This window comes from Sphaerodactylus townsendi, linkage group LG02 (genome assembly GCF_021028975.2).
Source record: "Sphaerodactylus townsendi isolate TG3544 linkage group LG02, MPM_Stown_v2.3, whole genome shotgun sequence".
Classification (NCBI taxonomy): Eukaryota; Metazoa; Chordata; class Lepidosauria; order Squamata; family Sphaerodactylidae; genus Sphaerodactylus; species Sphaerodactylus townsendi.
The window spans coordinates 127353711-127642068 of record NC_059426.1 but is presented as its reverse complement, the minus strand read 5'-3'; the positions used below and the strand labels follow the sequence as shown (position 1 = coordinate 127642068).

Below are 288358 nucleotides of genomic sequence, written 5' to 3'. Positions count from 1 at the left end.
GTGGAAGTACACCTTTGAAGAACACTAATGTCACACTGAATTTCAATCTTGAATGTGAAATCAATCCAATGGAACAAAATAATCACAATTCAGGCACCAATGACCCTTTCAAAATAAGGATTAATTGAAAATATAGTTGATTGACCAGGAAGTTTTGTGTCTTTTAAAAAATGTTTATGATAACATGCATTTACAATGCAACATGAGCAGAGTAACGCCCTTCTATGCCTGCTAAAGTCAGTGGGTTTAGAAGGGTGTAACTTTGCTTATGATTGCATTGATGGTGAATTTAAACATACTAAACTAGTCCTACAAATGATTTAGCTCATGGCCAGATTCCATCTCAGGCTCATTCTGCACATGCAGAATAATTCACTTTCAAACTGCTTTCAGTGCTCTTTGAAGCTGTGCGGAATGGCAAAATCCACTTGCAAACAGTTGTGAAAGTGGTTTGAAAATGCATTATTTTGCATGTGCGGAAGGGGCCTCAGACTCTGAAGATTTGTCGAGACCCTGACTTGTTGAGACCAAGACATGTTGAGACCATTTTGAATCATTCAATAAACAAATCTATTGAAAATACACTCATGTTAATTTTGATGCACCTTAACATTTTGATGCTCTTTAAAATATATTGGATTTCTCACTTCCATTTTGCAGGACTAAAAAGTAACAGGAACTGTGATTCACATTTTTTTAAAGCTACTTTTGGATACGTTCAAAGGCCTTCATGGACTGCAGGCTTCATGCTATATCACAAATTGCTTTTTAAACTCCCCTAAATATCTGAAGTAGGTCTCCATGCTATATGGAGGAGCTCCCACTCAACCAATAAAAGCCTAACATGCACCTTTTGGCTATACATGCCTAACTATATTGTTCTTGATTACTGACCTTGGTTGCTAAAGCACCTTGTTTTATTCTGCAAAAGTGCTACATCTAGAGCTAAGATTAGCCACAAAGAATTACTGCTGGATGTTGCATTCCCTAAAATCACTACTGGCGGATATGAGTGAATTGTCCTCATTAATGCCCCAATCAAAAAGCTGATGAAGTTAATGTTAAGGAAGCCTAAGGAAGTTAATTCCTGCTAACTTTACTGTGCTTCCAGTTATGAAGCAAGAATTCCTTTGATATATTGTGAAATAACTATGATGATCTTACAAATATAAATAACTGCAAAATACTACATGTAATTTTGTCCAGGGAATAACAGAGAATATAATATCATATGTTCACAGATATGCTTTCTTTAGAGAATTAAATTAAAACATATGGTTATGTGAACCCTCCTTGGATATAAACAGAGCCACACAGGAGTAGTGAACTAAACCCTGAAGACTTTTTAACACAGCCTCTCCTCAGGCAAAACTTCTATCAGACTTAATTAAAAATTGTTCAAATTCCATTGAAAGTTCAACCAAATAAATTAGGTCCTGGCTATATACAGTGAGGCAATATTTAGGTCTGATTTAAATTGGAAAACAGATACATATTGAATAATGAGAACAAAGCTGTCATTATATGGTTATGATCATTCACACACACACACACACACACACACACACACACACACACACACACACACACACACACACATGTAAGCCTCCACAAATGTGTAGGAAATCTTCATTTATGCTCATTTTTCTAAAATTGGTTGGTATTAGTGCAGTATAACATGTGGTTGTCAAATTCTGAATTTGGACATTTTAGATGTCATCGGGCCCTGTAATAGCAAAGTTCATGGTCCAGTGTTTATCAATAGAGCAGCAGTATGGGGCCACCCACAGACAAAGTGGGGCTTTCTGCTAACTTGGAAACTTCCTCAAATAGTTTGTCAACATAAAACCAAAAATAGCCTGGTGAGGATTATGCATATAAGTTTATTGCCTGCTAAGAGGCTCAAAATGTGAAAAGTAGTCAAACACCATTTTAAAGAAAAAGAAAATGTTGTGTATGTGAAGAGACTGGCCTGCTTGAACCCCCAACAACTTATAATATCATTAGGTTCATTTGAATATGAAGAATTCCTTCCCCATGCTCTACCAGTGACTCCTGGATGCTATATGCTTTTAAGGGCACTGACTACTTTGCAGATAAAAGAATTTGTGCAGAAATATTAAACCTATTTAATTGCCAGTGTGGTGCAGTGGACTAAGGTTCAAATTTCCATTCTGCCATGGAAGCTGGCTGAATGAGTTTGGATCAGTCACACACTCTCAGCCGAACCTACATCAGAGGCTTGTTTTGAAGATATTATGGAGGACAGGAAAAGGATATAATGAAGTATATAAAACAAATAAATGCATCTCCATGGGAGCTGGTCTGTGTAACTGGAAGGTTACATGCAGAAGATCAGATGCAGAGGCATATGCAGATGAAATGGCGCCCGAGGGCAACACCTGTTTCTGTGCCCCCCCACTCCTCCATGCCCCACATGCCCCCATCGCAGATCCGCAGCCAGGCCAGGAGCCTGCCAAGGGATGCCCCTTGGCTGGAGGCAGCAGGCTCCTGGCCCAGCTGCTCCTCCTCTGGAGCGGCAAGCTCCCAGCCCAGCTGCTCCTACTCCGGGGAGCAGGAACCTGGCCCAGCTGCTCCTTCAGGTCATGTAGGGGGCATGATTTTGAACCCCCCAGGTGACCTAATGGATGGCGCTCACAGACAATTGACCCCCTGATGTCCCTCTGGTAGATACGTCCCTGATCAGATGCAATTTTGGGAAAGTTGAGTTTTTACCTGGAGACTAGCAAACTTATAGACACTTTGTATTCTGCCTGGTTTCAACTTAACTGAGAAGCTTCACTCTTGGCAATATTCTATATTGAACTTTATCATAGTTGGATTAGATGAGAGTTAGATGCATATGAGTTGCTTTGAAACTAATTTTACTCAGATTTCCTCCACAACTTGTCCAATATGAAATTTGCCAATGGTATGATCTCTCATATTTAGTGTGACATCAAAACTGAAAAAAAGGAGGCTGATTTAAGATTGTTCAGGCAAAACATCTGTTTAAATTTTTAGGGACATTAAAATATTTTAAAATAAAAGCAATATTTCTTAGGAGGTTTTGACATATCTCTAATTAGAATAGGGTCTTAATACTTGCATTTAAAATATATGACAATGGTTTAAACAGTTGCGCAAATGTAACCATTCTTATTGTTGGTATTTTTTTTTACTTCTGCTGGTTTCAGTCAAACCCTTAATACTTTATTAAACTTTTGACTTTATTTTGGTTTAAAGGGAAAAAAGCAAGCATATTTTTGTCTAGACAATGTTATCTTTGCTCACAGTTTTCTTTAGAATAAGGCTGAATCATCAGTAGTCCTGAAATTTGCCTATGGTATGAACACTCCTGTTTGGTTTGATATCAGAAAAGAGGCAGAATTAAAATATGGATTAATAGAATCATTCCAAAGGTGTTTAACCAAAAAGCGAAATTCTCCTCAGCTTAGAACTTGGTCAGAATGGTTCATTTTACTAGGATAAATTGCCAGGGTAAAAAGAGAAATTACTCTAGTAGATTTTTGGAAATCAAAACAATTGGAATGGTATCTGTGGCTCTTAGGAGTTTTTTTCTCTTTTCTCTTATATACTGCTCTAAAATAATCCATATGAAAGCAAGCTGGAAGAAAGATTAAATTTAATCTTGCTCTTATATTTGATATGAGCTATTGTGGTATTTGGTTATGAGAGCAACATTTTTCCTTAAATGCCACCTACAGAGACGAGAGTTTCCATAAACTGAAATTACTTCTGTCTCCTAAGGATCTGTTTTGGCAGCCTGTATATTCCTTATGGGAAACTAGCCTTGATACGTCACTTAAAACATTGCTACCTAGGTGGTAGCAGCACTAAGTTATAAAGATGTTCCTGGAGCTTTGACAGTAGCTGCTCAGGGAATAAGCCTCATTATTTAAAGAGGAAATATTAATTCACCAGTAAACTGTATAGCCTTGGAAGACAAAGTCTTCACAAAATAGGTATGGCAGTGATTTAATTATGGCCAATAATTTATGTGCAATAATAAATGTTACATGAGTAGTTCATTTTTATGTACATAGTAATTACCCAGAAGCAGCTTTTTGCAAGATTATTTATTTGCATTATTTATAGTCTGCCTTTCTCCCAGGGACTCAAGGTAGACTACATATAGTGAGCTGGTACAATTAGAAAAATTCAATAACCAATGTGTTAAGCGTTTTAGAAGACTGGAACCACCAGAAGGAACTGAAATATAGCATAAGTATTTATATAACACATTAAGCAGTACAAACATTACAGAATACCATTCTATTTATAATATACACCTTAGTATAAACCACCATCCCTAATCATTTATCCAAGTAAGTCTGTGAACCAATTTTTACAGTTGCAGCCCTAATTAACTGCACAGAAAAAGTCCTTTTGAATAGTTCCATTTTGCATACTTGGCAGAAAGTTAGGAGCTTTCCTAACCTCCTTCTGCAGGCCATTTCACAAGTCTGGAGCCAAGTCACAACAGAGAGAGAGCATGTATGGCCAGTTGTTGATTTTGCTTATTTGTAGGGTTGGCACTTGCAGAAGGCCCTGCTCAGATGAGCAAAGTTCTCATGATGAAGCATAGGAAGAGAGTCAGTCTGGCAAATAAGGCCAAGGCCATAAAGCGCTTTGCGTGTGATAGCCAATACCTTAGATTGAGCCCAGTAACAAATGGGCAGTCAGTGGAGGGCCTGCAGAATTGAAGTAATGCATTCTGCATCTAGCTCCAACTAGTAGCCAAGCCATGACATTCTGGACCAGTTGGAGTTTCTGAGCTGATTTTGAGGGGAGACCAATGTATAATGCCTTTCAGTAGTCTGGTCTCAATGTTACTTTGACATGGATACAGTTGGCCAGGACAGCCATATCAAGGTAAAGCACCATCTTACCAGCTACGCTCAGTTGTTAGAAAGCCTTTTTTAAAAATTCAGTTTTAAACTTGGCAACTGCATTAACTTGTTTCTCCAGTAATAAATCTGGATCCAGTTGTGGCTACCCCCTAGAGTGCTGTCTAGTTTCTAGAAAGTTTTCCCCTTGCACTCTGTTTGTGACTGCACCAGTGGTGGGATCCAAACATTTTAGTAACAGGTTCCCATGGTGGTGGGATTCAAAATGTGGCGTAGCGTCAATGGGGCTGGGCGGGGCACGACAGGGGCGTGGCCGGGCATTCCGGGGGCAGGGCATTCCTGGGCGGGGCTGTGGCAAGGATGCAGCCGCTGCGCCTGTCCTTGGGCGGGAAACAAATGCACGCAGGCGCAGGCTGCCACGCACGCTGGTGCACCTCCTGCTAGACTGCTTCAAGTTCTGTGCGCTACTGCTGAGAGGAGGGGCGTAACTAAGGCAAAAATCACATGGCAAAATCACCAATTAGAACCTGGTGGATCCCACCTCTGGACTGCACTTTGTTTTTGGCTGAACTTCCAAACCTTATTGATTTGTGCAGTCTTCATACCAGTGTAACCCCAAAGCTTTTAAATGAACCAGCAAGGGTCAGCTGAACTCTATCACAAGTGGGGAGAACAATCTTCAAGACCTCCTTCTTGCCAATCAGCATTACCTCTGCCTTTTCAGGATACAGTTCCAATTTGTTCACTTTTAACCAGTTGACCACTGCAGCCAGGTAGCAATACAGGACCTCTGCCACATCACCAGCAGATTTGGATAAAGATATTCAAAGCTGGGTACTGTCAGCATGTTGATGACAGCCAATCCCAAAACTATGAATGATTTGTCCTAAGGGCTTTACATGGAGATTGAAAAGCATGGGGGGTAGAACTGTACCCTGTGGAACCGCACAAGATAGGTCCTACATTGATGACAACTGGTTTCCAATAGGACCCTTCAGTCCAATTCATGAGGACTGATTTCCATGCATGTGTCCTGATACCTTCTTCTGCAAGATTCAGGAATAGTCAATTAGTGTTTATCAAAGCCCACAAGAAATGCAGCAGCAGAAAAAAAAACTTTTGAGTTCACTGCCTACATAAATCTGCACACATAATTCATCCTAGTATTACATTATTAGTAAAATATACATAGGATGTAATCTCAGTCCATATTTTCATTGCAGAGAACAGAAACTTAGTTACAGATAGGTAGTTCTTTGGTTGACCCCCACCATTACAATTTTGAGGGTTTTCTGCTTACCTTAATAATAGCAGACCACCTGTCAAGTCAATGACAACTACAGGTGCTAGCAAAGACAAGTAGGATGTCTGGGGAGAATATATTTATTTTAAAAATGTATATGCCACCTCTCTGAAGAACTTAAAACACAGCTTACGGCTTGGGAAATTCTCTGAGGATATATTCCCTCCTTATAAAACTGTGAGAATCTTCCAGTAATTTCCCTGAGATACAGAGATGTAAGAAAAGATCCATCTAAGCTGGCCTTTCCTTTTTTCTGTTCTTTTCTGTTCTTGTATGTTTTATCATTGGCATTATTTTTATTATTTATTTATTTGATTTATTTTGTTTGTTTGTTTGTTTTTGTTTGATTTGCATGGGAAGAGGCTGAAACACTCGCCTGAGACCTAAAATGATGATGATGATGATGATGATGATGATGATGATGATGATGATGATGATGATGATGATGATGATGATGATGATGATGATGATGATGATGATGATGATGATGATGATGGTGGTGGTGGTGGTGGTGGTGGTGGTGGTGGTGGTGGTGGTGGTGGTGAAGAAGGAGGAGGAGGACGACGGCGAGGAGGACGAGGCGGAGGAGGGGGGAAAGGAAGGCCACCCCTTCCCTTGCAGGCTTGGGCAACTTACAACAACATCCAATTACAATAAATAACCAACAATTTAAATCATCATAATCCACTAATCAGCAGTTCTAAAGATTCAAATGGTTTACAAATATAATAATTAGTGGGGCAAATAACTGAAAGAAGGAAGGGAGGAAAGAAGGGGGAGGAACAAGTGAAAAGGGCAAATGGGGGAAAGGAAAGCGAAAAAGGAAAGGAGAAAAGAAAAGAAGAAGGGGAGAGGGAGGTGGAGGCCAGCTGGTATCACAATGGCCTCAACAGCTCCATCTTACAGGCCCTGCGGAACTGCATATAATCTTGCAGGACCCTGGTCTCACTAGGTAGAGCATTTCACCAGGTTGGGGCGAGGGCCAAAAAAGCCTTGGCAACGATCAAGGTCAACCATACTTCTCTAGGACCAGGGACCACCATCCTGTACTAAATGTAGCCTTATGGATGCAAAGGGAAGGATGTCATATTGTAGGAATTGAAGTTTCAAGTATCGGTTTTAATTCTATAATACTGATTGATGTTCATTGTGAATGGTTTAAAAATCAAATAAAATTATATTAATATTAATTCACACTTCTTTCTATTCAAAGAAAGAGATGAGATGAAAGAAATCAGATGTCTGTGCCTGATGGAGAGAATGGGGCTGCATCTGCTTTCTCAGCAAACAAAAAAGAATATTGACATCAGTAACATATGCCCAAGGGCTTAGAGTCAAATGTGCCCATTGCCACATGTAGAATGCCATTTGCAACATTTAGTACATGCATATCTTATCTACAGATGCCCCATAAGTACAGGCAACTATTTGAGGACACGCCGTAGGTCATGTGGGCTGTCTGTAGTGTGGTGAGCATGTGCAAGTCCAAGGCGGATTCTGCATGGGCCAAAAACAGTAATGTGAAAACAGTGTAAACCATTTCACACCATTTTTAAACCACTGTTTTTGGCCCATGCGGAATCCGCCCAAGCTTCTAACCCACATCTCACAGCATATAGAGGTTATGTGCATGTTTGGGCTAGCTCTTACTGACATGTAGTAATTTTGTCATAATCACTGTGTATTCTTCCTCTTTAACATGATGATATTTTAACCCTGCTATGTAAAACCACTTTCTATCATCTTGTTCTATCCCATGATGAAATACCCTGAGGTCTTTTTAAAACTATGTATTGAATTAATTATGAGACTATAAGAGTCCAAAATCCAAAATCTGAAATCAAAAACCACACATATTATTATTCATGTTTATTCAGCCTTAGGAGGAGAGAAACATTATGCAACTGTAACAGATATATCACACAGACACAAATCTTTAGAAATGCAAAAGTTTATAATATGAAGAACTGCCCATAGGTCAATCCAAAGTCCTCTTCCTTTAATGTTCTCTTCCTTTAATGTCCAAAGTCCTCTTCCTTTAATGTCCTCTTCCTTTAATGTCCAAAGTCCTCTTCCTTTAATGTCCTCTTCCTTTAATGTCCAAAGTCCTCTTCCTTTAATGTCCTCTTCCTAATGTCCTCTTCCTTTAACGTCCAAAGTCCTCTTCCTTTAATAGTGGCTTATTTACCAGGTGATACTATTTACCTCCCTTCCACAAAAAGCTTCATCTGCCCATTTCTACACTTTAAGACTTTATCAAAGGGACAGAGCATTTTTCTCCAGGACTGTGGGCAAACCTTATTGAGTAGCAAATATAATAGGCTAAAATTAAATGTGTAGGTGCAATTTCCATTTTAAAAACTGCTGTTGAAGACTAGAAAGGATAATATGGGAATAAGAATACTTTTATTTTTTTATTGTTCAAAAAAACTTAACAACAATATAAAACCAGTTACAAGAATACTTCTGAAGATTTCAAAGAATATATTCAGGGATCACTGGAGATTACAGAATCCAAAAATAAGAACTTACCCTGGGATCTTAAAATTATGACCTATAACTATTAAAGCTATGCAAACAGACTTCCATTGACTGGGACTAAGATAAATTTCTAAATCAGTCGTTTAGAATTAAAGTTTCAGTAGAAATACCACTGCGGGTTTTATAAAGACTTTTTTTATTGTGAAATGTTCTTTTGGACTTACAAAAAAGGAAAATACTTGGCATTTTTTTTGTTCTTTTAAAATATGGGCCCCAGACTTTTGGAAACACTCCATTGTGATTCAGAGGAACAGGAATCTTTAGAAGTGCCCCCCTTTGTGCAATCCAAAGAGCTCCAGAGCGCAGTATGATGCACATGTCGGCACATCAGATACACTATTTTAGTTGTTCCAAGGGCAATCTGAGAACATTCGGGGTCTTGGACAGACTTTGCAGATCATGTCTCAGCTTGACCTGCAACTTTAACCTTTTAAAACTACAGCAGGAGCTGCTTATAGCCCATTCCTGTCACCAAGAAGCATGGGAGATTCAACTACATCAAAGAACCCTTTGACGAAGGTATGAAATACACCCTCCCTCCCAAGGAAGAGGAGAGGAGGAGAGAGACACAACATATTTGCTGGGTTGGCTTTCAAAGTCACACGCTGTTTGTAGAATAGGTTTTCCTCTGCCCACCCTCTCTGATCTGAACTTGGTGTTTGTTTGGACAAACTGTAAAGCCACGGGGCTAGATGTCAAGAATGTTTCACTATATCTTATGTGGTCTACCCAGTCAAAGAACCTTTGAAGTAATTGGCCAAGGGTGGGGTGGGGGGATTCACCTGTGTGTTTAGACGGGAAAATCTAGTTTCAATTTGAGAGGCTGGATTTAAGCGCTTTCATAGAAAGGGGAAAATAAAACCACAAGTACGATTATAGCTTGGCCTTAATCATTTATACAGATGATGGGTTCAGTTCAAGAAATCAAAGACTATTTGAAATCAGAGAACTCACACGTATTTTTTTTTTATTCACTGTGACCTACTTCGGATGGTATATAGAAAACTGAGGTTCACATATGCAAATGAAAGCAATCTCCACAAAGTCTATGATCCACAGCCTTAATGTAAATGTAACATTAAGTTTCACAGTGAAGAGATCCTTTTATAATGACAACAAGGTACAATACTTGGTTTGTTAAGAACTTTAGTGCCTCCTTTATCCAGCAATTTCTATTTTTAGAATATGCCCAGTATCATTGGCCTTAACATTGGGGTAAAATCTTGTACCTTGTGCTGATATTTCTGACATTGAAAATAAAATTGATTCTATTTCCTAAGTAAATTATGTATAAAGATAATATTGGTCCACATGTATGGTATTCAAAAATATTTATTCAATTATTAGGTTACATGCATATTTGCAAATGTATAATTTTATATAAAACCATGAGCCTTTCTATACTGAAACAATCCGGTGATCCAGCCTGTTCTGTGCGCTGTGCAGTCAGAAAAAACCTAGTCAGTCTGCAGAGGCAGGTCAACTCAGTGCTTCTCAGTGGGAAGTAGATTGGTCTTCTGAGTGGTTTTCTCATATTTGTGTCTGCATTGCTACAGAGATAGCTCATTGAAAATTTAAAAAAAATAGGAAAACTATGTATTGCCAGAATTGGCAGGACTACCTGAGTTCTACTATGTACTTTTGGGACTGAAAAGGCACCCAGGATCAGAGCCTGCAGAGCAAACATTCTGGGGCAATTTTCAGCACATGGTGGCAGAGAGAAAACGTTTGGCATAAACTGAGGGTGAAACTGACCAGAAAGCAAAACGGTTGGGCGGAAAAAATAAGACACCTCCTGAGCTCAGCATTCTGCACAGTCTTACAGGTGGCTTAGGGGGAAGAGGTACACTTTGAAGCATTCTCCAAAGAAATAAGGCTTCCAAAGGACATTTTGAGAAGAAAGCTGTGTGGAGTACCTTCCCAAGACACCTTTTTTAAGCATCCCCAGGACATCTTATTTAGGCTGTGTGAAACAGACCAATGTGATTAATTTCCCACCCAAAGAACAGTTATTATTCTATAAAAATTGTGTCATAACCCCTTATTTACTGGGTGTCATGGCCCAGCTGGGCTTCGCTGTGCCATGGGACTCCAAGGACTCCTCAGATGAGGATTTAGGCACTGGGAATCACACCCAGTGCCAGCAGCAAAGGCACCAGATGAGAATGAGACAGTCCATTTGGGCCTAAGACTCAGGGCTAGACAGTACCGCAGCCAGGTACAAGCAGAGGTGGGATTCAGGGGATTCCGAAGGTCTGTAGAACCTCTTGTTAAAATTCAAAATATCACTTATTAATATTTTAATACTTAAAATAAAAAGTGATATTAAAATATTTTTAATACTTTTTAACAGTCATTATTTGAATCCCACCACCATTGGAACCTGTTGTTAAAATGTTTGAATCCCACCACTGGACAAGCACAGAAGCCCCTCAGCCAGGCCAAGCACAGAAGCCCCCCAGCACCAGACCAGATTCAGGGGAACTCCCCCCTATGCCCCCCCCACATCACAGGATAAGGCTGTACAGAGACTTGCATGACAGGAGATGCAGAACTCTCTTGCTGCTCAGTGTTGTCCGGGCCTCAGCTTCAATGAAGAGGGCCTGGAGGATCATAGTCTGATGCATGAGCCAAGTGCACAGAATCGCCAGCTGCCAGATGAGGGTCTGGCTTAAAAGATGTATCTACTACGTGCCAGTACCATTGACCTTTCTGTGCTTGACATTCCCAACCTGACCTTGGCTTGCACTTTGCCTTTTGGTTTAGACATTTATGAGTTTGGAGAGTTAGTGCTGATTTAGACTGTACTCTGAAATTGGAGTGTGTGCGCTCCTGAACTGTGCTCAGTTGGTAAGCAGAGGCATACATTCTGCAACAGTGAAGGTTGGATTTGGGTTATCCTGGCTGATAGCCACTGAAACAGTGAGCCCTCAAAGCAATTATTTCTGTGGCCACCATAATATCTGGTATCAGTCACTAAACGGCATCATATCATTGAAGGTACCAAACAAATGCCCAGGGAAAGTAGTCAATTGCATCCCTACAAGCACTGGGCTGTAGGAAGTAGGAAACTCTGTGCTGAAAACACAAGGTAGACCAGGGTCTAAGATGGAACCCAGACAAAGAAGATATAATATTTAGTTGAGCATCCTGTTTTGTAGAGTGCCCAGACCTTAAAAACACAAAAACAAGACTGATTCATTGCCCTCCCCCTCCCCAGAAACTGGTATTCTAACCTCTGAACATAGGAAATGCCAAATTAGAATCACATATATGCATACAATTCCAAAAATAAAAGGAAATCTCCTGTGGCATGGACCATGCTTCCTTGCCCAACTATATTTATTTATTTAACTGTTTGCATCATATTCAGTTTATATTCTTAAATATTCAAGCTACAATTGCTAGCCTAAAATCTTTAAAAAGGGATAAAAATGATAGCATAATACTCTTTAAGAAAGAGTATTAAAGAAAACTCTTTAAGAAATATCAAGTGGAAAGTGAAAAGTATCAGCCTGCTCTTGTTTTTAGTGACCTGGTTGTTAGCATCTGATAACAATGCCAAATTATACAGCTGAGACTTTGTTTAATGCTTGTTGTGTATTCATTGCAATGTTTATTGCTTTTCAGCTGATACAGTACGAAGCCCAGCTACCAAAATAAATGAAACCTGGTCCTGACAAAATCAGCTAATATACACAAAAACCATAAAACAAAACTCTACAAAAATATCAGGAAAGCAACCCTTTTAGACAAAAGCAGACAACAACCGAGAACAAAAACAGTCAGTAAATTGAACAGGAAGTCCCCAAAAGAGCCCAGTTTTTAGCTGGCCTACAACAACCATAGAGGTAGATCAAGGCAAGTTTACCTAGGGCAGTGGTGGTGAACCTTTGGCACTCCAGATGTTATGGACTACAATTGTAGTCCATAACATCTGGAGTGCCAAAGGTTCGCCACCACTGCCCTAGGGAAGGAATTCCATCATCTCAGCCTCACTGTTGAAAAGCCCTAGCCCACAAGGCCATCTGCCAAATTTCCAACCCTGGCAGCTTCTAGATCTTTAAGTAAGATCTTAATGAGTTGGTAGGTTCATATGGAAATAAGTAGTTCTGCATAACCTGCAGCCAAACTATTTAAGTCTTTAAAAGGCAAGATTTTTACTTTTACTGTGGTACTGGAAATAAACTGGCAGCCTTTGAAGTTGGCCCAGAAGTAGCTTCATCTGATCCATGTATGTATTTACTGAGAGAGTTATACCTGTAATACAATTAAAGCAAATATATGCAAGCCTCTTGAAGTTTTGGGCTATGTTATAGTCCTCTCCTGCTTCATGGAATCCATTGTCTTATCAGGTCAGTCACAACACTAATGGGTCACTGAGGTTCTTATCCTGAAATGCTTGGGAAAATGCATCTTCAAATTTGTTCAATCTTTTTATGAAATAAGAATAAAGAGTTCCAGAAAGTCAACCGAAGGAATCTTGCTTTACACATTTCTTTTGAAGAAAAAAGATCAGTAGAAAATAATCTCAAACGTCATCTCAAAGATCAGTAGACCACAGCAGAACTTCTTACCCAACTAAATGAGGCTAACTTAGATAAACAGTGATAAAACTTCAAAAACATACAGAAGTATACAAGAACAATATTATATATTACTCTGGCGATACATCAAAATAATGAGACCTGCATAAATACAGAATGATCATAAAATTCTGGCAAAAACAAGATTATAATCAGTCCCACATTTACCAAATGAACATCTCAGGCAGAGAAGATAACCTGAAGAAAAATGAATTGGACTATCAGGGAAGATAATATTTTTTCTTATGTTTAAATCACAAAATTGTCTTTTAATAAAATGGAACTGTTTAGATTCTTGAAAGATGGAGTGGATTTTTAGATGCACGTAGGACACCAGTGACACAATAAACCCTAGGTGTAGCTAGGTGTAGCTAGGGAAAATGAATCTGAGTTTTGCTCCCCCCCTAAAAACTGCACCCCCTGCAGGCCAAAAACTGCAAAACACTAAAAAATACAAAAACAAACCTGAAATTTTTGCTGCCCCCCAGGTGCGCGCTCAGTGCAATGTGCCCCCTTTTCCCTTGTAGCTCCGCCTCTGCAATAAAGGAAGCCATGGTCTTCTGTTTGCAAGCTCTGAGTAAAAGCTGTTAATGATGGGACATTTTGGAGGTCATTCATTCATAGGGTTGCCATAAATGGGAAGTGACTCAATGGCACATAGTACATACAGACACAGGAAACCTGATCTATCTTGACTGCTTAAAAGTCAGAGTTTTTGATGCTTAACATTTCAATTGGAATTACTAGTACCAAAAATCATTTTAATTTTACCTTATGTATTTCTGATGAACATGTTTTTCTCCTTAAAATGAGAATAAACAAAATATTTAATATGAATCCAGGGAGAAATTGTTATTGTGTCTCTATTAAATGAATGACCTATATTTAGTTTATAGCTTTCTTTCCATTTCCCAGTCACCTCCTCAGTATAGAATGAATAATACCTTAAGCTAGGGAAGCCTTACAATATGTGTGGAATGATAGTTACTAGCCAAGTTAACAAAAACCTAATCATTTTGAAATTTTAACAGCACCCCATTATTCTATCTTTTCTTTTCTTTCTTTTTATGCATTAGTGTATTATCCTATATAAATGTATTTAATCGATTCTTATCATCAGTCAGAGAAGCAAGTTATCGCTTTGATCAATGTAATGTGGATTTCAGCTGAGTTTTTTCCTCCATTCTGTCAAAAACCCCTCTCAAGTTTCCATAGGATTTGTTTCCTCTATTTGTCTGGAAAACACTTCAGCATAAGCACAGTAAAGATATACAGTAGACTCCATGATAATGTTGGGAATCTACCCAAATGTCCCCTTGAGTAAGCCTTTGCAGCCATGTGAGGCTGGGGATATAGAAAAAGAACTGTTGAAAAAAATCTTGTTCATTCCTTAGCCTTCTTGCATTCCATGTTCACCTGAACAAAGAGTAGGGGCATGGCTCAGTGGTAGAACATCTCCTTGGTATGCAAAAGGTCCCTGCATCAATCCCTGATATTTTCAGTTAAAAGGATTAGATGTGAAAGTCCTTTACGTGAGACTCGGGAGAGCCACTGCTAGTCAGAGTAGACAGTACTGACTGACAGGCCAAGGATTTGATTCAGAGTACGGCCCCTTGACAATGCCCCTTCAAATAAATATGCTTAAGACCCAATCTGAAAGGGGCAAAGTGACTCCTGGAGGCAATATGGGCCCAAGATAGTGGATTTGTTGCGGCCTTAAACAATTAGATCTGAATCTAATTCCTGCTTTCTATTGGTGTGCTCTTTTTCATTGAATTGTCAGGTATTTGCCCATATTCAACTGTTCTTTTCTTTGAAATATTTATATCCTACCTTATTTCCTTAAACTTAAGGTAGACAACAACACAAGACGTTGCAAGGACATAAAAACATAAGAATCCATTACCAACATTTTAAAAATGCATACATTAAAATGTACAGGCCAGAATGCGCAGGGATTGAAAATACCACCAGATCTGCCCAGTTTACCCTCCAACAAATTCCCTGAAAGAGAACTACCTTGCATGCCTCCCTAAGCGTAGTGAAGGCACCCTCAGTACCCTCGGGTTGCCAGCTCTGAGTTGGAAACGTCCTGGAAACTTTGAGGTGGAATCTGAAACGGGAAGGGACTTCAGTGGGATGTAATGCCATAAAGTCTACCTTCCAAAGTTACCATTATATCCTAGTGACCTGGATATCAGTTGTGATCCCTGAAGATTGGCAAACCTAACACAGACTCTTATAGACCATTCTAGATGTATGAGCTTTCCACAGAGAAAGCCTGCAACCACATGGACCATCCATATGAGTTTCTTGCTGTAGTTGCCACTCTTCCTTCTCAAATTTCTAAGAGGAGCCCTAGAATTTGTGACAATAGTTATCTTTTGCTTCCCCCCTGTCCACTGGGTCTTGGCAATGTTTGAGAGGAGTCTTGAAGCTGCCTGGTTGGCATCTCAGTCAGTATTGCTTCATTAGTTTTTGTTTCCCTAGCTTTTGTTGTGTACTGCCTCTGCTGATGAGTGAGCACAAGACCACAACTTCACAGTGCAAGCACTAGACCAAGCATATTACCTCTGTCCAACATCACAGCATGATAGGACTGCCTAGTCAGTCATGTATCTGGGGATCTTTAATCATTCTAATTTATTTACACACTTGGTTGTGAAATACTTGTTTTGTAATATGGAACATATGTAGACAGACTCAGGAGAAACATTCCTCAATAAGTAACCTGAGAAAGAAAGGCAGAATATAGTCATTTTCTATCAAAGTACAGAATGTACAGAGTCAGCTACCAAGATGACCATATTAACCCCACTCCATTGTGCTTTATTTTCCATCCTGGTTTGTAGTTTACAGGAGGATGTGGTGATACTTTTTAAATGACATCAGAGGGAAATGGAAAGTACTTGAGTTGGGTTCAGACTTTCATTTACAAGAGCTTAATTTGTTACGTTAATCAGTTTCTTTAAATTGGTTGCAACTTACCACTTTGTTCCATCAGGCCTGACACATTCCTCTGGCACAGAGGAGCCTTTGCAGATGCAAGACACTCTTGCCCTGAAGGGTATCAATGCAAGCGCATTATGCACTAGCAGAAGGTTGACCACATAAAAAGGCTATTTTGCTAGTAGGAACCTTATTGAGCCATAACACATAAACTCAGATTAAAAGTAGGACTGTGCATATGGCAAAGCCAAACCAGAAAAAAAGCTGAAAAATACCATATCAGCATTTGTCATCTTTTGGGTTCCTTTAAACAGTAACCAGCAAACGACAATCCCAAAATGGGTGAAAAACATCACTTTTTGAGATGATTTCAGGAATGCCAGCTACACCCCCCTCCCTTTAAAGGGGATAAATACTGCTTTGGCACATTCACACCAAGCATGTTAAAGCTTAAATTCCCCCCTCCCTTCCTTCCGTCTCCATTATAGCCTGTGGAGAATTTGGCGGGGGGCTCTGGGAGAAGGCTCTGTTTTTATAATACAGTCAACAAATTTTCATCATAGCTGCTGGTGACTATCCTTACAAGAACCTCCAAGATCTCATCTTACGGGTCCCCTTTTTTTTTCCATTTGGGGTCCTGAAGCCAGAGCAGCTTTGGGCAGGCAGTAGGTGACGCCTCTCTCCTCCCCACACACAGTCCCAGTCTTGCAGGCTCATCTGAAACCTTTCTGGGAGAGCAAGTGAAGCCTTCCCATTGCTGTTACCAGCTCTCTCACAGTCACTCTGTTTGGGCAAGTGAGTGTGGCCTGTTTCCCTCAACAGCTCACCTGAAGCCACTGTGGATGAGCAAGCAAGACCTTCCCCCCATTCTTGCTGGCTCACTCAAAGATGCTCTGGGTAGAGAGTGAGCAAGGAATCTCCCCATGCAGCCCTGCTTTTTTCTGTTGAAATGACCATGGGTGCTGCTGCAGAGAGCTGGGGCCAACTGTGTTAGCTGCTGGGCCAGGCCAGGCTGAGGCAGCAGCAGAAACTGGGAGCCAAGCTGAGTCTGGGTGCGGTAGTGGGAGTTGCTGGGAGTGGCTCCCGGGCTGCACTGCCGCAGCAGCAGTAGACACCTGCAGTTGTTTCGGAAGTGGTTGTTTCGGGAGTGACACCTGGGGCCGTTCCTAGTTCTAAAGTAAGTAGTTGGGTGGATGAGATTTCCCCCTGTGAATTTTATGGTCCCCTAATTGTATAATGTTAGTCAACTGCGGCCTGATCTGCAGATACCTAAACCTGTGGTTTAGGACCATAAAGACAAGAAACAGGTGTTTCTGCAAACTTCATGGACCCTCAGGATTGCAGAAAAATCTGAAATCATTAAAAAAATTATATTGAGAGTTAAAATCTTCCTAAAAACAACAATATTATTTGCATAAAGGCTGATAATGTGCTTTCCCCTTCCTCTTACAGTGGGCCAGCAGAGTTTCTGAAAGTTGGGGGCAGTAGGTGGGAGCCAAAGTGGCCCCAGCAATATCACCATTTTTGGTGTTGGGATGACCAGGAGCTGTGGCAGGCCAGGCTGTATTGCCATTGTGGAGGCGGAAGGGGAGAGATGAAGATCTGGCCCTTTCTGCACAGCACAAATAAAACATCCTGAGGATGGGGGGAGTGTTTTGGGGGAAAACTCTGCACAGCTTTTTCCCCAACATGACTTAAATTGGTTTATTTCTGTCAACCTGGGTTTTTCAGAAAATGCTAAATTAGCTCCCCCCCCCCCGCCCCGACAATGTCAAGTCATTTTCTTTTGGCTGTGCAGAACAAGAACTGTTTTCTTTTTCCAAGTTTAAATAGCTCCCACTTTTGATTTCTCTGCAGCTCGTGCTAGCCATTTTCTTCCCTCTTCAGGAGGCTCCATGCTTCTGCCATTTGCAGAGTGTTCCCACAGAGTTTCCTCTGCTTGCAGCTCATTCACATGTCCCCTCTGTGTATACATGCATTAATATATGTTTTCCTGGCAATCCTACACACAAGTAATTTTTTCCTCTTTTTTGTTTTAAATGAGATGCTATGACATCACAATATGAGAATCGGCTGCGATATATCTGCAGGATGTTTCATTTGTGCTGTGCGGAGAGGGCCTCTGGTTCCACACTTGTCAATATATCTAATTCTCTCATTTCCAGTGTATCTAGTGAACCGGCAGCCCTTTTTACCAACCCAAGAGAATCCCCAGGTTTTATAGAAGCCAGTCTTCCAGCTTTTGCTTCTGTCAGTAAAAGGCAGCAGGAAAGACAAGATCCTTTCAGGGCTGTTTTGCCCTTTGAGGACTTATGAGGCTAAGCCCAGGAGCAACCACCTGGTGACTTGCTACTGGGTGGCTTGCATGACTCACTCAGACTTGGCTGATTGTTACTGTACAATGGCAGCCATCCCACAAAAGCTAGTGTGTGTAGTTAGATTTTCAGACTAGAATATAGGAGATCCAGGTTTGAATCCTCATTCTGTAGTGAAAGCTCATAGGGTGGCCTTGGGCCAGCTGCATATTCTCAGCCTAACCTATTTCATAGGGTTGTTGCAAGGATAAAATGAAGGGGAGGAGAATGCTATAAACTTCTCTGAGTCCCTAGTGTGGAGAAAGGCAGGGTATAAATGGCAGATACAGAAGTTCATGGATGCATGATGAGTGAGAAGAAGAAAAGGAAGCATGGAAATATGATGTTATGGGGATTGCTAGAGAGAGGAAAAAAGGAAATAGTGTAGTGAAAGGGGTGCAGTGGAATGTGAGGTACCCGATACAAGTCCTTGTGGGCTACTCACTGTGCAATTGGGTCTGCATCAGCAGTTGGAATCGCACAAACCTTTCCAAGGGAGAGGCTGAGAGAAGAAGAGAAATCTGAAGACAGTGATTCAGATAAAGATATGCTCACTGGTGGATGAGAAGGAGAGAGGGAAGCAGGAAAAAGGCAAGAGGAAATATGGGCTTCCATGGTTCAGGAAGATGGTAATGGGGGAAGGGAAGTGAGATGTCCTCTGCAAGTCCTTTCAGGTTGCACACATACGTATAGAATGATAAACAAAATAGTATTGGGATGACTATAAATATAGTACCATCTCTGTACTGAGATTACAAGAACTAGATGAAGTCAGTGCTTACAGAGCAATCACAATCCCCATTGTTTTGGGTTCTTTTTCTTCCTTTTTGCTTTACTAAATGAGAGGCATTATAGGATCTTCAGACATCTTTAATGTTCTTTAAAGTGCCTGAGGGAGACGAGACTTAAATTAGAGACACAACATTAGGTAATTATTAGGTAGTAGGTCATATCAAAGACCTTGATCTGAGGCCCTGGAGTCAAACAATACTCAACTTGACAGACCAATGGTCTCACTTTGGCCCCCTCTGCACAGTAAATATATAACAGGTTGTAGTCGGGATAAAATAACCTGTTTTCCTGTTTTTGTGTTCACATGCATCCGTGCAGGCAGTGATTAGAGCCCACAGAAACAATCCCAGTTGCTGTCGCACCTTCACATGGAGACATGTCTCTTTCTTTTTATTTACTTGATGCGTAGCTATGCAGGCATGCACAAATGAACCCCCACAGCCATGCTGATATCTCTTGATATGACCATCTGCACTTATGTAGCTACACAGATGTAAGCTATGAAATTTTTTAAAGGAAAACTGAGGTGAATAAAGTGCCTCCTGCCTGGTCATTTGTTTGCTCATGAGCAGCTGCAACCTGGGATTTTTGAAAAGACTCACCAATAACGCGATTCTCAAAAAAATGGTTTTGGGGAAATAACATGGGGCAGACTCATTTTAGGGGTGGGATCTGTGCAAAGTCCCCCCCCCCAACGGGTTTTTTACCATTCTACACCCCATGTTTATTGGCCTGTGCAGAGGGGACCTTTGCCTATAACAGTTTCAGGATAGGCAGATCTAACTCTCCTGACCACAAATACTCTTTCCTGGATGAAAATCACCCTCCTCCATTGGCTACTAGCCCAGACAGAGAAAAAGACAAGCTTTCTGTCATGCCCCCACAGAGCCTTTGGTTATTTCCCCTTTAAGATTCAGTTTCCCTATAGTCAGTATGGTTTTGCCTTATTGTTAAGTCTTCCTTGGGAGGGTATTCTAGTTAGTCCCTGCCCCTTTAAGACTTTTCCAAGTAGGCAATTTCCTCTCCTTACCCAGCATCCCCTGTTTTTAGTTAGTCAGTCAGTCTCATTGAGGTGCAAAGGGAAGCTGGAGTCCCTTAATATTCATGACATCCATATCTTTATATGGTGGTCCAAATAGAAAGTTCACGTGTCCATATGGTGATCCAAAGAGGAGTCCATATGTCCCTGTGATGGTCTAAAGCAGGGGTAGGGAACCTGCGGCTCTCCAGATGTTCAGGAACTACAATTCCCATCAGCCCCTACCAGCATGGCCAATTGGCCATGCTGACAGAGGCTGATGGGAATTGTAGTTCCTGAACATCTGGAGAGCCGCAGGTTCCCTACCCCTGGTCTAAAGAGAGCAAGCCAAGTCTATCAGCCTCCAGAGTAAAAACCAAGACCAACAGAGCCATGAAGAAGCAAGAGACAGTGTTCCAACTGAAAGAAGCCAGAAAAGGACACAGTCTATAGTTCCTATCATCAGCAGACAAGAAAGTAACCCCCTTAGTCAAAGCCAGGGAGGAGTTAGAGGCTTGTCCATCTCTGTAAATAAAGCCATTATTTGAACTGTTAAGATTGACTTGTGTCTCGACCTTTCTGTCCCAGCTGAGAACAGGGCACCTCCAACAGTCACTGGGGGGGAGGGGGGGGACAGAACACTTGCCATACCACAAACATCTTTCTTTATCTGCATTTATCTTTTGCTTTTTATCTTCTTGCAAACACTTCTCACTGTTGCATTCATTTATTGCATTCATTCTCTGGAACTGTGTTCTTCCAAAAAAGTAGATGCATCTGACAAGCATCTGGAATATTTTCTTGCTTGGAGGATTGTCAGAAAGGGGGATAATTTGGTTAACCAAAGAGAGAGAGAGAGAGAGAGAGAGAGAGAGGGCCACTCCCCACTTACCTCGTCTGAGTGCAACCCCGCAGCGACCCCTCGTAGAAAAGCCTCCGTGGCTTTTGACAACGGAGACATTTGTTCCCCACTCATTTTCCATTCAGGAAGTAGCGCGGGGTTCCACATCAAGAGTCAAAGAGGCAATCCAGCGTTCTGATTGGCTGGCATGCGTGTGCATCATTTACACGTGGGAGTTGCAGCCATCCAAAGGCGGGGCTCCATTTTGATTGGCTGACACAAAAAGTTCATTTGGATAAGCTGAATGCATTGTTTTGAGACGTCTGCACATGCTGACATCACTACCTGTTTCAAATTGCTTGGGCAGAAAAATGAAAGTAAAAATCGGTTTCGGTTTACACCGCCAACAACCCTGTGCTCAGTGGCACTTTGCCAAGCTGCAAAACAGTGGAGCTCGAGCAAAAAAGAGCCTCCCTAAACAAAATGGCGGTTCCTGTTTCCTGATTGGCCGGAAGCTGCGCGTCAGAGCGAATCAGCCGCGCGTAAACAGCCGAGGTTCCCCACCCCCCTGCGGCACCTGCGGGGTTTTTGAAAATGTTGCTCTTTTCAGAGGACCTAATTTGCTACGTGACAAGGAGGTGGGAGAGCAGCAAATTAAGGGCAGCTGCGCAGTGGGCGCTGGTGACGTGGGGAACGTCCATCCTCCTCGTGTCTTTTAAAGAGGTGACCCCGCGGCTTATGGGGAGTGGGGAGTGGCCCAGAGTGTGTGTTTAGGATATGCTTTTTCAATCCCTACTACAAGCTATATGTTACAGACCTTCCAGGATTCATAATACTTTTACCAGACTAGTCAAATCAGCTTATATTCATAGAAGAGGACAATATAAAGACTTTGCTAAAGAAACTATGCAGGCTCTTGGGTGCTGTGTGGTTTCCGGGCTGTATTGCAGGCTCTATTGGGCAAATTCTGGAAAGTATGGAATATAAATCTTCTTTTAAAAAATAAACGGCCATGTGCTTCAACTTCTTCTGGGTACTAATTTTCTAGGCCAAAAATAATTTTGATAAAAGTTAGATCCAATGAATACCCTCTGTACATATGAACCACTTCCTCCTGCCTTGGTACTCTGTTAGCGCCATATGATGAGACTTAAGGTTGTGCATTAGAGTAGATCCAAGTCAAACAACCAGCTGAAAAAGCCATTTTGGGTGGGGGAGGGGGGTCAAGCCAAAATGCATGAATACTACAGGAAGCACCATCAAGCATCAGGATCAGCACCCACTTGCTTCTGGCTCATGCTCCCCCAAAACCTAAAGGATCATGTGGGGCAACACCCTGTGGATGGGGGTCATTTCCCAGTGACCACACTACCATTGCTCTTCTTCCTGCTGTAGTCAGAACCCCCTCCCTGCAAATCAGTCCACTATCACCCACCAGCTGTATTTGGTCATTGACTGTAAATAAAGACTTTTCTTTACCCACCAGCTGCCAGCTGTAAGTATCCATAGTTATGACTGGACTTGCACAAGTTCATCCCATACCAATGTCCAGCCCTCAGGACAATGTATTTGCCCAATGGGGGCAGTCCCCTCAAGGACACCAAGATCTGGCAGTGGACAAGTGATAGGATTTTACAAGCTCCTGCCTCATTCAGTCAAGCAAGAGTTAACTGCTGAAGTCACATACCTAGTATCACATGAGCTTCTGGGAAGCAAAAAAAGACAGACACACAGACACAGATAGACTGCACAGACTGAGCATTTGAGAATTTACTGTTCTTGTATTTAGTGTAAATTAAATTGCTATCCAGGAAAGTTCTACAAAACAACACACTCACATCTCTGTCCTATTATTTACTCTGCTAAAAAACGCAGCAGGTTTGGACCGGGGCGCCTGTTGCGGCAGGGGAGGATGGAGCGTCTGCCCACTTCCCCGTTGGGCCAAGAACAGTGGTCATGTGACTGTTCCACCTTCACATGATAGGGGAGCCGGGAGGCTATAAAAGCCTGTGCCTGGCTCAGCTCGGCCTCTTCGCAAGGCCAGGGGTGAACAGAGAGCGTACTTGCTCTCTGTAGGAAGAGGCCTTGTGACGAGCCGGGAGCCGCCCTGCCCCCTCCCTCTCCTCAACAGCGGCAGCAGGCTGCCGGGCGAGTTGGGCGGGCGGCGTGATGAGCGGCACCTGAGCCCCGCGGCAGCGACGGCACAAGCCGGCTGGCTCCAGGCAAGGAGTGCGGTGGCGGCCGCGTCCTAAGAAAGGACGCACTGCGAAGGCCCCCCCTTTTTTAATCAGCGGGAGGGCACCCAATCCCCCCACCCCTTTTTGGTTGGGTATCAGGGGGACTTAGGCAGCCCCCCCTTTCCACCAGTTAATTGTGTAGGCATTTTTGGGGCAGGTGGAACTCAGGCTAGGGCGGCCTTACAAGAAGTGAGTTCAGGCGCCTGTTGCTGGGTAGATTAGCGGCCATGTTAAGAAGGGCCTGGCAGTAGGCAGTACTTTCTGCACTGTAGCGGCCATCTTGGGAGGGCCATCAATAGTCAGTTGCCGGGCAGATTTGGTGGCCATCTTGAGAAGGGCTTACGATACCCTGTTACTAGGCAGTTTGAGCGGCCATCTTGAGTGGTCATAGGGCACAGTTACCAGACAGGCGCCGCCACCTTAAGCCCTTGGCTGCCTCGCCTGTTTAACAAAGAACTAGAGATTAATCGCAGGTAGCAGCAGGGGCTAGGATGGGGTCAAAACGCAGGCCGTCAAAGGGAGCATCAGGAGCTCCTCCGGCACAGCTTCACGCTGCGACTGGCCACGTCACTCGAACTCAGACCCGCCTTCAAAACATTAGGGCAACGGCGGGGAGGGATGGCCAGGCAGAAACCAGTTCGGGCATGGGGCCAGTGGCTGCTCAGGCAGCCTCTGTGCCTCCCCGACCAGGAAGTCAGGCAGCTGCAGACACGCAGGGTCTGGTGGTTGCTTCTTCAGGGCAAACTATGCCATTTTTTCAAGCCCAGGCTGGGAATCAGCCCCAACCTAGTGGCATGCTCCCTCAAGGAGCTTTTCAGACTATGCCCTATGGTAGTCCACTGGTTTGGCATGGGCAAGGGCATCCCGGCCCCTTTTTGGCTCAATGGCCTGTGAGTTATGTAGCAACGCAGTTGCCTTATGCTTCAGGGGGAGGATTCGCCTTGCCATGTCTCCCTCAGGCACCCACCGCAGTTGCACCGCCGGGGGTTGCCTTTGGCGGGCAGCAGGTATACCACCCAGGTGGCTTAAACCTGGCAAGGGAAATATTCCCACAGGGGCCGTTTGGTGTGGGCCAGCAGCCTCTTCCAGATGCCAGCAGCGCCAGCAGTACAGCTGGCAGTAACCAGCAGCCCCCGCTTGTTGGAGCCGGGGCAAGCAATGCTGCTATGGCTTCACAAGGAATTACAGGACAGGAGGAAGGGGTTAGAGCTGGGGAAAACAATACAGCTAGGGTTTCACAAGGAGTGGCAGGACAGGAGCAAGGGGTCGAACAGGCCACGGCAACGAGTCAGGAGCCAGCCACTTCAGCTGGGCAGGATGCCTCATCACCCGCAAGGGCCAGAAAGAAGGGTCGAAAGTCGGCCTGGCGGTCCCGGTCCTCCAGGCGCTCGCCAAGCACCTCCTCGTCTGGTGAGTCCACAGACGAGGACTCGGCTCAGGCAGCAGGAGACTACTGGGTTAGGGGACAACATGTACCTTCCCTGCCCACGTGGCTGGCCAGGAGGCGGCCAAAAACCGCTAGCACTAACGTCTCACAGTCAGGGGCCATGGATTTGAACCTGGGATCAGCTTGGGATGCAGGCGATCCACCGGGGTCTCACCTGCCAAGGAAAATTAGGAAGCGGGCCTTAGATGGCTACTTCGTAGACTTGTTTACTGTCTTGAGGTCCGAAGGGGACCCAGGTTTATCGGGTTCAAGGTCGGGAAAAGGGAAAGTCCGGGTTAGGAGGGCTGACAGGACTTTCGATAACTGGCTGAAAGGGTATGCTGAATACCTTGCCCTAATAGGGGCCGCTTATCCTTTAAGGGCCTGGCACTTAGCCATGCATTGGGCCAACGTTCTTAGAGCTCACTCCTTGGCAGGGGACACAGCAGCCCTAGATTACGATGAGGCCTTCCGGCGGAGTGCCTCACATCGTCCAGGTTTGAGGTGGGACTTAATACACGATCAAACCTGGATGACGACGATTCACCAGGTTTCTAAGTCTCCCAGCGAAGGGCTGAAGAAGAGAGGAGCAGGTCAAAAAGAAGCTTATAGGGCAACTTGTTGGGCATTCAATCAAGGAACCTGTGCCAGACCAAAATGCAGGTTTGAGCACGTGTGTTCTATATGCTATGGGGCGCATGCTCGCACCAAGTGCCCTCAAGGCTCCTTTCGGCAGCCCTTTCGGACAGGCCGGAACCCTGGCTCTGGCGGTCCAAGAAGAGATAATGGTAGCCAGGGAGGGCGCTCCGTTGCTCAAAAAGCCTGAGATCCCTACATCTCTCCAGACTCCTGCCCCTTCCCCGGTGCGTCTGGAGCCTCTGCGGAAGCTGCTAACCAGGTACCCTAAAAGGGAAGTGGCAAAATACATTATAATGGGGTTTCCTTGTGGCAATCACCATTGCGTTTAGGGGATGAATTTCAGGTGCACACCGATGCTGCAGGGGGGATTGGTTTTGGGATATATTTTGAAGGGAATTGGTGCTGGGGCACTTGGCCAGTCGATTGGGGGGAGCTTGGCATCCTTAGGGATATGACATTCCTGGAGTTGTTCCCTCTGGTGGTGGCTGTACATATTTTGAAGGACCGCTTCCAAAACCGCTTGTTGCGGTTTTGGTGCGACAATCAGGCAGTGGTGAGAGTCGTTAACAGACAGTCCAGCTGTTCTGAGAGGGTCATGAGGCTTGTGCGGGAGTTGGTTTTATTATGCCTTGCAGATAACATATCCTTCCAGGCTGTGTTTCTCCCAGGTGCCACCAATAACATCGCTGATGCTTTATCTCGTCGCCAGGTGGACTGCTTTCGCACACTGGCTCCCGAGGCCAACAGCCAACCGGACCGGTTCCCAGAGGAGCTGTGGCTTCTTGGCAGCGCACAATAGCAGATGGTGTGCTGCAGTCTCTGGCTCCTGCCACGCGTTGATCTTACGAAGGAGCAGTGGCCTCCTTCCTGAATTTTGCAGCGCCTTCAGGACTGGATGCACAGCTTGGGATCCCTGAAGGTCTCCTCCTGCAGTATTTAGCCGAGCTGAAGGACAGGGGGTTGGCCCTAAGAACCATAAAAGTCCACCTAGCAGTCATTTCCTTTTTTTCCACGGTGATGGGGCTACCTGACCCGACAACTTCTTGTTTAGCACGAAGGGCAGTTGCAGGTTGGCGCCGGGCTTCCCCTTATCCCCAGGATAGCCGCTGTCCTATAACAAAAGAACTCTTGGCAGCTATAAATTCAGTTATAGTCTCAATCTGCTCCTCCCCTTACGAAGGAGCACTGTTCAGGGCGGGGTTTGCCTTAGCCTTTTTTGGGGCATTTCGTTGTGGCGAACTGGTGGCACCCTCCACCACATCACCTGGGGATCGGGTGCTAGGTTGGAAGGATGTCACGTTTGGTGATGGGGGCCTTTATGTCTGGCTGTCTAAGTCAAAGACGGACCAAGTTGGTAAAGGGGCATATATTTACTTAGAGGCTTCCCCACCAGAGTTTCTGTGCCCAGTTACTTTACTTTGGGAGTATTTGTCCCTACTGCCAGCAATCCCGGGTCCTCTCTTGCTACACAAGGATGGGTCAGCGCTGTCTAGATATCAGTTTGTATCAGTACTGCGGCAATGCCTGGAGGCCTTGGGACTGCCGGCAAAAGAATATGGTCATTGTTCACCGCCCTGAGCCCTTCGGGGGAATGGCGGTATATAAATCGAATAATACAATACAATACAATACAATACAATACACTCCTTTCGGATCGGTGCAGCCACAACAGCAGCGCAGGAAGGGCTGTCACCGGACAGGATTCAAGCCATTGGCAGGTGGAAGTCACTGGCATATCGAGCCTATATCCGGCCTCAACTCACACTGTGATTTGTTTTCCAGTTTTTCCAGGAAAACGGACTGGCGTGTGGCTGATCTGCCACAGTATTGTACATTAGGCTGGACATTACGCCTTTGACTCTGGCTGGGGCTCGAACTTGGGTCTGGATGAGGCCATGGAGATACGCTGGATAGGCCATCGGGGCATGACCTGGGACTCCTTGCTGCCCACAGTACGAGACCGGGTACTTCGCTTTGGCCCTCCTCAAGGTCTAGTAATACAGCTCGGGGAGAACGACATTCCGACCTTAAAAGGAGTGGTCTTGGCACACAAAATGGTAGAGGATCTGTGGGTGCTGCAGTGGCGCTTACCGAAAACTAAGATCTTTTGGTCTTGCTTGTTGCAACGGAGGTGTTGGAGGAATGTGGTGGACCTCCGCAAGGTGGACCGGTCAAGGAAGAAGGCTTGTCAGGCTGCAGCCCGGGTGGTTCAGGAGATGGGTGGTGCGGTAATTCCACACCATGAAATATCCCATAGGCAAGAAGCCCATTTTCGTCCTGACGGGGTCCACCTATCTGAGTGGGGGACTGATCTATGGCTTTATGCCATTCGTTTCACCCTATTACAGTGGCTAAACGGCACGCAATAGCCCCTTGTGGACTCCGGGCTTGGAAGCTGGGGCGGGAGCTGCCTTTGTCAGCTCAGTGGTGGTTTTTTGGGCATAGGGGCACATCCTTTATTGGGGAGGCAGGCTTGCAGGCCAGACCTCCCTGTGGCGGGGGCCTCAATAAGAGGTCTGGGGGTAGTGGAGGGCTTGATGGCACAGGCCTGGAGGTCATGTTTCGGGCTCGCTACCCCCGGCAGGAGGGGGTGTCACAAATGGATATGCATCCAAGTGGCACCCAGTAACCTCCTGTCCCGGTCCCCATGGGGGACGGTGCCGGGCCAGCGGTTTGCTGCCCGAAGGGCCAGGAGGTGTCAGCTTTGGGGCGGGCCGTGGCCAGGTTCAGCAGTTCGCTGCCTGGTGGCCAGGATGTGTCCCATATGCTTGCCCAGCTTCCAACTGTTATTATTGTTGCTGTTATTGTTAATGTTAATAAACCGGGCTGCGGCCATTTCATTTCCAAAGAAATAAATATTTCTCTGTGGTTATTGGGTAAAGTGTAATCCGCACATCTGCACGCAATTCCCTTCAATACAACAAGGCCTATGACTGAGTCAGGTGTAAGATGTGTTTTCACAGAAGTCACAGCAGTGCACAACAGTAACAGTAAACTTTAATAAGAACATGTAGCAACAAAACTGGAATCTGTGAATATCCAACTGACACAGCACCATACTGGGAGGGACAGGTGGGGGGGGTGGCCCAGGCAGCCCCTATCATTATATGCATGCTGGCTATCTCCCTCCCAGAGTTCCCTACACTCAGCGGTGCCCCCAGGAAGCCCGACTGCCTCCATGGACAGGGGTACTAAAAAGCAAAATATGTTCTAGTACCGTAGTGGTGAACCTTTGGCACTCCAGATGTCATGGACTACAAGTCCCATCAGCCCCTGCCATGCTGGCAGGAACTGATGGGAATTGTAGTCCATAACATCTGGAGTGCCAAAGGTTCGCCACCACTGTTCTAGTATTTGCTTTGGCTGTTGACAAGTCAGCATTTTGTTTTCCTTCAAAATCAACAGGGAGAGGGAAAATTATATCCCACCCACTTAGGAAAAGAAAGGCAGTTATAAATTAGAAAACAAATATGAAGTATCCTGTTAAATTAGATTTCTAGATTGGCTTTTCAAAAGAGGGGTAAACTATTCCATTTATAATATGAAAGATGTGGATTGTTATTGGTTGCTTCAAAGCAAAGAGTCTCATGGCAGAGAAGGAAGGATGGAGTTCATTAGGAAGTCTTAAGCAGGAGCTTGGGCAGGAATTTCTGCCTCTAGGCTTACCATGTAGCTACGGTTTGGAAACTATTCAGAGAATTCCAACAGTCCCTTGCAAACTGCTAGAAATTTGTTCATACACAAACGGTCTGTGTACATTAGAATAAGCTCGCACCACTCTGGGTGGTCAGGGTTTTTTTTCCCATTTAAATGGCTTTTAGACACCAGGAAAGTTTTCTACTAAAGAGTAAGGGGTAGACTGGCAAAGGGAGCATCCTCCTCTTGGCCAACTGCAGTTTTAAGTCGTAAAGGGTTGATGAACAGGTGAAGTCAAAAGTGGGGGGGGGGGGATAAGAATGGAGATGTGCCAGAAATATGAGTTTTTAATGGCCATGTTTTTAATTCTTGAGGGTCATAAACAGTTAAATTGTATTACAAGGTTTTAAGTCACCTTATTTTAAAGGGTTTCCATGGGATGCAAATATAATGCCGTAGACAATAGGCATGCTAAAAAAATTAGCACACAGATTCACCAGAGCAAGCCAACAGCATGGTTGGAATTCCAAGGTTTCTAGTCTATTAGTGTTTGTCATTTAAAATGTTTCAAATAACTTTAATATGCAACATATTGAAAGAAATAAGATTTTGCAACAGTGTTATTTTGATTTTACTAGAGCCCTTCAACATAGGAATCTGTCTCTATTCACTTCTGAAGGAGAAGGGCGCTGCTTATTCATACAGTTGTTATATTCAGTTTTTAATATGGTGTCCTCATTGATTTAAAAAATATTTACTCAGAACTGAAGATATACTATGACTTTCAACTGTACGTCACAGCAAATAAAAAAAGAAATTTCACAGATAGGGGAAGATTCATTCCATGACCCAATGCACTGAAGATGATTAAGAGTTTTAATAAGATACTTTAATAAGATGTTGTAGACATTTAATATGCATGTTTGAATGCTTAATTCACAATGTTGCCAGTGTTTTAATGATCCTGCTCCTGGCCCTTTAGTAAGCAAAACATGAAGAAAATGGAAGACCCTTTTTATGGCTGGAGGTAAAGTGCTAGAGGAAGCCTCTCCTACTGCATTTCTGTCAATTAGGTTGCCAGTCAAAGCATGAAAACAAAGCCAATGAAAGTGTCCATTTGATTACCTTGCTCCTGGATAATGTGAATTGATAATAAAAATGTGGGAGCCTCTAAACATATGCAGACTGCCCAGAGCTGTAGCAAGGGGGGAAAGCATCCGGTGCACCAGTGCATCTTCTGCCCCCGTAATGCCCCGGACTGCCCCTGCCCTGCCTCAGAATGCCCCCACCACACCCCCAAAACGCCCTCACCACAACCCCACAGAGGCGCGCACCCGGTGCATTGCAGTCCCCCCATGCCCTTGGAGCTACGCCTCTGACACTGCCTTTCCCTTGTTGTTGGGCTGAATACAGTGGTGGGATCCAGCAGGTTCGCACCACTTCAGCAGAACTCGTTGTTAAAATGGTGCTTGTAAACAACCAGTTGTTAAATTATTTGAATTCCACCACTGGCTGAATCACAGCGAAAGCTGCAAACCAGTTGGGGAGAAAGCCTTTTTTTGCCATCATGGTGGGAATTAATTCATGCTCTGTCCCCCGCCCTACCCCCCACAACCTGCTTTGGGACAGAAAAAGTTCTGTCTGCTCTTTTTTCCAATTTCCCCCCAAATATTCTTGCTGATATTAATATTATATTTAAAATATTTATTAAAAATATTTTTATATTAAAAAAACATGAATAGTAAGTACTAGTTATGTTAGTTGTGGGCATGGTTAGAGCTCAGCCCAAAAACAATTGGGTCCATCTGGAGCGTGAGCCTAAGTCATTCTTTAACTTGGTGACCCCTAGTGGCAGCACATTATTAACTGGGACATACAGTTCTTTTTCCAAAGAAGCCAAAAGTGGAAAAAATCAGCACAAACATAACTTATGCACAAAACAGATCATGGCATTCCATGTGTCTCTCTTGAAAATACAGCTACCATAAAGTTTCTTTTTAAGGTTACATTCTAGAGCTCAGATACAAGCACCTTCTATGCATTTCACTCTAGTGAAATTCATTCTCCTCATTCTCTGAGATACTTTTTGCTATTGATTCCATCAAAAATTTATTTCTATCAGGCATCCCCAGCATTGTGCCTGTGGATTTAGTGGTGCCTGCTAAGAATTTTTTTTAAAGGCGTGGCTGGATAAGGCTTTTGCCCAGAAGGTCTTCAGTTGGTTATTGGAGACTTGATTGGTTATACAAATTTCTTTAAAAATTGCTTTAGCAGCAGCTGCCATCATAGTGCAAGAGTCTTGAACTATAGGCTCATTTTGAAAAACATCCTTTTAGACAAGAGCTTCTGTCTGAAATGTTGAAGAGTTAGTATTAAAATTATGCACTCTCACTTCTTGACATTTCATGATTGGCTTTGCATCCCATAGTCAGAGGCGTAGCTCCAAGGGGCGGCGGGCGAGACACACCTGGTACGTGCCCCTGTGGGGGTGTGGCAAGGGCGTCCCGAGGGCATGGCGGGGGCATTCCGGGGGGGTGACGGGGCATTTCGGGGCAGGACGGGGCAGAGGTCGCACCAGTGCACCAGGCGCTTTTCCCCCTTGCTATGCCTCTGCCCACAATAACCATTTTGTGGTTGTAACCAACTGTGTGTGTCCAGAATTCCAAAGACTCCAAAAGGTCAGGATCCTTGATTTACATATTTAAAATGTTTCTATCCTGCCTTTCTCCCAAGGCACCCACAGCAATTATTTTTTTAATTACTATATAGGTGGCACAAGTTCTTCCCAAAAATTTGTCTTCAATTCCTCCAGAAGTCAGACTGTACAGAACAGTCTCCAAAATTCTGTCCATAGTTTGAAACATAGCATATAAGAACAAGAAGCATGGTACACAGAAGGCATCAACAAAATATCATTAATTTTCAATTTGTCAATCCATTCCTTTTCTTCAGCCATCTTGTTTGAGTTTTCTTGCCTAATTTCTAAACTGTGTTAAATGTGAATCCAGCTGCAATGTGTATGCCTTTATATAAACACATACAATAAGTTTATATAGCCATCATGAAATAAGTACATGTTTGTCAAGTTTATTTTACAGAGCAGCCCTTTATATTATTTGTAAATGAGAGAAGGGAGTTATAACACCACATAACAGGCAGCAAACTATTTAAAATTTTGACTTTGTGAAAACAGAAAAGGAATGAGTGAGGCAATCGCCTTAGTAAAGGGTGTGCTGACATGTCCTTCCATTAATCACTGCTTCAGTTTACTTCAGGTCACTGAGAAAAGGATCAGCATGATGCATTAACATATTTGCCTTCTACTCTAGTAAAAGTAGCTACAGGGATTCCCTCTGCCTTAGAGAAAGAAATGACTGAACATTAAATTTTATTTGGAACTAAAGATCTGGTTTTTGTTTGGCTTCCCATACGGTTTTGTCTCAAGCAATTACCACTATCAAAAGCCAGCAATCAAAAGAAGTGACAGAAATAAACAAGTGAAGCAATGTGGGTTTAAATTTCCATGTTGGAACCAAGTTCTGGGATGGTCTAGCACTGGGATAGGCAGAACAGAGCATGGAAGTGGAGCATAATGACCATGCCACCACATCAAAGCCACTTGGAAAATTAGCATTCATCTAGTACAAATGAGTACTTGTGTCTGCAGGGAGTTGGTCTGTTGTGTTTTCTGGTCTCTGTTGCAAGCAGGAAGAGAAGAAAAATAGATCACTGCCACACTTTCATATCAACAGGAAGACACAAGAGCTAATCTCCTTCTCTTGGAGGGTATTTGTTTCTTCTCTCACACAGTGTTCTTTAGCAGATTTTTTTTCTTATGTTGCTGATCCTGTACTACCCAAGACCTCTCCAAATTGTGTAGCCTACTGGAACAGATTGTTATGCCTTTGAAAAGGGAAAAGATCAGTGGTGGAGGCAGTAGTGGCTACAAGAACTGTGTTTATTGGGACACAACAGCCAACTAGCTACACAGGCCACAACTAGGCATCTAACGCTAACTCTTCCAGTTTTGATCACAAGATTCTAGAGTCTGTGATAGTTGTCCTTAAGCAGCAGTACAACTGTACCACACAGATAGCATAGCATGGCTCTTTGGTTTTTTACTTGTTTTTACTCCATAGTGTTTCTATTGTTTGTAGCTTCAATGACATCATCATTAAAATGAGAAGTACCTGTATTTTAGTATGTCCTGACCTTGGAACCCTTGGCCACATTTCCAGATGTGTGATTGCAACTGTTTGATAGCGAGGTGAAAGGACTGGCAAATTCTCAGAGGTTCTGCACTTTATTACCTCACATACTTCAAGGGTGAACTTATGCTTTCAGAAGAGTTGGCTCTCACATCTAGAATTAAGGGGAAGAATGTTCATCTCAGAGGGCTAGTCTTCCTGCAAAATATGGACCTACTGAACTCTCACAGTTAAATTATGGAGTTTAAATCCTTGTGAGCTTGAATAATATGTAACTTTGTGTATCAGCATGAAAAATTAGTATATTTTTGCATGGTTTGTTTTGTAACGAAGTAAATATGACTATAAATATGAGGCATGGTTATGTTACATATGAACAAATAAATCTTGAAGGAAGGTAATTGACAAGTGAAATCTCAGTTCTTATAAACTACTTCTGTAAATCATTCATTAACTACATGGTCTATTCTAGACTATTTACCCATTCAGAACACAACATGTTCATCATGGCTGAATCATCATCTGAGGGGAATTTTTTCTCAGTTGATAAAAAAGACAAAAATGAGTCATCCCTAAGAAACAGAATGGGGGAGACTGAAAGAAAAACCTTGTGAAAAATGCAGTATAGTTTTTTTAGTTCACCCTGTCTCCCTAGAAGACTTTCGACCTAATCTACTATGACGGCTGCCAGCTCACTGAGCTTTATAGAGTGGGTACTCAGGTCCATACTAGATATAATGAAACATCCAAGTTTATTTAATTATATCTGCCCTGATGTCTAATGTTTACAACACTAAAGACAAACATGATAGAAGCTGAATCCCCACCCCACCTCTACTTTATCTCCTCATGCTCTATCATTCAGGCATTTTCTTCCAGCTCAACTTATTACTGGGTTAAGACCCAGGCTGAGGGAAGTGCCTGAGGCAGAAGAGCACAGGGAAGGAGTGGGGGGAATTTTCAGCTACACGTACATGTATAGACCCTGTTGATGTGAAAAATTAGAAAGAGAGAGAGAAGTCATTCTTGCTGGCCCAGCATTCATGGGGGAACAGGAGGAAGGTGAGGCAACTTACTAACAGGCATGCAAGAAACAACCAACACACTGGACTGAAAATGGCCACAACATTATTGGTTACAGCTGACAAAGCCTTTATGCAGCATAAAGGCAACAGACCTGAGCACTGGCCAACCCATCTGCCACCCACTGTGAAAGATTACCTACTCCCTGCTGGGGGAGTACAATGGGATGGCAGTATATGGTATTCTACCTGGGCATAAGCCACTGTGTAGTTTCCTCTGCCATTTGGAGTGAGGGTATCTTGACAGCCCCTAAACTGGGCATGTCATCCAAAAATCCTTCAAGGGCATCCCCAGAGATAGGGGGAAAGGGCATGTAGGCCTGGAGGCCAAATCACTCCCCAAATGGATCCAGTTCAGGCTGACACAGCCAAAAAGAAACAGGGTGAACAAAATATGAATGATAACATTGCAATAAAGGATGGAAAGGATGGGATGAAGCCTTGAAACTGGCTGAACTCAGTGGTGCAGGAGGGTCCTCTATATGAATGGATGGCCTGAGGGAAAACTCTTGCTGCAGTCTGTCAGTCTGAGCCCAGCCCCATTGGCCACATCAGGCCATTCTGGATTGACCAAACTGGGGCAAAGGAGAAGAACTGGGAAGCCCATGATTGATTTATTTAGAAAATGCATATGCCTCCTCTTCAGACCTATTGGAGTTGGTTCACAACTAAAACAAAAATGACCAAGACACTGAAAATGAGTTAATAAGAACAAATCATGCCAATAAAAGTTACTCAATAAAGCAAACCAAGTCAATAAAAGTATGCCAAATAATTTAAGCAAATAAAACAATCTGAAATAATGATGATTAAACAGTCTACATAAAAGTTATCACCAGGCTAGGTTTAAAAAGATTAAAGCCCTTAGTTAAATGCTTGAGTAAAGGAAGTGTTTTTGTCTAAAGCCGAAAGGAAAGCCAAGCCTCCCGGGGTGGGGGGCATTTGTGAAAGTAAAGTGCACCATTAAAAAACCCCCAACAATCCTGTTTCTGGTTTCCACTTTCCTCATGTCTGCAGGGGAAAGCCCGAGGATCTTAATAGAGTTGCCAGCTCTGGGTTGAGAAATCTCTGGAGATTTTGGAGGTGGGTGGGATTTGGGGAGGGGAGGGACTTCAGTGAGGTATAATGCCACAGAGTCCATCTTCCAAAGCAGCTGTTTTTTCCAGGCTAACTGATCTCTACTTGCGGGAGATCTCCAATCGACCTCTAAGCTGGCAACCTAAGATCTTAATCAGGGATCTGACCAATACTGGCAAAGGCAATTCTGTGCAGAGTGTGTGTGCGTGCGTGCATGCATGCGTGCGTCCATGTGTGCGTGCGTGCATACACACCATTCTTTTCTTTCTATGAAAAACAATTGGAGCAAATGCATGAGATGGGTATTTCAGAAATTCAGTCTCCTCTGGAAACAAATCAGAAAGGCCTGAACCAGTGAGACTTGTCTGAAGTCAAGCAAGTGGTTATAGTCAGGAGAAGCTGCTTTGGGCTTTGTGTGGCAAGTCTGGCAATGCTAATCAGTTGCAGTTGACAGTGGTCCTTTCACACAGCAGAAATACAACATCCTGCAGGTGTTTTAAAAGATCCATTTTTGGCTTTTTGTGTTCCCACAGTGCAGAGCACACTAACATTGCCAGCCAAAATGGTTCTTTTTTCCTGCCTGCTGGCTGAAGGAGCACTGGTTAATTTCAGAGTTGTGCCCACCATTTTGTGTGCTGCTGCAGAGATTCTCCTGCCTCCACCATTTGGTGAAGGTTTTCTACAAAGGTTTCCTTTGCTTATGTAACCCCCATGCCCAGAATGGGTTGGCCCAGAATGGGTTGACCCAGTAAGGGGTGGAGACTCGGAGCAGCAGAGAGGCTGAAAGAGCTCTTTTGCAGAAGAACAAGGCTACCAGACTCGGACCTTGATTTCTATAAGCCCTTAACACCTTGTTAAGGTAATTTCAATATTGTTGGGAACTACTGGGAAGGTAGTTGTTGTTTTGCTGTGTTGTAAATGTTGGAGTTTATTGTTTCAGGGTTTCTTTTGTGGTTGTAATGGGTGAGAGTTCTCCTGGAGACCTTCATCATGTTGCAACCTGTTCATCAAGCCCTTGGAGTCTTCAGGAGCCAGCCAACTTGCAAAGAAGATTTGGACTTGGCAATATCAGTAGACTGTAAATAGAAGGACTTGAAATGCAACCTGAACAGGGCCTTGAATTGTAACGTTAAATGTTGATGTTTTAAAAGTGTTAATTGTAAAGAAAAGTAAACCATTTTGTTGTTTAAAAATTGTTGTTGCAACTCATTCCAAGTACTGCCCCACAGAACCCACAAGCTGAGGTTACAAATGGCGCCCAACGTGGGGCTTGGAAGTGAGATTGCAAATATAAATTGCTTGCAATGGAAGTGTGCAGCAAGTTGGGGTTTGATCCCCATAAAACTGTTTTGTTATGTAAGTTCAAGAGATGTTGCTGTGTTAATTTGAAGCACATGATTCTGTTTGGCAGTTGCATGAAGGAGGGGATTCCAGTTGCAACCCCCCATCCCTTCTGCAAACTAATTGGCTGAATCGCAACATTTGCTGGAAAGTTTTGCAGACTTCCAGTGCAGCTAAGTTTGGAACAGTTGGAAATCCTTGCAAGGGAAAGACAATGTTCTGCATTCAGATTCACCAAATGTGGTTCCTCCAAGTACAGGAATCTCTGGGGAAATCATTGTTTAATGATTTCAAAAGTTGCATTGTAATTACTGTCGGGACGACAGAATTTTAGTGGGGGAGAATGTAACCCCCATGCCCAGAATGGGTTGGCCCAGAATGGGTTGACCCAGTAAGGGGTGGAGACTCGGAGCAGCAGAGAGGCTGAAAGAGCTCTTTTGCAGAAGAACAAGGCTACCAGACTCGGACCTTGATTTCTATAAGCCCTTAACACCTTGTTAAGGTAATTTCAATATTGTTGGGAACTACTGGGAAGGTAGTTGTTGTTTTGCTGTGTTGTAAATGTTGGAGTTTATTGTTTCAGGGTTTCTTTTGTGGTTGTAATGGGTGAGAGTTCTCCTGGAGACCTTCATCATGTTGCAACCTGTTCATCAAGCCCTTGGAGTCTTCAGGAGCCAGCCAACTTGCAAAGAAGATTTGAACTTGGCAATATCAGTAGACTGTAAATAGAAGGACTTGAAATGCAACCTGAACAGGACCTTGAATTGTAACATTAAATGTTGATGTTTTAAAAGTGTTAATTGTAAAGAAAAGTAAACCATTTTGTTGTTTAAAAATTGTTGTTGCAACTCATTCCAAGTACTGCCCCACAGAACCCACAAGCTGAGGTTACACTTACAGCTCAGCCATGTGCAATTTCTGTATAAAAAGTAGATGAATTAAGTTTGTTTTGCCCAGTGATCTCGCACATGTGTCGTTTTTCCTTTGTTTTCAGGGGAATATCTGTGAAACTACAATGACACAAATATGCACATGTTGCAGTTTCTCTAATTATGATGTTGTAGCTTTGTAGACATACTCCTGAAAACAAAAAAAAAGGAAACATGACACATGTGCGGGATCGCTAATCAAAACAAACTTTATTCATCTACTTTTTACATGGAAATTGCATACAGTTGAGCTGCAAGCAGAAGAAACATCTGTGAGGAATAAGAAACCACTGCAGGGAACCTTCAGAGAATCTCTGTTGCCGCACACAAAATGGTGGGTGAGAATGGTTTGGGCAGGAGAAATAAAGTGTTTCCTGCCTGCTTTTGAGGACATTTTGGGGGAGAGCTGTGCAAACTTCTTCCCCAAAATGTTTTTTAAAACATCCTCAAGATGCTTTATTTCTGCTGTGCAGAAGTCACCAATTAGAAGCTAGAATGAAACCAAGACCATGGGCTTTATTTTTCTGTTGTTCTTTTATTAGCCATTAAAATAGTTACACTTAAAAATAATAAAAGTCAGTTACAGCATTTGAAAAATAACATTGCGGAAGTCCAAACAATTGCAGCTGTTGGCCAGGGGGCGCAGGCAGCCATCTCATCATTAACAGTCACTCTCTGTGCCTGCCAATTCCTCATCTACCGGTAGTTCACAATCCAGCTCAACAGCTGTGCTAGCATGAGTCTGTGTCACAATGCGATGGAGATTAATGTTTAAGCACAAAAGATGAATAAGGACCTCTAACAGGGATAAACACATCATGTTTAAGTAATCCCACTAAATATGCTTCATTTAAAAAAAATCAGTCCTGATGATTTACAGATTTTTACAGGAAACCTCCTATCAGCCAAGGCATGATTACACAACCAAAGTATCTTCTTCTTTTGGGAAAACGTGTAGGCCAATTGTTTGTTGGTAGGAAAAAATACAGACGTAATGGGAATGCTTAAAAAAATTTCTATTAGACTTTTGGTAACCATCGGAACTATGTCCTTATATGTCAGGATTTGAACAGTCACTTCCTGTGAAATATACATACCATTCTTTAACCCCCCCTTTCCCCTCCCAACTTGCACAAGCTACAGCATGCTGCTGAATGGAAAGAATGCCACTGCAAATCTTCTGTACAGTTTGCCAGTCCATCAAAAGCTACTAATGAGTAAGCACTCCATGTCCTTGACAAACCTCCTGCTGTTGCCTGCTTGACTGAGGGCTGCCTCCATTCCAGGCTGGGAAATTCTGGGAGATTTGGGGGCAGGGGGGGGTTGAAGTCATTTTTTTTCAGGGGAATTGATCTCTGTAATCTGGTGGACAGTTGTAATGTCATTCAAAGGCCTCAGTACTTAGTTTGATTCTTCACAAACTGTGTAGCCCTGCCCTAAAACATTCCTGAAAGAATTCTCCTCAGCTTTGACTTGAAAATCTTCGCAAAAAATTGTCGTTGGCCATTTTCACACAAATTAAGCAACACTTTTTGAGGCAGGAAATAAAAATTTCCTCCAGGGTTTCCTCCAGGGTTTTTAGCCCCAAGCAGGGTTGTTTTCTGCCTCAAAATATTTTATTTTGATACTGCTCCCAAGCAATCTTTTTCTGAAAATGGTTTTCTGGAAGCGATTCTTTCGTGGAACTCTTTTCACTTGCTGTGCAGATTTCTTTAAAATGTTTCCCATGCTGCTCTGCATTCCCTGGACTTCCACATCAGTACCATTATGTGAGTTCACAGTGGCAGTCTTGCACTGTATTTCCATCATTTCTAAAAAAATTCAGGGGGTTGTGTCCAGGTAGCTACATGGACATGACCCCTAGAGACTTGCAGCGTGAGACTTTGAAGTCTCATAGCATCAAATCTACCGGTCTGTTAAAATAAACCCAGACCCACCACAAAATGGCAGCTAGGAAGCATTTTCAAGAAGGTAAGTGTGGACAAACAGGGTGTATGTGTGTGTGAAAACAATTTAGAAACATTTTAGAAACATTTGCAAAATGTTTTCAGAGGCTTGTGCAAACAGGACCAAAATCTTAACACACTCTTTGGAGACCTTTTCTCATTACTAAAATGCTCTTGTATTTGTGAATCCAGCCCTGCAATACTTCTCTCAAATTTGACAGTTGGACAAGGATAGGCTAGCTATTAGATCCCTTATGGTGGAACAATGATGAATGGTAAGGAAATTTAAATCAATTTAAGTCCAACTGTCATGCGTACACTGGTTTAAGAGGGAAGGAAATAGAAGGGGAGGGGGAAAGCCAGGAAAAGTAGAGTGTTCAGTTTAGCACTGATCCTACTTTCAGCCCGGAGCAAAGTATTTCCTCCTCCTCTTGTATGAAAAGCTGTTGTTAGGAAGTATACACCAACTGAATTCAATGCATACTCCAAGATAACTCCCCCTCCTCCTCCCGTGATTCAGCTATGAAATATTATAAGATACCAACTAATTTTGCAGTCTGTCACAGCAACTAACAGCTGCATATAAACCCCAGTTTAGGTCATATCACTCTGGCATCATGTTGGTGGACCTTAGAGAAAACACACAGTGACTTGAATGATGAGAATTATGGTAAAAGGACACAAATAAATAATCAAGTGTGGTAATAAACATGCTTTCCTATACAAAATCTTGCCTAAGGATCACAGACAAAAACACCAAACAGAAATCCTTTTTGTATATCACATCCATGTGCAAAGTTTCCAGCTCAGCCAAAGAACAGACACATTGATGCTTTTCCTATGTGTGTATTTTCCTTGTTGGATTGAGGCCATTGGGCTTCTTTAGCTTTGCCTTGTGTGGATTCATTAATGACCTATTATCCTCCTGACTGTTTTGTATGAATAGCATGCCCCTCCATCTTAATGCCATTGCTCAACCTGCTTGGTTCAGGGAGGCTTATCACAGTTTCACCAAAGATGCCTTAAGACCCTCCAACTGGATTCAGTTGTTGGCAGATCTCAAGATTCTTTTATTTGAACACTTACATCCACATGAAAACACTACTGGACTTCTCACAGAGGGACAAATCTCCTACCATTTGAGCATATTTAGATTATTGTAAATGTATATTGGCATTTAAGAAGTAGACTCCAGCTTATGCTGGAGTAAAAAAAATATTAGTCTTTATGTTACTACAAAACTTCTGTTTGATCTTGGGGCAACACAACTACCCTTCTATATTGTATCTTGCCATGGAGACTTGCCATTTTTTGTTGGTGGTTTTTATTAGCCCATAAAACACTGTGTACAACATATTTGATTTTTTAAAAGGTCATAAAATTGTGTTTAATAACAACTGGCCTGATTTCATTGCTTGGTATGCTGCCCTATGGATCTGTAAAAATAGTGCATGTCTTCCTAATAATGCAACCAAAATGCTTGTGGAAAATGAAAAAGATAGGACAAGAGATTCAAAAGCAGGTAAGGGAGGGTATGAGAGGGTTTTTCTTTTTTAAAGATAGTTGGCTAAATGGATCCTGTAGCATCTATCAACACTACAGACTTAAACAAAAGGTCTAATTAAACAATACATTAAATGTGGGTTGGGTGGGAGGAAATCCAACTCACCTCACTTTTAACATGTGACCCAGCACTCATCTTAAAAGGGGGGGGGGGTCAGCTCCCAAGTATGTGTTGTTAAGGAGGGGGGGAAAAGCAAATTTTATTTATTTGCTTGATCACCTTCATAATGCTGCAGGTTAAAATTCTAAATGAATAATCAATCAAATTAGTTTAATCCACACGATGAAAAGTTCACAAAACATATGAGAATTATGCCAGCAATTGTTACCTTCTGCTGCTGGCATTACAGCTTTTTATCTAATAGTGCAATTATACCCTCTGTTACTGAGTAACTTTTACTAAGTCCTCCTTTTGAGCCCTCTTCACTTGTAAATGAGATTTTATGTATGTTTGGGTTGCCATGGGATCCAAATCTCAATATTTAGAGGTGATGTTTACCAGAGAATTACCATTCCATTTACTAATGTGATTTGCATGCATTAAATGGAGCACTCGTGAGTCTCTGCAACTTGAACTGGATCATTCTAAGCTGACTCATTCAATTTGAGGCAGCTGTCTAAAGAAACTGCTCAGGTAGAAACAAATATTGTTTTACAGGAAAACCCCACTATTACTGTTGGTATGGGAAAACTATTCAAAAGGCATGGCATCCCATGGGAACATATTCAGCTGAATTAATTTTGCCCTGAATCTAACACTGAGGAGTATTATTATTATTGATTTCAGGGTTTTTTTTCCTACCCTAAATGCCTATGGCTGTATTTGATTAGAATATAGGTAAATGTTTTATGGTGCTCTGTGCTGCTTTGCTGCAGTGGTACCAGGCTTTCCCTCCCCTCCCCCCACCCCAAACCATAACTCAGTGATGGAACACATGGTTTGAAATTAAGAGGTCATAAATCCAACTCCTTGCATCCCCAGCTCTAAAGATAGCAGCTCTGGGAAAGAACCTCTGACTAAAAACCTAGAGTGCCACTGCTAATCAGAGGATACAAAATTGTGCTAGAATAACCAATGAATGGCCGAACATAAGGCAACTTCATTATGTATCCGAGAGAGCCAGTGTGGTGAAGTAGTTAAGAGTGTTGGGCATATATTTGGGAGACCAAGGTTTGAATTCCCACTCATCAAGGTTTGAATTCCTTCTCATCAATGGGTGACCTTGAACCAATCACGCTCTCTAAAATTAACCTACCTCAGGGTTGTTGTGAGGAAAAAATGGAGATGGGAATGGTGTAACCACTTTGGGTCCTCATTGGAGAGAAAGGTGAATGAAGTAAGTAAATAAATATTTAACAGCAATGGGTGGCTCCAGCATGCAGATCGAAAAATCAGCACCAAGATAGAGTTTTCTAAAAACCTGTAGGTTTGCAAACAAATAGAAAATGGTTAATAAATTTAGGAATCCAGCTGATGATGTCTACCCATGTGCAAACATGGCAATTTTTAAAAGTTTCAAAAATTGTGCTAGACATTGCCTGTCCACAAACAAAAACTGTGGGAATGGAGAAAGTGGGGACTGGGGACCAACTAATACTTATAGGCCCCTTCCGCACGCGCAAAATAATGCATTTTCAAACCACTTTCACAACTGTTTGCAAGTGGATTTTGCCATTCCGCACAGCTTCAAAGAGTATTGAAAGCAGTTTGAAAGTGCATTATTCTGCATGTGCGGAATGAGCCATAGGTAGAGAGTGGGGAGGGTATTGTCTGGAAGGACTGGTTAAGGTAACTGAGCATTAAGTAAGATTGGATTAATGCAGATGGTGAAACCTATGAATGGCAACAAACTAGCATCTAGTACAAAAAAAGAGTATACAAATGGATGCAGGAACTGTAGTGAGATAAGAATCTGTAATCTCTATTGAGTCCTGGTGTTTCCGTTGTCTTGAGTATTGTAATAAGTTTCAGTTTACCAGAGTAAGTAATCAAAATGGAAAGGGGTACAGTTAAAGGTACTGGAGGGGTGGGGGCACATGGACTGTGTGTGATTAGGAGAAAGGGACTGGGGAAGGGGAAGTGCAATTTAATTCTATTGCTTTGGGCCCACAAAAACCCGTATCATGCCCTGCCACAGCTGTCACTGATTGTAGATTACCTCAGTGCCCCACATAGGAATGACATTAAACAGGCTATTTCTTTAGGTATTCCTGAAGGAAAGTGTAATGCAACCAACTATGACCCTATCTACTAGGTTGGGGACATCTCTTGTGAGAACAAGAGGTCACTTGCCATTTGCTAATGCTAGACAGAATGGGTACGCATTTGTTTATTCCAACCAGATTTGTAGTGCTGGACCTTGAATATTTATATCCATATTAATTTACATATGTAAGTTTTAAGTACCTATATACTCAAGTATAAGCCGACCCAAATATAAGCCAAGGCATCTAATTTTACCACAAAAAAACGGGCAAACTTATTGACTCGAGTATCAGCCTAGGGTGAGAAATGCAGCAGCTACTAGTAAATTTCAAAAATAAAAATAGATACCAATAATAGATACCAGAGACACAGAAGCAGGCAGTTCTTGCCCAGTATGACATGGACAACACAGAAGCTGCCAGGGTACAGGAGAAAAGAAAGCGGTGATATCAGCAGTCATCGGACCACCCACAGAGACTGCAGGCGCCCGTAGATGAACGGGAGAGACTGGAGAACACCCACACTGCACCGGAGAACAGGTAAGTGGGACCCTGACTTGAGTATAAGACAAGGGGGGCTTTTTCAGCATAAAAATGTGCTGAAAAGGTCAGCTTATACACGAGTACATACAGTACATAAAAATATTCTGTATTATGACACTACAGTTGTCAGGACCAACCCTTGAGAAGACTTCACTAATGTTAAAGGATAGAAAATTGTCACCAAACTTTTCCCTCCCAGCACCAGTGTAACAGGACAAACTACACTACTAATTGCTTTCTTCATTATAAATCTTTTGAAGATACAGAAACCTTCCCAGATTTGTATCCAGTTACACTATGTCAGTATTGCACTTAGTTTAGTGTATTCATTCAAGACATTGGTCTTTCGTAATTTATTTTACTACAAGATTGTCATCACAGCAGAGTCTGTGGGGCAGATGAAGACCAGGGTTACAGCATTAGGAACCAATGTTTTGTGCTTCCTCATAATGCAGCAAAGAATATATCAGCAATTAGGACCCTAAGGATTCAACACCATGCTTTAAAATTTTAAAACTTCCTGCCTTAAAAGAAAATCCATTAAATCTGTAATGATTTAAAACACATTATCTCCCAAAGGTGATTATTTAATGTGACAAGTGCAACAGACATAGGATTGCACAAGGACTCTTAATTTATACCTGACATGTGAAAAACAAAATAAACAAATTACAAATAAAGTGACACAGCATTTATTATTCCTAACACCATCTCTGCCTTATGGCAATACTAAGAACTTATTTTTAAGCCTAGAAATGTTATTATTCATTAGTAAAGTATCTATAGAGCAATACTGTAGTTCAAACTGGAAATATGCAAAAGATTGGTCTTACTACGATTTTATATATTCATAGGTGTGTACTTATCAGTAGGTTAATTGCTAATTTGACTTTTGATTAAAGTTTCCACTTTGTCATAAACAGTTCATTTTGGAAAAATTCTCATAGTGGTATCTGAAGTTCACAGAATCTCATGGCTGCTACTGAAAACAACAGCTTTACCCCACTCCTACTTCTCACTGTTCTATATAGCCACAATGGGTAACAATGATGTCATCATGAGACACAGAGGTTCTGCTTTCAGTAGCAGACACATCCCTCTCCTGATATCTCATTCCAGCTTTAGATACTAGAATTTCTGCACACAACGAACTAGGACACATGGACATATGAAACTGCCTTATACTGAATCATATGTTTCATAGCGTTCCTGGGCAAGGTAATTGAGAGAGTGGTGGCTAAGCAGCTGCAGGATTTCCTGGATGACGGCAAGGTGTTGGATCCCTTCCAGTCTGGTTTCTGTGCTAGACATGAGACCAAGATGGTTCTACTTGTCATTGTGGACGAGCTTTGACTCTATCTCGACTGGGGCAGGTCAGCGCTGCTGGTACTCCTCGATCCCACCACAGCGTTTGACACAGTTGACCATGACCTATTGGTCCACTGCCTTGAAGATGCCAGGATATGGGGAACAGCATTATGCTGATTAAACTCATTCCTACGGAGTCGGGGGCTACAGGTAGTTTCAGGGAGGAGAGCTCTCATTGGCACCCCATAAATCCTCTCTCTGATGTTCTTTAATATCTATATGCGCCCCCTGGCTGAACTGGTCTGGAGTTTTGGGCTGCGGTGTCACCAGTATGCGAATGATACCCAGCTAGTATTGACGATGGCAAGTCGTTTGTACTCAGCCCCTGAGACCTCTGTTTTGAGGCCATGACTGGTTGATTGAGAGCAAGCAGGTTGAAATTGAATCCAGCAAAGACTGAGGTTCTGTGGGTGGGTCAGGGAGAAATGCTGGCCGTTTTTGGGCTGCCTGTTTTAGCCGGTGAGGTATTACATCTGTCCTCATCAGTGCACAGTCTGGGTGTGACTCTGGACTCCAGGTTGTCTTTGGAAGCCCAGATTTCTAGGACCACGCAGACTGCTTTTTACCATCTTCGACAGGCATGCCAGTTGTTGTTGTTGTTGTTGTTGTTATTTAGTTGTCCCCATATCTTTCCAATTCTGACCTTGCCACACTAATTTATGCAACAATTACCTCTAGAGTGGGTTATTGTAACTTGCTCTACATGGGCCTTCCCTTGAACTTGGTCCAGAAGCTGAAATTCTTGCAGCATGCTGCTGCTCGTCTCCTGGCTGGGGTTTCAAGCAGGGACCATATTACACCTATCCTTTACCACCTGCAAGTTGTGAAGTTTGACACCTTAGTGTATAAGGAGGGAGGGGGAGGAGAGGGAGGGGTGGCATGCAAGGGAAGGGGAGTGAGTGAGGGGTGGCATGTAAGGGAGGAGAGGGGGCCCAGCATCTGGACATAGCCCGCCCACCCTAGAGGAGGGAGAGGAGAGGGAGGGGTGGCATGCAAGGGAGGGGAGGGAGGGGCTGCCGATTGAGTACCTGACCATTTTCAAGGTTCTGGTTTTAACCTTTAAGGCCTTAAGCTGTCTTGGACCTACGTACATGAGGGACCACGTCTCTCCATATTGCCTTACTAAGTCCCTCCATTCATCAGAGGTGAACCTTCTGAGAATCCCCAGCCTGAAAGTCACCCGGCTGGCCTCCACGAGGGCCAGAGCTTTTCCAGTCCTGGCCCCAACCTGGTGGAACAAGCTCCCCTCAGAGATCAGGGTCCTGCGGGATCTAAATGAGTTCTGCAGGGCCTGCAAGATGGAGCTGTTCCCCCAGGCCTTTCCATCGTGCCAGTCAGGTTAAACCATCAAGTTTTTATCATGGCCTCCTGTGGGTATAGATAGAGAAGCCACCATCTGGATTGTACAGTTTTTAAAGTTTTTAACATGTTTTATTGTTATTGTTGTTATGTTTATTGGGTTAAACGTATTTAAGTTGGAATGTATTTTATTGTGGGTGCAACAAATGCTTTTTCATGCCTTTTAATTTTTTTGCCATCTTGTTTAAACTGGTTTTAATATTTATATATTTCTATATTTTTTATTTGTTTTTGAACTATTGTACTATGTTTTAATTATTTTGTAAGCTGACTTGAGCCCTTTGGGGGATTGGCGGGATAAAAATGGAAAAATAAATTGCATCAATAAACAAGCATTTGAAGAAGAAAAGTTTGCTACAAGCAGCAAGCCTGATAGGGTTCCCAAATTCCTTGAGATTTGGGAGTGGAGAATGGGCTCTGGGAATGAATCTCAGCAGTTTATAATTCCATAGAGTCCACCTTGCAGATTAGCCCCTGGGCTGCCAAGTATGATTTGAATCAAGACCCTTTTGGTTGTTTGTCAAGAAAAGCGAATCTATTTTCGTTTGTTTTTGGACAGCAGTCAAACCAGAAGAAAAAATGCTATGGATGTTTTATTTGATCTGCCCAAGTTTTACCTCAGGATATACTGTTTTGGAATGCTACCAATTCTTCCAACATCAAAACAAGCTGTGTCTGATGCAGTGATAGTTATATCCCCCACATTGCAAGCTAACAGTTTATTTGGCTCACATGTTTTGGCTCACTTGCCTTTATCCATCTGCTAATTTTGAGGTACAAAGTAAAACTGTGAAAGGAATTTGGGAGAAGTTCTATTAGAGATCCAATAAAAATGATGGACAAAAAAAATTAAAGGAAACACTTTCCCACACAACTTGGTTTTGCCGCAGGAAATTCATTAATAAATGAAATTAGAAAAGCTGAATTCCAAATAGGGCTGATGCATAAGAACTTTCACATCTTGTTAGATGGTTGGATGGTACAATCTACTATGGCATCTTCTGCTACATGGTGAGTTGATTCATTTTATTGAAAATAGTTTCATCCTGTTTTTCAGTCTCAGATGGGGTTGCCAGGCCAAACCTGGCAACTGGCAGGAAACTTGGGTGCAGGGACATGGTGGGGGAGTAAACCCAGAAGTGATGGTGGTAGCTCAAAGAATCACCAGAAACTCTAGGGTAAAACCATAGCGTTTCCAGCAATTTCTGACTACTGCCATTGCTTCCAGGATATCATGCTCATGATGATGGTGTGCTTTTATCCCCCTCCCCAAAACAGGGAACTCTGGGCAGGAAATGCCCTGCCTCAACTGGGAGCTTGGCAGCCCTAATCTCAGACAATGCTTGCAACCATAGAAATTTACTGAAATACATTGTGGTGATGTTCCTGTAGTCTATAAGATTCAATCTCTCTAGCATGGTACCTCATCCAGAGTGCTACTGGTTTTGAGGCAATATACCTAATGTTGGATTAGAGAGAAATAATTGTGATTCTGTTGGTTTACTATCCACCCCGCGGCCTAACAGTCTCCCTAACTGCGCTAACAGAGCTGATCTCAGAATGGTGTTGAGGACCCCAGGTGGGGGCACTTGGTACACTAGCTTAGCAGTTGAAACATTTTAAAATGGCAATGGGGAATAACTCAGCTTGGCAGCGAGAGGTAGGCTAACGATGGGATCTTTGTAACAACTATACCACAAAATGGCTTGAAATGTTCCACAGAGAATACAAAAGAGACCTACCAGTAATTGAATTTAAATATTTTTATAAGTTTTTGGCAAAAACATTTACACAGTGAGACATAGAGAAGCTTACACACAGTTCCTAAGAGATATAAAAAGGGTGGAAAAAAAGGTTTGAATGAAAGATTAGGAAGGGGGTAGTGGGGACTTATACGTTACCTAGGTTTAGCTGAGAAGTTCTTGAAGAAGGCAAGGATTCAGATGGCAGCATTTGAATCCAAGTGAAGGACAATATCGTGACTTAAAACCAACCAGACACAAGAGAGGTTCAGGCCAGTAAAGAACTGGAACAAGCCAGCGAGCTCTCTAGGAGCTAGCCAGCTAGCGCTAGAACTAGTAAGGAGCAGCAACGAGCCAGCCTGCAAGCCTGCAAGCCAGCAAGCCTGCAAGCCAGCCAGCATGCGAGCATGGAACTTGGGGTGCGCTTTACTTTTATACCCCATAGCACAGGTAGGGGCGGGAGCTAGGAGCTCTCTTCCCGAAACTTCCTGGATTTCCATGGTGGGATTGCTGGTTGAGCTGATTAATAGCTCATCTATTGTCTTCTAAATGTTGGGACAGTAGGACCAATTGTCTTGCGATTGGATCAGGGAGTAGCCTTGAATGGCTTGGTCAGAGTTTCTTTTAGGAGTCTCTATCCAGATATGTTATTTAAATTTGGCTGAGGCTTTGAGTGGATCAAGGAGGGAACGATTGTAAACGTTGATGGTTGCTAAAGGCGTTTAGATAGAAATCTTGTGACAAGGTGTATCGCAGCTCCTTTGTGTTACAGTAACTTTAGAGGGTGTGGTAATCAAGATACATGTCCTTGAGGCTTCCAGTCTCTGTTAGCTGGAATAACTCATTCAGTTATTTAATTTTGCTAGCAAGCCTTTTCGCACTTGGTCTGCTGTTAATATCTGGACATTCTGCTACACACACATGGCTGCTGGCATTTGCCAGAACATATTGTATAAAAAATCATATTAAATCCATATTTCCATAAGGTAGGGTATGAAGGGTAGGGTTACACTCTTCACCATTCATGCTGCGGTTGTCTTGTCAGGAATAGCTTAGAATGTCATGACCTCCATGACAATCATGGGCCTTTCTCAGGTAATAACTGCTTCTCAGTTGCCTTGAAAGCTCCTTTCTGGGGTTGCCATAAGCTGACTGTGACTTTACAATATTTTACACACACATTTACGCACACACACACATTTTAACAGTTTTATTTGTATTTTAATTCCTTTCTAAAAATTCTTTTAAAAATTGTTGTAATGAGAGGGGAGGGGCTTATTTTAATGGTTTTAAACTGAGGCGAGATGAATTTACACTGAAGTGAGGTGAAATTACAGTTTTCTGTGACAGTCCCTATCCCATAGAACTCCTTTACACACTTGCTTTGTACCATCTTTATTAGTCTCCCTGAAGATTGTCAAGAATGTGTTCTTTATATTTTTAACTTAATTTGTTGTTGTTCTCTCTTTTGTTCTTTCTGTTGCTGGCTTAGTGGATGTTGTCTGTTTTCTTCTGTTTTGCTCTCCTCTCATAATGGTAGTCTCCTGTGCAAGCACCAGGTTATTACTGACTCATGGGATGGCATCACATCACAATGTTTACTAGGCACAATATATTCATGGGGTGTTTTCCCATTGCCTTCCCCAGTCATTTACACTTTCCCCCCAACAAGGTGGGTATTCATCATACTAACCTTGGAAGGATGGAAGGCTGAGGCAACTTTGAGCCAGCTACCTTGAGAGCCAGCATGGGGTAGTGGTTAAGAGCCATAGAGACTAATCTGGAGAACTGGGTTTGATTCCCCACTCCTTCACATGAGCAGTGGACACTTATCTGGTGAACTGGATTTGTTATCACACTCCTACACATGAAGCCTTCTGGGTGACCTTGGTCAAGTCATAGTTCTTTCAGAACTCTCCCAGCCCCAACTATCTCATAGGATGTCTGTTGTGGGGAAAGGAAAGAAGAATGAGACTCCTCACAGGACAAAAAAGCAGCATATAAATACAAGCACTTCTTCTCTTCTTCTTACTCCCTCCCATTTATGCTGTTCATTTATTGCCCTAAGTGTGAAGTCCAAACTGCCTTTCTCATTTGCTTCAAAAGGCTGGTGTTGGTTGATTCAAAAGGCTGGTGTTGGTTGATTCAAAAGGCTGGTGTTGGTCTCTTCACATTTATTCTTTTACTCATTCTAAAAAACTGAGGATATTTTTAAAAAGCACTACATCCCAAAATAAGGTTTGCACCATCATACATACATCCCCATATTTAGGGGACTCTGTCCTCCTGGTCCAGAGTTCAGTTCTTGTGCTAACTGCTCTAAAGAAGAGTGCCCCAGAGACAAATATAATTTCAGAAACTGTAGCCAAAAATGATCTTTGGACGATCCTGAATTATACAACCCCTGTAAGAGGATGTGCACTCATGGTGCCCAGTCCAAATACTGATTCTTGCACCCCCAAGTAATATTTGAACTTCCCAGATTGACACATTTGTAAATATATATATGTGGAAACTTTTTAAATACAGTCATCTAATAAGATAAAACAGGCGTCCCCAACTTTTATGAACCTGTGGGCACTTGTGGAATTCTAACACAGAAGGGTGGGTGCAACCACAAAATAGCTGCCACAGAAAGCAAAGCAAACCACAAAGAGTCAGAGTGAGGTCAAGCATAACTGTAATAGTAAATTGTCAAAAATTCAGGTAGAAGCTCTATTTAACAGCATATCTTTTAAATAAATGTTTGTAAAGTATTTTTTTGCGTATAAACAGCATACCTTCAGTCACCCCTGTGCTTGGCGGTAGCTGCTGCCAAAGCAGTTTTATATATATTTTTTATAATATTTTTATATTATATATATTTATATTTTATAATATTTTATATTATATATTATATATTATATTATATATATATTATATATATTTATATATATATATATTATATTTTATATTATAATATTTTATATTAATATTTTTATATTATATATAATATTTTTATATTTTATATTATTTATATTATATTATAATATATATTATATTATATTATAATATATATATGTACAGCCAGTCAGACCAGTCATATATATATGACTGGTCATATGTACAGCCAGTCATGTACAGCCAGACTGGTCATGTGTGTATATCAGACCTCCATGAATCAGAACCTCTGCTATGCACATACCCTCCTGGTCCAAACCACTTTCTAAAAACCTTTTGTGGTCACCAGAACAGGTGTTGATGTACACGGTGGGGCCCTTGGGCACCACATTGGGGACCCCTGTGATAAACTGCTGCCTTTGAAATTTCATTCCATGGGATATCAGTTGGTTTTTAAGGGCTGATAACCATGAAAGTGTATTATGGCCAAATATTCCAAAGCAATGTCACCCCAAAGCCCAGTAATGTAAGAAAAGATTTTAAACAGATCATTAAAAAAAACCTGAACTACATTAATACAAAACTTCTCACCTGTTCAAAGATCCATTACTGGTAATGCCAACATTTACACGGGGCCTGGATATTTCCTGGAATTACAACTAACCTCCAGAATACAGTGATCAGTTTTCCTGGGGTTGCTTGAAGCGGGGACTGTATGGCACAATATCCTGCTGAAGTCTCTCACCTCCCCTCCCCAAACCCTGCCCTCCCTAGGCTCCACTCCCAAATCTCCAGGAATTTTCAGCTGGAGATGGCAACCTTATTAGATTGTTTTTGTCTTTTGTTCAGAGTATCGCAAAGGGACAAATCCACAGAAGAGAACCTGTAAAAACTGCTTACAGTACTAAGAAGCCATTGGAAGATGTGCAGCTAGCTGATTTTGTAAACCTATATGACAACCATGTAAGGGGCCCTGCGGAGGTTTAATCTGGCTATGGGATCTAAAGTTCAGCTCTCTCTAATCATGTCCACATTGCCTCATAATTGGTCCAATGGCCCTTATAGCACCTCTTCATTTAAAAGACAAAATGTTCTAGCTTGCTGCCTCTTTAACCCAGTGTATAATAAAATTAAATGATAATCCTTAGGGTAAGAACATGATCTTAGCTGTAAATAAAATAACAAGCACACTGCCATTATTTAATTAATAAATGAAATGGGATGATGATCATAACAACCTGTTAGCGGCATAGGATATCTGGCCAAACAAAATGTGCTTTATTGTATTTGAGTTTTTACTGGCTAGGCAACAAATACCACAAGAATCAATTTTGAGTATTAATCCAACAACTTCTAGAATTAAGTTATTTTTTTCTATCTTCATTCTTCTTTCTATCCCACAGTATGCTACATTTTGCAAAGACAAAATAATCTTGCAGAATACCCACAATTCATCATGACAATAGTTTCAGAGGTTAGCTGTGTTAGTCTTCAGTAGAAGAGCTAGAGTCAAATCCAGAAGCATCTTAAAGACCAACAAGCTTTCTTTAGCAGAAGCTTTTGAGTTTCAAAGTTCATTCCCTGAAAATCTTGTTGGTCTCTAAGGTGTTAGGGGAATCAAATCTAGCTCTAAAATTCGCTGATATCTGTGTATTCCTCCAACAAATGAAGTACTCCTGGCTCAAAATCTAGGAGGATTTTCTTAGCCTCCTATACAACTGCTTTCAAAATCACTGCAACCAGGACCAGTTCCTGGTTTTGAGGGACCCTGAACAGAGAATACCCAGTGATCCCCTCCCTTCTTACCACCACTAGGGTTCCTAATCACAGCCTCCCTTATAACATACCCATCCACCTGACTGCATGGTCTTTTCCTATCTGTTCATGAACCCTTCCATACCTCATACTTCCTTTTCCTCATGATCTGGGTGTCACACAACTGGGAAGGCTGCTGATGTGCACCAACCACTCACGCTTTGCTAACTATGCTGGGAAGCATATGTACCTCAGAGTAAACTTGGAAAGTGTTCACAAGTGAGCAAACTGAGGCAAGGTGCATAGGTAAGCAGCAGGGCAAATGCACAGGTCAGCAGGAGTGGGCCCTCGATCCTGGCAGCTGCCTCATGTTGGTACATAAAGGCCAACCTTGAATGCAAAGGCTGTTGCTAACCCATTGCTTTTCAGTGTTTGTTCTTTGCCATCTCATCTTTTCTGTGATTTTTAAAAACTTAAATGAAACTAAAACAGCACCACGATACCTGTACAGTTACAAAACTGCTCAGCAGGATGCTTGAATCAGACAGAAGAAAGGCAAAGAGACCAAGATCCAAATTTCAGCTCACAAGTGACTGCAGCTGTTAGAAATCATATGTTCACCTGCTGAACATATGCAGATCCCTCGTCTCCTGACATTTGCAATCACTTTCCCTAGTTCAGTATTCCCTCCCCTAAAGCCTTCACCCATTTCTGAGAACTCTGAGTGCTTTCTGCGTAAGGGAAAATTGATATAAGATAGGGCAAACCAAATACCTTTTTTAAAAAATCTGGTCAGTTTAGGTGAATAGATTGATTTTTCATTCTGGGCCATAAAGCTGCTAAGATACTTGGCTCTGCACCACACATGTAAATACCAGGCTCGATCTCATTGCTGTGTAACTGAACTCAGAGGGCTGTCTTCTCAAAGCCTGCTCAGGTATCAGTATTTTTATGTCAAGAGTTGACAAGCCTAACATGAGATGAAAAGCAGTGGAACGTAGATTGATTCAGACACTAAATTGTTAATTGAAATATTCAGAAAGCATTCCCAGCTCAGACAATACAAGTACATTCCTTTCCTTCACCAGCATGTGGAAGAATCCTCCTTGTATTCAACAGAGCCCTATTTATTCCATCACCTGCCCTCATCAAATGGCCAGGCAGCATACCAAGGCAGTCTAGAGAATGGAAGGTCTTGTGTGCCTCTCACATCTGCTTGGTCAAGTTCCAGAGCTCACATTACTTGACCAAGTAGAGTGGACAGATGGATATAGGGCTACCAGGTTGTCTGTTTTGACAGGCAATCTCCCTTCCCCTTTGTTACTGGCCTTTCAATTGAACAGCAGGAACAAAAATAAAGGAACGATGGCATCATACATCAGTCAGAAACCATTCACACCAGTCTCCATACTACCCATGGCTCCCACCAGTTTCTAGCAATGGACCTACAACGCTAACTGGATGGAACACATGGAGTTGACCCAGAGTGCCCATCATGATCACTGTAGTGAATCCCATGTGGATTTGTTCCTATGCAGATGCACAGCCCATGTGGGGAAGGATACTATCTTATATTCATTTATGCTATGACTGTAAAACTGTCTAACCATACATACATTTTTATCCTGCTTTTCCTCCAAGGAGTTCAGTGTAGTGTAGATTATGTTGGGCTATTTTATGTCCTTTCTAAGAAGAACGAATACTATGAAACAAATAAAAATCTCCAATCATCTCCCTCAGAGGACAGCTGAGGATACACTGTTGTTTTGTTATAAACAAGAGTTCCAGGTGTTTGGATCCAGTTCTGTGTGAGGAGCCCTATCTTTTTTTAGCTTACTTTGTGAGAATATTTTTCTATTTACATTGCACTTAAGAGTGAAATGTTACACCAACCAGCTCAAGAAGCATATCCATTTATATCTCTGCATCTTCTTTCTGGTTCATTGAAGAGCCCATTCCAAATCTGGAATGAGTTTAGGGCCTTCAAACTGATGGAGTTCTTACCTTCCCCAGTTCCAAATTTCATGGACATTTTTAGCATACACTCTTTCTTTGTAAATACATTAGTGGACCACAGGGATTCTATGTTGTTTTTATTTAGATCATCCAAGGCTGAAGACAGCCAACCCCTGACCTAGATGTTTTGTTAATTTTGCGTACTAATTTCTGTCAGCAGAAATTAAATCTGGATATTTTTCTGGCCCAAAGCATAGCTACTTCACAATACCAGCTCAAGAGATCCTTCTTTTGTTAGCAAACTGGATTAGATTGATTGGGAAATCTGGGGCTGCAAATAGTACAAACTCAGTCTTGATTAACAATAATGACAACTAAACAGAGGCTTCCAGGATGAAGAGCATATGTGGAAGAAACATGCAAAGATTTGTAACAGTGACACAAATGAAGGTAGACCAGAGCGCTGGTCTGGAGGCACTCTAGGCTTGTGCATGACTTTACATCAACAACAAACAAGAGTAGATATCCCTGCCATGAATATACTTAACCAAAATGCGCTGATTTATGTTGGCAAAAAAATCCCACTCTGTGTTGCAATATTCCACACACATCTACAGAAACTGAAAACTCAAAGTAAACATTTAATCCCAAAACAAATGTTTGAATCATTATGTCATTCAACAATGAAACAGTAGTCATTTTTATAGTCAAGAACTTGCTTTCATAAAGAATACAAGAAATCTTCCAGTCTCCAACTTGGCAGGAAAAAAAAAATCCCTATCCAAATCAGTATTAAAACTTAGCCAGCCATTTGCCTGTCCTATATCCTTGAAGAGAAGAAGAAGAGTTTGGATTTATATCGCACCTTTCTCTCCTGTAAGAGACTCAAGGTGGTTTACAAGATCCTCTCCCTTCTTCTCCCCACAACAGACACCTTGTGAGGCAGGTGGGGCTGAGAGAGTTCCAAAGGACTGTGACTAGCCCAAGGTCACCCAGCAGGAATGTAGGAGTGCGGAAACACATCTGGTTCACCAGATAAGCCTCTGCAACTCTGGTGGAGGAGTGGGGAATCAAACCAGGTTCTCTAGATTAGAATCCACATGCCCTTAACCACTACACCACACTGGCTCTCTTAAAGCAGTCTCCATTTCTAACAGACTTCCAAACACTGATAAATTTGTTGTTTAATGTAACCAGTTTAAAAACAGCCCTTTGCCATCTCAAAGTGGGGACGCAGTGGGAAGTTAAAATGGCAATGAAGCAAACCAGGCTAAATATCTGCTCCCCCATGATATGCCAGTGTTGCGGGAGCTTATTAGCACAGACCAGCCCCCCAATAGGTGTCTGCTCACCCACTTCCTCCTCCTAAACCATTACCAACTTGCTGGGTTGAACCTTCCCTGCAGTGTTGGCAAAGTTATTGAAGCACAGCACTGCTTGCTCCTGGCTACCAGCAGCTCTTCAGATCAATAGGGTTGGGAACTTCCAAGTGGTTGCTGGATATCTCCCACTATTACAAGTAATCTCCAGATGACATAGATCAGTTCACTGGAGGAAATAGCTGCTTTTGAAGGTGAACTTTATGGCATTCTATCCTTCTCTTCCCAAACCCTGCCATTCTCAGGTTCCACCCCCACAATCTACAGGTATTGCCCAGTCCAGAACAGGCAACACTATATGGCAGTGACCCAATAGGAACTCTCCCTATAAATTATATGACTGATCTACTCCTGCCTCAAAGTCTGTCTCTATTATTTAAAAGGAAAAAGGGTAAGAGCTGATCATGATCACAGGAGCTGCTCAAACAGTGGCTCATTCCACACATGCAGAATAATGCACTTTCAAACTGCTTTCAGTGCTCTTTGAAGCTGTGCGGAATAGCAAAATCCACTTGCAAACAGTTGTGAAAGTGGTTTGAAAACGCATTATTTTGCGTGTGCGGAAGGGGCCAGTGATCCATTCTGCACAGCCTTAATAAGAAGTCCTTGGGATGCTAAAAAAAGGCATCCTGGAAAGGCACTCCACACACCTTTCTTCCCAAGACATCCTCGGGGTGCCTTATTTTAGCTCAAGCAATCTTTTTTGGAGAATGGTTCAAAGTGCACCTTTTTCCTCTAAGCTGCCTGCAAGGCGTCCTCTGCCTGGATGTGTGGAATGCAGAGCTCAGGAGGTGACTTATTTTTCCCACCCAACCATTTTGCTCTCAGCTTGCACCTGACATTTTGAGTTTAGCTGAAGGGATTCTCCCTGGTGCCATTTGCAGAAGATTGCTCCAAGATGTTTGCTCCGCAGGCTCTGATCCTGGGCACCTTTTCAGCCCAGTAAGTACATGGTTGTAATCAGTTGGTCCTACCGATTCTGGAAATATATAGCTATCTTTGAAGATACACAGACACACATAAGAGAATCTTAGCTGCTCAGAAGAGTCCCATTGAAAAGCATTGGGACCATGGAGAACAGGTCTACCACTCTTGCGAAGCTTGCTCCTCCAAAATAAAAAAAAGAAAGCTATACAGTGTAGGGTTTTTCCCCTTTTTTGTTTTGTTTTGAGGGGGATGTCTGCAAAGCTATGATATCATGATTAGGGAAGCTTCAATGTGCACATATTTGTGTTGTTATAGCTTTGCAGACATCCCCCTCAAAACAAAAAAATGGGAAAATAACATGCACACAGAATAGCTAGGCAAAACAAAACAAAACTCATCTAGTTTTTACATGGAAATCACCCATGGATAAGCTGCAAGCAGAGGGCCAAATTCCCACTGAAAATGTAATCTAGATACAACCAAGTTTCAAAAGAATTGGCACCTTTTCATTCAGATTCCAATCCTCACTGCAGCATGTTTCTAATGTAGACATCTAGGCCTGCCCCTTGGGGGGTGCCTGCTGCCAGCAATTGTTAAGATAGCAGCACCAAAATTTCAGAGTATATTTAGGAGACCATCCTGATGATACCATTCAGATTTGCTGAAGTTTGGTTCATGGGGGCCAAAGTTATGGACCCTCAAATGTGTAGCCCCCATCTCCTATTAGCATCCATTGGAAACAATGGGGGATGGGGGCACCCCTTTTGGGAGTCCATAACTTTGGACCCCCTGGGCCAAACTTCACAAATCCTGGGTGATATCAGTAGGAGACTCTCTCAATGACACCACCCAGGTTTGGTGAAGTTTGGTTCATGGGGGCAAAAGATATAGACCCTCAAATGTGCAGTCCGTATCTCCTATTAGCTCCCACTGGAGTGTTTTTTTCAAAAAGGTGCATATACAAGCAGGTCCAGGAAAATCTCGTGATAAGGGGCAGGAGTGCCAAAGATGGGACTGATCTGTGTTCCATGGTTTGGCAGTGGGGAGATCGTGAGGAAACCTGGATATTTCAAGTGACTATCCCAGGATTAATTGCCAATGGGAAATTGCCCAAGGAAAACCTTTACCAAATGGCGGAGGAAGAAGAATTTCTACAGCAGCACACAAAATGGCAGGCACAACTCTGACATTGACGAGAGCTCTGTTGGCCAGCAGGCAGGAAAAAAGAACCATTTTGGCTAGCAATGCCAAAACAGATCTCTTTAAAAATGTCTGCAGCACATATTATTTCTGCTTGTGGAAAGAACCATCATTTTCTTTTTAAATGACTCTTGTTTTCTTATAATGTGACCATAATAGCCTGGTTCAGTATTTTTAGCTTCTAGGGAGATTTTAGTATTTTTAGCTTCTAGGGAGATTTTAGCCTTGAATTTTTTATTTATTTATTTATTGGCCATCAAGTTACAGCTGACATATAGTGGAGACGGTTTGCCGTTGCCTGTCTCCTCATCACTCTGGTATTCCTTGGAGGACTCCTATCCAAATATCAGCTAGGGTCAGGGGTGAGGGGATGTGATTGGCCCACCCAGCAAGTTTCCATGGCTCAAGTGGGGATTTGAACCTGGGTTTTCCAAGTCCTAATCTGACACTTTAACCACTTCACCATGTTCACTGATTTTATCTAGAACCCAATTATGTATCTTTTTGGCAAACCACAATAGCCATAAAACTCTCCTCCAACATCACATTCCAGATGAATCATCTTTCTTCCTGTCAGCTTTCTTCATTGTCCAATTTCCACATCCCTACACAGTAATGAGGAATACTATAGCATGACTTACCTTAATCTTAGTCACCAGTTAACACATCCTTACACTTAAGAATATTTTCTGGCTTTTTCATGTCCACGTATTCAGTTACCTGAAACATGCATTAACAATGAAAAAAAATGTCACCTTCACAGATTCTATGAGTCACTTTTTTGCTTCATTTCATATTCCCAGCCTATACCTTCCAACCTTTGATTATGCTTTGTTTCCTACTTTTGCATTCCAGCCACGTATGACTATAGGCACATCTTGTTTAGGTGTGAGATCAATGTCTTCTTTGATATAAAAGCTCTCAATGTCTTCCTTTTTAGCATCTATAGTTGGAGCAGAAATTTTAATGACGGTTAATTTGATAGGGTTTCCATGGTCTGATTGATATTATTTGGTCAGACCTTGCATTATGGTCCCTGACTGCTTGTGCTACATTTCATCTCACCATTAGATCAACTCAGTTTGTTCTGTGTTAGTAATTTGCAGAGTAAAACCCTTTGTAATTTTCCTGAAAATGTCCTAATCCAGCCCATTTTAGTTCACTCACACCCAGGACTGCAAAATTTTAATGTTCCATGTCTCATTTTGCAATTTGAAGTTTACCTTGATGCATACTTCTCACATTCCGTATTCCTATAATATGAATGAAACAGCTCTGGATTTTGTTTTTTCAGCCATTTACATCAACCCCTGAACATCTTTTCAGCTGTAGTCCAATTGTGTAATTAAAAATAGTACTATTCATTGTTGTCCTCAGCTCTTTCCTGATGGTTGACTGAGTGCTATTTGACCTGGGGGTTTCATCTTTTTTCATTTTGGGATTGTCATCATTGGGTTTTTGAGGTAACAGATGTTCAGAAGTAGTTTGCCAGTGCCTTCTGCACAGTACTAACCAGGGTTAGCTGAAGTGTCACTCTTTCAGCCCATCCAAAGGGGGGGGGGTGGATCCATTGCTGGAAGCAGTTTTGCCCTCCCCTGGGCACTTGGCCTGCTGGAGGGGTGGGTCTGCTGGTGGGTGGCCACCATGGCTTTCAACAGCAGTCAATACAGTGCAGAGTACCGCTCTAGCATTCCTGCACCCCTGCTGTTGATGCTGGTGTAGCAGGGGTGGTCTAGAGGCATGGCCAAGGGAGGAGCTGATGATAGTCAGCTTCTAACTGGCTATTGCCTCAACAATGCTGGCACTGAGGGCTTTGGACTTACACCACCTTTTTGGTGGAAAAAGTCCATTAAGCCCAATGGGGACTTTCTAGCTGCAGAGAGGCTTTTTTATGTTATTTGCCTACCCACGTCACTGGAAAGTCCTCTTGGGAACAGCAGGGGCAAAGTGATTGCATGCTGTATATGGGTTCCCAGACCCTTTGGATGGGGCTGCTCTTCTATGGTAGAACTTCCACCACCATCACTTTCCACAACTGATGCTGCCCAATAACTACCCTTCAAGGATTCTTCTCACCCCATCACCATTGGAACTGTTTGTTCTCTTCTGCTAATGTGACCATTGATCCCTGTGAAGAATATGTACTTTGCTGAATTTAATTTCTCAAGTTAGCATAACAGCAGCCATTTTTTACCAAGGATTTTTGTAAGAGTAAAATGGGTCTTTCTCTATCCCTTATCAGGTTCAGCTGGCAGTTCCTGACGCCTAGCTCTCCAAGACCACGATGACCATGGAAGAGATAACTGGAGTTTGAATTCCAATGTTAACTCCTTACTTTGTGATTCATGGCACCTGCTGTAGATAACGTAACCTCACATTCTTTCAGCTGCGCTAATTAGTATAGGCCTTTCAATTGGAGAGTTTAGGCCATGTGATACCTAGCTTTACCTATAATGCTTAGATTATTCTAAAAGATCTTCCATCTTTACTTGGAATGTTACCTTGATTTGCAACTTTGATGTCTTATGTCTTTTTCAAGACTAACTTCTTTGTTTATTATTTTCATGCTTGCTTATATGTGTCAAAGGCTGCGCTACCATGAGTTCTTTGGACTTAATAATATCAGCTTTTTCTGTAATTTTATTATTAGCTGCTGTCTTCCAACTTCTTTTCTGCACTATTTGTGAATGCCGCTATAGATGTTATTAACCTGCCTTTAATTTTGAATACATATAAAATATTTTTTATTCAAGTGGACCTGTGTCTTTTTTGGTTCAGAAAAGAACTCATGCATTATGAGACTACAGGGGAATGCCCCACTAAGTCTTGACAATCCCTGAATGGGAAAGATGCATTTTAGTCTAGTGTATCAGCTATGATTATTCTACCTTGAGTGATTCTGCTAGGATTCAGCCTCTTGACAGGGTCTACATTTTTAAGGAATTGCTCCCAGATTCACTGACACACACAAAACACCTATCACATTAAAGTGTGCATCCAAGAGAGGGAGGAAGAGGAGAGGAGGGAAAATATGTAGCTTCTTGGAGCAACCAAGATACATATGAAACTGTGTTATAGTGATTCAGACTGTTGAAACATCAAGGTCTGTACGGTATGCTCAGACTGACAGTGGCTCTATAAGGTCTTTTACATCACGGGTTACCTAATCCTTTCAACTGGAGATGCTAAAGATTGAATGTGAGACATTTAGCAATTCAAGCAGATGCTCTACCACTGAGCCACAGACATTTCCCTGTAAATGGAGGCTAGTGGTTTTCTTAATGCAAAAATGTTCTTGGCAGCCATTTTTGTCCTTTCTTCCTCTCCTCTGTAGCTATAATTGGAGAAGTATTTGGCTGTTGTGGAAAAACCTCTGACCACTTATAATTTTTAGGATGGCATTTTCCAAATAGCCAAGAAGGATGGCCAGATAGTAAGCGACAGCCAGGACAGCTGTAAATCTAAAGGGCCACGGAGCATCATCAACTGCCACAAGGTTAACCAAGTAAGTGTCGTGGGTTTTGAACCTATCTTCTTGATCTCCATCTGACACCCTAACCTAGCACACCACATTGTCTTTCAGCAAGGAATAACAACACATATGAAGGTAAGAAATCAAACCTAACCTAAATCCAAAGTTAGTTTATGGAGGAATTTTATAGTGAACAGGAATGGAACCTGAACATAATATATCTCAGCTGCCTTGAATCTGAACTGGAGCTGAATCCCCAAACACACAAAAACATTAAAAGTTGAAAGGGTCCAAAGATCAGATGCTCAGGGTAGTATTTCAGTCCTAGATAGGGGGGCAAAAAATTATTTCCCAAGAAACTGTTAGAGAATGAGAAACAGAAATAGAGAGAGAGATGTGTAGAAGAGAAGGATCTCTCAGGTTAATATTTCTCCCATTTCTTGCATTAACTTTGTTTCCTCTCAGAGAGGAAATGCATCATGGCAGGTATACTGGACTGACTTCACCAGAAGAGTTCAGAAAATTTGTTGGCGTAGCAGGTGTACCTCTGACTACAATGTAAATATATGTGTTAACATTTAAGTAAGCCCGCAAGAGCCAGTCAGCCAACAGAAGGCATGTGGAAGATAATCTTTGTCCTCACACCACCAGTGCCATAGAGATACTATTTCAGTAGTGTGCCCCAGGAAATGTTCTATTTCATGGTATCCCCAGAGGCACTGAACAACAGTACCATGGCTACCTGATAATTAGTTGATCAGTCTACAAACCTCATGATCCAGCAGCTGCAGCAACTCAATAAATGTGGTGGGTTGAAGGAAAGAAAGGAGAAGAGAGAGAGAAAGGTTCATTGATTGGACTCATTTGTGAGGATGTCTAAATCAAATTGGATTAATAACCAATGAAACAAAAATGAACACGGCTCCCAAAAAGTAATGATTTTTTAAATTAAACAAACCCTGCATATATCTTTTCTTTTCTTCTACTTTACAAGTCAGACTTTTTTGCTATATTTATTTTGTCTCAGTTGAATGCCTGCCTTTAGACCTTCAAAGTTCAAACAGCAGTGCAAGACCCTAGAAGCTAACAGGTTACTTCCATTTCCATTTCTTACAGATGTGTGATATTAACTGTCAATTAGCCCTTAGCATGAGAGGATTCCTTCCTAACATGTGCTGGCAGGCTGAGAAGAGGGGGAAAATCCTCTTTATCAAGAACAGTAAGAGCTTGTAGAAATGCCAGAAGGCAAAGGTTATTTATAACAACTTGTTTTTTTGAAAGATAAAGAAAAGAAATGATCAACAGTGACAAAGCAGGAAAGAATTTATTCCAGCTGTTTGTTTCATATGGCTACCCAGATAAGCAATAATGGAGAAATAAATTAGGAAATCCAGATGGCCATAAATATCACTATATTGTCCATAAAACTCAAATCCTGACAAGTTTTTACGTACTGCCTTCCTGTTTCAGTCTGACAAATCAGGAATGTTTCACAATGTTTTTGAAACTAATGTTTTACACTCTGAAGAGAGAGTCTGAAGCAAGCATATCTTCATTGTCCAGTAAGATTCACAAGCCTTTAGGGAACATTGACATTTATATTTACCAACTGGAAGATTCTAGTACATATATATTAGAAGAATGTAGCTTAAAATATGTAGCCCATTCTTGGAAATCAAATCCTTTTTCTCTAATATCTTTTTAGATGCACCTGTTTCAGTTTCCCTGTTACAAACTGAGAAATTAAATGTGCTGAAAATAAAAAGGATTTTTTAAAAGTTAAAACCAAGACTGAAGCTTTTGTCAAGCCAGGAGTCATTGTAGGTCACTAGGAGAGTATGTGGTTTACACACAGAACATTCCAAGTTACTATCTGTTTCTCCAGTTAAGAAGAGGGACCTCTGGTGGGGCAGGGTTGGAAAAGAGACCTTGGAGAGCAGCTGCCAGCCATAGGCCCATTATGTATGGAACACTTACCTCGAGCTTGTTCTCTGGGGAGTTGACTCGAAAAAGGCTTTCCTCGCATCTATCTGTTTACATGCAAGGAGATAGCTCACAGCCTGCTGTGCAGTTTGTCTGCTGAACTCTGCTGGGTCTGATTTTCTTAACTCCATCCATCAACAGCCATAAAAGCACACTGCTGATATCCCCCCCCTCCCTAACTCCCTTCTTTCTGCACAAACTTGCACACATGCACACTCTGTGTGTGTATCTCTGCCACCATTGCAAGAGAAGAAAAACTTGTTTTAAAACAGAGTCTTGCCTAAAATAAAGTTTTAAAAGTCCTCTCAGCCATTGGGGAGGGCAGAAGCAGAACTGGGAAAATGGGATGGAGCCAAAAAGATGCCTGCTTATATTCTTTGCAAAAGCCATATTTGTTGTTCTTTATATTAAAAGATCAATCTCTTGATATGTGCACTTTACAGAAGCAGAAAGGAGCTAGCAGCATGGAGAAGGGAGCAAGGAGGAAGGCTACAGGGCACCTGGCAACTGAGCCTGTGCTGTGCTGAGGGCACCTGGCAACTGATGCTCCACTGTAATAGTGGAGGAGAGACTGAACACAGATTAGACAGAGATGAAATGGGGTTTTTCTCCCATCCCCCCGTCACCACTATACATAAGAGAGAGCAATCGATCGCTTGATCAGTGCACTTAAGGAAACAGAAAGGAGCCAACGGCATAAAGGGGTGAAGGGGAAGGCATGCAAAGTGCTGTGAGGGAGTGAGAAGGCTGATCATGGGTGAAGAGAAGAGGTCTGGAGCACAGCTGTGCCCACTAGCAAAGCTGTCCCTCTCTGGTGACGAAGCAAGATCTACATCATGCTATAAGTGGTTTCACTTGCCGCAAAGAGAGTAGAAAGTGAAAGTGGGGCTCCAGAAAATATGTCCATACACGAAATCTCGCTGCAGCCAACACTGGCCTCCACTACGCAGCAAAAATTTTGTGCATAATAGACCATAATCAACTTAGTTAAATGGATAATAAGTCTGACTCAGTGTAAGACAGCTTCTTATGTATCTCAGAATTTCATACTGATGTTATTAAGGAATGTGTCAAAACTCCTTGTTTAAGTATCAAATCTTAAATACATATAGCTGAAACATTATTGTGAGACATTTGATAACCTAGTTGAACCAAACACCTGTTTTTCTTCTTACTTCCCTTTTGTGCATGCTGGGCGGGGCTGGTGTGCTGCCACAACAGCATGCAGTACTGAGGAGGCTTAGAGCTGGGGCTGGGCTGCTGACAGTTCAGCAAAGAATAAAGTCCAAGGTTACCAAGTCCATGAAGAGTCCATAGAGAAGTCAATCAGGCCAGGAGTCAAATGTCAGGAATTCATACAGCAACCAGGAAAATCCAAGAAACAAAGACAAAAGCCAGTCCATTGTCAGGTCTGGAGACAGCAGTGGTGTACAGACAAGGTCAGGTAAATCCACTTTGCAGTTCCTGCCCAAAGGCCTTTTATTCCTCAGAGCTACTTGCCTGGAACTGCTTCTGCAAAGATTCTGGGTAATGCCTAGCCTGTAGCCTTGCTGAGTGGCATCTCTCCTTTAAGGCCAGTCTCAATCTCTGCAATGCAGGCTTGCATCTGGAGACCCAGAGCTGCTAGCATCTTCTTTAGCCCTGCTGATTAGCTTTGAGCCAGAAGCCTGTGTGAGTTCAAGCTCTACCAGTTCAGCTGGTGTCTCCATTAACCCTTCCTCAGGCAAACTGTTAGCTGCAGCAGGGGCTTCTTCAGATAAGCTGCCAGTTGCATCAGGAGGAGGGGGGCAGGCATGACACATTTCCAACAATTTTTCTTTTTCATTTGTTTTCTATTAAGATTATCCTCTTTCCAAACAAAGAAAAAAGATACTCTTTATTGGTAAATTGTATTACAGAGACTACAATCTTTCTTTCAGAATGACTTCAAAAGATAAACAAAACAAAACTTCCAGTAAATATGTAGGAAGCCGAACCATATTTACTTTGGACTGAGTTTTGCTTGGAGCCTGCCCATATTGGCCGCTGATTTTAAGCAATGTTGAGAGTTACAACATTCTTACAGACACTTGTTGCTGGTAAGACTTCTGTTGAGTTCTTGGCCAACAGTGATACTCTTTGGCTGGACACTGACAACCTAAGGCACTTCATAGAATTATAATTCTCTTAATAGGTGCCCACTTCCCCAGAACACAAATGTGCCTATATTACTATGCTAGATATTATTTTTTCAGCATAGTAAACCTCAAAAATTCAAAATGCCAGCACATCTGAAATAAACCTAGAAAACTCTCGACTCCACTTAGGGCCGTGATGGCGAACCTTTGGCACTCCAGATGTTATGGACTACAATTCCCATCAGCCCCTGCCAGCATGGCCAATTGGGCTGATGGGAATTGTAGTCCATAACATCTGGAGTGCCAAAGGTTCACCACCACTGACTTAGGGAAATAGTCAGGATACCACCCTGTCGCTTATCTAGACTATGTACCTACATCAGGCTTTATATCAACAGAACTATCTTTGTTTTACAGGATACTTGCAGTATGGTGCAAGTACTCTGTTCATTCACACACATACAGCAATGATTTCTAGAGTTTCCTGGGGAGACTTTGTGTCTTCAATAATAATGATTAGCTTGCTGTTTTTACAGCTACACTTGGCAGGAATTATTTCAGCCACCAAGGCATGGGTATGGATGTAGCAGGAGAGGGGTAAATGGAAAGGAAGTCATACTTCCAGCAGAAGTGATGGAAAATAGCTATAAGAGGTTTTAAGTGGAAAAGAAGGAATGCTGTTGAAAAGGAGCCACACTCACAGCTTACCTGGTGAAAAGAGGGTCTGGGCAAGGAATGAGATAAGTGTTGGTTTCCATAACAACAGACCATTTTTCACAAAAGTCAGAAAAGTATGGAAATGAATAAAGGGCATACTAACAGGCAGATTATTGATAACAGAAGTTGATCCAGTTGAATAATGTTCCCTAAAAAAGCTAATTTATTCAGGATCAGAATTTGACCATAAAGTGAGAAAAAAAATCTCCAGATTAACAGATTCTTTTTCCTACTTAGTTGATGCAATTATTTGTCATCTATATATCTAATAGTGGCATGTGAATCCCATCCAGGGACACCTAAATTCATAGATCGGAATCACACCGACACTAAAAAGATTTTTCTGCAAACTTGGGATACACCCCCAAATTTGCAAAACAAAACAAAAAACCCCTCTGAAAATATTTTTTAAAAAAACATTGGGTTTTAAATCCCTCCAGGTTTTTTAAAAAAAGAGAGAGAGAGAGATGTCTGTCCATGTGCACACCTGCACCTACCAGTTAAACCATCAGGGAAAAGGAATCTTTTAGGAAAGGTCATGTTTTGCCAGTATTTGAAAACAGCACAGCTTCTCTGATCTCTGGTGTGGTGGCTTTGAGAAAGGGTAAGAAAAATGAGTAAATGAAAGTCTACAGCAAAGGAAAGGTAAGCTCGCTGCAAGGCAGAATCTAAGTGCAAAAATGGCCTATGTTTTTCCTAAATAAATGTTTTTACATGATTCTGCTGCAAACCCTATCTTGAAATATCTTAATAATTATGGTATTTTTTAAATACTCACATGAAGATGATCGTATTTGAGAAGCACCTCATAAAGACAAAAGAATGTGTGGTCCATTAATACTTCATTAACGAGTGGGAAAAAAGATAGGGCACTACCCTGCTATGGAGTTCAGTAGGGGATCATGAGCCAGTTATTCTCTCTCATCCTAACCTTTTTCTCTGGGTTGTTATGAGGAAGAAATGAAGAGGGCAGAGCCATGTATACTGAGGCTCTTGAAGGAAAAATATGGTGATAATATGACAGATAATATGGGGGAAAACCAGGGTATCACAGCTTGCCTGGAGCTCCTCACAGGTCCAAATGAAGCAGATCCAGCCCAGTTTGAGGGCTCATAAGGACCATTATGAGAGAAAAATAAAAGTCAAAGAACAACATTCTGTGAAAGAGCAGTTCTTTTAGTGCTTGGTAGATATATGTCCACCAAGGGACGTTTCTCTCTTTTATTATTATTTTTCCTCTTTATTTGCTAATGTCTTGGCATGAAGAGCAAGACCTTTGTTTCACAAGAGCTCATCTGGTGTTGCCTCTTATCCGTCAGGAGACTAAGCAGTCCCAAGCCAAAACATGCTTTCCTGAAGAGATTTTAAAGGGACCTTTTCTGACAGCTGTGTGCAGGTAGCACTTAAAAGAAATAAGAGATGATAGGCTCCATGCTGCCCTCACAAGTATCTTAGAAACTCTGTGTCTTACTTGATTTCTTATTTCACAATTATTAAGAATTTGATAAGGAACACATAAACTTTGTCTACTAAAAAAAAAGATTGTATTTGAAATATCTATTGCCCCTTTTAGGCTGACCAAGATGTGTTTTGGTTAACAGAAGACACAGAAAAAAAGAGACTCGGAAGAATTTTAATGACTGAAGTATTCTTCCTGTTTATGTGAATGAAGGAGCTGGAAAGTTATCGAAGTATACAGTCTTAAAATAATTCTCACAATGAAGCCAAGATATTAAGTTTCTTTGAAGGGCACTGCTCAAAACATATACGCACCAAAAAAATTTCAGTTAATTCAACAAATTCTTTGTCTGATCTCCTTCATTTGCAGATTAATGCAGTTAGTACTGGGAGGGGCTTAAATCCACCTATGTCCTATATAAAACTGTTACTATTCATCCTTTACAGTTTCACTCCACAGCCAGGCTATTTTATCCAGGTTCCATTAACCTGGCATGCAGCCTGGCATTACAACCAGGCTAGCATAAGGCTGAATACCACTGAGTGTAATATTTGCAACAGCAGAGTGATTCCCAGGCCACTGACAAAGAGCAAGCTTTCAACATTCCTTCCCGTCATAGCTTTGTTCTAGAACTGTGAGGGATTATCTGTTGCTGGTGTTGCTAAGTAACAAATAGCATTCTTCTCAAATGGTGGTGTCACAGAGCAGCTTCTGATGTCATGCCGTTTCCCCCATGTATTGCTCCATTGCATGAACCACAGCGCTTTCAGCTCTCCCCTGCAATAAAAATCAAGAGTTGCTTCAATCATGGACTGTCATCAATACGTGTTAGAAAGTTATTAATCTGGGAAATGATAGATAGGGTACATATGTGTACAGGAGAGGTTACAAGACAGACAAAATAGACAAATAAGCATGACTGTTGGGTCAGTTGTTCCTCAAAAAATGTTTTATGAATAATCATAAGATTTATTTGCTTTAGCATTCATAGCAGGCTTTTCCTGGGGAGTCCAAATTGTTATTCTTACAATATCAGTAGGATACATATGACATTTTTTGCTTTCCATTCTAATTTTCTATCGTCTTGATAAACCCCTAAATTAAGAAAAAGAGTCACAATATCATATCTCCATAATGAAGAAGAGAAATACAATAAGGTCAACTTTTTTAATACATAAAAATATCTCTGATTATTATGTATGTAATGGATTCTGATCCACTGTTCTGGTGAAGATAACTCAGATCCAAATAGCAATTGTCAGTGCAGAAACATTTGAATTGTTTGAAGAAAAAATATTTTTGAAGATTTGTGTGCATGATAGGAAGTGTATCCTAGCAGTATCTCTCAAATGCCAACTGTTTTATTTTCTAATTTTTATTTCATAAACTTTTCATTCCCTTTTCTATGTAGAAGTCACCCATTTTTCTCTCATAGCATTTGTATGCCTGAAACTCTGCCTGCCTTTCCTGATTTAGATTGATTTGGTAACAGTTGAACAAACAACTTGTCAAGATGTGATGGTCATTGACCTCTTCTCACCTCCAACTTTGTAACTATTGGATGATGTTGCTTGCCAATTTTGTTTTTCAGAACTTCTGCAAACCTGGAAGAGAAAAAAGGAATGCATCCTGGCCAACACATTCAACTATACACAGTGGTCCGGCAGATTATATAAATATATTTTCAATAATCCAAAGCTGCTCAAAATTACATCACCTCCTATGGGGCTAAACGGTAAATAGAGCATGCAGAACAGTTCTTTGAAAAACAGCAAAAATTCTACAATCCCTTTTTTGATTATATTACATCTACCTTTCAAAGGCACGTGCTATTGTGAATGTCTGGCATAAGAACTATTATAAAATTTTAAACAGTGTGTTTGTTTACTAAGAGGTTCCATGTATGAGATCTCCAAAGACCTGCTTGGATGAAAACTTGTATTTACAGATGACAGCATAACAATATTGTAGATTTTATGATTAATAGCTACTTATACTATACTGTTTTTGTCTTTTGTGTCTCAAATGATTTGAAGCAGAAGAGAGTGAGAGAAAGGGGGTGGCTTTCGTTCAACCTGATCACTGGAAGTCCTTTAGTGTTGAAATCTCCAAGAAGTTTTCTATGTTTTTTAGATGAATAATATGAAAATTCTAATAAATCTTGATAGGAATAAACTTAGCCAAAACAAAGAGGGGCTTTAGAGGACAGGCTCAACAGCATAGACACAAACAAATGCCCAAAAGTTATTTTCAGAACTCAGGTTTCTTGGAGAACTAGATTTCCAAGAGCTCTGGCACTTGCGATGCTGGGTCAGGGGGGGTTGGCTCCATGAGAGAGAGCATATGCTTTGCGTTAAGCATGTCCCACTTCAGTTCCTGATACTTCTAGTTAAAGGATCTCAGCAATTCCTGAGAAACCAGAGCCTGAAGCTCTGTCTAGTTGCTGCCCATCAGAGTAGACAAGGTGCTAGATAGTCAAATGGTGTAACTCAATACAAAGCATCTTTATGGGAGCGTGGGTGTCTTCAAGCTTCCAGGGATGAAGACAGACTTCCAGTTAGACCTCCCATGACTACAAGGTAACTGGGATGCAAGACAGTTGTTATGGCATCAGATTATAAACCAGGTCAAAATCTTGTAGGGCTTACAAGCAAAAAAACCCCCTTCTACTGCTACTACTGCTACTACTACATTGATATTACTCCACAGCTGCTGCTAAATTACATCAAATAATCCCCTCTTCCAGTTCTAGGTATTGTTTTGCCTATTTTCTGCTGATTGAGGGAGTGGGAACACTGCAGCATGGGAGAACCAAGCATTCCACAGGACCTCCTGCTCTTGGCCAAGAATGTCATAAACTCCTGTTGGTGTACCCGTGCCGTGAAACAGCCACTCATGGCTTACACAGTACATGCAGTGCAATACTAACAAAATGAGACAAAAACAAATTGACAGGACCAGGCTGGTACCTGGGATGGAGTGGGGGGGAGACAAAAAAAGATTATTCATCTACCATGGTAGATTCAAACGTTATCCAGAAAGATTACTTGCTTTGGGAAAATATAGTTGGATAAAATGTCATTTCTGTTAAACAACTTTGAATTCTGTGGAATAATAGTATTTTAAACAGCTGGCCATAATTTCCTTCCATGTTGGTACAAAGAGCTATCATTAGCTTGTCTAGCAAGTTAATTTCAAAAGGACAAGCAGCAAGGTTTATAGCCAAAATGGGAGTAGCACATAAAGCCTGTTTGGAATTCCAGGTCCCTCAGCTGTTTCACAGTAGCAAAGTCTAGGTCAGCAGCCAGCAATATCACATGACAACAGAAGAAGGAACATTAAGACAGTAAAACATAGTTTTTCCTGTTTTTAGATTTATTTGTGTGTATGTGCATCTTACTAGAATCTAAATTGCCTTTGTTTCCTTCAAAAGAAAAAATCCTTTCCATAGCATCTATCTTGTCCATGGCAATAACAGTGCACTCACTTCAAAACATGGTTTTTACTATGTAACATGGCTGAAGGACATTGTTTCTAAAAAGGATGTAGGGAAGGAACCTTTGGGAGCATCTGCTGCTAGTTCACATCTCCAAATCCCTCCTCACACCAGCTTACTTACCCTCCTGGCTGTTTCTTTGTGTGGATCCTACAATACTGAACATTTGATTTCTGCACATGGATGGTAAGATACTGCCACTGACATTTATTTCTTCCTTCTACCTGACACATATACTAAAATAAAATGATATATCCACTCTAATAGGAATTATTCCTTCCAGTAGATGGTAGCATTTGGGGACCTGTTTCCTAAGGCTTATTGTTACCAGTGGTGGCTGGGGTCAATAAACAAATTAGACAGATTGTTCTCAGTTTAACGATATAGTTTCGTTGTCCTTCTGTTAGCGGTTAGCTAAACCTTTTTCATTGGTCCCCAATTCTAGTAAGCCTACCCGACTTTTTGAAATAGCAACAAATTCTGCCAGGTACAAAAATAGTTAATAGCTTTATTGAAACAAGATTGAGCAGATTAGTTGCAAGAGATAAAATGTAATATTAATCCAGAAGTGCCAGAAATACCAATTTAATACTAAATAGCCAAGACATGAATCAAAACGGTTACAAAGCAGCTCATGAAAGGTCAGGAAAAGAAAGGATTTTTTAAGAAACCCAAACCACAACCACCCCCTCCAGTTCAATGCTAAAACCATGGCTTTAAAATTCTATATTACTCAGAAGAGTCTGCAGAGTAACTCTTGGTCTTTGTCACTTTTCTTGCCTTGGCTTTGTATAAACACATTGGCTGCGGTCCATTATTTTACAGCTTGCCAGATGTACAAAAGCACCCAGCATGGATTCTCTCACTCTAAGCTTTAAACTTGCTCTTGAGCACATAGGAAGTGGAACAAGGGAAAGCACAAAAACAAGTCAAGCATTAGTAAACAAGTACTGACTAATTATATAAGATCACTAACAAAACAGTAAGAAGCTAGTATACATGCACACTTTGGGATTTTTTTAAGGAGTTAAGCATGAGAATCTTTTGCACCATTAGTACAGCCTACAAAATCATTTTGAACAAGGTTGTGATCCTTAAACTTTTCTTAGATTAAAAAAATCAATAGAAGAAGAAGAAGATTTTGCATTTATCCCCAGTGGTGAGATTCAAATAATTTAACAACTAGTTCCGGTGATGAGATTCAAATAATTTAACAACTGGTTGTTTGCAAGCACCATTTTAACAACCGGTTCTGCCAAAGTGGTACTTGCTGAATCCCACCATAGTTTATACCCCATCTTTTTTCCTATAAGGAGTCTCAAAGCAGCTTACAAACTCCATCCCTTCCTCTTCCCCAATAGACAAAAAATAGTTAAAAAACGTAAGAACAATAGAAAAGAAAATTGATCTTTTCTTAATTACAATTCTGAACACCAGAGAGCCAACAGATTTATATTTTTAAAAATCTAAAAAATTGTAGGCAAATTCTAATAAGCATACTATATTAATAATAAAAAGAGAGAATGCTGGTTAAAAAAATCACTAACATTAGTTTCTGAACATATTTCTTCCAAAATATCTATCATAATATCAAATTATCATCTTTTAACTTATTTTAAATATTAATACAGTTTTCCCTTTTTAAAACCATTGCTGCAGATGGTGAGACCTTTCTTCGCTCAAATAAAGACACAACAATGACAGGCTGGAAAAGGATTGGGCCGCAGCCCAGTTTATTAATATATATTAATCAATAACACGATCAAAAACTTCAACTATATACAAATGAAGCTGGGTGGCAAACGGGTCGCACATCAAGTATCCCAATCTCCATTGGGAACTGTCGGGAAGGGAAGCCCCAGAGATATCACTCCGGCTTCCACCCTTCCCACCTTTGCTGAGGAGACGGGCACCGGCTAAGCCCATGGCCGCCTACCGGCCCGCCCTCCTCTCCTTGCTTGCTGGGGTGTCAGGCACCGGCTAAGCCCACGGCCGCCTATCGGCCCGACCCTACCCCACTCCCTGGGGTGTCGGGCAGTGGCCCGGCCTGCCGGCCTGCCAGCCTGCCCGCCCCACCCCCGGCCCTTCCACAGGGCACAAGCCTGGGAGAACCTGCCGGAAGGCTCGTTTTCTCCCCAGATGTGTGACTCCCATTGTCAAACCCGCCACGAGCTGCCCCTCTTGCAGCTCCCGCCCAAGCTTCTCAAGCCTGAGCCTGTCTGGTCCTCACCAACCGGAGGAGGGTGTAACGCACGGACTGCAGCCAAAGGTCCAAGCCCCACCTGGACAGGTGGACACCATCCGGCTCGTACAAATCCTTGTTGTCCTGTGCAATCTCAGCATGGTCCGCCACCGCTCCCCCGAGGGAGAGCACCACCTTGGCGGCCGCCTTGTTAACCTTCCGGCGAGCCCTGTCCACAGCCGTGGGGTCAATAGCCCCCCTCCAATGCACCCGCTGGAGGAGATCGGACCACACCAGAGTCATGCCTGGCCGGTGCTTCGCCAAGCTCCATAGCGTGGTGGCCACCGCCCATCTTAGTTCAAGGCCCGACCTGGTCGGGAGATCCTCCTCCCCCAGGTGGACGACCAAAATGTCCGGAGTGGCCAGTTGGAAAATATATTCAATCAGCTTGCACTCAAGCTCATCCCACAACATGTTCCCTTGCCCCAACCAGGTGATTCTCATGTGAGCCGCAAGTCCAAGATGCCGGCCCCATTCAGATGAGCAGGCGTAGTCTCCGGCTTGATTGATGATGCTGTGCCCCACGACCCACACCTGTCGGAAAACAGTCTGCGGCGTCCTTGGAGGCACTGTGAAGGAAATTAACAGGATAAGTGAGGGCGGATGTAGGCCCGAAATGCGACCCAGCGCCACCTGCCCAAGGTGCGGATTTCATCATGGGCCCTGCCCTCCTGCGCCACGGTTGTGGCAGCCCCTATCCTGAAGGAGTGCAGGCCGAACTCAGCGGCTGGCAACCCCACCCGGGCCAGGCATGCCCTCGACACCGCCAGCATCTGGAACCTGGTAAGGGGGACCCATCCTCATGCACCAGGAGCATCCCGCCTTGCCGTGGCCTGTGGCGGAGCCAAGTGGTTAGCGAGGCAAGGGGGCTGGTCACATCGCCCGGCAACACCGGCATTGTGACCCAGGCACCGTGGCCCTCCTGGTCGGTTTTGGAATGGGCAAGCCATGCATAGACCATGTCTCCGGACAAGACCAGGTGCTGCCGCTGCAGCACTGTACCTGAAAGCCGGTCCCTGGTGGGGGCCACCAGCTCCCCCGGCCTGAAAGCCCCGTGATGCGCTAGGTGGAAAGCGGCTGCAAAGAGCAAGCGCTCGTAGCGTGAAGCGCACACCTGCCGCAGCTCCCCCGTGACTGCCCGTAGCACCTCCCTGGTGATGGGGCGCCTTAAGTCCCTTTGACTAGGGCCCGCCCGCCGCCAGCCTGCCACGAGCCGGCGGACGACGAATGCTTTCGTCACATCCGGGAAGCCAGAGATCCTGCAGTAAAATGCAATCCCAGCCAGCTGGACCCCCATGGATCATGGGTGCATCCCCCGCCCATGGAGGTGGACTAGGTACTCAAGTAGGAGGCCTGTGTCCACCCCACTGCGGACCGACCACCCTGTCGTCGCTGCATAGCTCTGGAAGTCGCGCACGGCTCTGTCGTACTGCCTACACGTGGCCAGTGCTGTGATGACGGTTCGCTGCCAAGGTTCCACAGGGACGCCGGCACTGTCGCCGGGAACAGCTCTGCCCCGGGGGCCAGGCGCCTGAAGCGATCCACCTGCTGGTGAGATAAAGCATCAGCGATCTCATTCTGCAAACCTGGAACGAAAGCAGCTTTAAAGGAGATGTTATAAGTCAGGCAGGTAAGGACAAGATTGCGCACCAGTCGCATAACCCGTGCAGATTTGCTAGATTGCCTGTTCACCACACGCACAACAGCCTGGTTGTCACACCAGAAGAGCACCCTCTTGTTCAGCCAGCAGTCGTGCCAGATGTGCACCGCCACCAAGATGGGAAACAGTTCAAGAAAAGTGAGGTCCCTGGTGATTCCCAGTGCGTGCCAAGATGCAGGCCAGAGGCCCTGTGCCCACTGACCCTGGAAGTATACACCGAAACCAAAGGCCCCGGAGGCATCAGAATGCACCTGTAGCTCCAGGCCAGGTTCTACAGATGTCTGCCACAAGGAGATGCCATTAAAGCCATGGAGAAAGGATCGCCAAACCTTCAGGTCCTCTTTCAGTCCCCTTGTAACCCTAACGTGATGGTCGGGGGACCTGCAGCCAGACAATGACCTCGCCAGCCGGGAGCAGAACGCCCTGCCTGGTGCCACCACCCTGCAGGCGAAATTAAGGTGACCCAGTAAGGACTGCACCAGGCGCACCCTGCATTTCCGTAGGGGCATGATGGACTGGATTAGGTTGGCTAGAGCGATCAGCTTGTCTCTAGGGAGTGAGGACGTGCCGTGGACCGTGTCCAGCTGTATGCCCAAGTAGCTGAGGGTGGGTGTGGGGCCCTCTGTCTTGTTGGGAGCCAAAGGGACCCCTATTTCGGCTGCCAGTGCTTGGAAGGCCCCCAGGGTGACCTCGCACTCCCTGGTGCCCTGCCTGCCAATGAACAGGAAATCGTCCAAGTAGTGTGTCACTAACCCGGAGGGCACGCGTTGCCTGAAGGCCCATTCAAGAAAAGTGCTAAAGGCCTCGAATGCGGCACAGGCTATGGAGCATCCCATGGGCATTGCCTTATCCACATACCACCGCCCGTGGAAGTGGATGCCCAGCAGCTCAAAATCTAGGGGAGAAATGGGCAGGAGCCGGAAGGCGGACTGGATGTCGCATTTTGCTAGCAATGCGCCTGGGCCAGCTTGCCTAATAAGGCTGATGGCCTCGTCTAGGGTGGCATACCTCACAGTGCATACCTCAGGGTCTATGAAATCGTTCACTGAGTCGCCCCGGGGATGGGAGAGGTGTTGTATCAGGCGAAACTCCCCTGGGGCCTTTTTTGGCACCACGCCAATGGGGAGACCCTCAGGTTGGGTAGTGGAGGCTGGCTGTAGGGACCGGCGATTCGACCGGCCCTCACTTCCTTATCCAGCTTGTCTGCCACCACGTCGGGGTGATCCAGAACCGATTTCAAGTTGTTCGCCTGGTAGGCCTTCCTGCACCCCTGGTAAGGGATTCTGAAACCCGCTGCAAAGCCATCTCCCAAAAGGCGTGCTGCACGCTTGTCAGGATAATGCCGCAGCCAGTCTAGCAGCACCCCCAGCCGGACGGGTGTGGGGGCCAAGGTCTGCAGCGCAGCTGGAGTTTCAATGCTTCTGGGTGGCAGCACCGCTGCCCTGGCTGCCGGCATCCTTCTGAGAGGGCCCGGCGCCAGGGAACAGGGCCTGCCGAAAGGGAGGGATGCCAACTGGTTTTGTGCAGCCCACCCTGCTATGGTTTCCGGAACAATTGGAGCAAACGTGCTCGTACTTGCATTTGGGTCGCTGGCAAGCACCTCTATTGAACTTCCAGCAAGTCCCTTTCGCCCCCCCCCCCCGTCCCTGGAGGCTTCTGGGAGGCCTCTCGGTGGCAGGGAGTTCCGAGGCCCCTTTCATGGCCGGCTGGACCACGACCATCCACGTTTGGTCGTGGATGAGGTCCCAGCGAAAGCGGCTCTTATGGGAAGCGTTCTTGCGGATAGCTTCGTCATAGGCTATGGCCGCGGGTTCGCCGGCCAAGGACCGGGCCCGCAGCACGTGCGCCATATGGGCTGTCAAGTGCCAGGCCCGCAGGGGGTATGCGGCCGCTATCAGGGCCAAGTATTCAGTAAAGCCCTGCAACCAGTTGTTAAAGGTCTGCTCGGCCGCTGCCAGTTCCTTCCTTTTCTTATCGGCCTTGCCCCCGGACAGGCCATGTTCCCCCTCCCGCCTCAGGCATCTAAACACGTCCACGTAATACCCATCGAGAGCCCGCTCCCGGAGCTTCCTGGGGAGATGTGACCCGGGAGGGTTCCCATTGTCGTCGGGGACCGGGCCGGTAGATGGCGCCTCCAACCCCCGAAGGCGCCTGCGTTTTGCTAGCCAGGGGGGGAGAGCGGGCACCTTCTCCCCCTGAAACCAGAACTCCCCGCTAGTCTGCATTTCATCGTCCTCGGTTGACTCACCCGATGAAGAAGAGCTGGGCGATCGCCTAGAGGACCGGGAGTGTCGCAACGACCGCTTCTTCCTCCGGCCCTCCCGTGCGGAGGGACCCACTGACGCGCTCACGGGAGGAGATAACTGGAGTTCTTATGCTGGCCCGCCCGCCGGGCCCGCTCTCTCCGCGCCAGCGGCTGCCGGAGCGGGTGGCTCCGGGTCCCCTGATCCGCAGGGGGTCCCGGGGGTCCCGGATGATCCGCCAAGGGCTTGGGAGAGATGGAGCAACGTGTCTGCTAAGTTCCAAACCAGGGTGGGATCAGAAGCTGGGTCACTGGCAGACACGGAGGAGGCGGAAGCCAAGCCAAGGCCCTGCAGCGCCGTGGGGATCACTTCCCCAGATGAGGAGGGCTGCTCCACCGGACACGCCGACCTGCCCCTGCCTATTGGGAATAAGCCCAAGGCCGCGGCGGTAGCCGCCTGCGCGGCCGCGCCGATCCGCCCGACCACGGGGCCCTCCCCCGCTGCCCCGGGCCCCGTCTGGGCTCGGACCCTGTTGAGGAGGGCCCGCGCCCTGCCCGAAGGTGGCAGCTCCTCCTGGGAGGACTCCTTACTCTTTGCCCGCTTTGGAGCCATTGCGCCAAAGCTGAGACCTGGCCTGCGGCCGAGAGTGAAAATAAGGAAAAGAGCGGTAGAGAGGAAGGGAAGAAAGAAAGTGAGGTGCAAGGAAAGTCAGACCAAGAAGGGAGAAGCTGAGCAGAGGTAAGAAATAGACCAAGCAAGTGGGAGAATGGCCGTGACCAGGCTCCTTCCAGGCCTTACGCTCGACTCAGCTCTGCACACCACGCCTTTCTGAGTCTCGCCGCCGGGAAGGGCGAGGTCTGGGTGAGGCGTTCTTATATACCCTTGGCTCCTCCCGCCTTTACCGGCCGGGAGCCAATCAATGCACCCCGATTCTGCAGCATGCCGCCAAGCCATGCTTGCAACTTATTTTTGCTCCTTGGCTCACCCCGGCAGCAATGGCTGCCCCCGGTTATTCGGTTGCAGCTTTTTTTTCATAATTACTTCCAGTATTTTAAAACCAAAACATTTTAAAACCAAAACCAAGTACATTTCTTCAACTTTTACTTATTGTTGATCTTATTTAGGAGAGTAGTATGAAAAGTACATTTTCTATTTACCTTGGAATTCTCCCTTCAATCTCTTATTCACACATTTTGTTAACTTCATCACTGTTGCATATTCCCTTGATTTATCTTCCCAGTTCTCAGGGCTTGGGCATTCTTCTGCCTTCCATTTTATTGCCAATACCACTCTAGCCACTGTTGTCAAGTATCTGAACAATTCTTCTGAAACTATTGAGATGCTCTTCGGTGATATGTCTAATAACATTGTCTGGCTGCCCAATCCATGGGGGAAATGCCCTTTCCACTGACACAAGGAGCAAAAGTGCCAGTGGAAGGGCAACTTACCCGGGCAGCAGGGCACCAAATGGCTGTGTGGTGCCCAACTGAGAAGCATCCTCTCTCACCCATGCCTGCCAGAGCAAAACACTTTCCAGCATGGCCAGAGGCATTCTGGAGGCTCAAGGTTGATCTTAGTCACCCTCCAGAGCCTGACTAGCCCCTATGAACCAGCAGAGCTGCCAGCAGAGATGCACCATGATTTTCATGACATATCTCTATTCCCCCTATGGGGAGTTTTCACCCTTCTTTTTTTAAAAAAAGCAAAACTTTTTGGGCTTCCTGGACCATGGGAAAGCTCTTTGGAGGAGGCGGGGTGGCACTGAGTGACACCATCCCTACATGCCCAACAGCTCTGATTTGGACTGCTAGTGTCCATAGCAAATTTAACTTTTAAGATCTGTAATCTTTAAACTTGTCACTGTGTAGTAGCCCAGAATAAACAGTTAGTAGATTTCTACCTGTTAACAAATCAACAAAGTAAATGATGTTCAATAGAATTTTCTGACCACCTACCCACTTGTGTGTGTGTGTGTGTAAAGTGCCATCAAGTTGCAGCCAACTTATGGCCACCCCAGCAAGGGACTTTCAAGCAAGTGAGAACCAGAAATAGTTTGCTATCACCTTCCTCTTCAAAGTGAGAAGTGGTCATTGGTGGTCTCCCATCTCACATACTGACCCTGCTTAGCTTCTGAGATCTGATAAGATCAGGCTATTCAGTACCATTCTACATCCTACTCGCCCACTTAGGAACATCTAGAATACAATTTATTATTACGGCCTTTCAGCCAGCCATTTTAGGAACATCTAAATTATTTCACAATGAGATAGCATTCAAGCAAAGTTAATGCAGAAAGGTGAAGATTGTCTGACAAAAGCCAGAACTCAGACAGCAAATAGGCTGAATCACTGAACGTCTGCTGTCCTTCCATGTAAAATTCGATCCTGTCCAACAGACTTGATAAATCATGTTCATCAACAAAAGATTACATCAACAAAAGAACTTTTTAAAAAGATACGTATCTGTATATGTGTGTGCATTTTAATATTAAAAGTTCATAGTCTGTTCTAAAATCAGCTTCTGTTGTTGTTTTTGTTTCCCCATCTTCTGTTTCTGATTAAGTAATCTTTTTGATTTCTATATTGGCCATCCACTGATGTCCATGTATACAATCTGCACAGCTGCTGAAAATGTGTTCACAATGAACAGCTTGTCTTCACAGAATTTAATGAGTCACTGTCTTGCTTCATTTTGTACTCCTAGCCTAAATTCATCACCACTCCAATTGTCAATTGTCTTCGGCTGATGTGTCCATTGAGAAGTAGATGCATCTTAGGCTGATGTCCCATCTTAGTCTGATGCCTTAAGTGACTCTGCTAGGAATTTAGCCTTTTGACTCAGTCTAAACTACTTGCAGTGTTACTTTGCTGACAAACTCAAACCTCCTCACCATGTTAAGGGCATAGAAGCCATTTTAATGGGTGGGAATTGAAGTCTATTCTGAAATTCAGGAACAGAAGTCATTCAAACTACGCCTATGCCTGCAAAGAACCAGGACTGAGAGTCACTCCAGCTGAACAGACAATCTATGTAACGTACCCAGGTCTGACTCACCCAGGTAGATAGCAAGGAGAGCACGGATGTTGGGAGAGTGGGAAACCCCAAGAGTAGTTGCTTCAGCTGCAGTGGAGGCAGCTTCCTCGGGTGTACTGACAGATCTGGCTGGAGGTCAGGGTTTCTGGCCACACACCGAATTTGAGTTTTCCAGAACTTTCAATGGCTTCTGTGGCTGCAGCGGGGAGTTTCTGGGCTTCCTCAGCCACAACAGGAACAGCTGAAATGCCATGGATGCTATAGCAAATCAGCATGTCTCCAAGCCATCCTGAGATCATGACTTTCTTCAAGACTGAGGCTGAGGCTAGGAGGTGAGTCAGAGGATAGGTTTTCTCCAAGAATGGAGGTTGTTGCTGTTGGAGAACAACCCTATGAGTGTCTTTTGTGCCCCTCCTTCCAAGTAGCCTTTTAACAATACTACTAAGCATTGAAGGAATACAAAGAGAGAAGATCTGGATATCAACAAGGAACACGACTGCAGTTACAATACAGAACATTAAGGAACCAACTTTTAGACTGCCCTGGAGAATTGGGCTGGAAGAGCTATCAGAGTCATTGGAGGTTGGCCATAGAAGGTTGCTGGGACCACCTGCAGCCCACTTTTATAAGATCTGGATGGTCCAGGGTTATAAACTCAACTGCCCATGAACTGACATATTGGGGAAGAACATTATCTCCTCTGGGAAAATCTCTGCAGATCAAATGAGGTCTTTGTTTGGTGGACAGGTGGACTATTTAGATCTGTTCTTTGATTAGGATTGCTAATCCCTAATTTGGGGTATTGGTAAGGGTTTCCTGTGATTTGCTGATCTTACAGTGAGAACAGGTACCTTCATTGACAGGGCTGTCTGTTGAATGGGTAGATCAAGTGGGGTGGTCTAAGAGAGTGTGGATTGTTGGTAAGTGGGCAATTGGATGAAGCAGTGCATGCCATCTAATTGAGGGGAGGCCTACCTGGAGTCAGGGTCAATGTTGTTGGGGGCCGAGAGACAGAGGTGTAGCAAGGGGAGAAAGCGCCTGGTGCACTGGTGTGTCCTCCTCCGACTCAGCCATAGGATCTTTGTCTTTGCTGGATTTAATTTCAGGCAGCTCTCTTTCATCCATTCCATTATGGCCTCCAGACAGTTGTCCAAAGCAGATGGGAAGTGTCTGGATGATCATCCATCATCAGATATAACTAGGTGTCATCAGCATATTGATGAAAACCTAGTCCAAACCTTTCGATCAACCTGCTATAAGATCTTACACAAGCAGAATTGTGTTAAGTCCATTTATTGTTCTACTTTCACATTGCTGAATCCAAGCCATTATCTGTATGACCAGAAGCAGAAAATAAAGGCTGTAGGTAAAGTCAAGAGAGAAGATGAGAGGGGAACTAGGAAAGTGAAAAAGATGAATGCAGGGAGTCGAGATTCAGGACTTGAAGGGAAAGTATATGTGCTAGTTCTGAGAGGATGATGGGAGAAAGAGAAAGAAAGGTACGTATTGGACCTGGACCTGGGGGCAGCAGCAACATCATGGGAATTTATACTATCATTTTTCAGTTTTCTAGTTCTTTTTGCTATGCCATATATAATTCTACAAAGGGACAATAATAAGACAGATCATCCAACATGAATAGTTTGTGCCAGCAATGTGATTAGCTATGCTATCTTGCATGAAAGATCCTTCACACAGCCATGGATCTGGTAAAACCTACTGAGATTACTATTACCGGTCAATCACCAAATGCTAAATATCAAAGTATCAGCCGGCTAAGACATCCATACAGATTCATAGATGGCATTGGCAGAAGGCTACATGAGCGTGCTTTTAATTTCTCTCCAAAAGGCTCACCACAAGATATTTGGCACTGCAATAAAAAAAAACCCTTTGTCAGTCTATGATATTTTCTGTGAACAATTCCCTTAACAGAATTTGAACTAATGAAAAGGCTTACAGTAAGTGGCAACATCAGAGCAGAGGCACAATTCTGTTTTGTTTAGTTGCAGTTACCTTGATCCTCGATCCCGCATAAAACACATTTAATTTTATTGGGACTTTCTCCATTGTGCTTGAACAATCAGGTTGTCAGGCAAGGAGGAGAATTTGACTGTTCCAAGTGAGTACTTAACAGTTACGAAACTCATTTTTGCCCACGAGAGCAACTGCCTTTTGAATTTCAAAATCAGGTGGCATGGACACCTTTCTCTAATACTCACTATGGACAAGAATTTAAAAAATGCTTTTGTCACTCAAAAGCTACACAAAGAGACCTCTGTGTCCATGAACTTCTGGTGCAGCTTCCCATTCCCACTTGGGTAGTTGCAGGGATTCAGTCAAAAGAAGAAATGGCTCATTGTGCTCACTGTCCTCCATGTGATGCCTATTAATTAAGAGACGTGGCATAAAGTGTCAGAGCTGCTGAAAGCCACAATTCATATCACTGACAATTGAAATGTAAACAAACCCAAGGATCAATTCAAAACATTTCTGAAACCTGTGTTATTAAACTATCTGACTGCCGTTTATAATTTGACAGCCCTGACATCTGATGGTCACCATCCAGCGGTTTAATGAGCCCCATATGTTTCTTTCCATGTTGTCTTTCTGGAGGAGCTTTCTCATTTGCAGCAAAGTCATCATGCATGATAAAAACCAATAACAGCCATCCCTCGAGTTGGGGAGAGGGCAAATGCACACTTTGAAGGGAGCTATGGAGGTACTAACTCCTTGAATACAATCCCCCAAATGCAGGTTGCTGCTGCTGAAGGCTCCCTTTGTATAGGAATGGGGCAATGAAAGCCAAAAAGCGAAGGAGGGAAAAGACAGAAGAATATAAAGCGTTTCCCCACTTACCATGAGCCCCCTATTCCGCGCACTACTCTCAGCACGCGTCATTTCTGAAGTGTGCCCGAGCTTCCCCACGACCCCACGCTCTGCGCGGGGTCATCAAAAGGTGCCGTTTTGAAGAGCGCCAGGAATGATGCATGCTGAGGGGGCGCAACAGCAGCAGCGTCGGGGCAGCTGCGTTGTCGCCGCCCCTGTAGTGGGAAGTGCCGGGGGACCCCGCGCTACTTGGCTACAGTAGCACACAGCAGAAGTGGGAAAATGCCCATAGTCTTTGTTCTGAGTGTTATGGGGTAAGCTGGATGGCTTAATGTTGATAAATTAATTTAATATTATGGCTTAATGTTGATGAATTAATGTTGATGAATTAATTTAGTATTATTATTGATGACCTTTGATTTTTTTAAATATACAAAACCTTGTTTCCTGCAGGAAGAAAGCAAGACATAAATTCATAAGTAAAATACATGAGAAGGGAGGTCTCCAAATGCATGAATTGTTGGATTGCGAGAGCAAGTAGAGCTTTGTAGCTGGCATCAAAGGAATTCAAGCATACCTTTGGCCCCTCTTCAAGCATGACATCATTTCTCATGACTGGGCAAAGAGAACTCAAGGAGCATGCTACTTCTCCATTCAGTTTCACAGTGGTCAAGGAGTACATACTTCACCCTCCTATTTGTGGTAGGTTCAGGCAGCCTCCTGCTTATTCTGGGCAGGTTTTCTTGCCTTTTCTATGACTGAGCTGTATTGATGGTAGCATATGGGATGTTTAAAGTGTACCCACTCAGCCTTAGGAACTCCAGAAAGGCGAAGAGAGCCTGTTTTTCTTTTATGGCAAATTCCCCTTTTCAAGACACTATAGAGCTGAGGCAAGTTCATTAATCAGAAATAAAATTTATTGAACAAACTGGATAGAATAAGGAGATATTTCAAATGGATAGAAATCTGGCTAGAGATAACTATATACAAATATTAGTTTGGGCACAGGCACAGTTCTTAATCAAATCTTTACAAGTTTCATCCTCACCCCTTTCCATCCACTGTTATGGTGGATTCCCCAGGTGGCTGCCATTAGATGGATTCTCTGATAGGTGGCTGCCATGTTGTGCCAGTAGATGGGTAGATTCTCAAGAGCATGGATTCTTCCGGGAGTAGATTCTCAGGTGGGAGAGATTTTTGGCTGCAGGTTCACATGGAAACACTGTTTCCTGTGTGAATCATGCTGCCTCCTGCTGTTGGGATCCCAGCGATCTCAGCTGGCCCCTGTACCTGCCGTGCACAGGCAACACGAGTTCATATAACCCATTTCAGTTGCCTGTGCAGAATCAGCCATACCTGGGCTGATTCTTTCTAGGATTTCCAGGGGCTGTCTTCAGTCATCTCATCAGCCAGATGCTAACAGCTTCCAGTTGTTCCTCCCCAGTGTAGCAGTGAAAGACACTGGGTCTCAGTCAGGATCTTCAAAAATATTAAAGTGGCAATTCTATTGACCAGTGAAGAGGAATGTGTTCAGCAGATGAGGATTCTCATTGTGTGTGCTAGTTTGAATTTCTGGAAAAAGACACAAAATAATGCTGTTTGGAGTCTGTTTCAGAATAATACTTGCTACACAAGAAATGGGTTGAGACAAAGAGCAACCCCTTGTTTGCATAATCCAAATTAGACCAGAGGAATTTCCCACCAGAAGTCAGGAGGTTTTACGTCCATTTCAACATTCCTTGCACTTTCCACTACCTTTAGATACCATCACTACAAGTTCTAACAGTGAAGCAAAAGTTTGTGGGCAGTCTTGTAAAAGACTCAGATTCCACACATAAGTCTTAAGTAGAGCATCTGGATTCATGTTCAGTAACACCTTGGAGACCAACTAGAGTTTTGTGGTATGAGATTTTGAGAGTCAACACTAGCTTTATCAGATACCAAATCAATACAGGTGTTTGCTGAAAGTAGCACTGACTCTCAAAACCTTGTGCCCTAAAAATCTTGTTGGCATCTAGGGTGCTACTTGACTCAAATCTAGCTGCATTTTAATTATCATTCATGGTGTATGAATTGTTTACCTATGTGGTGTGTTTTATCCATACTGCTTGAATTACAGGTATGGAACTAAGGTTCTGTAGGGGAAGTAACTGGGACAAGGGGACAGAGGGCTGACTCTTCAAGATTTATCAGCAGCACCATCTGCTCTCTTCTACAAATACACCTCTAAATGATACTTAGATTTTGATATTTTAGCTACAGGTGGGATATGAGGTCTGCAATTGAAAGGAGCATCAGAAAAAATCATCCCCATCCACCAGCAGTAGTTGTCTTGCATTGGAGAAAAATTACTATAGGATGCAACCTAAAGAGCTATGCAATACAATACAAAACAACCGTGCCACATGTTAAAGTTACATATGTTGTATACATAGGTTCATTGATGTCATCAGGAAAGCTACCAAAAATGGGTTGCTTGATCACATGGACAAGGTTTATTGGAGATATTTAGTTGAATGTACGGATGTTGGGGAGTGGGTTCAGAAGGCATAATCCTGCTCTACATGTGTATAGTATGTGCAATTGTTATATCTGCATGGGGCTAGATCAGACCTGGGCATTATATAGCCCGCGGGCTACATCCGGCCCACCGGATGACCCTGACTGGCCCGTATGAAAGACCTGGCCCTGGCCTAAAAGGACCTGTTTAGAACCGCACTGCTCATTCTTCTGCTAACCCTCCCCCTTCCCCCCTCACCATGCCACTGCGCTGGAAAGGGCCTCTGAGAAAGGCCACTCCCCTCGCGCAGTGGCTTCTGGAGCGTCCCCCCCCCTTTGAAAGCCCCGCAGAAGCCGGTTGCCTTGGCTGCCTGCTTCTGCGGGGCTTTCAAAAGCGCCTCGCCCCCCTGCCTTGCTGGGGAGCGAGGTGCTTTTGAAAGCCCCACAGAAGCCGGCAACCAAGGCAACTGGCTTCTGCTGGGCTTTCAAAAGCGCCAGTCGATGAAAAAAGTAGGTTAAGGGACTTAAGTCTCCCCACTTGCTTGATTGTCACAGTGGACAACTATGCAGATAGGTTAAGCCTGTGATTCTTCGTGCCAAATAGTGTTGTATGCAGAACTGTTGCCACTGATTCCAAGTTGATCTGTGCACCTGTCTGTCACTTATCAGCCCCTATTATGCAGAATTGAGTTCAGCCTTTTGGCCCGACCCTCCACAATACTTTCTGTTTCTTATGCGGCCTATAACAGAAGGCACTATATAGGAAGGATCCCAGGTAGTTGGTTTTAAGGAACCCTTCCTATTACTTAAGTTGTTTTGTTCTTCGCTGCCACCAATATATAAATTAAAGCCCACAAAAACTGATTTTCACCAGACACCACCCTTTGCTGGGGAACACACAGACACAGACAGAAAAATAAATGAAGACTGGAACGGTTTACAGTTGAACAAAAACTGAAACTTTTATTTCTGGCTTCACAAAGGCTTCTCAGGTAACTTTGAGAGGTTTTATGCTTGTTGGTTTCAGATTTTGATGTTTCTTTGGAGGTTTCACACTCCCTCATAAAATAAAGATGTCAGTCCGCTGCACCTCACCACAAAATAGAACACCCAGTCTACGCCCTGTGGGATTCAGGCAAACAGCCTCCCTCTCCCACACTCCCAAAATCTGGCTTCTCTCTGCCACAGGATTTGGGCCTCCCAAGACTGGTGCTAAATGTGGAGGACAGACTTATAGACTGTTAAGGGGCTTCCCTCAAAACAAAACACCTGAGGGCGGACTCGCTCCTCCAAACTCAGGGTATTAGGTGACTGAATAGCTTCCTCAGCTATTCCTAACCACAGCCGTGAGAGATCTAGCGGATTCTCCTCACACTGCTACAAAAAAAGCAACCGAGGGCACACAAGCTCACACCGAGCCAAAAAGTCAAAAGACTCAAAAAGAAGAACCAAGATTCAGAACCTTTCAGCACTCTCGCTGACAGTATTTATAGCATCTGCCTATTTTTCTCTGGCCAATCAGGGCTGGCCAGGGTTTAACTCTTTCAAGGGCGGGTCCACCCTGTAATCTGAATGCAGGATAAATGCATTCGTCACACGGCCCCATGGAAAAAATAATTGCCCACTCCTGGGCTAGATGGACTAATTGCTAGTTTCACCCTGTGATGACATGAAAAGCTGGGCCAATATATGCATATGGGGATTAAAGGTTTTTCAGGTTTGCTTAAATGAAAACAAATAAATGTATGTGTCCCTGATAACATTCAGGAAATGAATGAATACAGGTATATAATATACATGCACTTATATGTGCAAAGATTGTCTGGAGTCTCTACAAATATTTAATCTCTTTGACACCAATTCTCTTTCATGGATTCATGCCTCATTCTGTTATAGCTATATACAGTATGAGATGCTAGAAGAAATTATTTTGTACAAAACTCAACCACAGGAATTACTCTGAGAGCATTCTGAATATATTACAAAGAAAGATAACATGAGAGAGGGAAGCATACAGAGTAGCTTCCAAGAGGAGAAGTATGTTGGGGAAAGCAGGAAGCTGAAATGAGTACAATTGCAGGACTGAAAAATCATTTTGATGGAAGATGAGTATTATTAAATAGGTCTGTGAAGAAGTGTCTCCCCTCCCCCCACCCACACACACTCCCTGCCAGAGATTTGAAGGGAACATTTTAAGCAATTTATCCCTCTGGGCAAGAGAATTTCAGTCCTGTCCAGCCCAACAGGTAGTGAGAGATAAGCGCCCCCCCCTTCTGTTGAGGCAGGAAATCAGAAATGACCCCAAAGGGTGACTGACTCCCATGGGGAGATATAAATTCTAAGGACATGAGGAAGAAGCTTTCTCATACTATATTCTCCTTGGTCATCTTTCTCAGATGAGCTCAATCCATGAAGGACTAAGTCATTACCTAGGACAGGGGTAGGGAACCTGCGGCTCTCCAGATGTTCAGGAACTACAATTCCCATCAGCCCCTACCAGCATGGCCAATTGGCCATGCTGACGAAGCTTGTCGGTGCTGGTCCTAATTTTATCAGGCTTCCGGTCCTGAACCTAGGGGACACAATCTTGACCATGAATCAAGGGATTATGTGACTCTGAGAACTAAGGCAATGATGCACCTGCAAGAATTACTAGCCTATGTGACTCTGAGAACTAAAATAATGACCTAACTCTGAGAACTAAGGTAATGATGAACCTGCAAGAATTACTAGCCTATTTAGAGGATTGCATGTTTTTACCATTTATTTTATCCTTGCTCAGCCTGATGCTTGTACAGACTGCAGACACTTATGCATGCGCTACTTATCCTGTGGCTGTTTGCTTTGCATTGGGGTTTTCTGGCATGTTTTGCTTGCTTGCTTGCTTGCTTGCTTGCTTGCTTGCTTGCTTGCTTGCTTGCTTGCTTGCTTGCTTGCTTGCTTGCTTGCTTGCTTGCTTGCACACACGCATGCACGCACGCACACACAGGGATTTCCTCCTGTGAAGTGTTCTTAAATGAACCAATCAGCAATTTTGCTGTCGTGACACTCCCTTGTTGTTTCCATGCAACCTCCATCTCCGAAAGTTTTGTTTTGTTGTTGTTGTTGCCAATCTTGGTCTAGCACAGGGGTCTGCAACCTGCGGCTCTCCAGATGTTCATGGACTACAAATCACATCAGCCAATTGGCCATGCTGGCAAGGGCTGATGGGATTTGTAGTCCATGAACATCTGGAGAGCTGCAGGTTGCAGACCCCTGGTCTAGCATTACTTCACTAGACCTAATCAATTTCACTTGGTCTATTGTTGCAGGCTTACAGCCATAAACCTTCACCCTTAAAACAAACAAGCTAAAAAAGAAAGCCTTTCTGTTTGTTCTGAAATGGTGGTCCAAAGAGTGGGAGGAACTGGTGTGGTGTCGATGGAGAAAGGCAGGAAGGAGTGAGAAAACCCAAAGAAAACCTAATGCATATGAATCTTCTTCACTTTCCCTGTGAACTTTCAGAAACTACAGGGGTTCTCTGATCTGAGAGCATGGTGAGTTTCAAAGAGACAATATGTCCGTAGCTGAGAACCCAATCTGAAGGGAATGTATGCTCAATGTGAAGGAGACCACAAGTGTGTAATATGTGTACTTTCATTGTTTAGTAAACTTACTTACATTTTGAATGTTTGGAACCTGATCTCTGTAAACATACTATGCTTTCCAAAGAGAGTAAAGGGTAAGGGCGCTGGATGAGCTCACTATCTTTAAAGTACAAAAGCGTGTCAAAATTAGATAGACTGTCCCTGTGCTAGCTAGCATGAGTAATGTGGGAGATGTAGCAATTATGTACTGGAGGTAAAGATCCTTCCAGTGGGAGACACTGTTTCTAATTTGTTGGTGGCAACAGCTACAGGCCTGGATGGCCTAGGGTAACCTGATTTCATCAGATCTCAAAAGTTAAGCAGGGTCAGCCCTGGTTAGTATTTGGATGAAAGACCACCAAAGAAGTACAGGGTCACTATGCAGAGGCAGACAATGCAAACCCACTTCTGTTCCATCTCTTAATTTGAAAACCATATGGGATTTACCTGGGAGTAAAAGAAAGGGATGGTGACAACAGGCAGAGATCAGGGATGCCTGCAGAGAGCATTGGAACACTGGAACATGAGGTTTGTAAGACTGTTCCTTCACATTGGGGATGGTATGTTACAGCAGTTTTTGTTGACTGCATTTGTTACTATTTGATTTTAATTGTTGTAAGAACCCAGTTGGGCTAAAAGGTAAGAATTCATCATCATCTTGTTCAGTACTGGACAGTCTTATCTTTTTTAGCTACCTAATAAAAGCTAGGTGTATGGCAGTATTTTCAGTACTTTACCCCCATCTCGGCCCCAAACACCAATTTTACCAGTGCTTTTCTGCTCACCTATATAGTGTATTTTTCCCCCTTCCTACAAGGTGGTAAAATTTTAAGCATAGTTCTGTGGATTATTCCCCCCCCCATTCCTACTTTAAAAAAAGACAAAATGTTCACCTCTTATTCTTATTTGATTTTATCTCAAAGGATTTGTGGTTTTTCTAAGATATGTTATAAAATAAAAATAATGCATACAATCACCCTCTTAAATCAACAGAACTGACAACTATTTGGATTGCCTTCTTCCTAATAACCACAAATTTTACTTTCTCAATCTTCAAGTCATAACTTTCTCAAAGTATTTCCTGGGATCATTTCTAAAGAATTAATACTTCATACATTAATCAGACAGCTTTGAGTACATTACAGGATTCAGTTTCCCTTCAAATGCAGCTGAACGACCAGTCAGAGCAGCAACAGTTCAGCCAAGTTCTTTCTGCCACACACATATACATCATACTGATGATATTCTTTCAGTTTGCAGCATCCCAGATTTGTTACAGGAACAAGAAATCTCAAGTAACCCTCTTCAAAAGTAAAAAAGAGAGAGAGAGAGAATTAGTATCTTGAAAAACATCTGCTATTTAATATTTCAGAGTGCTTTAGATTATCTTCACATACACTGTGTGCATTTGAACTCATCGGATTAAATTAGCTTTAAAAACTCACCCAGATATTTGAATATTCCTACTCTAGATGCTCTGCTTACATTATTAACACTATTGCTCTACAGATCCACTTCTCATAAAGCAACACTTGTTTTGGCAGGAAGAATGATAAATGAAGAAGATGATGGTATTGTTGGCTCAATCTTTAATTGCACAAAATTCAGTTTTTAAATTCATCTTTTTGTGGCAATATTGTCCTATTTCTTCTGCACACAAGGATCTCCCCAGAAGAAAAATGTTGGTCCGCTCTGCACTCCGCACACCTCAAATAAGATGTTCTAGAAACATGTGAAAAATAAGCCGCCTCTCATGTTTGTCCAAGAAAGCAGGAGAGAAGAGGTTTTTTCCTGCCTGACCAGTAAACAGTTTCAGCTTGTGCCCACTATCTTGTGTGCTGCTGAAGGGATTCTCCCTGCCTCTATTTGCTGAAGGTTGTCCCAGGATGTTTGCTCTGCAGGCTCCAATCCTGGGTGCCTTTCAGCCCAATGAGTACATAGTCGAACTCCGCTGCCAATTCCAGCAATATATAGACTTACTTACTTACTTACTTACTTACTTACTTACTTACTTACTTTCCTTTCCTTTCCTTTCCTTTCCTTTCCTTTCCTTTCCTTTCCTTTCCTTTCCTTTCCTTTCCTTTCCTTTCCTTTCCTTTCCTTTCCTTTCCTTTCCTTTCTTTTCTTTTCTTTTTTTTTGGGGGGGGGGAGAAGCTACATTCAAAGATAGGCAGATACTCAGACACACACGAGAATCTTACCTGCTTGGATGGAGGATGGGTCTCCCACCCATTGAAAAGCACTGGATAGACCTGCCCTTCATGGACCATCCTTAATTTTTCTGTGCCGTAAAAAAAATACTAAGCAGTAAGAAAAAAAGAAGCCCAGGTCCTCTCTCTTAGGCTCATTCTGCACATGCAGAATAATGCACTTTCAAACTGCTTTCAGTGCTCTTTGAAGCTGTGCGGAATAGCAAAATCCACTTGCAAGCAGTTGTGAAAGTGGTTTGAAAACACATTATTTTGCATGTGCGGAAGGGGCCCAACTCACAGAGATGGCTTCTGCATGGTAGAAATATAATGGGTTGATAAAGGGAAATATCCTGATTTGGAGAAGAACTTTGCATGGGTCCCTTCCCCAAACTGGGATTGACCCGTTATATTTCCCTCAACCCAGGTTTTTCAAAAAATGCCAAAATTGTTATGTTTTTGAAGAATACATTGTTGAACCCACTACCAAGGGAATGGCCTGAGTGCCCAACTGTTATTTAATGTTATTTTTATTGTTGCTTTAATTGTTATATTTTATTTATGTTTTATTGTGGTTTTTAAATTCTTTTTAACCTGTGTAAGCCATCTAGAGATGTGGGTATCAGGTAGGGTACATATATATATATATATATAAATAAAATTGTGAAATATATATACTGTTCCTCTTGGGGAAAATACTTTTTGTTGCTGGACAAAATTTCAAAAATTTAGCATAGTACTTTTCCCTAGTGTCCTCTTTTGCATTTTAGACAAAGGCAAACTACAATCCATTCACTCCAGTGTGGTCTTATGAAAGGAAATACGACATTCTTGGTGTAAGTAGTTGTAGGCTGTGGCTTCATCGCAAAGAAAGCATTTTAATTAATAATTCTTGGAAACAAATATGTAATGCAAATTGTTGCCACTTTCTTGTCAGTTTTCAAAACTCACCCAAATTGATTTTGTGAGGGGTTTTTTCTTCCTCAGTTTCTTCCTCAGTTTCAGTCTGAGAAAGTTTTTTTAGTATTTCTAGACAGAAAATTTGAACAAAATTAATTATTTTTCAGTTCTTAAAAATTAAAAACAGAACACACATTCCTTCTCTGTCCAGTTTAATCATTATTCAAATTCATTGGAGTATGTTTGTTCCATCCCATTTAAATGGTGAGCAAAATAGTTGTAGAATTATTTGTTATATAATAGCAAACAATGGCTGACCTTTCCTTGTTATAAACAGATATGTGAAGCAAGCATGTAAATCAGGATTCAAAGAACTATTTTATTTTTTTTTATTTTTATTGTTACAGCTTCTATACCGCCCCATCCCCGGAGGGCTCTGGGCGGTGTACAACAAAAAATATAAATAGACAAATTATAAAATCTTTAAAACAGCGATAACAATAGCAGTAAAAGTAATAATAGAGGCGTCCGACTAACCCCATTTTTAAAATTCTCCCCAAAAAAGGGGGAGGAGGGTGATGAGTCACATTTGATAATGGCCAAGATGAAAGGCCAATTGGGGGGGGGGGGCACCATTTCAGCGGCTGGTCTCTCCAAAGGCCCGGCGGAACAACTCCGTTTTACAGGCCCTGCGGAACTCATTGAGGTCCCGCAGGGCCCGAACAGCCGGAGGAAGGGTGTTCCACCAGGCCGGGGCCAGAGCCGTAAAGGCCCTGGCCCGCGTGGAGGCCAGCCGCATCATAGAGGGGCCAGGGACCACTAGAAAATTAGCCTCCACCGAGCGGAGAGGCCGTGCAGGGACATATGGGGTGATGCGGTCTCGAAGATACGAGGGCCCCAGGCCGCGTAAGGCCTTAAAGGTCAACACCAGCACCTTGAAGATGATCCGGAACTCTACTGGGAGCCAGTGCAGCTGGCGCAATACAGGCTGAATGTGATCGTAGATGGCGCTGCCTGTGAGTAAGCGCGCCGCTGCATGCTGGACCAGTTTTAGTCTCCGGATCAAACGCAAGGGAAGACCCGCGTAGAGCGAGTTACAATAGTCTAATCTGGAGGTGACCGTTGCATGGATCACCGTGGCTAGGTCCGCTTGGGAGAGGAAAGGAGCCAGCCGCCGGGCCTGGCGGAGGTGAAAAAAGGCAGCCCGGGTTGTATGGGCCACCTGGGTCTCCATTGAAAGAGACAAATCCAGGTGGACCCCCAGGCTGCGCACGGAGGGGGTCGGCGCCAATGTGGCCCCCTCCCACACCGGTGGCTGGAAAATCCTGTCCCCCCCCTCGCGGCCAAGCCAGAGGATCTCCGTCTTCGATGGGTTTAGTTTTAACCTGCTCTGCCGCAACCAACCAGCAACCGCCTCCAAACAGTGCTGGAGAGCCGCAGGGGCGGCGACTGCTCCCCCCTCCATCAACAGAATGAGCTGAGTGTCATCAGCGTACTGATGGCAGGTCAGCCCAAAACTCCGTACCAGTCGAGCAAGGGGTCGCATGTAGATATTAAATAGCAGCGGGGATAGTAGAGCCCCCTGGGGTACACCGCAATCAAGCGGGCACTTCCGGGAGGCCTGGTCCCCGCACCTCACTTGCTGACTTCGACCCCGAAGGAACGAGGCAATCCACTGAAGGACAGTGCCCCGCACCCCGGAGGCGGCCAGGCGGTGGGTCAAAAGGTCGTGGTCGACCACATCAAACGCTGCGGTAAGATCTAACAATACCAGCAGCGCCGATCCGCCTCGGTCAAGCTGAATACGGAGTGTATCTGTGACGGCGACGAGAACAGTCTCCGTCCCATGCCCAGCACGGAAGCCGGACTGGAAGGGGTCGAAGGCCGATGCGTCATCCAGAAAACCTTGAAGCTGCTCCAACACCACTCTCTCAATTACCTTCCCCAGGAACGAAAGATTCGAAACGGGGCGATAATTGGCCAGATCCCTTGGATCTAACGGTGGTCTTTTTAAGAGTGGGCGGACCACTGCCTCCTTCAACCCATCCGGAAAGACTCCTTGCTCGAGGGAGCCATTGATGATACTCAACAGATGGGGTCGTAGCTCCACCCTGCAAGTTTTTACAAGCCAGGATGGGCACGGATCCAGAGGACAGGTAGTTGGTCTAACAGCAGCTAAGGTCCTGTCAACAGCGGCTTCAGAGAGCAAGGAAAACTGGGTCAAACAAGGGCCTGAAGACGGCAAGGGAGCCTCCAGTTCACTGATTGTAGCCAACGTGGGGGGAAGATCCTGGCGGAGCGACGCGACCTTATCCGCAAAAAAGCTCATAAAAGCCTCACAGCTAATGCTCAATTGTGAATTTGAGGACCTCTCCGATAGGGAGGTTAGAGACCGAATTATACGAAATAATTGTGCTGGGCGGGAGCTAGCGGATGCGAGAGAGGAGGAGAAGAAAGCCCTCTTCGCCTCCTTCGTCGCCACCTCATAGGCTTTCATAAACGTCCTATAAGATGTTCGCGCAGCCTCGTCACGAGATTTCCTCCACACTCGCTCTAGACGTCTAAGCACCCGTTTCATATTGCGCAACTCCCCAGTGTACCAGGGAGCACGCCGAGAGCGGGGGCGTAGAGGACGCCGGGGGGCAACAACCTCGATGGCATCGGAGAGCCGGGAATTCCAGTCCTCCACCTGCTCATCGAGTGTGCCGGCGGGTTCAGGGTCCCGCAGAGCATTCAGGAAACCAAGTGGATCCATAAGTCTCCGCGGGCGGGCATAAATTGGCCCGTCGCCTAGACAGGGGTGTTGTGGCGTGTCCACCCGAACCTTCAGGGCATAATGGTCGGACCATGGCACTCTGTGAACAGAGGATACGACCAAGTTTACTCCCGACCCGAAGACCAAATCCAGCGTATGCCCGGCCTCATGAGTGGGGCCAGAGTTTATTAAGGAGAGGCCTAGTGTCGCCATGGATGATACCAGCTCCGCAGCCGCCGTGCATGAGGCGGTGTCGACATGGACGTTGAAGTCCCCCAAGACTATAAGCCTGGGGAACCGCAACGCCCAGTCTGACACCACCTCCAGCAGCCGCGGCAGGCCGTCTCCCGGTGCGCTAGGCGACCGGTACACCAGGAGGACGGCCAGCCTCTCCGCGGCCAACCACTCGAGGCCGACGCATTCCATGCCGGCGATCTCCGGGACGGGGACTGCCCTAAAGGGGATAGATTCACGGGTGAACAAAGCCACCCCACCCCCCCGGCCCTGTGTTCGCGGTTGGTGGAGGCACGCTATGACATTATTTTTGTATATCTCATGGGGCTTTGGAGTTGTGTTTCTTGAACTGCAGTCATTTATACCCCATGGCATACTATTTTGGAAATGAAGGGATGTTCAGAGGCCATTTGGTATATGCGACTGGTTCCTGGGCCACCCGCCACGGTGCCCTGCCACCCGCCACTCTGGTGGGGGGTCTTGTTCTGGGTGGGGGCATTTCCTGCAGAGCTGCTGGTGTGAATCTCCTGAAAAGAACCAGCCAACTTTGTTAAAATTTGCTTGGGAGGGGCAAATGCCATGGGCATCAGTTTCACCTTCAACTGGGTGCCCACAGCATTTTCCTTTTCCACACAAACTTTAGCAAATTTGGCTGGTTCCTTTCAGGAGGCTCACAGAGTCTTCCTTTCAGGACTCTGGGGGCAGGGGCATGGGTTGAGAGAGTTCTGAAAGAACTCAGCCAGCAGGCTTCATGTGCAGGAGCAAAAGCACCACAGTAACCCAGATTGTTTCTGTGGGCTCCTATCACTGCCTGCACACAGTCATGTGTACCCAAAAACAGGAAAACATATTACTTTATCCCAACTGCAATCTATTATACATTTGCTGAGTGGAAGGGGCCATAGTGAGGTGTGTAAAACTCGGGTTGAGGGAAACATAAGGGGCTGAACCGGTTTTGGGAAAGAGCCCTGTGCAAAGTTCTTCCACAAAACGAGATAAATCGCTTCCTCAGCCCATTATATTTGAGCTGTGTGGAAACCAAACGCCACATGGGAGAAGTGGGATTCGTTTGCATACAAGAGATCCCTCCGTAGCTGCCTGAAGTGATGTATGTGCAGCAGGCTGGTGAAAGAGGCTGGCGCGCCTTCCCGGACTCTGTCGTGTGCGTCATCCAGACTTCCAGCCTGGGGCGGCGACGGGGTTGATTTTGCCCTTGGATGGGGCTGGTCGATTACCTGAATCGGCCAAGGAGGGAGCGTCCTGCGCTCCCGGGAAAGAGCCTCCGCTTCAGCCCCCTCGCCCTGGCTGCCTCCACGTCAAAGGCATGAATGGGATTCCAGACAGCTAGAGTCATATTGGCAACACGGGGCAGGTTGGCTCTGCTAATCTGCTCCCTATGCCGGCGAGGGGCAGAAGCTCGCAACGAGCTATCTCGGCTTGGACGAACTCGCCCACGGGGCCAGAGAGGAGCGCAAGGTCACGGCTCGTCCAGGCCGCACGAGGCTGGGTAGTCTTGAGTTATTATCAAAACGGGAGCCTCTCGTCGAGAATGCGCCCCAGCCCGGCAACTCCTGCCTTGGAAAGGGGCAGCCGCCGCTTGACGTTCAGCGGCGTTGTTTTCTATAAAAGGGAAAAAAAGGCCGCCCCCGCCCCCCGTTCGAGGAATGCCGGCTCGGAAAGCCCTAATTTCCCAGCTCGGGCCGCGCCATAAAGAGCGCGCGGGGCGCCTCCCAGCGGCCATGCGCGGCACCACCCCAACGAGGCGCGCTAGGTGAAGGCAAAGAGTGCGGGTTGGAAAGAGGCAGGAGTGCGCCCAAAGAATCAGTCGCTGGATGTATTGCAAACTTGCAACCGTTCATACTTCATTCCCACCGGGGAAAACAGTAAGCGACAACCGAAACATACTTGGGAAACGAGCAAGCCCGCCCTGTAGCTCATTCCCAAGGGTTTCAGAAGGGTTTCAGCAAGAACAGATTGATAAGCCCTACCCTCACAGCCAAGCTGAAGCGGGCATTCACAACAGCCCACGGCTGGCATCATCAACTCTCTTTGCTCTCGCTGCGCCCTGGAGCTGCTGCGATGGGAATCCCGCGCTCCTAACGCAACCAGCCCGCGGCAAAACGTCCCGTTGGAGTCAATAGGTCCTACCTAGCCGCCCCAGCACCTCCCCCCCCCCCCGCTCCTACGACATTTTGGGAGGGGGCGGGGATGCGTGTTTCTGCCCTGTTGGGAGGTAACTGGATAAACACCAGCCCGCTTCCCGCCCGGCGGCTGCTGATTGGCTCGCAGCGATCTCAGGAATGCGGGCGACCCCTTAAATGCAAGTGAGGCTTCGGCGACCACTCCAGTGCAAGCGAAGCGACCGGAGGCTGGTGGCCCGGGGGGACGTGCGGAGGCTGCGGTCCGTTCTTCACTCGTGTCACTCGACCACCGGCAAGGATCCCGCGGGGTGTTCCAGGGTCGCCTTATTCTCCCGGGGTTTTTACAACCGGCGCGCTAAAGTCAACCAAGCGGAACCTTAAGCGAGCCCAAGAACCACACAGGGATATCGATCGCGACGTCCTCACTGGGTTACTGCGGGAACTACTTACTATCCGCGGGATATTTGGGGTTCATCACCTCGTTCTTCAAAGGTAAGTGCTGAAGGAACAGCTTTCTGCCGGCACTGCTGTAGTATCGCTAGGGCGGAAAACTGGCGCATGCCTCTCAGCATCGAGCAGAGCTCTTTTTCTCTTTTCGTGCTACCTAACCAAGGGAGCTTGGCCTTGGGGTAGCGGAGAAACAGAAAAGCTTCTTACGCTCTGTAGTGATGCTGGTCTCGAGTCTAGCTGTTCATCGTGTTCTCTCTGTACCCTTTTTCTGTCCCCTCTCTTTGCCGTCCCGTTGCCTGCCAGTCGCTGCGGGCGAGCGCCCTTCCAGTCACCAGTTGCGCTCTGCTTTCCTTGTTTCAGGGTTCTCTACTTGGGAGCGAGATCGCCACCATGGAGTTATCGGGCGTCCTCTTTCTCCTTCTGATGCTCGGGCTGTGCGCAGCCAACCGGATTCCAGGTAAAAGCAGGAGTGGGGCTGGTGGCGCGCCTGGCCGGTGTGTGCGTGCGCGCGTGTGCTCAAAGCACGCTCGGTTAGACGAGGGAGAAGGTGGCTTGCCTTTTGAGTAGCCGCGGGCCATTGGGTTTGGCAAAAGGCCTTTCCCAGCTGGCGACAGGGCCGGGGACGGTGGGCTGCTTGACGCCCCCGTTACCTGTAGCGAGTTTGTCGGCGAAAAGAGCGCGCGGGCCATTGTCCTTGGGCCTTTTGACACACTCTTGGACGGAACTTCTGGGGCGTCCAGACATGGGCGGGGGGGAGGGACAAATAGAAGTTAATTCCTAAGAGAGTCACCTCTGCCTGCCTGAGAGGAAGGGCTGTCCCTAATCCCCTGCTTTCCCTTGGGAAGACACATATTCAAAGTCGTTATTTCGTTGGAGTGCCAGCCTGTTATTCAGAGCAGTTCCTGTGTTTGAGTTCTGTCACCCCTCAAAGATGCTCACAATTGCTGCCAAGCTGGTGTGCAGTGGGACTGTACAAACCTTGTAGGACATTATTGTGCCCCTGAGTGGAACCCCTGTGGGCCATGCTAGTGTGGCTGTTTTCTTTTGCCTCCGAGCATGTCTCTGCTCTCAAAAAAATCTATGCTTCCCATCTCTTTATTGACCTTTGGGTCTCCCCATGAAAGGGGCTGCTGTATTCTGAAGCTGCTCTTCGATCACCTGGCTTCATGAAGTTTCAGCTTTTGGCATGATCTCCTAAATTGTTTTAGTGGCTTGCCATGCGGTTTTCCTCAGCCAAAGCCTTTTAAGAGGGCAGGGAAGCCAAAGAGGATTCCTAGACCTGCATTAATGGAGGACTGCCAGTAACCCTTGTCCTTCTTTTGAGCCATGAATACAGGAAGATGAATTGAATTTCATAGAAAAGTTCCTATCAAAAAAAGTGTATCAGCCTAGAAACTGAGTAATGTTTTAGCTGCTGCCCATTTGCAGAGCTTAGAGTGTGGGAAGGGGCAAGATGTGCTGGAAAACTAGAGATGGGCAGATAATGAAGGGCTTCTAGGCAACAGTGGAGGTAAAGACTCTTGATTATTTATTGCCTGTAACCCAACACTCATTTTTTCTCTTCACTTCTTAACACCATTCATTCCTGTCCTGGCCAATAATCTTTAATCTGTGTTCTCTTATTCTCTTGGCAGAATCTGGAGGTGATGATAACAGTGTATTTGATCTATTTGAGCTCATTGGTTTTTCTCGGAAAGGAGCTGCACGCAAGGTAGGAGGGGTATATCTGGCAAAGGGATCGGAGACCTCCAGCCCTGCCTACCGCATTGAAGATGCTAACCGTATCCCAGCTGTTCCAGACCACAAATTCCAAGACATTCTTGACTCTATCCAAGCTGAAAAGGGCTTCATCCTATTGGCTAATCTTCGCCCAATGAAGAAGAGCCCTGGCACCTTGCTAGCTGTGGAGCGCAAGGACAACTCTGGCTATGTGTTCAAGCTGGTGTTGAATGGCAAGGCAAAAACCTTGGACTTGAGTGTCTTTACCAAAGAAGGCAATCAGACTTTGGTGTCGGTGGAAGATGTTGAGTTGCCTACCTGGCAATGGAACAACATTACCCTTTTAGTTCAGGAGGATCAGGCCCAGCTCTATGTGGGATGTGAGAAGATGGTGAATGCTGAACTGGAAATCCCAATTCAGAATGTCTTCACCAGGGACCTGGCCAGCAGTGCCAGACTTCGTATTGCCAAAGGGGGAGTTAATGACAACTTCCAGGTGAGAAACCTTGTTTTTTAAGTAGTGAATTTATAAGTTCATGGTAAGGCCTGTCTTATCATGAAGCAAAGAGAAATGGTTTCTCGGAGCAAAATATTTCAAAGTCCGTATCACTTTCCTGTTTCTGCTCTCTAATATTTTAATGGGGGAAGAGCAACCATTATGTCTTTTTGCTTCAGGTACAAAATTATGTGTTCAGATAGGCTTAATATCTCATCTATGTTTGTGAGGAACAGAAACTGAAGGAGAAGCATTGTTGTGCAAATGAGTATTCTGGCCCAAGTAGGTTATGTTAGTCTAACAGCCCCATCCAAAAGAGTGGGGGAAGGGCTCTAGCAGTGGCTTGGCCTTGTGCTGGCATGTTTGCCCTCCCTAGGACACTTACCCTGGCGGAGGGGGCAAACAAGCTGGCAGCCACCCATCCCATAGCCCTACCACCACAGAACCTGGAAGTCCGGTCGGGGGGTAAGGCCTTTCCAGAGCTCTCAGTACTGTCAGAAAGCCCACTCGAAGGAAACAGGGCAGTACAGGGCAGTACATTCCACCGCCTCTGGGTTTGGATGAGGCTCCCCCTCAGTTACATGGACCTTTTCAAGTCTTATGGATGTGAATTCCTTTTGAAGTTATTCAAGAAACTGGAAATGTATATAACCTGGAAAACCTGTCATTTGAGAACAAGAAAGAAGTACAACTCTCAGGTGTTTAAATATAGTGCCTCTCTATCAGTTCAGTCTTAAACAGAGGTACACCTTTTAAAATCACTTTGTTCCGGTAAATTATAGATTGCAGTAAATGGAGGTAACTTTGGCACTTGGAAGAATGAAAACAACACAGGAAAAAATGGCTTTCTGGGTTTATTTTTGACCTTTTTTCCTTGTTACTGAACATACTGCAAAGAAATTTAATTTGATTTGCGTGTAATAGGCATATTTAGAAATGTGCAGCTTTATTTGTGATGCTGTCCTTTATTAGTAGCTAATATATGTCATTTTCTTGTCCACAGGGAGTGCTACAGAATGTAAGATTTGTATTTGGAACTACTGTGGAAGCCATCCTGAGAAACAAGGGCTGTGAAAGCTGTAAGTCTGCAAAATATCTCTAAAATTATCAACCCTAAAAGATTATTACTTAGTGTGAAAAGACACTGGCCTCAAATTAAAAACCAGTGAAACATTATTCATAAAGAAATTGCTGCCTTATGTCCTATAAATTCTGTGTACTATACAGTACATTTTGACTGTCACTATATATGCCTTTTGTTGTTGTTACAGCCACTAGAACAGTAATTAAACTGGACAATCCTATGAATGGCTCCAGTCCAGCTATCCGCACTAACTACATTGGCCACAAAACAAAGGACATCCAGGCCATTTGTGGGTTCTCCTGCGATGAGCTAAGCAATGTGTTTGTAGAATTACAAAGTCTGCGTGCTCTGGTTACGACACTTCAAGATTCAGTCCACAAAGTGGTAAGTGATTATTAAATACACAGTATTGAAACAAAAGAACAGATGGTTGCTTAGCATTCAATACTACATGGAAAACAAGCTGCATGCTTTCTGTGTGCAATCTGTTTTATCTGTAATAAGGCAGGCTTTTATAAAGCTGACCTGATGAGTAAAGGTCATCTTCCTGGGTGATCAGACAGGAAAACCTCTGTAAGTAGAAAGAAAGTTTGCCCTTTTCCTCTAGCTTGCTAGCATACACAAAAATTAGCATAAATATGTTGGGCAAGTAGACTCATAACTTGGTTCTTTTTTTACTAAGGGGTTGATTTTCTGGGTTTATTTTTAAGGCTACTGTAAGGGGGCATATGAAGAAACCAGTGTGAACCAAGTTATATACAAATAGAATTTTCATATTCTGACAGTTATCTTTTTATTGAGGTAGCAACTCTTTATGCTAGCTTCTGCAGGCAACATTTATAAGAGTTTACTATGAGAACTCTCTGTGTGATCACAGTGGGATGAATCAAATGGAGAATTTGTCACATGACTATGGCCATGTGACTAATATATTAAGTTCAATCACTTGGAAGCTGGACCACCATAATCAATAGGACTAACTTCCAAATAAAATCTTATGTGAATTTTGCTTTGAGTACCTCATTCAGACTAATCTTAAAGCTATGTTTTATGTACAGTTACAGACATTCTTTTTTCTCTTTTAGATTATAAACAATGAACTTGCCAGTGGTCCTTTTCAAATTAGTCCTGGAGCATGCATCCATAATAAAGTTGTGTACCAAAACACTGATGAGTGGACCACAGATACATGCACAACCTGTACTTGCCAGGTAAAAAGGAAGTTAACAGTTAGAAAAATTGAAATGTCTGATTTTCTGTCAGGATTATGTACCAAAGTAAAATTTGGTTGTGACTACCTTGGAAGGGGGCAAAGTGGAATATAAATGTATTAAATAAGCATATATGCAGAAAGGTGACCAGGCCCAGAAATAGACACAATGTGCCTGCATAAGGTATTATCTCATGTTTGCATCAGTATGTAAAAGCTTTAAATCCTGTCTTAGGCTCATTCCACACATGCAGAATAATTCACTTTCAAACTGTTTTCACTGCTCTTTGAAGCTGGGCGGAATAGCAAAATCCACTTGCAAACAGTTGTGAAAGTGGTTTGAAAACGCATTATTTTGCGTGTGCGGAAGAGGCCTTACAGTCTACTTGAATAATACCTTTGTGGAGGGGGGAAAAGTAGACTAATACTGAAATGATCTTGCAGTGTGATATTGTAGCTAGACCTCTACATTGGAGTAGAGATAGAAACAGGATATAAATCTTTTTTAGCTAATCTGGAGGAACCGGGTTTGATTCCCAGCTCTTTTTTATCTAATCTGGAGGAACCGGGTTTGTTTCCCAGCTCTGCTGCCTGAGTTGTGGAGGCTTATCTGGGGAATTCAGATTAGCCTGTACACTCCCACACACGCCAGCTGGGTGACCTTGGGCTAGCCACAGCTTCTCGGAGCTCTCTCAGCCCCACCTACCTCACAGGGTGTTTGTTGTGAGGGGGGAAGGGCAAGGAGATTGTAAGCCCCTTTGAGTCTCCTGCAGGAGAGAAAGGGGGGATATAAATCCAAACTCTTCTTCTAAGTAAATTCCCAGAGTCCAAAGAGCATGTTGCACAAGCCATTTAAGCCTATTCTGAGCATCTGGTTTGCATTATGTGCTATTAGTGGAATAGCAATCACATTTATTGCTTGGAAAACCTGACTATAAATTATGGTTTTGAGACATTACATTTAATACCAACTGAGTCTTTTCCGTTTTCTGAAAAAGCTAGGTATTTTTTAAAGGATTTTAAAGGAACTGCATGGGTTAAAATTGACAGGAAAAACCATTGTATATGTAACTGCAATAAAGTCTTCAGTCTCTAAAAAAGGGCTGATGAAGTTACATTACAGAGTAACTATTATAATATCATAGAGTGAAAGCATAGCTCAGTAGGTAGAAACTACGAGTTGCGTGCAAAGGATCCCATGTTCAAACATAGCATCTAGTTAAAAGAATTTCAGGTAGTCTCAGAAAGTTAGCTGCTGTTTTAAAAAATGCTACAGGGATAGATAGACCAGAAATCTAACTCGGGATAAAGAAGGTTGATAAATTCTTGATAAACTCTGTATCGTGCCCTATTTAACACAGAATCCTGAAAAAGTAACTTTAACGTTTATGTTAAGGTTGAAGTGGATGATCACGAGAGATGAATTCTCAAGAGATTTGTATACCTATCTTTTGTTGGTTTATTTTCAGTAAAGGGTAGTTGAAGGATACTGTCTTTTTAATTAGAGGAACTGCATGAAGAGGGATTCTTTAACACTTTTTCCTCTGACCATTCCTCCACTTAAATTGTGTCCACACTTCTGTCTGTTACTGCCCCTTTGCCCATTTTTTTCCTAAAAATAACTATTGACAACTCTGAGCAAAAAATACTGCTCAAGGGGAATAGCAACTGCAGCCTCTTGTTGCTATTCATATAAAAATACATTGGGAGACTATTACACACATCTCCCATGTAATGTCTACTTTGTCTCTGAATATCTCAGAAAGGACCACATATTTTTGCATCTAAAAGAATAAGAAGAAATAGTTTACAATGCTATCTTAAGCAGAGTTACACCCTTCTAAGCCTACTGATTGCAATGGACTTAGAAGAAGTGGCAACTCTGTTCAGGATCACACTGTATGATTCAGGTGCCATAAGACTGTGCCATTGTTAGAGCCATAAACTAACATAGCTATCCTTGTAAAAACCTATCAAATGTGCTTTTTGATACTGTTTAGATCCTTCAAAAATCTGAACATGCTGACAATCTGTAGGAATTCATTTTTTTCATTAAACAATACTGAAATTTTTTGTATATTGCTGGCATCTGTTGTTATCACTAGTTATATTGTTCTGTAAAATCTACAAAAGCACATTTTTATTTATTATCCTTTAAGAAAGAAAACTGGCAAAAGTATAAACCTTTTCAAAGCACTGTTCATTCTTATACAGTGCAGCTTTTGGATTAAGATGAAAGCCATGTCCAAGTGTAACATGGCTTGTTGGAGTCTGAGCCAACTCTATTAAATGCATTTTATCTTTGTCCATATAATCAACTGAAACTTAGACTAGAAAATGGGAAAAGCTGGCTTCATGATACTTGTTAGCTGCCTGACATTACTTCTGAACAGCTATTCACTGATATTTGACTAACACATTTGGGAAATGCCATTTGGTTGGCATTAACAAAGGAATCACTGAAAACATCATGACTATGAATGACACAGTTACCATTTTTGTGTTCACCCATTTCTATAGACATTGCTGAGGTCAATGATAGAAACTGTACACTGTTGTTTATAACACGATTCCAACATTTTTTTAAACGAAAAATAGTTTGGGGAGGGTTACAGTCAGAATCAGAAGAGCAGCAGGAGTGCATAGCCCTGTTTGTATGCATTGTTTTTCCTATTCAAAATAAATTTTCAAAGCTCCCTGTCAGCAGGGAAAAATAATCTTTGGAGGGAGATTTTTCAGGGAGAAATTGCAAGGGATAAACAGCACATAAACTTCTGCTCCTGCTCACAACCTTCTGAAGCTATTTTTCCCCCATTTTTTTAAAGTGCAGGAAAATTGCACATAGCAACATCTAGTTGGGCAGCAGATCTCTTTGAAAAATCCCTTCTGTACTGAAAGAGTGCTTTTATGTGTTTAATTGTTAATTTTGTCATTTTTCTATTAGAACTCTGTTGTCATCTGCCATAAAGTGTCTTGCCCTATCATGCCTTGTTCAAATGCCACTGTTCCTGATGGAGAATGCTGCCCACGATGCTGGCGTACGTAACTAAAAAGCTTCTTAACATTTTCAGCAGTGATTTAAGTGGAGCTACTGTTCTAGAATGTGTTCCAAGTACCATCATGTTGGCATAACATTCTATTGCCATAAGTCTTGGAGAGACCATGGAGGGGGGTGTAATACTAAAGTTTTCTAAAAAGATCATGTCCTTCTCTGAGTAATCCTTATTTTGTTCAGGGGCTCAGAAAGTTTGCACTGCATACATGAAAGCCATATTTTCATGCATGCCATTAGCCATTTCCAGTAAAAACACGATATATATTTCTGTACTACATGCCCTTTTTGCTTATATAAATATGTTCACTAGAACAACCACCACCAAGAATCCATGTAATCTAGTTCTGAATTCATATATTACAGGTATTGTTGTGTGACCTAGACAGGTACTAAAAGAAATGGAAGGGGAGAAATGTTGCTTATTACGCTGTCCTGTTCCATGTTACCAAGAAGGGCAGTAAAGACTCTTATGGTAATTAGTACTCTCCCCAAGAATGCTAATTTGCTCACTTGGCACTCAATGAAACAGCTCAGTGTCAGCAGTTGTTGATTTTTCCAGGCTAAAAGCTAAGGAATTAACCCAACTGTTCCTGTAGAATAAAACAAGATTATCTGAAAAACTGAATGGCTGCTTCCGAATACAGTTTCAACAAATAAAAAATAGCTTATTTTTTCCTCAGAATAATTTTTAACATTGACTATGTGGCAGAAAATTGCTTATCTATCATTCAAACATGAAAATTCTTCTCTTTTCAGCTAGTGACTATGCAGAGGACGTTTGGTCTCCGTGGTCCGAATGGACTACTTGCTCTGTGACCTGTGGCAATGGCATTCAACAGAGAGGCCGTTCTTGTGATAGCCTCAACCATCGCTGTGAAGGCTCTTCCATACAAACTCGTACCTGCAATATGCGGGAATGTGATAAGAGATGTAAGCATTTCACTAACTAGCATAGAAAAACAGTTTCATTTTGTATTGTCGAAGGCTTTCACGTCCGGAATTACTGGGGTGCTGTGTGGTTTCCGGGCTGTATGGCCGTGTTCTAGCAGCATTCTCTCCTGACGTTTTGCCTGCATCTGTGGCTGGCATCTTCAGAGGATCCTCTGAATATGCCAGCCACAGATGCAGGCGAAACGTCAGGAGAGAATGCTGCTAGAACACGGCCATACAGCCCGGAAACCACACAGCACCCACAGTTTCATTTTGTTGACCTGAGTTTGGTCTTTGCCTTTTTGTGACGCCACTGCTCCTTATGAATAATTTAGCATAGTTAATCTGTTAATAAATGAACATCAATGCAAAAGTATTCATTACTAATGAATAGTTAACTACTAATAGCAATGAAAATCATACTGAACTTGTTATTGCTAGCTTTGGCAAACACAAAATAAAATATAGTGATTTTTATATTTAGAATCTAATATGTTACATTAGTAATTGTCCATCTGTGATCATAGTATTTTAGAACAGAATTACTGTTAGATTAAAAAACAACCTGTCCCTCTTCTATTGACTATGACTAATAAACAGTTTAAGCAAACTTGTTCCTTCATAGTTCACAATAGGTCTGTCTGTTTACAGTCAAACAGGATGGTCGCTGGAGTCATTGGTCTCCTTGGTCTTCTTGCTCTGTTACTTGTGGATCTGGCTTGATCACTAGAATCCGTCTCTGCAACTCTCCGCTTCCTCAGATGGGAGGTAGACAGTGTGAGGGAGAGGCAAGAGAAACTAAATCTTGCCATAAAGATGCTTGCCCAAGTAAGTTGAACAGTAAAAATTGAGACTGTTACTCACCAATTCAGGTGAAACTTTTCAGAATTGTTACCTCTTTTCACAACTTCCACCATCAGATTATTGCAATCATTTTGAACCCTCCCCCTCGAGTAAGAAAAGTCAGAAATGCATCTGTACACAATGAGTATATTTGAAAGTGCCAGTGGATCCATGGATATTTATGCTTTCAATATTTTTTTTCTTTAGTAAATGGGAACTGGGGACCATGGTCACTGTGGGACACCTGTGCAGTCACATGTGGAGGGGGCATTCAGAAGCGTAGCCGTCTCTGCAACAATCCTGAACCACAGTTTGGAGGGAAGGACTGTATTGGTGATGCTGTAGACACTCAAATCTGCAACAAACAAGATTGTCCAATTGGTGAGTAATTATCATTCACTGTGGAACACAAAGCACTGTTTGGTAGCTGTGCCAAAACCAAGTTCCCTACAAGGGTATAATTTGTTTCTTTGAACAAGGACCACTTGGATAAGTCACTATCTTACCTGTAGGATTCTTTCTACTGTTCTTGTTTCTTGTTTGTGCAATGTAGTGTAGAAGATCAGTCCTACCTGAGTACTTTGTGTAGGAAATTCAGGTTAGATTTGAAGGAATTCTTCTATGAATATTTCCAAGAGTATTTATTAAATTAGCCCACAGCTTGCTATTGTTGTTCTATGTGAAGACAACAGTTTGAACCCCTTTTTGACTCATACCTTTATCATAATATTTTGGACACATACCTTTATCTTGTTTCTCAGATGGGTGCCTATCTAATCCCTGCTTTGCTGGAGCAAAATGTACTAGTTTCCCGGATGGTTCTTGGAAATGTGGTGCCTGCCCTGCTGGTTATCATGGAAATGGAGTTGAATGCAAAGATATTGATGAGGTAAGAAGACTTGAATCTCGTGTGTACAGTAGACTAAAATTTGAAGAACAAAATATTGCAAACATATACAAGCAAGCCTGCAACTAACCTTTTTTCTTTTCCTACAAACTTTTGAACTACAGTGTCAAGAGGTCCCTGATGCCTGCTTTGTAATTGGTGGAGTGCACAGGTGTGAGAATACTGAGCCAGGATACAATTGCCTACCTTGCCCATCACGTTTTACTGGAAGTCAGCCCTTTGGTCGAGGTGTGGAGCATGCAATAGCAAACAAGCAGGTAGTGCCAAAATATAAAAATCCCCTGGTTACAAAACCTCACTTATTTGCTAATTCTACAGCAGATACGCTTACCCAGGACAGAAAAGAACAAGTTCTGAATATAATTCTATAAGTATCCTCTCTGAAAGAAGAGCAGTTATTATTTAGCACATTATCATATTTGTTCCTGTGATTGTTCTCTCAAATGTACAGTTTGCATATAGACAGGTTAGTGTGAACTCAAATCTGCAACCAGGAAAAAGGTGGCAATTTTTATTATCACACCTACATATTTATGTAGCTATTTTATGCTGCCTCGCCAGAGAATATATCCCAAGCTGCTTTCAAAATAAAACATAATAAAAACAAATCATTAAAATTATCAATTAAAATCCAACATTCATACAGCACTGAACAGTGTGACACAGTAGTTTTCAGACCAAAACCTCACTAACATGGTGTTAAAAGAGCTCTTAACTAAAAGCCTGGGTGAGCAGAACAGTTTGGGCCTGGCACCTAAAAGAGCATATACAGCACAGGCACCAGGCAAGCCTCAATTGGAAGGACATTCCATAAGTGAGATGCAACTACTAAAATAGTTGTATTTCTGGTTGCTGCCTGTCTCACTTCTAAAGGTGGAGGCAAGAAAGGCAGATCTTAACTAGCCGCCTATACAAAATAGCCACCTATACAAAATGGGAGGAGCCAGTCCTTCAAGTACAATTGTTGCTGACTCCCAGCATGTCTCAAGTTCACACTAGATTCTGTATAACTTAAAATGAATTCAGAAGTATATAATCTCAACCTCTTAAAACAGTGATATAGTAGGTGTGTCATCTGTTAAGGACACACACACTTCAAATGTTACTGTCTTATAAATTAAGTCAGTAAGTACCAAGTTATGTACAAATGTATGAGTTGAATCCAGCCAGATTTTCTTGTTAAAAAGGGAGGCATCAACTTTTAACCACCTGAAAAGGCTATGCAGAGATATAAGCGGCCGCGACTTACCGCGGTCGCCATTGCTGCTGGGGAAGGGACAGCCTCCCACGGGCGGCCGGCTGCCTCGCGAGTTCCCTCTGCTCGCGAGGCTTTGGTTCTTCTCGGCGCCCTGCAATGACGCAGGGCACCCTGACGTCATCTTGGAGGAGGGCCGGGCAGCCTATTTAAGGCTAGGCCCGGCTTTGCCTCCCCCCCATCATCTAGTTCTCCTAAAGATGAGTTTTAAGAAAAAGCATAATTTACTGTTGTTTGTACATAAATGTCTACTGCGTTCTTTCTATATAGGTCACACTCTTGCAAATACAAGTATAATTTTCTTGTGTGCTTACTTTCTGTAGGTCTGCAAACCAAGAAACCCCTGCACTGATGGTACACATGACTGTAATAAGAATGCAAAGTGCATTTACCTTGGCCACTTTAGCGACCCCATGCATCGCTGTGAATGTAAACCAGGCTATGCTGGTAATGGTATTATCTGTGGAGAAGATACAGATTTAGATGGGTGGCCGAATAAGAACCTTCCTTGCATTGCCAATGCTACATACCACTGCAATAAAGTAAGCATTTTTTCCAAGTTCTCACATAACCATTACATTAATTAGTACAGTCCTAAAATTTCAGCAATAGTATACTTCTAGAAACAATATTAGGATCAAAGGCTTATCATAAGAAGTCCAATACTGTCAGAACAACCACTCTGACTGGGTCATAACTGCAATATATTTGTACATTTTTGAGGTCTCAGATTGCAATATCTATACAATACAGTATGGCTTGCTTATGCCCATTCAGTGGATTTAAATACGCCTAATTCTATGGGGATTATGCTTCATGTGCCTGTTCCTTGTAATTGCGCATGTCTTAACATTTCCATTTCTTGTTAAAAGTTCTGAATTAAAGCATGCATCCTTAGTAACATTGATGACTGAAAGAAATTCATGAAATTGTCGCACAAAAAATCAAAGTTGCTCTACTATGCTTACAAGCCCATTTTGGAAGATTTCATGGTTGTGATTAGAAGTAATTCTATTGCTTTTCCACAGGACAACTGCCCCAACCTTCCTAATTCTGGACAGGAAGACTATGATAAGGATGGAATTGGTGATGCCTGTGATGATGACGATGATAATGACAATATTCCAGATGGCTTGGTAAGATCTTGAAAACATGCATGATCTTTTCATAACTTAGACTATGGCCATCGTATGTGTTTCGTAGCTGTTTGCTGTTTCAGGATTTAAAAATAATGAAAATATTTCCGTCAGATTCAGTATGTTCTTGGAATCTTTTTCAAGATTAGCAAGGACTGTGGTGATCAAAACTTTGATTCTCCAGTTATTCCAGGAAACATGTCACAGGTATGTTCATGTTTTTAATGGGGTTTTTAAAACATTATTTTACAGGACAATTGCCCATTCATTTACAACCCACAACAGTATGACTATGACAGAGATGAAGTTGGTGATCGCTGTGATAACTGCCCCTACAATCACAACCCAGATCAGATAGACACTGATAGCAATGGAGAAGGAGATGCCTGTGCTGTTGATATTGATGGAGATGGTATGATTCCCTTGTGTTTTCTCCTCCCCTCCCCCCATCACACATTAGCAATTATGTTCACTAGAAGGTTTAATATTTGGTCTATTGTTATATGTACAGCACTCCCTTAGAGGTGCTAGCCAGAGAAAGGTCTATGTCATAATATACTTTGTATCCAACATTTTGGTGTCTGAAATGAAACTTCCCCATTTAACAATGAATATCAGTCACAACCAGTGTTCTCCTACCCGACTCCCATTAAAATGAGGGGAACCTCCATCTACACTGTCACACTAATTTCTCAAATTCATAATACAACAGATTATAAATGAGGGCTGCCCTGACCTGAGGTTTGTACAGGAGATCCCATAATGGCACTCTTAATGGTGTCCAAAATCTGCTACATGAAGCAGTCACTGCTTGTCTTGCCTCACAGTTGGTCTGCTTCTGCTTCTTCAATTTATTATTTAGTCCATGTAGAAGAGGTTTGAATTTGTTATATTTGGACATCTTTGTTAGATGTGGATCACCAATGAAACATTGTGATGCCACAGGATATAGTGCAAATTGCAACATTGTTGCTATGGATTATATCAAAGAAAAGGAGCATTTATAGTGACAAGAATTAATTGCTTGTTTCCTTTATTTGTTCACTTCCATACTGTTCCCTCCCACAAACAATGTACAGAGTTGCACCCTTCTGAGGTCATTAAAGTCAATGAGCTTAGAAGTGAAGGTGTGCTTGTGCCTTAAATTATATAAATTGTTTATGGTTTAGGCATTCTTAATGAAAGAGACAACTGCCAGTATGTGTACAATGTGGATCAGAAAGATACAGACTTGGATGGTGTTGGAGACCAGTGTGACAACTGTCCTATGGAGCACAATCCAGATCAGGTTAGTTCCTAATAACTCTGCTGGCAGTGCTTGGCCATCCATGTTTCATTGCAAGACATGCCAAGTGGCAGCCTAATCAGGGCAGAACACAACTCATGCAGATGCTAGTCAACAAAAGTGGTAAAAGCTGTTAGTGGTGCTTGGACCGAAGAAATAGCTGAACATTGAAAAAATTAATCAATTAGATATGTGAGTACATAAAATTCCTGTATATATTGCTAGATGTAGTATATTATGGTTACAGGAAAATCACTTGGGCATCTATAAAAATATTACAGCTTCAAGTATAGAATTTGTTCAAACTGAAGAACAAAGTCCTGTCACATCAGCAAATGACACACATAGCTAATAATGGGAGGGGGAATCATCTGTGGTGAAATTTAAAACATGATGTAACTGGTTTAGTAACAACACTCACCCATTTCAGCCTTCAGATAGAACATGTACTGAACACTGGAGTATGTGTTCATAAGAAAGTTATACTAATGCTACAAGTTGACCTGAGGCAAAGAGTGCAGTGAGTTTCATCTCGCATCAGTGCACAAGTAAGATGCTTTAAGGACAAAAGTTAAAGCATTGCAAAATATCTTCCTCACAAAGACTGCTATTTTCCCTCTTTTAGCTGAGCACAAGAAAGAGGATTTTCTCCCTCTCTGTTACCAAAGTTAAGAAGTATATCCAAGCATTAATGTATGTAATCTTTACCAGATTAAGAGTTCTGAAAGGGGAAATCCAATTCCTCTCATTTAATTTGCTAGTTCTAAGGCAGCAGTAAGTAAAACTTGTATAGTCGTGTTATGTACAAGACAGCAGGGTTAATAGCTTCAGGGGCATAACTTGAATGCTTGAATGGTCCCAGCAAAACTGCAGTAAATTACTGGAATCTTGATTTCCCCTGCAGGCTTTGTTGGTTAAAACTTACAATATGAAAACTCTGGTTTTTTTAAGATGCTCCATTTTTAACAAAAGGACACACACACTTCAAACAGTTTATAACCAACTGTGCTAAAGAACTCCAAATATTCCAGTTTTGGAAATATTTTGAGACTTATTGTGAGCTATAGTACATCTTGCTTTTGACCATTAACCAAATTTGCAGTAAGTCAAGAGCTGATAACTTGTGAAAGACTGAGCACGCTCAGTCTGCATCTAGATGTCTTAGAATCATGCTTCAGTCAATCAACATAATGTAAAAATGTACATAAATTGTGAATCAGTCCACAGTATCCACAGCATTTCTAGAGGAGTCCCATCAATATTACACAGTATTGGTATGCATGTAGAAAACATTAACACAAACTATAATATTGTATTATGACGTGTGAGGCATTAAAAGGCCTTTCAAACTGTTAACACTTTAAAACAGTCAGGTAATTCAGAGGTACAGTTCTACAGTATTTATACTTAGAAAGTACAAAGGGCCTTTTATCTCCAAACTGAGGTTGATTCTGGCAAAGACTTTGCATGGCAATGCTTGCCAAAAGAAGACTCAGAAACCACACTGCTTATTCAGGGGCCTAATACTCTAAATGCATGACTAGGTATTGGTTAATAAAGTATATTTAAATATGCCAAAACAAGGTGAGACAAGTAGTTTTGCTACATCTGGCTGTATGAATTCCCAGGGAGGTGGCCTTTAAGGATGCATTCCAGTCCCAAATCCAGAATGCCTGCCAATGTGCAATGGGAATAACTATGTGTATGAGCCTGTCCTTTCATTCCAGTGGAGGTGATAGTTCCAAACACATATAAATGTCTGCCCATACAGATCTGTCCATTGTATTGAAGTAAAGGGTTGCATCTTTGCCATTACAACTTCCATGCCCACAAATAATCACTGCACTGGGCCAAATAGGGTCTGATATATGTGCCGAGCTACATCGTTACTTGTCATCGTTACTTGTCATTGTTATTTTCAATACAGATTATTTCTGTAATCAGTCCCTTCTTAGATGCATGCTATAATAGCCTTATCTGTTTTTCTTCCAGACGGATTCTGACTCTGACCGCATAGGTGATAAATGTGATAGTAACCAAGATATTGATGAAGATGGTCATCAAAATAATCTTGATAATTGTCCCTATGTGCCAAATGCTAACCAAGCTGACCATGACAAAGATGGGAAAGGGGATGTCTGTGACCATGATGATGATAATGATGGAATCCCTGATGACAAAGATAACTGCAGACTGGTTGCAAATCCAGATCAGTTGGACTCTGATGGTAAGATAAACAGTCCATGGTCCAATTGTCACAGGGTTGAGGACATTTATCTAGTGTGTGTGATCCTTTTGAAAATCTAGCAAGTATGCTTTCTGTTTTGCGATTGTAGCCTTTTCTGATCTGGCAGATATCTCCTTTCACCTGATCTAGTGTGTTCCTGTGTACACACACAAGTTTCCAGCCTGCAAAAGCTTACCCTGACACTTCAGTGGAGGGACAGTGTGCACATATGGGCGTGTGCCCTCACAGAGATTATAAGAAACTCATCTTCCATCAAGTCCCTAGTGCATGTTGAAGTGGTAGCAGAGCATTGGATCAATGGCAGTACATAAAAAGAATTAGAAAGGCAAAGAAAATATTTGGATATTAAATTTTTATGTTGCTTATGTCTAATGCCTTGTTTTTAATAGTTTGGGGGCTTTTTAATATGGAAGTTTTTAATTGGAAGCTGCCTTGAGCAGAGCTCTGAAGAAGCAGCATAAAAAGATTCTAAATTAAAATGATGCTATAAGGAAATTAGTACGTTAGTAGTTTATTCAGTTAATGCAAGACTGTTTAGGTTAATCAACATTGGCTTCATCATACCACTAATTCTTGGAAATGACTAATGATGGATTTCAGTGTATCACACTACATCAGATCTGAAATGTGGTGCAAATACAACATGTTCCCTTTTTAATGTGACTTCCACTTCACCATGTGTTCCTCATTTTTTTTTCTACAACAGGGGATGGACGTGGAGATGCATGCAAAGATGACTTTGATAAAGATAACGTGCTAGACATTGATGACATCTGCCCTGAAAACGTTGACATCAGTGAGACAGACTTCCGTCGATTTCAGATGGTTCCCCTGGATCCTAAGGGAACGTCCCAAAATGATCCCAACTGGGTTGTTCGTCACCAAGGCAAAGAACTGGTTCAGACTGTCAACTGTGATCCTGGACTTGCAGTTGGTGAGTGCACGCTTCAGACTCTTCTCTCTGTGTTTACTTACTTAGAAGGTCTTGTCTCTCCCAGCAAGCTGAAAGTGCACAGTCTTAGAGAATACTTCATATGGATCAACTTAACAAAAGTAACTTAGAATTCAATTTATCATGAAGATCCCTACCCTTCCAAAGCATAGCCTGGTCTTTTCTCAAGGGACATCTGGACAAATATACTCATAAAGTACACCCACCAGCATTGTGATAGGATAGGAGAGAAAATAAATCCTTCAGCAAGCTGCAATTTGAAAACCTGCAGTGGATAAACATTAACACAGCTTATCATTAAACAGATTAGGACAAAATAACTTGAGTGTATACTTATGCCTTTTCCAGTTGTTGAAGCACATACCATTAACAACAAACTTAAATTGATAGAAGCTCTTTTAATTATTTGGACCATGATATACAGCTGTTAATTCTCCATTAGAGCAACAAGGGACATGTTACTTTGAGAGCAGAGTACAATGATTACATGGTAACAATAATGTTTTCTTCTTTTCACCCAGGTTTTGATGAATTTAACGCTGTTGACTTCAGTGGCACATTCTTTGTTAATACTGAAAGAGATGATGACTATGCTGGCTTTGTGTTTGGATATCAGTCTAGCAGTCGCTTTTATGTAGTTATGTGGAAACAGATCACACAGTCTTACTGGCTTGATTTACCAACCAAAGCCCAAGGATATTCTGGCCTTTCTATTAAAGTAGTAAACTCCACCACTGGTCCTGGAGAACACCTTCGTAATGCACTGTGGCATACTGGAAATACAGCTGGACAGGTAAGAGGTTGTTTTTGCAATTAGCTTAACCTAACTTTCTGAAATTCTGACTATTAACACTGGTGTAGGAGGGGTCCATCTAAGAAAATACATTTCTGATGTGATGAAGAATAAAATGAATTGTAAAAAAATACTTGTGTCCATTTATGTTAATAAATGGACACAAGTATATATCAAGAACCTGGTGTGTACTCAAGCGCTCCACAGAAGTGCCTGTAAGAATTAGTTTTTCCCCATTTATTTCAATGAAGAGGGAACATAGTGAATATAGTCAGAAGTAGTTTCTTCAGCTTTGAACATTGCCTTTTAAATTACAGTTGCATGTTGCACACAGTACATTTGTCTCAAGTACAGTGGGGATGATTCACTTGAACAGAACAAACAATTGTGTGAATCAACTCTTCGAATTCTGTTACAAAGGACTTTCTTTGAATCATTCAGTCTATTTCAGATACAAAAAGTTGGCTACAGGAAGCACAATTGACTTCTGTTCCTTTCTGCCTTGCTCAAATCATTTATTTATTTATTTCTATTAGATTTGCTAACCCACCCTTTTCTGACTAACGCCAAGCTCAGGGTGGCTTAAATGCATACAATTACAACAATTTAACATTAAATCATTAACTCATCAATGTTAACACACAGGGCGAATAATAAAATCAGAGCCTAAAAGCCTAAGGGAACCAATCTTGTATGTCTTGCTCAGTGAAGAAGTGCACAAAATGCCCCTCCACAGTGAGGACCCACACATCTTCCCACTGGGCATTCAGGCAATGTAAATGAGGTGGTGATGGTGAACAAGAAGTGCAAGGTTTCTTTTCATCATGTCTGAAGAGGTCTCTGAGTACGCCGTAGGCCTCGTACCAGGCATAATCAGAGACTAGGTTATTCAGTTATATTTTTGCTTTTCAGGTGCGAACTCTGTGGCATGACCCTCATCACAATGGATGGAAAGATTTCACTGCCTACAGATGGCGACTCAGTCACAGACCCAAGACTGGCTACATTAGGTAAACATCCCATAGCATTGTTTTTTGCTAATTTTGGAAGCACAAACACTTCCAATGGCTAGCTTCAAATCTGCAGGATAAACGTGCTGCATTCCAGCCAAGATGCATTACCGTTGCTTTTTATTTGCAGAGTGGTAATGTATGAAGGAAAGAGGATCATGGCTGATTCAGGCCCCATTTATGACAAAACCTATGCTGGTGGTCGGTTAGGATTATTTGTCTTCTCTCAAGAAATGGTGTTCTTCTCAGATCTTAAATATGAATGTAGAGGTAAGAATTTATTTTTCCTTAGCACTGTTTCCTTGACTGAAAGGCATTGAAGTAACTCCTGTGGCAACTGTCTCTTATTTAAAATAATTTTATATATTAAAATTGTCATCTTTTTCATTTTATAAAATTATGAACTTTATAACATTCTGTAACTTTTGAGACATGCAAACTTATTGTGGAGAACCACACAAGCAAGGGCAATAGCTCAGCCTAGTGAATTCTTTCCTATATTTTAAATTGTTTGTATGTAGACATACCAGGCCTGTTTCTGTCTATTGCATTTCAAGTTACAACAATGTGTGTGTGCAGCAAGGGGAGGTTACTTTATAAAAGAACAAATCACCAACACCCTTAATGGAGTTTCATAAAGCTTCCCAAACAATTCCCCTTTTAGTAAGAGAAAAATGTAGTTTAACTTTAATGTATCAAAGAGTAACCCAAAGACCTTGTGGCCATTTCTGCATGGCCCAAAAACAGTACCCTAGGGATGGTAAAAACACCGTCCCTGGGGCGCTATTCGCACAGCTGTCATTGCTGCAGCACAGCAGCGCCATGCTCCCCCCCAAAAAAAAATGGCAGGAAAATGCTCCTTTCCTAATTCGCTCAATGAGCAAGTTATTGGGAAAGTGTTGTCTTCCCACCGGCACCGTGCGAAGCGCACCGGCATGAGGGCACCGCTTTTAGGCGCTGCCAGTTTGTTTGTTTACCTGCCTTTTCTCCCTGTGAAGCTCCGGAGGGCGGGAGGGACACGTCCATACTTCCCTCCGATCCCCCCAGGGATCAGAGGGTTGCATGGGCATGTTCCTTCCTTCATCCAGAGCTTCACAGGAAGAAAAGGTAGGTAAACAAAACCAACCAGAGGTGGCTCAGTGCAGAGCCGCCCCTGAGGCCTGCTGTGGCTTTGGGACCGCCCAAACGGGACCGTGCGAACGATCCCGTGGCTCCAATGGCATGAATTATGCCGGTGGCCAGTCGCTTCTGCTGCCCATGCAGAAACGGCCTGTGAGAAGCTGATCTACTAACTGTAGCTTAGTGACTAATTCATGAAAGAATAACTATTTGCTGCTTTCCTTTCTTACAGATCCCTGATCATAAGACTATTGATGCAGAAATTATTTCTGAAATGTTGGTATTGCACCTTCTGAAAAGTTGTTTAGTTTCTGCAAACCCTGGGACAATTTTGTTTGCTCTTGATTTTCTTCTGCCTTCATAAACTAGAGACTCAAAATACATTACCTCCTCAAGTGAATGTATTTGAGAGAGAGAACTGCAAAGTACACTTCAGACCTGACCTTTGTTGGCACAGAAGAGAACAAATGTCTTTCATGAATAAGAACATTCTTTGCATCTGGAGCCGAAGTGTCACTTCTGTATGAAAGGCAATTGCATAGCTGGGCATTGTCACTGTCCCTCTTTAACTGGAGGTCCAATGGAGGAGCACTTTTGTAATGAAAACGTCTTTATAATGTGCCATGGACTACTTTAAAATGAAATACACTTCAACTTGTGGGAGAGGTGGGTGGGAAGAAGGCAATTGTTAGATATAGGACTGTGCTTCCCTGGGGTTTACATCCAGACAAATTGGAGGAACTGTTACTTATCTGCCAGCAGCCTTATTCTGTGCATGTTTGCTCAGAGGCAAATCCCACTGAATTAAGTGGAACTTATTCCCACACAAGTGTGCACAGGATTGACATCTAAATCTGCTCAACTCATATGGAAATGCTTTGCTTCATTATATAGGAAAACTAGCTATGCCAGCTGGTTAGCCCCATGCAGCATAAAACAAGTTCCAAAAATTTCATTGTGGGATAAGAGGTGGAACAACATTGGAACATCGGATTGCACCAACTTGGTGAAAAATGGGATTCACAAAACTCTTGGGGAAAGCAAGTTTACATGTGCCACTGCATGACAACCTACGTCTGTAGGTTTGATACCAGAGGTAGCTAGTGCAAATGCAGCAAGAACATTTGAGGTGTCAAAGAGCACCTTCATCTCAGCTTAGCACTTATGTTGGACTTCAAAGAACTTTTGTTATGGTTACAAAGGCACAAAAATGATAAACACAATTAAATAGAAAAAATTCTACAATATGCAATGGGAGTTTTGGGTTTTTTAATAATGTTTTTTTATAAGCATTAAATTTTGTAGGTGAAAGGCTGTAGATAAAGAAAATGTAAAATATTTATTTTTTACCTATCCTGGCTGTTATAAATAACTGAAGGACTATTAATTAAAGCAGAAAGCAATGCATCAGGACTATCCACATAATCATTTTGCTACACGACTCCATGACTGTAAGACTGTAAATATACATTATTTATTGTTCTATAGATCTAGACAATAGAGCAGGGGTCCCCCACATCATGCCTGGTGGCACTGTGGTGTCCACAAACTCTTTTTCTTGTGCTCCCCTAGTGTTTTTAAGAAGTGGATAGGGCTTTTGACCAGCAAGGCTTCTGACTGTCTATTGGAGAATTGATTGGCTGTACACATGTATTAAAATGTTGCTTTGGTAGCAGCTGCCTGCACAGTACAAGGACGTACACTGTGTTACTGGAGTTAAGCTGTGGCAATCGATTTGTAGCCAATTCCACTTCCTGAAGCTGCCATTTTGTTGCTGCACCCACTGTGCCATGTTTAAATTCCAAATGTGCCCTCAGGCTCTAAAAGGATGGGGACCCCTGTGATAGAGTATGCTGTTATTTTAGTTGCAAAGAATGGTTTTCCCATAAGCAATGTGGAGCACAGAAAAAAGCAGCAAGATGGGGATAGGATTTATATGTTATTCTTAGTGACTGTTCTCCCCTCTTTTTTCTGCACAAGAAAGCTGGCAAAAGCAGGTTGCCTTGCTGCTGTACTGCCAAACCACAAAAGTTTTAGTGTTGACTATCCTGGTCTCTAGAAGAGATGGTGTCACTGTTTATGAACACTGGCCTCAGTCCATTGTCCAACACACTCCTACTTTTTAACAGGATTTGCACAAGAGATATTCTCAGTGGATTGTAGCCTATCAGCTCAGTAACGATGCTATATTGTGTTTTTGCATTCGTCATTCTGTCAGAATCCCTGCCTTAAAGAGGCTGCCAGATGGAAATGGCAGAGCCATTGTCATTTAACTTCTGCACACTCTGGTGATCACTGTATGGTTGCAGAAGTAGAAAGGCCTCTCAGATGGGATTTGGGGAGCATTATTCAAATATTGCTTCTGCTTAAAGGGGCAGCACAGTTATATCTTGAGCTTCATCTTGCTGCAACAAAAAGAATGTTAAAGGTGAAAACTTTCATGTACAAATATTACCTCATTATTTTTGTAAGGCTGAGAAAAGGAAAAAATACCTTTGAATCAGGCACAGTTTAGATAGCTAAAAAAATTAAAAGCTACTGTAGTATTAAAGGATGGAGGAAAGATGGCAAGCTGTACATAATTAAAATAGATTTTTTTGCAGAGACTCATGCTCCCAGTTAAAAAAAAGTATTGAAGCAATGCTAAGGACAATTTCTAATATTGTGTTAATTTGTTTTTATGTCATCTTGTATACCATTCCCTGTACTTGTATAAATTATTTTTTTCATTACTGTTGGAATAGTTAATCTCCTATTGTGTAGATATGCTATTTAAGTAATTTATCAGAAAATGCTACCTGTAGAACTAGTGTTTCTATTTTTATAAAACATTTGCACACTGAATTGAAGAATTGTTTGCTTCCCATCCCCAGTGTTGTTTCTATTAGTATATACTTTTTGTCTAAAATGAGCATATTTTGTACACAATTTAACCATTTTACAACTTAAAAGCTGTGTAAAATTGTACAATAAAATTTCTTACATACAAGAAACAATAAAAAAAGAAATCTGTATTTACAAATGTGAGGTCCAATGTTATTTTTGCTCAGTTCTTTAAAAGCCAGGAGCAACTAGTGTGGAAGTGGGGGCGTGTTCGGTGCTTTTCGAAGAAGGAGGAGGAGGAGTTGTTGTTGTTGTTGTTGTTGTTGTTGTTGTTTGGATTTGCAATTCAAGTAGGGAATGTGATGAGCATAGGGAAAGACAAAAACACAAAACACCATTCTACTTTTAGTAGAAAAATTGGTCATAGTTCATTTATTGACTGCAGGCAAGGGAACAGAGGCGCAGCAAGGGGTAGATCCTTGATCCTGGCATTGGGTGACCCACCTGCCACCAGCCAGGTGCCCCATCTGGGCATTCAGCTTAGTTGCCCATTGCATTCCAAGGGACCATATCAGGGACCCCCAATACTAAGGAGGCAGGCATGCAGACACAGCCTTCACCCAAGAGAGATCCATCCCAATGCCCAGCGCACCAAAGAGTGTGGCCACTCTGCCTCGCACCTGCCAAAGACCATGTGTTCTGCTGCTGTGCTCAATGTGTATCCATATGTTCATAGGGACTGCTCAACCTTATCCCAGGGCGGAGTAGCAGAAATAACATTATGGCGCTATAATATGTTGAGCTGGACTCTTGGTCTCAACTTAATCCCGGATATGTTGAGATATGGTGAGTTGGGCATTTTGTAGGGTAAAACCGAATGTCCACAGAGGCGAGTGACTATAGCCTATCATAGAATCATAGAGTTGGAAGAGACCACAAGGACCATCAAGTCCAACCCCCTGCATTGCAGGAACATACAATCAAAGCACTCCAGGCATATGTTCATCCAACCTCTGTTTAAAAACCTCCAAAGAAATGAGACACCACAACACTCTGAGGCTGATTCCGCATGGGCCAAAAACAGAGGTGTGAAAAAGGTGGAAAAACAGTATAAACCCATTTACATCGTTTTAAACCCTTTTACACCATTTTCACACCGTTTTCACACTGCTGTTTTTGGCCCATGCGGAATCAGCCTGAGGCAATGAATTCCACTGTCAAACAGCCCTGACAGTTAGGAAGTTCTTCCTAATGTTTAGGTGGAATCTCTTTTCCTGCACCTTGAATACATTACTCTGTGTCCTAATCTCTGAGGCAGCAGAAAACAAGCTTGCTCCAACATGGCATCCCTTCAAATATTTAAACATAGCTGTTATGTCCCCCCTTAACCTACGCTTCTCCAGACTAAACATCCCCAGCTCCCTAAGCCTCTCTTAGTAGGGCGTAGACTCCAGACCTTTTACTATTTTTGTTGCCCTCTTCTGGACCCATTCCAGTGTGTCAATATCCTTATTGAATTGCAGTGCCCAGAACTAGACACAATATTCCAGGTGAGGTCTAACCAATGCAGAATAGAGAGGGACAATTACATCCCTCGATCTTGACACTATACTCCTATTGATACAGCCCAAAATCGCATTGGCTTTCCTGGCTGCCGCATCACACTGCTGACTCATGTTTAGTTTATGGTCTACTAAAACTTCCAGACAGAGGCGTAGCTAGGGAAAATGGAGCCCTGGAAAAATCTTTGCGCCCTCCCCCACCCCATAAGGGCAGCAACCCTCCCCCACCACGACCAAACAACATTTTTTGCACAAGGTCATCTCAAAGTCACCATCACATTATAGAACATGCCCCAATATACAAATCTGAACACACCCAGGGCTCCCTAGTTTAAACAACATTGTGTCCAGACTTCTCTTATAACAGACTTCTCTCTGTGATACACCTCTGAAGATGCCAGCCACAGATGCAGGTGAAACGTTTGGAACAAAATCTACCAGACCACAGCCACACAGCCTATAAAACCCACAGCCTTCAACAATACTTTCAATTTTGGGTGCTGTGTGGTTTCCGGGCTGTATGGCCGTGTTCTAGCAACATTCTCTCCTGACGTTTCGCCTGCATCTGCCTATCTTATCAGGAGTGATCTGATGTTAACAAAACATCAGATCCTCTGAAGATGCCAGCCACAGATGCAGGCGAAACGCCAGGAGAGAGAAAAATGTTGCTAGAACACGGCCATACAGCCCGGAAACCACACAGCACCCAAGTGATTCCGGCCGTGAAAGCCTTCGACAATACTTTCAATTTTGTTTTTAATCTAGGGAGCCCAGATTCTCCCTTTAAATCCACTCCAAAGGGGGTGTATTTAAAGAGAGAACCTGGGAAAAATGTGAGGGGGTGTGTCAGGGGAGCAATGTTTAAGTTAACAGTACCAAAATGTTAGGCTATCTTCAGGAGACTCTCCTGATGAAACCACCCAGGTTTAGTGAAGTTTGGTTCAGGGGGTCCAAAGTTATGGACCCTCAAAATGGTAGCCCCATCTACTATTAGCTCCCATGGAAACAGTGGGGGATGGGGACACCCCTTTTGGGGGTCCATAACTTCATCACAATCACAACCACAATCACAATAACCTTTATTGGCATAAAGTATAAGAATGTGGTTATATACTGTGTAAAGTTTAAAAGAGATCATATATGCCATCTATGGGTTTTACATTCCATCATTATAGTTCATTTATAGAAGGTATAAAATGGATTAATAGGCTTTAACCGTTCAGTTATAATATATATATTTCTAAAACAACTACAATACAACTATGTTTAAAATCCGAAATCAGCTTGTATCTGACTCTTCCCTATTCTCTGCTCCTGTTTGGGTCTATAACTTTGGGCTTGCCTTACTGTTATGTTGAGTTCTAGGGAACAGTCCAAGAATACATCTATGCTCAGTTTCAGGTTTTGGCTTAACCCGAACACTTGCTTGAACCACAATCATAACGTTTTATCTTTATTTAATTTATTCAGTCATAAATTGTTCCCAAAATTGTAACAAAAACCCAAGACCTGAAACTGATCATAGCCCTATTCTTGGACTGCAACCTAGAACTCAACGTAACCCTGAGGCAAGTCTGAACCGCTGCCCTTGCTTTAACCCTAACCCTAACTTATTATTTTTATTTAATGTTTTATTTAATTTTTTGTTACAATTTTGGGAACAATTTTATGACTGAATAAATTAAATTAAAATAATAAGTTAGGGTTAGGGTTAAGGCAAGGGCAGGGGCTCAGGCTTCCCTCAGAGTTACGTTGAGTTCTAGGGCACAGGGCAATACTAGCCTGATGGTTAGTTTTAGGTTTCGGATTTTGTTACAATTTTGGGAACAATTTTATGACTGAATAAATTAAATAAAAATAAAAAGTTAGGGCTAGAGTTCAGGCAAGGGCAAGGGTTAAGGTAAAACCCAAAACCTGAAACTCACCATAGCCTTATTCCCAGACTGTGCCCTAGAACTCAATGTAATACTAAGGCAAGCCTGAGCCTCTGCTCTTGCCTTAACCTTAATCCTAACTTATTATTTTTATTTTTTTTGCTGTAGATGGTGAGACTCCCTCGCTCAATAAGTACACCACAACGACAGGCTGGAAAGGAATGGGCCGCAGCCTGTTTATTAAACAACAAACATATAAACAAGAACTATATACATCAGAGCTGGGCGGCAAACGGGTCGCACATCACATCCCAATGAATGGGAAACTGGCGGGAAGGGAAGCCCAGAGATCATACTCCTGAATGCTTCCACACTTCCCGCCCCTGTTGAGGAGACGGGCACCGGCTGAGCCCCAAGGCCGCCCCCAGCCCGTCTTCCTCCCGTTGCGGCTTGCTGGGTGTCGGCACCGCTAAGCTCCATAATGTCGCCTAACGCCGCCCAACTCCAACTCCCACTCCCTGCGTTGGGTGGCAGTGGCCCGCCTGCCGCCCTCGCCAGCCTGGTTCTCCGCCACTTCACCCCCCGCCGCCCCTCTCATAGGGCGCAAAGCCTGGGGAGCCCCAGCCGAAGGCTCGCCGTCTCCCCAGAGATGTGCGACACCGCTGCCAGTAAACCTCAGCCACGAAAGGCTGCTCCACCCTTGCAGCTCACCGCCTAAGTCTCCTCAAGCCTGAGCTCTGTCTCAAATCTAACCAACACCGATTTCCAGTGGTAAACTGAACTCGACTGAAGCTGCACAAGTCCATGCCCCATTGGGACAGGCGGACGCCATCCGGCTGAAAAAGGTCCATGACGCCCCGGGTGATTTCGGAGTGTTCTGCCACCACTCCCCCGAGGGAAAGCACCACCTGGCGTCGCCTTATTAACTTTTTTCTGCAGGCCCTCCTGTCCATCGTCCTAGGGATCCACCACTCCGCTCCAATGGAGCTCCGCTGCACCATCTCTGACCAAACCACAGCGTCATATATTAGGCCGGGTGCCTGGCAAAGCTCCTGAGCGTGGCGGCCACCAAGCGAAAACGCGCAGGTCAAGGCCTCGACCTGGCAGGGAGATCTTCCTCCCCAAGGTGGATGACCAGGAGGTCCGGTGTAGCCAGCTGGAAAAAAAAAATGTATTCAATGACCTTTGGGCTCCAGCTCATGCCAAAAGCATGTGCCCCTGCCCCAACCAGGAAATTTCTTACGTGCGCATACCGAGTCCGAGATGCCGCCCCATTCGGACTTCGTAGGCGTAGCGTCCCCCGACTCTGTCGACGGTAAGGTTGTGCCCCCACGACTCCACACCTGCCTTCGACATAGACAGTCTGGCGGCGTCCCTGGAGGCACTGAGGAGGGAAATCAACAAGTGTCAGGTGTGGGCTTAATGTATCTCCCGAAAGGCCCCCTCGAATCGGGCCTTTCTCACTCTGCCCAAATCTGGGCGGATATCCTCCGGCCTCTGCCTTCTGCTGCCTCGCCGTCGCGGCGGCGCCCTATTCTGAACGAAAGTGCAGGTTTAACTCCAGCGTCCGGTAGCTCCCGGCTTGAGCCAAGCATGCCCTGAACACCGCCAGCATTTGGAACTCTGGTGAGGGGACCATCCGCGTGCACCAAGAGCATGCCACTCGCACCTCGGCGGGCCTGTGCCAGCCACTCAATAAGTGAGGGGAGGGGGCAGGTGGTATCGCCCCTCGGGTAGGGGCCGGCATGGTGACCCAAGCCCCACGGCCCTCTTTGCAGTCGGTTTTTTGAATGGGCCAGCCAAGCGTGGACCATGTCCCCCGACAGGATCGCAGGGTGTTCTATTGCAGCGCAGTGCTGGAAGGTCGAACCCTGGTAGGGGCGTAATTTCAGTTCCCCAGGCCTGAAAGCCTCCGCGGGTGAGCCAGGTGGAAGGTTGCATGGGCTAAGCAAGCGCCTTCATAGCTGGCGCCGCGGTTACATTACCTGCTCCTAGAACCCCAGTGACCGCCTCAATACTTCCTTGGTGACCGGGCGCTTCGAGGTCCCCCCCTGTCTGGTGCCGCAATGCTTCTACCCGCCATCACTCCATTGCCACTAGGCGGCGAACTACCAAAACGCCTTGGTGATGTCAGGAAACCGGAAACCTTTTGTGCAGTAGAAAAGCGATGCTCGCCAGGTGCACCCCCCCACGGTGGTGCGTGCGGGTGCATCCCCCCGCCCATGGAGCCAGACCAAATACTCGTAGGTGAGGAGGCCGGTGTCCAATTCCCCACCGCAGAAACCGGGCGCTCGGAGGACACATGTGCTTAAGCTTCAGGAAATCGCGACGGTTCGGTCGTGATTGTGCTGCAGATGCGCGGGCCGGGTGCCAACGAAGTTCAAAAACACCTGTGATGACGCCTTCGCTGCCAAGGCTCCAGAGGAACGCCGCATCTGTCGCTGTGGAACGGCTCCGCACCGGGGGCCAGGTGGCCGGAAACGCATCCACCTGCTGGCTGGTGATAAAGCATCAGTAATCTACATTCTGCAAACCTGAACGAAAGCAGCTTTGAAAGAGGATGTTATGGAGTGAGGCAGGTAAAGAACCAAATTAAGTAACCACAGGCGCGGCATGACCCGAGCCGCATTTGTTTCGACTGGGTTCTTTCTTACCACTAATCGCGACTCACTGCCTGGTTGTCGCAATCTGCAGTGCACCCGCTTTGTTTTGCCAGAGGTCGCGCCAAAATGCACCGCACACCTGCAGGATGGGGGAACAGCCCAGAAAAGTGAGATCCCTTGGTGATTATGCCCGCGCCGCGCCACTCTGGGGCCAAAGGCCCTGGCGCCCACTGACCCCCCGGAAGAACACACACGAAACCGAAAAGCCCCAGAGGCGTCAGAGTGCACCTGCGGTGCTCCAGGCCAGGTTCCAAAGCTGATTGCCACAGAGATGATGCCGCTGAAGTTTCTTCGATGAAGGACAACCAGACCAGTAGGTCTTCTTTCATGCCCGGAGACCCTGATGTGATGGTCAGGGGACTTTGCAGCCCGACAAGGACCTCGCCAGCCGGGAGTTGCAGTGAAAGCCCTGCCCGGGCCACCACCCGGTGCAAGCAAAATTAAGGTGGCCGAAGTAAGGACTGGACCAGGGCGCATCTGCATTTTCGGAGGAGAAAGAACGCGACTCGGAGCAGGTGGCTGAAAGGGCTGTGGGGAAGCTTGTCAGCCGGGAGTGAGGACGCGTACCTAGAACCGCGTCCAGGTGGAATGCCCAGGTAGCTGAGGGCAGTGGCGGCCCCTCCTGTCTTGTTGGGAGCCAAGGGGACCCCCCCAGCTCATGCGGCCAGACCTGAAAAGTTCCTGGAAGGGCCAGCTCACACCTCCCGGGTGCCTCCTGCCTCGCCGATAAACAAGAAATCATCAAGGTAATGGGTCACCAAGTCGGAGGGCACCTCGCTGCCTGAAAGCCCATTCAAGCGAAAAGTGCCAAAGTTCTTCAAAGGCGGCGAGGCAAAGGGAAGGGTATCCCGGCTGGCATGGCCTTGGTTCCACATACCAATTGCCTTTGGAAGTGGATGCCCAGCGCAGCTCGAAGTCCAAGGGGAAATGGGCAGGAGCCGGAAGGCGGACTGAATGTCACATCTTTGCTAGGGATGCCCCGACCCGCCTTCTGCGCTTTCGATGCAGAGAGGGATGGCTTCGCCCAAGGTGGCGAACTTTGACTCGAACAAACCTCTCTGGGTCAATGAAAAAAAATTCACCGAGTCGCCTTCCTGGGGTAGGAGAGGTGTTGAATTAAGCCAAACTCCCCGGGCTTTCTTAGGCACCGACGCCACCACTAGAGACCCTGAGGTTGGGAGGAGGGTGACAGAAAGGGCCAGCAATGCGTCGCCTGGATTTTGTTGAGCTTATCAGCCACCGCCCAGGTAGATCGCCGGACAGATTTGAGATTGCTGGCATGGTGTAAGCCCTCCGTGCGGCCTTTGGTAATATGGAATGCGGAAGCCAGAAGAGAGGAAACCCTCCCCCAGCAGGCCGCCAAGCAGCCCCAGCCTGTCTGGGTAGAGCTGCAGCCAATTTCCAACAAGCACTCCCCACTCTGAACGGAAGGGGCCAGAGACTGCAGCTGAGCGAAGCATCTTCAGTGTTTTGTGCGGGCGGAGCACTGCCCTGGCCACCGGCATCTTTGTGGGAGGGTCTGACGGGCTTTACCGGGCCTCGCCGAAAGGGAGGGCGTCCCGTGCTTGGGACAGCTGATCCTGCTGTGGCTACCGGAACAAAGGGAGCAAGAGTGCTCATATATCTACATTTTTGCCGCTGGCGTTAAGCACTCTTTTGTTGAATTCCCAACACAACCCCTTGGCCCCCACCCTCCCGGTAGGCTCTGCCGGGTTTTGTGGGAACAGGAGGATCCGCCGCCTCCTCCCATGGCGATCGACTGACCACCGCATCATCCAGGTTTGGTCGCGGGATGAGGTCCCGCAACGAAAAGGCACTTGTGCGAAGCTGGTCTTGTGGATGGCTCGTTCTGCTGTGAAGCTTTATGGCCGAAGCTCTTCTCTCAGCCAGCGCCCGGTTCGGCAGCAAGCATGGGCCATGAGCTTCGCCAGAGCTGCCAGGCTCAGCGAAGGGATACGCCGTTCCGATGAGCGAGGCCAGGAATTCGTGAAGCCCCTGCAGCCAGTTGTTGAAATTCCACTCGGCCGCTGCTCGGTTCCTTCCGCTTTTTTGTCGGCCTTCCAGTCGCCTGCGACAAAACCCAACTCAACTCCTCCCGCCGCAGGAACTTAAAGATAGCTCCATCGTAATACCCATCCAGCTCGGCCTCCGGAGCTTCCTGGGGAGGTGGGACCCGGGCTGGTTGCTTCGTCGCTCGCCCTGAGCTGGTGCCGGGGGATGGCGCTACGCCGCCACCGAAACGCTTCGCACTTTGTAAGCCACGGTGGGGAGAGCAGGCACCCTCTCCCCCCGCACTCCAAAATTTCAGTAGCCCGCGCCTGGTCATCATCCCTTCAGTAGACTCACCCGATGACGCAGAAAGCTGGGGATCGCTTCTGGAGGAACGGGAACGCCTCTGACGACCGCTTCCTCCTCCTGCCGCTCGAATGATTTGACGGACGATCCACCGATGTGGGACGCGCTAACCGGGTGGCGAAAGGTGCAGCACATCCGTTGTTCTCGAGCTCGAGGCCCCCTCCGGCGCCAAGAGGTCAGCCCGGCATTCGGGCGCTGTGGGCTCAGGGCCCCGGACTTCCGAGGTGGGGCTGGGCCCTCGACTTCGCCAAAGCGCACAAGCCTCCGCCGAGGGACTTAAGAAAGATGTAACTGTGGGTGTCCGCCAGGTTGCGGACTAAGGCAGGATCGGTGCCCATATGGCCGGGACGCGGAAATTGGGGCGGGAAGATGCTTCGGGCCGGCACCCCCCCCCGGACCGCGGGGAGGGCCCTCCTAATGGAGACTGTCCCGCCGTAACCGTCACCTCTGCCGATGCTGGGAGACAAGTTTCAGCGCCTGCGGTACGCTTCCTGGCGCTGCAAGACCGGCCCAGAAGAGTGAAAAGGAAGAAAAGGTTGAAACGAGAGAAGCAAGGAGGTCCAGAGGAAGAAGGAAAATCAGCGTAAGCTGAAAGGAAAGAAAAAGGCGCAGTCTCCTTCCAGAGCCTTTACGCCGAGACTGGCCAACGACGCTGCATCGCTTTAGCTGGTTCTCGCCGCCGGAAGGCGCGCTGGACCGGGAAGTTACGTCTAAATATACCCAGGCTCCTCCCGCCTTTTTCGGGGGGAGCCAATCATTGCACCCGGTTCTGCAGCTTGCCGCCAGGCCATGCATGCCCCTTATCTTGCTGCGTTGCTCACCACGGCAGCAATGGCTGCCCCTGGTTATTCAGGTGCATCTTATTAGTCATAAATTGTTCTCAAAATTGTTATAAAAACCCAAACTGAAACTGACCATAGCCCTATTCTCGGACTGAGCCCTAGAACTCAATGTAACACTACGGCATGCCTGAGCCCTGCTCTTGCCTTAACCCTAACCCTAACTTATTATTATTATTTAATTTATTCAAACAGAAATTGTTCCGAAAATTATAACAAAAACCCAAAACCTAAAACTGACCATAGCCCTATTCTCGGACTGAGCCCTATAACTCAATGTAACACTAAGGCAAGCCAGAGCCCCTGCCCCTGCCTTAACTCTAACCCTAACTTATAATATTTATTTCATTTATTCATACAAAAATTGTTCCCAAAATTTTAACAAAAACCCAAAACCCAAAACTGACTATAGTGCTATTCTTGGACTCTTCTATAGAACTCAACCTAACACTAAGACAAGCCAGAGACCTTGCCCTTGCCTTAACCCTAACATACTATTTTTATTTAATTTATTATTATTTAATTTATTCAGTCATAAATTGTTCCCAAAATTGTTATAAAAACCCGAAACCTCTAACTGATCATAGCCTTATTCAAGGAGTGCACCCTAAAACTCAACATAACGCTAAGGGAGGCCTGAAACCCTGCTCTTGCCTTAAACCTAATCCTAACTTATTATTTTTATTTAATTTTTTGTTACAATTTTGGGAACAATTTTATGACTGAATAAATTAAATAAAAATAATGAATTAGGGTTAGGGTTAAGGCACTGGCAAAGTCTCAGGATTGCCTTAGTGTTTCATTGAGTTCTAGGGTGCAGCACAAGAATAAAGCTTTGGTCAATTTAAAATTTTGGGTTTTTGTTACAATTTTGGGAAGAATTTATGACTGAATAAATTAAATAAAAATAATAAGTTAGGGTTAGGGTTAAGGCAAGGGCAAGGGTTAAGGTAAAACCCCAAAACCTGAAACTCACCATAGCCCTATTCCCGGACTTTGCACTAGAACTCAATGTAACACTAAGGGTTAAGGCAATAGCAGGGACTTGGGCCTACCTTCGTGTTACATTGAGTTCTAGGGCACTTTCCATGAATAAGAATATGGTGAGTTTCAGGTTTTTATAACAATTTTGAGAACAATTTATGACAAAAAAACTTAAGTAAAAATAGTAAGTTAGGGTTAGGGTTCATGCAAGGGCAAGGGTTAAGGTAAAAACCCCAAACCTGAAACTCACCATAGCCCTATTCCCTGACTGCGCACTAGAACTCAATGTAACACTAAGGCAAGCCTGAGCCTCTGCTCTTGCTTTAACCCTAACCCTAACTTATTATTTTTATTTCAGTCATAAATTGTTCCCAAATTGTAAGAAAAACCGAGACCTAAAATTAGTAGAAGCCACGGGATGTAATAGCTCCTATACAAAAAACAAAAAAGAGACATACTAATCCCTAAGACGACTAGAATAAGTGTACGACAATTACTGAAGAAGGCTTGTTTTAAGCCGAAAAAACAAATATCAAGCGCGATGCATTCTGTTTGCTGCCTGCTTGCAACATACGTCCTACCTTGAATGGTTGTATTAGAATTGACTTTCTATGAATGACTTCTTTGTTAGGTGCCAGCTGGAGAGCCAATTTATGAATGGACTGATTTCACAAAGAGTTTTTACCTATTATGAACGATATGTTCTACTGTGACTTGGATAAAAAGATTATGTATTGTAATTAATTTGCGTGTTATGCCACAGTAAAAATACTTGAATGAAACTCATACGCTGCTTTGTTACACTTTAGCTGAGAATTTTGCTGTTATTTATCTAATTAATACTTCTTGTTAATTCTGAAAAGAGAATCTTGTAAATGAAATTCCTATGAAGCAATAGGATTGCCAATTTTGATTGAAAGAAATTTTTGTTTATGACATTCCTATGAAGTAATAGGAGTAAACATATGTATGAACATATTGTTATCTAGTTTCTGAGTCTAGTATATGTTTTCATTGAATGTATCAGCATCACATACCACTCATGGGTCCATGTTAAAAATGTTTAAAAATATTAGTTACTTATAAATAGTACCATTCAGATTCTTAGGGTGTGAACTCGCTTTTGTTATTAGGGTTAGGGTTCAGGCAATAGCAGGGGCTCAGGTTCGTCTTAGTTTTACGTTGAGTTCTAGGAAGCAGTCCGTGAACAGGGCAATGGTCAATTTCTGGTTTTGGGGTTTTGCCTTAACCCTTGCCCTTGCTTGAACCGCAACCCTAACTTATTATTTTTATTTAATTTATTCAGTCATAAATTGTTCCCAAAATTGTAACAAAAACCCAACACCTAAAACTGACCATAGCCCTAGAACTCAACGTAACACTAAGACAAGCCTGAGCCCCTGCCCTTGCCTTAACCCTAACCTATTATTTTTATTTAATTTATTTTTGTCACAATTTTAGAAACAATTTATGACTGAAAAAATTAAATAAAAATAATAAGTTACAGTTAGGGTTAGGGTTAAGCTAAGGTTAAGCTAGGGTTAAGCTAAGAGCAGGGGCTCGGGCTTGCCTTAGTGTTATATTGAGTTATAGGGCGTAGTCTGAGAATAGGGCTATGGTCAGTTTCACGTTGTGGGGTTTTACCGTAACCCTTGCCCTTGCCTGAACCCTAACCTAATATTTTTATTTAATTTATTCAGTCATCAATTGTTCCCAAAATGGTAAGAAAAACCCGAAACCTACAACTGACCATAGCCCTATTCTCAGACTGTGTCCTAGAACTCAACGTAGCACTAAGGCAAACCCGGGCCCCTGCTCTTGCCTTAACCCTAACCCTAACTTTTTTGTTGTTTAATTTATTCAGTCATAAATTGTTCCCAAAATTGTAACCAAAACCTGGAACCTAAAACTGACCATTGCGCTAATATTGGACTGTGCCTTAGAACTCAACGTAACACTAAGGCAAGCCTGAGCTGCTGCCCTTGTCTTAACCGTAACCCGGGAAAAAATCTGACTTTTGCGCCCCCTATCCCATATGGGCGGCCACCCTCCCCCGCCACAGCCACACAACATTTTTTGCACCAGGTCATCTCAAAGTCACCATCACATTGTAGAACATGTCCCAACACACAAATCTGAACACACCAGGTTTCCCTAGTTTAAACAACATTGATTGTGATGCTATTTTTGAAAGGGGGGGAGCCACTATTAATGTTGTTTAAACTAGAGAGTCCAGATTCTCCTTTTAAATCCACATTAAAGGGAGACTCTGGGCTCCCTAGTTTAAACAACATTGAAAGTGATGCTGTTTCAGGGTAGATTCCCCACCCACCCCCCAAACAGCATCATTTTCAATGTTGGTTGTTGTGGGTTTTCTGGGCTGCATGGCTGTGGTCTGGTAGATCTTGTTCCTAATGTTTCACCTGCATCTGTGGCTGGTATCTTCAGAGGTGTATCACAGAGAGAAGTCTGTTATACACTGTGTCCAGGCTTCTCTTATAACAGACTTCTCTCTGTGATACACCTCTGAAGATGCCAGCCACAGATGCAGGTGAAACATTAGGAATCAGAGCTAGCAGACCACGGCCACAAAGCCTGTAAAACCCACAACAACCAGTTGAATCTGGTTCTGAAAGTCTTCAACAATACTTTCAATGTTTTTTTAAATCTAGGGAGCCCAGATTCTCTCTTTAAATCCACTCCAAAGGAGGTGGATTTAAAGAGAGAGCCTGGGGAAAATTTGAGGGTGCATGTCAGGGGAGAAATGTTTAAGATAACAGTACCAAAGGTTTAGGCTATCTTCAGGAGACTCTCCTTCTTATACCACCCAGGTTTAGTGAAGTTTGGTTCAGGAGGTCCAAAGTTATGGACCCTCAAAAAGGTAGCTCCATCTACTATTAGCTCCCATTTGAAATAGTGGGGGATGCTTGCCAACAAATAACAACACTAAAAATACCCCAAAAATTTAAAAACGAGCCCAAATTTTTCTGCGCCCCAATGGTGGGCGCCCACGACATTTGTCTCCAGATGTTCCCATTGTAGCTATGCCTCTGCTCTCAGATCCCTTTCACATGTAGTTTTGTCAAGCAAGGTGTCACCCATCCTATATCTGTGCATTTTTTTCCTGCCCAAATGTAGTATCTTACATTTATCTCTGTTGACATTCATTTAGTTTGTTTTGGCCCAGCTCTCTAATCTCTCCAGGTCATTTTGAATTTTGACTCTGTCCTCCAGGATATTAGCTACCCCTCCTAATTTGGTGTCATCTGCAAATTTGATTAGCATGCCCTCTATTCCATCATCCAAGTCGTTGATAAAAATATTGAGCAGCTCTTGGCCCAGGACAGAACCTAGTCACTTCTTTCCAGGATGAAGATGAGCCATTGATGAGCACCCTTTGAGTTTGGTGAGTCAACCAATTAGAAATCCATCTAATAGTAGCATTGCCTAGTCCACGTTTCACTAGCTTAGTTGCGAGAATATTATGGGGCACCTTGTCAAAAGTTTTACTAAAATCAAGGTATGAGATGTAGAAAACACGAAATAAGTATTTTCCTTTAGCCATCTGTTAACACTGATATAAAAATGGCTGCTTGTGTGAGCATGCATGGAAAACTTATTTGTCCTTTGTGGGTTCATTAGACAAACAGCTTAAATGAGAGGGGGGAGGGGGAACCGCTATTGCTGTAAAAGTGCACAAATGGTAACTTAAGACAAAGACAGGAAAATAGGCTTTGCAAATCTGGTACTCTTAGGGACTTTCCACTGGGTAAGCAGGTGTTCTGGTTTTATTGAATCCTGTTTTGCGCAGTTAGCAATTGGATCAAGGTCAAGACTTCTCTCAACTTTGGACTGCCCCAAGCCACCGCCTGGAGGCAGAGCTATGTAAATGTAATGTTATAAAATGAAGCTGCCTGCCTGTATGTTTCACCATTCTGTTCTTGAGGGTTGATGGTCTTCATTCCTGATCATGAATAAATCTTTAAACTTTTCATGACCCTGCAATGTGACTGGTGTACAACATCCCAGATTCTTCGTATTGCTCCAGGTCGATTTTGGTAACACTCTGACTTAGCATTTTCATTGAGCCTCCAAGATTTCTTTCAATTTTGGTTTCAGCCAATATAAAACCCATCTGCATGAAGTTAGGATTTGTTGTTCTGATATGCATCCCTTAAACTTACCAACATCAAACTTAATTTGCCATTTTGTTACCTACTGACTCAGTATAAATAGATCCTTCTGTAGCTCTTCACGATCCACTTTAATCATCTTGAACATTTGGGTATCAGCTGCAAACTTGACCACGATGCTAACTATCCCCAGTTCCAAATGAATAAAGAACGGCCGCGGTTTGACCGGGGCCCGCTGTTGCGGACAGGCAGGCCTTGGCACAAGCTGCATCTTGCCTGGGTAAGGATGGCTGCGCAGCCTCAGAGCCCGGCCTGTGCAAGTGCAGGGGCCGGGCTCAGATTGGCTCCGTGTTCCTGCAGAACCAAAAGAGGCCATGCCATATACAGGGACCAGCTGGTACCTGCATATAAAGGGACATCCATGCAGAAGAGTTCATTCTCACCTGGATGCCTGAAGAGGGACCCGCCCACCCATCCCTATTTTCATGCTATTTTGTGCTGTTCTCTTTGTTTGCTGTATGCAATGTCATAGCCAGTAGCAGGTTGCGCATTCGGGGGGGGGGGTGATTGGTTGGAAGAGGGGAACTGCGGGAACTCTCCTGTTGGAACACCTCCTTAAGAGGTAGGAGTGGACTGAGCCAGAGGTCAGGATGCCTGGCAGGGGCTACCAGGCTTGGGCCCTAGTGGCAGATTGGAACAGGCGCCAGGCAGGGGTCCATCGCTCAACTGGCATCCCCTGCTCCAATCTGGCCCATCACAGTAAATTCTTCCAGCAGGCGGGCTGAGGAATTTGCTTGGCTCTGGGAAACAGCATTAATGCTGCCCAGATGTTCAGATCACCCCCATGCTGTGCCATTTTGCTTCCTGTTAACTCCTTGCCAATAAATACATCTGGCTATGGCCAAATATTTTCCCACAAAAGAATGTGTTGCGTGTTTATTGGATCAAAAGGGGGTTGCAAACACTTCTTGGGCCAACAGGGTCCCTCCTCGGCCCGCAAAGTAAATACCTGGTCTCAATACCAATGTGCGAGACCTCAATGCTCACTTCCTACCATTGCAAGAACTATCCATTTATTGCTACTCTCACCTTACAATTGTTTCATGATTTTGTATTTCATAAAAGGGCCTCTTCCCTTATATCATGACAGCCAAGCTTACCCCAGAGTCTTTGCTGAGATATATTGTCAAAAATCCAAATATATGTCTAGCAGATCACCTTTATCCACTTGCTTGTTAACCTGTTCAAAGAACTCCAAGGGTTTGATGAGGCAGAATTTCCCTTTGCAGAAGCCATGCTAATTTTCTTTCCTCACAATTTGTTCCTTAATATGCTTTATAATTCTATGTTTAATAATATTCTATGTTTAATAATTCTATGTTTAATAACATTTTCTAGTAAATTATCTGGAGCAGATGTTAGGCTAACAGGCTTGTAAATCCCTGGATCTCCCCCCAGACAACTTTTTACAAATTGGTGTGACAGTTGCCATTTTCCAATCCTTTGGCAAAGAGTCCAATTTTAGTGACAAGTGAGCGAAATATGTTCTTGAAGAATATCTGTCTGTTATAAAAAGGATTCTGTTATAAGCTGTGAACTGTTCCTTATAGTTTCAGTTAGTTTGAGAGGCATTGGGCCAACTTCACCTGGAAGACATCCAAGGCCCCTGAGTAATGGATCACCATAGCTTCCAGCTTTCAATTATCTTCATTGGCTCTGATCTTTTTCAAAAAGGGAGCTCTTTTTCCAAACTCTTAAATTAGTCAGAAATAGGAGTTTGAAACAAAAACAAAGAACTTGTTGACACAAAACTGCCCATTTCTAAAAGATTTAAGTTCCATAGATTTTTTAAAAAGAAAATTAAAGGAAATATGAAACCCCATGCCATCCTCTGCACCTGCCACAACCATAGTTTTATATGCATATAATTCATTTTGTTATTGCTTTTATAAGATCAACAGAGTAAGGACAACCTTTATGTTTATAACCTCTTTAGCAAAAAAAGGGGGGAAAAAGAAAAATGGTGGCAACCAGCAGGAGGAATAGAATTGATGGAAAAGAAGTCAAAAGTGAGATCTGAGTCCAAACTTTTTTTAATAGGGAAGAGATTGGGTCCCATCTGGATAATGGACATCACAAACCCAGGCCATCCACAGACAAGGCAAGGGGCTCTATATACTTTTGGGGCTTCCTAGATGTGCAGAAATATAAACAAAGCAAAAGAAAGATAACCCAAATAGCCTGATGTGGACCAAACAGGGTCTGTGTGGGGGATTAGCCAGGAGAACCCACTGGGAGCTAACAGAATCTGCCTTTGAAAATTTTCTTCTCTAAGGCCCTTTCTGCACGGGCCAAAAACAGTCCCCTGGGGACGGCAAAAATGCCAAGCAGCGCGAAGCCGCCGTTTTCCCACCTCGCTTCCCCAGCGAGGTTTACGGAAAACGGCAGTGGCTGGAAGGCACCATCCCTCCCCCCTGTGCCCGGTTGACCTACCTTCTCTGCAACTGTCCAGCGCGTTGCCGAGGCCTGGGGACACTCCCCCCTGCCCTGCAATGCCGGAGCGGTCGCACAGGGCAGGGGGGCGTGTCCCCTGGCCTCGGCAACACACCTGACGGTCGCAGAGAAGGTAGGTCGACCAGGCGACGGCGCAGTCATCCCAGTAGTTTCTGGGACCATTCGTGCGAACAGTCCCAGGGGGGTTGTGCGGAAACGGCCTAAGATTCTGTTAGCTCCCAGTGGGTTCTCCTGGCTAATCCCCCACACTTTCCCTGACTCATCTACACTCAGTATTTGGTATCTCTTAGTCCCAATGCCATCCTCTGCACCTGCCACAACCATAGTTTTATATGCATATAATTCATTTTGTTATTGCTTTTATAAGATCAACAGAGTAAGGACAACCTTTATGTTTTTAACCTCTTCATGTGAGAGGGGTTCACTACCACGACTTTCTGTTGGTTGAGTTACTGCCAACAGCAACTTGATGTTAGCCACACAATCAAGAATCTGTGTGCTAAAATGTGGATGCTAGTGTGAAACACTTGAAAGTAAACTGTCTGACGGGAAGGATCCTTTCCTATCGTGGGTCTCTTTCAAGAGGCTGGCCTCTTTACCGTGGGCTTTTAAGTTGCAGAGAACTTAAATGCAGACAGCAGTGAAAGAGCAAAGCAGGATGGATGTTGATTACAGACATACAGCTATTAAACACAGATGTGAGTGAGAATTCCTGGAGGGACAGACTCACAAAACAAGGGCTGCCTGTATGTCTCTTATGGACAGACAGCTCAGAGAACACTTAAATGCAAATGGCTGGGGTCTTAGCTAAAGACTACAGCAAGAGGAGCACAGTGCCTGGTGTCTTGGTTAATTGACCACAGCCAAGATACTAGAACTAGACCAGGGGTAGGGAACCTGCGGCTCTCCAGATGTTCAGGAACTACAATTCCCATCAGCCTCTGTCAGCATGGCCAATTGGCTGATGGGAATTGTAGTTCCTGAACATCTGGAGAGCCACAGGTTCCCTACCCCTGAACTAGACAAATGCTGGGGCTGCCGTTTGCAAGCCACAGCGGAGAACTTTTTAGAACTGAGTATTTTGAAGGACAGGAGCTCAAAGACAACAGTGAATTATTAGAATAAATGGATTTCTAGGACTTAGAACAACTAGACAGTGCTAGTGCCTCTGTTAAAGACAACAGCAGAATAATAATCGAGCAATCAAACTATTTGGTACCACAGATCCTATTGCCAAAGAAGTTCGCTAACACAAAGAACCTAGAGAACTCCCTGATACCAGACTTTACATTTCCTTTGCCTCTAGATACTATCTCCTTGACAATAGATCCTTTCCTAATGACAAACGCCTCAGCCAAATTTGAATACCTGGGCAGAGACTACTAAACGAAGCTCTGCATAAAGCCATTCAGGGCTACAACTGATACAATCAAGAAACAATTGGCTCTATTATCCCGGGACTTAGAAACAATAGATTAGTCATTCATTAGCTCAGCCCAGCAATCCCAGCATGGAAACCCAGAAAATCCAGGAATAGAAACTTACTTACTCCCGCCCCAAATTATGCTAAGGGATCCAAAAATTTTAATAACAGGTTCCGATGGTGGTGGGATTCAAACAGTGGCGGCGCCGCACACACGCACCTCCAATCCCTATTGGGCATGGAGGTTGCTTTAGTAACCCCTTCTCGGCACTCAGAAAAAATTAGCAACCACTTCTAGAGAAGTGGTGAGAACTGGTTGGATCCCACCTCTGCTAAGGGGTATAAAAATACAGCACACCCCAAGTTCCACGTTCTCAATGCTGGCTCTACAAGCTCTTCAGGCTGGCTCTACAAGCTGGCTCTCCAGGCTGGCTCCAGCTGCTGCTGGCCCCCGCTTTCCATGCTGACATAGGAATCCTTGCCTTCTTCAAGACTTCTTCAGCTGAACTTAGGTAAAGTATAGTCCCCGTTGCTCCCCTTCCCAATCTATCATCCAAACCTATTTTTCCTCCCTGCTTATATTACTTAGGAACTGTGTGTATGCTTCTCTATGATTCCCTGTATGAATGTTTGCACCAAAAACTTATAAAAATATTTAAATTCAATTTGGTCTTTTTGTATTCTCTGTGGAACGTTTCAAAAGCCAATTCTTGTATAGCTGTTGAAAAGATCCCACCTTGCCTGCCTCTCACACTGCCAAGATGAGTTATTCCCCATTGCTACTTTAAAAATATATTCTAACTGTTAAGCTAGGTAACAGGTGAACTGGATCCAGCCATTGAAGTGTGTAGTAGGTTGCAGCTTCTGGGTAAGACATGGATTGTGAAGTCAAAATGGCCTTCAAGCAAACCAGGTTAAGTTGCTCCTACATGCAAAGCAGAACTACAGAGATTAAGTTGTCAGTCTATCCCTATGAAAGTCTAGACATTTCTATTAAAGGCTGGATTAAAAAGGCAAGAGATTCTAAATTTATACTGGTCCTCTAGTAGTGGTGTCTGTGACATTACAGCAACAGCAGCACAGCATACTAGCTGTGCAGTACAGATAAGAGCAGAAAAATTTAGAGTTTTTGGTCTTTGACTAATTCTCTCTTAATCTGAAGTTTTTTCAACATGCTCTTTGGTTGGAGTTTGGGGATAGGAAAGGGAAAACAAAGTTATAAAACCAGGGAATTTTAGCGCTATTTAACATGATTGCTTTTACAGTTTTATGTTTGAGGTTTACTATTTTGTGCAAAAAAATCCTGCAGTCTAATATCAATAGCAACACTTGAAATGGTCAGAAATTCAAAAAGTTGAAGCCATTGCCTAAGTTTGAATTTGTACAGACCTCAGCTTCACCTTTAGAAAATAGGTATGACTCACTTGCATTTCAAAGACCTCTTGTTGATGTTTAGCTGCTGTGTATTGGATCCATGTGGGAACTGCTCAAAATAGCCCTGAAGTTGTCAAATGGGCCGAAGACTATGATTTAACAGAAGCCATCCATACTTTACAAATAGTTGGAATAGTTGGAAGACATTTTAACTGAATCTAAATTATCAAGAGGCAATACACAGGGAGAGATACTCTTTCTAGTATTTAGATAGTAGACTGTGAAGGGCTTTCTAGGCAAAAACGAGAACCTCAAACAGAACCTACAAGCAACTCAGTAGCCACTGAAGATGTTTTAAAACTGACATCATGCAGTTACATTAGTGTGACTTAGCTCAGCATGAACAGCAACAACAAAGCACATGATTTGTAGCTGAAGTCTGTTGAGAGGTCCATAAGATATCACCTACACCCACTCAGTAATATGAGACTTAATTAAGAGTGGAATTGAAAATGTTCAGCCTACAGTATTGAAGCTGGCCATCCTGTGTAGGTATAGCAACCTCTATTCAAATCCATGGTGAGCATGATCCCAGTAATAAGGAACATTTCTCAGGGCAGAAAATAGTCCCTGCTCTTGAAGTACAAGTAAAAAACATTTGGCCTAATAACACTCTTCTGTGCTAAAAAAAAACTAATGGTGATTTCCTTCTGTTATGCTAAAATTAATATTTAATCTTCCTGGTCTCAAATTCCAGTTTAACACAGAGTTAAACATGCTGAAGATAGCGATGTCAGCCTCCAGGTGGGACCTGGGGATCCAAAATTATATCTCATCTCTAGACTACAGACATCAGTTTCCCAGTAGAAATGGGTGCTTTGGTGGACGGACTCTATGGCATTATATTCCCACTGAGGTCCCTGTCCTCCCCAGCCTGCCTCCCCAAATTTCCAGGAGTTTCCTGGAAATCTGGATCTGGCAATCCAACTCCCCATCCCCAGCTGATGACCAAGGGAGACCTGGCAACCCTAGCTGAAGACCACAGATTGAGGTACAGGCTGTTTGTAAATTTATCCTTAAATTATTCTGCCCTCCATTGTACAAGATCATTGTTGTATCAGCCAACAATGCAAACCAGCAGTGGTGCATCACTAGACATCTGCCCGAATACAAAAAAAAACCTCTCAAAAAATCTCTGTGTCAATAATGATCATCAGATCTACTAGCCACTACCTCAGGTTGACTTTCCAGGTCTTATAACTTTTTTGCTTTTCATCAGGAACTGCAGTGTTGGTGTAAAATATTTCTCTTCTGTCTTTCTTTTTCTTTTTTGCAAATTATTTGGTAATCATAAGCACATTTTTTTTACAAATCACCAGAACTTGGCCAATGCTGAAACAGACACATTAAAAAGTTTTTTATCGATCTTGAAGTGTAGTTTCTCTTTGCTTTCTTATAGACATGCATGATACAGAGGTGGGAAACATACTTGCTTCAGGCTATTCCATTTCTGAAAGTTAAAGAGTTGCCTTTCTCTTTAGAGTCAGCAATCAGTTGAGGTGGCAATTCTGCTCCTCTTGTTTCTTCACTGCAATCTTCTGATAGAAATGGTTGTTTATCCATCCAGGTTCCACAGCCTTATTTCAGTGGTGTATGGAGGATATTTAATTACATTTCACAAAAATCCTGTCAGGTAGGTAGGGATAAATTGTGACTAAGCCAAGGTCACTATGCTTCATGATTTAAGCTAGTATTTGAATCCAAGTGCTCTGAGCCAAACGAAGGCGTGATTGGCTATGAACAGGCACAGAACATTTTCTCCCAGGACAAAATATGTATGGGTTTAAATAGATGTAGGTTTTAATAACAGGTTTACCATTTATTATTCTGGTACATGAATCTTACGTTCACCATACTGCTCCTCCCCAGACTTGCTTTCTCTTGTGTTTTTTTCTCTTTTCACTATGCTAGATTCTGCCCCCCCCCCCCGACCTGCTAAGACCATGTTCAGAATTTTTATGGAAAGCACAAGAAAATCTGGCAGTCCACCCCCATTTTCCACTACTGTAGCATAACACATACCTTTCAGTTTCCTCTTCTGCACCACTTTTTAAAAACACACATTCTTGCCAGCAAACTGACAGGAGAGGATTTAGGTTGTCACTTCAACAGTGCTTCAGTTGTTACTACCATCTACCAAATCTGAATCTAGGGTGTTGAGAATGAAGGTAGTAAATCTAGGCCAAATCTCAGTTCAGAGCAGCTCAATTATTTCAGTTCAGAGCAGGTCAAGATTTTTATATCATTTGGTAACCAGTTGCTGGGCAGAATTTATTGAATGCCATTTTTAAGTCTAGTAATAAATGAAATAAGCTAGCTGAAAATGAAATTTTTATCCTCCAGCCACCATGGAACCTGACTTGGATAGCCCAGGTTAGCCTGATATCTTCATGTCCCAGAAGCAAAGCAGGGTCAAATCTGTTTAGTATTTGGATTGGAGAATTACAAGGAATACCAGGGTTGTGACGCAGAGGAAGGCAGTGGCAAACTACCTCCAAACATCTCTTACCTTGAAAACCTTATGGAATAGGTGTCAAACTCGCTGCCCTCCAGATGTTATGGACTACAGTTCCCATCATCCTTGCCAGCATGATGCTGGCAGGGGATGATGGGAACTGTAGTCCATAACATCTGGAGGTCCACGAGTTTGACACCTGTGCCCTATGGGATTGTCATAAATCAGTTGAGACTTGATGGCACCAAACACTCGTTCAACTCAACTGTGCTCAGAATCTTGTGCAGATTATGTAATATATATTCAGGTGCTTGTGCTGGTTTTTAACTATTGTACTGTGTGCAGTATAGGATTGTCAACTCTAGGTTGGGAAATACCTGGAGATTTTGGGAGTGGAGCCTGGGGAAGGTGGGGTTTGGGGAGAAGAGGAACATTGTTGATATATAATACTATAGAATCCACCTTCCAAAGCACCTCTTTTCTCCAGGAGAACTGACCTCTGACACTTGGGGATCAGCTGTAATAGCAGGTGATCTCCTGGCAGCAACTGGAGGTTGGCAACCTGAGTACAGTAAGTAATTCCCTTTCATACTGCTGTGGATTTTAACTGACACCAGTTCTTCAGGTCAGCTACTCCAGCACATTCCACTGCTTGGCCAGTTGCTGCCAGCGTTCTATTTCTCCGATTAAAACAAATTTGTGTCTGCTGTTTGCTCCTGTCCTCTGCCAGTCTGCCATGTGTCGTTCTGCTCATCTGCCAAAGCCTCTCCCTGCAGCTGCTCTTAGGACATCACGTACAAGCAGGTTTAAACCTGTTCTTTTACAGTCTCAATTCAGTGTGATGCCTGTTTATCAACTCCTTCAACCAGCTTCTTTGGCTGTGTTCCTTCCACTATCCTGGTTTGTTAAGTGTAGAATCCCAAATAACTTGCGCATGTTCTTCAAATTAATCACTTTACTAATCTGGGACTGAAATGGACTTGGAAACTGCCCAGCAAGGTTCAGTGTTAAAAGAATATAACTCATCTTCCCACATTCATTCTTCCCTTTCCCTCTTCCCCTCTTGTTTGCATCATTGTCTGTTTTAGAATGTATACTCTACCAATATAGGCAACTGTAGGGTGCCATGTGGTATATTATGTAGGGAAGCTATATTATTCATTAATTATTTTGTTTGATATTACAGCTGCCAGTTCTTTAGCTGGTTGTTGGCCTTTCAGTCTACAAGAGAATAATAAGCTTTTATGGTTTGGTTATATACAATTATTTCAGAAAAGACAGTATATACATTAAGAATCCTGTGTTCTGGACTTGTCCAGGCTGGTTAAGTTGGTGACATATTTTTCTTCATATACATCTTCATCTTACAGTTCATCTGTGCAAAAATAAAACCATTCCTGAATTACTGAAAGACCTACAGTATTCAAACATATAAAACACACAGCAGCTGACTTTTGTCAGCCGTGATAAGCCCGTCATGTCCACTGCATTAACACCAGGCATCCCCAGCCTTCCTCCTTCTTCCTCTCTCACCCGGGAGATCCCAGTATTGTACTCACATCCCTAATCTTAGAGTTATTCTTATAAAACAGCCAAGCAGTACTGTTTCAAATTTCTAACCCTTAATCACTTGTCATCCTTAACATTTAATACCAAGTTTTTGCCTCCCAGCCCAGAGACGTAGCTGTACAATTTGTCCGTTCTCACATCATTTACATTTCCACTTCTCTATCACTTCTCTATCACTAGGCACCCACACTAGGCACCCACTGCAATCTGAGAGCAAGAAATCTGGAATCCTGATCACTGTGGCAAAAGTTATATTGGAATTGACTAAATGTAACAGTTATCACTATCCTGAAGTTCATAAATCTGACAGAAACCATATGTGTTTGTGATCCTCTTCCCAGATATCTTCCATAAGATAACTAAATTTGAAAAGCAAAACACCCCAGAGACAGAAGACTTAATAAAAGGTTTCTTGGGCACAGAATCCCAGAGATTTGGTGCCATGACCAAGAACATCCTCTCCAAGGTTGCCATCAGCCTAATCTCAGAACACAGGGGTAGCTGAAGAAAGCATTTTCATTCATCACTGATAAAATTGTCCAAAGATAATCCGCACCATCCAGTCAAAAGCATTTTGAGTCCCACTGATTTTAACTGGAGAGATAATCACGTGATTAAGTGTAGCCCACTGAAATCAATGTCACTTATAAATGCTGAACTGCTTAATCCTGAAACAAAATCTATCTATTGGCTAGCCTATGCATCTGATACTTTAGCAGAATCCCTAATAAAATAATTTTAAAGCAGTCAATTATGATGATCACTAGATGAGCACACATTTGTTATAGACCATGAAAATGTGGCATGTTTAACAAAGTGATTTGTTAAACCCCCAGCTCAGAGTTTCAGTGAACCAAATATTGGACTTTGAAATCCTAGGAAATCCTTGCTTAGCCATGCTCTACCATGTTTCTCCAAAAATAAGACAGTGTCTTATATTAATTTTTGCTCCCCAAGATGCACTATGTCTTATTTTCAGGGGATGTCTTATTTTTCTGTGTTCTGTTCATCGGGCATGCTTCCAAACAAAAAACTTTGCTACGTCTTACTTTCGGGGGATGCCTTATATTTCGCACTTCAGCAAAACCTCTACTATGTCTTATTTTCAGGTGATGTCTTACATTTGGGGAAACAGGGTAACTGGGTGGCCTTAGGATACTCAGTTATTACTTATACATAGCAGAAATTTGCATAGTCATTGTGGTGCTTAGAGTCACTGGAATAGTCCCTTAAAACAAGGTAAGCAATGAACCTCTTCTAGCAGGAGAGGAACAAGTTTCTCTCTGCATGTGTGTGGCAAAAATCCACACCTAGATATAATGTAGTGGCAGAAGAAACATGTTTGGAATCTCCTTCATATACAGCAGCTTTGTTTTTCCAGTTCATCTTTTTGTCTGAAAAGTGCAAATAGAGATCAAAATAAAGCATAACCATTTGACCTTCATTCTCAATTGTAACCAAGTTTTAAAAGTATATAATTCAACCTCCCAGATTCATTCTTCCCTTCCCCTCTTCCCCTCTTGTTTGCATCGTTGTCTGTTTTAGAATATATACTCTACCAATATAGGCATTTGTAGGGTGTCATGTTCACGGAGGGAAGCTATATTATTCATTAATTATTTTGTTTGATATCACAGCTACCAGTTCTTTAGCTGGTTGTTGACTTTTCATTACAACTTGAGCCTCACCCAGAGGCCTAGAAAGTTGTACTGTATCGGCATAGTATTCGTGAGTATCCCAGCAGGGCTGCCTTCTGAATCTGACAGTTGTAGATTTTGTCAATTTGAAGATGTTTCAAGTGCTGCCTTGGCATTTTTGGAATGGCACCCGGGATGCCGATTGCCACTGGGACAGCCTCAGCTGTTTTGTGCCATAGATGCTGAATCTCAATTTTCAAATCATGGAACTTCGTGACCTTCTCATGTTTTTTTTTAATGATCTGCTGATATTTTATTTTTTAATTTATATTTATATCCTGCTCTTCCCAACAGGGCTTACAACAATAAATTACAACAGGGAAAACAACAATAAATTACAATTTAAAACAGCAAAAGCAAAAAGCACAATCAACATTAAAACATTAAAAACAGCTTTTAGAAGGTGTTAAAGCTCCTCCCTGTGCTATGTCAATGATGGTCACTTCCTTGTCGTTGATCATCGTGATATCCAGTGCATTATGTGCCAACACTTTATCCATTTGGATTCAAAAGTCCCACAAGAGCTTGACCTTCTCATTTTGTTCAGTGATATTCGAATCCAGGTAGTGTTGTTTCCACAATTCATACATCCACTTCAAGTATCCTCTTTTTTCTGGCTCTGACTTGTAGCAAAGGCCCTGATGGCACAATTTTCTTGTGCACTATACTTCTTTCTTTTTGATGGTTGGTCCACTTGTAGCCCACTTGTCGACACATGCCCAGAGACCTCAGCATGTGACTCAGCCCTTGTTAACCCACGCCATGACCAATGCAGTATGGAATTATTTTTCATTTGTATCACCATATTGTATGGGTTGGTGGACACTCTTAGTCTGGTTTCTCGGTTGAGACCTGACTGACTTGGGAGACCCTTCTGGTAGCATACCTCCAGCATAGCTCCCAACATCATCGATGCATGCAAGCCCCTTCCCCACGACAAAGGAGTGTCCATAATAATTGTTATTATTGTTGTTGTTGTTATTATTGCTTATTAGATGCACAAAATTATTAATAGTGGAATGTCTGATACTTTTTCACTGATTTAGTTCCACAGGGCCATTATTAACACACTTTGGAATCATATGCAAGTTGTAGTCAACAAAAAAAGTCAAAACTTCTGATGAGTATTCAGTGGGTATTAACATACCCAGAGAGAATCACACTTGACCAATGTATACAACTGGTTCACAGGATACCTGCATATTCATATACGTATGAAGTGACACATTTTGTTTTGTATCGTAGGTTTATGTTGCCCATTGCTTTGCTTTTCTAGTCTTCAGCTTATTCTGTTAAAAGAAACACTGTCACTTGACCTTTTGAGCTCTTCATCAACAGAAGGAAGAAAAGAAACATTGTTTGCCTATTATTAAAGAGATAATTTATATGTCTATCCAACTTTAGTGTGGCCGGACATAATAAATCATTATTTCAGTACTTTTACGAAGATAACTAATCTCTCAGCTATTTATGTCAGTTCAAGAATGTCAGAAACATTTTGAAATTCTGTGTTATTTCTGGCATAGTTTTATGCCTTATGAAAGACCTTTTTGCCCAACTAGTGTAATCATAATATGTTAGTGCATACCTTTAGTGAGAGTTGCTTTGGTTTTTAAAATCATAATCAAAAGCTTATTCCACAGGTTTATTAAGAACCTCACCTCCTCTGGTTTTCAACGGCATGCTAGGAATGTCGACATCTGTGGATAACTCATTGTTCATGCTGGTACAATAAAAAGGTTCATCAAGAAAAGAGGGCTTTTTCGGCTTGCCTGTGCTGAGGGCTATTGACATGAAGTACCCTGCAGGATTACTAGTACACAGCATCTCCTGCTGGACTACTTGGTCATCATTTTCTTTTTTCTCAGTCACAGGTTCCTCTGACAAGTGAGACTCAACCAATGCCTTACTGTCATTACAGCCAGCAGTTTCTATTGTTTCCTTTGAGCATACACCTTTATCCATAGTTTCAACCATGTTTTGCTTCCTCAGCATTACCACACCATAAGTGTCCTCTAATAGACCATTCCTGGAGTCTTGAGTAATGTTTTCAGACTGGTCAAAATCAGGGTTCATTCCATCAAAAAATGATCCTTCAGATGTTGGCAGGGCAAGTCTGGTTCTTTGAGATTGCATATACTGTTCCAGAAGGGTGTTAAGTTGCTCTTTGGAAACAGTAGGCTGTACATCTGGCTGAAAGAATACACAAATAAACATTCTCCTTGTCAAAAAGTAAGAATAAATAATGTTGTTATAAAACAGTTTGAATGACATACTACAGTAATAGAAGCTAAAGCTCTCCCTGAGCTTTGATGTCAAAGGATGTAAACCAGGTTTTAAATCTCATGAAAATGACCAGATAAACTAAGAAAGTTATAATATGATAACCCACAACATGAAATAAATGTGCCACCTGTGAATGGTATATCATTCAATTATAACAAACCCCTCACAAAGTAGCAGTAATATATAAATATGCCCATGACTATTGTTGGAGATATGGAATGATAAATGCAGATCTGATGCACATCTTCTGGAAAGTCACCATGGTTACAGTGTTGGACTAAGATTGGGAGACACCAGTTTGAATCCCCATTCTACCATAGAAACTAGCTGGATCACCATGGGCCAGTTACATACTCTCAGTCTAGTCTAATTTACAGGGTTGTTGTGAGGGCTAAATGAGAGGCAAATTATGTCAGTTGAGGAGAAAGGCAGGGTATAAAATAAGTAAAGAAATACATAAAAATGTTGAGCATTCAATCTTTTTGGCAGTATGTTATTCAATCTATTAATCAGATGTTGGGAGATAATATTTTCTTAGACCCAAAAATAGTTTGTCCAGCTATCTTAAAGAATATGTACCCTATTCAGTTGTATAACTGGTCCTGAGCTTGGGGTTGCAAAAATTGGCAGTAGCTGCTACTAGAGGGAGAAGAAACTCCCAGCTAGTAACAACTGGCTTAATATTTGGCAGAATGCTGTTAGTTTACTGCACTGTTGATGTAATCAATGTACTAGCAGATAGAAATAACTGGTAAATAGGAGACAAATTTAAATCCTGCATGAATGATGGATAAACACTGCAAGGAGGCCAGAGTTTAGAAGTAACACAGCAGTTGATTAGGAAAAGAACGTTACTTCCCCAGGCAGAAAACTGGTAGAAGTTCAACAATGGAAATAGTTTTCAGATGGTCCACAGAAGAGAAGATTAAAGTAGAGGTAAATCTTCTGGGCCTCCTGCTCCATGGAACAGAGGTGCAGGCACATGCCTTATATGCCAATGGGGTCTTCAACTTCTCTTTCTCTAGTGAGTATGATCTCATACGACTCTTACAGTAACCCAAACAAAACAAGCTCCATTGGTTTCTCATTCTCTTTACAAGGGCATGGCTTAATGAAGTTACCCTTCATCTTTAAAAAGGCATTGTTGTCAAAAACAAAAATACTAAATCAAACAGAGATAACATTCCTTAGAGTCACTTCCCAACTGTACACATTCGTTTTTCAGTAATTAATGGGTAGCATTTGGAATTAACAATGAAACAAGTGGGGATTTGTGATGCTTGTTCAGGGGGATCGCCCCCATTGCCACTGCTGCCAGGCCTGGCTCCCTTATTGCTAGTGTGGCAGCACTGTTTAAATCCAGTTTTAAAAAAGAAAAAAAAGCCTCCATTTCCCCTCTATGCTGTCCTGGGCTTCAGGATTGAGCAGCTAGATGCTCAAACCATTTGTAGCACACCAGTGTATTTAAACCCCAAATGGCTCTCATCATGTATAAAGCACAAGGTGGAATCAGATTTAAACAAGAGGGGAATAAGTTAGAGAAGTAAGAGAAGTTAGAGAAGTAAAAATTTCTCATTGGCCGTTTCCGCACGGCCTCCAGTCGCCCCCACGCTGCCAAGAGTTCTGGCGGCGTGGGGGCGCAAGCCCGTTCGCACGCAAGCGTGCGAGCAGGCGAAGCGGAGGCCGGCAGGCGGCAGGCGGCTCCGCACAGAGCCGCCTCTTCCCCCTTCCCCGCCCCACTCACGGTGTCCTCGTCGTTGCCTGCTGGGCGTCGCAGCCCCGCCCACGCTGCCCTCCGACCCCTGGAGGTCGGAGGACAGTGTGGGCGGGGCTGCGACGCCCAGCAGGCGACGACGAGGACACCGTGAGTGGGGCGGAGATGGGAGACAGCGTCTTCCTGGCGGCGCGGTTCGCACCGCGCCGCCGGGAAGACGCTTCCTCCCCAACAACAACCCTTTAAAGGGTTGTTGTTTAGGGCGGCCTGACGCCGCCCTGGGGGGAGGGAAGCGGAGTCAGGTCACCGCTGCTGCGTTGCAGCAGCGGCGCCTGTGTGAACGGCGGCCTGGGGGCAGCGTTTTTACCGCCCCCAGGCCGTCGTTAATGGGCCGTGCGTTTCCGTGCGGAAACGGCCATTGCTCCCTAAGTGCCTTTCTTCATGTCCAAGTACTGGAGTTTGCCTAAGGGAGAAGTGTGATAGGGAGGTATAGGGGTAAGAGGCAAGCTCAGAAGGAAGGTAGTTTCCCTCCATAGAGCCTTTTTGTCTCTTCTCATGGCATTCTGCATGAGATCTGTCACCTGCAATTTGATCACAACAGATACCAGGGGGCAATTTGCACTGAGGAGAGGGTGCAACAAGAAAAGGATGCTGGGTGGCCAGATGCTACTCTCAGGCAAGTTGCCCTCACCCAACCCCATACTTCCAAATTCTTCTTGTTCGAGCCGCTATTTAACAAAAGGGCTAGAAATTCATCCATGGATCACCTTTGTCTCTTCTAGATTAAACTCTTGGCTATGCAAAATAACTTAGCATGGACAGGATATCGTGACTCAAAAACACATCCACAAACCTTTTTACTGTCAAGTCACAATTGACTTATGGGGATACTTAGGGTTTTCAAGGCAAGAGAAATTCAGAGGTGGTTTGCCATTGCCTGCTTCCACATCACAATCCTGATATTCCTTGGAGATCTCCCTCCTGAATTCTTGCCAGAGTGAATCCTGCTTAGCTCCTGAGACTTGATGAGCTCAGACTAGCTTGGACTATCCAGGTCAGGGAATATAGCTCATATTTAATTAATTAGCATTATATGTCAGATTTCGTAAAAATAAATATGACCCTCATTTCACTATATACTGCTTAGCTGTGGTTTGACTTTCCGTGAAACCAGCACAGCAAGCCAAGAATGCTTAGATGTGGGTTTGGCTGTTTTCAATTGCAAAAACTCAATATACTTATTTTCCATGCAGCTAGATAGGGAGTGGTGTCAGGACCCAATATCTCATTGTTTATATCCTTTCATAAACTACTGAAAGATTTTTTGAAAAAGAAGAAATAAAATTAATTCCTCCTGTAGCATTTTCTCTCTTTGTTAGTTGATGGCTTGGTTAAAATGGAATTTGGAATTTGCTGATATACTTACAGTATCCCCACACAAACAGTTACTTAAGCTCAACAAATGCAGTCTAAATCTTTCTTTAATTCTTGTAGTGTTCATACTGTGAGAAGAAACAACAGAACATCTCTTTAAAGAAAATTAATATCCTAACTCAATGTGCCATTTGCTTGTGTGGTCCAAGAGTGGGGTCCGATCCCATCCTTCTCATCCAGGCTCATAAGCAAAATGGTGGATAGACTCAGGCATACAAGGTGGCCCTTGAAAAAATGGCACATGCACCTACAATCTTCTAAAATAGCAGCTAATTGAGTTTATCCTTGCTTAAAAGAACAGAATGAACCGCAGAGAAGCAACGCAGACCCTCAAAGTGAGTGCAAAGTACTATTAAGTTGTGACCAACCTATGACTATCCCAGCAAGGGACTTTTAGTGCAAGGTAAGGGGAGGGAGGGGAGGGAGGGATGGCATTCAAGGTAAGGGTTAGTGATGGAGTGAGGGGTGGCTTGCAAGGGAAGTGAGAAGCAGAGGTAGTTTGCCATTTCCTTGAGTGCAGATTTAAACAATACTATATCAATGAGGTCATCACCAGATGTCGCTTCTGTAATTGATTAATTATTGAGAAATAAGAAAGGAATGAACAAACTATGTAGCTGACATTCCTAGTAGCAACAACCCTGATTCTCAAGGAACTCTGTGGTTTTGCTACAGCAAATAAATTCCAACTATGGAATTTTATTTATTTAGAAAATTTAGATCCCACCTTTTAGATCTCACCAGAACCACCAAGGCAGTTAACAATTTAAAACACAAATGACAAAATACATTATAAAACCATTAAAATAACACCCCCGATAACAGTAAAAATACAAACATAAAACACCGTTTAGAAAGGAGGGATCATTGAGGTAATGATGAATGGGGAAAAAAGTCTTCACCCACTAGCGAAAGATGACAACAAGAAGAGGACAGACAAGTCTCCCTGAAAGAGAGTTCAAGAGCTTTGGTGCCATGACCAAGAAGTTTCTTTCACTTGTTGCTACCTGCCTAATCTCAGAAAACAGGGGGACAAGAAGCAAAGTCTCTGAAGATGATTATAACAGTTGAGAAGGTTCATAAGGGATTAGGCAATTCTTCAAGGATGTTGGTCTCAAACGATACAGAGATGTGAATTAGCCTAGAAACAAATTGGAAGCCAGTATAGATGAGCCAAGCCTGCACCCTATGACTCACTCCAGTCAACATCTTGGCTACAGCATTCTGTACTAATTGGAGTTTCTGAACACTTTTCAAGGACATCCTATGTAGAAGTGCCCTACCGTAATCTAATCTAGATGTATCCAGGCATGTACCACAGTGGCCAGATTTTTTTTCCGTACAGGAAAGATTGCAACTAGCTAACAAGTTGAAGCTGGTAAAAGGTACTCTGGGCCACAGCTGCCACCTGCTTATCCAACAGTAGACCTGAGTCCAAGAGCAACCTCAGTCCATGGGCCCATTCCTTCAAGCGTTTCGATAGTCTAACAGTCTCTTTGCAAGACTCTGCCAAAACAGACTTAGATGGCTGCTCTTTAACAGTCTCTGTCAGGGATCGCACCTAGTTGATTGAGATGCATTTCTAACTCCAGACCACGACTATATAAAATATAGATGTTTCCATTGCTCCATGGGGGCAGAAAGCTTTATCTCTATTTGTCGCTGACTTTGGGGAATGCTTAGGCTCCGATGTAACTCTTTCTCATATTCTTTGGGAAAATGGGAAGGGAGATTATTTCTGGATAAAAGGGGTCAGAAAAGCCAGGTCTGGCAGAACCAGCTTCTTGCAAGCTGGGTGCTTCGTTACCTTTCCAATAAACACTGCTGATCAACACTCCAGAGCTGGTTTATTGATTCAAGGATCAAGACCTAACAGCCTCCCACAGGGAAAGTTGGTAACCAGCCATGACCGCCATGTAATTGGCAATTCTCAGCTTAAGAGAAACTGCAGTGTACATCATCATCCTTGGAGTGTCCAGCCTCCTTGCCTTCTTATCCACCATGTAGCCATGATGCCCTCTGACCTGTAGCAGTGCAGAGGGTGAGAGAAAGTCTTTCTCCTGGAATGCTGCCCTGTCAGACCTAGCAGAAACAATGCCCTGAAACGTAGGAGTCTGTTTTGATTCAGAAACTCCATCTTGGGACTGTCTCACCTTGTGGGCAAGAACTCCCCCCACACACACACCCAACCTAATGCCTGAACCATACTCAGGAAACAGCAATTGAATATGAACAATATCACAACCTGGGCGAAAACAGTTCTTTTGTATTTTGTCTCTTAATCTACTCAAGGGTGTCCCTATGACCATATATGTTGCAACACCCATTAAAGGCATTGCCTGTTTTGTCTAACACCTGGCAAAAACCCATCAAAGATAATGGGTCAGCCATCAGGTCAAATGGTTTGACATTCAAGACCATTACCTCACCTGGAACAGCAGGAAAATTTCCTCTTTTTCAAGGATTTCATTTGCCCAAGACATGCTTTTCCCTATACAAGCATGTCTCAGACCCCAGTCAGTTGTCCAATATTATCACACCACCATGGTGACCAGTAATATTGGTCCATCAGCATTGATCATCCAGAGCCTAGCCATTAGGCCTCTGCTTCCTGGACATCCACTACAGGACTGGTAATATAATCTTTGATGCCCTCTCCCTTCTCTCTCTATATCCAAAACCTATCTTTCACCTCTAAATTACATCCTAGGAAACCTTGAATACATGTGTTTTTACCCCAGTAACTGAGTGATTGTGAGTGAGATTTTGTTTTATTTCATTTGTTATTTATGTTCTCTGCTGGTTTCTTATGGTGAGCTGAAACCCATATACATAGGCAATCTATCTATATCTATATTGATTGATCGATAGATCGATAGATCGATAGATCGATAGATAGATAGCGATCAAGTTACCCAAAGCTCCTCAGCGACGCTAAGTGACCTTGTGCTCTTAAGCTAATTTCCCCAACCAAAGAGGGTCATTGTGTCCCACCATTTTGGGTAACAACCAGTGCAGTGTGTCTGTGCTGACTATGCTTTGACTACATTTCTTCTGTCACCAGCAACAAAGAAGGGTGATGCACCCCTAGAAATTGGCAATTATTCTGGTGCACCTTATAGTAATGCTCCAGTGTCTTTGCTGTTGCAGGCAGAGTTGTTGGTTTGAGCCATAATTGTGACATCTCCTGTATTCTGTCCATACACATGGGACAAAACCTTGTCCTTGAGCTTTTGTACCATAGTCAACTCTTCAATATCCAAAGCTTTTGCCATTCTGAGCATTTGCTCAGCATACAGGTACAAGTCCTCTGACAGTGATAAAGCCAGCTTCTCAATCACCTTGCTATAGGGGACTCACCAGGATCTTCTGGCTCCTCACCGCCAGCTCCAATGTCTTCCTTGGAGCTCTTGTCATTGTCCAGATCTGATGGCAGATCCTCTAGGCCCTGAAACTCCATTAGAATACTTCCAGGTCTTCGTGGCCTTGGTTCCAAGGGAAGGACACCAACATGTCTCAGTTCTAAGGGTGGTATACTGTGTGCAGGCATAGATTGCACTAGCTGTGCCACTGGAACACAGCTGTGCTGCTGAAACACAGGTGACGCCTACAGTTTCGGCAAATTTTGTCTCACTAGCGCACTTGTCTCCTCTGCTCTCTGCAGAACAGAAAGATCCATCTGCTGTACCCCAGCCCCTCTGCCTGCGGCTCTGGACCCAGTTCCAAGGCATTCATTGGAACTGAAGAGTATCCAATAAGCATATTGGCGCAAAGACGCCAGCGAAGGGGTTCTTTGCAGAGGAGATGCACTCCTGATAATGCTTTCCAACTCCTTCTATGGATTCACCTCAGACCCTTCTTGATGCTTGGTTTTCTTCTTTTTCACAAGTGGTTCCAAGCTACTCCTCAGAACTGAAGAGTCCCTTTGTCGGCAGTGGGAAGACCACAGATCTGACCTGGACCCCGTTGGAACCAATGCCATCAACTTCCTCTTTTGCCCTGGTCCACACCCCTGGCTCCTGCACTGCTGATAGCGATCTTTCATAGAGGGCAACTTTCAATTTAGATGCTCTGTCAGCCCTTGCTCTGGCCATGAATTTGTGACAAATTTTACAGGCCAAAACATTACAACTTTCTCCCAGGCATAACAAACAGAGGGCATGTTCATCGCATCATTTTCACCCCACACACTGTACATTTTTTAAATTGCCATGTTAAACTGAGCCATGTTAAACTGCTCTGCTATCCACCACCCATAGAAGGAGTGGGGAGATCACAGTCAACCTCAAGTTTTACAAAGAGCATAGCTCGAGTGGACCTTCTTCTACAGCAGCGAAGAAGGAACTGAGGGAGAGTGCATTGGGATGTTGGTTTTGTGTGTTTGAGTGGGAAGGACGCATGCAACCTCTACCATTAAGCTCAAGATCTGAACTGTAGCTCGACTTGTGCAGTCCCAAAGTGGGATGGCACAGAAGACCTATGATGAAGTCTTGGGTACAACACATTACTTTAAAATGTTAGGGCTGCTACCAGAAATGGTCAAAGAACTACAGCTATAGGAGAGTTTTGGTGGGGTGGAGAGACTTCTTTCCGATGTTAAAAGTAATTGGAGCTTCCCAGTTTGAAAGCCAATAAAGAACAATCTGGCATTCTTGGATGATGTCAAACTTTCCCATTATTTCACTACTTTACTTTCAAAAATCTCATTCAGATAAATTTCAAACCCACAGGAAACAACATTTTAATCTCATATTTTCTAGCATCTCTCTGTTTATGTGGATGGAAGATGATATGGCTATTTTTTTTAAAAAAAACTCTTCAGGTTAAAGGCTTGGTATTATTTTGGTAAAATAAATAGTTGGGGATTTTTGTTCTTTTTCCTTCAGTGGCTATTGAAATTCCTAAAAATTATACACACCTTGCTGAGCACAGCTGCAATTTGACATTCCCCAGGGTAGCTTACCAATACCTTCAGCCAAGCCCTGGAGGAAACATTCTCACGGAGCTTGTAAAGCAATTCACATTCATTGCTAACTCTGTCCTTGACCTCTGGTAAACCAAGCTCTTCAGTTCTGCCAAACCATACTCCCCCGCCCCCAATTCACACACATTTACAAAGCATTTTAGATACTTTGACTGCATCACAGCTTTCCACAAAACAATTCCTTCCATTGCAGAGTATGAAAAGAACACCTTTGTGCAAACTTAGGACGAGATGATTTTAATGATTGGCAAATAAAGACTTCTATGTGTTGTGTTTGGTTTTGCTTTTACTATAAATTCCAGGCAGTAAATTAGGATTATACCACTGAATGAGGGCTGCAGCGGTGCTTTTCCAGTACCAACGAAGGTGTGGACAAAATTAATGAAAGAACAGCAAAAAAAAATAGACATAAAATTGTGGATACTCTCAAGGGAGAATCAAACTATTCAAACTGTTTAAATAGTCCCAGATCTGACCGGGACCCTGTTGGAATCAATTTTTCATAAATTTCCATCTATTCCTTCCTTGTGTGTGACTAGCATTGGCTGGGGGTGTGGAGGAAGGGAATCCTACTTGCCCTCTTTACCCTGCTCATTACCTTTGTTTCACAAAATTCAACATTCTTTCACAAAATTCAAAATTCTTGCTCAGTTTTGTCTGAGCAACCCATTGTACAAGCCATTAGCTATATTCTGTAGTATCTCAGAGACCAGAGCTTGTTAGTTAAGTGCACGTGTGTTTAAAGTCATACTGGCATTAAAGCAGACTGCCATGTGAAAACTTTTAATGATAAATATACATTATTTAAATAATAGGCGTTTTCTGTGAACTCCACCCACCTATTGAGGAGGCTGACACTGAGTTTCTATATGACCTCTAGGGCCATTCTTTCCAGTCAGCTTCTCCTGAGAGAGAATTCTGCTGTGGCTCTGCACTGAAAGAGACTGAATGTGTCAGGCACCCAGTGAAGCAATGCAGAAACTTGTTCCAACAACAAGCAATCTGTTGTATCTCTATATGAATCACTGCTCTGGGATTACCTCAGTCTAAAATCAGAAGATGTCTTCAGACAGTGGCTCAAATAAAAACACAGGGTGGGCTTCTTATTCTTGTTCAATGGTAAATATACATCTTTTGAGCACAATACCTCCAGTTCTAATTCAGATTTATTTTTTTTGTCTCAGCTTCAAAATTCTGGGGAACATGGACTTAGTGATCCAGGTTTATAGTGATCATAAGCAATTTGTTGTCACAGAAAGAAATAATTATTTGTATCTCTTTTTTCAATATGAAAAATAATATAAGTAATGATATGTACTCCAGCATGATGACAGCCAGCATAGCCTAGTGGTTAAGAATATCAGACTGTAATCTGGAGAGCCAAGGTTGATTCTCCACTCCTCCATACAAAACCTGCTGGGTCACCTTGGCCTAGTCACAGTTCTCCCAGAACTCTCTCAGCCCCACCTACCTCCTTAAAGGCAGAGAAAAGCAGGATACATAGGACTGCCTCCTATAAAAGGCAATCAACAAAAAAGGTTGGAATGCCCTGGTAGTAATTCAAGCAAATATTAATAGAAAGATTAAACATTAATTCCATCCAGCTATCCCCATAACAAATGTCCCCATACAAAAACCTTGCGTTAGCACTAGAAACCCCATCTTTGCCTTGTAACATTTAGTTTCTGTCTAAAACAAAATGCTTTGATTCCAGTTCAGTTCTTTTTACTGTCTGTGTGCTCTCTCACTTTTGCACTGGAAAATATTCAAAGGACTGACTGGTTCTATGAGAACTAGCATACAAAACTTTAGCGGCACTTTAAGATAAATTCTACATTTGATTACCTACAGACAGATCTCAGCAGACAGATTTTTCTACAGGAGACATCCTATTACTTCAGGCACTCAGGCTTCTGCCATTCTCAGGTTGGGTTTTTATTACAGAGTCTGAGAATAGCAGCCACCTGAGGAAATTAATCCCTTCAACTATTAAAATGACTGCAGTCTACAAACCATGGAAAGCAGCCTAGTTGCTCTTGAACTGGTGATCTGTTGACTAAAATGCATCTAAACCAGGGCAACTGTGTTGTTTTAAGTAGTATGTGCATCATGCTGAAGGTTACTTTAGACACAATTATTCCCAATATGAATAGCACAGTTATGCAGGAAAATTGACAAGAGTCATGTATAAACTGTCTTTTCCCTCTTTTTTTGACACAGCATATATAGTCCATAATCCGGTATGCACTTACATATATTTAAGTCCATATAAATCAGTGGGTTGATGTGTTCCATTTTGCAGTATATGAAATTGCAGCCATATACAACTTTCTGGTGTGTATATACCACAAAACATGTGTGTACTATTATCATATATAACAATTCTAAACAAAATATCCATGTTTCCTCCACAGAACTGATATCCCATCAGAAAAAGAGTAAGATATGAAGCAGCTTTTAGAGCAGGGGGGTCAAACATGTAGCCTGGGGGGGGTGGATCTGGCACCTTGAGGGGGCTTATTAGGCCCACAGTGCAGCTGAGGCACTCCCCCCCTCCCCCCAATCTGGCATGTCAAGCCCACTGCAGGCTTGCCAATCCAGATAGCTAGCCACCCACCCCTCCCAATCTGGACTGGCAAGTCTCCCCACTGCTCCTGATCTAGGCAGCCACCCCACCCTGCTGTGGCCTCACCAGTCCAGGCACCCTTGATCTCGCCTGCTGAGCCCACTGTAAACTGGCCAATCCAGGCACCCACCCACTGCCAGCTCCTGATTTGGCTTGGCAAGTCTGCTGCAGACTCACTAGTCAAGCTAACCATAAACCCCACTCTCAATCTGTCCTTGCAAGTCCACTGCAAGCTCACCAGTCCAGGCAGCTGTAGTGGGGTCACTTATATCCCGGGCTAGGGAGAGATATTATCCTGCCTTTAGCCACCAAAATATCCCAGGCTAGTGTTCAGGGATCTTCTTTTTACTCTGCTGCCACCATAAAAAGAGAAGAAACTAGGAATCCCAAAAACTGCTATTGGCTGCCAAATATATAAAGGATCCCATCTCACATTCACTCTTGGTCTGAGGGGAATGGCTTTCAGAGTCCCATATACAAAAAAAAATGGAGGGAACTCAAAATTGGCTGGGATTCTAGTCTCACAGACAGGCACTCTTCCACCTCTCACACACAAATGCAGGCTGGCACGAGGGGTAACCTTGCGAACACAACTGGCAAGGTTAAATTTATTTTAAAAAACAAAAGAAAGCTTCATAAACTGGCTCAGAGAGGTACTAATGCTTGATGGTTTCAGAGAGGTTCTTTTCACTTAAAAGTTACAGAGCTTCAGTTGTTATTTAGGTTTCACACACAAAGGTGTCTCTTCAGAAACGACTTGGCTTTTATACACTTTGCTTTTCCTCACAGACAGACACTAGTCCTTTCTGATCCACAACCCACTGAATACACACACACCCAGTATAGGCCCTGTGAGATTCTGGCTTACAAAGCCTCCCTCTCTCACACTACTCCCAAACTGGCCTCACTGCCACTGGATCGGGCTTTTCCCAGACTGGTATTACACAGGGGCAGGACAGACTCCTAAGTCTGGTCAGTGTCTACTGTCAAGCCTCTGGCCGGCGCTTCGCTCTGCACCAAGAAGCCAGTGCCTTCCTTCCTCTCACAAGCTTCCTTCGCTTGAGGAGAGTCACTAGAATCCTGCCAGCTATCTGAGCTGGACCAGAATTCCTTTTCACCAGAGACAGAGCGGAGAGACTTCACTCCACAGACTCTGCTCTCAACTGAACACAAGCTCTTCAGAACTCCCAACGAAGAACTGTCTGACAGGCTCTTTCTGTCTTTCTGTTTATCTAGCAGCGTTTTAGCGCCCCCTTACATTGGTCAGGGGCAACTGTGCCTTCCATCGACCAATCACCTTGCTTTTATTTAAATTAGGGGGGCTGCCATACTGTTACTGCCACCCAGGCCTCTTTAAGCAGGCCTGCTTCACACCAGCCCTTCAGGGTGGGACAAGTCCATTACAGCAGCTACCCTATCCCACTGCCAGTCCAGGCACCTACCCCATTGTGGACTGGCCAATCCAGGAATTGCCCTACACTGCTCCTGATCTATACTGGCAAGTCACTCTCCCATGCCAATCTGAACTGGTGAGCCTGTTGCGGCTCTCCAGCTGAAGCAGCGCCCTACCCCCGCCCTCTAGTGCTGATCTGGTCTGGTGAGGCTGCTATGGGCTTGCCAGCTGAGGCAGCACCATCCCCATCCCCCACTGCCAACCACCTCCCGCAGTGTCTTTCTGGACTGGCAAAGCAGTCAAAGCAGCCTCCTATCCCACCATTAAAGCAGGCTCAATAGCAACAGCAGCCACCACCACCACCACCACCACCCCACCCCCAGGCCTGGCCCAACCAAGTTACATTTATGCCATATCCGGCCCTCATAAAAAATGAGTTCGACACCCCTGCTTCAGAGTCACTTGTGAAAACACTGCATCATGCTCAGAAGAGCAACATTTTCAGAGAATTTATACTTTCATACGAACAAGCAAATGTCTTGATGAGAGCTGAAACGCTATCTCCATGTGTTAAACCATCTAAATATAGACCGTTTCCACCTGCTGATTTCGCAAACATCACTGCAAACTGTTTTCTTTTACTGTTTGCACTGGTATGTTGAATTTGCTAGATTTTAATGGAGAATAGCTACAGGTCAACAACTCACCATGCAGGGAAGTCTTACACAGTAAGACTGCAAGTGGTAACCACAAGGTAGCATGTTTGTGTGCATTAGATAACAAAGAATACAAAAGCACCCTTCTAAAGAAAGTAAACTAATCATGCAACTGAAACCAAGTATGCTTAGGAGGGCAAGGTTCGAATGCCACTGATGAAATCTGGAAAAAAAATAACTGAAGCAATAGCCTGGGACATCTTATTGCAGGTCAATGTTTTAAAAAGAAAAGTACGTGTTTTCCTAACAGCCTGGCAATTACACTTTTACCCCCCAAACTTCTGGTAATTGGAATCCTTTAACATACACGGTTGGATTTCTGATCTGAATTAATTTTTACATAGCTCGGGCTAGCAAGGAACCCTGCCACCCTCACATTCAAAGGGAGTTTTTATGATCACGGTTACTAAATCGGCACGCAATGTAAGTGTCAAATATTTTGAATATGTCTTCCAAGGATTTAACAGAAGACTGCTTTGTTTCACAACAGAGAGCTCTTATGGAAAAGTATTGATAATATTTCTCAAACGTTATTATAGTAGCTTAGGGGTGGATGGATGCCATTTTACTGTCATAATTCATTCAGCCAGGGGTTCTGATAAATTTAATGAAACTTTTCTAGCTTTTGAGGACTTCTTTTGCTCACTATGTTTGGAGAACAAATTCCTTTTGCATAACAAAACCTAAAGTGACAGCAGAGCTCTAAAGAATACATCAGTCATTGAATGCAGTCATTGAATCACAGTCATATGCAGCCCAGAAAAATTTATCATTTGTTTGTAGTATTATACATGTTTTGTTAGCTCCCCTTGACCTAAGAGAGAACTTAATTTTATCCTTTTACTAGCTCCCTTCTTTATTTAAAGCTGTACCTGGTCTTCAGATCACAACACACTTCAGTTGAGCCCAAATTATGCCACAATTTAATTCTGGTCCTACAGAACAAAAAAATGAGGACAACGCCACAGGAAGTAAAGGTCTTATGAAAAGTCATAACAAAGGTATGTTAACAACTGCTTCCTAAACTAAGTTCTTTTTCAGGTGGTCTGAGAGACCATAGCAAAAGCAATGAAGAATGCTGAAGGATTATTCTAGAGTAAATTAAAACTTTGTCACCATTCCAGTATAGCAGTACCCAGAATTCAGAATCAAAAGAAAGGAAAAGTATTTCTGGACCACAGGCAAGTACACCTAGATTTGCCTATGCCACTGAAATGTCTCTGAGCCAAGGTGCTGCTATTCAAGGCCAAGTTAGAGTACAGCTGAGTGAAAGCAGTCTGTGTGGGAAACTGTGTGCCCCACTTCTTTCAGAGTGCTGAACAGCAGATTCGCAACTAGGGTTGCCAAATCTGGATTTGGAAATTCCTGGAGATTTGTGGGGAGGAGTCTGGGAAGTGCAGAATTTGGGGAGGGGAGAGGCTTCAGCATGGTATAAACCATATGGTGCACCCTACAAAGCTGCCATTTTTTTCCTGGTGAACGGATCTCTGTCATCTGGAGATCAGTTGAAATTCCAGGAGAGCTCCAGAACCTCATGGAGGTTGGCATCCCTACACACAACCTTCCCCAGGCAGCATGAACATCTAGCAGGTTGTCACCTTCCAGGTGGAGCCTGGAATTCTCCTGGAACGACATTTCCTGACTACAGAAGATCAATTTCCCTGGAGAAAATGGCAGCTATAGAGGGTAGACTCTAGGGAATCACCTCCTTGCTGAGCTACTTTTCCTTCCCAAACTATGGCCCTTTCCGCACGCCTCTCCACTGGCAGAAATTATGCCGGTGGAGGGGAGGGGGCCATTTGCACGGGAGCGTGCGAGCGGCCCCTGCAGAGGCCCCCGTTCCGTACAGGAGTCACCTCTTATGCGTCCCCCCCCACTCACCTTGTTCTCCAGTGTCGGTCTGGAGGGCTGCAGGGACCCGCCCATGCTGCCCTCCAACCTCCAGGGGTCAGAGGGCAGCGTGGGCAGGTCTCAGCAGCCCTCCAGACCAACTCTGGAGGACGAGGTGAGGGGGAGGACGGGAATGTGGCGCCTTCGGCGTGGTGAGGTTTGCACTGTGCCAATAGGAAGGCGGCGCTTTCCAAAAACCTCCCTCAGGAAGGGAGGTAGAAAGCGGTGCCTTCACGCCGCTCGGGCCCCTGTGCAAACAGCTGCATTTTTGCTGTCCCTGGGCCGCTGTAAATGGCCCGTGCGAAAAGGGTCCATATCCCCTCCAGGCACTACCCCCAGAGCGCCACGATTTTCCAAGATTTCTGCTACAACAAGAGTACAAACAAGTTGCATTTATATCAGGCAGCAGACAGGCAAAATACATACCCTTTGTCAGATACCTGCACACAGCAATTGTTTACAAAGCAGAAAATGTTGGGTGTAACTCAAAAGTTCCTACAGCCTCTGATTAATGCATTATCTTGTACATTTACACAGGATTACCAAGCACAGATATCACACGTTTGTTTTGAAAAGGTTAAGGGAAATTGCTTTCCATTGCCAAAGATTCGTCTGTTGACTTATTCAGTATACGGTGGGAGGAAAGTAGATAGTCTGCTTAGCAATCGTAAGAAGAAAAACCCATGGTGCAGATCCCCATTTTTCTTTTCCAGGTGTCTAAAAATCCCACATAAATCATACATTTGAAGAGAATTAAGTCAGAGATTAAGATATTTACATCTAGACTAGTTTCCACACGTTCAATTTTCTGATCTGCTCCTTAGTCTGACCTTATTTAAATAGGGCAGAAGTCACAGATTGTATTTATCGGAAGCTCACATGATGTCATTTGTAAAAATACGATGTGCTGCGCATGTGCAAATGCATCAGAGATTCATGTTCTTATTAAACATTTATCAAGCCAAATGGGAATACTTTTAAGTTTGCCTGACATGTCTGTTTTTAATCAGCTTGACATAACACAGTGTGATGTTCCAAATGGCAGCCACCCCCCCAAAAAAACCACCCTGTGAAAGGTGGGAATGATTACTTCGCTCTCAAATCGGGCAGCCCATGGGCAGCCCATGAGGTGTGGGAAACATCTTAAAGACCTACGCAAAGCAAGTTAAAAATGTTTTCAAAACATTTTCAGAAAAATAATCACAAGGAAACAAAATGCAAATAAAACATTTTGAGGCTGCAAATAAAAAGTTTTGGACTACAAACTATGATGGACTCTTCAGAGGAAATGTTTTATTTTCTGCCACAAAACATTTTATTTTGATTGTGCAGATAGGGTCTAGGACAGTCACTCTCTCAGCTTAATCTACTTTACAGTTTTGTTGGTGTGGGGATAAAATGAAGAAAGGTGGAACATGTTATAAGCGGCTTTGTGTATGCACTAGGGCAGTGGTGGGATTCAGCAGGTTCGCACCACTTTGGCAGAATCGGTTGTTAAAATGGTGCTTCTAAACAACCAGTTGTTAAATTATTTGAATCCCATCACCAGAACCGGTTGTTAAATTATTTGAATCCCATCACTGCTCTAGGGGAAAAGTGGGATACTAATGGTCAATAACATAAACTATTCAAATAATACATAGAGAGTCATATATCTTGATTATTAGTGTTATCACCTTTATAATCCTCTCAGTGTTATGGAACTCTTTAATACAAATGCAGATTTTTGAGGTGCCAACTGTTCAGTTGTTCCACATGCACCTTTAACAGCAGATTTTCCTACATGCATTAGCATGTAATAACGTTTTTAGAGTGAAAATCTACACTGCTGATTACTGAACTTAAAAATTGGAGTCACATTTTCTGTAGTCGACCCACGTGGTCAGCGTAAGAACGAGACGAGACGCGGAGATAACATCTGGTGGAGATCGCCAGCAGCGGGAGCCCGGAGGTCCGTGTTCCTAGCGAGTCTCCCCCGCTGCGCTGGTTCCTTTCTGCACCTTTATTGTTATTCCCATCGGGGCGTAGGAGTGGAGACCGGGGAGTTCCGGGAGAGCGGGAGGCGGAGAGATCATCATGTGATGCATGATCTCACCTGGCTACGCATGGAGAGATGAAGCTGCCTGAGCCTAATCTCACCTTGGGGTAAGCATTGTCCCTTGCTCGCGTGATTGAGCCAGATAGTTCATGACCCGCGGACTCATAGGGGATGAGGGAGTGGGGGTGCGGTGCGACTCAGAAGGTCAGGGTCCGCTGGCCCCAACGCTCTACCACGGTGCTAAGCTGGGTCAGCAGTGCACATTACATCTCCTTTACATTTTAGAAGGGAACGTTGCGTAAGGGATTTTAAAGGACGCTATCTCTCCGCCGCTTCCGGTCGCTGGACCGAGCTGCTTGTAACATTAGAACTTGGTCATGGGTAAGGAAATTGAGGGTCTCTACACACGCGCACAGGCAACATAGACAACATTACTGAACTAAACAAGATCCGGCTAACGGTGGCACACAATTAAACCAATGCAGAGCTGTACACAAGCATCTCCCTAACTATTCCTCCGCAGCCAGCTCCAGAGGGCTGACCACCAATGGGGCAAAACATCATATTTCAGATTAGATACAACTTCTTGCAGCTCACGCATTTCATATGAACTACTGGGGAATTATCAGAAAGATTAAAACCAACACATAATATGTACATTCTCACAACCTTGCGTGATGTAACAATAGGTAATCAATAGCTGCACGATTGTCTAGGGTCGCTTTGATCGAAAGTTCCTACGTTCGGAGGCCAGAGCATCCAGAGTAAATGGAGGTAGAGTTGATGGACTCTCGCATAAGCACAGGCCAGTCAGCCAATAGTCTTAGTATTTCAAGAAGCGCAGTCCGGACTCCCACCAGGGAAGTTATGAGACTAACCCGCCGAGAGGGCGATCACGTCCACAGGAGGGGTCGAAGCGATGAGCGGGCGGCTGGGCGGGCGTCCGGCCCCGGTGGAGCCTGGGGGGGTAGAACGATGGTAGCTTAATTGAGGCAACCAAGAGTTCCGCAGAGAGTCGGCGGAATGTAATTAAACGCTTCTCTCCCTCAAGAGTCCAGAACCAGCCCTGGGGAGCAGGATGTTCAACACGGGGAATGTCCTCCATGTGTGAACCCAATTGGCCGAGCCGATGAATGGGTCCGGTCGGTTCCTCTGAGCCATTGCGCCTCGGTAATGCGGGCGCAGGTGTTAGATCTCGTGGTTAGCCGGCCAGTCTTGGTGACAAGGAGAGAGCGCCAGCCGGAGGGTTTGGACGACGGGTCCCCAGTCGGCGCCATAGAGTACCTGATGGATGAGGCATTCATGAAGGTTAAGGCTTTTACCCAGACTCCGCTTAGGAAGTCTCCGGCTTTGCAGATCGGGAGCAGGTGCAGGAGCTTAGCAGGTCTCCAATTCTAGGTACTGCCCAGGCAGAAAGATGTGAGATCGCTATAGCGGCAGCAAACTGTTCCCAGATGTTGGTCTGGTGAAAGCTCATCGGGGTACCGATCGCCATCGCAGGAGCAAGTACAGAGCAGGCAAGGATGGTGGGCCGCCGAAGTTGGCGGTGATGATCGCGAAGAGAGCTGCACAGAGGCTCCTGGCAAGTCTCGGGTGGTCTTTGCCAGCGCAGCAGCTCTAGGGCTTATTGGTGGTCGCCGACGCCTCCCCAGGTCATTCGGGTCTTTGGGCGCTACGACGGCTGCCTTGTTGAGACCACATGGGATCCTTAGAGAGATGCGGTTCCATCTCCTGGATGGGGTTGGTTTCCTGGCCATTCCATGGCTGGCCTGTCATGGCTTAATCGGAGTCCAGGGACCCAGTAGAAGAGGGATCTCGAAACACACCCCTTCCCTGGCGGTTGGCTGGTCCCGCCAGTCAGCCCTAGAGCCGATGAAGGGAGATCGACTGGCTTTGTTTGAGCTTGGGGGTTTAGAGTTTAGAGTTTAATATAAGAAGGCTTGTTTTGCAGCCCGTGAAGGCTGTTTCTTAATGCACCTGGGGCCACCTCTTCTTTAATTGTTTGACAGGGAGGGCAGGAGGTAGGCGAATCTCTGGTGGGAATTGGCTTCAGAGCTGCCATCAGGGTGCCTGCCAGGGTCCTGCGCCCTTCGAGGGGAGGGGAACAGGCGGGTCCTGGGGATTGTGGGCGCATGCTTAATCAGCAACACAAAAGGGCTTTGGTGCTTTGGGGATGGCGCATCCCGAGAATGATGCAACTTCAGGCTTTATTGAGGCAGACTTCCACACAAAACAAAAAAAGGGGGCTTTCTTTGCAAGGGGTTTGCACTTACCGCGGACCTTGGTGGCTAACGCAGGAAGCTGGATGGTGCTAAAATTTTGTGATCGAATTATCTTGGGACTGCCGCTCGCCGTGACCGCTTCTCCCATGGGCGCAGCCATGTTTCCGGCCTTTAACGTGGTACCGATAAAGTTGCCAGCGCTGATGAGCCATAACCAAACGGGTTTGGGTGCATTAGGGGCATAATGGTGGCAGTTCCCTTTGAACTGGAACCTGACAGTGCTGCGGTATCAGGATCGGCCCAGATTTTAATCCAGGAGGGCCAGTCAGTTAATTGGCTCCCACTTCTGGCCTAAAACAGAAAGAGTAGCGTGAGGGAGAGGGAAACAGCCTTTCACGGAAATTAGGAAAGTACTTTGGAAGGCACGATTAGATCAATGATCTGTGATGCATTTTACCCATCCCAGACCAGAGTCGCTTAACCTGACCCATGAGGTCCCCAGAGATTGACATGGATTAAAACGCATGCATGGACTGTGCCGCCGCCGAGCCCTGGGCTGTTGACCGTGGAGCGGCTGGATGTTCGCCCTCAAGGGCTTGTCTCCCCACCCCAGATGTGCTGGTATAGCTCCTCGGCTGGCCACTGGTCGGCCACCTCGGCTGCTCTGGATGATCGGTAACATCAGCCGCAGTCCACCAGGCCCCTTTGAACACAAGATCCTTCATGGCGAGCTCCAGGTATGCATGGAGCTCCCCATAGGGCCGCCTCCACCGGCTGGGCGACGGTGGTGTAGGCTTCGCGCCATGTTGGCTGCTGGGGCTCAGGAAGCCCATTGGGTCGGCAGCGGCAGCGCATAGCAAGAGAATCAACTGAGCTTAGCTGGCCTCGCAGGCAACTCCTGTGGGATGTTTGTCCAGACTTGAGCATTGATGGGTCCTGGCGCGTGGAGTCGACACTGGGACGGCGAACAGTCCCCTGCCCAGCTGCAGGCCTTTGGCAGCATCTAGCCCAATAGTCCCGTAGGGATGGGCCTGCCATAATTGCCAATGGCTGCAACCGGGGAAACTTAAAGGAGATAGCTGGGTGCATGCAGCCAGATGCCACGAGAGGGGTGGTTTTGGCAGGCCTCAGTTTGGGTCTGCTCTCTAGCATTCTCCTCCTTGGTCCTGCTGGGAGACTCGGCGTGCCTCGGTCGGGCAGTCGCTTCTCCAGTGGGAAGCCTTCTGGCATCGTGGCACCGGTTTTAGGTGGCCTCTCCTGGGGAGGACCTCCATCGCTGTAGGCCCCCCACTGGCTGCCTACACTCCCTTCGAAGTGCGTCCGGGATCTGGCTGCAGTTAAAGTAGTTATCCTGAGGCTGCCTCCCCGCCGGGGAGAGTGCTGGGCGGCGGTAGCATAGTTTGGTATGGAGGGATCCACGTCCCGGCAAGTCTTAAGCATGTCGCCAGTTCAGGATTTTTGCCCAGGCCCGTGGATTTGCCCCGCGGGTAATCTTCAGGCAGGAAGCGCTCTTCATGGTATGCATGAGGGAGCCTGCTTTGGGTCTTCTTCGCTATCTACCTGCCTCTTGAGCTTCTCTGGAGCCTGTTCCTACAAACTCGCATAGGCTCTTGGGGGGTTTTTGCCGGATGGTGGAGAAACTCTGCCATTGGCCGGGTATTGGGACTTTGATAAATGCCTTATAGTTTAATTCCAGAGGCTACCCGCAAGGGTGGCCTCCTCAGGTAGACAATCTGATCGCTGGGGTTGGCGTAAAGCATCAAAACCGTAGCTGAGCTGGCTGTGGCGCTCGGCCGAGGCGGCTCCTCTGCTGATGCATTGCTACGGAACTCGCCCCAGATCACAAATTGTGGTGGGCTCAGGAGCATGTGTGGAAGGTGGTTTTCCAGTCAGTCCGAACCATTAGGTGATTCCTCACATTGCCTCCAGCATGCCTCTCTAATGAGGGGCTAGTGATTCACGCCTGCATCGCTTAAGCGGAGTTCAGTGAGGATGTTGGTAGTTTAAAGGGCTGGGTACTCAACCTCACTAATGACGCCGCAATTTCAGTATCTGTGAAATGGACGGGCAATACCGCAAGAATATCGGCATCGCTCTTCCGCCAGGGTTTTCTTCTGCAGATCGTAATAATACCGCTCTGCGAAAGCCGAAACCCCGCGCCATTGGCTGGCTTCTGACGGAGGTGCGTATCTGGAAAATGAAGGCGGAGCAGGGCGGCTGAGCCAGCGGAGAGTTTGAAATGGGTGAAGGAGCAAGGGTGAAGGAGGACAGGTATGGCCCAATTTAGTGGATAGAGAAAATCTGGTTGAAATTGAAGGTGAAAGATCGAAGAGGGCGGCCTACGCAAGGGGAGCCATAGGGTCTGCAGGCTGATGGCTAATAAAACATTTGTTCCCATCGCCAGTAGTGACATCGGGCGCTACGAGGCCTGCTTAAGAGTGCTCATTTTCGTTTTCCCAGTCCTGAGATTCAATGTCCCCCCCTCTGGGTACCATGGACACTGAGCTTCAATCTCCTCAACCACCCCATGTAGCCCCTTCTCTTTACCGGGACCCTGCCGCATTTCTCGCTAACGCTTCAGTTCGCCAACGCAGTTTGTCATAGCCCTGCTTTTGCAAGCTCCCATACTTCACCGTGTTCCGGCCGGACGAGAGGTCCTGACGCTGTCTGGATGCCGCATCCAGAGGACAGGGCGATACCAAACGGGTGGTCCCTGGATGCCGATCCAGCCGGACTTCGGTATCGCTGCCCTTCCCCAGGCGACGGTGAGCAGGTGGAGTAAGGTTCGAGGATCTCCCGGTTTCGCAATTCAGCTTGTGGCACTCCACGTGGGTCAGCGTAAGAACGACGAAGACGCCGAGATAACATCTGGTGAGATCGCCAGCAGCGGAGCCCGAGGTCCGCACTCCTAGCGTAGTCTCCCGCTGCGGCTGGTTCCTGGCACCTTTTATTGTTATTCTATCGCGTGGAGGGAGGACCGGGAGTTCCGGGAGAGCTGGAGGGCGGGAGGTCGGGAGACTACAGTGATGTACGATCTCACCTGGCTACGTATGAGAGGGAGCGTAGCTGCCTGAGCCTAATCCTCACCTGGGGCAAGACCATTGTCCCTAGCGCCTCGTGATTGAGCCAGATAGTCTGCGACCCGTGACTCATAGGGGATGAGGGAGGTGCGGTGCGACCAGGAAGGGTCGTGAGGGTCCTGCTATCCCCAACGTTCTACCACGGTGCTGCTGGGTCAGCAGTGCATTACTACAATTTTCAACTGCAAATCTTTCTAGTCAATTGGTAGCTTTAAAAGACCTTTACTTCAATTCTCTTTCCTGGAGAAAGACTCCCAACCTCATTGGATCAATCTATTTGCTGTTCATCACTACAGGGATCTCCACTGGCAGTCTTGCAGGAAATCTAAGGCTCTTGAAGAGTGCTGAATTTTTCTAACTGGCTGCTGTGTGAAACAGGAGACTTGTCTATATGGACCATTGTTCTGATCCATAAGGGCATCTCTTATGTTCACAATACAGACAAAATGTAAATACTACTTTCATATTTTCTGGGGCAAATAGCACATGCAAGGTAAATTACATGTATTGCTCATTCTGCACTTTGATTACAATTTACCACCTTACAGGTTGGATGAAGTTGATAGGCAACAGATTCCAGAAAGACAGAAGGAAGTACTTCATTACTCTGTGAGTGATTAAAATATGGAGCTCACTACCAGAAAATATGGAGTTTACTACCAAGCATAGATGGTTTTATAAAGGGATTAATAAAATCCATGGAGAAAGATCCATTAGTGGCTACTAGCCATGGTGACTAAAGTGGGGCACCAAGTTTAGAGGCATTAAAACTCTGAATAGCAGCGCTAAGAGACAATGTGGGATATGGAGAAATGAATTCTCTAACAAGGAAAACAAATATAATTTCTAAAAATATCAGAATGTATGTTACTGTTATCTTAACTTTGTGTATGTTTTGTAAAGGGACAGAAGGAGGGTTTCAAGTGCTACAAAGTGGATGAAGCAAGAGACTATTCTTAAGGGGCTATGAAAAAGTCTGTAAGAAGAGCTTTCCAACCCAGAATAGGTTTTTAATTAGGAGGGATGCTTTGAGGGAGCTCCTAATCTTCAGAATTCTAGAATCAACCAGAACAAGTTTTGTCTAAGTATCATAGCTGATTGGACAGAACCTTTCTGAAAGAGTATATAAGGGACAGGTGAGAGGGGCAAAGGAGGCAGACAAGCAGCTAGGAAGAATTTGGCAGACAGAAGCTCTTCAGAAAGAAGGGAAGAAAACCAAAAAGAACTGGATGAGTGAGAGACTGAAGGCAAGGACAAATCATCATCAAAGAGAAGGAAAGGAAAAGAACACAGCCTAGGAAGAGGCTAGAAGATCTATGGCAATCAGCCTCATCCAAAGGGCAGGTACCTGGCTGAGGCGCAACAACCATGCCAGGTTGCTGCCCCCAAAGAGGCTTCCCAGTGGTCTGGGGAGGCTTAAAATGCTAAAAAGCCTTTCTCCCCACCCCCCTCCACACACCAGGAAGCCCCTACTGGGCAGAATAGATGTTCATCACCATTTCGGTGGTGTAAGTCTGCAATCTTGGCCACTGGCGCAATGTGGGAAATGGCCGGGAGGGAGCCAACTAAAGTCAGCTCCTCCTTTGGCCACACCCCCAGACTGCAATTCAGCACTGGGACCTAAAAAAGAAAAATCAGAAAATGTCAACTGCACACTTACATCCCTTGAGACCTTGCACTGAATTACCCTTGATTGCAGTTTAAGACAGCAGATCTGAATGTAAAAAAGTTACAGGCATGTTATGGAATTCACTAACCAGCTCTTTGAAAACAGAAACTCAAGGTTGAAATTTTATGTTCCCTTTTAACAAAAAGCAGCTGATGAGCATTTGTCACACTGCACTCAGCATGGCAGTTAGCCAGCTGTCCTCTTATCAGGAGCAGTGAACATGAAACATCTGTTTTAGATGTAACAGAGAAATACAGAAATGGGAACTGCAGGTCAATTGTAGTTCCTGTTTCTTTTTATCTGTCTGCCCATTGCCACCATCAACATCATAATCAAGCCCACTCCAGGTCAGAAGAAGTTGGTTTGTTAATAGAAAGTATAAAACCTTCCAATAAAGTAACTTAAACAATAAAGGCAGATGCTGAAAATAATCAGATTAATTGAAAGTTTCATTATATGCTTAATCATTTGCAGGTTCCATTCCTCCCACAAATTATGCATATGGCATAAGCAGTGCTAAAAGAGGGAAGAATGACTAATCAAATATTATCACATTACACGGGATTTCACTGGAAATCTTTAGAAAATGTGGCAAGCCTTTTTCATGCTGAGGGAACACACACAGGCTCCTAAGTTTTTTGAAATCTACGTTCATTTTAATCTATAAAGTTTCCCCTCAGTTTCCAGGTGTTCTATAGGTAGCAAGTGTATATGCTTTGGGTTCACTACTGTATTGTGGTGCACAAGGAGATTGTTGAAATCACTGAGACTGGATTTGTATATAAACTAAGAAGATGTATTTATTAAAAGAACAAACCGGCAGCACAGGTCTCCAAGTAGACAAAATAAAAACCAGGTTAAGGCACAACATTTAAACTGGTTATGACTTCAGAGAGCAGTCAGACTTTTTTACAGTGCTTTCAGGCACAGGCTTTTATTGACTAGCCACTAGCTTGGATTGTCTCTCACACAAGGAGTCCACCGACAGCCGACAGCCCTTTCCTCAGAGTCAGGCTGATTATGGACCACCTGCACAGGGAAAGCATTTATCAAGATTTCTTTGGTTTTTCTGCTCTTTCTCACCTTCTCTGTGGGCAGGCTCAGAGCATGCTCAGAAGTTGTTCCTGGCCAGGACATGTAGCAAAATGAGAGAGAAGGTTGCCCAAAGCAAGAGAGAAAGAGAGAGAGAACTACAGGAGAGGGAGAGAGAGAAGTTCTGCTTTGGTGCTGGCACCTCTCAGCTGCTGCTGTGACTTCCAGCCTCACTCTCTCTCTCCCTCCACCTCTCTCTGGGCACAAAGGAATTTTTGCACATGGATGGGGGGGGGCTGTCTTGTCTCAAGACGGGAAACAAGGAAGTGTGGGTTGTAGCTATATTGCTGGTGCAATGGACCCCTCTAATCCAGTGACAGATTGCTAAATTTAATATGAAAAAAAAAACATTTTAAGCACCAAAAAGGGAACAGTATGGCAGTGGAGAATGGGCAAAATTGCGACTGAGGACCGCTTGCAGTGGGGTAATCAGGTAAAAACAGAAAGCCACTGGGAAACCCTACTATGAAGAAAGCAGCCGCTGGGCAAGTAGGGCTCAAATTGGACAAGGTCTGCTCATCATCAGAGACAGACCTAACAATCGAGCATTCTTTTCACTCTCAGAAATAGAGCCAAACAGCTCTGCCACACCATCAGGCAGAACGACCCTTCACTTTCCTGAGCCAGACCTGAATTGTCACTGCTCTTTCCCTGAGGCGGAATTCAACTCCTCTTTTCCTATCCTCCCCACAACTTCTCTGTTCCCTTCTTGAAGGTGACTGGATACTGGAGGAGCACTCCTATGGCCTTATCTAAGTGGTTGATTTTCCCTTCAGGGGCAGCACAGCCTCTTGTCATCACAAATGGCAACAGGCAGACTTTGTAGAATAATTTAACTCATTGCAGGGGGCATGTATTTATAAGGTACATATTAATGATTAATTGACTTACATTTAGGCAGTTTCTAGCTAAATCACCTCAGGGCTCCTGATGCAATAATGATTAATTAAGTTAATTTTAAACTCACAGAGCTACGGAAATGAGTGGGGGTTGTTTACGGTCTTCACGCTGTTTTTTCTGCTTTTCAATGAAGCATTGTCTTCCAACGAATTCTGATGCTTACAATAATACTTTTATATAGTTCATATTTAAAACACATTTTATTTTTATTGTATTGATTACTGCCTTTCTAGTTAAGACTCAAGTTTCAATCAAACTGTTTAATATCCTGTAATGACCAATGTACTAGGACTCGAATTACAGAATTAGGGAACAATGCTAGAGAACAAGGCTAACACAAATTATCTAAGGCAGGATATGCTGCTGTAAACAGTACATGAAGTGGACCACAGGTTAATAAGAAAATACAGTAAATGCATATGATACCCATAATCATAACTGCATTGTAAAGATGATGTTCAGGTCTGTTTCATTATATTACATGCACACACTATGACACTGTTATAAATGAAGGAAATGGAAATAAAGGAAATGTAAATACAAATAGAAGTGTTGAGTTGTTCAATTATATATAAGATTAATATATAAGATTAGACACAGCCAGAGTGCAACGTGTGTATTTTTGAGTTTATTTGGGCTACTGTTATAAATGAACCATAAATACACTAATATAAATAAACCCTGTAAAGTAAACAGGTATCACTATCCCATATAATGCCATGGGGGATATGAAATGGTCTGGCATAGCCATATCTCATCAGACCTCTGAATCTAACCTGGGTCAGTACTTGGACGGGAGACCACCAAGGAAAACTCTGCAGAGGAAGACAATGGAAAATCACCTCTGCATTTCACTTGCCTTGAAAGCCCCTGGTTGGGATCACCATAGGATGGTTATGACTTGATGGTAGATACATAGATACATAATGCCATGATGACTTAGAACCAAACAGAGGGACATTAAGGCTGAAAGTGGCTGCCTAAGGCTGCTTGATGAATCCCCACTTTAAAAAATAACGTGGAGCCAAACCGTGCTCCTTTGAATCGGTGCTTTTGAGCGCTAGGTCTGACTTCCCACCGTAGTTTGTCCCTGTAATCAACCTCGCGGCAGCCACAAGCTTCATGACATGCAGCATTCCCCACAACTGTGTGTTCCATGGTCATCGGCAGGGCGCTTCTTTGTCCCGATTGGCTGGAGCGCCGGTTTGTGGGCGGAACTTGGTTAAAAAAACCCTGAAATCATCGACGAAACGTCGATACGCATAGTTGTCATAGCAAGTTGAACCAATGCCTTTTCCCTTTTTAAAAAAAATGGTTTCTGATTGGCTGTCATGCTGCAGTGCAAAAATTTGCAGAGCACAGAAGTGCCTGCTTTCCTTTCTCCTCCATTTCATGAGATGGATGTTCTGAGATGAATGAGATGAATGTTTATGAGATGAAAGTTCTGAATGAACAATGAATGTTCTGAATGAACTGAACTGAATGAATGTTCTGAATGAACTATGAAAATACGCTGTGTCCATGTGCGCTCAAAGCGACGTGCAGACGACTGATTTCCTGGTTAAAAAAATGGCGAAAGGAAATGCTGCATGCGCATTGCGCACACCCTGCAGTGCCCTGATTGGTCCACATCACCATGTGCGGTGGGAAATTCAAACCCGCAGTGACCCCCGGCTTCCCCACTGCCTCGCTCTCCCCCGCGGTCACTGCGGGGTTTTCAGAAATGTTGCTCAACCATCCAGGGGTCGAAATGACACGCACTGAGGAGGACGGAGAGTGGCAGAGTCAGGGTCGCTGCGTTGCTGCCACTCAGGTAGTGGGGAATGAAGCAGGCCCCCGGTTTATTCGCCACAACTACCACACAACGAAAGGTGAGTGGGAAAATGACCAGAGTTGATAAATCGGTGGGTTTCTGCCTCACTACCATAAATGCATCTTCATTTCAAAGTAATAGGTACGTTCAACAACTCAGGAAGCTAATGCAAATAATGGGTATATGAGGGAGAGAATTATTTTCATGGTCTTCTCTACCTACATCAACAGTGCACTGGTGAGCAGAGTTACATCCACCGCACTGAAGACTCCATACCGTGTTTCCCCGAATATAAGACAGTGTCTTATATTAATTTTTGCTCCCAAAGATGCGCTATGTCTTATTTTCAGGGGATGTCTTATTTTTCTGTGTTCTGTTCGTCGGGCATGATTCCAAACAAAAACTTTGCTATGTCTTACTTTCAGGGGATGCCTTATATTTCGCACTTCAGCAAAACCTCTACTATGTCTTATTTTTCGGGGATGTCTTATATTAGGGGAAACAGGGTAGTTGCATCTACAAGCTGGTGCTCATCCCACTGTCTAATATTAGAACCAATGCCTACAGCAATCAACTGGATCAAAGATCTGCATTTTGTTCACACATCCATTTCAATCTTATTGAGCATTGTTAGCCAAATTGCTCAGTAAAAATTGCTTAAGAAATCATTCAACAAAGCAGTAGAGTGCCAATATTTTAAAAGATGGTTTGAGCACATGCTTTCTTTTAACTTTCCAGACTATTGAAAAAGTTTACCTATTGATACAAAATAATTTCTGACCAGGATTGACATAGTATGTGCAACATCAGGGATGTGGGACTTTAAAACAATATGTTCCCATGCCATATCACAACCTGTTTTTTTGAAATTGTCAAGGACTGCTATTTAGATATGATCTGTTGGTCATACAGAACTTGATGCATAGTTCTTCACACCACAGCCAGTATATGTACCATTCCATTAATTTATATGAATTTGTTTCAGGTACATTTTTCAAAAAGGGCACCTTTAAGGATTCAACATTGAAATCCGTGAACATGGTTTTTCAAAAACCAAATCAGACCTCATTTCGAAATATGCATTTGAATTGTTCTCTTCATGTTATTTATGAACTATGGTTCATCTGACAGTTAGGGCACATTCAGTCAGGGTGGAATGTTAACTTTTTACAATTACTTTTTCCCCCTGCATGTTTATTCTTCAGTGTTTCCTTAAAACAAACATTTATCATAGAAAGTCAAATATGCTCACACTTTAAAAATCAAAGCAATGCTTTACAGTGATTATTCAAGTGGCAAACCCATAGCTTCTGGGAGCTATTACAAAACATCAGTTTGAAGGGGCACATTGAAATGAGCGAGGCTCAAGAATACTTTGTGCACATTCTGTTCCGGAAATTATAAGATTAGTGAAAATAATAAGATTAGGGAAAGTTAAAAATCAAGAACAAGCTGCACATTTAGTTTTAACGCTAGAGTATTTTTTTCTTGCTACTTGCTCTTGTTACTAATGTTGAAAGTTATGAAGCCGAAATAGTGCAGAAACTATAATACAAATACCACAACCTACTGATTCCTTTCAGCCATTTTTTCCCTTTGCATCCCCTTGATCACAGGTGTCAAACTCACGGGCCTCCAGATGTTATGGACTACAGTTCCCATCATCCCCTGCCAGCATGATGCTGGCAGGGGATGATGGGAACTGTAGTCCATAACATCTGGAGGCCCGCGAGTTTGGCACCTATGCCCTAGATCATTCACCCCATCATTCTGTCTGGGCACCTTTCCAAGAGTTTGACAGTCCCACCCATCTTAGCTTTTTAAGGAAAAAGAGAACTGAGTGTCATCTACATATTTGAGTGACCTAACTTCAAATCCACGGACAATGGCCACTTCCGCACATGCAGAACAATGCACTTTCAATCCACTTTCACAATTGTTTGTAAGTGGATTTTGCTATTCTGCACATGACCACCATGAAGGTAAAAAGTAAATCAAAATCTTCATAGTTTCGCTGCATTTATGACAGCCTGATCTGAACTGCCTGATCTGAACAGCAAAAGGACATGAGAGCAACTCAGACCCTTATGCCATCTGCTTCCCCACAATGGATTTCCATACATTCATGTCTCTGAGTTGAGTAATTCCAGCATCAGAGCTTGGACTTAATAGGAAAGTTGGGAAATAGTGCGATATTAAAAATACCTTGATGGGATACGTTTGCTGAACTCTGTTAAGAGCTTGGGATGAGCTGACTGTTTTACTGCAGAAATTGGCTAAAGGGGTAGCATAATTCTTTTACATTAGTTACATCCCATTCAAAGGTTGCTGCTTTCTTGGACCAATCAAAGCTGGTCATAGGCTGATCCATTTGACAGTAACCTTGAGACTACACTATTATAATGTTCACCCTCCAAAGCAGCTGTTTTCTTCATGGGGACAGATCTGAGTTGTCTGGAGCTCACTTGTAATTCTGGGAGATCTCTATGTCCCACCTGGAAGTTGGCAACCCAAGACCTAAAAGCAACCTGGATGTACTACCCAACTGGCATGACTCATCTAGGCCTGGCTGCTTGCTACTCTTCAATAGCAACCATTCTATGAAAGCCATTGTGGCACACAGCTTCAGAGTAAGGTCTTGGAGACATAGGTTCAAATCCCCATCTCATTGTGGAAGTTACTGGGTGATTATGGACCAGCCTCACACATTCAGCCTAATCCAGGTGGATGTAAAGGAGGAGGGGATAATAATGTAAGCTGCTTTGGCTCCACTGTTGAAGAAGGGGGGTACAATTGATGTAAAAAAATAATAAATAAAATAGAAGATGGGAAGCAGTTAATAGGTAGATTGGTGAATATCTGAGAAGGAGAGAAAGAGGCAAGGAAAGGAGAGGGGATGTGGGAGTTGCTGGGGGAAGGAAAGGGAAAATAGTATCGGGAGATGCCAACCTGCCATCCCAAACAAGATGCCACCACAAAAGTCCTTAAAATTTCCCTACCATGCAAGTGGGCTGAGGTTGCTTCCCACCCCAAATGTCACCCCCATATTTCTAGGAATTTCCCAACCCAAGCTGCCATCTTCTGGCCGTGGAACAGGGGTCACTGGGGATGTGAGGGAGAAAAGTATTTATGAATTTCCTGCATTGTTCAGCGGGTTGGACTGAATGACACTGGAGTTCCCATCCAGAATTATGTTTCTATCATTCTAAATATGTCAAATATTGCAATTGTATGTGCTAAGTAATGAATAAGATATTTTAAGTTGTTAAAGAAGTAAAAACAGTTTAGGTCTGATAGCATTGGAAGTATTGTACATAATTCATTTTTCAAGCAAACAAACCCAGAAAAAACTAGGTGTTTTTTTTCTCTCTGTGGATTCAAAATTACCAGAAATTTTACCTTTCCAGTACTAACACAAGCAGAAGCTTCACTCCTCAGACAACCTACTGGTCATTTCCTCCTGTATGGTCATTAGATGCACCACTGCTAAATTAAGATCTTTTTCAGTGGTTCAGAGGAACAGCCTTCCTGAAGTTGCCACAATGTTGCAGAAATTCTGCCAGTATGTAAGGCAGAGGTATTCAGCAGGGCTTCTACCACCAATGCCTAAATATTTCTGATGTGCTATGCAGTTTATCTGTTTATTTTAATGACCTTTTAAATGCATATTGTTTTATTATCACTGTAATCCATGTGTTTCATTAAAAATTGAACATTAAATGCTTTGAATAAACAAACAGCTTTGAAAGGAAAAAAATGGCCCTTTTCTCTTTTTGCTGCCAAAACTGGATCTCTCTTCATAAGTAATGAGGCAAACTTGGGTTTAAATATACGGTTCTCCTGCAATGAGATCTAGTTTGGCTCTGAAGAACTGCAGAATGATAAACACAAATCATCTCTGCAGAATTATGTTCACTACCTATATTAGATGAAACTTTAAGAAAAAAACAGATACATTTATTACATGAAAAGGTGATAATCCCACCTACTCATCAATGGGAGATCTTTATCTGAGCGATGTTGATAATGACTTTTTTTCTACAAAACCTGTTCCCAGGATTGTTTTCTCTTCAAGGAATAAGGACAGGTCAACCATGAAAGTACTGCCCTGATTTAACTAAATCATCCTGTACCTGGCTAGAAGCCATGATTCAGGTTAGTTGGTATAAACATAAAGTCGCGGTGAGATTTTAGAGGTAGGGCTGACTTACAAGGAATTGTGAACAGAAATGTTTCACCACCCTCTGTCTCACACACTCTTAGTATTAATTCATATCTCGTAATCAATTCTAATTCAGAAAAACAGGAGGCAGGTTTCCAGTTAAATTCTTGAACATACATAATTATTATTGTAATATGTACTAGCTTCTAGATACTCTCTAGAATTACAGGATGAAAAACTCTACTCAAATAACTAATGACAGATATATATATGTTTAAATTTTGGCTCCACTGGCAGATAGAAGGATCATTAATTTATTTCTGGACAAATGTAATGAGAATGAAGGGAAAGATAAAATATACTTGGCATGCTTCCTCTCATGAATAAAAAACAAAAAGTCTGGAATGTGATTTCTTGTACATTAAAATTTAGATTTGCCCAGTGCGAAAAACTACTAGCTGTGGCTTTGCAGTGCTTTGAACGTGCTATGTCAGTAGAAGATCTCGAAGGAGAACAAACTAAACCTGCTTTCCATAAATATTCACAGATTATGGTTTTAAAAACAATAGCTTTGTTTTATTTGTTTCAGCACAGGAATGCATAGCCTCTAGCATAATCCTCTGAAAAGTAACCCACATTCCAAAACGTGTTTAATTGTATACTAGTTTTGCTCAGAAAGCTCTCCTCAAACTTTGCCCATGAAGACAAAAGAAGTATTTCATCAATTATGTCTTGAATTACAATAGAAAATTTAATCCCATAAATCTTATGATAAAAGCTGTTGAAAATAAAATAAAGTGAATGTAACCTTGGCCTCCTGTATCTATTTTAAGATACAACTGCCGAAGTAAAGTTCCATAGAGTGTAAAGCATAAGAATGTATGCTGATAATATAATTAGCTGCTACAAATGAAACCTGGAAGGATTAAGCTCATTCTTGGAATGCTATTATGGAGAGCGTGCTGTACAATAATAATGACCCTTCTGTTTGCACTGCAGCTAAACAGCTTCAATTTACTTTTGACCAATTTGAATAGAGAGAAAGGCCAGCATTTCAAATTGTGGCGTTCTAAAACATAATTAGTCTGAATTATGCCTGTTTCACTGTGCAGCACTGGCAGCCTGGTAACTGGCAGAGGGGATAAGGCCGTATCAAGTCCATTTCATTGCTTAATTTATATGGTAATTACAATTCTATGGCTAGAATGAAGTGCATCTGCCAAAACCAGAGGCCTCCTAAATAATAAAACTGACATGTGCTGTGATATCACTGAAGTGCTGACTAAGAAGCTTCTTTTATCTCCTCTTGCAGCCCTGAAATGGGGGTTCATGTTATTACTAGCTGGGTATTTTAACAGCCTTGCATAGACAGCAATTATGTAACACACGCACAAAACAACAGCATTTCACATCACTTAATAATAAATCGTTGAGCTCCCCTTAGTTTCAGCTCTCTCGCTGGCTGGATTTTATGGTCTGGTAGCTCCATCTGACCTTCAGAATGCTGGAGTACACTCACCACAAAAGCAACAGAAAAATCACTAGAAATAACTGTTTTGTATGGTCATTTCATCTACTTCATGAATGGGAGATGGAGAATAAGGATCGTTTATTGAAATAAACTACTCAGTCTCTTTTTTTTTTGCTATGCACCTGTGGTAAGATACCTCTTTAAATACACTGATGTATGCATCAGAAGAGCATGCATTTAAGCACCTGTTTGTTCTAATGGGTCTTTCAGAGGCAGGAGCATCGATACCTATGTAGACAATAATTCAGATCATCTACTGCTTCCCCATTAACTTTACTGTATGACACTTACTGCTTCCCCATTAACTTTACTGTATGACACTTTACATACGTGGAGTTTCTCCTTATTAAAATGAATGAGGAAACTCACACAGAAACATTCCAAGTGCATACCAGCACAGTTCTCAATGGTGTGCGTGCAAAACAACAACACTTAGATACCTAATCTATTGGCTGGATTAAAAAAAAATTCAGTAAGGGTAATTCAGCAGTGGAATCAGATGCCAAGGGGGGTGGTGAGCTCCCTTCATTAGCTATCTTCAAGCAGTGGTTGGATGAACACTTGTCAGGAATACTTTAGGCTGATCCTGCATTAAGCAGCGGGTTGGACTAGATGGCCTGTATCATTCTATTATTACAACTTACCTATACCTGCCCTCTTCTTTTCAGCCTCCACATATATACACCAGCAGCCTCTGTCCACAAAAACTATGACCCAGTTGGCTGGGCCAGGTCTAGTTGCACGATAGAGAACCCACAAAAACCTGGGGGGTGACTCACTTTCCTCTGTATCCTCCTCTCTGAATATTTCTTCTCTCTCTCTCTCTCTCTCTCTCTCTCTCTCTCTCTCTCTTCCAGGCAACCCCTATATCCTCTTCCCTTTCACAGCCTCCTTCTCAACCATCCAACAAACTACCGTTTATCTGCTCCCCACCTTCAGCCTTTTAAATTATTTATCTACTTCATTTATATCCTGCCTTTCTCCACAATGGGGACCTAAAGCAGCGTCAGTCACCCTTTTCTCTTATATTTTATTCTCACAACAATTCTCCAAAGTGTTTTCTTTAGATTTCAGATGTTTCTGCAAACCTGGTATTTCTTCCATATTGAAGACGGACATGATTTGTCAGTTCATGGCTCCAATCTCTGGATATAAGCATCCACAAATTTGGCCACATTAAGCATTGATATCAATTCTGCTTTTTACTGATTTTCTGCTGCAAATTGATTTGTTAATGCTTCATGGCACTTTTAAATTTGTACTCCATTTATATGATTATGCTTTACAAAGAGTTTAAACTTATGTTATTTGCACATTAGTTTTTAGCAACAATTGTTCAGTCACTGAGAGCTGAGAGTTAATATTCTTCAATAAATTGGGATATATTGTTTTATTGCCATTTGATCCTTGTAGTGGGAATTAAAATGGTTAGAGCAGAGGCCATGGCTCAGTGACAGAGCATCTGCTTGGAATGCAAAAGGTTCCAGGTTAAATCACTGACATCTCTAGTTAAAAGGATCAGGTGGTAGGTGATGTAAAAGACCTGTGCCTGAGGCCTTGAAGAGCCCCTGCCAGTGTGAGTAAACAGTGCTGGAACAGGCAACGTCTAGTGTCCAAAGAAGAGAAGAAGACCCTGTCAAGGGCAGTAAGAGAACAGTTAGACAGGACAGTGAGGTCGGCATCTTCTGTTCTGTTAAGTGCCTTTCCTTGTCTTTCTCCAGATTGCTGCTCCTACGGCAATATTTTCCTTTTTCTTGGAAGTTCCACTCTGACTCTTGTGCTCTCTCTCTCTCTCTTAGTCAGTCATGTAGTTAGGATTCTCTGTCGCTCCTCTTTACTATCAAGCATTTTCGTTCCTGAATGAACTTTTATCTACACTTTCATCAGGTTGTGCATCTCTTCTGTGTTAATCACTCTGCCCGCAGACAATACTGACCATGATAAATCAGTGGTCCAGTTCATCATAAAGCAGTTTCATGCATTCATGTGCAAACAAATACGGACTATTGATATAAATAAAAATGCAGCCAATACCAAGAATCATGTATTGTGTATACTTTTCATAATACTGGTTTAGTGTTATCACCTTTATATGCTAAAATAGCTCCTTGACCAGAGCTTAGCAGATAGGGCCCAAAGGCCCCCACACTGTGTTCTGTGCATGAAATTAGGGTGCCTTGCTCAGTGCATCTCCTAAAAGAGTATCCTCAGAGCAGTATCTAATGTTCAGTAAAGGGATGCAGCCACAATGGAAAATTGACAACCCTATTGCAAACAGGTAATAGATGCATAGCGCTTTTAAGATCCCAGCAAGGATGATCTCAACATTAAAATAAGATTTTAAAATGTAGGAATTAGTCAGAAAAATCTTTTCCACTGCCAAGTAAGGAAATTAAATATAGGTGGTCGTCATTATAAACTTAACATGGCATTTTATTATTGGTTATATAAACGCATCAAAAAGGGCGGCTCCATTAGCATAATCACATGCAATACAGGAATTATTTCACTCAGGAAGCCCGAAACAAAAAATCTGGTAGGGCTTAGTTTTTTCTATATATTTTTAAAATATTAAAATTAACAGTGGGCTGTAGATCTTAAAAAGGGTGTTCTGGTAAGAGAATAATGGCCAACATCCCAAAATTGGCTATCTATGGTACTGGAATTTCCTATCTATCACATGAGCCACATGTTCAATCTGTTTGGTGCAATGAATTAATGGTGGGAGTCTCTTTTTAAGAAGAGGGAATTAGTGAGAGCAGACTCATGACTTAGCAAAAGGTCAAGCAACTTTGTTGCCTATGTATATCAAGGTCAACTTTTGCAAGAAATTTGCAGGACAGCAAATAAAGTTTAACAATTTTATTAAGGGATAATAGGAGTACACAAGCCTACAATAACTGAAGCAGCAGAACATACACACAGTCCTAGGATATAAACAGGATATAAATAAGCAGGGAGGACTGGGCTGGCAGGCCTGGTGCCTGTGCTCCAGGTGGCTGATGCCCAAGGGGGTGCAGAGGAGGCGGAGAGGCAAGAAAGGTGCACAGCGGTGCGTGCAGGACTTGCTGGAGGCTAGAGCAGGCTGGCCTCTGCTTGAGCGTGTGGGGTGGAGGCACTGGAGCAGTGCAGGGCAGAGCGGCGGGTGCGAGCAGGACTAAAACCTCAGTATTCAGGTTAAATTGCCGTGTTGGCACTTTGCGATAAATAAGTGGGTTTTGGGTTGCAATTTGGGCACTCAGTCTCAAAAAGATTCACCATAACTTGGCTCCATTTATGGGTTGACAAATCTTGCTTTTGACTAAGGTACTGCTGCAGTATGCATTCTGTATACTCTGTAAGAGCTGGACATTATTCTTAATTGGAGTCCTGTAAAAAAGAAAAAGTGGCTTTTGCACTTCACACTCTCTGTATCCAACTGGCAGACACGATAAGCTGAATGGAGAGTTCCGCAGGGCCTGTAAAACCGAATTATTCCACCGGGCCTTTGGAGAGTCCAGCCGCCGATAATGCCCCGCCCTCCCCCCTGCTAGTAGGGTCCCCTAACATCATTGGGACCACTCCTCATTTTTGGAAGAGGGTGGTATATGGGTCTCGTGGGCCCTATTGTAGAATGTACCTGTTTTAAGATTTTTATGTTTTTTGTATGACTTTATGTTGTCCACCGCCCTGAGCCCTCCGGGGATAGGGCGGTATAGCAAGTTTAATAAATAATAATAATAATAATTATAATAATAATAATAATAATAATAATAATAATAATAATAATAATAATAATAATAATAATAATAATAATAATAATAATAATAATAATAATAATAATAATAATAATAATAATAATAATGCACATGTTTCTTGGGCAGAAAGAATTTAGAAATATTATAAATAAATTCTACACTAGTTGGTCTAGTTTAATTTGGTGGGGATATAAGCTCACACAAACAATCCTGCAAGCTAAGTTCAGTTACACAGTTTATGGGGTAGATGATTTACTTGAAATGAGCCAAAGGAAAAAAAAATTATTAAGTTTGTAAAATCTGTGTAAAATCTCAACATGTTCAACATCTCTATATTTACTCCTCTTCCCGCAGTGCTCTATTACTGTCCTTTGAAGAATGGAACTAAAGATGGTTTTTAAAAAAATGTTTTAAATGACAATGCAGTTTGCTAAACAAAGCTAGGATCAACTGTCTCCAAGGAACTGAACAGTGAAAGAATGTGTAAAGTTGCTGCTGTAGCATCAAGAGAAGAGAAAACACACAACCTTCAGAGTAAACCCCAGGAGCAGGAGTTGCGGATAGTTCTGGAAAATATAGCTATTTCTTTTGGAGAACATTAATGCAATTAATATGTATTTTCAGCCATCGGATTTTTAAAAATTTATTTGCTAAGGATTATGTTTGAAAGGCAAAAGATTTTTAATACTCAGAACTGAAGTATCACTTGCATTGTTAAAAGCACCCACACACATTTTATTGAGATTACAAAAGCCTTTATAGGTTAACATTGCTATCCCCATACTGCAAACAAGGAGGTGAGAGTGAACTACATATGGCTACTTAGTAAGCTTATAACTCCACAGATCATAGCTCCTTCATTCAGCCACTATGGTAAATCAGCTCCCATTTATTTAAAATACGGTACATTTGCAGACAGAGAGATTTATGGGATTTTGTGTCAATATGTTCAGTTATGTAATGTTTACCATGGCTTGTCTAATACTGTGACATTATTAATTTTGGACTGGACTCTGCTGTATTATAAAATGCATAAAATTCAGAAATATAATTATGAATTTTATTCATAAACATTACCCAAATCCCCCCATATTCCAAAATATGGATAATGAAAAGAAAACATGACCATCTATTTTAAGTATTTATTTTACATGAATGTAAAATAAATATTTCCAATGATTCATGCAACATACTGGATGACCTTTGCAATTTTACACGAATTATTTTTAAACTACAGCACTGCAGGAAATATCTGTGTTTTAACTGCCATTTTAATAAGATTAACTGAAACAACAACAAAAAGTCTTATGGTCAGAAACAACTTCATAAAAATGGTGTTCTAATCCTTAACAATCAATCCAAGTCTCATCTATGAATGAGGCTAAAATTGCAAAATCTCACTGATTAGCTTTTTTGCCTTGACAATGTAATCTACCTTAGTTTTGTGTTCTTCATTCTTTACTTAATCTGAAAAATTTTCCATCAAGATGATCTCAAAACAGAAAGTCTGGTGGCACCTTAAAGACCAGCAATATTTACTCCACCATGAGCTTTTGTGAGTCAAAACTCTTCCTTTTGTGAGGAAGAGGCTACTTATAATCTACCTACTCTTTAATAAGTGAATAATAGGTTCTACCTTGTAAGGTCATCTGTATACGCATTTAAATCAAGAAAAATGTCTGGTATGTGGGAGGAGGGGAGAAAAGGGGAGGGCTGTATGCCCCAGCAGATTACAATAAACTGTTCTGTAATAATTAGACTTCGGAACTGACCTGTTAAAATTCATTGTATTTTAATGACTCAGCAGTCCTACATTCCAAAGTCCATTCATCACTTATTGTAGACTATATTGCCAACTGCAGATCCCTGCCCAGACTTGTATGCCCATAAACAGCAAGGGTCAGTGACCAAAGGGAAAGAAGAGGGCAAAGGTCAGTGACAGAAACAGATCACACCGTCTGTATTTATTTTCTTTAGCAGCTTGCCAACCTCCCCATTAAATGGAAGCCATGACACTGACATAAACTACTTTCAACCTATTTCATTGCATTCCCAAGAACAATTACTTAAGCATAAAATGCTGGCAAATACCCATGCTCATCTTTAATACTAAAAGCACAAATTTTGCAGCATGAAAGCTCCAAAGCTTTATTAAAACCTAAGCTTTCATAGGCTGCCTGTAGCTTCTCTCATTAAACACATGAAGGACCGTTATTGACAGGCAAGCATTTGAAAGGAATTACCAGAATGTTTTTTGTGAAGGTCCTTATTCCCAGAGTGTCTCTTCCAGTAGCTGAGTAGCAGAGGCATATCGGAGGGAAATGGCACCCAGGTGGGGCTCCACCTTCCCAGCCCAGCTGCCATCCCCCCTCCCAGCTTCCGGCTCCCAGTCGGCAGCCAGCAGTCCCTTCTGCCCTCCCCTCTGGTGACTGTTGTCCCCCATCAGCTGCTTTTATAAGAAAATGGAGGCCCCATTAAGTTTAGACAACTCTAGAAAAAGGGACTACTGTGAAACCAACCTAGGAAAGGGAGGCAACATGTTCATGAGACCCTTAAGGAACCTCTTGGACAAGGCATGAGAAAACAGGAAATTATGGGTGGCTGAAATGGCTGCCATGTGCACTTTCACAGAGGATAGTGATAAACCCCTCTATGCTAAACCTAATGGATAATCCAAAACAATAGATACTGGGCAACTAACAGGATCAAAATTCTTCCCTACTGAAGCTAACTAATAACTGCTTGTGGGGTAGAAAAAAGGTGGTGAGAAAAAGGAATCCGAGGGATGTAATGCTTGATGAATCAAAGTTGTCACGTGCGAATGTATAAATGCACATTCTCTACCATGGAAGTAGTAGATGCCATCAGTCTTAAAAACCTCAGAATAGCCCAAAGGGATTGGCATCTCTGTACAATAAAAGAATGGGCTATGTGGAAAATAGTTAAACCCCTTTCGTGAGCGAGGAACACTCCGGGCACTTCAGAGTCTCGGATGCTCTGTTTAAGGTGACCTGGGTTGAAGGTTATAACTAGACCAACTGATAACAAAACCAAATGAATCAAAGGAGTCTCTGGGGGGATAAAAATTGGATCTGGGTCAGCAGATGGTTCCAGGGCCCATTTCACCTTTTTTGCATCTTGTGACTTGTCCCTGTTCTTGGTTTTAGCCTTGGCCTTCTTGTGCACTGGTTCAGTCTCAGTTCTGGCTGATGCAAATCACTTCAAAAGGAACACCACTGAATCCATTGGAACCAAGCAGACAGCCAAACTCTGTTCCAACCTTGTCTGGGTCAGAACTGGCAGAAGCAATGAGGGCCGTGACTGGTTGGGAAGCAGAACAGATCGGGAGGATGAAGCTCCTGGTGGAGTAAAGGTAATCACTGACCAGGCTAAACAACAAAGAGAAGGAGAAACTAGGTCCACAAAAGTCACTTCCACTTCAAACTCACGAAAACTGTGGATGAACTCTTCTGTAGAAAATCCATCAAAGAACACAGACAGACAAATCATAGCTAGAAGAATCTTTTTACTGAACAGCAGAAAAGAGAGAACAGAGTGGAGAGAGGGAATCCCCATCCAGAGCATGTGACAGTTTGAGTGAGAAGGAGCCATCACATCACACTTTGGAGGGAAGGGACACCCCCTCCAGAGGCGTTCCTCCCATTGGGCAAAGTGGGCAGTTGCCCTGGGCGCAGCCCTGTGGGGGGCGCAGGTTTGTTTGTGGGATTTTTTGTATTTTCAGTGTTTTTCCATTGTTGGCCTGCAGAGGGCGCAGTTTTTAGGCTAGCAGCACCAAAATTTCAGGGATGTTTTGAGAGACTCTCCTGATGCTATCACCCAGGTTTGGTGAGATTTGGTTCAGGGAGTCCAAAGTTATGGACTCCCAAAGGGGGTGCCCCATCCCCCATTGTTTCCAATGGGAGCTAATAGGAGATGAGGCTACACCTTTGAGGGTCAATAACTTTGGACCCCCTGAACCAAACTTCACCAACCCCAAAATAGCATCACTTCCAATGTTGTTTAAACTGGGAACCTCAGATTCTCCCTTTAAGGTGGATTTAAAAGGAGAATCTGGGCTCCCTAGTGGATTCCAGCATCACTTGTTTAAACTAGGGAGCCCAGATTCTCCTTTGAAACACTGAAAGTGATGCTGTTTCCCCCAATTGGGGGTACTGGATTCAACACCATAAAATGTTTTCATAGCAGTAATAAAACATTTTGAAAGTATTTTGAAAATGTTTTCAAAAAATTATTTCTGCTGTGTGGCATGGCTTATTGCTGTGCTCAGATTTGTGAGTTAATAAGAACATAAGAACATAAGAACTAGCCTGCTGGAACAGACCAGAGTCCATCTAGTCCAGCATTCTGCTATTCGCAGTGGCCCACCAGGTGCCTTTGGGAGCTCACATGCAGGATGTGAAAGCAATGGCCTTCTGCTGCTGCTGCTGCTCCTGAGCACCTGGTCTGCTAAGGCATTTGCAATCTGAGATCAAGGAGGATCAAGTTTGGTAGCCATAGATTGACTTCTCCTCCATAAATCTGTCCAAGCCCTTTTTAAAGCTATCCAGGTTAGTGGCCATCACCACCTCCTGTGGCAGCACATTCCAAACACCAATCACACGTTGCGTGAAGAAGTGTTTCCTTTTATTAGTCCTAATTCTTCCCCCCAGCATTTTCAATGAATGCCCCCCTGGTTCTAGTTGATTGTGAGGAAAGCAGAGAAAAATTTCTCGCTGTCAACGCTTTCTACCCCATGCATAATTTTATAGACTTCAATCATATCCCCCCTCAGATGTCTCCTCTCCAAACTAAAGAGTCCCAAACGCTGCAGCCTCTCCTCATAAGGAAGGTGCTCCAATCCTTCAATCATCCTCGTTGCCCTTCTCTGCACTTTTTCTATCTCTTCGATATCCTTTTTGAGATGTGGCGACCAGAACTGAACACAATTACCTGAAAAAAAAGTCGCGATTCCACCACTGCTTTATATAAGGGCATGACAATCCTTGCAGTTTTATTATCAACTCCTTTCCTAATTATCCCCAGCATAGAGTTTGCCTTTTTCACAGCTGCCATGCATTGAGTTGACATTCCCAAGGAACTATCAACTAAGACGCCCAAATCCCTGACTGATCTGGTAGCCATGTCATTGATTAGAGTTGGGGCATATTCTATAATGTGATGGTGACTTTGAAACAACCTGGTGTAAAAAATCATTGCTTGGTCACAGTGGGGGAGGGTGGCTGCCCATGAGGGGCACCAAACTCCAGTTTGCCTAGATACGCCACTGGGCGTAGCTACAAGGGGGGGGTGCACGTTGCATTGGGCACGCGCCTGGGGGGGCCATCAAACTCAGGTTTTGCCCAGGGCTCCAGTTTGCCTAGTTACGCCACTGACCCCCTCTGTTGCTAAGGCTAGGGGAAAAAACTGGCAATATGGCAGGTCTGTGCAGGTGCAGTTCCAGGGTAGGGCTGGAGTGAAGACCAAAGATGCAGCATAGTATAATGTAGGCATGCCTACTTCCCAGTAAGGGAATAGGTGAGTTGAAATTTGAAACTGGTCTCAAAGACCCATCTAATACTTTTCATACTAAATAGTATGCTAACACGCTTGAAGGTGTTACTTAGAGTACATTCCTGATCTGACTGATCTGGTAGCCATGTCATTGATTAGAGCTTCAACACAATACAGCAAAATAAGAACCTACAAAAGCCCTTTAAAGGCTACCCAATTGTTTGATAAAAATTATATTAGACATAAAATAAGATTTAAGCATGCAAAGGCTAGTTTTAAAGGGGTTCCTATTTTTCAAGTGGTTTCTACTATTTTATTCTTTTCTTTTGTGCAACATGTGGGCATGCTTTTCCTGGAATGCCTGAATCTCAAAGACACAGATGTATAGGATTTAAAGATTTAAAGAAAGATTCCCACCCACCAGCAGTTACAGTCAGCATGAATACTAGGAGAAACACCTGGAAGGAAAATATAAACACACTAAAAAGTGTGAACCAGATTGAATTGTTCATCCTATCTCCCAAAGATAAGGTTTTGATCCAGCAATATGGGAGGATCATGACTGGATTGTAAAATGTAGTTTAACAGAATTTCATACTCAACACTACTTTTAAATCACTGGAAACATTGATCATATGTTAAACTCTCCTACTGCAATCAGCAGGTCTTAAAGAGTATTTAGCCTTGGCAGTATAATCTTTTGATTTCATCATATACAGCAAATGCCAGAAAAACCTTCATCAGATTGTCCAAGCATTTTCAAAACTAAACTTGCAGCTGCATGCAGCACCCTTTCAGCCCAACATTTTAGGTTCAGTTTCACACCAGAACTGTTCTCTGCCATTGTGACTCTTCAGGGTCACACACAAAAAAAAAAAAGAACTGTTCTCTGCCATTGTGACTCTTGACAGTGCTCCTGCTTCAGCATTAGGCAATATATGATCCTTGGTTGTCCTCTTAATCTCTCTCCATCTTCTTCTCCTAGTCATCCTCACTCTCACTCTTGTTTCCCTATGCTTCCATCTCTCTCACAAACACACTCTTCCCTTCTCTTCGGCCGCTTCCGCACGGGTGTTTAATGGCGGCCTGGGGACGGCAAAAACGCAGCCGCGCTGCCCGCCCATCCCCACGCTGCCCGCCCGTCCCCACAAAGAGCATTTGTTGGGAAAACGCCGGCTGGAAGCCGCTGCCGTGCGAATGGTAGCGGCTTCCCGGCGCTTCCCCCCCCCTTTTCTCCCTGTACTTACCTTGTCCCCGGACCTCCGGCGTGTCGCCGAGGCCTGGGGACACGCCCCCCTGCCCTGCGCTGCTGGAGCAGGCGCGCAGGGCCAGGGGGCGTGTCCCCAGGCCTTGGCGACGCGCCGGAGGCCCGGGGACACGCCGGGTCGGCTGGGCGCCGGCGCTCCGCAGCGCCGGCTGCCCGGCTCTTTCTAGGGCGGTCCTAGCACGGATGGTCCTAGCGTCGTCGGGTCGGCGTCGACTACGCCGACCCGGACGCTTCCGCATTCTTGCGCAAATGGCCTTCTTTTTTGTAACCCCACATTAAAGGACCTCTGCCAGCCACATATTCCCCTTCATGGGCAGTTTTACCTATGAGGCAGTATGAGGAATTGCCCAGGAACTCTTGCTAGGGGTGGAATCCCCTCACAGCTGGTGCAGGTGATATGACCTACTGAAGAATCCGTCAATTACATCATTCAGTGCATAGAATTAAACATCTGATAGTGTTTTCATCTTTCAACTTTTTTCTGATGGCAAAAAAATCCAACAACTAATTCTGTTGGGTAGGCACTAGGACCCAAACGAAGAATTCTAAAACAAACACAGTCCAGTATGTAGCAAATGAAGGTACAGTTTTGGTTTTTTTCTTTTGGTAAGACAGATATTAGTTCTATGTCTACCAGATGCTTTGCAGATCAGATATTCCATTAATGACTGTAAATTCTTTTTTTGCTTAAATGACACCGACAAATGATTGATCTAGCTAATGGGATTTGTAGGTCTTTTTTTTTTTTTCAAAACCAGCTTTGGGATATAACATTGCTTCTCTCCATCTCCCAGCCTCACTTGGCTAAACTTCAAAAACCCTGTCCTGCATCCTTCCATCTTCTGCTTCAAGCTTGGTCTTTTCTCCCCAGTCCACCACACCTCTTGTTGTTTTCTCTCATCTTCTTTCAGGAACCCCACAGATAAATCCATGGATGGGTTCTCTGTGGATACGTCTAACTCAACAGGGAATCATTTACATTGCTTTCTGATGCATTCCCCAATTTTAAAACCTGCCTTTCCCTCTTGCTGTTATATGTATTATTGTAGCCAACAGAAATGGATTTAATTGCATTTAAGTCTTTTTCTTCCTATTTCTCTACATTTTCCCTCCCCCCACCTCTAAATATCACTGCAAGTGATATTGAATCCCTCCTCCCAGGATCCAGCAAGAGAACTGAGAGGTACACATGTAAAAGCAACTGTAAGAACACAATGCAAAGCTTTACAAATTCCCAAAACATGTATAAGCCGTGTTAAAAGTATTTTCTCTTCATACAGCAGTTGTGGCTAAGAGGCATCTGCAATTTTTCTATCCTGAAACAGAGAATATTACAACAGTACAAAACAAACTTTTTTTCCCAAATTATTATCAGAACATGCAGACATTTCTCCTTTTTAAGAATATTTCTTTGACTTACAGTCGTTTCCAGGTTTTTCAGCTGCTGATCAATCTCTTCGAGCCGCTTTTGCTGATTATACCCTTCTTTTGTGTCTCTGAAAACCTTTTCACCTGGAACAGTTTCTAGCTTCCTATTCGCATAAGCCAGAGACTCCTAACAAAAACAAATAATGGAATCACTGAATTGTGGAGCTGAAAAAGAAAGGAAGACCATCTAGACCAATCCTCTTCCCTGGAAGCAGAATACTTGATACACAAAACAGCCCTTCCAGATTAGTCTGTATCAGACACATTGTAGGATATCATCAACAGAAAACAGTGGTAGTGATTGTTGGGCAAAGGACATGCATAGGAAACTACCACCAGCTGGGTTCAAGTTAATGAGTTGTGCTATAAATTATTGAGAAAAGGGGGAAACTTCCATGGTTACCATGTAATCCCCCTGTTGGAAACTTAGTTTCCAACTCCAAATATAGCAAACAGACTTTCAGCAAGAAAGACAATGTTCCAGGTTAGCGTGCTACAGTAAAAACAACCAACTCTTGCGAGCTCTTAAAGACTACTGAATTTATTGCAATGTAAACCTTTAAGACTGCACTGCTTCACAAATGTTCACAACACAAGAAATTCAGTGGTTCCTAAGGTGCTATAAGACAGTTGGTCAAGAAAGTGAAATCTGTGCATTCTCAAGAGAAAAAGATGCTAAAATCAAACTTCTGCAAGAAAAATGCATATGAATCCGCATACAGAAGTAAACAATTCTGATCCATTTCAAATGCATGTTATCCTAAGAGATTAGAGGAAAAACAAACCCATAAAGCTGGATTTAAATTGAGTAACTATGTATTGTGAGGACAGCAGACTCCAGCTCAAAGATAGTAAAGAAGCCATAATAAATTATGCAATTGTGACAATTTCTATAATTTTTAAATAACTAATTCTGGTTTTGCTATGTAAAGTCTAGAAGCCTAACTAGTGCTAACCAGTGAAAATCTTACTTAGCCACTCCTCTGGCTTCTGAGATAGCACTGGATTTTGTTCATGTTCTTTCAAACATAACAGTTAATGATCTGTTTAATTTAAATAAAGCATGCATTTCAGGAAAACCAAATTGACATCCAATACCATCATGCCAAAGTACTGTATCTACTGTCAACACTTGAGTACCCTAAGAAACAATATCGATCTGAAAGGCACTATGATGTAGGGAGTCATGCGGGGTTGGGGGCTGCTGGAGGGGCCACTAACAGTCGTGGCTTCTTGCTAGTGAAGGAGGAAGTCTGGAGGAATCAGCTAAAGGTGGGGGAAGGGTCGCCTCCTTGCCAACCCCTCTGCTTTTCCCTACTTCTGTCCTTCCTCCCCTCTCTTCCAGCTTTCTCCTCATAGTTTGCTGTGTGAATTCAGCGTCTGCTCCTGCATACTTGGGAGAATTTGGTGTATTTGCTGGTGATACACTAAAACAAAGGACAAGATTGCTCATTGAGAACAATGGGAGAGGCCAATGGATATAATGGGAGCCAGGAATGCCAGTTGACCTTGAGTAGTCATAGTTCTTTTAGAACTTTCACAACCCCACCTACTTCAGAAATGGGTAGAAGAAGGGAAGGAGTTTGTAAGCCCCTTTGAGACTGGGGTGCTGTGTGGTTTCCGGGCTGTATGGCTGTGTTTGAGACTCCTTATAGCAGAGAAAGGCAGGGTATAAATCCAAACTCTTCTACTCAGAGTGGAATGACGACCTCTGGAAGTAGCAGAAGTGCTCTGTAACTAACGGGGCGGGGGGGGGGGAATAACAGCCCTAGTGATTTAAATCAGTGTAAGGCATTTTATTCCATTCTAATATTCCAGTTGGGATACTGTTGTTCCGTCCCACAACTCTTCTGTTACTTCCAGAGACTGTCACTCCAGAACATTTCTGCTACTTCAAAGGACCATCATTCTACTCTGGGACCTAACATGTTCATGTTCAGTCTGCTGCTGCTATGTGTGTTAAGTGCTTATTGTTGATTTTGAGTAATTTTCATTCTCTCTCAGCATAAGCCACCTCACTAGGTTGGTTATTTAGCATTTTTACCCCATTTTTCCCTCCATTGAGGACCAAAATGGCTTCCCAAAATGCCAAAATACAATTATAACAACAAAATACAGAATAGACACCCCACCCCTCATGGTGGGATTCAGCAGGTTCACGCCATTTCGGCAGAACCAGTTGTTAAAATGGTGCTTGTAAACAACCAGTTGTTAAATTATTTGAATCCCACCCCTGGAACCAGTTGGTAAATTATTTGAATCCCACCACTGAATCCCCCCTTCCCCCCAAAAAAGATGATGCAGAATGATAAAAATATATGTGTTGTGAACAAATTCCAAAAAGGAAGCCATGCTAAAAGGCAAAAATCCCTTTCTTATCCTTATCAGTGTTTGGGCACCAAAGTTTCCAGGCAAGCAGGTCCAAGCTGGGGCTGGCCAGATCTCTTAGGACACTGTCTCCCAACAAGGACACCAAGGTAAGAGCTGAAACCTAACAGCCCTCAGGTTTCCCTAGATCTCAGGCCTTTGGACAACATCAGGCTTTAAAAGTACCTGCAAAAAAAGGGTGGGGCAGATGCTCCGCCATAGGTCACAGTCACAGGCTAGCAGGTGTCCCAGCCCCAGTCCCCTCCACTCCTGTCTTTTGAGGATAAAACATAGGGTAAAGAATGTTGTAAGCTGCCCTGAACTCTTGGAGCAAGGACAGGATAAGAGTTTTGGAGCTGATAGACCGTAACAAGTTAAATTCTTACTTAAAGAGTCTTTTATGTAGAAATTTTGACATGTGGGAAGCAGCTTGCAGACATGCTACAAAGCAAGTGTCAGATCCAAAATCATCATAAGAAAATTACGATTTTACATTTGAGTAAATTGCGAACCAACTGTCAAAGAGCAGCATGTAACATAATAGTCAAAAGTTTGCTCTGAACTTCTGCAAGCTTCCTGGCACTTTTTCGAGGTTTGTTCCATAATCTCTATGCAAACTACCCACTATTTAAAACTGAATGCACAGCCTAAGAAATGGATTTTTTTTCCCTGTTCCATTATCAGGACGAGAAAATGGAACAAGAAAATAAAAGAACTATTCATCATGGAAAGGAAAGTTTCTACAATATCCAGCTTCTTTAATATCCACCCTTCTCACTTACTGCTATGACATCACTTACATCCTGAGCCTAAAGCAACTGAGTTAATATTTGTCAAATATGAACAATCAAAGATTATGTCTAGCTGATTATAAGAAACTCAATGTCTTTTTTTTAGAATGCCAAAATAAAGTCACCTAGATTTCATTAAAGCCAAGTATTTCTGACATAAAACATACTTCTGAGTACTGTGCAGGTTATGTTAAACATCCATTGCAATTTAGAGTTACTTGGCTTAATGAACACTTAAACAAAAAGCTTCTGGTGACCTTTTTTTGGGTAGCGGGTTCCCCCAACAGGCTGAAGAGCCTCCCTACCCCTCACAAAAGACAGAGGCCCTTTCTCCACAAGTATCACAGCTGTAGACTGAAATGTGGCACCCCACTTGTGGTGTGGGAACTGAGAACCTGCCATTCACATGCAACTGCTATATAAGACAGAGTCAGGGCCCTTGATACATGATAAGTAAAGTTATTAGCGGAATAAAATAGGGAAGGGGCTCAAACAAAGGAAGGATGAGAAAATTATGCGGAACAGATCATTATGTGTACATTATGCTCTCTAAACAAGCTGTCTGGGGCATTTTTTTTGCAAAGGCACAATAGCACTGCTGTGAAATTTTAAAACAAGAAGCTATAAGATTAAAAACAAGAGGTCATTTTTGTTTTGTCCGTGCCCATGGGCTCAAGATGACCTCTGCCAGCAAAATACACAGTGGAACAAAATGGCAGAATCCAACTAACCCTGTGTGGTCAAACATTTTGCAGCAAACAGTAGGTTTCTTTTCAAGGGGGTGGTACTGTACTCATATGCTATCACACTACTGCACCTCTAAGCCTTGAATTATGAAAAAAAAGCCCTCCTCTTTAAAAATAAATGAATTAGTCCTCCCCACACATAAACATCTCTTTTCTTAACCCCTCTCCAATTCCCTGGGATAATCAGGTCTGCTACTGTAACTCAGCTCCACCTGTTACCACCCAGGAAAATAAACAAAATATTTTCCTAAGTTACATGGCTACACTGGCTCCATGTCAGGGCGCAGAGACCTGTGTGGTTTAGAAGCCTCCATAAGGCTTGCAAAGAATGTAAACATGTGATTGTGCCCATGTTATATGGTTTCCCTCTTGCTTATGCCCTTCTAGGATGTAATAAAAGCCCCTTTAGAGTTGGATTTATGATTTGCCCACTGTTTAGGACTTTAGTTTGATCAGATACTCCAGTTAGTTTAGGGTTTTATTATCGTTAATTTAGGAGATTCTTATGTGCTTGTATTGTATTGTTTCCCCTAATGTTTAAGTTAGAAATATTATTTTGATATTTGTGTTTGTCAGTAAAAGCAGTAGCCTGTAGAGGCTGATATTAAGGGACAAGGAAGTTGGCTCTGGAATGCAGCTTAGACCAACACCCAGCCGACTCTTTAGCAAAGACAAAGACTCCCTTTGGATTTACAAATTAAAATCTGATGGCAGCACCCAGAGGACCCAGCCGTTGGAAGACGTGCAGGGACCACCACTGGACAATTTGAACTCCCCTTTGTTACAGAGATGAGGCACGGGAGTCTCAGGACATAACTGAAGGAAACAGCCATCTGATAAAGAAGATATCTGGGTGCGGCAACGAGCCCACCTGGATTTTCTGAATGGACTTTATCAGCTTTCCTTTCAGCACCATTGCGGGATCTCACGGGACTACGTTTGACAGCGGGATTTTGTAATCCCATTCAAAACTTGCAATTGTATCTTCTTTTTGTATTGTTGTTTTCTTATTGGTGTTTGGTAAGGGACCTGCCCCTTTACCTTCCCTTTCTACCTGTCCCCTTTCCCCATTGAAGTTTGGGAATAAAAGTTCTTGCGCTTGTTTGCAAGGGGCAATTCTCCTGCCTGAGCTGTGACCATCACCTCCAAATAAAATCCTTTGCTTTGAAGAACGCCAGCTTCCTGCGCCTCATACGTTGCTGAGCTGAAATCACTTATTGTTACCCGAGCAGCAGCAGTAACACACCTCTATATCCAGTTGAGTAAGCAACCATCCTTTTTATTATGGAAGGACTTTCTACAAAAGCTGATTGTACCAAGCATGCATATGCCCCTAATTTCCCTTCATGACTATAAATACTTGAAAATGGAAATTTGAAATCTCATAATGTTATGAACACATACCACACTTTCACTAAAGCAATGAGTGCAACGCTTCTGGAATATTTCTGATTTCTTGGCAGACTAACAACTGGAAAAAGGAAAGGTTTGTTTTGAGAATGCAAAAAATAGCTATAAGCAAAGGAAAGTTCTGATTATACAGATGCAAAGTTACGGTGCAGAATCCAGAATTTTCTCTTTTAGAGGAAGAAAACTTTCATCTTTATTAATGCTACTCCAGGAAGCCAGAAAATTACTTTATTCCATTCATCCAATATTTTTTTTTTTGGTGGCTGTGCCTCTTTTGCAAAGTTATCCCATTTTCCCTCACTGGAAAATTAGCCTTCGGTGGCAAGCTGCAGCACTGACTGCCCTGCTACCTCCAAGAGGGCTTTCTGGCAGCATGGGAAGCAAAAAATGCAACAACAAAACAAAAGCCCCCACTGCTGGAAAGCTCTGCATAGGGCTTACAACAAAGGGTAGCATAAGTCCAAGGGATGGAGCACTGCTTTTCCAGCCCTAAATCCTGGGTGGGAGCCAACTAATGTCAGTTCTACTTTTGGGAATGTCCACCTGCCCCATGTTGGCCTCCGATTAGGAAGCTAGTACAGCCCTGCTGTGCCCCAGGGAGGGCAAACATTCTGGTGCAAGGCCGCGCCACTCCCAGAAGCCCTTTGGGGGCCTGTTGTTGGATGGGGCTGTCCATTTTGTTCCTGGGAAACTGTCCCAAGCCAATGCATCTGTTCACACTGAAATTGTTATGTATGGATATCACAGAAATCTGTTGGATGATTCCAATGACCTAATTAGCAATCAGAGATTCACTGTTTCTGTTGTATGCCCCTGCCATTTTTGGTTTGTTTGTTTTACCTTTATGTTTCCACTATAAAATCCCAGCACGACTGAATGTATTCAGTGCCTTCCTAAAAAGAAGGGTCCAACGTTCACCTGCCCAGGGCTGTCTGTCCTTTGAGAGAAACATTTAAATGTATAATATGATACAATACATAGACCTTCAGTGAAATATCCATTTAAATGTACGTTTGTTTCCTGGTTATGCACTTGGTGGCTGCAGAGCCAGTGCTGACCCAGCCTTTAAAAATAGATAAATTTTAAACTTTAAAAAATAGATAAATAAATCATAAACAGCATCTTGGCTAGTTCCACCCTATGATTCTTTGCCACTCAAAATGCAGAGATGGGATATCATTCTAGTAATACTTGGCAACTTTGCAGGAATGCCACCCTAAAACAATTAAATAAATTAAGTGCCTCATTGACACCTTATACTACGAACTGGAATTATGAAGGCTTCTAAATAGCTTTTTAATAGTACTGAGGTGACATCAGTTATGTACAGACCTGTTTTGTTTACATTACTACAGTGCTAGCCATATGAATAAGCAAATAACAGAACCCCGGGAAGCAACATTCAGGGCAAAGAACTTGGCTTAACTGCCCTCCAGTGAAATCTGAAATAATGGAATTTGAAGATATTATGCAATAACATACGCTGGATGCTTTAGTTTTGTTAGTCTTGGGAAAAATTGCTCCCTACCTCAAAAAATCCTGGAATACAGTCAGCAATATTTTCTATTGTAAGCCACTCTGTTAGTTAAGAGATAAGGTTCAAACTATTTCTTTTGCAAGCACAGCTTTTAAAGCCAAGTATCAGGTTTCTGTCATGCACCAAGATAAATAAATCGCTGTTAGACTGCTATGCCTACTCTCATACTACAGCATATATATGCATTCTTCAACTTTGTTATGGATCTGCCTGTACTAAGACATGAAATTGGAGTTGGCTCACAATAGTGAAATACTCTGGGATGGTATAAGAGGAAGCGATGTTAATAATAAGGACAGGCAAATTTCAAAATACATTTTTATTTCGACGAACCTCCGATTATTTTTTTCCAATGGCCTCCACAAATGTTTCAGTGCTCTGGAATGTGTGGTCAGTTGACAAACACTGATTTTCTGTTACATTATTCAGTAATGAATGAAGAAACTGTTCCACAGATGGCAATATTCGGTAATTAGTTGCTGCCTCCACAGACATCAAAAAGCACAGAAATAAAAAAGAGGACCATCACGAACTACATGTATTTTTCAGAGGGTCAACTAGTGTGTAAATTTCTGAAAAACAGTAACAGTCAAATTACACGGATATACTTAATAAATGAAAATCACTGTTTCATTTACTCCTCTACTTGCACTGCTGGCAGACAGAGATTTTATGCTTGGTCCAAACCTCACAACCTGCCTTGGTGCTCACATAACACCTTTAGGTAGTTCTACTACTGAAAGTGTTAATGTGGGAGGGCCTGGCAATGTTTTCTACTGCTGCTGAGGTAAGGAGAAGAGCCTGAGGGATAACAACTTTTTGTGGAAGAAGAGGTTTGCACATGCATTGAAAGCACCTGGATCAAAGGAAGCAACTAAGAGTAGTTAGCTATTATCAACTCACTCCTTGGATATCTCCTGCCTTCATAAAAGGGGAACTAACATGACAGCTGATCCCTAATTTCACACCAATACCAGCTCAGTGACATCCTGCCCAGTTCAGGAAACGGAACTGCCTTGGCAAGCTCAAAAGGATTGGGATTTAATTGAGCTTTCGATTTTCAATCCCTCACCCGAATCTGGTCAACTAAAAGAGCAGTTAACGAACACAATGTAAATAGAATAAATAAAATTAAGGGACAGACATCAATGTAACGATTTAATTAAATTGGCATAAGAAGAAAGAAGTGCTTTTAGAGTAGAGGAGGTTTTGATTAGAACAGTTTCCAAGTTAAAAACAACACAAATGGAAAAACATTCTGGATCCAGCTGGACAGACTGAAAGAGAGATGAACATAAACTTTCCTGTAACAGCCAAACTGAATTCCTCCCATACAGATTTATTAAAGCCACTTGTTAAGCATTGAAGAGCCACATCCAGAAATCTTATATTCTTCAAAAACAGTAACAAGTGGTAGGACCAATCCTTTCTCTAAGCTCTTGATAATTACATTTTTACACATGATTCAATATCATTGTGTGACACTGCTTTGAAATTATTATTAAGCACAGCCCTTGGCAGACAAGGCTGAATATCTGGAGCACAAAACACATGGGCAAATAGCTGAAATTAGTTTTGACCATGTAGAAATAAAAACAGATGATTTAAAAACTATAATTATTTCAAATTATTAACATTTTAGGGAGTTAGCAATTATGAATTAATTTGGATGAAAGTCAACTGGAACATCATCTGTAGCTACTAGTGTGGCCCAACTGTGTTTGCATCATATATAGTTTCATCTTAGGGAGGGGCCAGTCAACCCAGAATTACTATTGCTTGGAGAAAAACTGGGTGCCCATAGTATTGGACGCCAACTTCACCAAACTTGGGGATTCTTCCGAGGAGTATCACCAGCATCTGTGCTGCAAATTTGGTGACTCCACCTTAAAAAACAGTACCCTCCAAGCCCTGCAAATATCTCCCATTGAATGCAATTGGAGTAAACAGTTACCCAGGCTCCCATACTCCCACTTTTTCCAATGAAGGAAAAACAACCTTTTTTTTCCACAGAAGAAAAGCAAAGAAGCATCTCTGTGAGCAGCCACAGGTCAATGACTTCCACTCCAAGAACCAACATAAACCTAATAGAATTATACCAGGACCCAATGCAGCAGAACAACAAACCAACTGAAGTCGTCATGCCCTTCCGTTGGCTCCAGAAATGTAGCCAAGTTCTCATGAGCCATTTGGATCATGGGAATGCTACAGCCAGCATTGCCATGTCAGATGAGAGCAACTTCGTATAGCCCTTCAAGGTTTTCAGGGCATCTACAGTCTGAGAGATAGTAACTACTCTTCTGGGTTGATCTGGCTCTTTTCCATACCACCTTGGTCTTACAGAAAAATGCTGTGAGAGCTCCCTTCTGCTGTACCAAACCCTCAAGCATAGTGTAGGTGGAGTTCTAGCAAGTGCTGATGCTAATGAATAGGTGATGCTCCAGCATGCCTGCCAGCATCTGCTGCTCATGAAGCATATGGGTGACCTTCATGCAGCATAAGACATGACCAGGAAATGCCAGCATTTCTGGAGGAAGTGCTAGAAGGTATGAGGCTCAGTGTCCTGCCTGGGATTCTCCCAAACCTAAGGGATCCTTAACCAAAGGTGGAGAAGGTGGGTTGCAAACTAACTGCATTTCAGGCCAGATGCTGTTGCTGCTACCCTAATGTTTACGCTGCCATCAATCATCATGAAGCCCATGGTGATATCCCTATCTACTCAGCCTGCTATTTGTCTGTCAATGGTGGCAGAGATTTTGACCAATATGTGCCGTATTGAGAATCTCAGCATGGAGGCAGAGTCGTGTGATAGCCAGTATATTGGCCCTCACCATGCCTAGTGTTGGTCTTCCCACCCTCACCTGGAATATCATTGGGTTGCTACCAACATGCTGTCAATGAGGGGCACACATGATGCACCTGAACACAGGTCCAAATGTTGGACATGAAGTGTATAGTTCTCCTATGAGTGTGGGAGAGCTGGACAACTATCCCTTGAAGTCCTGTACAATGAGGGTCTCATGCTTCTGCTCATCATGGTGTGAGAAGGAGACATGTACCAGGGATAGGTATCTTTGAGGAATCTGCAAAACCCAACGTCTTCTACAGTTCCAAAGAATCACCCATTTCACCAATGAGACAAGTGACCCTCCCCTCTGTTACATGCCTCCCACTTTTTGCTGTTGCCCTAACCACACATCTCTGTCAGAAATGTTTGCCGTCCCTTGCTACTTTGAGGAGCTCAAGGCAGACACACAGTGTCTGGAAAAATAGCTGAAGCGGAAGGGATTGAGATGGCAGCACCTTGGGATTATTCATGTGACACTTCTGCCATCTGCTCCTATTTCCCTCAGAAGGCCTGCTGGGCTCTGCAGGAACCAAAGAAGAGATGGTGAACACAACCCTTTCTCTAGCTCTTCCAGCATCATCTTAATTCTTAGGGTGACCTCCAGAGCCGCAACACTCTCCTTCAAAATCTTCCCCCAAAAGACAGCTCAGAAAGCTTATACTCTCACTGCTGGAAAGGTTAATCAACAATTGGAGTAGAGGCAGTCTGAGAAGCAGACTCTTGCCCAGTGCCAGCACTTGCAGGCAGCAGTATTGCAGCAGCTGCCTCAATGAAGAATGCCTCCACTGCACCACTCCAGTGGGCTAGGGGGGCAAAATGGTGCCCAGGGCAAAATGGCGCCTGCCCCCGCCCCCGTGCCCCCCATGGCACCCCGCCCCCTGCACCCACCCCCAATTACCTTAGTTCCTCTCTCCTGCAGCCTGGTGGGAACTACACAGGAGACCTTGCTGAACAACAGGTTTGCAGCTCCACAACCCTGGGTGCAGAAATGCTCCAATAAACCCGTGGTGAGACTAGCTGGCACTCCAGATGTTATGGACTACGAACATGGGCCCCTGCCAGCATGGCCAATTGGCCCATGCTGGCGGGGAGCTGATGAGTAACAGTCCATAGCTATCTAATTATAAGAACCGCCACCACTGCAATAAACCCAGGTAGCAAGTAGGCCCTGCTCTTGTTGCTAGGCCCACAGGCATAGTGCATGGGAAGCTGCAGCCCTGGGTGCCACTGCCCCTCTCTGCACCAGCACCTGGCAGTGAGAAGGGCCTTCTCCAGTTGCTGAACTGGTGGTAGGAGAACAGTAGCAGAACAGAAAGCAAACACCTTTTATAATTTTCTAGGCACAAGGAGTCTCCTCTGTTAACCCTTCTGAGCCAGAAAGAAAGAAGTCGCCCAAGTAGCATCTCAAAAGAAGACAGGACACCTCTGCCCCTTATTATGGGGTGGGGGTTAAGCTCCACCCCCATACAGTTCCAATAGGAAAAAAATGTGCTACCTTTTTTAGTGTCTATACTAGACAAAGTGAATGGGAGGCAGGCTTCTCTGCAGCAGGGGTGGGGAAGCATTAAGTCAGTCACTTAGGATGCCAGAAATCTATGGGCTGGCCCTGGGATTTGTGCATTCCATCTTGTGTTAGGAAGATGTTTGATCAACTTCTTTAAATTTAAGAAAAACTATTCTAAAGTCTGATATATTGACAGGTACAAAGCCCATCCATGTCAGACCAGAGAGACCATGAGGTAGTATTTTGAAAAATGGTATGCTTTTAAAAGAAAAATGGTTGCTTTTAGTAAGAGAGATTAAACAGTTTTGCTTGTGTGTGAAGACAGACATACAAAAAGCATCTAGGCAATCAGTTGTCTTAACCAGTTTTGTATTTATCAAAGCTAAAACAGGTAAACACAACAATAGACCCAAATACAGATAAAACAGGTGAAGAATGTCAGAAAACAACCCTGTTTGTTTAATGAGGATCTATATTTTCCCACAGAACTTGCCTCTTAGGTCTATAGTTCAAATGTTATGACAAATCAGTGAACAGAGGAATGTTAGTAACTCAAACCAATTCTTTCTCCATTTCTTTGGAATGTATGTACTGGCCCTTATTCACAAGATAGGATTGCTCTCAGATACTTGATAACTGCTTGCCAGGAAGCAAGTACTGGAACAACAGAGTGTTTCATAAATTGTCCAGTAACAATAGATACATTCAATCAACGTTAGAAATATAACTGTCCAAATGCCTGCTTCAGCTTCCCTTCTACCATTTCCCTCTCTTTAGTCTTTTGTATCTGAGAAGTTCCATGCTCAGAGCACTGTTAACAGAAAACAGCATCTAGGCACTGAGCAAGATGGGGGTGGGGGTGTTACATAAAGTATAAAGGACATGGATAGCCAGATATAATATACAACAGGGCTCCTGTATCTTAAAAATCTGTGTCGGATAGAGAACTCTGGCATATTTTTTCCCGACTACATGACAAGCTATACTTTCTGAAATTCCCTTTTCCCTATACAGCTACTGGAAAAAAATTAAGTGTTATTACCACCTTTATATCTTGCCTATCTTACAACATGGAGATTTTTACAGAATTCTGTCAATTTCTGAGCCACAACACAGAAAAGGGGGACTGTAGTTCGCCACCATAGTGTGACCTAGCATGGAACTTCTTCTCACAACCAACTCATTTTGCTTTTCTACTTACAAACATCAGAAGTATTTATCACATGCGCTCCAGAGGTAGCTATTTTTGTCAATGAATATGATTACCTTATATACTCACGTATAAATCTGCTTTTTCAGCACATTTTTTGTGCTGAAAAAGCCCCCCTCGACTTATACATGAGTGTAAGGGTGGTGAGTGAAAAAAGGCTGGGAGCTGAGGGTGTTTTTCTGCACCTGCTGCTTGCTACGTGGACAAAAAGGCAGCTCCCAGGTAAGTCTTGGGCTGTTGCTTCGCTGCACTACAGGTGGCCAGTAGCTTCACTCACAGTGAATATTCAGTGAATAGGTGTGAATATTAAATATTACATTTATATGTTACAGAATTTCTGTTCAGGCCAGGAAGCTCCATGAATGCTAGGGAGCCATACTCATTGGGAAATCCACACCATTGGAGCCCATGGTGGCAGGAATCCCCCCCCCCCATACACAGGGTGCCCTGGGGTGCAGCCACCTTTCTCGGCCCCCACCCAGTGTTTTTGGAAAGCAGGTGGGACTTCTGACCAGCTGAGCTTGCAGACCTGCAAAAAAGACTTGCTTTGGGGCAGCGGCTGCCATCACCACGCAAGCATCTTCACTGTGTAATGGTAAGTTATCCGTGTTGAAGGAGAACCTGTAGGGACTTTTTAAAAGGGGGATCTTGTTGAGCATCTTCGCTATGAAACTCTGAAGAGATACTGTCTGTGAGAGTTATATATTCCACTTCAGAACTTTTAAAGTTATTGTTGATACCATACTGCTTTTCTTTGAAATAAATATTCAAAAACTTTTTAAATTGGTATCTATTTTTATTTTTGAAATTTACCAGTAGCTGCTGCATTTCCCACCCTAGTCTTATACTTGAGTCAATAAGTTTTCCCAGTTTTTTTGTGGAAAATTAGGTGCCTCAACTTATATTTGGGTTGACATAGGCTGCATAAGTCGCAGCAAACTTACAGTGACCCCATTGGGTTTTCAAAGCAAGATACCATTTGCTGCCTGCCTCTGTGTTGAAACCCTGGACCTCCTTGGTGGTCATCTAAATATTAATCAGGGCCAGCCCTGGTCAGCTTCCTAGATCTGTCAAGATCAACCCAACTACTCCACCAGAAAAATGAGTTTTTACTTGCTATTTACTGAAAACTGCAATGTCGCTCACTCTGCAACCTGAATAACGGTTTAAATACATCTAACTGCACACAGTGTTATGAGAATATCTGTCAAAATTGCATCACACTGATGTTGTCACAAATTCCTCTTCATCTTATTCCGACATTCCAAACCTCCTTTGAACCACTTTCCCTTAATTAGCCTTTTAAACCAATGTCTCCTCTTTTCTTCAAAAAGAAGGCATTTTCCCATAAAACTGAACTGGCTCAAAGCCCAGGATGGATAATAATCAGTCCTGGACAAATGACAGCTTTGGGAGCCACAGACTCTGCTCTGAGAGCACAGCACATATTCCAAGGATTAGAATAATATGAAGAAATTTCCTTTGATTATCATGCTGTTTTTCTGCCAAAGGAGGACAGTGTGTGAAAGTCAAGCACCCCAGAGGTTTGCATTAACCTTTTGTCCATGGTATACTGCCTGCTTCCATGTCCTTCTCGGATATTTTATCTTTTGGCCAAACGATAAAGGAGTCAAATGCTTGTCAGTCTTTTATGATTGCAGAGATAAGTGTGAATAAGGCACTGTCTACATTTCTTGTTCTACATAAACATGATTATTTAGGTCCCTTTACACAGTTGCTTAAATCAATTCTTCAACAAGTTCTATGGAAAGCAAATCCTCTGCATGTAACTGCAGTCTTCTGCATGCTGCTCTTACTCCTAATTTTGTTTGTGGTCAGTCAGCAAGCTTAAAGATGGGCTTTGTGCACCACGTTACGCACCTCCAATGCAAATGGGTACAAACTGTCCAACATATACACTCAGGGGGTTTTTCTGTTCTGCACAGGCGCAAACACCCTGGCACAGATGTTCATTGCTGTAACATCACCAAAGACTGCAGCAGAAGCAAAAAGCTGACCCCTATTTTGTTTGTGCTGGCACACCCCAGCGTAAAATTAAGAACAATGCTGGTGATAGGGACTTAAATACAATATTTGGTTTATAAGTATTAAAGGGGCGGGGAGGGGGGGAGTATGGGTTTATTTCCCTAGAAATAAAAAAAAGAGTAATTATATATGTAGGGAAGGACAGGACACTAATGGGATGAGATGTATGATTTACAGGAGAGCAACTTTTGCTGACAAAGTTGTTTCACATAGGAAAAAGCTCAAGTTTAAATGAGCATCTTCTGATTCACGCCTAGTAGCCTGCCCATTATCATTTAGGAAATATTGCTATTGCTTTGTGTAGCCCCCCCACCCACCCACCCACCCTCCAATAGTGGGGGAAAGTGGTGAGGAGGAGGATGATTTTGGATTTATACCCCTCCTTTCTCTCACGTAAGGAGATTCAAGGCAGCTTACAAACTCCTTTCGATTCGATTTCGATTTCGAATACCTTTAATGGCATATAAATTGTTTATACAAACTCCTTTCCTTTCCTCTCGCCAAAACAGAACCCTTGTGAGACAGGTGAGTCTGAAAGAGTTCTGAACAAACTGTGACTAGCCCAAGGTTACCCAGCAGGAATCTTCATCAGATAAAAGTCCACTGCTCATGTGGAGGAGATGGGAATCAAACCAGATTCTCCAGATTAGAGTCCACCTGTTCTTAACCTCTACACCACACTGGCTCTCAGATCTCAAATGCTAAGCAGGGTCAGTTCTTGGATGGAAGAGCACCAAGGAAACCACATCTGCTTCTCACTTGTCTTGGAAGTCCCTTATTGGGGTTGTCATACGTTGGTTTTGACCTGATGGCTCTTACACATGTCACAGGGAGGAGGGAAGAGAAGAAGAAAACAGGAGGGATGATAGGGAGTATGGATTCTCATGGTGCATAACAGGGGGTGTGGAACCAAGGAAACCCCCTCCAGTACCAGCAGCTGACAATCCCCAAACTCCTCACTGTGACCCAGCCAAAGCACCTTTGTCTTCGATGGATTAAGTTTTAACCTGCTCTGCTTCAACCAACCAGCAACCACCTCCAAACAATGCTGTAGAGCCACAGGGACTGATCTCACCCTCCCCTCCATCAACAGAATGAGCTGGGTGTCATCAGCATATTGGTGACAAACCAGCCCAAAGCTCCACACCAACTGAGCAAGGGGTTGCATGAAGATGTTAAACAAGAGTGGGGATAACAAGGTTCCCTGAAGCACACTGCAATGAAGCGGGCACCTTTGAGAGGCCTGGTCCCCACACTACACCTGCTGACCCCTGTCCTGGAGAAACGAGGCAGTCCACTGAAGGACTGTGCCTCGCACCCTGGAAGCAGCCAGGCAGTGGGTCAAAAGGCCGTGATCGACCACATCAAATGCTGTAGTAAGGTCTAACAATACTAGCAGCGCCGATCCGCCTTGGTCAAGCTGTGTAACTGTAAATGTGCTGGTGGAGTCTGCAGTTTCTTAGCCTACCGAAACCCTCTCCCTTAGTCTGAGCCTGAGTCACCCTCTGCAATAGGCAATGGGGTCAGTCAAGAACAATGTGTGTCCTGCATTGTGCTGAATAGGAGGAAATATGTTCTTACTGGAGCACATAAAAAGGGTATGGGTAGGTGCTTATGCTTCTCTTCCAACTTAATGTACATTTCAAGGTCAGCTTCACCCTGGGTTAGCACAACGGCTATTATAATTGTGCATATTCAAACCCCTGAAGAATTAATAGGCTTTAACTTGTGTTGAGTCCTCAGTGTATAATACCCCTCTTGTTTCTTAAAACACTTTCATGTCAGATATGTCCCTCTTACCTTGTTTAACCTGGCATTCAAGACCAGTTCCGTAATTTAATACTCTTAGACTTTAGTAAATATATATTAATATAGCTAATTGTTAACCTTGACATATGTTTCGGTTCATACCCTTTTTTGCCACTAAGATTTTTTATTTTTAGACTATTGTGTTAATACAATGGTGTGGGTTTCTGGTCATGTCAGAACTAATGGCAATGAACTAGCTGGCAGGATAGAAGCTCATTAAGGATGCAGAGATTTGGTAAGATATGTGAGAAGATTGGGGCATCACTGAACACTTTTTCTGATCAATACTTCAATCATAGTCCTATGTGTTCCTAGAGAATCAGACAGAAAGTTGACCTGGAATTGCTAAAAACTGAATACCAAGTCAATATTCACCAGCAGCTGCTGCACAGGAAGGCCTCATTAACGTCAAATATATGTTGCTTACATGTCTCTATTTTTCCACTGCTTTTTAAATTTTCTTACACACCTCGGTACCTTGATGTAAAAAAAAACAGTTTCAAGTTTCATCATGGGGTTTTTTTGCTTTCTGTCTTGCAAAGGACTCCTGTGCTTGGGTAAGTGCTAGGGGTAGATTTGAACTACCACTGGCTCTTATATTTTCAGAGGGGGAACAGTCATTACTTGCTTCTATATCTTGGTAGTTTTTGGTGTGATCTGCAATTTGCTTTACAACCAGCATGGTCTAATGTTACAGGTCTGTGTAACATCAATGTTCCTCCTTAAGACTGCTACAAACAAATTGAAGACTGCAGGGTTTTTCCATTTTCCTCCATACTTTTTTACAAGTTTTGCTTTTTACTGAACAGGTAGTCCAAAGTTATCTAAAATATAAGTGTCACATGTTTGGACGGGGCACAATTTCAGTCTTTGCCATAGATGCTATTTTTTGTAGATATGCCCCTGCAGTCATCTCCCCCCACTGTTCCTGATTTAACCTGCGGGCTCACCAGCCAAGGCAGCCACCCCCCACCCATGGCCATACTGACAAAGTCACATTTATGTCATATCTGACCCGTGTAACAAACCCTGCTGTAGGGTTTTTAAGGCAAGAAACGTCCAGAGATGGCTTGCCATTGCCTGCCTCTGTGTCACAACCCTGGTAATTTTGGGGGGGTCTCCCATCTAAAATACTTGCCAGGGTGGAGGCTTAGTGTGTGCAAGGTCACCCACCAATCTTTCATGGCAGAGTGGGGATCCAAGCCTGGATTTCTGAGATCCTAGTCTGACATCTAAACCACTACACCATACTAGATCTCACTTTAGTTCTGAATACCCTGACCTTAAACTGTAGAAATTGGACCGGGTGCTATATGGGGGAGGGGGGGTTCTATAGTAAGAGGGGAAAATTAGTGATAATCATGTCTACTGTACCCCCTTTTCAAATGCTCTTCCACCAGTAGAAAATGAGGTTTGGATCGACCCTACCATAAATAGGTAAAGTAGGCTTCTGGACTGGATCAGAACTTCCAGAGTGTTTCTTAGTACAAAACGATCAGAATCACAAGATAAGAACACAAAGGAAATAAAATAGTGCCGCCTATTGGAAGGAGGAGCTGCTTATATAATCATTACAATAATGACTGGTCTAAGTCCTTAAGAAGGGTAAATATTGTTTTGCAAGGTTTTGCCTTTTCAAAAATGGAACTGTTATACCAGGGCTCAGTAGGACCTTCCTTGTTGGGCAACCTGCAGAAATGTGTTAACAATCACTGTTTCCTGCTCCTTTTTTTCCTTAGCAATATATGTTAAGGCCAATCTGTCGATTCTCCGCCTGAATACAATTTGAAAACACTCTTAGAATCCTGTAAGAATGTAAATACAGGGTAGATATGACGGTAGGCGGGGGCCATGTGAGAGAAGGGGGGTGAGATGTGGTAATGCTTGTCCACCTTCTGACCTCCGACCTATCCCAAGGAATGTGGGCTGTGAGGCTCAGGGATACCCTGCTTTGTCCTTGGTGTTGATCAATGCCAGGTCCATCAATAATAAGTCCGCGACGATCCGGGACTTTCTCGGGGTCCAGCAGATGGACCTGGCCTGTATCACCGAAACCTGGGTGAGTGATAGTGAGACGGTCGCCTTGGGCAAAGTCTCGCCCTGGGTTTCACGTGTGTCCACCAATCTCGAACTTAGGGACGGGGGGAGACATGGCAATGTTCATCTGGAATTCAATCCCCTTCAGGGCTGTCCCTGTCCCAAGGATCACTGGTATGGAGTGTGCTGGTCTAGAGTGGTTGTCTCAGGTGAGGTTTATTTTTTATTTATTTATTTATTTTTCAAATTTATATCCCGCCCAACCCCCGAAGGTTGGCTGTCTTCCTGGTGTACCAGCTGCCTAGCGCACCAGGAGACAGCCTGTCACAGTTGCTGGGGGCGGTGGCTGACTGGGCGTTGTGATTCCCTAGACTTATTGTCTTGGGTGATTTCAACGTCCATGTCGACGATGCCTCTTGTTCAGCGACTGTGGACCTGGTGTCATCCATGGCGACGCTGGGCCTCTCCTTGTTAAATTCTGGCACCACTCATGAGGCTGGCCACACCTTGGATCTGGTCTTTGGGTCAGGAGTGGATATGGTCGTATCCTCTGTTAGCAGAGTGCCATGGTCCGACCATTTTGCCTTGAAGGTCCGGGTGGATGCGCCACAACAACCCCGTCTAGGCGACTGTCTAATTTATGTCCACCCACGGAGACTTATGGAGCCCATTGGTCTCCTGAATGCTCTGCGGTACCCCCTGGGTAGGTCGAGGACTGGAATTCCAGGCTCTCCAATGCCATCGAGGTGATTGCTCCCCGGCGTCCTCTATGGCCCCGTCTGGGGCGGGCTCCCTGGTATACCGCGGAGCTGCGCCAAATGAAGCGGGAGCTTAGACAACTAAACCAAGGATGGAGGAAGTCTTGAAACGGAGCTCTGTGAACAACCTATAGGACGTTTATGAAAGCCTATGAGTTGGCGATGAATGGGGAGAAGAGAGAGCACTTCTCGTCCTCTCTTGCATCTGCTAGCTCCCGCCTGACACAACTGTATCAGATTGTTCGGTCCCTCACTTCATTGACAGAGGGTTCCACAAATTCTCAATTTGCTATTGGCTGTGAGGCATTTATGAGCTTTTTCGCAGATAAAGTCGCGTCACTCCGCCGGGACCTTCCGGCCACCTTTGATAGAGTTAGGGAGCTCGAGGCCCCGTCACCATCTTCAGGTCCTTGTATGGACCGGTTTTCCCTGCTCACTGAATCCAATGTCGACAGAGTCGTAGCTGCTGTTAGACCTACTACCTGTCCTCTGCATCTGTGCCCCTCCTGGCTGATAAAAGCAAGGAGTGTTTCCGGGTGGGTTGAAGGAGGCAGTGGTCTGCCCACTCTTGAAAAGACCATCCTTAGATCCCGGTGATCTGGCCAATTACCGCCCCATCTCGAATCTTTCGCTTCTGGGGAAGGTAATTGAGAGAGTGGTATTGGAGCAGCTTCAGGGCTTCTTGGAGGACACATCGGCACTCGATCCCTTCCAGTTCGGCTTCCATGCCAGGCATGGGACAGAGACTGTCCTTGTTGCTATCACAGATACTCTCCGCATGCAGCTGGACCAAGGCGGATCGGCGCTGCTAGTATTGCTTGATCTTACTGCAGCGTTTGATGTGGTCGACCATGACCTTTTGACCCACTGCCTGGCTGCTTCCGGGGTGCGGGGAACTGTCCTTCAGTGGATTGCCTCGTTTCTCCAAGTTAGGGATCAGCAGGTGTGGTGTGGGGACCAAGCCTCCCAAAGGCAACCACTTCAGTGTGGGGTGCCACAGGGGGTCTTGTTATCCCCGCTCTTATTTAATATCTACATGCGACCCCTTGCTCAGTTGGTGCGGAGCTTTGGGCTGGGTTGTCACCAATATGCTTATGACACCCAGCTCATTCTGTTGGGGGGGGCGGCGGCTTCTGCCCCTGTGGCTCTACAGCATTGTTTGGAATCGGTTACTGGTTGGTTGAGGCAGAACAGGTTAAAACTCAATCCATCGAAGACGGAGATCCTTTGGCTGGGCTGTGGAGAGAGGCCTAGGGATTTTCAGCTGCTGGTTTTGGAAGGGGTCACGTTGGCCCCGACCTCCCTGGCCTGTAGCCTGGGGGCCCGCCTGGATTCCTCCCTTTATATGGAGGGCCAAGTGGCCCATGTTACCCAAGTAGCTTTTCTTCATCTTCGCCAGGCCCGGCGGCTGGCACCCTACCTCTCCCAGGCTGATCTGGCCACTGTGATCCATGCGACGGTCACCTCGAGATTGGACTACTGTAACTTGCTCTATGCGGGCCTTCCCTTGAGACTGACCCGGAAGTTGAAGCTGGTCCAGAATGCAGCGGCTCAGCTTCTTACGGGGGGTACTTATCCAGATCATATTACCCTCATGCTTCGCCGTTTGCACTGGCTTCCGATGGAATTCTGGATCGTCTTCAAGGTGCTGGTATTAACCTTCAAGGCCCTTCGTGGCTCAGGGCCCTCATACCTGCGGGACCATCTTACCCCATATGTCCCAAATAGGCCACTGCGTTCTGCAACGGCGGAGTTGCTGGAAGTCCCCGGCCCTTCAATGATGCGGCTGGCCTCTACCCGGGCCAGGGCCTTTACAGCCCTGGCCCCTGCCTGGTGGAACACTCTTCCTCCATCTGTCCGGGCCCTGCGGGACCTTGGCAAGTTCCGCAGGGCCTGTAAGACCGAGCTGTTCCACTGGGCTTTTGGTGAGGCTGGCCGTGGATTGGCTGCCCCCTTGTGAGGCCCTGCCGTGGTTTTGTCATCTCTGGCAGTGCCCCCGCTGGTTTAATCTTTGGGCGCTGTCAGCCCCTCCCAGCCTTAAGGCCGGCCTTAAGACCGGGTGCCACCAATTTGGGTAGTCTGTTATTACTGGAATTGATGCTACATATTGAACTTTAAATGTTTTTAGATGTTTTAAGTAATGTATTGGTTTTTATTGTATTGTGAACCGCCTAGAGCCCTTTGGAGATGAGGCGGTCTACAAAATCTAATAAATAAATAAAACATGTGGCTCTCTCTTTTTGTTGTCTGGGGACCCAGAAAGTTTAAAAGAAAAACAGATTTGTGAAATACTTTATTTTGAAAGTCATATGATCCCAATTCCCTAGATAAAACCTCTAAATATACTTTTTTTATTAGAATGTCTTAAAATTAAATCTTATTTCCCTGCCTAGAATTACATGTTTTCTTGTGTTCATGCTATTGGCAACCATAACTTTTAAAGACCCATAGAAAGAACTGAAGCAAATTTCTAGATGGCAGAAGACATACTGATTACTAATCTTAAAAGTGTGCATGGGATAGTGACTTCATTTTTTAAAGATTTTGAATTTTCATAGGAACCAGCTAAGGATGCAAAAATGATAACCGTCGCACAGTTCCCAGGTTTCCCACCATCTTCAGCAACATTTCTCCTTTCTTGCCTCACAGGGAATTCACAGCCATGTTCACTATGGAACAAAAGCTCTACTCTGACTCTATCTATTAATAAACCTCTGTGCTCGAAATGAAAAGAGTGTGGTTAAATTCCACTTCTTTTTAAAAAATGTATCTGCTTCTAGACAGGAGATTCCAAACATTCCAAGGTATACTCCAAGTTTACCGTACCTGATAAATCTGTTTGGGGACTTTAGAAAGAGAGCTTTGAATAGCAGGAAAATCTCCATCTGTGATTATTATTTTGAGTTTAGCCTCAAGTTCGGTGAGATAATGATATTCCATTGGTTCAGGAGTGTATCCTTCGCCTGGTACTAACCATCCAGTTGCTTCTCCCTGCAAAAAGAGACAATTGATTAATCTGTACACCCAAATGACAGAAAGTCAACTGCATATATTCTTCATGAGAGATTAAAAAAACTTCGCGAGGCAAATAGATACACAATCTGATCAAAACTATATGCATATTTAAAATATCACTTCAACAAACAAAGCCTCATTTAAAAAATATAAAATGCTTATAAATAATTGCTTGAAGGGGAAAGGAAAAATATAAAATTATCTTCTGGAACAATTGAGTGAAATCTCAAATTTGCTACAAAAACTTTCAAAGTAAAATATGTTATAAGGCAATTTCTTCAGACAAGTTCAATACTTACATAATCTCTTTCATACTTTCATATGGCCTTACTGATTTTAATCAGTCTGTGGAAATGAAATTTGTCACATACTTCTGCTGCCAGTACATTTCCAACTGATGAACTATCCTTTTCCAGCTGCACTGTAAATGCTATTAGACTGATGAAAAATGTGAGAGACTTCTGTGGCTAAGAACGTGTCCATACTGAGCTTTTAAAACTGTTTAATCGTATTTTCTAAAAGTATGGAAAACAGCAGGTAAGGGATGCCGCTTCCATTGGGAAGCACTTCAGTGTCCTTCAGGAAGGCAATACTTGCCTTGCCATTCATACATACATAAGGAAATCTATATCATGTGTGAAAATTATTCAGAGCTACCATTCTAAAGCAGGTATAAAGAATCCCACTACTAATTAAGTCCCTAACTTTCCTTGATAGCGAACAAGTAACTACTCACAAGGCAGACTGTCTGTTTTGGAATCTTGGTCCTCTGAAGACACTCCCTTGGATTTTACAAGACTGGCGATTGGGGAAGGGAATGGCTCACAAAGTTAATCCAAACCAACTGAGATGGACTTATTCTAGACAGCTTGACTGGGGTAATCGTCAAAAATAAAACAGTACTGGCAAACCATCATTCAAATGAGTCCACTGAACAGATCTTTCCCCTTTCTGAACCCAGTTCTTAAATATAAACAAACTTGTTTCAGAAGGAATGGGGGTGATCTCAGGAACCGAGTGAAATGCAGTTCAGAATGCTGCATGGTCATCTTCCAAAATTACTCATACACATACTTTTGCACAATTTTGTCTCATTTATGGAAGAGTTTAAGGAAGAGAGCATGAGTGGGATTTCTGCCAATTTCCCTCATGAAGTCCTCCATGCTGCATCCAACTCTGTTTCAGAGATCTCCTAACATTCTGGAGCAGATTTTTGGGTGGATTTGATGGAAAGAAAGAAGGGAGAAAAAGACCTGTTCCGTTTTCCTGTTAAATCAATTCATGGTTTATTGAATATTTGTATAAAATTATCCCCACAATAATTCAAAATAATAGGGAAGGGGGAAAATATCCTATTGTTAGGAACAGACTACACTGAATAGAAGTTTATGATTAAAAAATTCGCCAAACTTTCGAAATTCCTGCATTTGCAGTAATTATGTAATTACTGAAAGTTAAGCAACAGGTTTCCTTGCTCATACTTAAACTTTTTAAGCACCTCTCAAGAAATAAGAAGTTAATTATTGAACAGTAAGTAAAGTAAAACCTTTGTTTTCAGCACTCATGGGAAATCAGGATTGCTGACTGTGACAGACAGCACAGGAGATGTGAGTTTAATAAGTGCAGGTCTGTCTAAAGCAGAGTGTGTTTACATTGCGGGCCCTGGGCTAGGCTGAGAAACCCGGCCGGCAAGCATGGCATCCGCTGAACAGGCGCCCGTGCTGCCAAGCCGTCTCCTCCGCCAGGGCCTGGCAAGCAAGGGGCCCGCAAGGATATCTCCCCGTGAAGCAAAGCAACTTGATGTCCAGAGAGAAGCAGGGCTATCTCCCCGTGAAGCAAAATTTAAGTATGCTTTTGAATCTTGGATCTGTTGAGTGAAGAGCTACCTGCCTTAACTGTGCTTTAAAATCTAACAACTCTGAGGAGAGTAGTTCAGACAATGTGTGTGTGACTGATTCTAACGATATCAACCTATGAGCTGTGTGAAAGCAATAACATACACAGACTGAGAGAACTGGTGGTAGGGTTTATTTAGGGACCAAGCTAAAAAGCCATACTTCTAGTAAGGGAAGAATTCCTGGGTACCAGTTAGTCTGGTATATTGGGTTTTTTCTTTGTTTTTCCTCAAAAGAGAATGATTTATGTTTAAGTTTGGGTTTCTAACTGAGAGGACTGTGTGAGGGTTCTGAGTATATGTACCTAACCCTGTTAGGACCCTGTGTGTGAACAATCCATTAGCCAGCAACATCTTGTGCAACTGTACCATCTAAGAAACATCTGAATAACGTCTAAGCTAACTGAGAACTGAACAAACCTATTTTGTGTGCTTTATAAAGGGGTCTGTCTAGAAAGTTTTAAAATAACAGGCATCCTTCACCTTCTGGAGAGCATACCAGGGCTGAGGGAAAGTGTTTCTGTTCATAAACACTACCATTATCAAAAGCACATCAGTCCCTGAAGGGGAAAAGGTGGGGAAAATTTGAAAAGACAGGTCTGTGAGTGGTTCCTACGTGAAGAAGTTAGGAACATGAGGACCAACTAATCACACCAACTAATCAAATGTGCTGGATACTCAAGCTTACTGCTCTGTCCCACCCCCTACACAGGCATCCAGACCCCGCTCCATTTGGAACACTAAGGCAACATTGTCCTATGGCAGTGATAGCGAACCTTTTCGAGACCGAGTGCCCAAACTGCAACCCAAAACCCACTTATTTATCGCAAAGTGTCAACACGGCAATTTAACCTGAATACAGAGGTTTTAGTTTAGAAAAAACAGTTGGCTCCAAGGCATGCGTTACTCGGGAGTAAGCTTGGTGGTAGTCAGTGGCTTTGCTTTGAAACAACCGTACAACTCTTCCAATGGGTGAATCACGACCCTAGGAGTGTTTACTCAGAAGCAAGTCCCATTGCCAGCAACCGGGCTTACTCCCAGGTAAAGGATCGTGCTTTTGTTCTTCGCATAAAAATCAGTGGGGTTTAACAGAGCTTAACAGTGTTACCGACAATGCTTCCTCCAAACAAGGTCTTATGTTTAATGCTAATAATCAAGCCCAGCAGCCCAGGCCAGCCTAGATGTGTGTGTGGGGGACTCTGTTTGTGCATGCCCACAGAGAGGGCTCTGAGTGCCACCTCTGGCACCTGTGCCATAGGTTCGCCACTACTGTCCTATGGCAGCATAGGTCCTGCCACACATACCCAAGGACTTCTGGTTTGGGCCAGTACACCGCTAAAAAAACAAAATAGAGCTTTACTGAGAAATGTTTAGAAAGCTGTTAAAACTAGCAGAATTACATCTTGTTATGGTCTGGATACACAAAAACAATCAAAACTATCTCTCTACAAATACCCAGAAGTCCTATTCAGCATTGTTGTTCCTGAGGCATTTAAGTTGTGAGGCACAAGCAAAATTCTCTTTCTGGCAACAAAAAGGAGGCGAGGGAGGAATAGGAAAGGGTAGGGATAATTGCTGTTACACTGATGAGTCTTTGTGCAACATGCTGGCCATAGTCTAGTGACCCTAACTGACCAATCCAGAGGCTGCCCTGATCAAACCTGCCAGGCTTGAACTGACTCCTTCTGTCCAGAATATTCTCACCTGAAGCTAATCTTCCCAATTAAGTGCTACCCTGGGAAAACGATCTTAAAAGACAAGCAACAACTGACAAACACCTTGCACCCATGAAACACCTCACTAGCAAGAGCTGGAAAGTTCTCCTAAGATGGATACTTTCTTGACAGTCCCATGCCCAACAGGACCATCCCACCCAACCCCTCAAGCCATCCTACACAGCAGGCAGACAAGTAAACCAGCTGCCTGAATGCTCTGCAGTAAAACTGACTCCTAATAGTTCAAGACAAGCTGAGAGGGAAGGACGCACCTATCAGCTAGTGGACAGAAGTGGCAACATGCTAACCAGCCAGTTGGAAAGACTGATTTGGGATGCTAGCATGCCAGAGGATGCAAAGGTATGGCAGCTGAGAAGGACAAGCTTGCTCTCTGGGTGATGCTGGATAACTGAGTGTTGTGGATAATCAAGTGCTGAACAGCAAAGCTTTTACTTCAAAATTCTTTGTGGGTCAGCTCTTACTAATCCATAGAAAAAGCTCCAAGTAATATATCTGGAGGGAGGGTATGACAGACATATTTCCAAGATTTTTGTTAGAATAAATAGTTTTGATAAAGAAAATTAATTTTTCTTTGTAATTATTTTTGTAGCTCCAAATCAGATTTTAAAACATTGACTTTTAAAAGGATAATATAAATCAGTATAAGAGGCAGCTGGAAATATTCATGCACAAAAACCTGCACAGACCCAAGATCTGACTCTATGGTCGTTTCCCCACTTACCTCGACCACCCTTTGCTGCGCGCTACTCTCAGCACGTGTCATTTCTGGCGTGCTCCCGGGCTTCAGCGCGGGGTCATCAAAAGGCGCCGTTTTGAGGACCGCCAGGAATGACGCGCGCTGAGGGGGTGCGAGAGCGGCAGCGTTGGGGCGGCTGCGTTGTCGCTGCCCCTGTAGTGGGGAGTGCCGTGGGACCCCGCTCTACTTGGGGAGAGTAGCGCACAGCAGACGGTAAGTGGGGAAACGAACTATGTATCAGCTGAAATTCTTACCCCAGCAAGATAAGCAAAAGAGGATTCACTGTACTGATCTTCTCTTTAAAAAGCAAATACACAAATTTATACTCTGAACATCACAGGTGCATATCAACGTAGATTAATATTTTTGTACCTCAAGAACTTGCACTTCCCTGCTCTCATCTTCAGTATCTTTCATTAATTCTGATAACCTCTTCTTCTCTTCCTCCATCATAACCACATGGTTCCCAAACTCCTTGACCAACTGAACAAAGAAAGCAGTTTGTTAAATGGAAGGCTTTGGAGACTGATTCTAGAAACACCGAGCTATTTCTTAAGTATTCAAAACAGACTGATAGCAAAGCAAAACAGAACAAATTATAACAGATGACAGACTTTGGGTCCAATCCACATTAGCGGGGAAACAGCTTTTGGGAGTAGTAGAGGACAGTAATGGCGTGTTTGCCTACCCTGCCTAAGTAAGTGGCATCCACACCGGCAGAGAGAGCAAAGAAGCCAGCGCGCGGACGCCACATAGCTCTGTGGCACTCAAACCCAGAAGTGCACACTGCCCACTTGACAAAGACTTCCTGTCCTTTGAGGCAGACTTTTAAATACATACCTCTATGTTCTTTTTAATAAAATTGTGAGGTTTTTTTGAACTTGTTTCAGTTTTCTGATGCATATTTTCTGTTTTCTTCATTGAGCTTCTTGATCTCTCTGCATTTAAATAACCTGCAGCACAAACAAAACAAAACAGTGCCAAAGTACAACTGTAGGTTTTAAACAGAGAAACAGCTTTAATTTATCCATATGCTAAAAGAATAAGCCATGAATTTATCATCAGCTTTTGATACCCTCAATCATGGTATCCTTCTGGACTGCCTTTGCTGGGTGGGATTAGGAGGTGGTTCTGTTCCTACTTGGAGGATAGGTTTTAGAAAGTGATGCTGAGGGACTGCTGCTCAGGGTAAGGGAGGGACAATCTTGATCGCTTCAGAAAGCCTGGTTACCCAGCTCCCTATCAGCCCCCCGAGAGAGTTGCTGGCAGGTGGTGACTCCCACAGGATATTCTGGAACCAAAGCGGGTCAATAAGACTCCATGGGCGGGTCCAAATCTGCCTGTCACCTAAGCAGGGGAGTGCAGTCATTTCAATGGTTTGAGATTCACATACCTGAAGAATCACCTAACACTTATTAACCCACCCAACCACTATGGTTATATTCAGAGGCCCTGCTTCTGGTACCCTTGCCTTGTGAGATTAGGTGGGTGGCAACTGGGGAAAAGGCCTTCTCAGTCATGTCAGTAAAGCTCTGGAACTCTCTACCTGAAGGGAGATTTACCTATCGTCTTGTGCTACCATCTTCCTCCAGCTGGGGAAGACTGGGGACAGCAAAAAGTGAATGGGGGGAGGGGTACAGAACTAGGTAGGCATTTGTAACACTACAAAGATGTGAGCAATTTCCTCAAAATCTCCTCTGGGCTTACGGCAGGGACAGAGTACCTGCAGAGTAGGTACATAGTCGAGAATTTCTTGCATTGTGTGGAAATTGGACTAGATGACATTTGAGATGCCTTCCAGCTTTATGTTTCTAAAAGTTTAGGGAATAATGCTGCCTTGCAGGCACTCCGGCAACTATTAAACACCTCAGACAGAAAATGCCTTACTTTAAGTAACTGTCACTTTCTCACTGAAAGATGGGTGAATTCCAAACTATATATACATTCACATAACCAGTGTTACAGCAGAAGTTGCTTGCTTTTTGAAAACAGAGATTACATTTTTAAAACAAAGTTTCTTAAACTGGATTTGGAGAACAAGAGCACATTACTACATCTTGTACCTTTCTTAACTGGATTTCCTCTGGACTCATAATTTTCTGAATTAATCTGTGTGTGAAATACACCAGTAAACATTTCATCTTCATCAACAGCAGCAGGCTCTGTTAATGAAACATTACATTACTGTAAAACATCTACACTTTGCAATTAAAAAATTAACATCCATGTATACCCAAAGTTATATGCCATTAAAGGTATTGTATTTGTATTTGTATACCCAAAGAAAATATATTCCATATAAATGAAACTGTGCACAATGCTGTAGTATGATGACTGGCCCAGGAATAAGCATAAGAGTAACTATAATCTCCCCTTCCTCCCTTGGATGCACATTTTAATGTGGTGAGAGGGTCTGTGTGTGTCAGTGAAGATTAGAGCAATACCAAAAGGAGTTTAGACTAAAGGTGTACATTATTTTTTTTTCAGATTTGGGTGAATGAGATGGTGGTAAAGGCCATGACGAGGATTATTATACAACCATCATCACATCTGCTAGCTTTTGCTTGGCGCAATTGTTTAGGATCATTAGATCACTGACAGCCCTTCCTGGGAGATCCTCAAATACTAGAAATGCAGCAATTAGCTGCAAGACATTTGCAAGCTTTTTAGCAGACAAAAATCTTATCACTTCACCAGGACCTCTTCACCGATGCTGATACAGTTAGTGAACTGGAGACTCCTTAGAGGTTTTCCTATCCCCGTATTGGCGAACCTACGGCACCCTTTTGAGGAGAGGCTGCAGCATTTGGGACTCTTTGGCGTGGAGAGGATGAATTGAATAATTGGTTATAATTGAATATAAAATTATGCATGGGGTAGAAAATGTTGAGAGAAATTTTTCTCTCTTTCACACAATACTAGAACCAATGGGCATACATTGAAAATGCCGGGGGGGGGGGGGAGAATTAGGACTAATAAAAGGAAACATTTCTTCACGCAATGCGTGATGGTGTTCGGAATATGATGCCACAAGAGGTGGTGATAGCCACTAACCTGGATAGCTTTAAAAGGGGCTTGGACAGATTTATGGAGAAGTCAATCTATGGCTCCCAATCTTGATCCTCCTTGATCTGAGATTGCAAATGCCTTAGCAGACCAGGTGCTCAGGAGCAGCAGCAGCAGCAGAAGGCCATTGCTTTCTCATCCTGCATGTGAGCTCCCAAAGGCATCTGGTGGGCCACTGCAAGTAGCAGAGTGCTGCACTCTTTTTTATGTTCTTATGACTATGAGAGGTAGTGTTGAACTTTCTAATGAATGTTTAGCAATTTCCCTTGCATTTTCCCTTTGAACTTCCTCTGTAGGAGAATATAATAAGTGACATTAAGAGAAGAATTAATCACAGTTGGGAATGTTTTTGGAACAAATGAGGGAAAAAACAGTGTGGAACTCCACAGAGGAAGCATTTTGTTTCCTGCCTGAAAAGCATTTTAAATGGTGTGTGCAAAAAGGGCCCCTGTGTGAAAATTCCAAAGGTGCCTACAGGCTTAAAAAGTTTGGAGATCCCTGGTGTAAAGTATTTGATGTAAAACTGTGGCATCAGCATTAGTTTTTCTTTATTGCAACTTAGAGGGGGTTTTTAAATTGCAACTTAGAAAGAGTATCAGCAGCAATGTACTTTAACATTTCACATGGTTATAGCATAGTATTCAGGTTAAATTGCTGTATTGGCACTTTGCGATAAATAAGTGGGTTTTGAGTTGCAGTTTGGGCACTCGGTCTCGAAAAGGATTGCCATCACTATCCTATCCTATGTTGGGCCAATTCAGCTGTCTCTTCCAGTCAGATGTCAACATGATTCTGGTGACTATAAAGCCTCCCACCCGCTCCTTAGATCAATGCCTGTCATGGCTGTATCAGAGACAAAAGGTAGCACAAGGGGAGAGGACTTCACCACATCACCTGTTGGTCTGTGGAGTTCCACAGGGAGCAATTCTGTCCCTGATATTCTTTAACAACTGTAACATCTCTTGCTCAGTTGGTCCAGAGTTTCAGGCTGGGTTGTCACCAATATGCTGATGACACTCAGCTATACCTGCTGATGGGTGGCCAGCCAGATGCCATCCTGGCTAGCTGTTTGGAGGCTGCTGTCATGACCCAGCCAGGCTTAGCTAGGGGACAATGAGGACTCCTCAGATGAGGAAATTGACAGTGGCATCACCACTTTTCTTCAGTCAGCAGCAGAGGCACCAGAGGAGGATGAGACAGTCCATGCAGGACCAGACTCACAGCCACAGCTATCATACTTTGATCACATTATGAGAAGACGAGACTCACTGGAAAAGTCAATAATGCTATAAAAAGTTGAAGATGCAAGAAAAAAGGAAGACCCAACCTCAGACGGATTGACTATGTAAGGGAAGCCACAGCCTTCTGTTTGTAAGACCTGAGTAAGGTTGTTAACAATAGGATGTTTTAGAGAACATTGATTCATAGGGTCGCCTTGAGTCAGAAGCAATTTGATGGCACATAACGCACACATAGAGCTAATTATTTAATTACATTTCATCCATTATTTTCAAGTTAAAAAATCTCTTGAGACAAAATAGGCTTGACAAGTTAAGATGCAGTATAACAGCCTTAGGCAAGGAAGACCTGGAAACTATTTAAACTATGCTGCTTTCTCCTGGACAGTGAATCAGAATACACATGAGACATTTGATCCATAAAGCAAAAATTACCTTTGCAAAGTAAAGGGAATAGGTGGGGTTTTATTTAACATTTGTTTTGTTAACACCTAAAATGTCAAGCTTTTTTATTTAAGAGAGACTCTAAAGGCATATTATATTATCATACACTGACATCTACTGGTAGTATTAGTCACCTCACATTAAAGTATCACCTATTTTCTCTTAAAAGTCAATGCCATGATTAGAACTTTTAGAAATACTGTCAAGACATATATTTTGGTGCTTAACAACAACAATGTTCTGTCTTTTGCTCCTGCATTCCTAAATGCTTTTCACACACACACACACACACACACACACCGTCACAAAGTTCATTTAGCTAGATAGAGGCATCTAGACCAGTGGTTCTCAACCTTCCTAATGCCGTGACCCCTTAATACAATTCTTCATGTTGTGGTGACCCCCCAACCCTAATATTTATCCATTTTACAGATGGAGAACACTCATGCAGAGTCTTAGGCTACCCCTGTGAAAGGGTCATTCGACCCCCAAAGGGGTCCCGACCCACAGGTTGAGAACCACTGATCTAGACTCTTAGGCTTGGCTCAGCTAAGACACAGTACAGTTTATCTTAAACTATAATTGGCTTGTGAAATCAGAACTCAGCTTGTAGACAAGTAAAGTGTATATGATCCTGGTTTGATGTAGCTTATTGATGTAACTTAACATCAATAGTGGAGTGGCCCTCATTTAAACAATCACATTAATGGCAGCTAGTTTAATTAAGTCAGTTTGGTGCAACATCCAAACCAAGCTAATAAAATAATGAACTCTGCACTCAGTAATACATGGTTTCTAGTCCAGCATCCTTTCTACATATAATGGATGGAAGATAATGAGTAAAAAAACCTATTTTAATGGATCACAAAACGGCACAAGTCTAAAATTTTACCAGATTACTTATCAATACTGTTGTCACTATCACAAGCCAATAGTTCTATCGTATGTTCCTGGCCCCAACCACATTCTGCACAGCAAATGCAAAACCAAGGACCTGCTTCCAACCAAATGTAGTCTCTCTTGAGGAGGAAGGCATCGACAACTTTTTTAAAAAAATGTACATTTATAGCTGCAAAGATAACTGCGTGAAATACCCACTGCTGTGAAGATAGTGGAGAACAGGTATATGCTTTAAAATATTCTTTTCAGAAGTCAAGAAACTGAACTGGTTAGTTATAAAAAAAATTTAGTCAATCTGCCAAAAGGGTGAGCAGGAAAATGAAAATGTATAAAGAAAACAGAGAACTGATAAATTATACATAAGATTTATCCATTTAAGCCTGTTATCCCCTGCATACTCCTTTGGTGATAAATTCCAGAATATGCAACAAGACTTACAGAGCCTGGAACACGCACAACAACCAGTTGAATCCGACCATGAAAGCCTTTGACAGGACACTTGGTCTGATTATTTCTTTATTTCTGTTTTTAATTATTCAGTACACAGTTTGCCTTCCCCCTTCAAGGAATGTTTTAAAAGTAGAATTGGGAAGAAATGCAGAATTGTTAAGGCTTCCTCGTACAATCCTCTTAGTCAGTGGCTGCTATGCTAACACAATTAAATGTACAGATTTCTAGTCATTTGACCCTATACTAATTGTGAGTCATGGCTTCAAGTTGCTGTCCTCACATACAACATTCAAAACTGTTAAAATGTTAGCTATTTACACACTCTTTTCCAGAGTATGAGTGGAACTCAGTATAATTGCAGGGGGTGGGAGGGAGATGCATTTTTCTTACAACATTTTACATTGGAGTGGTGGAGAAATGCCATTTCCATACATTAGATACATTCAGTGGAAGATTATCAACAGGATCTAACCCCACAGACAACAATACGACTTTCTTCTTTCCACACACATTTGATTCTATGCATATTTATTCAGATTTCCTTATTTTCTGTAATATCACTGAAAAAGAAAAAAATGCTATCCCCTTGTGTTTGTTACTTACTAGATGTTTCAGAGGCCAAAGCTAAAAACCTGCTGGAATTTTCAACCTCTTCAGCACTCACTGAGGAACTTCGAGATGTCATAGACTTTAAAAACATAACACAAGCAAAGAAAATGTCAGGATTTTGAACTGTGTCCTTATTGCTGTATGACATGTGTAGCCTTTGGGCTATCAACAAAAAAAAGATGTTGCCAAAATTTCTAGTAAATCCTGGTTTAAGCACACTGAACTAAACCTGATTATCAATAAGATCAGGCAAAAAGGGATGACAGAATGAATAGAATAAATGCTACATCCCAGCTAGAAATCTCTTAAAACAAAACAAAATGAGATGTATAGATTTAGCACAACTGTGTGGTTCATGCCAGCTGAGCATCTGGGACCTGTTATCATTAAAGAGTCATGTCTCAAGTTTCTAAGCCAACAGGCAATAAGTTCAGTTTGCAGATCATGACAGCTCCCACAAATATGCATTCACAACATTACTTCAAAATTAAATCATACATTTTAGTTGCCTTGGTGGCCAGGTCAGGTGGGACATTAATCAATTTCTAACCTGAAGTTCTTCCCACAGTTTTATTCTCATCTCTTTCCCTTGTTTTTTAATTGCCTTTTCTTGAGATTGTTTGTTTGCCAGTATCTGGTCCAACCTTTTCATCTTCTCTATGGCTTGTTGTATGAGAGGGTCCACATTGCTCTCTTTAGAATATTCCAGCTTAGCTGTCAAAAAGAAAATTAAAACCTGATACTGATATAGTCAAGTAGCTAACAGAACAAGCTGTGATCCAGGAGGCACAAAGTTCAAGTCTGATCTCTGATGTGAGTTCATTTGGTATCGTCAGGCAAGCCCCATTCCAAAGAGGACTATGAAAAGAGCAAAAATCAATAAATTCAAGAAAATAATATAGTGGTCAATTCCACACAGGTCAGTTCTGCACAGCAGATGCCTAGGAACAACAGCAGCCATCCATCTGCCTTTCAAACACTACTCAACTCTGGAAATAGGTTTTGAGAAATGATGTATCCAGGTTCAGCTACACTTTGTCTCTTTGCTCTTCCCCTCAAAGGAAAAAAGAAACATTTGGCCAGATTTTGAAATAACAATTGTCATTCTTTGTATGATTAGAGTGCTGATTTTTTAGTTTACATTAATCCCTCCCAAGCATACTTATGTGAAATTTGTGCATACAGTCTTCCCCTACCGATTCTGAAAATAATAAGAATACCTGTTTGCAATTTAGTTTGTTTATCCTGAGAAGAATTGCTGTAATCGGAACCCTTGCTTTCTGCACAGTCATCTTCAAAATCTGCTGGGCCTGAAGTATAGTCCAAAAAGAAGAAGCCATTGATGGAATTAACGTAACTATTATGATTAAAAACACTTGTTAAAATGCATATAAAAACGTTATTGCGCACTACATAGAAAAAACAACATTTATCTTGCGACAGGACATAGACTGAGGGATGGGATAAAAGGATTAAAAGATAAGAGTGTAATTTATTGTGAAGGCCTCTCTACCATCTTAATAATAAAATATTAAAATATTAGAATAGTATTACTATGTATGCAGGTGAAATCATATCAGAACCAACAGAAGCAGAGCCAAAGTGCAAAATTCTGTTCTTATATGCTGATTCATCCAGTGAAATGTACTCTGTCCTTCTCTTTTCTTTACGTTCACAGAACTCCTCAGCTGAGGCTCTATAAAGCTAATATAGTTGTCTATTAATTTACTTCATTTGTAGTCCACCTTCCTACAGAGTGTCAAGACGGAAAACTATAATATTGAGGTTTTTCTATCCTAGAAATATGTATAGTAATTTTCATACCTTCCACCTGAGTTGATTTCTGTATCAACTGCTGCAAAGTACAGTTTGTTTTTCCTTCAGATATTCCATTTGAAGCATTTGGGTTTTTTACTTTATGTTCCTCTCCATATTCATCATTATCTTTTGAACCATCTTCTGTGGAATTATGGTGAAGATCAAGGGAATAGTCAACCTAAAAATGGATGTATAAATTTACAGTTTTGCCAGTCATGTCATTTTTTGAAAATTGAGGTTTACTACATCCTAGAAAACCATTACATTATAATAAGAAATTCTACCTAATAATAAATTCTAATCAATAAATAATAAATTCTGATGAATTCTGATAAGAAATTCTACCAAATTCTAAGATTGTATGAAAGATTTGATGTATTTAGCCAATAATTTTGCTGGAGACTTGTAAATGAGCATTCACACAATCGCTTGTGATGACTAGAAAATCATATCTGAGCATGGAAGCTTTTCAGAGATTAGGTCTCTTTCTTCTGTGCCACAAACATCTGTAGAACATGGTCTAAAATATTTGTGGCCTTACTGACAAGTTTGTTTGGAGGAGGAAGAGAAGGGGGAGGAGAACCAGAAAATAAACAACATGGCAGATAAGTCTCAAGCTTGTACCAAATAAATAAGACTAAAAGATTTATTCATACAATGCAAATGAATAAGAAAGCAATCCTAAGTAAGTCTACTCAGAATGTTTCTTGGGCTTATTCTCAAGAAAGTGTTCTTAGGATTGAACTGCAAATGATGGCTAAAAGTATTCCTTGAAAAGATCTCCAGAAAGTTACTCAATTAGGTAAAGGCCTCTAAGGAAGTACTCTCTCTCTCTCTTCTGTCAAAATATATTGGCATTTTGAAGGGTACCACTTTGAGGATCACCTCTCTTTTTTCATACAGGTACATTTTGGCACAAGGAAAAGTATATAGTAAGTACATGTACAGTAAAAGTACATAAACATAAGACACACACACCAAAGAGGTATTTTCTTGGTTTCTCTAATACCACTGTGGGCACAATTATGAGCATCAATAGCATATTGGAATGAAAAAGTATGCCATGTAGAAATGTTGGCAAAAGAATACAGTGGTCATAATACTTACCTTAGGGATGCCTGACTCTGGTGTTAATTTCTCTAGGGATGCGCTTAAAACTCTGCTTCTGTGATTAATTCTTGAGCTAGAAGATGGCCTTGAAATTTCATCTAGGCTTCCTCTTGTAATATCCATTGTAATCTTAAGTAAACAAATAAACAGATGACGAGATATATGGCATGTGCACACTACACAGGTTCTAGATACTTGCCACCTGAAATCATCCATCTGTCCTCTTCCCCACAGGCATTTATTAGATGGTGACACAGCCATTTGGAAGGCTCATTCCGCACATGCAGAATAATGCACTTTCAAACTGCTTTCAGTGCTCTTTGAAGCTGTGCGGAATGGCAAAATCCACTTGCAAACAGTTGTGAAAGTGGTTTGAAAATGCATTATTTTGCGTGTGCGGAAGGGGCCAAAAAAGAGACTGGAGGTTAGTTAAGGGTCTAATTTCCCAGATCAACATAACAAGAATGCTTATGCAATTTTTAACATGCCTAATAAAGGGGTTGTTTAACTTTTGATTTGATAAGAATATAGACTTAGCAAACCTGGCCACAATATGCTATACTCCTAATGAAACAATTGTTTGATGATCTTATTCCAAGAATAATTTGCAATGAATGTGCAGAGGTAGGACGGTTGGGAATACTGCGCAGAGGTAGGACGGTGGGGAACCCTTCTCTCTCCCTAGTTACGGTGCAACTTTGTACTAGGAAACATAAGCTGTATATGGGGTTGTTTAACTTCTTCACTTGCTTAAAGATGATAGTTAAGATCCTAAAGCTTGAGAAAGGTTCCAGAAGACATCACCACAACTATAACATTTAGAAACACCACCTCTTCCCCACCTCTTTTCTTCAAATACTGATTTATAACCAAAATATGCATTTAATGATAAAAAAATTTTCACATTTAGTTTTAAAAAACGGTTGGAAATGCAAGGTTAAAACCCGCAGGGTCGGACAGAATTTGCAAATTAAGTCCTAAATTTAACTCACTCCAGAGATACTCCGGACAGAGCACCGCATGATGAGCACAACCAACCAGCCATGAAAGCCTCCGCTTCTTGGTTGCTGTGGTAACACGAGCCGCCAGCCAGACGACGGAAGTAGAGCAGCAACTAAGGGCGGAAGTTACAGCTCTAGTTTCTTCGAGTCATGTACGCATGCGGAATAGATACGCCTTTGATCGGCTTCTTCAGGTTTGAATCTCAGCGGAATATTTATTATGCAGGATCTGTGTAGCCACGGAATATAGGTGGCTAGCAATTCTGAAAAGCACTGTTACTTTAACGCCGCAGCGCCGTGCATCTGCTACATAGGAATTTCAATTAATTAGCACTGTGATATATTGATACTTATGCAACAGCCGAGTTGTAGCCGCGTTAGTCTGTAACAATAAAACAGAGAAGATTCACTTTAACCTATAGATTTATTGGAACCAAACGAATATATCGGTGGTGACATAAGCTGGTGTTTAGACTAAGGCTAGAACTATTTGTTTTTCCGGAAAAGAATTTGCAGTCTGCAGGATTTGAACCAAAACGAACAAAAAGCACAATAGGCAGAGAAGACTCCAGGAAATCAGTTTTACCAGGAAATTTTATTTTAGCAAATGAAAGGTAACACCATGTTAAAATATTGATAGCATCACAATATGCTTCATGTTTAAGTCAGGCTAAACAGCAACAGCTCCTAGATACAATTTTAATGTTCCTTTTCATCCACTAGGTGATGCCATCGGACTTGTATATTGCACATTGTTTTTGAAACCATCAGATTCACCGTGTGTGAATATTAAATGCTGTTGAGTGACTTCTGACTTATAACCCGATGAATGAATGTCCCTCAAAATGTACTTTCATTAACAGCCTTGCTCAGGTTTTACAAACTGAGGGCCGTGACTTCCTTTATAGAGTCCAGCCATCTCATGTTGTGCCTTCCTCTTTTCCTGCTACCTTCAACAGTCTGGTCTTCTAATGATGTGAGTACGGTAGCTTCAGTTTAGTATGTAGAATTTTAGCTTCTAGGGAGAGTTCAGGCTTGATTTGATCTACAACCCACTTATTTGTCCTTTTGGCAGTCCATGATATCCATAAAACTCCCCACCACATTTCGAATAAATCAACTTTTTTCCTATTACCTTTCTTCATTGTCCAACTTTCACACCCATATAAAATAATGGGAAATACTATGGCATGAATTAGTTTGGTCATTGCACTTAAGAATCTTTTCTATTTCCTTCATTGCTGTCCTTCCCAGTTTCAGTTTCCTTTTGATCTCTTGGTTTCAGCCTCCCTTTTGGTTGATGATGGAGCCAATGAATAGGAAAATCTTGAACAATTTGAATTCCTTTGTCAGCCTACATTACTGTAAATCTACAGTTTTGGCAAGGCTTTTTTTTAAAAAAAGTAGCTGTCTTTTAGAAATGTTTATTGCAATTTTAATTTGCCTTACTTTTGAGGGCCTTAAGGTTGTATTCATGGTTTCCTGCTCCTCCATGTTACTCTTACAACAAAGCTGTGAATTACATTAGGATGTGTGACTGGCCCAAGGTCACCCAGTTTATTTCACACTTGTGTGGGGATTTGAACCTGAGTTTCTCCAGTCCTAATAATAATCACTAACTTCTATAGCACACTGGTCTTCTCTTCAAGCTTCTCTTCAAGTATTATTGCTAATACTCAACTAAATAAATTGCTGTCTGTGCTGAGTAATTTTTTATGGGTAGGTAGGTAGTCCAGAGTTTAAAAGAGTTCTCTACTTCTCAATTAAAATTACTGCTAACATTGCATCCCTGCAGAGCAGTAATTGTGGACACATATCCAGCAGGTCATAAATTGGTCTCCTACTGCTAACTGTTTGCTTTTTTCTGTTCTTATGGACAAAAGATATAGACTTTGTAACCAAGAATCATTTGGTAATCAGTTCTAGAAATCTAATATATATGGCAGGACAAGCTGGTGCCAGGTCGTTTGCCGACAGCAGCATTAGAGGGTTCCTTCAATAAACAATAGCTGGTTTTTTTCTGTAAATAACTCAGAAGACTTTATAATATGGAGAAACGCCAAGGTAAATAAAACCACCTGTTTCTTTAGCTATGATGCCATACTCACTTCTTTCTAGTTAACTGACCCGCATCAGCTACCTTGTCATTGCTTGCAGTTTTTTTTTAAACTGTTAAGTCCCAGTTGAACTGCCCTTTGGCTCAGTAAGGAGCGTAGTCCCCCATACGACTGGCCTTGTGAAAAGATCTGGAAGAATTAAAAGAAGATGGTGGGAATATGGATGAAGATGCAAGGGAAGAAAATTAATGTCCTTGACATTTTGCCAAACTCTTCTTGAAAGTCAATAAATATAACAGTACATTTATATTAAAATAACCACCTTTGCATTAGCTAAAATCAGAGTTCAGCAGAATAATCTAAGCAGTAGCAATGGCAGCAAGATTTCAAGAGGTTTTCTTCCTCCTTATTCTACAGGAGTTTTTCTTTATGTGTGTATAAATGTATGAAAACATGAGGATTATGTTCCATGCATTTCACAGTCTACAAAGAAGCCTGCCACAGCACATTTATTCAGGGCAGAGTCATCCCCATTCCTATATGGAAAGTGCTAGAAGAGAAAACTAGTATGCAGAAGTAGTTAATGTGCAAGATTTAAGATAGGGAGACCCAGGTTCAGATCTCACTCATGCACAGAAGGTGCTGTCAAGTGGCCTGGAGAAAACCATCCTCTCATTTTAACAGAGCTTAATGTGTGGAAATGGGTGGTTGAAGATTTTCATGCATGGAGATAAATAATATCATAGTAGTGGCCAGGGTGTCCTTCACAGGTTCTGGCTAGGGAGCCCTTCCTGGATGGGAAAGATCTTAACATTGTGGTGCATTCCCTGGTGACATTTTGGTCAAATTACTGAAGTGTGTTGTGTGTGGGGCTGCCATTAAAGACTGTCCAGAAGCTACAGATTGTACAGAAAGTTTCACCCAGAATGTACACTGGAGTGGTTCATTTGCACCATAAGTTGTTCCATCTACACTGACTCCCAATTTGCTCACAGGCCCAATTCTAGATGCTGGTATTGACCATTAAAACCCTATATGGCTTGGGGTCAGCAAACTTGAAGGACCACCCAGTCCCACATGAACCTACCTGTCCACTCTTTCATCTTTTGGAGGCCCCTGCCATCTGCCATGTACCCCTACCATCTGAAGCAAGATGGATTGCAACCCAAGAAAAGGCCTTCTTGGTTGAAATGCAAAAATTCTAGAACTCCTTCCCCAAGGAAATTGATCTGTCTCCCTGTTAGGACTTGACAGTTAGATCACCAAAATCTACTTGACAGCTTGGCTGATGCAATACTCTACCTTTCACCTAGTTTCAGTGGGTGATGCAACCATGACTAAGCACATCTAGTGTGATTGCATCACTGCTCCCTGATTGGTTGAATGTCTCTATATGTATGCACAGAACAGTTTGGTCTATGCGTGCTTTGGTTATCCAGTTGCTGCGCTGCACTCTGTCAGACTGTTTTGTGCTTTTGGAAACAAGGAATAAAACCCTTCTGTTCTTTGAAGTGAACAACGCCTGGGTTCCTGTGTTTTCTTTTCCTTAACTGCTTCTGCTGTTACCACGACCGCTGCTGAGTGGATCCTTCTCAGGTTATGGGCCCAGCTCCTACGTGCTACTCGTGAGTAACAGTGAGTGTACTGCGTGCTGTGTGACTCAGCTATTGCCATGGCTTCCACTATGTCCGGCTTGCTGTTTGAGAGGCTGAATGAGCATAACTATGTGGCTTGGAGCCAGAAGATGGAGAGCTATCTCATTCGTGAGGACCTGTGGAATGTTATCTCTACCCCTCCAGCGGCCCCTACAGTTGCTGAGAGCTTAATGCAGATGAAAAAAGCACGCGCGTCTATTGTGCTAGCAGTGGAAAACTCCACAGTTGGTTTATCTGGGCGAAGCTGAGACTGCAGCCAAGGCGCAGCGGCTTTGAAAGGGATCTATCAGCGTGAGTCGGCAGGGGCAAAGGTCCTCCTCACAAGACAACTTTACAATCTCAAACTGAGGCCAGGAGGATCTGTGTTTGAGCATCTGAAGCAGATGCGTGAACTGTTTGCACAGCTCGCTGATCGAGGTTTACAGTTTGAAGACTCCCACAAAGTTTATCTGTTGCTTTCGCTGCGTTGGATAGCAGCTGGGACCAGTTGGTATGCAGTTTCCAGAAGCGCCGCTGAGTCTACTGACTTTGGATTACGTCACTGCCAAGCTGCTAGACCACCAGAAGCAGAGAGGGACTACCAGCTTCGAGCACGGCTGAGAAATCATCGCGAGAGGATTTTCCTGCTGATTCTGCCGCCCCTACTCCTGTGCTGTGAAAAAATGTTTCGTTCAAGGAATCCTGGCCATTTTGCACGGCCTGTACAAATGCAAAGGAAGCAGAGGAAGAACAAGCCACCTTGGAAAGCTTAGGGCTAACAGACAGGAATCACAGGCATCTGCTTTCCTGGTAACAAGCAAGGAGAGGCGACTCCAACTCACTATGGCTCATTTGACTCTGCTTGTTCTGGAGCATATAGTGAATAAGGAAAGTCTCCTTACTGACCACGCATGCCTAACCTGTTATTGACCACGTTTGTTTTAGCTGATGGCACCTTGTTAAAGGTGCAACTACAAGGATCAACATTTGTTCCTGCTCTAAATGGCTCTCTGAGTAATGTATATTTTGTGCCTTCATTTTGAATTTTGTTTTGTTAAGTGTTGTAAGATTGACAGCTGAGGGTTATGTGGTGGAATTTAGTGGGCAGACCCTGTTCTATTAAGAAACAAGGGAGAGTCTGTGCCACGGGTATACTGCAGAATAACCTTTATCAGCTAAATAACAATGCTGTAGGACAAAGTATGGCTAATGCAGTTAACAAACCTATGCATGATGACTGTATTCATTATATGCACCGCGCTAGGACATGCCAGTTTCAAAGTGCTAGGAAACATGTCCAGGTTGTGTGGTTTGAAAGCCAAGTCCTGTCCTAATTATCTTGATTGTACTGTGTGCAGTAAGGCCAAAAGTAAAGGCATTTCCTTCTACAAGGAAAAGCACCAGACAGTCAGGATAGGCCATTTGGTTTTAATTCATGCAGACCTTTCTGGACCATTTCAACCCAGTCAGGGGCATGCAAAGTACCACATGGTTTCCTTTTGTGGATGACTATAGCAGGTTCACCTATAGTCTTTTCCTGAAATCCAAAGCTGAGGCTTACCCAAGGTTTAAAGAGTGGGTGGCAATGGTGGAAAGACAGTTTTCACATAGCGGCTTGCCTCCAAACGGACAGAGGAGGTGAATTCCTGGAGTTCTGGGTTCCAGAACTGGTTGAGAAAGAAAGGCATACGTCACAGAAAGACCAACCCTTTCTCTCCTTTTGAGAACGGGTTGCTGGAGAGGAAATTTGGGGTTCTAAGCATACTATAAAAGCGTTGTTTGCTTCTGGATGCCAACATGCCTGAACATTTCTGGGCTGAGGCTGTGAACACTGCCACATACTTGACCAACAGAGTATGGTCTTCTAGTGTGAACCAGACTCCTTATTTTGCTGTCCCAGAAAGATCCATCTCTGGATCATTTGCATATCTTTGGCAGTTATGCCAATGTGCTGGTACCTGACGCTTCCAAAGGCGAAGGGGATCAGAGGTGGGTGAGATTGAGGTTTCTTGGTTATGAATCTGGGACAAAAGGTTTTCGCTTTGCAATAACTCCCTATGGGAAGGTTGTGATCTTCAAGTGCAAACTTTGAAAAGCATGCAGGATGGGAAACTATCCATGCTAACACAGAGGTTTTATACCTTTCACTCAGCATGAAGGTTAACAGAACTGCCAGGCAGCAGCCTGCAGCAGCTCACATCAACCAACTGCTTCCAGTAGTGGCAAACGTCCAAGAAAGAAAGCTGAGAAGGGGAAGGGCTGCAAGACAGTGACACTAGCAGTAGTGAAGATAGAGAAACAAATTAAAGTGCCTCGTGACTTGATAGGTCTACAAAGGATACCTCCTGACAGGTATGGTTTTTTCAAAAACGCCTATGTTTGTCAAGCACAGGTATCAGAGCCAAGCTCCTATAAAGAGATGGGTGTTAAAGCTACCGCCAGCTGAAATAGAGCTCTGGCTGAAGCTATGGCTGAGGAGTATAAACCTTAGTGCAACAACAGGTGTTTACCAAGACTGTTTTGCCAGAAGGAGAGGAGGCAATTGGGTCAAAGTGGGTGTTTCGAGGAAAGAGTTGCCAAATGGTACTCAAAGGTATAAAGCAAGGCTTGTCAGCCCAGGGGTTTGTACAAGACCGCTTAAGGAATTATGACCAGACCTATTCTCCCATCGCACGACCTGAGTCTTTGAGAGAGCTATGCTTGCATTAGCTAGTAAGAAAGGCCTTTATGGTGAAGCATTATGACTTCCAGTGTGCTTTTAAATGCTGAAATTGAAGGAAGCAATTTATCTGAAGCCTGCACCAGGGTATGAAGAAGCAGACCCAAATACTGTTTATCTTTGCATCGTTCTTTGTATGGTTTAAAAACAAGCTGGTGCTAACTGGTATAATGAACTGAACAGCATTGCTTAAACTGGGGTTTAAGAAGTCTGTTGCTGATGCATGTTTATATATCAGGGGAACTAAAAGAATCAAGAGGTCATTCTTCTTTATGTTGATGACATATGTGTAAGATCTACACAACAATTTGACAAATTGTACAAACAACTCAGTGACACATGTATGTTCTAAAGGACTTAGGTTTTATCAAACATTACTTGGGTATTGATGTCATATCTACACCAAAGCAAGGTTATCTCCTAAGTCAGAAGAACAAAATAAATGAGTTGGTGCTAAGACTAGATTGTCAAAGGCAAGGGCTACAACACCAATGTCCCTAGACTTCTCAGAAAGTTAGTGAAAGTGAGGAGTTCAACAATCCTGAACTGTACAAATCTGTTGTAGGTAGTCTCCTACATATATCTAACTGGACACGCTTGAGATATAGCGCTTGCTGTTAGTGCACTAAGCAGAAAAGCTAGCAAGCCCAGCAAACATGATTGGGAGGGTGTTAAACGCGGTGGAGTTAGGTAATCAAAAGGAAACTGGCTGATCATGGTTTACTGATCCAGTCCACGAAAAGCACAGAGTTAAGTGCGGCTATTGCAGATAGTTCATTTGCAGACTGTGGTGACAGGAAGTCCTGTAATTGGTTTTGTTCATTCAGCGGTGATGTAGCTATCACCTGGTGTTCTAGAAATAACAGACCATAATCAGCCTGTCCACTTCTGAGGCTGAGTTCATGATTGTCTGAAACATGTTCAGAACTACTTTGGGTTGAGACACTGCTAACTGAGTTGTGTGAATCCATAAAGAAGCCTATAATGCGTGTTTGATGATTCACAGACCTGCATCGCATTAGCAGAGACTGCAAACATGAAGACAAGAACTAAGTACATAGGAGTAAAGTACCAGAATGTTAGAGAGCTAGTACAGAATGGAACTATTCAACTTGCCTATGTTGAGACAGAGCGAAATGTTGCTGATGTATTTACCAAAGCTGTGTCACAGAATAAGCATCAGACAATGTTAGAACAGCTGAAAGTAATAAAGGTGCTGTCATAGTAGTTTTGGGAAGGGGTGTTAGGACTTGACAGTTAGATCACCAAAATCTACTTGACAGCTTGGCTGATGCAATACTCTACCTTTCACCTAGTTTCAGTGGGTGATGCAACCATGACTAAGCACATCTAGTGTGATTGCATCACTGCTCCCTGATTGGTTGAATGTCTCTATATGTATGCACAGAACAGTTTGGTCTATGCGTGCTTTGGTTATCCAGTTGCTGCGCTGCACTCTGTCAGACTGTTTTGTGCTTTTGGAAACAAGGAATAAAACCCTTCTGTTCTTTGAAGTGAACAACGCCTGGGTTCCTGTGTTTTCTTTTCCTTAACTGCTTCTGCTGTTACCACGACCGCTGCTGAGTGGATCCTTCTCACTCCCTTTATCATGGTCTTTCACCAGTGGGTGAAGACTTTTTATTTGGTGTTTCTCCATTAACTGTTATTGGCCTTCCTCCCTGGTTGTGTTATTATGTATGTTTTATTTTGTATGTATGTTATATTTTTATGTATGTTTTGTTGACTTGTTTAAATATTTTACATAAGCTTATATTTTCAAAAAACTGTTTTAATGTCTTGATAATTTAGTTTTTATGTTTTTATGTTTGCTGTGTTGGGATTGTATTTGGTGAAAACATGGGATAGAAATGTGTTCAATAAATAAATATGTTCAGTTACATGACAATATGAGCAAAACAAAACATAAAAAACCCTCACCATCTGCACACTTCTGATACTTTTAGCCCAGTGGTTCCCAGTGATTCTACAAAAATAGTTCAGGTAAGATCCAGGATTTTCATACCAGTTACTTAGAATTTGCTGTCCCTCAATCCCTTGTCTGCTTACAAGTGTGATGTGCAGTCTTCTCCATCTCCAACCTGGTCAGCCATACATCTGTGTTCTTTTGGCATACTAGTAGTAATCTTTGATAACTTGGGTACTCAGTTTTTCTCCAAATTCCACGTTCCCCCCGTGGCTTTGATGCTGCCTGCCAACCTGCCTAGAATTATCTATTGTGCTTCTGTAATTTTTTATGTTCTTAAAATGTACCATGAATGATAAATATTATAATAGAATGTAAGCAAGCATATACACTTTCTTCTTGGAAAAGGTGGTCTTGTTGTTTCAGTCACTGTGGGACCCAGTGTATTTGATTTGTTGGAGTGACTGGTAGGATGGAGGATACAAACGATTAAGAACCACATGCTTTGGTCCATTGGCTAGGGAGTTGAACCATTAAACATATAGGTCCAGTTCACATTTAAAAGTTCAGATACTATAAAATGTAGTTTGCTAACTGGATGAGACTTTTTGAGCCAGTTTAGCTACACTTCAGGCACACTAATGTTAAACTCCTTTGCTTGTAATAAAATAAATGTGATCTGTTCAACTAGGGAAAAAATGCATCATTCTTTCACACTTTGTATTTATGTACAAAAAAGGAAAGAACTTACCCTGTTTTTGATGAGTGGAAGAGTGATAACGAGGAAGAAATGCAGTACCAAGGAAATACAAAAAGTATCCCACTTTAGTTTACAAATCTAACATGCTGAGTGTCAAGAAAAAAGCTATCTTAAAGGATTTTTCCAGCAGAGTTCACCATTCCCAGACTATCTGCAGGTGTTAGCTAACCCCACAGTGGTGGTTACCCCGTAAGGACATCTTTTCGAGCCTGTTAATTAGATTGCAAAATTCAGCTGTGAATATAATATGGGAGGAGGAATTAACTTTCAAACTTGGAAAGTTATTGTAGCTATAAGCCACCTTGAGCAGGCCTCTAGAGACCTGGCATGTAAATTTTCTAATTAAATACTGAAGAGAAAGCTGTCTTCATATCAAAGAAAAGTTGAGACATTATGGAGAGAGATTCCAGATTTCTGGGACTACAGCCCAATTTCCAAAGCTCTTTTAGTAGTTGCATTTTGTGAGAAAAACCATCTGTCATACAGCTAATATAAAAACACAACCATATTGACACTATAGTAATAAAGCACATGTTTTATTGCAAAAGTTGTTATCAGTAACATGTAGACATAACTCACATTCCTCTGAAGCTTTGGGAATATTTAACAAAAATTCTCTTATCCTTTAACCTCTGCTCAAACATTTTTTCTTCCTTCAAACATTATGTAGATCAAACTGGGTAATTTATTGTAAATGAAGGAATGCAGGAGTTTTTTCTCTTGGAAAAACCACACTTTAGATAAAAGTTTTTCATTAAACAAGCAGAATATCACCCAACAGCTCAGCATGCACAAAATTGTTACTCTAAAGCAGTAGTGCAAGGACTCAAAAGGACTGCTATCAGTTTTGTGCTTTTGGAGAACTATAGTGGCCACATTTTTATAGAAAAGGTTGTTTGTAAGTGAAAAAGACAAACTAGCCTCCAGATTGGCTTAGGAAGTGAAACAATTAAAAAGCTACATCCATAATCTTCAGGAGGGATAAGCACATGATGTACAGCACAGTGTCTGGACACACTTGGATAGCTTGTTGTTTTGATGGGTAGCTTGTTGTTTTGATGGACCTTGTTTTGTGAAATGCACTATGCCATTAAGGTAAGCAACTGCAAGAAATAGTCAGCTGTGCATTACTTTTGAATGTGTGTATTTTACATAAGAGAAGTGTAAGAAGACTAACTGCTAATGATTTTTATTATCTTGTGAAATTCACCACCCACTCAAGCTCTAGTCACAGGCAACTAGTTGTGCAGAACCACTGATGGTACCAGGGTCAGTGTACATATCTTGGCACATCAAAATGCAGTTTTCAGCTAGTTTAAACACGAAGATTTGAATGTGCATCCATGTTGGCTGTAAATGTAGAAGGCTGCTTCTGTATTTGGGTCTTCCTTCCTAGGACAGTTGCTCTAAGGGCTGAAAAGAGGCTAATCAAACATCCCCACCATTGCTGCTATTTATAATATACAACGTGTCTAGGCACTGTCGTCACTGAACAACTTTCTGTACTCATGATGGCGCTTTGGTGACTTTAGGTCACAATCATAGCATTGTGTGGGCAGCAACTGAATCACAACATTTTTGCAGCCTCTTTTAATCTGTATAAACATTTCCATTTAAAGGTATCTTGCAAGTCTTTTTCAGATTATTTTTTTCTAGAACATACAATGCAACAACTATAAAGATTCCAATAGAACAAATAATTATTCAGAGTTTTTTTGTATGTTCATGTTCTCTTTGCATAATGTGCACATCAGTTTGATTTTAAAAAATAACTCCAGTTGCAAGCCAAATAAACTCTGAATCTGATTGTGGTGGGTTTTCCGGGTTGTGTGACCATGGTCTGGTAGATCTTGTTTCTAACGTTTTGCCTGCATCTGTGGCTGGCATCTTCAGAGGTGTATCACAGAGAAAAGTCTGTTTCTCTGTGATACACCTCTGAAGATGCCAGCCACAGATGCAGGCGAAATGTTAGAAACAAGATCTACCAGACCATGGCCACACAGCCCGGAAAACCCACCACAACCAGCTGAATCCGGCCATGAAAGCCTTCGACAAACACTGAATCTGTTCATTCAGTGTGGTAGAAATTAACAATGAATCACAGATGTTGTTCTATTACGCTACTCCTTGGAAGTTGAAAGTACTAGATCAGTATGTATGGTCTTAAAAATCCTTCACTTTCAAGGAGAGAACCTAAGGTAAACCAAGTGGGTCAAATTTGAGGAAAATCTAACTATGATGAATCACAGGCAAGTAACCAGAGTGTACAACCTATCTGAAGTTAATTCATTTCTCAGAAAAGAACTGAACTTCCTCGTGGCTTGACATTTCTAAGCCATAGTGAAGAAGTATTTTCTATATGTAATCCTCAGCGGACATGCAGTTTTATTTATATTCAAGATCTTAAATAATCGACCATGTTTTGTGGGCCAGGCAAAAATGGCAACCACATTCTATGTGCCATTTTGCCATGCTACATTGGAGAGGCACAGAAAAGACTTGGCATTAAAAATCAAAGGATCATTCTGACACAGTGATTAGTCACTTTAATTGAAACTAAGAGTCAGCTTCACAAAAACATGTTCAAAAATGTGTTATGCCTGATAGTATATGGAATTATTAAAAAGGTATTTCTGTACTTATTTTATAAATGGGTAGCTGTGTTAGTCATATTAGAAAATACCAACAAAAACTAGTTGTACCTTAAAGACTAACAACATTTATCTCAGTGTGAGCTTTCATAGCACAGTTCGTCAGATCGATATGTGATGGGAAACTGAACTGAGGAATTGTTATGGAGGTGGAGTGTCAAGGCTTAGCATGAATTCACACCAAGCTTTGACTCTTAAAAACCTCCAGTATGATTTCTCATCACCCATCTATCTGATAAAGCAAGCTATGACCCACAAAAACTCCTATTAAAATAAGGGTTGTTAGTCTTCAAGGTGCCACTAGATTTTTGTTCTTCCTCTTTTACACCTTTAAAGTCACCACTCAGTTTGCTAAAACTGCACAGTGCTCATCACAGTAAATGGCAGCCTGAACGGAAATACTTCAAAGGCAATGTATCCAAGATTATATGTTTATATTTAGCCAATACTTGTCTCAACAACAAGAGGCAGGCTAAAACAGTGTAAAACCAAGCAAGCAAGAAAAAAAATCTTACTAAATTATAAATGTAATTGTTTTGTTCAGTTCTGGCTTCTCAGAGCCACCTCAGATTGACAGGTGTTGTAGTTTTCCTGAAAGATGTTCAGGTTTTGGCAAAAGAAGAAGCATATTTATGGAGCTCCAGGGAAGTCCATATTTATAGAATTCTTTTCCGTAGTGCTCCTAATTGTAGAGTTTTTACCCTTTATGCATCTCTGCAGGTGTTAATTGTACCAGTTTGAAAGATCATAATAATATGTATAGGAGGAAGCAATCTTTGGAAGAGTTCCAAATTATGCTTTTGGAAGTAAACCAACTGTTATTTCATAATGGAGAATAAATGTAAATAAATATATGTGATATTTATACTGACATCCATTCATAAGGAACACTTTATGTTTTCATTTTGTACATAAATTGGCACAAAAATAAGCCTTTAATATATTGCAATCTAGCAAAGATCCATAGGATCACATATATGCAAGAAGGGAGGTGTGTCTTGTCACACACAGCTCCTGCTTTTACTAGGAGTCCACTTTTGGAAAGATGCTGACTTTATTGTTCCGACTGATTTTTCTTTCTGTTCTACACTTGGGCTGCTTTGTCTGGATTAGCTCTTCAGGGGTATTCCCCAAAGGAGGTAAGAGTCTTTTCTTGCTGTTCCGATTTTCTGATAGCCACTGTGGAGGCAACTCAAAAGGGCCAAAGCCTAGCTGCATGGAATACTTTTCATTAGCCAATTCTGCATCCGTTGGTATAGCTGGAGCCACTTGTGCACCAGAGTCTGCAATTACATGTGGCATAGTCCTCTGAACCAAAGTCTGTTCTACATCCAAGCTGGTTGTAGGGATTTCTTTCTGCGGGTAGTCATTGGAACCAGTGGATTTAGTTTCATTCTCTTCCTCATCCTCTATAGGTTTGAAAATTTGCTGTTGCCCAATGTGAAACATTTCCAATAGTTGGCTACCAGATTGGACCTGAGGTTCCAGGTTGGCATCTGTGGTACTTCCAGAACTGACAATGTTCCTCCGACTATATCTTCGGTGTAACTGCACAATTGTTCCTACTAAACATTTACGTACAGATTTGTTAACAGTCAGGAAGAGCAGAGGATTGGCCAGCAGTGATATTTTGGGCAGCCAGATGGCAGTGAGAAGCAAGAACACAGAAGGATCAGAAGAACTCAGTACAGTACGGTAAATCACCAAAATCATATAGGGGATACTGCAGAAAATAAAGATCATAACCATGGACAGCAGCATGGCATGAAGTTCGGCTTCTCTCTGGGAGGCATAAGGAATAGAAATGGTATTCTGAGGTGTTCTTAAGGCAGCAATGATTACTTTTTTCTTCTGGCTGGCGCTCAAGGCCCTGCGGATAAGGATCATGAAGAGAAACACCACAGCCACCGGTGTTATCACAGTGGTAATATTGTAAATAATTACATATATCAAATGGCCAATGGAGTAACTCCAGGATTCAGTGCAAGAGAACATTGCGTAAATATCGGAGACATTGGTCACAGCAAACACAGGAATGCTCACCACCACTGCATGTGCCCAGATGTAGATCACCAGATCTCGAGACCTGGCATCTGATATTTTCCTTTCCAGTGGGTATAAAACTGAATAGTATCTACCAAAAAAGAAACAGAAAAAAGGATGAATGAGAAATATTAAAACCCTCCCCACTGAACTACTTCTGAGTAAATGTATAACATATATAGAATAAATGTATAACATCTGTTGTAACAATTGTCAGGAACTTCCCTGACAGTAGTTAGGAAAAATAACATTTTTCTGCACAAATGGGAAGAAAATAGATATGCTTTTCAGTGAACTGAGTGATAAATGTTCATATTTTGAGAAATCATTGCAGAATTCATGAAGCTAGGAAGTAATATAAAATAGGAGAACATGGTCATCGTTATAAGCTCAGTAGATGATGCCACTGAGATGCAGGATTACATTTTTAAGGTTCAAATCAGCAACTGTGATGGGCTCATTAGTTTTAAATCCAGAATATTATACCTGACTTTTTGTGTCATTTATATTGCATAATCCAATATATTTTTCCTCCTGGCTTTCTGTTTAAATTGAAAAACAGCCTTTAACTTAATGCTATATCATAATTCCATTTTAAAGGTTAACGTGTAGGCTTTAGTATGTTTATATTACATTTTGAATTACTTTCTGTAGTGAGCAGAAGTATGCAACTTCCAGAATGTCCACAGGAAGCTGCAATCCAAAATTACAAAAAAAAAAAGAATCCAGTCTGAAGCTGCTATTCAACTTGCTTTCAATAGAAAGGGAGTGGATAACCCATTACCAAAAATATAGGTGCATTACTCCTCTCGCTTTGTCAAGGTGGGATACCACACAGGATCTCCAAAACAGGTTCCTGGAGTCCTTTGTTTCAAGCCGTTTCAGGAGTTTTTAAAAAATATACTTTATTGTTTAAAAACAAAGAGAAATATAAAACAAGCACACAAACATATAAGTGACAAACAACAAACAAACAACAACAAACATAGATAGTTTGTAAGTCAAGCATCCACGGCTACAACTATTTTCGAATTCCATATAAGTCAAACCAATAAATCTCATAAGTATTTATAAAGGAAAACAGGAAAAGGAACTTCCCCTTCAGCCTTTTCCATGTGGGTTTTGTTCCATTATCACACAGTTGCGCTTGACTGTTCTTGAGTCATTTAACAATAAACAAAAAGGAAAAAAGAGATTACCTAAGATAATGAATATTCGTATTAATATATTCTATTTCTAAATATATTGTTTCTTAATAGTTCTCCATATTACTTAACCATTACTATTGCCTATTCTCATCACTGTTATTAATACCATTGCTATTACTATTATCTATTCTCAACCAGTTACAATTAGTCTCCAGCTATATCTCAATGATTTCAGGAGTTTTAAAAGGGAGTTGGCTACATATTGCCTTAGAACCTACCAGAAATTACTGCTGATGGACATATTACAAGATCCACAGAAATTACTGCTGATGGACATATTACAAGATCCAAGTCAATATGTGGCTTATATAGATCCTTCTATCAATGGAGCATAACTTTCTTTGCCTCCGACTGCAACCTACCACAGCCAAAATGTGGCTTCAGAGGGGATGGGGAAATTCCCTAGGAACAGCACAAGGAGGTGTCAGAGGACTAACTTGTGAAAATTACACTCTCCTCTTCTGTCAGCTGAACTGTTAGGCAGGAAGCAGACTGGGGCTTGGCAGTTCCAGGAAAATGATGCATTTCTCTGAGGCAACAGACAGAAGACTGCTAGGTACAGACAGAATTTAATTTGTTTTTTGCTCAGATTCCCTGTCAAGTATTCATTGATTCCTATTACCATGGGAGTAAAAATACTTCAAAGAGATGGTTAAAAGAATAATGTAAGCATACCCAACAAGAACAGGCAAGCCATGACTTAGGTCATGTCAAAAGAAGGGATCTTTTTTCCAATTAATGCTTTAACAATGAGAACGGTGACCTCACTCCATAATGTTGGGTTAGTTATTTTCAGTCTAACCTATCTCCTAAGATTGTTGTAAGGATAAAATGGAGAGACTTGCATGCCACCCTAAACACAATGGAAGAACAGCAGGATACAAATGAGGTGAATGGGTTCAAAGAGGGAAATAGAAAGGGAAAGGTGCAACTGGCCACCATGGTAGCAGTGGCAGCTGGCAGTGAATGAGAACATTTATCTTACACACATTGGCAACTGGATCCTTACAAAGAAGATTTGGACCTGAGATATGTTGGACTGGTTAACTTACACTGACCAAAGCTTAAATATCCAGCCAGTACATGCATTTTCCCCTTTCTCAATGTAACTCATCTTACAGGATGACAACAAACCTAACATTTTTCTCTGAGATCTATGGTAGAATGAGATATTAATAAATGGATGTTTAGAACTAAAGGGAAAGATTGAATTGCATTAACTAACCCCCACTAAAGAAGAATCGGTCTAGAACAGGGGGACCCAATCTTGTTTAGCCTCCAAAAGCTTTTGGAATGTTGAGAAAGAGTAAAGGGTGCCTTCAGAGACTGGTTACCATGGGGCCCCTGAGCCTCCTCATGCATATTTTTAAATAAAGTTTCTGTTAAAGGAAATCCTGTGAATGTGTGGAGCTAGTGTAAAGATATTCTAGATATGGCAAGAAGATGGAGTAGGCTGAGATTAGAGGATCACAAATCATCTTCCTCGTTGTCGTGGGCAGGGTGTGTTTCATAATTAATTTTAGAGTTCTTCTCTTTTCTTTCTGCTAGTGATGGGCTTTTGTGGTAAAATAATGAAAACAAATGGAACCAAGCAGCAAACTCAAGTGCCCATTACCCTTTAAGCTGACTGGAGAAGTGGCATGTAGTAGGGGTGAATGCCAAAGTGACTCAGGACACAGACTGGGAAAGTAATGGGAAGGAGTGCAGAAGGTAGCGAAGCAAGGAGACAGTGGTCTTTTGCCCTCCAGTTCTACTTACCCTCCAGCTGTTTGTCTCACTGTGGGGTTTTCCCACAGTCTCCTGTTCTTACCCAATGTCCCCAGCTGAGGCAATCAGCTATTCCTCTCCCCCCCGCCCTGCCCCGTTCCGCCACAACTGTTTCCATGATTTTGTACAGTTGAGGAATTGGAGGGGGAGTGCGGGGGCTGAGAGCAAAATCCTGGGAAGCTCCATTTGCAAGACCGACTGCGGAGAATTGCAGAGGTTGGGAAGAAACTGACATCTTTTTTTCCTGCTGGCTTTGGTTTTGACCAGTGGTGGTGAACCTATGGCACTCCAGATGTTCATGGACTACAATTCCCATCAGCCCCTGCCAGCATGACCAATTGGCCAGGGGCTGATGGGAACTGTAGTCCATGAACATAGGTTCGCCACCATGGGTTTAGACCATTAACACAAACTAAAAACAGCCCTTCTGATCATTCTGAAGAGTGGGAAGAGCTACTGTGGTGTGGGCAGGGAAAGGCTGGGAGAAGTCAGAAAACCCAAAGAAAACTTAACGTTATGTTTTATGGTTTCCTTGCGAAGCAACAAGGAAGTTGTACTTAAACAGTCCTTGGGTGAAAATCAAACCCACAGGGAATGCACAGCAAGAGCAAAGGAAACAAGATGTGAAAATGGCCAGTGTTAACCAAGAAGTACAAAGAGAAGAAATGAGCTGAAAAAGAGATAAGGAGAGATTATGGAAGGGCTCAGAAAGCAGGGCAGCAATGAAACATTTGCAAGCACCATGACACCCACAAGGGGTATGCTGGAATGAATGATCTCATATCTTTATCAAGTTTTAAATGGAAAGGACTGAAAAGGCAACACGTGATTTCAGTGTCTTACCTGTCTAGAGCAATGGCAGGAAAACTTAGAATGATCACTGAGCAAAAGACTTTGTGCAAGAATTTGGTGATCTTACAGAAGGCCATAGTATAGATCCACCAGCAGCAGTGTGGACTGGCACTGAGGATGACATCAAAAGGCACGCAGACTAGGCTGGCACAGATCCCCGAGCAGGCCAAGTTCATAATCAACCGATTGGTTACCGACTTAAAAACCGATGTCCTGCATGTTGACCACAAGACCATGAAGTTTCCTGAATATAAAGAAACAAAATCAGACCATGAAAGTTAAGAAAACAGACATGTATCTAAATGGCAAGTTCTTTTTTTCCAAGTAAGACTCAAAGTCAGACTAGACAAGTCCTTATAGACCTGTGATCAGATTTTAAAATTTTACTTGTTACGGGAGGAGGATTAATTGGAGTAAGATCATAGCACAGGGAGAGGTAGTCAACTATTTCTTTTGCACTTTATTTCTGCATGCAAATCACACAGTAACACCCCACAAAATAGTTTATTTTCCCTATTAGGGAAAACAGCACCTTAGGGGAAGAGGAAAATGCGTGGAGGGGAGGAGGGCTACAATGTAATTCCATACCACTGCTAGCATGGTTGTTATTACAAGAATGACAAGAAACCTAGAAAGAAAATCCAGCTTCAGATCTCCAATGACTCTTCTGGTTTGGTTCTTAGGCATAATTTGTACTCAACAGAACAGTTTGTTCTCTGACACTGTCATTTGATTTTTGCACCACTGAATGATTCCGCTTCTGCAATCAGTTGGAAGTAGAATTAAAACTGGAGTTTTACACAGCATTTAATATGGTGCTTATATTTCCTATTCAAAATTCAGCAAAATTCAATTAAATGTTTACTTAGAAATTTTACTCACAAGCAAAATTATTATCTATAGTACTACGATAATTAAAAACAAAAAAAATGAGAGTGGCCATAGAGAGAACAGGAAGTAGTGAATTAAGCTAGAAGCAAAAAAGCAAAATTATAAGATGCCCTCCCCCAAAGGAGGAAAAGAAAGACAGGTAACTACTGCAAGGCAAGTTCTAAAATAAGGATTTGATTTTCTCCTGGACCTGTTTTCTTCCCCTTCCTAACTAACTTCTCTATACAGGTCAAAGTTCAATTGCCAATCTATTTAGAACCATGTCAGCAATTAAAAAATGGATACAGATTTTTTTGTTCCCTCTTTCTCTGAATCATCAATCATTAAACTTCTTTCCATGAACCTGGAAAATGGCCATTTGTACTGAACAACCTTTACATTGATACAAAAAAGCATTTTCCAAGTTTCAAAAGCATTGGGCAGAGGCTTATTAAGCATCCTGTCATCCAAACTGTTCTGCCAGGTTCCTGTTATGCTGACATATTCCATGGCACTATGACTCAGGGATTCCCACTTACATTAATGTGGCTTAAGTGCCTCTGCTTTTATACTGTAAGGGCAACAGTTCACAATCCTGTAATTTCTAGTCAATAAATAACATTGTTTACTTGAATAAGGGTTTATTTAATCTCTCTGAATCTCACTCATTATGTGTCAACCTTTCATAGGCATGTTTTTCATCCTTGTAGTAGCTGTTGGTGCAGCTTGAAAATATTTTTATGCCTATGGTTGTTGTCGCATGGGGATCTCCCCTCTTCTCTATACCGAGAGACAGGTTCTTCTGATAAGCACAGGCGGAGCAAGGGGAAACTACGTCCGGGGTGCATGCGCGCCTTGCGTCCCAGCCATGGCGTTGCCCACCCCCACTCACCCTAGAACGCCCCCGCCACGTCCCCTTGACGTGGCTATGCCTTCGCTGCTGCTCCACTCGGCATCGTGCTCCACCCTGTGGGTGCAGCGCCACTGCTGATAAGCACATCTTCTGATCTTCTCACTGGTCAGCTTAACTAAATATAAACTTCTGGAGGTTTTATTCAATTGTCCCATCCCATACCTAACTAAAGTAAATGTATAACTGAACCAGCTGAAGGAACTGAGATGCCCCCCCTTTTTTTCTTTCCTATGTTTTATCTCAGAGATTATCATGCTAGAGGCTTTTCCAAGTTCAGTCATACAACATTCAAATTTTATTAAACTCTTCAGGAAAATAGGGTAAGCACAGGGAGGCCGTTTCCGCACGGCCATCGATGCGCCTCCACGCCTGCAAGAATTCTGCCGGAGTGGAGGCGGAGGCCGTTCGCACGCACGCGTGCGGCCTCAGGAGAGGCTGGCGGATGGCAGGCTGCCCGCGATGGAGCAGTGCTCCTGCCCCTTCCTGTCGACTCACTATCGTGTCCCGTCGCCGGCCTGCTGGCCGTCGAAGCCCTCACACTGCCCTCTGACCTCCAGGGTCGGAGGACAGCGTGGCATGGGCTTCACGGCCAGCAGGCCGCATGACGGGACACGGTGAGTCGGATGGGAGAAACAGCGGTTCGGCGGTGCTGTTTGCACCGCGCACTGAACATCGCTTGTTCGAAAAAACAACCCCTTTAAAGGACCTTTAAGGGTTGTTTTCAGGGCGACAACGCCGCCCTGGGGAGGGGAGCGATGCCAGGTCGGTGCTGCTGCTTAGCAGCAGTGCTGCCTGTGCGAATGGCTCCCTGGGAACGGCTTTTACCGCTCCCAGGGAAATATAAAAGGCCGTCTTGAAACGGCGGAGGAGAATTTGGTTGGAAGAAAAGGAATAGACTTATATACAAATATTAAGAGGTTTCTAATAGTACAGCTTGGATAGCATTTGGTTGTTTGATAAAATTTGATTTTGTTACAGATTATTAAATTCTTTAAATTTTGGTAGTTACAAACTGTTGACTCGGTCTTACACTCGGAAATTCATGTGTAAACTCTGGTGCCTGAAATCTATCCACCCAACTCCCTTATTTTCAAGTGTCTGTCACAAATCAGTTATAAAAGGGTTAACTGTATGTAAACTAGTTGCTGAAGTCACTGTTATGATCTGATCTGTTGATTAGCTATTTATTGGTCAGTCAGATGGCCTTGTTACATGTTAATGAGTACATCTGAAGTTATAAAGTGTAGGGGTGAGCCCGCGAACCCGGCAGAACCGTAGAAGGAGCGCCAGGCATGCCGGTGCCGGCTACGGCCTTCCGGGCGCACATGCTCCCCCAACCCCCGCTCCCCCCATGAGTCACGGGTCATGAACTGCCTGACTCGCGGTCACCAGGTGTCCCATACAAAGGGACACAAAGGCTCCTGCCCTCAGGTGAAGATTAGACCCAGACATGGATGCTTCCTCCCGCACGTAGCAGCCCGATGAGATCATGCATCACATGATGATCTCCCGCTCTCCCGACCTCCCATTCTCCCGCCTGCCCGACCCCTTTTACACGCCCCCATTGAAACCCTAATAAAAGGTGTCAGGGGCGAGCGCACGGCAGAGTTGCCAGGATCACGGGATCCCGCACTTCCTGCTCGCTGGCTCTCTCCACCAGATGAAATCTCCGCGTGTTGTCTCTTCCCTGGGACCTCGTGGGTACGACTACAAGCTGGTGCCGAAACCCGGGAATCCTCGAACCTCCGCCGTGAGTTACCGTCACCTGGGAAAGGGCTTCTCGGTACCGATTGTCCGCTGGATCGGCGCATCCAGGGACCCACCCCCTCGGTACTGACCATCCGCTGGATCGGCGCATCCAGGGATCTGCGTTCTCGGACACTCTCTCGTCTGATCGAACCACCAGTAAGCATGGGCGCTTGTAAAAGCATGGCTTTTGACAAGCACGTTAGCGAACTGAAAGCGCTAGCGAAACGTGGCAGGGTCTCCGTAAAGAGAGGGGAGCTGCGCGAATTGGTTGAGGAGATTGATAGGCAATGTCCATGGTACCCAGAAAGGGGGACATTCAATCTTAAGGACTGGGAAAACATCGGGCACACTCTGCACAGAGAGCCTCACACGCCGATGTCGCTGCTACTGACGTGGAGACAGTGTTATGTCGCCATCAGCCTGCAGGTCCATGGTGTCTTTGCCATGGATCTCCCTCCTTTTGATCTTTCACCTACAATTTCAAGCCCGGAATTTTCTCTATCCACTAAACAGGATGCCTGTCCTACTCCCGTTTCACTTGCTTCCTCCTCTCATTCAAACTCTCCCGCTCGTGCTCTCGCGGCCAGGTCAGCCTCCTTCTCTTGCTCCGCCTTCTGCTCCGCTTCTCCCGTTTCTGAAGCCACTGCACCTCTGTCAATGCCACGTGAATGGCGCTGAAGTTTCAAAACTCTAGCAGAGCGTATTACCCACGCTCTGCAGAGGAAGGAAAAAATGACGGAAGACGATGCAGACATCCTCGCCGTCTGCCCAGCCCACTACACTGACCACGGGGAGGACGGCGCCGTCAAAAGGGTCGTTGAGTATCAGCCCCATAGGCTATAACGTTCTCACTGAGCTAAAGGCAATACGGGACGTGGGGATCACCAGCCCCTATGTGAGAGGCATGCTGGAAGCCGCCATGCTGAATCACGAATGGTTCCGGAGGACTGGAAAACCACTTTCCACATGCTCTTGAACCCTGCGCAATTTGTTGTTTGGGAAAGCGAATACCACCAACAATGCATAAGCAGAGGAGCAGCCTCTGGCGGCGCCTATACCGCCGCGCAGCTCTATGGCTGCGAAGGCTTCGCCCTTCCCGACACGCAGATCGTCCTGCCGGAGGCCACCCTTAAGGTTGCCTCTGACTGCGCCTACAAGGCGTTTGTAAGAGTGCCCGCTGCCGGACAGCCAACCCAGAGCTTTTCCAACGTTCGGCAGAAGCCTCAGGAGCCTTACGCCGAATTCCTGAACAGGCTCCAGGAGGCCCTGCAGAGGCAAGTCGACAACGACGCAGCTCAACACGAGCTCCTCATGCGCCTCGCCAAAGAGAACGCCTCCGCTGAGTGCTGCAGGGCGATCACGGGCTTAGGGAAGAACCCCGAGCTGGCCGACATGCTTAAGGCTTGCCAGGATATCGGATCTTCCGCCCATCAGGCCAGCCTCCTAGCCGCAGCACTCTCCACCACCCGGGGACAGCCCCAAGACGAGTGCTTCAACTGCGGCAAGCGGGGACACTTCCGGAGGGATTGTAGGTCGCCCGGTGGGGGGGCTTACAACCCCGACAGAGGGGGGTTCTCCCCTGGGAGACGAAGGCCCCCGGGAAGCCCCGGATCAAATGCCCCCGATACCGGGAGGGCTTCCACTGGAGAAGCGAGTGCCCATCAGGAAACTCTTACCCGGGCCTCTCCCCAGCCCAGGACCAAGGAGGAGAATACTAAATCAGCCCCGAGAACCAAGGCCCGAACCCAAGCCACCTCCTCCCAGCGGTATCTCCCTCTCCTGCACCCAGCCTCTTTCCCTCAAGTTTCCCAATGAGATCCTCGTTGCTCCGACCCAGTACAGCGATCCCATCCCCCCAGAGGCTGTCGGGTTGATCTTGCCCAAAGCCTCCGCCGCTGAGCAGGGACTGTTCGTCGTTCCGAGAGTCATTGACTCTACACACCAAGGAGCCGTTCACATTCAGGTGTGGACAAACATCCCGCAGGAGTTGCCCAGTGGAACCAGCTGCGCACAGCTGATCCTCCTGCCCCACATGCTGCCTGCCGCCGATTCAATAAAGGCCACGAGCCCAGATCGCCATCAGGGCACAGCCGGCACCACCGTGGCGGCGGTGGAGACGCCCATCGGCAGCTCCCGCCCGTACCTGGAGCTCACTTTAGAGGGGTGTCCATTCAGGGGACTTGTGGACACCGGCGCCGACGTAACCGTCGTCAGGGCAGCCGAGTGGCCTGATCAGTGGTCAACAGAGGCTTGCCCGTGCATCTGGGGGGTGGGGGGAAGCACACCGCGAGACGGAGCACCCGCCCGCTCACAGTCCGCAGTCCAGGGCTTGAGCGACAGCTCACAGTCCGCCCCATCGTTTTGGACATCCATGTTAACTTGTGGGGAAGGGATCTCATGAGTCAAGTAAAGACGACTCTAGTTTGGGATGGATAAATCCACCCCCGCCATGGCCGCTACCCAGAAGAAGAACAGATAGCAGCTGGCCACGTTGAGATCCCCACCCCCCAGCTTTGACTGTGTTTCCTCCCTGCACCCCAGAGCCCTCGCTCTGGAACACCCTCTTTCTTTCTCTCACCCGTTCTATTTTTTTCAACCAGCAAAGGCGGGAGGGCCAATTGGCTGACTGGCCCTCCCTGGATTAAAATCTGGGCCCATCCTGGTACCGCAGCACTGCCAGGACAGGCCCCAGGTTAGAATTATAGTTTAAGCACTATAATCACTTCTAAATCTATTAAAGACCCCAGGCTATTCCGGCGTCTCTGGCCGAGACCGCCCCCTAAGGAGCGGTCTCTGGCCGGCGCCAAGCCAAGATACCCAAATTCGGTCCCAAATTCTGAACGCCACGTCTGCCTCAACCCCTGCGATCACGGTAAGTATATCTGCCCCAGGGTGGAACCTCCCCCAGTCCTTTGTCCCAAAGACCAACTCCCAAATGTGTGATTGTCTTGCTCTCCTGACGCATCCCCTCCTCTGAACGCACCCCCAAAGTCCTTTTGGCCTACAAATTAGATATGCATACCCACAATCCCTTGACGGTCCACTCGCCCCCCCCTTTTGGGGGCTCGGACCGTCGCTCTGACACAACCTGATGACGTCTTTGAAGCCAACCCTCCATAGGAGTTGTCTGCCCTTCGTACCTCCTGTCCTATGTCCAAACAAACTAAAGAAGGGGAGTAGGTGGGGCCTCCATGGCCTGCCCCCGCAGAACTGAAATTGCCCCCCGCAGAACTGAAAGCAGAATTGAAATAAAACTGCTCTCAGGCCCACTCCCACCTGAGCCAAGACCAAGCTTAGCAGGGCCCGGTTCCCTCATAACCTGGGGAAGGGGGTATGCTTCAATCCCTCTCCCTGCAGGTCCCCAGTGGATTCCAGCTTCGCCATGTCCAACCAACCCATGGAATGGCACCAGAAGGAAACCAACCCGATCCCGGAGATGGAGCGGATCTCCCTGGAAGATCCGGCCCTGTGACCCCGACGGAACCGCCGCCAGCGCCAGAACAGCTTGAGGACCCAGATGACTTGGGGAGACGTCAAGGCAACGACCGGCCGGGCCCGAGAGCTGCTGCATCAGCAAGGCTGCCCCGAGACACCCGAGGGTCTCTGCGCTGCCATCTTTGCGATCATCACTGCAAACTCCGCAGTCACCATCATCTGCCTGCTCTGCTGCCTCTTGCGGGTGACGCTCGGTCACCCCCTTTTGGAGATCAACCAAGTCAACATCTGGAAGCGGTTCGCTGCCGCTGCCAACATCTCATCCTTCTGCCTGGGCCAGTATCTCGGAGTGGGAAGCTTACTAAGCTCCTGCCTACTCCCTGTCTGCCAGGCCCCTGGAGATTTCCTGGAGGAGTCGTGCCTGAGCCCTTTCATGAACGCCTCGTCCATCCAGTACTCCATGAGCGCCGATTGGGGACCCATTGTTCAAACCCTCCCTGCTGGCGCTCTCTCATCACCCAAACCATCGCCAACCACGAGTCCAACACTTGCGCCCGCATTGCTAATGTGGCGGGACAGGAAACTGGCCCGAGCCCAGTCACCGGCTCGGCCAACTGGAACTGCACGCATGTTGAGGACATTCCCCCCATATATGGGAACATCCTCCTCCCTAAAGGCTGGTTCTGGACTTGCGGGGAGAGAACCTTCAACTACATTCCCGCTCGCCTTTCTGCCGGAACTCTTTGTTGCCTTAGCCGTCTTACCATCGTCCTGCCTCAGGCTCCACCCCGGGAGCCCAAACGCCGTCGCCGCTCCACTCTTTCCCTCGACCCTTCCTGCCGGAGCGACGCGGTCGCTCTTTCCAAAGCCGAGTATGTTTCCCTCGCGACCTCCCTGGTGGGAGTCCCCGGACTCGCCACCTATAACACTAAGACTATTGGCCGGCTGGCCTGTGCCCTTGCGAAGTCCATTAATTCCACCTCCATCGCTCTGGATGCTCTGGCCTCCGAGCAACAAGAGCTTCGTCAAGCGACTTTAGATAATCGTGCCGCTATTGATTATTTGTTATTACTGCATCACCAAGGTTGTGAGAATGTACATAATATGTGTTGTTTTAATCTCTCTGATAATTCCCATTTGATTCATATGAAAGTTCGTGAGTTACAAGATGTTGTATCTAATCTGAAATACGATGTGTTGCCTCACTGGTGGTCAACCCTTTGGAGCAGGCTGCCGGGGGGATGGTTAAGTACTGTTGTACAATTCTTCATTGGTTTGATTGTATGCTTTGTGGTTGGATCTTGCCTTGTTCAGTGTGTATCTGCCTTTGCCTGTAGCATTTGTAAGAAACCCCTCGACTTTCCCCTACGACGCAACCAGGTCCTCATGCTGCACAAACAGCTCAGCCAGCTTGAGCAAGTCCCTGGGGAGGCAAGCATTCCCCTAAATTGCCCCGACTGATTCAGCTTCCTTCCTAAAATATAAGAAACGGGGAGATGAGCCCGCGAACCCGGCAGAACCGTAGAAGGAGCGCCAGGCATGCCGGTGCCGGCTACGGCCTTCCGGGAGCACACGCTCCCCCAACCCCCGCTCCCCCCATGAGTCACGGGTCATGAACTGCCTGACTCGCGGTCACCAGGTGTCCCATACAAAGGGACACAAAGGCTCCTGCCCTCAGGTGAAGATTAGACCCAGACATGGATGCTTCCTCCCGCACGTAGCAGCCTGATGAGATCATGCATCACATGATGATCTCCCGCTCTCCCGCTCTCCCGACCTCCCGTTCTCCCGCCTGCCCGACCCCTTTTACACGCCCCCATTGAAACCCTAATAAAAGGTGTGAGGGGCGAGCGCACGGCAGAGTTGCCAGGATCACGGGATCCCGCACTTCCTGCTCGCTGGCTCTCTCCACCAGATGAAATCTCCGCGTGTCGTCTCTTCCCTGGGACCTCATGGGTACGACTACAATAAAGTTAACTCTGTTTCTTTGAGCAGACGTGACACCAGAGAGGAGATATGAGGTAGACAACATCATGTGAGGCAGCAGATAGGTAGCAAGATGTAACCAAACATACAATAATGTAGATGTGTTAACAGGAAAGAAAGGATTTCTTATTTTATCTCTATATAACCCTCCCTTATAGTTAGTAAACTCAATTATAAAAAGCAACTGAGAATCTGTCTCTTCTGTTCTAGTCTGCTAATAAGTAGGGTATATAGACTCACTGTAAGTCTATATACCCTACACTTTTCCCCTTCAGGCTTCCCCAATCTGTAGAATCACTTCAGAGCTTTTGGAGTAAATTCACCTCAGAGGGAGGGAGGGACATTCTTCTCCCACACAAATGCTCCTCCTGGCCAAAGATTAGTCTTTCTCGGACACCATCTCCCTCTGTTCTACATACACAGTTTAGAAGATGAACGATACCCTGTTCCACATAAAGACCTAAGTAAAATTGTAACTTCATCCACCATTTCCTCCTATCCCTCCATCTGCTCCATACCCCGCTCTCATCATCCTGAACAGTCCTGAACAGGCTGTGATGAGTGGGGGGCATGGAGCATGTGGAGAGGGGGAGGAGGATATGGCGGATTAAGTTACAATTTTACATAGGTCTTTATGTAGAACAGGGTATAGCTCTGTTTTTAGAAACTGGGCTAGGGATTCTTCTTTCCCTAGAAGTAGTATCCTTTATCCCAAATATTGTTTCCCTGCCAACACCATAAGTCTATGTACACAGACACTAAACAGATCTGAACCCTCTGGTTTCAAGAGTTCCAAATGAACAATCCTGTCAAGCATCAATTAGCTCCAAACTCCTCTCACTCCTAGTATGTCACTCACACACCCAGGTTCTGTGAAAAATTAACCCTTCACAGTCAAGTTCTTCTGCCTCTTAGCTTTGAAGTAGCATTATATGGGAGTTTAGGGAAGCAGTGTAGCAGGAACATGATACCACAGAGTCCACCCTCCAAAGCTGCCACTCCCTCCAGTGGAATTCATCTCTGTAGTCTGGAGGTCATTTAAAATTCTGTAATAACTTCAGGCCCCATCTAGATATTGGCAATCCTATGTAACCTAGCACCATCTAATCTTATTAACCTTGAACATTTTCTCTACTGCACTTTCAAACTGTCACTGGGGCTTTTCTTTCATGTCATAAAAACACCCATGTTTTTCATTTTGCTCTGCATCCAGCCTGAAAAAGAATGCTACTTTTTCATGTTTTAGTTAAGTTTAAGAAAATATATTATACTACTGTTACTTTACAGTGTAGTATTTTTTTAAGTGATCATAATGATTACTGGCAATTTTTGCTTTGAAGAACACTGAATTTTCTCAGCCAGGAGAGGAAATTGAAAACTGGAAGAAAATGTCTAGTACAATCTAATCAAGGTACTTTGGCAATGGGGAAAAACATGCTTTTCCAGCATCACATAGTCTTCAATGAATGTTTTAATCTTCTACTAACATCTTCATATTTCTTGATTTTGATAACAGGCATGAACACAACTTGTTGTGGAGGATTCCAGTTCCAGCTTGGAGAAATGTTTGCAGGCTGTCCTGTGTTTCTGGGGGCTATATTTCTTCTTTTTCTTTCTCTGTGATGCTCTGTTTTATTTCTCTTATCTTCTTTTTCCTCTCCTGAGAATTTAATTTTGTTTTTCTTTATCTGTGTGACAGGTGGAAAGCATGCTTTTGCAAGATTCATCCTTCCCTTTTATTGTTTTGACCTCTGAGTTTATTAGTGTCTGTAATATTTTACATTTTGTTTTGAAGGAGTCACTGAGCATCTTACTTTTTCCATGACTGTAATCTCCTGCATGGTTCAACAAATTCAATTCTTATTAAATATTATATAATAGTTTATATAAATGTGTATATAAAATTGGTTATTGTGTATTATTTTAGCTTTTGTTTTAAACTCTACCTTGGAGTATTTCAGTATTTATTTCATTGTTTCTTTTATCATGCAAAAAGCTATTTAGCTATTAAGTTTTAACTGTTAAATGTATTTTGATGGGGAATAATGGTTGAAAGAGGGTAATAGTGGACTCTTCCCCTAAGTTAGTTCCTGCCAGATCATGAAGGAGGGTGTAGGTTACCATATTATAAATAAACACAATGATTTGATTGAAATCAATCATATGTGAAAGTTTAGCATGATTAAAGCAGGTGTATATTCTCTTCCCCAGTCTCTGCCATGTTCTGTGAAGCCAGATTTTTATTTTGTTCAGGCAACCAACTCCAGTGTAGCTTTTTTGATCCAGCTGTACATTTTTCAAAGGAAAAGGATTTGATAATAAATCCTTGCTGCATCTTCTTTCATGGAAAGTTGCTAGATGGAAATCAAGAATTGCGAATAAGGAGGCCTTAATTAAAAATTAATTTGATATCCTCCATCAGGAGACTTGGTCAGCAGTGGAAATAATATTGTCTGGTTTTCAGCAATTTCATTATATGTAGAAAATGCTGTGTTATTATCTTGTGCATGAGAAGAGTTGACCAGGATGACCCATTGGTTATTAATTATAGTAAATCAAAGATTTTAGTTTATAAGAAAGAAGGTATATGTAGAAAGGAGAAAAGGATTTGTTTACAATAATTCAGTTCTATCATCTATTTTCTCTCAACAAATGATAAACGGAAAGACCATAGTCCTTAAAAAATCAAATGGTGCATGTTTCAACCAATGTTTTACAGCTCATTGATTACAATAGAAGAAACTTAAGTACACACTTATTTCTCACACTGAAATAAAAGAGGCATAAAGTGCTCCAATGAAGCTGAATTAGGCCCACTTTGTATTGCTGAAGTGTTACAAGTATGCAGAGTTCTTTCCCATTAGCATCAATGTATTGTTCTCTTTACAAGCACAACAACACAGGGTGCTACACTCAGTTACCACAGCAACGACACTTTGGGAAAACTAAAATAATTTTCTCATATCACAGATTTTGGTGAGTCATTTATTTCTGTTTTATTCCTAACTCAGCAAATGGAGATCTGCTTCCAAGGACTGCCTGTCTAGGCATGTGCTAAACTTGCACCTTGGCAACCCTTTTAGGAGGTAGTAATGCCTCACTTTGGAGAAGCTGAGGCCAAGGCTCTCCTATGTCAGGTTATTCTAACATGTGGCAAAACTTTGGGCAGGAGACTTAATTCACTTATGAGGCATCTGCATGTATACCCATCCCTGCAGTCTCACAAAGCTGGTCACCTGCCTTGATCTATCAATCTGAATTCATCAGAAAATGTAAGTCCTCCTGACTGCAAAATCTGATTACCATTAAGCACCCAGGAGAGTTGACTACTTTAACTAACTGTGGCTGTTTACACAATTGTGGTCTCCTTTGCACTGAGTGTACATTTCCTTCGGGTTCTCAGTTATGGACATGCTTCCTCTTCTTTGGCAGTCACCCCACCTTCAGATCAGAGAATCCCCACAATTTTCAAAAGCTCTGAAAGTGTGAATTTTCTCTCAATTTGTAGGTAAAAGGAGATCAGAATGCATTTAGCTTTCTTTGGGTTTTCTCGCTCCTTCCCCTAGCCACACCACAGCAGTTCCTCCCTGTCTTTGTATCACCATTTCAGAACAATCAAAAAGGCTTTCTGTTAAAAATATATATTTTTGCATCGGTAGTCTATTACTACCGTGTTTCCCCGAAAATAAGACAGTGTCTTATATTAATTTTTGCTCCCAAAGATGCGCTATGTCTTATTTTCAGGGGATGTCTTATTTTTCTGTGTTCTGTTCGCCAGGCATCCTTCCAAACAAAAACTTTGCTACATCTTACTTTCAGGGGATGCCTTATATTTCGCACTTCAGCAAAACCTCTACGATGTCTTATTTTCAGGGGATGTCTTATATTCAGGGAAACAGGGTAGAGTGATAGACCCAATGAACTTGACAAGAAAGTGACATGGTCTAGCAAACCAGCACTAGACCAAAGACAGCAGGGGGCAGGGGGAAGGTGGCAGGCAACTTCCCCTTGCATGGAAAAAGCAGGGAAGTAGCAGACAGGCAAAATGGAAGATTGGCTTGGCTACAGACACTTTGCAGAATAATCCCTGTGCAAACAAAAAACCTCACTGCAAAGCAAACAGCCATGGGGTAAGTAGTGTATGCATAAATTGCCTGTCTCTTGCAGAGTGTATACCACCATCCATAACCCTCTCCCCTCAGGTTCAGGGTTACAGGTAGGTTAGCCAGTCACAAGTCACTACCTGTCTTGCCTCTTTTAAATTTGTTTACAGATAGATGACCATTTAACAAAGAAGGTTCTCCTTCCTACTCCCAGAGGCATCAACGGTGTAGCTCAATCTCCTTTACTCCTCAATTAGACACTGCAAAGAGCTATGGGGGTTGGGAACTCAAATACTGCTTCATTCATATGCTTCTTTCACTGATTCATGTCCAAAAATATATATTAGCTTCCTTGTGTGAACCTTTCCCTGCGTCAACTTGCCCACAGAGTTAAACAAACAACAAGTTAACTTTTATTTAGGGTTTAAATACATCACTGAAGAAAGTCAGTAGAAGTTACAAAGTTACTTTTCAATTGATCTTTTGAACTGTTTCTCTATTCTAGCATTTGAGATCCTTTGTTACAAACTGACCCCCTTCACTTTCTTTAAGCCCTTCTTCTCCACAGCTTTACCCAGCTAGATTCTTTCCAAACTCCCTACCTGCTGTCTTCAATTCCTTTAACTGCTGTTTTCCACTGTCCCTCTGGTAACCCTAACCAAGATGAACTCAGCCTGATATGCTAAGCACTAGTATATCTTACTCCCCCTTAATACATTAAAAAAACATTTTCTATGTGTGTGCATGGTGCAGTGGTACATATAGCGCAGTGTGTATGGTGCAGTGGTATATATATTTCTACATGTGTGTATATTTGGTCAGTGGTATACTGAGTGTACAATAGTCATGTGGCTCTTGGGGTTGATGATAACTGTGCCTGTACATTCACAAAGATTCAGGCAATGTCTGTAGCAATCACTGAGGACATTCGCAAAGATTCAGGCAATGTCTGTAGCAATCACTGATCAGGTGCTGTTCTCATTGATTATTAATTATTGGTATTTATTTGATTTAATAGTTTAAAAGTACATTAGAGCTTAAAAGAGACACAGGTGGGATATCAAAGAGCCACATGAGGCTTCTGAGCCACTGAGTGAGTATCACTGCTCTAGAAGAATAACTGACAACAGCAATTGTGTGAAAATAGCATTGAACATTAATTATATTTTGAACTTCCCAAAACATGTCAACTACATTAGCTCTACCTTCAATCTTCTCTAAACATTACATAAAGTTTTTGTTGCAAGCATTATTTACTCATTCATTTTTTCCCAACATAATATACACTTCATAGAAAATGTCATTGTAGCCATTGCTACAAAAGGACATAATAATCACTAGTTTACCAATGTTAAAATAAGATAAGACAGCAAGTCAATTGTTTGTGTTTCCACTTGCACTTGGGTTTAAGAGTAATGGTTGAACAAGGGGTAAAGATAACACGTGCAACTCAAAATTACTCTTTGTTCTTTTAGGATACCTGTCTTTCATGCAGCATATACTTGTAAGCACCCAGAAGCCATGCAGCATGTTCTTGTAAGTACCCAGAAGCTGCACATTCTATTATTGCTATCAAGTGTCGCAGAAAGTAGTTCATTATAAGGCTATCAATACAACCTCCTGTTCCTAAACCTAGAATTGTCCCACTTTTCTTCTCAACTGTTCTATTATATAGCAAGAGCTGGTGTAGTACATTGGCTAAGGGTGCAGATTATGTGCCAAGAGGTTGTTTACATTTTGTCACAGCCACAGGCTCACAATGTGGCCTTAAACAAGGTGCGATTCTCTCAGTTTCTCACTTGCAGTATGAAAGAATAATCCTTTTTCTACTACCTTCAGCTTTTCCTTGCATTGCTACCCCTTTCAAGTCTGGATGAAAAGGTATACTTGATTACATTTTACATTGTATCTTTACATCCTGACTCCCTTCTTTGCAACACTCCTCCCATATTCTGACTGTGATTTAAGAATTCAAGGATTTCCATTCCTACTGGTATCTGATGAAGGGAGCTTTCAGTCTTGACAGCATATATCCTGGAAACCCTATTGATCTTTAAGGTGCTTCTATATTAGCATATTGCTCCTTTCTTCTCTGTTTTCCTTTAAGGGGAATATAATTTTTCATTAACCTTTTGTACTGAGAAAAAGCATTTCAAACAGCAATATTTGCATTATTCTTAATTGCAACCAACTAACATTATGTCAGTTACTTTCTACACCATGAAAAATTTCAGTGCCTCTCCTCCATTTCACTTATTAAAATTGATGTGAAAAGCAACAAACAATTTCATCCACCTACAAGACTGGCACTATCACTGATTAGTTCATATAAAAATGTTGCTATTTCAAAACAACCTTGCAAATAAAGCTATTAATTAAATAATTTAGTTCAGACTATATCCCAAGGTGAAAACCATGTCACAGTAAATTTTATTTATTTTTCTCCTTTTCACTCTTTATTTTATTTTATTACACGGATACCTTTAATCTAGTTCTAGTTGCTAAGAAACAGAACATCATGTTGGAGAACAAATGCCAACAACAGAATCAAATAATTTCCCTTCTCACATTTACACATCTGCCTAAAGTTTGCATTCCCGCACAATACTTTTTACACTATAAACAAGAGAACAGAGATTGAGTCAGGAGAAATGATTGGGATCCAGTGGCAAATGACCTGTAAATGGAAGGTTAATGTACATTGCACAAAAGCTGCTACGTGCAGTTATGACCCTGATCGAGAAGCCCATAAATGAAGCAACAGGTTGTGTGTGTTATGATATTTGTTGTGCCAGCAATTATCCTTACAGATTTCAGAACTAGCAGCTGGTGCGCTATTTATGGCCCACTCTGCACTGGCCAATAAAGCTGGGTTGGGGGCGGTATAAACAATGTTTTGAGCGGGAACTTCTGACAGTTCCTACCCTGAACATGACTCTAAACTGCCCCCAACCCATGCCAACGGCCTCAGAGTGGGTTATATGAAAATCACTCCATGAGTTATTCTTTTCTTTTACTGTGGAGCACAGTCAGGGTCGAGCAAACAGCCATGGCTGTCAGCCACTTTAAACAGACGAATAGGTCACTGAGCGATTCTCATAATACCCCCTCCCTGACTCCCATTCTCAGAGCCACCAGGGGGAAAGGGGCTATCCCATGGGCCAGGGGGCAAGCAGGGACGAGGCAGGAGGCAGCAGGGAAGGGAATCATGGACGCGCCTCCATGCGAAGGCACGTCTGTGGTCCCCGGCAGCTGCGGGGCCGCTCACACAAGCATGTGCGAATGGTCCTGGGGCTCCACCAGAGTCAAGTATCCTGGTGTGACTCCGCCTCAGTGCATTAATGTTATATTCCAGGATTTATTTTAAAAAATACATAATTTGTCAAGAAATTGGAAGAATATTGAGCATGGCATGAAACCTTAGCACAGTGGTGTAGCGTCCATGGGACTGGGGAGGACGATGCCCCAGGTGGAGCTGCGGCTGAGGCATGGCCAGGCCAGGCCATGTAGGGGGTGTTCTGGAGAGGGTAGGATAGGGGTGGGCAGCACCACGGCAGGGGCACAGGGCGCATGCATGCCCTGGGCACAGTTTCCCCCCGCTCTGCCTCTGCCTAGCATCATATAAACTGCAACTCTTATAGCAAGCACTGGGGGCAGTACAAATGTCCATTGCTCCAACAAAAAAGATATTACTTAGAAACTGATAGACATGTGGATCATTCTCTATCCCAACTGAAAATTCTACTGTTTAAGTAGTTCCAATATAATTTTAGAATCCATTTTATAAACTGCTCCAGGTTAATGTAATATTCTGTAATCAGGCTGCTGCTACACAGACCTTTAGCTCTGCATCGTTCCCAAACTGCAACTTTTTTTGTGTCAGTTTCCGTACAACATCATTATTCAATCATCCATCATCTGGCTCTTCTGTTGCCTCTGAACACATTCCCCCAAACTTGCTTTGGTATTGAGGCTAAACTATGTGTGGCAATGTCTTTCAATCTACATGGAAACACTCAGTAGTATCCAGATGTAATCTCTGAATTTTTCTTCACAACTGTTACTCAGCATGGGTTATGAAGAGACCAAAGAAGCCATTAAACAGCATGTGCCAGACATAGCATGCCAATCAGATCTAGTGAATCCAATTCTATCTCTCCTATAGCATATTTAACTAACCTTGAAGTACCTGAACATCGGAGGGCTTTTAATTTTGGCATGATGCCTTGCTGTTCCTTTAGCAGTCCTTGAAGGCTGGAGTAGGAAGATTCCTTATTGCAAGACACAATGCCCTGGATCTGAACACACAGAAACAACAGAATACGTGTTTCTCCAATGTCGGTATTATAAAAATATATGTATTAATTTTATTTTGCCACTGGTGTACAGATTTCCAGGTCACACGAGATAATTTTATACTTCCTTGCTGCTAACAGATACCAATCCTGGTATAACATACAGTGTTGCCAGATTTTGTGCAGCAGCACTGGAAATACTCTGTAGGATGGTTTGTGTTTTATAAATTCAATAATTCTAACAGAACTAGGTTGGCACTAGGACACAAATGGAGCATTCCAAAACAAAAGTCCAGCATCTGGCAAATGAAATTACAATGTTGGGTTTTTTCCCCTTTTGGTGAGTATAGCGTATACTGTGATTTGATGATCACAGTCTTCTTTCCCCTTTTCTGTCAATTTTACCTATTTAATTGTTTTCTTATGCCTACCCTCTTTTTAGTTTTTGAGCTTTTTGTTTCCTATTAGCATTTTATCCCATTTCCTTTATGTTCTTAAATATATATATATATATATGACCATAATGACCATAATGACCATAATGTTCTTATATATATATATGACCATAATGACCATGATAATGACTGCTGTGGTACAATCTTTCCAGGAAGATTGCAATCAGTGGTTTGGTTCCAGTGTCAGTGGGAAGGTACAGACTTTTGGTATCCCTTGGTCACACCTGGCACTGTTTTGAGTTCCTTTTCCCTATACTTCCCAAGCCAACAACCTTTTTTGCCTTTCTTTCTTTAAAAAAAACTGGTATACAGCCATAGTGTCATAACACTATAACAACATACCTGCTACAAACTGTGTTTCCAAAATTGTGGTAAAAACAAATTCAGTAGTTTGGGGCAGATGGTGGTGGTGGTGGTGGTGGTGGTGGTAACAGAACACCATGAAAAATCGTTCTGTGTGGAGGCTCTATTGTCTCTGCAGCTGCAAGAACACAATTGGGAATCATCCTCATGTCGAAACATCCTAAATGGTACAGAGCTGTTTCACATTTGTTATTTTAATAACCCAGTAATGACCTGACAACACAGAAAAGACAAGAATACAAGTGCAATTCTGAAAGCTTTTCTAAAATCTTGATCATATGAGATTCATGGGCTGTGATTCACAACACAACAGTTCTGCCCTAGAGTTGATATAGTATGGCAGTTAAAAGCATCAGTCATAAGCTGGAAATCTTCAATTCAGTTCTTGAGTTCAGTTCAGCTTGAAACACTCAATGTAAGCTTCCATCAATATCATGAGGCTAATGGCAATCTAATGGTCAGGGTTGTTGTAAGGATCACCAAGCAAAAAAAAAATGAGTGCCTCCTGAAAGTGACCCCTGCAGAGTAGGCTACCTTGGCTTTGTAGGAGCTCGGTCACACTTTTGGAACAAACAGGACATGACTCTGGCTTCAGTTCATAAGCTCTTTACTTGAATCAGGTAGTAACAACACTCCAGCAAGCTTGAGCCCCAGAACTCCACCAATCAACTCCGTTTCCCTTTTATCCCTCTTGGCACGTTGATATAAATTCAATGTTTCTTTATCTGTAAACCTCAGTCGACAAAAGGGAAAAATAAACTCATCTCACAGATATCTCATGAGGATAAATGAGGAAATGAGATTTTTTTTCTCTTTTGGCCTGATAATAAAATTTGATTGCTATATAGCTGAGAAAAATTGCACATACAAGGGAGACCATAAGGGGCAGTCCTTGCGACACAGCAAGATCAATCCATAATTCTACTGTTCTAAATTATGCCCTATTTGGGGAAATTAGAGCACTGTAATTTAAAACTCCCCACAGACTATTAAAATACAGTATTCGTGACTGCTGCCTCCCATCTACTTCCTCTGCAAAGAGAACCTACAGTACTGATACAGGTCTCACTAAGCTTAATTTCCTGCAAGCAAGAGGCACAGAAAGAGAACAAATTGTCCAAAAGGTTAAGGGAAAACAAAGATACAAAACCAACATGCCATGTCTTGCGTAGGAGGCGACTGATCTTTTGCATGGCCTGTACCACCACCTGGCAAAATTGAGTTGCTGCCCAGGATTCTTGGTCTAGTTGTTCTGAGCCTCAGACCTGGCACATCTCACAGCCCCTACAGCTCAGTAGACCAGCAGGTGAGTAGATTAAGTGCTGTTACATATTAAGAATTAAAACAAATAAACAGTAAGTAGCAGGTTCCCATTACAGGCAGTGCTCTATTGTCTGAATTCAATGCATCATTGTATAAAAGCAAACATAGACCGAAAGTGTGTTCCTTCAATCCCTGTATTTTCTATAATTTCCCTAAGAATTCTACTCTTCATTGGAATCTAACTGAGAGGATGAAATGGGGGGGGGGGGGGGCAGAGGTGAGTAAAAATTTCTTGCCTAGATCAACAAAAAGATAGCCTTTCTCCTTTATTCTATTATCAGTGGCTTTAGTAACAATAATTTCTGCTCTCCCTTCCTTTTCCCTCCCTTCCCCTTTACTTCCTTCCCCTTAGCTATTGCTTATTAAGGTGGAATTGATTGTTTTAATTGACTGTAAATTTATTGTAAGTCACCCTGAGTCATTTATGGGAAAGGGTAGCATATGATATGATGATATGATATGATACGATACGATATGCCAGGAAAGTTCAATTTTCCTTGCTCCCCCTTTTAAAGTATTGTTAAGTTTCTTCAGTGCCCTTTCTCTGATAGGCTTCAGCTTGTCTTAGGCTTCACCTTCCACACAGGCGGAAAAGGGTAAAACGAGGATCTACACAGATCCTCCTGATCCCAGACCCATATAAAACCCAATGGGGCGGGGGGGCTTCACACAGATCCCGCTGCTAATGTCCACCACGTGTTTTCCTGCCCAACCCAGGTTTTTCAAGAATTGCGTATCCGCGATTCTTTTTAAATAGCCCGGGTTGCAGCTGCTTCCAAGTGAACAGCAGCCAGGAGGAGCTTGTAATGCAGCTGTGCGTTCTGTTTTCCTTTTCTTCCCTGTCTGGCATCTGCGTAGCCACACAGGTCACAGGGTCATAACGTCCATCAGCATGGCTGTGGGGGTTTAGTCATGCATGCCTTCATTGTCTCTCATTGGTGGGAGGTAGGTTTTTTTTAAAAAGCACCTCTGTGCAAAGGCACGACAGCAACCTGCATTGCTTCTGTGGGCTCCATTCTCTGCCTGCACAGAGGCATGTGAATGCACCAACTGCAACCCGCTGTACTTTTGTTGTTCGGAAGGGGCCATGGTTCCATGTCTCCCCCAGCCCAACCTCCTTCACCTACCTATCCTTACTTCAGGCTTCTCTTTCTTCGTCCCCTTTTTTAGATTCCTTGCCTCTGCTTTCCTCTTTCCAATCCAGAACTTTTCCCCATAAAAGTTTCAATCCCAGGCAATCCTTTTGTCATAGAAGCTGGCCTGAAATGTTTTTGTTTCCCATATGTCACATTTCCATCTCACCTTTCCTCCATGGAACTGAGGGCTGCACACATAGTTCTCTCTGTACCGTATTTTTCCTGTCAACACTCCTATTTGACATCAGAGTGGATGTCAGATGCTCAAGGTCACCCAGTAAGTTTCTAGTTCAAAGGAGAGAATTTTTTAACTTTGGTCACATCAGTCCTCTTCTACCACTATGTCATATGCTCTCCGAGCAACCAAAATTGATTTGTGAACAGATGTATATTCTGATAGGGATACCAGGTTGGAAAATACATAGAGATTTGGGGGGTGCAGCTTGAAGAGGGTAGGGTTTGAAAAGGGACTTCAATGGAGTACAATGTTATAGAATCCACTTTTCTAAGTGGCCATGGCCTCAATGTAAATTAATGTGACACCTAAAGATCAGTTGTAATCCCAGGAGATCTCCAGCCACCACCTGGTTGTTGGCAATCCTAAATTCTGAGCATTATTATATGCCTCTAAGAAATTGCCTTACTTCTGTTCTTTTAAGTTTGCAATCATGGGCAAGGCTTTCATGCACTATACTACTAGCTCTCAACAATGGCTGTTGGATGGCCGACTCTTGTTATATCAGGCAAACTAGTGACATGACTGTTATGTATTCCTCATATTTTGGGAGACCTTGTCATGAAAAGACTGGCAGTGCAATCTGGGGGGAGGGGCTGAATCCCCTTTTGGATGCGCCATGTGCTTCCGCCAGTGTAAATGTCCTCTGGGGCACTTACAACAATGGAGGGGGAAATCCGCTGGTATCTGGCTGCAGCAGCACCCCACAATGCCCGGTCTCAACGCGTGGCCTCGCACTGGCACTTACATTCAGTCCCCAACTATGGCAACATTCTGGGTGGGTTCAAGGGTGTTCTGGAGGGTGGGGCCTCCAGATCCCTGTCAACCCTCATACACTATGGGGGAGTTGGAGGTGTTTTTTAAAAAAACTTTTTTGGGCTTCCCATGCTGCAGGAAAGCCCTGTTGAACAGGTTGAGCGATGCTCAAACAGCACCATCCCTGTCTGCCTCAGCTCTGGATTGTGCTGTTAGAATAATAGAATGATAGAATTGGAAGAGACCACAAGGCATGACGTCCAACCCCCTGCCATGCAAGAATGTATATATTCAAAACACTTAGTACTTTGAGCTTGGCCTGACATCTGGAAAGAAATGAATTGCAAACTGAACTCTGTATAGAGTTCCATCAACCCCCCCCCCCCCCCGAACTTCAGTGATAAAGCATCCAGGACATTGTTCCCCACAGAATGCAAAACACCTAACTCCACATAGTTGCAAACATTTGAAAAAGTACCTCTTAATGTTGAGAAGAGTCTTGTTCAGAGAAGAATCTTGTCCAAAAGGATTTATTAATGAAGAATGCCCTGCCCATCTTGTCTCCCTTCTTCCTTTCAACACTTGCATTTTTAATCACATTTTTCTGCATGGTCCATTAACCTACTTTCAGCAAAGTACACATTACGGATGAAGAGTAAGTCCTTGCTATTTTCTTTCCTTTCTGTTTTCTCCACCCACTGTGAAGAGAGAAATGCTCTTCTCTCAAAAAACTCATGAGAAATAAATTACTCAACTGTTTTCCACCAAACGATGACAGTAGAACTGTATATTAAGCCACCATTTCCCGGACCTCATACTGTTTTCCACCAAACGATGACAGTAGAACTGTATATTAAGCCACCATTTCCCGGACCTTCTGTGTTCTAGAATGCTCCACTTGAGCCTAATGACTTGGGGACAGAATTAGGTAGGCACTAGGACCTAAATGGAGCATTCTAGAGCAAAGAAGGTCATGGAAATGGTGAATTAATATACAATTCTACTGTCAGCTTTCAGGGGAAGCAGTATAGTCAGAAAGAAGGATATATAAAATAGCAGATATCTTACTGTGGAGTGTCTTCATATCCCAAGACTGCCCCATAGTGGCATAAATTATTATTGAGTAGAATCCAGAAACACATAACTAGAATATTAGACACTGATACATCATCACTATAATCACATCATTGCATTTCACACATTGCCTACTGTTAAGAGAAGGTACTCTTCTTGACTATCAATGTACTAATGTGCAAAATACTTTTTGGTGAAATGCTGGATAAGGCATTGTGAAGCACAGGAAGTGTGTTTCTATGGCAACAGAAACCTCCAGAAAGCTCATGGAATTTCTTTCTTCTGTTCCTTCTCACTTCCAAACTTCTGATAATCTCTCAAAGTGAATGCTTCTAATCTAGAAAAAAAAATTTTAAGTTTGCTATTATATAGGCTTTCTTTGATGAGGATGCTAATCACTGCTGGAAATAAACCACTGGTCTAGTCAGCTAGTAAAATAATTCCAAGTTTCTTAAAAACTGGATAAAAGTTTAACTAAACTCAACAAATATTGTTGCATTCATATGAAAGATATGGGTCTGGATGTAACATTCAGACCTGGATGCAGATTAATATTGCCACAGGCAGAGGTCCTTGTACCTGCAGAGCAGTATTTTCCTACCTCCTTCCTCCTGCTGCAGCACTAAATTCTGAATAGGTGTGGGGAAATGGAATCAAATTGTGCTGGTGAAAGTCCATGCACTCACAGAAATATGGCCCTCAATCCAACCTTCAATATGTTTATTTATTGACTTTATTTATACCACATCTTTCGCCTCATTAGGAACCCAAAGGAGCTTCCCTCACCTCCATTCCATCTGCACAACAACCCTGTGAGATAGGTTAGACTGACATTGTGTGATTGGCCCAAAGTCACCCAGGAAGTTTCCACAACACTGTGGGGATTCAGTGTGTTTCCCTCATCTTAATTTGACACTCTAACTACCGCTATACCATAGCAGTTCTCGCCCTCTACATTGTGCTGTCCAAGGTTTGGGTGACATGGTTGAAGAACTGGCCCGCTCCTTTCTCCAATATAGTCAATCATGTTTCAATCCATAGGCAAGATTAGAACAATGAATTCCTTAAACAATTCAACGAAACGTTTCAGCCCTCTAGATTGGATTAAACATTAAAGTAAAATACATAACTCTTGCTCCAGATACAAGAACTTGAGATCTGATTCCTTTTCTCCTTTTCTATCACTCCTTGGGTCCTTTAGTACATATCTGACACATGACCTGATTTATTAGTTAATCATTGGAATAAAAAAAATTGTTAGCAAAAGAAAAAGAAAGAATACATTGAGATGTGCAACAGAGTAACTAAAGATGATAACTAAAAAAATGATTGTCTACAAGGGTGATCACGTTAGCCTCTGGCAGCATAACAACATAGGATCTTAGCACCAAACTCAATGAGATGGGCATCTCTCATTCCAGAGATGCACTGCAGTTTTAGAGAGTTCCCAATTTTAAACTCCATCATGGGGGCCTGATTCTGGTTAGGAATTAAGCTCAACAGGTAAATGTGCATAAGGAAGCCAACAAATTCTGCTAAATGAATGACAGAAGGGCCATTCATTTAAACAGCAGCAAGTCAGCACTGGGAAATTCATTGAGAGCCAAGGCATGAAAGGATGGGTGTTCATTAAGAATCATAGGTAGTTAGTTACTAGAGAAAGTTCAAATTCTTCCCTCTGTTCCCCAAGACTGGTTCCTTTTGTTTTTCCAATCAAGGTACACCCATTGCTGATACCTCTCACACTGTCACTGGCCAGATTCAAGTCATGAGGTTGCCTCAGACCAAGCTGGATGCTTCAGGCTTCCAGTAGGTCATGCCTATGGTCCATTGCACCACAGATGGCTGGGAATGGGGCAAATGCCTGTGATGCATCATTGCCCTCTTCACTGTTATTTTCAAATGCTTGGGTGACTTGGCTGGAGAACTTGCCCTGTTTCTTTCTCCATTCTGTACAGGCCAGTGGCAGATTTACTATGGTCTGCTTTCCATCTATGAGTTATCTACTTCTACTTATTCAGACCCTTCAAGTTCCTGAGAGGTCTACTAGCCCTTTCTCTACTTTTATAACAGAAACTTTGGAGGTGTTGGTCCAACTTTCCACTTTGTATAAGGTTTTGTTAAAGTTTCATGGTTGCCGTTGTCCTGTTTGCATTGAGGTACCAGGTGCAGGCAGAAACCTTCACAGATGGAGGCAATCAGGAATCAAGACAGGATTGGATAGCAAAGCTGTTAATCCCAGAAGAGTCAGAGCCAAACTGGAGCTATGACATAGCAGGGGTCTGAAGCCCAAAGGCATTTACAGTAGAGCCTGTCCAACATCCTGCAAAGCCTCACAGTGGGTCTGGATCAGGGGTAGGGAACCTGCGGCTCTCCAGATGTTCAGGAACTACAATTCCCATCAGCCTCTGTCAGCATGGCCAATTGGCCATGCTGGTAGGGGCTGATGGGAATTGTAGTTCCTGAACATCTGGAGAGCCGCAGGTTCCCTACCCCTGATCTTCTAATACCTCAGGGGCAGAGAGGCATAGAAACTCTGGACTTCCTTGGTGGTCTCTCATCTAAGTACTAACCAGGGCTGATTCTGTTTAGCTTCCAAAATCAGGCAAGACAGGGTTAGCCTAGGCTACCCAGGCCATTTTCTGACCCATGCTTCTGTTCATGGGTCATCTGGGTTTCTGGTCCAACACCCACAGTTTGCTGCATTTCTCCTGAAAGTCCCTGGTGTCAAGAGGACCCAAGAACCACAGGGCCTTTCAGGGTTTCGGCCTCCGTGTGGTCAGTTGACACGGCGTCCTCTGCCTCTGATGAGGCCCAACTAGGGTTGCCAACCTCCTCTTGGAATTACAACTGATCTTCAGGCAACAGAGATTAGTTCACCTGGATAAAATGGCTGTTTGGAAGGTGGATTCTATGGTATTATACCCATATTAAGTCCCTCTACTCTATAAACCCTGTCCTCCTCAGGCTCCACTTCCTCCTGCCCCCGCCCCCAAATCTCCAGGTATTTCCCAACCCTGATATGGCAAATCGAGGCCTAACTCTATCAGTTGTGCTATGGTTTCCAGCTTACTAGTATTTTAAAACTATTACTACTGCTTTCTCATTTTTTAGTGTTGGCTTTTTTTTCTTGACTGTATTGTTGTAAGTGATTTTTTCTTGCAAGCCCTCTTGAATACGTGTCCAGAGAAGGCAAATTCTTCAATAAATAAAATTCTTTCTCAGGCCAATTCAGATACTTACAAGAAGCAAGAAATGCTTTTTAAAACTCTTGGCTTCTTAGGACCAAACAAGATAGATTAGTAGAAGGTCTATGGCTCTGGGGTGGGGTGGGGAATCACAAAATAAAACTGGGGAGGGTGGGCAGCAGTGTCTACACCAGCATTAGAAGTATTTTCATATTTGGGCTGGCCATGAGAGGGAGCTCCAAAGCATGACTTGTCAAAAACTACAGCTGGAGAATCTGAAATACTGAAGTGATTATTAGAGTGTCATAATTAAGACTAAAGAGACATAGCTTCAATTTTTTTGCTCAACTCGCTGTGTGACTTGGGCTCAAGATTCCACGCAAGCATGAAACTTATGGCATCTCAGCTTCACCTGCCTCATATGGTGTTTTGTAGATAAAATTGTATAATACAGACATACTGTCTGGAAATCATTGGTGGACATGGGGAAACTAATGTGGTAAATAAATTTGCAATATTGTCTTTAGCAAATTTGGAAATCTAGACCCTCATACTACTGAATTCTTTAATACAATGCTCATACTTGTGGTGATGCTCCAACAGTGAAAGTACTATTGTCCAGAAGTGCCCTTGTACTAGTAGCAGGGAAGCCACAATGTTCATTTAACAAATGTTTTCCTGCAGAAAATCAAACAATGGATATCATGAAACAATATATGTGTTAGTTTGCAGGATATCGCAAGACTTTTAGAATGCAACGAAAACACAAAACAATAATCAGTTAGGTCAGGAACATAATGTATACAAAATAAAAGTAAAAATTGTATTTATTACTCAAACTGGCACAAGGGTCCAACCTTCCTGCACAGCCAATGGAGACCTTCTTCCTGAATCTGATTAGTGATCTTAATCATGACTTCAGTTTCCAAAGGAAGAATTTAAATTCAAAACCAGAAAAGCCTTGTCTATCTCACAGAATACCCCCTTCCACTGTAAATAATACAATAAATTGTAGTATCAACTATCTCCAGTTGAGAAATGCAGATTAGGAGCTCACAGGAAACACCATGATTGTGTAACCAGATTTAGGTGAATGAATGCTTTGAGTCACAAAGAAGGCAAGTCCCTGCTCTGAGGTGGTTGTATCCATATACAGAGAATAAACCATATATTAAACATATTTCAGATTGGCTAAGGTGAATGTAAGCATGTAAATATGAATCAATTTTAAATGTTAATATGAATATTAATTCAGGGGACCACAAACTGAGGCAGGTTCCGCATGGGCCAAAAACAACGGTGTGAAAACAGTGTGAAAACAGGGTAAACCCTTTTATACCATTTTAAACCATTATACATCGTTTTCACACCACTGTTTTTGGCCCATGTGGAATCTGCCTAAATCAACAGGTCACCAGCTGCAATTGTACTTTTTCATCTAACAAGTGAAACATGAGAGAAGGGTAGAGGCTTCTACTTACCACTGTATTGATTTTCCCGGGCATTAAGAAGTGAGACCTCTGCCTCCTCAGTGCAACATCAGAGGCAAGAACCCAATACTTCTTTAATTTGAGGGGAAGATGCTATGCCTTTGATGCTATGCTCTGACAGCACACATTTTTGCTGGTTACCAAATCAAGCACATCCCTGACATGTATTGCCTAGGCTAGCCAGATCTATCAAATCTTAGAAGTTAAGCAGGGTTTAACCTGGTTAGTATTTGCATGGGAGACCACCAAGAAAATTCATGTCATTACACAGAGGCAAACCACCTCTGAACATCTTTTGCCTGGAAAAATCCTATGGGGTTGCCATAGGTCAGTTGTATTAGCTAGAACCATGCTAATGCAGTTTTTGCCTGGGAAGTTTAAGACAAAATTAACTACCAGTAATCAACATTGTCAGTCTATACGGCCAAGCCATAAACTCCTTGATTATAAGGAAACTCTCACTTGTTTTCAAAAAACCATCAACAAAAAACATTAGCTGAATTCAGTGCATATCCATCTTCTATTCAGATATCTCTCTTTTTAAAAAATTATTAGGAGTCTAACTTGTCTAGTAGCAATATATACAATTTCAAAACATTACTATCATCCACAATAATCAATGCATATATATCCTTTGATTTTAGAAAACTTAATATCACTGTCTTGTAACTAATCTTCAATCTACAAAACAAGAAAACTGTTTGGAACATTTGCATCAACTTTTCCCTTGAGAAAAGACAAATGATTAAATCAGTACTAAAACTGTAAAAATCTGACCATGTTTAAAAGTGAACTCAGTACAGATTTGTCCCACTACTAAGCTCCAGGTATCCAAAGATCCACAAGACTGAAAAAGATTACAATACCATACATGGAAGAAAGGGAACATCCTGAGAGAATGATCCATGTACAGGAACAGGCTTTCCTAAGTGGCCTGCCCTTTTGATTGAAGTCTGAAGAGTGTTCTGTGCAGAGAAAAATTGCAGCCGACTCCCAGAGATGGATGTGCCTATAAGATGCATGCACTGCTCAACTTATATATGATCAAACACTCTTAGTTTAGTGAAAGAGACTGTTGTGTCTATGTTCATGTAATTGGCCTGCTTCTGTGCAGAAATTTTTTTAGCTTGGAATTATAACACAGGGATAGCACATTATAATAGTATACTGGTAATATTTTGCCTTTTGGGTGTCTCACCAAGCCATTAGTCCTTAGCTACATAGATAATGTGTATTATTTGGTTTGACTCCGAAAATCTTAGGCTATAATCATGTACTAAGTTAGACTGCTCAAATCCTATGAAGATATAAGGAGTTTTCCATCATGAAACAAACAGAAGTCAGGTTTTCATCAGGAAAACATGGAGGAATAGGGGTTAAGTAATCTCTTCCCCAGTGCCATGGCACCCATCAGATTAATATGAAACCCATGAGAAAATCTGATCACTGTCTCCCTGAGTTGCATCTAGTTTAGTCCTTAAAAGACTGTTCAAAAGATTTCAGCCTTAGGCCACAGCACACTTACTTATTCTACTTTTTTTTTTGAGGGGGAGACTAATACAAAGCATTCAAAACCACATCCTGCCATATCGGTGGGGGGGGGGGTGTCTGAGGCTAAAGCAGGAACTCTTGGAAAAGTGCAATATTAAATAACAGAAGTGTATTAATACTTAAAATATTTGAAGGATTGAAATATAAAAGCACAAATGTGTTTCTTCCCTTGTTCCTAAAGATTTGTAAACACTGCGCCTAATGTTAGCAGTCAAAATAACTGCTATCATTATGTTTATATTACATCCCTCCTTTAAAAAACAAAACAAAAAAACAACAACTCCCTAAAGCTATATCTGGTCTAAAAAGCTGCCAGAAGAAATTGCCTTGAAAAAATATCACAAAGGTGACTTGTGATGCCTGTAAGTTTGCTGAAAGGAAACCACATATGATTCTGGGTGTCACTCCCTGTGTAGGGCAATCCCCTGAAAAACAAGTCCTTAGTAAGCAAAACCTTCAACAGTGTTTACTCACCTAGTACAGAGCCTAGGAAGATGACAATCTGTACTGTAGTAGTAAAATGTCTATAGGTTTGTCCTTCTCGGTATTGCACATCTTCTAAAGTGCCGGTCTCATGGGAGCTTCTGTTGATCCCCACATTGTGCGCGCTGGATGCGTTCAAAGCGCCGGTGGCAGCCGGAGGGAACCCCCGCTCACTTTGGTTGACTGACGCCCAGCTTGCATTGGACCCCATGGCGAGGTGCTTTTCTTCCTTCTTACCTAACAATCCGAGCTCTGCACATCGCACAGGAAAAAACGGTTTCTGCAAATACACCCAGCTTCATTGTGACGACTCCACTGAATTTCTCGCTTTTTTATGTCTCAGTCTTGTAAAGAACTGTACTCACGAACGACTAGGGAGAGGGGCAGCGGGAGGGCTGATGGACTCTGGCACTTACTTGTCCCATATTCCTTGCTTCTTCAATGCCACCGCCTGTCCTCGGCGTAATTGGGCGGCCACACGCGTGAACGAAGGCGATAGGCAATTCATGCTACCTGTCGTTTCCACACCAGTGACAGTAACTTCCTTGACTCAAAAGAGGACACTGAGTGACAATTTATATTCGAGCGGTTTCTTCCCCTTTCGAGATTCATAGCCTTGCAAAAAAAGAAACGCCATGTAGCCTTCCCTTTAACATTCTAAAGCAGGGACCGTGTCCGCTCCAAAGAACTAAAAAAAAATCCCATGTGGTTTCCTATTCGTGCGGCTTCAAATTAAGCGCAAATATTTTTCAAAGAGGATTAGGACACCATAGTGCGCTTGGAGCAATAGAGTCCCCCTTCTGTGCCCTGCATTTGCGCCGCTTCACCGACTGCAGAATTATATATGCCAGCAGCTCTTCAGAGGTTTTTGTGCCGTTTGCCTTCAGTACCAAGTGCTGAACTGCTGCTATCGTTTTCATATGAGAGACCCAGAAGAAGAGAGAGCTTGTCACATGATCTCATGCGAGGACTCCGGTTTTTGGTGGAAGCCATCTTGCCTTTGGAGCTGTCAGATCAAGGGCTGAGGAGGGGAAATAAGATAGGAAATTGTTTTTAGAATGCAGAAATAAATTTTATGTGGATTTCCCCTTGGAATTTTAGGGGGAAGGAACATAGAATACAGCTGCCGGTAATTTTTAGTTAGCTAAAACTGGGGGATTTTAAGAAATAAGTCACAATACTTTACAACTTTCCATGGCTAAATATATTCCACCACCATCGAAAAACATCTATGGGTATGCAAACATATAGCATTGGTGGAATGAACTGATTGTGATCTTGAATAACTTCTTTTGAAATCTGTTGTAAAAGTGTAAGCAAGCAAAGTCACAGCAGGAAAATTGACTCTTGGGCTTTTATTTATTGATTTATTTGATTTATGAGGTGGCCTTCTGCATATGGGCTCAGGGCATCGAGTGACATCAATATGATAAAATGCCATAAAATTCATACAATCTCAGTAGAACAGGCATCGTAAAATCCAATAAAAGGGGGAGTAATTAAATATACTATCCCCAAACTCACATGTACTGATCTAAGGGGGGAAAGGGGGCAGTGGAAAAGGAAGAGGAGAAAAAGGAAGAGTGGGGGAGAAGCCAAACAGATGCAATACTGTTGCTGTCTTCAACCATAAGCCTGGTGGAATAACTCCATCATGCAGGTCCTGCAGAACTGTAGTAAATCCTGCAGGGCCCTGATCTCATCTGACAGACCATTCCACGAGGCTGGGGCCAGGGCCAAAAAAACCCCTGGCCCCAGTGGTGTAGCTAGGAGGTACAGGAGGATTGGTGCCCTTGGCGCCACTTCCTGGGAGTGCATTACAGAACTATATCCCCACCTCCACTTGCAATCGCACCCCAGTCCCAAATGCCCCATTGAGTTCGGGGCAGGGGTGCAGTTGAACATTAGTGGGCAGGGCAAGCCAGGCTCACTTCTCCCTCATTTCCACATTGGAACTGGGAGCAACAAGGGCCGCTACCTGGCCCCAGTCAAGGGAAGCCTGGCCCTGATCGAGGACAACCGGACCACCTTGGGGGCAGGGATCACCTGTAAGTTATTATTTGCTAAACATAGTGCGCTAGAGTACCAGCCAGATATACACCCATCAAGGCATTCTAGTCAGTCCCTAAGGCTGAAGATGGCTTAAAAATTTAAAATAATGAAATAAAACACCATAAGATATATAATAAACAGTACAGTAACGCAATATAATACAATACAACCATTCCAAATATACTATTCACCATGAAGTCTTATGCTCTTCTAAGCCTATTGACTTCTATGGACTTACAAGAGTTTAACTGTGTTTAGAATTGCACCTTAAAACGACAACTTTATAAATTATCTTCTGGAACAATTCCATTTTATGTATTCTGCAGAATGCTAAAAGGGTAGCAGTTTTCCTGACCATGCTATGGGGCTGCCAACCTGCAGGTGGTAGCTGGAGATCTCCTGGGATTACAGTTGGTTTCCAGGTAACAAGAGATCAGTTTACCTTACAGAAGATTCTGCATTGGCAGTTAGTATTTATGACATTGTACCCTTCCCTCCCCAAATCCCACCATCCCTAGATTCTCTCCCCCACCCCAAACCTCCAGGAATTTCCCAACCCAGAACCCTACCATGCTACCAAGTAGGAGCCATAACAAAAAAAGTTTGCGACAGGAGTTAGCTACTTGTTTTACCCATTGACAGGGCAGTAGTTTCAAGTCACTGCTCATTTGAGCAAACATGTCACAGCAGAGCACATCAGGAGATGAAAGGAAACCAATGATGTAACTGCAGAATAGGTGTAATATGTATTCTTCACATAGGCATCACACATGGGGAAGGATACACTTTAATGCAGTTCCAAGGATCTGAGAGACCCAGAGGTGGCCCAGGTTACAATCCCCATTACTATGAGGGGGGTGGGGTGGGAATTGAAGATACACTGTAAATTATATCTGTTGATATTTATATAAACTTATTTCTTTATATCTATGAATCTGCTATCCAGATCTGATAGTTTCTGGAACCAATCAGAAACAATGTTAGATCAGCAACTTCAAGCAACATTTTGAACTGCCTAGTCTAAACTTCTCTAGAATAGATAGACTGTTTGTGCAAATAAACTAGGACTGTGTGAATGAGATTGAGAGACAGAGATTTGTATTCCTCCTGTTTGACATGGACTGTCATATCAATAAGTACAAGTCCCAGAATTTTTTGTGCATAGGCAAAAGAGAGGGACACTTAGTGGGAAGGGCAAGGCAAAGCTCCATAAGATAATGGGAGCAAATACTTCATGTTTATGTCTTTTGAAGGCTAGCTTCTGGTGCAAATATCTTTCAAGTACTGATGACAGACAGAAGATTTCCCAGTTCAGAGGATTCCTTCCTAAATCAGAACTGGGTTTTATCACTGATACTGTTGAAGAAATAAAACTACTTAGAGATCAGTGTCCCAAAATACTACAGGAAGCACATGCAGAAGGCATGGGAATTTTGGCACAATTGCCAAAGAATGGAGGGATTAAATGGAAATAATTTCATGATAAGGCATCTATCTGATCATGAGGCATCTGATCATGAGGCATCATCTCTGATGAACTAGTCTTCTGGAGGAATGTTTTGATGCAACTTTTGACAATGTTTACTGTTCATTAGAATACAGATTCAAAGCAACCAGTAACATTTGTTTTACATCTCATTCAGTTCTAAACTATGGGGCTTTCCCCACTGACAGAGTTGAACTGGTTTCTACCTAGGTTCGCCTCAGTGAATCCCCACTGCCACCGAGCTCAACATTGTTTTGTCTCAGTTCCCTCCCCCCCTCAGAACTGCGACATCCTTATCGCAGTTATGAACTACACTTTTCTGCCAGAACAAGGTTGATACCGCTTCGAAGTGGGGAAGCATCGAAATGACACCTCATCTGTTCAACCAATCACGAGCCGCTTTTGTGGCATACACAGAACGGGAGTGTCGTGGGGGGCAGAAAGCACATGTAACTGTAAACTGTAAACTGTAAAAAAAAGAACGCTCCCGTTTCCCGCCGTAACACAAGTGCCAATCACGATCGAGGAGCGAAACAGGCACCAAGATGATCCCACCCACTTAGCTCGGTTCCAGGGGGCCAACTCAGTTGCTGTGGGGACAGCCTGGAATCGCCCTCCACTGAAGAGAACTGAGTCGACCTTAGCTACCTTCTGTAGGGGGGAAAGCATCTATGAGACACTGGATCCTGAGAACTTTAAGTAACTTTGACATTTATATTCACAGGTATCACAGAGATCCTTCTGAGAATTTTCCTTGTGAAATGTTACACCCGGAAAAAAAAACTTCTTTTGGAAAAGAATTTGATTTCCTTTTATATTAAGTGAGATTTCCAAGAAATAATTTTCAGTAAAGTGTGCATAGCTCTATGGAGTTTTTTGCATACTGCCAGTACTGTGGCAGAGACAGTGACTGAAAGAAGTTTCAGCAAAACTATTACTAGCTGCAGAAATTCTACTATGGACAAGAATGGTTAAGCCACCTAGCCATAGTTACTACTGAGGCCCCTTCTGCACATGCAGAATAATGCACTTTTAATCCACTTCCACAATAGTTTGCAAGTGGATTTTGCTATTCCAAACAGAAAATCCAGCTACAAAGTGCATTGAAAGTGAATTGATGTTACGTAATTATGTTACGTATTCTGCATGTGCGGAAGGGGCCTGAATGGTTCTTTCCACACAACCTTTAAAAAAATGTTGAGCTAGGAAATAAAATGTTTCCTCCATGGAGTTTCACATTGTTTTTACCCCAGAATATTTTATTTGCAGCCTCAAAATGTTTTAAATTAATCCTCTTTTAAAACGATTATCTGGCTGAAACATTTTGAAAATGTCTTTAGTTGCTGTAAGAGCTATTGACTATGTTTGCCACACTTCTCTGCTTCCCTGAACTTCCTTCTCAGTGCCTTTTTCTGAGCTCACTGCATTCCCTTTCACCTGATATTTGCAGCATTTCTGTTTGTTTTTTTTATTTTGGGGGTGCCAAACTTCGAAATGTCGAGAAGAGAATCGCAGCACAAGGCTTTGAAGCATTAAAACAATTATTCAAGACAGAAATTTCAAAAGAGGGGAATTTTTTTCTCTTCCTCTTTCAGCCCCCTCCTCATCTTTTTCAAATTCTAACAGATATATTTCCCAAAAAATCTAGAAATATCCCCACTTATCAGTAATCAATATCTTGTCATTACAGCTCACTGCTGAAATGTCAATTTACCTTCCTAGGCTAATAGCAACCAATCAGTTTTACTAATCTGTCACCAACAGGAACAGTATTTCCAGAAAAAAACTAAGAGGGTTTTTTCCTTACAATTTTTCTTAGATTCAATTTTGAAAGCATATTTAAATGTATTAAAAGGATATGAGTTTGAATATATTAAATTATTGGAACCAGGCACAATTAATGAAATGTCAGGGATATTTTTAGAAACAACTAAGAGTGAGTGTTGTTACAATTGTTCTTATATCGAGTTTGGAAAACATATTTTAAATGCTTTAAGAATATATGGTTTTGAATATATTAGGTTATTCAAACCGGACAAAGAGATTACTCAGATTATTTGCAATGAAGAAATGGGTGATGATGTAATACATTCAATATATAGAAGGCAAACTAAGAATATAGTCGCAGTGAACTGTATCTGTTAATATTATTTCACGACAAAAGTGAAGGATAGTTCTCAGACATGGTTTTAAGCAAGGATGGCAAAATCAACTTAATCGAAAAATCACTATTGTTCAGCATGTGTTTGCGTGTTATATGCTGTCAAGTTGCTTCTGATTTATGGCAACTCTGTGAATCAATGTCCTTCAAAACCTCCTATCATTAACAGCCTTGCTCTGGTCTTGCAAACTGAGGGAGGTGGCTTCCTTGATAGAGTCACTCCATCTCATATTGGGTCTCCTTGGGATGGTGTTCATCTAGAGTTCTTCAGTCATAAAAGAATTGTTAACTGGAACACAAATAGTCATCTCTGTTTCTCCTTTTTTATAAGAAAAAAATAAATCACCTACAGACCGCTGACATAGCTTCCATTGTAACAATACTTTTTTTAAAAAAAATGATGGTTTGAGTTCTTATACTAAGTTCTTATACTGTATGTATTTTTACAAGAGCAAATTTGACCATTAGTTTTTAAATACAAGGTAATAGTTCCCCAGTTACATTGGATTGTTTATTTTACCAGTATCAAGATACTGTGAATATTTTAAAGACATTTAGAAGAAGAAGAATTTGGATTTATACCCCGCTTTCTCTCCTGTAAGGAGACTCAAAGGGGCTTACAAACTCCTTTCCCTTCCTCTCCCCACAACAAGCACCTTGTGAGGTAGGTGCGGCTGAGAGAGGTCTTCAGGACTTTGACTACCACTACCACTCAGATGAAGGAATGGGGAATCTAACCTGATTTTCCAGATTAGCATTCACCTGCTCTTAATCACTACACCGCACTGACTCTGGGACACATAGATCAAAACAAGCCACAGGTTCATATGACACAGATACCAGCCATGTGAAAATTTAAAACATTTATTTCAAAATATGATTTAACAAATAATCTCCAAATGTTTTTGGTTTAATATTACTAATTGAAGAATTAACTGCTATACTTCAGACCAAGGGATGCAGAGTGCTATAGTACAGCCTGACCTGGTCAGCTCTCAGAAGCTAAGCTGGGTCAGTACTTGAATGGGAAACTACTGGTGTTCATCATTCTCAGCTTGGGGAATTTTGAACATGCCTTTAAAAAATAATCATAAAAATAATCAGGAGCCAATTTTATTTATCTGGGTATCTATCGATCAGCCAATCAATTAAATTCAATTTATTACAATCCAAGATCAGCAAACAAACCAAAGACATAACTGATCACTGTTTCTTATATTGGAAAGTTCCACAGCTTTGAAATTTATAATTCTTACTTGTATATACTTATATTTTCTAGAAAATACACTTTTATAGTTAAAGAATTAATTGCTGATCAAAGTGTAGTTGAATTTGTAGATCCTATTTTACAAATGTGTACTATAAGACTGGAAACACTGCAGTAAATATATTTGGTCACCATTATCATATTCTGATTAATTTTAAAAATCTGCTTAATTAATAGCAGTGGTAATCATAATATTTTCCAGAATTATCATATTATAATAATTTTTCATTTGAAAATGGCAGCCTAATTTCATAAGTAAATTATTTTGCCCTTGGCTCATTCCGCACATGCAGAATAATGCACTTTCAAACTGCTTTCAGTGCTCTTTGAAGCTGTGCGGAATGGCAAAATCCACTTGCAAACAGTTGTGAAAGTGGTTTGAAAACGCATTATTTTGCGTGTGCGGAAGGGGCCCTTTATTTTGTATCCTTAAAGGCGCAACATTCATGCTCTATGCATATCTATAGCCTCAATACATAACAAGTACAATATATATATATAATGTCAAAGCAGATGTGCCTATAGTGAGGAACTTGCAAATATTGGGCTTCAATTTTCAAAGTTATATGGTTGCAAACGATACCACAGACTTATAGATGTGTTACCAACATGTAAAAATAATGTTCTTTGCAACTGCAGAAGTAAGTGATAACATACTCTATTCACTAGAACAGTTTCTCAAATTGGGGTCCTAGGGCCTCTGGGGGTTCACAGCAGTAATCCAAGGTGTCTGCAAGTCCTTTCTAAGGACAGTCCTTCTCATGCCCATCTAACCAACTTGAACATAGATCCTTCTCAGTTTTCTAGGAATGAGGACAATGACTCTCTGCTCCAAGAGAAGCAGACAGAACTGGTTTACGTCTTTCAAAGAGTAAACTATCATAAAGCACTGCCCACAGTTATTATCTTCTGGATCACCGCAGAACACTAGCCAGATGGGGTTGCTGGAAACTATTTCCTCAGACCTAGGAATTTTAATTTGTAAGCACCAACGGAGTACAAACCTAATGCACAGCTACTTCTGTTAGAAAATTAAACTCAGTTTCAGGTTTTTTCCACTATAAAGTATTTCAGCATACAGAGAAATGCCACTCTATTCCCACAGATATAATACGAGTATGCAGTTGAATACTGAGTGCTCACATATTGTGCAAAGCTGGTCTTTTCCCCATTCTATGAAAGTTTTTCCAGGCTCCTTCCCACCTAATAGATGTTTTACATATTTTTAAAAAACTTGTGAACCATTCTGGGAGGCCTATGTCCAGAGAAATTTTTTATTGGGAAAATGCTGTATGAGAGTTACAGCCCAGTCTGTAGTCTGAGGCAGCCACCACACTGCCTCCAGGGAGTTCCAAATGGCGCAGGGAGGCAGCCTGAAAGCTCTCCATAGGGCTTGATGGAGTTACAACACCTTTCGGTTGGCATAAGTCCAAAGCCCTGGCTGCAGCATTCCTGGCTCTTACATTTTAGATATGCTGATGACACTACATCAGGGGTGTCCAACTCTGGCGCTTCAGATGTTCATGGACTACAATTCCCATCAGCCCCTTCTAGCATGGCCAACTGGGAATTGTAGTCTGGTATCCCACAATTGTAGAATTGTGGGATACCAGACTCTCTGAAGCCATCGGCGGTATCGCTCCGAAGCGCCCTCTCCGCACCCGCACCAACCCGGCTCCTTGGTATACCGAGGAGCTGAGGAAGATGAAAAGGGAACTGAGACGGCTTGAATGAGGGTGGCGACAGGTACTTGACGAGGGGTCAAGACACTCATATTGAACGTTTATGAAGTCCTATGAGGGTGCTGTGAATGAGATGAAGCGGGCATATTTTGCTTCCGCTATTGAGTCAGCTAGTTCGTGCCCAGCACAATTGTTTCGTGTAATTCGGACGTTGACGACCTCTTCGATAGGTCCAAAAGAGACTGATTTGGTGTTAGGCTGTGAGGCATTTGCGAACTACTTCACACACAAAGTCCTAACCTTCCGCCAATCCCTTCCTGCCACTATTGATACGGTATGTGAACTAGAGGCCCCTGGGCCGACTTTGGGTCCTTTCTTGGACCACTTCAGCCTACTTGACCCGACGGATGTTGACAGGATCCTGGATGCTGTACGTTCTACCACTTGTCCTTTTGACCCGTGCCCTTCCTGGTTGGTGTAAGCTAGCAGGGAGGAGCTTCGGAGCCAACTGTTGGATATAGTCAACTGCTCCCTTGAGCAAGGAGTTTTCCCTGGTCGGCTTAAAGAGGCAGTGGTCCGCCCGTTCCTAAAAAGACCGCACTTAGATCCTGGAGATCCGGCCAATTACCCCCCAGTTTCTAACTTACCATTCTTGAGCAAGGTAATTGAGCGAGCGGTGGCGGCTCAGCTCCAGAGATTCCTGGATGACACAAACGTTTTGGATCCCTTCCAGTCTGGCTTCCGCGCTGGTCATGGGACCGAGGTGGTGCTGGTTACCGTTGTGGACGATCTCCGACTACACTTGGATAGAGGCGGTTCGGCGCTGTTGGTGTTGTTAGATCTCACCGCAGCGTTCGATATGGTAGATCATGACCTTTTGGTCCACCGCCTCGCTGGTATCCACGTTCGGGATTCTGCCTTAAATTGGCTGATCTCGTTCCTCTAGGATCGGGGACAGCAGGTGGCATCAGGGGGTGAGATCTCCGTGCGTCGCCCCATTATATGTGGGGTACCGCAAGGAGCGATACTCTCCCCGATGCTTTTTAATATCT

At 43.1% G+C, this 288358-nt stretch overlaps 3 protein-coding genes across 11 annotated transcripts; 1 reads left to right on the top strand and 2 right to left on the bottom strand.

Moving 5' to 3' along the window:
• The first annotated feature begins 98439 nt into the window (after nucleotides 1-98439).
• On the top strand, nucleotides 98440-121761 carry THBS1 (thrombospondin 1). Its single transcript, XM_048484238.1, has 22 exons — nucleotides 98440-98740; nucleotides 99059-99155; nucleotides 100333-100913; nucleotides 101917-101992; nucleotides 102185-102381; nucleotides 103083-103208; nucleotides 106152-106245; nucleotides 107019-107192; nucleotides 107844-108020; nucleotides 108243-108416; nucleotides 108797-108924; nucleotides 109047-109199; nucleotides 110521-110739; nucleotides 111226-111333; nucleotides 111586-111745; nucleotides 112503-112621; nucleotides 114611-114845; nucleotides 115573-115800; nucleotides 116340-116611; nucleotides 117524-117621; nucleotides 117752-117891; nucleotides 118973-121761. The coding sequence occupies exons 2-22, from the start codon at nucleotides 99089-99091 to the stop codon at nucleotides 118978-118980; spliced, it is 3534 nt and encodes a 1177-aa protein (XP_048340195.1). The 5' UTR covers nucleotides 98440-98740; nucleotides 99059-99088; the 3' UTR covers nucleotides 118981-121761.
• Nucleotides 108282-231721, bottom strand: FSIP1 (fibrous sheath interacting protein 1). 9 transcript variants are annotated; one of them, XM_048484247.1, is made up of 12 exons: nucleotides 231630-231721; nucleotides 230635-230766; nucleotides 229534-229705; nucleotides 228930-229019; nucleotides 228260-228423; nucleotides 227704-227788; nucleotides 223066-223164; nucleotides 221843-221955; nucleotides 221375-221485; nucleotides 216448-216612; nucleotides 194551-194685; nucleotides 108282-108390 (listed from the first exon to the last, which is right to left on the bottom strand). In XM_048484247.1, exons 1-12 carry the CDS (start codon nucleotides 231657-231659, stop codon nucleotides 108385-108387), a joined length of 1302 nt encoding a protein of 433 aa, XP_048340204.1. In that variant the 5' UTR covers nucleotides 231660-231721; the 3' UTR covers nucleotides 108282-108384. The 9 variants fall into 9 exon arrangements, with proteins under 9 accessions (XP_048340204.1, XP_048340201.1, XP_048340197.1 ...); XM_048484244.1 differs by lacking the exon at nucleotides 108282-108390 and adding an exon at nucleotides 144486-145174; XM_048484239.1 differs by lacking the exon at nucleotides 108282-108390 and adding an exon at nucleotides 147402-149258.
• An 11021-nt stretch (nucleotides 231722-242742) lies between these two features.
• GPR176 (G protein-coupled receptor 176) lies at nucleotides 242743-279539 on the bottom strand. The gene is made up of 3 exons (XM_048484233.1): nucleotides 278650-279539; nucleotides 249245-249497; nucleotides 242743-245517 (listed from the first exon to the last, which is right to left on the bottom strand). Exons 1-3 carry the CDS (start codon nucleotides 278867-278869, stop codon nucleotides 244407-244409), a joined length of 1584 nt encoding a protein of 527 aa, XP_048340190.1. The 5' UTR covers nucleotides 278870-279539; the 3' UTR covers nucleotides 242743-244406.
• Nucleotides 279540-288358: the final 8819 nt, after the last annotated feature.

Excerpts from the sequence above, each read along its gene's own strand:
- THBS1 (XM_048484238.1), top strand. The coding sequence starts at position 99,089 with ATGGAGTTATCGGGCGTCCTCTTTCTCCTTCTGATGCTCGGGCTGTGC. Across the intron at positions 102,382-103,082 it reads AAGATTCAGTCCACAAAGTG|ATTATAAACAATGAACTTGC; the intron begins GTAAGTGATTAT and ends TTTCTCTTTTAG. Across the intron at positions 117,622-117,751 it reads CCCAAGACTGGCTACATTAG|AGTGGTAATGTATGAAGGAA; the intron begins GTAAACATCCCA and ends TTTTATTTGCAG.
- FSIP1 (XM_048484239.1), bottom strand. The coding sequence starts at position 231,659 with ATGCGGTGCTCTGTCCGGAGTATCTCTGGA. Across the intron at positions 228,424-228,929 it reads ACAAACTAAATTGCAAACAG|CTAAGCTGGAATATTCTAAA; the intron begins GTATTCTTATTA and ends TCTTTTTGACAG. Across the intron at positions 223,165-227,703 it reads TTTGGCCTCTGAAACATCTA|AGCCTGCTGCTGTTGATGAA; the intron begins GTAAGTAACAAA and ends TTTCATTAACAG.
- GPR176 (XM_048484233.1), bottom strand. The coding sequence starts at position 278,869 with ATGGGGTCCAATGCAAGCTGGGCGTCAGTCAACCAAAGTGAGCGGGGG. Across the intron at positions 249,498-278,649 it reads CTTCCTAGGCTCTGTACTAG|GAAACTTCATGGTCTTGTGG; the intron begins GTGAGTAAACAC and ends CTTTATATTCAG. Across the intron at positions 245,518-249,244 it reads CCTGCCATTGCTCTAGACAG|ATACTATTCAGTTTTATACC; the intron begins GTAAGACACTGA and ends CTTTTTTGGTAG.